Below are 286,967 nucleotides of genomic sequence, written 5' to 3'. Positions count from 1 at the left end.
ATCTGGCCCTAACCTGTAGCCTGTGTTTTAAGGGAAAGACAAGAATCTAAGAATAGTGAGAGCTGGAAGTAGGTGGGGAAGGCAAGAAACAGAGAAAGGGGGAGGGATAGAGGAGAGGAGAGGGAGAAGAAGGGGGAAGAGAGAGGTGGAGCTGGGAGAAGGCAGGGGAGGGGACAAGAAGAGAGGAGAAGGGAGAGAACAGAGGAAGGGAGGAGTCTGAGGCAGTCCTCAGTGCCCCAGGCTTCCAAAGCATGAAGAACCTGCAGGGGCACTTTTGTTCAATGCACCAGACACTTCAAGGGCTCCCATTATTACTTGGTATATAATCTTGGTTCACCAGAGAAACAGAATTAATTAGATAGGTAGGTAGGTAGATAGATAGATAGATAGATAGATAGATAGATAGATAGATAGATAGATATAGATAGAATACAAGGAGTTGGCTTACACAAATATGGAGGCTGATAAGTCCAAGATATGCCATCGGCAAGCTGGAGACCCAGGAGAGCCAGCCGACGGTGTAAGTTCCAGTCTGAATTCAAGTCTGAAGGCAGGAGAAGACGATGTCTCGGCTCAAAGACATTGGGCAGAGAGAGAGAATTCTTCCTTCCTCAGCCTGTTGTGTTCTATTCAGGCCCTCAGCCCACATGGGGGAGGACAATCTGCTTACCTCAGTCTACCATCCTACTGTTCATGTCACTCAGAAACACGCTGACAGGCACACTCAGAAGCAACATTCACCCAAATATCTGGGCGCTCTGTGCCCCATTCAACGTGACATAAAACAAACCATTGCACTTGGCAACAGCACCTGTCAGCACACTGCTTTTTGGTTGTTTATGCCCAGGCAGTCCTCACCCTAGAGGCTGAGCGCAGAAACACCTTTCCTGGCCCCGCAGCACTGGACAAAGCCACACTGCTGGTGGGTGTGCCGCTGGCACTCAAACCCGTTTCGGTTTGGGCAGCATGGCCACTGCTCTTCAACATTGTTCTAAGCTGCCCATTGAAGCGGGTACCCTGTTAAAATTTCAAAATTATTACATGTCAGTGTATAGTTTTCCTACCTCTGCTTTCCCATATTAATTAAGATCTGGGTGTATGCGTTACCCCTCTTTCCCATCTAACACAGCAAGTGCTCAGGACGTTCGAAAAGTGCAAAAACAAATAAACGAACAAACTCAGATTTGGGCCCAATATAAAGAAAATACAGTACTTGTCTCATTACACACCGTGTCCTCTGCAGAGGACAGTGATCTCTGAGTTCGGATCTGTGCAGGTCCTCACATTCGCAGTGCTTGGGTGGTGTTTGGCACATAGTAGGTGCCCAATAAATATTGGTGGTCTAGGAGTAAATGTATGAATCAGTGACTGAGAGACTGGCGCCAGCCATCTATCTCTTCAAGGGCAGGGCTGACTTGGCTTTTCACTTAGAGCTCATGAAAATCCATTCTTTGCTCTGATCAGAATCTGACACAGGCTTTTACAAACGGGTGTCTCTAATATTCTCTTCAGATCTGAGAAGCCTTTGTCTGTAAAATCCCAGCCTTGCCTGCTGTCACATCCAGAAACTGTCAAACACTGTAGAACCCCTCTGGGCGGAAGCTGTGTCGTTACTGCTGTCCAGAGGAGCCGGACAGCACCGTGGGCCCTTCCAGGGGAGACTGAGAATTCTGATTACAGGGAGACTGTCGCAGCCAGTCAGTTTGCTGGGCTGACAGGAAGTCTGACCTAAAGCTGTGAAACAGGTTTCCGGAAGAATCTGGAGAATGGTGAAGAGATCCAGTCCAAGCTCATTGTATGAGCTAGGAGTCTCTGTTCTTCAGGAAATGCACCAAAGAGAAATCTACCTTTCGGGTTTCTGTGTCTCTGCTTTGCTTTGTAAGAAACGGTGGTGGGTGTGGCCCCAGAAAGAGTCCCAGACAGGTGCACGGGGACCTCATCAACCCCTCATCCCTCAGGCAGGAGGCCAGCTTGGGGAAGGCCAAACCGCAGTTAGTGATGTCTCTGCACCTCTCAGAGGCGGCACGGGGTAGTAGTGAAGACATGGGCTCTCGAGGCAGGACTGCTCTCAAAGCCTGGCTCCACCCTTTACTAGCGTGGGCCATTACAGTGGCGGCACCAAAAGGCAACTTGGAGGGGCTTTGGCCACCCATGGTCTCCATCAGACCTCAAGCTGTTCCATAAGATGATAGTAATCATCACTGTAATGAACAATTGAAATAGTCTTGATCGTATGTAAAGTATGAATGTAACCAGGTTAGAAAAATTTGGTATTCTTGCTATACACAAGCTAAGTTAACATGGTGTGCTTTTTTTTTTTTTTTTTTTTTTTTGCAAACATAGCTTTAAGACAAGTCCCCTAGCAGTCCCAAACACCCCAAGCCACATCCCCACCCTATACCCCTCCTATATATAAATTCTGGAACCAACCCTGGCAAAGCACATGCCTTCTATAAGCCAGTTTCCTCCCCTGTTAAAACAATAGAAGTGTATATATTGAGTACTGTGTGCTTTCCAGGCACTGAGCTAGATGTCCTTATCTAATTATGTCATTTAATCCTTATGACAACAGTATAAAATTGGTTCTCTCCGTGCCTCAGCTTTTTAAGCTACAAGATAGAAAATAATGCCTAACTCTTGGGGTTGGAGTGGAGGGTAAAAGAGATGTTGCATGTAGAGGGCCTGGCACAGGTGGTGTGCAATAAGTGGTAGTTATAATGATATTAGTGATGCTGGAGAGGCTGAAGATGGGGAGGTGGAGGAGGAAAAGGAAAATAAAATCATGGCAGTATCTAGCTTATATGTGGACCCTCCCTCAAGTACTCATTCTTAGCTGCTTTCTTTCCTAACTGTAAGCCCTGAAATGTCCCAACAATATCTCCATACATGTTTTGTCCCTGTAAGCCCTCTAAGCTGGCGTACAGAAGGGGTCTATAACATCTATAAAATAGGTGGGTCTGACCTTGGATGGCCCAACCTTGGCTGTCAACATCTTGTTTCTCTCTTGGTGATACCCTCTTCCATCAGAAGGTCCCCTTCCCCAAGCAAGTTCCTAAGAGGGACTTAAAGGAAGAGCAAAAAGAGCCAGTCTGGCCCGGCCAGTGTGGCTCAGTGGTTGAGTGTTAAACCATGAACCAAGAGGTCACCAGGTCAATTCCTAGTCAGGGCACATGCCCAGGTTGGGGCTCAATCCCCAGTAGAGGGAGTGCTGGAGGCAGTCGATCGATGTTTCTTTCTCATCGATGTTTCTATTTCTCTATCCCTCTCCCTTCATCTCTCTCTAAAATCAATAAAAATATGTTTAAAAAACAAAACTAGAACCAGTCTGGAGTAGGCCAGGTCCAGGAGTCCAGAGAGAGCCACAGGTTAGGGAAGATGAGAATGAGATTTGAGGGTGAATAATATGAAGATTGGAGAACAATCTGGGCAATGGGAAAAGGACTAAAGGAGTGTGTGACACAGACTGGTAATTGTCCAGTCGTATCCATGCTCCCCTTCTTCCTTAGAGTAATAGGCCCTGGAAATTTTACCTGGCACATGACCACTCCATTGAAGTCTACATTCCCAGCCTCCCTTAAAGCTAATTATAGCCATGGGAGTAAGTTCTGGCCTGTGGGACCTGATTGGACAAGATGGAACAACTTATAGGTCAAATGCCTTCCTCATTCTTTGCTAACTTCCTGTGGGCTGGTGAGGCAATTTCAACCATGATGACAAAGGCAATCCCCTAGAATTGGTGAAGCAACAAGATAGAAGGAACCTGCCTTCCTGGATGACCTCACCCTGGGCCACTCACTTATCTATGGACTTTTCCCTGCGAGTTCTGTAAACTTCTCATTAACTGGTTGGTCCTCTGGTTAAAGCATCATAGCTCATACCCATTTGTTTGTTGTCCAAAACAAGCCCAAGATCCAGATCCAAGAATGGGATTACTCCAGCCTGAATCCCAGCCAGCAGGCCACCCAATACAAAGAAATCTTGATTGCTGCTCTAGTCCTTCTCTGAGGGACAGGTCCTTGGGGTTTCAAAGGAAAGAGCATGGGTTTCTGAGGCTCAGGGTGAAAATGGCTGGCGTGTAGGGAAGTGAACTGCTCCCATCAGAGACAGCAGAGGTGGTCTGTAGAATAGCTCATTCCTAGGGAAAAACAGGACCTGGCTTTTTCCATCATTACATCCCCAGTGCTTGGCGTGGCACACGGGTGGAGCGCCATAAATATTAATTTGAATATTGATTGAATGCATAATGAAGCGTGTAAATTTTGAGCTCTCCAAAACAGGAACAGTTTTGGCAACAAAGAGCAAGAACTAGGCACCTGAAAGGAAAGGCAACAGATGGCTCTGTTTGGCCAGTCTCCTCATGGGATGGCGTTCTAAAAATCCAGGGACTGCAAAGGCTCTTTGGACACCCTGGGCCGCTTCCCAAACTTTAGGAAACAGGGAATTGGAGGATTCCAAAAGCCTTTTGTTTTGGAAAAACTGATTTGGGGAGTCTGCCACTGGAAGGCTGAAGATCTAAACTGAAAAAGTCGCTGAGGAAATGGCACTATATAGCATTGACTTCCTTCACCATTCGTTCCTTCACTCAATGCAATTTTATTGAGGCTCTACCAGATGCCAGCACTCAACCGTGCTGGTTTTATAGAGATTTCAGATTCCAGCACTGTCCCTGCCCTGGATGAGTTTATGTATGTCCCACCCCGTCTGGTGATTACAGCCCCTGCCACTGCCAGACCCACTTCAAAGGGAGAGCAGGCTGTGGGGAGCACACCACCCTGCTTAGGAGAGATGTGAGGATGAAAGCAGAGAATCAGGGAAGAAGGGGAATGTCAGAACTGTCCTCATCGACAAGGCCAGCCCTGCCCTTTGGACCTCCATCCCCTCCCTCCCACCTGCTGACAGACTGACAGCAGGGCTGCCCACTGGAAACTCCTGCATGTGCGGCTGGGCAGGAGGCACAGAAATCAGATCACAAGGCTTTTCTTGTCAGAGCCCGGACACAGCACTCACATGGCCCACAACCATTTGAAGTCTCCCAAAGCCTCCTTGACCTGGACCAGATTGGAAGTGGGGAGCAGCCTGGTTCACGGGAAAGGGGAAGAGATTGGAGGGTGCTGGCCCAGGCCTGGGGTCTGAGGGAGGAGTGGTAGGATTGGTAGGAGTGGGAGGCAGAACACAGGGGAAACTGTTAGAGAATTCGGGCTGAAAGCTTTTTATCAGAAAGCCTGTGTGGGTGTCAGTGATGATAGTGACCCTGAGCAGGATGTGGGGAAGTGCATGATATTAGCAGAAAGTGGTCATGATCTATGCTGCCCACACGTCAGGAGAGCCAGCAAAGAGGAAAGAAAGACAACGTAAAACCCTAGCTGGGTGAAGTGTTTCAACAAAACTCTGACTTACCTCAGCCTGGAGGAACTGCTGACCATTCAGGGATGATTTCAGAGTTGCAGAACCCAACATGCACAGTACAGGAATAGGTCAGACATCTTCTTTTAATTTTTTTATTTTGAACTAGTTTTAGACTTGCAGAAAAGTGGCCCAAATAATACCAAAAAAAAATTATCTTATATTCCTCCTCTCATTCCCCTAATGTTAACATCTTACATGATCACAGTATACGTATCAAGAATGGGAAATTAGCCCTGGCCATGTGGCTCAGTTGGTTGAGCGATGTCCCGTACACAGAAAGGTTGCTGGTTTGATTCCCAGTCAGGGCCACATACCTGGGTTGTAAGCTCGATCCCCAGTAGGCAGCTGGTCAATGCTTCACTCTGGCATTGATGTTTCTCTATCTCTCCCTTCCTTGCTCTAAAAAAATCAATAAAAAATATTTTTAAAGAAAGAATGGGAAACTAACATTGGTACAATAGTATTAACTAAACTACAGACCTTATTTGAATGTCACCATTTTTTCCATTAATGTTCCTTTTATGTTCTGGGACCCTATTCAGAATCCCACATGGCATTTAGTTATCATGTCTTCTTAGCTCCTGCAGTCCGTAACAATTTCTCAGTCTTCTATGAACTTGACACTTTCAAAGAGTCCTGGTCAATTATATTGCAAAATTTGGGTTTGTCCAATATTTTTGGAATCATGTTATGTGTTTTTGATATTGTGTTCTTCTCATCATATCAAGGGGTTCATAATGTTGATCTGCCTTATTATTGGAGACTAGAGGCCTGGTGCACGAAAATTCATGCTCTGGGGGGGTGGGGTCCCTCAGCCCGGCCTGCCCCCTCTCACATTCCGGGAGCCCTCAGGGGATGTCCTACTGACGGCTTAGGCCCGCTCCCCAAGCCGCAGTCTGGCCTCCCTCTACAGGAGGTGACCGGGCAATCATGGGAAGGCACCGCCCCCATCAACCCGCTGAGGCTGCCGGCCCTCGGCCCTCACTTCTTAGTGCTGGCCCCACCCCCTGCCCACTGGTGGGTGGGGGGCGATCTGGGGGCAGGCTGACTAGGGGAGGGGCTGTGGGAGGTTGAGGCACAGCAGGTCGTACCCGTCCAGCCTCTGCAGAGGTGTGGTGCTGGGATCGGGCCCACGCCACTGCCTCTGTGGCTGTCTTTGTGGAAGGGGCAGCACTGGGTCCAGGACCTCACAGCCCTCTCTCCCGCTGCCTCTGTGGAAGGGCCCGCACTGAGGCCTCTCCTGGGCGGCTCCACCTCTGCTCCTGCTCCCACAACATTTAAGGGTGTCTACTGTGGTGTCACCAACCAGGGACAGCTCACTGGGCAATGAACTCCTGTAGGGGCATTTAGCTGTGGTAGCATTGCATGTTTGGGGTTCCCCAAGTGTCCCCGATCTATGGAGCTGGCCATGGTGACTGGGAGTCCTGGGTGGGGAGAACCAACCTGGGGGAGACATGGTGTGGCGAAGGCTGGGGTGTATCCGTGGTGATGGGCTGGAACGTGGAGGCTGGCACTGGGGTCTGGAGACTGGACAGGGCCCAGAGATCTCACCGGGCTACGAGGGATGTGGCCATCTGCTGGCCAGAGAGGTGAGGCCTGTGGTTCTCTGAGAGCATGTGCTGCTGGGGCTCATGGGGTTTGGTAGGTCCGTGCTGACAGGAGACAGGCCAAGAGACGTTGTGAGAGTTTTAGAGATTTTATTCATAAGACACACCAGTATATCCTTTACAGCAAGCAAGAGTAGGGAGGGCGGGATATTTATGTCTCTATGTGGGTTGGATGTAGGTGCAGGCGGTTGCAGGAAGCGGGTCTAGCGTTGCTTTTCTCGGCTGCTTAGCTTCTCTTGTGACACCTGAAATGAAAAGAACAGGAAAACAGCAGAGAGGGCCGGAGCCTCAAGCAGGGACAATAGGAAAGTACTGAGCGCAGGGGAGAAACTGAGGGCAGGGGGAAGGTACAGAATATGCCCAACAGGGTTTGGCTGGCCTGGGACCCAATCTGCTGCTGGGTTCGCTGCTGCTGCGTGGCTGCGGGTAGCGTCAGCGTCCCTGAGGCTGCGGGAACCGGGCGTGTCCTGCCAGGCCTGCAGCATGCCAGCACTGCCTTTCTGCTGCTGCTGCTGCTGCTGTTGCTCCGTGGCATCTCTCTGTACTGTGGTTCATACTCGCCACGCTGGGGTTGCGCCCCGGGTTCATGATGTTCAAGGCCTGGCCCTGGGGGTTCAGGCCTCCCATTGTTTGCTGCTGCGGAGGGACAGCAGGTCGTGGCCCGCTGGCTTGCATGGCGTTCAGGTTCAGCAGGCTGGGCTAGAGCTGAAGGCCGGCCTGGCTGGCCACTTACTTGGCCATGTGCTGTTTGGTGAGAGCTGCCATCGGCTGAGGGTTTGACTTGAGGATGTTGAGCACGTGCTGCTGCTGGGGGAGCTGGGAGACTTCAGGGTCCGCAGCAGGGCACCTGGAGAGATGCTCTGAGGGGGCTGCACCTTAGTCTGCAGAGACATCACGGGCTGGGCATGCCTCACATTGGCTGTTGCTGGGGGATGGGTGCCGGCTGCCACTGCGGGGGGTCGGGGGCAGAATAACAGGCCCACTGACCTGGTTGGGTCACATTCAGGCCCAGGGGGGCCATCTGGCTCTCAGGGGTCACTGTGCCTCAGGGACATAATGTTGTTGGTGCTCACCCAGTACAGGTGCTGCTGCTGCTGTGCCTCACGTGCAATCTGCCGGGCGCCTCCACTGCTGCAGGTGGGCCTGGGCGGGGGGGGGGGGGGCTGGCACCTGGTTAGTGGGCTTCCCAGTGCAAACTGTGGTGGGGGGCTGAGTTCTGGCCACGCTGGAGAAGCCGGCTAGTGACATGCTCACAGGCGAGGTCTGGGGCAGAGTCGGGGGCTGTGGTGTCCAGGGTGTGCTGGGATGCAGTGTGGGGGGCCGGGGTGGTGCTGAAGGAGGGGGAGGCAGACTCGCTGAGGCACAGTGTGGGTGTTGATGGTGGCTTCCGCTGGCGCATGAGCTACGTGTGCTGCCGGCGGTGCTGCATCTCCTGCTGGCGGAGCTTCTGCTTGATGTTGAGGCAGTGGGGAATGGGGCATGTGTTTTCTTGGCAGTGCTTGGCATGGTAGCAGCAAAGGGCGATGAACGGCTTGCACACGCCGCAGCCTCCATTGGTCTTGCGCTGGCAGCCCTTGGTGTGCTGCACAACCCACCTCATCTTCTGGCAGGACGGCTGCAGGCACCTGGCGTCGTGGCACCGGCGGGCATGCCCCAGGGACTGGATGCAGCACTGGATGGCCTGGCGCCGCCACTCCCAGAGGCTCCTGAACTGCGGCTCACACTGGCTGCCGCCCTCATCGGCCTCTTCATCCAGGCCCAGCCCCACCGTCACCATCTTGGTGTGGCCCTGTGTGGTGTAGCAGTTGATGCAAAGGTCGTAATCCTCGCACCACCCCCCCCCCACACCTCCCCACCCCCCACACCCCCCCCACCCCTCTCCGCTCCGGCTCCCACTCCCGTGGTGGCGGGGCCGCTCTGCTGCAGCCTCTGTGGCTTTGTCCTTATGGACGTCCGGAAGACGTCTGCTCTAATTAGCATGTTACCCTTTTATTAGTATAGATGTTTTTATCCATCACTTGGTGGGTGTTGCTGAGTTTCTCCAGTGTAACACTACCTTTCCATTTGTAGTTGATATGTAGCTTGGATGCAATACTTTGACTTTTTTCTAAAAACCTATTATTTTAAATTGATTACAACTCTTTAACCTCTTCAAATGTTTGCTTTCCTAGTGTAGTATTGTGGTCGGCTTGGTTATAGCACCCTGACCCTAGACAGCCGTGGCGTCATTGGTTTTATTGGTGCTCAGTAAGTATTCAGTGGATAAAGGTGACAGATTCCACAGTGGACATGACTACCAAATGCAATGTGTGAGCTTTTTTTTTTTTTTTTTGCTCTTGATTCCAACGAATCAACCAGAAAATAACATTTTTATAAGAGTAAATTTTAACATAGGTTGGATAGTGAATAATATTAAGAAAGTGTTGTCAATTTTATTAGGTATGATAATAGCATTGTAATTATATTAAAATACCTTTTTCTCATAGAAATACATACTGAAGTATTTACAGGTAAAGTAATATGATGACAGGGATGCATTTAAAATATCCCAGGAAAAAAATGTATGGTGAGATGGAAGATGACACTGGAACAGCAAATGCTGGTCATTATTTAAGCAGGTGATGGGCACATAGGTTTCCCTTATACTTCTCTAAACGGTCTATCGCAGTTCATCTGCCTCACAAAATACCCCATTCCCATATTCCCAGAATTTCATTGTGCAGTCTATGAAAACTGGTCATTTCCCAACTGGCCAAGAGCAACAGGTTAGCCCATCCTCTGTATCGGGGTGGGTGCTGGCTTTGGGCTCCCAATCTGTATGGGACTCACCTCTCAGTGGCTTTTTCTCAGGGACACTTCCCTCCTGAGCAGCTTTCTTCCTAAGCAGACTCTCCCCTGAATCGCTACAAAGTCCGAGAGTCATTGTATAGCATCATATTTCATGTACCCACCTATTCTATCTCTGTCTTCAGCAAGTACTTGCCTTTTACTAACTTCTTTTAATCATCTTAATATTTTCCCAGTTTCTCCTAGACATTTCAGAAGCCATCTGAGGCCATAATTGGATTGGATAAGTCAGTTAGCCTCTGTGAGTCTCAACAGCTTCATTTTCAGGGATGGGCAAAAGTAGGTTTCATAGTTGTATGGAAGAAGACATGCAGGTTATGATTATTACTAGAGGCCTGATGCACGAAGATTTGTGCAAGAATGGGCCTTCCTTCCTTCCCCTGGCACCGTCTTTGCTCCGGCCCAGAGCTGCCTTTCTGCCTTCCCACGCTGCCCAGAGGCCCGGAGCGGCTGGGGCGATGCAGAACACCTGCATCATCGCCATGGCAATGACCAAGTGTCCCGCCCCTGGCCATTCGGTGCTTGTGTATGCAAATTAACCCACCATCTTTGTTTGATTAATTTGCATACTCATCCTGGTTGGCTGGTGGGCATCGCAAAGGTACTGTCAATTTGCATCTTTCTCTTTTATTAGTGTAGATAATAATACAAGAATGAACTCTGTTTCACATACTCCCAACTGTATACCTCCTTTTGCCCACTCCTTTATAAAACAGCATATTCCTACCACATAGGTCACTGAGAGAATTTCGGAGGATCAAGTGCATGCTCCTCTTCTGAGCATTTGTGATATGTTGGAGGTGCTCACTCAGTGGAGCCTTTCCTCCACCCTGGTCAGACCTGCCCCAGGAAGCTCCCTGTGGACACTCACGGGGAAAGTCTAGCTCTGTGGTGCAAGCCCAGATAAGGAGCGAAGCCCCAGGGCCACCACAGCACGCCTTCAGCGCCCTGTGCCTGAGACGTGGGCAGGGCAACTTGCTGAGTGGCAGGATGGCTGCTTCCCTTGGCAGCGAAAGTTATTTCTGGAATCTAATGCAGTTAGAGATATAAAAGGCAATGATATCACAATTCTATGATCATTCTAACCGGGCTGATATATGATAGTGTAGTACATGGCCAACCACATCTGCACACGCTGACCCCAGGCATGCCCCCCAGGATCTGGTCTAACTCACTTCCTGCCTCCCTCTCAAGCCCCCTTGGTTGGTTTCCATTTTTCTCCCTCTCTTCATCCTTTCATGAAAATGGAGATAATAGGAGTACTGTAAGGTTAAGTAGGTCAAAGTGAATGTGTCTAAACTGCTCTGTGAACTTACATTTTATTGTTTTATTTTTCAGTACAGGAACTAGCCTAGACGTGTCACTTACCGTCAGTTAAAGTGCTGGTTTTGTTTATTTTGGATTTTGTTTGCTTTGTTTTGGATGAGTTTGGGGTTTATGGGGGGAGTTTGATTTTTTTGTTTGTTTGTTTGCTTGCTTTTGTTATTGTTGTTCTGGTTTCTGTGCTATTCCAGTCCATAAGGAAATTCCTATTATTTTAAAAATCTAGCTGCCATCCCTCCACCTCCAGCCCCACCCTCACCCTTAGCCCCACTCTACCCAGCCCCACCCCACCCCCAACCCCAGCTTCGCTGAATCTCCTGAGCTTACCCTGCAGCATGCTACCTGGGCTTGCTCAGGTGAAAAGTGGTTTAGCTACCAATTCACACCTGGCACTCGGAGTGTCTGTCCTTGTGACTGGGGAATAGTATCAGAAACCACGGAGTGTTGCCTTTGTTCTAACATAGAAGACTTGTCTCTCTCTGCCTGGCCAGTGTGGCTCAGTGGTTAAATGTCAACCTATGAACCAGGAGGTCACGGTTCAATTCCTGGTCAGGGTACATGCCCAGGTTGCCGGCTTGATCCCCAGGAGGGGGCGTGCAGGAGGCAGACAATCAATGATTCCCTCTCATCATGGATGTTCTATCTCTCTTCCTCTCCCTTCCTCTCTGAAATCAATAAAAAATATTTTTTTAAAGGCTTGTCTCTTCAGAGTGGCAGGTGCATGGTCTCTGACTGAATCTCAAACACGGCAGCTCCTGAGGACTCTCTCAGGGCCCCCAGGACTCTGTTGGGGTCTCAGTAATATTGCTTTGCTTCCCAGCCTGAGTTCTGAGCCTCTTGAGAAATAAGACAAAAGACTAAGTATTGCCCTAGCTGGTTTGGCTCAGTGATAGAGCATCAGCCTGAGGACTGAAGGCTCAGTGGATAGAGCATCAGCCTGAGGACTGAAGGGTCCAGGGCTCGATTCCAGTCAAGGGCACATGCCCAGGTTGCAGGCTTGACCCCCAGTGTGAAGCAATGCAGGAGGCAGCCAATCAATGATTCTCTCTCATCACTGATGTTTCTATCTCTCTCTCCCTCTCCCCTCCCCTCTGAAATCAATCAATCAATAAATAAATAAAAAGAATAAGTATTTAGAGGCCAAGATATTGCTTTGGTTACTGATAAAGGTTAGGTTGGAAGATCTAAGTGGTATCTATTGGCAAATGGGAACTCAGCATTAGACAGGACCCTTCTGAGGCAGCGCTGGGCCACGGCCAGCCTCCGCCTGCAGGGACACGGCCCGCCCCTGAGGGGCTGAGCAGAACGTGTGCTCACAGCACATCAGCCTGCTCCCAAGAGGGGAACACGAGGCACTGAGCCAAGCTCCCGGTTCTTCTTACCAAATTGACCAACTGGAAGGAACTCTGCCATAAATCAGACCTAGCCAAGGCTTTTCCCTTAGAGTCTTCCTGGGGCAGATGTTTATAGAATGACAGTTTCCTTTAAGAGGGACATCTGGTTACCCTATAATCAATTCTACTCTGACATGGTAATTAAACACCTCTGTTCCATGCTCTTTCTGGTGGTTACCGCAAACCCACGTTGCGTTCTGGCATTCACACCTCCCGCCACTACAGTCACTTCTTCCGTGTACCTAACACCCGACACCTACTCACTGTAGTCTGAGGGCACGCAGAACACAGTGGTCTGGGTTAGCAGTGCCTCTTCAACTCCTTAAATGTTACAACCCGTCCCTCTTGTGTCCTTACATGAGACACATTCTGTTGGCGGTTTCCATTATTATGGACTGCAGTGTCAGTAAGTATCATCTGGAACCACAACAACAATAAATGGAAAACCTAATCATTGTGGGATTTGTGTGTTTTTTTAAGTCTGTTCCATTTAAATGAGTCATACCATGAAGTAAATACATACTCTCCTTTTAAACCCTTAATCAGTTACATAACTCCCCAAGAGTTCACTCTGACCCTGTGTTATGTTAAGGTTTTTGCCTTGTTCTGCAGGACTTTCGTTCTTGGATTACACATTGTCAGGGATGACTGCCAATTCCTCCCTTTGCCCTCAGCCCTTCCCTGAGCCGTGTGTGTGTGTGTGTGTGTGTGTGTGTGTGTGTGTGTGTGTGTGTCCTAGTCTTGCAAAGAAGTGTCACCTTTCCTGTTTTCTCAGCAACTTGAACCAATTCCAATTTTCTCCTGGGCTTCCCTGGTAGTGTTTGGTGGAGTGTGCTTCGCTGGCCTGTTCCAGTAAGCTCCCCACCTTGTCTCCAGGGCATCCAAGGTAAAGAGCATTGCATTGGAATGGAACTGAACTTCCTGATCCTTCAGAGGCTCAGCCTCTCCTTCAGGGCCCCGCTGCTGGCAGGGGCTAAGAGAAACTGGCAGGTTGGTTCAGGCTTCTGGGTGCTCCCTCATCTTCCCCATCTCACTGTATACTTCCTTCTGGTATGGACACAACCCCTGTGTTTTCATGACTTATATCATTTTCTCCTTATCTACATTGTGGCTTCCTCCAAGGCAAAACTCTGTCTTGTTCTTCTTCTGATCTGTTCCAGCTAGCTCCTGACTCCTAGTGGGAGCTCAGTTAATATATAAGGGAAGGAATGAAGTGAGGAGATCAGAGGGGAGATATGGGGTCCTAGAACCCTTGAATGGACTAGTAACCCTCTCTAGAAAGCTGTTCCACACACATTTCCACGGCCAGTTCCTTCTCTCTCTGTTATTCCCATGTCCTCCAAGGTCACCTTTCCGGACTTCCTTCCTAAAGGAGCCACCACGCTGACACGCATACACACAACCACTATCCATCTTCCCTCCCTGTCATCTACGTCATGGCTCTCCGCTATCTGAAACTAATTTAGCTGTATTTTTTTTATTGCCTGTCTCCCTCCATTATGATGTAAGCTCCAGGAGGTCCTATAGCTTTAGCATCTTCAGTAGTGCCTGGCCCGTGGTAAGTGCCTCAAGTTTCCATTGAATGAGTAAATGGAGAAAGAGAGGCAGGAAAAAAAGACGCATCTCCCCTCTCCCCTCTCCCTTTTGCCCAGTTAAATCGACTTTAAAATGTAGAGCCCTGGGAATCAATCAACACAGAGGAAAGAGAAGCTGTTCTTCTGCTCTTTGCTGCCCCCCCTGGCGCTTCCATGTGAACTGCAAGGTCCAGAGGCATCTTGAGTGGGAGAACAGGGGAGAGAAGTGAGAAGTATCTCCAGCCATCTATCCTTCAAGATGCAAAGGAAGAATGCTGTGAGGAGTGTGGCGACCCAGAGAGGAGCCTTCCTAGCGATGGTTCCAGCCAGGTCACCTGTGAGAGGAAGAACAGGCTGAGCTGCTGTTAGGATCACAGGGACGCGGTTTGCACTCACAGGCATTTACGCAGAGGGGAGGGTTTATTTTAGGCACCAGGTCATGGCACCAGGAACAGGTGGCATAATGAAGCTTCGGGAGAGCCTGGAGCCAGGCCTGGAAAGGCAGGGACCAAGGCTGCTGCTCATCCGGGCCCGTCCTCATCGCCTACCTTAGCCGCTCTCACAGCAAACCTGTGCAGAGGAGAGACATGTGGCTGCTCAAGAGGCTCAGAGGCCCACTTTCCAATTCCACAGGGGAAATCTGACCGGTCCACTTGGGTCAAGTGTCCACACCCCTTCTAATCAGCTATGGGGTGGAGTCACGTTGCATGAGTGTGGCAGCTGGTGCAGAGAAGGGGTATTCGTGGGATCACCCCCAGAAACGTTTGCCATTTTTACCCTGATCAGCAGATGGTGTGCTTCACACTGCGAAAAGTATCTGAGTAGCAGTTTATTGTCACTTCCTCTCAAATATCCAGATATTTTCCATTTGTCTTCTCTGTCGTTAGCCCACAATCACCTAGCACTGGAAGCAGAAAATAAGAAATATTTGCTGGGTCACCAGGGCATTGAACACTTGTTTCCAGTGTTAGTGGATCTAAAGCAGCAATCATGACTCAGTGACAGAGAAATGTGTCCAGCCCCGAGTTAGCCTCAGGAAGTCAAATGTTACAGAAGTCCTGTGGGCAGCTTTCCACCTTCCTCTTTCATTGATTTTGGGGTGTGAGAAACCAGCTCCTGGAATGTACCCACGGAGTCCAGCCACCTCAACAAAACAGGACAGTGTATCCTGAATCCACCCAAAACACACCTTTCCGTGGGTAATTATGAGGCCACCTCACACTGACTACTTCTGACTCATTCGAATGCTTTTCTGGTGTGTGTGATACAAGATGACACTAGGGGAGATCATGCCTTAGGTTTCTGGAATACTTGGTATTTTTTAGTTGATTTACCTTTGAGCAAGCTTCACCTCTGCTGTGAGACGTGCATTTCATAGATTAGGGCGGGGCAGGAAAATGAGGGTCAAAACAAGGTGCCTTCAAGGGGAAAAGCTGCTCTGCACATTCACGTAAGATTTCTCCTAACTGTGCACAGAGACGTGTCTCCAAAGATGACACTCCCTTTGGAGAAGTATCCCTATGCTAAGAAGTGTAGCACAGGTGTGGTCCACCGCTGTCCCGGCTTGCTGAGAGATTTAGGGTCAGTTCTGTTTGATCCCATGGTACTATTTGCCCAGGGACTGCTTTATGAAGACCCTCTAGGGGACCAACATATTGCTCTTGGGGTTTTTAAGGGGCCCAGGCTGTTGGAAGGGGGCTTCCCACCTGGTATGGGTGGGGCAGGGAGCTGCACAAAATCCTGGGGCACAGGTGGTTGTCTTGGGACCTCGCTAATCACCACTGCGCCTGCAGCCCACAGGCAATCCTCACCCTCGGAGAGCAGCTTTCCCGCCGAGGGCTTTGGGACGGGTGGGAGTGTGCAGGGGTGTGCGCTCATGGGCTCTGTTCCCGTGGGGCACAGCTCTCTCTCTTTCTGTCCTTGAGGTCCTTCCTCTCCCCCCCCCCCCCCCCCATCCCCCAGCCCGTGGAATCTTTACTCTGGGGGACAGAGCTCACTTTGCAATTATGCAGTTATGCATCCGGCTCTTTCTGTCCTACACCTGCACCGGAGACTTTTGAAGTTAAACACAAATTAGCCTCCTTTATTCTCCAGTGACATCCTGCCCCTAAAGCAGTGGATGACTCATATCTAGTTTTCTGGGCTGGGAGGAAGATCCCCGGGGTGAAGAAAGTGAAGAAAATCAGAAAGCACAGAGTTGGAAGGGTTGTGAAGGTGTGGGGGTAGGCGAGAACATAGAATTAATTCTTTAAAATATTATCCCACTCCACATGGATCAGGCGTTGCGCCCATCATGTGAGGGTGTTACTGTGGAGTTGTGTGTTCTTGTTCACATGGCTTCTTGCAGGGCTGCAGGACAGACACATGGAGCTGGCGTGGGGGGGAAAGTTGGAAATGGAGCTGGACTTGGGTTGGTCCAGCACAGTTTGGGCTGAGCTGTGATGCCCTGCTGCAGTGTTTACTGAGGAACCTAGATCTTGGGAAATGTACTCATATCAGGCCTTTCATTCCTTTGTCTTTTGAAGATCGCCATGCCAGACCGCACCTCCAGCAATGAAGGTATGTTTTTCCCTTTTTAAATATATTTTTTTATTGATTTTTTTTTTTTTTTTACAGAGAGGAAGGGAGAGGGATAGAGAGCCAGAAACATCGATGAGAGAGAAACATCGACCAGCTGCCTCCTGCACACCCCCCACTGGGGATGTGCCCACAACCAATGTACATGCCCTTGACCTGAACCGAACCTGGGACCCTTCAGTCCACAGACCCGACGCTCTATCCACTGAGCCAAACCGGTTTCGGCAAGGTATGTTTTTCCCTTGAAGGGATGTCCTTGTCAATCAAGCTGAGAGAAGGGAAAAAATAAGCCAATACCTTCCTGTTCTCCCTGGGGTTGGTGGAGCCTAGATTCTGAGGATAAGCATGAGTGGAGCCCTCCTGCTTGGGGAGGTAGGGGCTTTTGCTATGGGAGATAGGAATGAGAGAGTATACCAGGCACTGTCTGTGCCCCCCAAAAAATGCTTCTTACTGACTCTCTGCCTGGGACTCTCTCCAGCTCAGAAGCACACCTTTGCACAAGGCAGCCAGAAATACCAAGGAGTGAGCACACCCAGGAGAGGGTTCTCGGTCAGTGATGCTTTGGAGCAAGTGGGTGAATCCACCCAGTATCTCAGTTCTCAGGGAAGACGCTTCGGAGGCATGTTCTATACCAGTGCTGTCCCATAGGCCTGTGATGTGAGTCCCAGGTGTAATTTTACATTTTCTAGTAATCATATTTTAAAAAGTAAAATGAAGAATGGGAAATGAATTTTAACAACAGACTTTGTTTAGCCCCATATACCTAAACTATGATCATGACAACATGTCATCCATATAAAAATCATCAATGAGATATTTGATTTTACTTGTTTTGTACTGAGTGTTAGAAATCCGACATGTGTCTTACGTTTAGGGCATCTCTCCTTTCTGAGTAGCCCCGTTTCAGATGCTCAGCAGCCACATATCGCTGATGGTTACCATATTGGCCCGGGAAGTTCCATATTGTCTCTCAAAGGTTCCTCACGGGATTGAGCCCCCGTTGCCCACCGTGGTAAACTTATCTATGCATGCGATGTAGACTTCCTGCCTGAACTGCTTCTCTACTCTCCGACTGGTGCTTCCGGGGATTATCTGCCAAGTGAACTACTTGCCCAGATCCTCACCTCTGAGTCAGCTTCTGGGGAACACAACCTAAGACAGGATGGATCTAAGCCTGCGAGCTCTTAAGGGGTAGTCACCTCTCCTGTTCGTTGTTCTCAGCTTTGGACTCTCCTTCTGGTATTTTTACGTGGAGGAAATCCATGCTAAAAGTTACAGCAAGGCGTGTTCTCGGCTGTGACGACCTAGGGGAGGGGTCTGTCTATTCTCAAGCCTGAATCGCAAAGGGCAGAGCCGTGTCCCCTCCCCTGAGGTCAAAATGCTGGTAGCAGTAGCCGCGCCTTGGAGACAGCTGTGCCCAGCAGATGAGGCAATGTCATGAGGGTCCCTAGCAGCCATGTGGCTGAGTGACAAGGAGGCTGAGGCAGAAGAACACGAGGGACCCACGTGCTTTCCCACAAGATGGGCCCAGGGGCCCTCAGGCGAGCCAGAGGACGGTTTCCAGCCACCAACCCAGAAGCAGGGTGTACAAGCTACCCCAATTGTACGTTTAAAAGAAAACGTAACTTTGTAGGCATGGGTGGTAAGTTAAGGACACCTGGATGGCATGCCAATTAAGTCTCAACCGGCTGTTTCAGCCAAGATGACTTCAGAGAATCCGCCGTCTGTGAGCAATGAAGAAAAACGATGGCCGGTTTAGATGCAAGTTGACTCGGGCACTGTTCATGTGGCTTACAATGTTGTCAAAACAACACATAACGCCTAACACACCTCTTTCAGGGTGTGGGGCAAAAATGAGAGAGCAATTTTGTGTGAGTGAGCACTGAAATACCGCGAGAAGAAACCGGGCCCCAAAATATCCACACATATCAGTACATTCTTTCGTTGTGTACTTATTTAATTGAAAATGGGAAATTCCTTTGTGCTTATTTGTACTCTGTCCTCAATGCTCGTAGGCAAAGCGGGACAGTCCTTTAAGAGAGAACCTAGCGGCGTATTCCCAGGCACATCCCCACCCAACGAGGGTCGGCCTGTTTCAGCTTCCCTGAGCCACACCTAATGAACGAACAAAACAGCACTCGGAAGACCAGTCTGACCTCGCAGCTTTACTTCCTTACCTCGCAAAATCATGCGCCTCCGTGACCTTTCCTAAAAATGGTTTTTAAAGTAACAACATTTCACTTCGCCTTCCACAACCCACCCTCCTGGAGGTCCTCTCCACGGTCACCAGTGACCGCCTGTCCTAAAACCGGGGGGCCCTCCCTCTGTTCTCATTCGACTTGAATTTCCTGCGGCGTCCAACGTATTGAACCACCTTTTCTTTGTTCCTTCCATTTCAACAAATACCTGTTAGTGCCCGCTGCAAACCGGGCACCGTGACGAGCACCCTGGAGACGTCGTCGGGAAACGGGACAAAGACCTCCGCCTGCATGGAACTTGCGTTGGAGCAGGGGCACGTCAGGAGCCTCAGCCCCAGGAAACCGGGGTGCCCTGGAAGCGGGAGGCCGCACTGCCCTTTCTGAGGAGCGAGGGAAGGACTGGGGCTTTGGAAGCTGGAGAGTCAGAGTCAGGGGCTTGTAGACCACAGAAGGCTATCGGGGAACAAAGCATCTCCAGTCAGCGTCACAAGATGTCAAGTGTAACTGGGATTTTTATGGAAAACACAGCTGGGGTGTTGCGTCACATGTGAGGCTGGCAAGTTTCGTTGATTCTCTCAAACCCACACCCTCTGTCTCTCACTACTGCCACCACTTCATGAGTTCGGGGTGTCCGCCTTTAAGCTGCCCTCCCTCCTGAGCTCCGGTTTTATTCTTCTCTTACCACACCCTCCCCCCAACCCCCACCCCCCACGCAATACAGCCCCAGAGATGTTTCCCTAAAATAAAACTCAAATCCTCTCCCTGCCTGTTTCCTAAAATACAGCTCCTGAAATTGGTAATGTGCCTACAAAAGATCCCCTGGTAACATACACTGAGTGGCCATATTATTATGATCTCTGAACCCATAATAATCAGGCCACTCAGTGTATATCCTATATAATAAAAGGCTAATATGCAAATTGTCCCCTCGACCAGGAGTTCGACCAACAGGCAGGCCAGCCAACCACCCAGTGTCCCCTCCCCCTGGCCAGGCTGGCTGGACCCCACCCGAGCACGAATTCATGCACCGGGCCTCTAAAATACACACACACACACACTGAGTGGCCAGATTATTATGTGTTCAGAGATCATAATAATCTGTCCACTCAGTGTATACCCCGAGAGACACAGGTTCCTTCCTCAATAGAATCACACCTAGGAAAAGTACAATGGAATCATTTTTCCCTTGAAACAAGGGCAAAATTGCTATTCCAGTTTTTAAAAGGTGGATGCACTTTTTGCTATGATTGTAACTACGTGTAGTTGAAATGAACAGCAAAGATTCTATGAAACTGTGGGTGGTTGGTAGAGCTAAACTAATTTTGACCACAATCCAGATCATCAAAAGTGGTTGGTTTGGGGTTTTTAGAACTGGCACCAAGCAGTTTAAAGCACGTGACGCTAGCTCAACGCAGTGCACAATGCCCAACCAGAAACACAGAATCAACTACTATTCCTCAGCCATGGGGCTTTCTCTCTGCTCTGAAGGTAAGTCAACAGGGTGTGGGTGCTGCCCAGAGGGAATCAGCATCTCAGGAGGCGGCCTGGGGACTGTTCCCTCCAGGCAGCATAGTTGAGGGGAGAAAGTGCATTGTGGCCAAGGAAAATCAAGGTCATGATCAAGATGAAGGTGCTGACAAGCATCGCTCTGAAGGATGAGATAATAAAGACAATAAGTCTCAAGAATAATAAAAGTGATCATTGCTAATATTTACTACCTGTGTGGCATATGCAGGAAGCTAAGCACTTTACATGCATTCAATCAATCTCTGAGATAAGATGTTGCTATTTCTGATCCTTCATATGTCAGTATTTCCCAACAGTCTACCTTTACTCCTCTTCACATATTTAAAGCTTTTTTCCTGGGTGGATGAGAATCCTGGGGCACAGAGCAGTTAGGACACTTGCCTGAACTTGAACAGTAAGTGTCAAGGACTAACTCTAGTCCAAGTGAAAACCAGAGAATGAGATGTGAGTCAGAGACCACAAAGATGGAGCATAGACAAGGGATGGGTTGGGGCAAGTGGGTCAGAGGCCAGGGAGAGTTACAAAACACTGAATTACCCTTTAGCTGCAGCCTGGTGTGTCAGAGAAGTAAGAATGGCTGCTGAGAGGAACCATGAAGGACTGGACGAGGCTAAAATGACATTGACATTTTATTCTATTTCATTTTATTTTATTGTGGACAAAACCCTTAACATGAGCTCTACCCTCTTCATAGATTTTTAGGTAGACAATACAGTCATGTTCACTGTAGGCACAACGTTGTTCAGTAGATCTCTGGAACACACTCATCTTGCATAACTGAAACTTTATTCCCGTCAAGTGGCTTTTCTTTAGTCAGTAGGTCATTCAACATATACTTATTGTACATGAAATATCTTAGTCAACTCAGGCTGCTATAAAAAACTAGAGGCCCAGTGCCAGCCTGCACCCTCTCCAATCTGGGACCCCTCGAGGGATGTCCGACTGGCCGTTTAGGCCTGATCCAGGTAGGATCGGGCCTAAACGGGCAGTCAGACATCCCTCTCACAATCCAGGACTGCTGGCTCCCAACTGCTCTCCTGCCTGCCTTCCTGATTGCTCCTAACCGCTTCTGCCTACCAGCCTGATCACCCCCTAACCACTCCCCTGCCAGCCTGATTGATGCCTAACTGCTCCCCTGCTAGCCTATTTGCCCCTAACTGCCTTCCCCTGCAGGCCTGGTCACCCCTAACTGCCCTCCCATACAGGCCTGGTCACCCCTAACTGCCCTCCCCTGCAGGCCTGGTCACCCCTAACTGCCCTCCCCTGCAGGCCTGGTCCCCCCCAACTGCTCTCCCCTGCAGGCCTGGGTCCCCACAACTGCTCTCCCCTGCAGGCCCAGTCGCCCCCAACTTCTCTCCTCTACCGGCCTGGTCACCCCTAACTGCCCTCCCCTGCAGGATTGATCACCCCTAACTGCCCTCCCTTGCAGACCTGGTCCTTCCCAACTGCCCTCCCCTGCTGGCCATCTTGTGGTGGCCATCTTGTGTCCACATGGGAGCAGTCATCTTTGACCACATGGGGGCAGCCATCTTGTGTGTTGGAGTGACAGTCAATTTGCATATTATTCTTTTATTAGATAGGATTAGATAGGATAGAGGCCTGGTGCATGGGTGGGGGCCGGCTGGTTTGCTTTGAAGGGTGTCCTGAATCAGGATGGGGGTTCCCTTGGGGCATGGGGCAGCCTGGTCAAGGGGCCTGTGGTGGTTTGCAGGCAGGCCACGCCCCCAGGTGACCCAAGCAGAGGCCCTGTTATCTGGGATTTATTTATCTTCTATAATTAAAACTTTGTAGCCTTGAGCGGAGGCCTGGGTTTGCCAGGGCAGGCGGAAAGCTTGGTTCCTCCATCGCCGAGGAAACCCAAGCCTCCTGCTCATTCTGTGGCCACAGCCATCTTGGTTGGGTTAATTCATACTCGCTCCTGATTGGCTGGTGGGTGTGGCTTGTGGGTGTGGTGGAGGTACGGTCAATTTACATATTACTCTTTTATTAGATAGGATTACCCAGACAGGTGGCTTATAAACAACAGAATTTTATTGCTCACAGTTCTAGAAGCTGTATAAGTCTACGATCAGGGTGCCAGCCTGGTCAGGATCTGGTGAGGGCCCTCCTCCAGGTGGTAGATTGCTGGCTACTGTATAAATTCACATGGTAGAAAAAGGGCACCCATCCTATTCATGAGGGCTTTGTCCTCTTGACCTAATCACCTCCAGAAGGCCCCACCTCCTAATCCCATCACATCGAGGGTTAGGATTTTATCATATGAACTAGAGGCCCAGTGCATGATTGAATCATGCATGTGTAGGGGGGAGCTGGGTGCCTGAGCGGACAGGCACCCAGCTCCCACGCTTTTGCTTTTGATCGCTGGTGCACCAGGCCTTTCAGAAGCCTCTGGCATGGCGGAGGCTTCTGAAAGGCCTGGTGCCTGAGCGGACAGGCACCCAGCTCCCCCGCTTTGGATGGTCCGCGGCGGGACGTGAGCTCGCTGCCCCAGAGGCCCCTTCTGTGCCACAGCACAGCCATGGCGCAGAAGCTGAGCTCGAGTCACCGCTGGCGTGGTGAGCTCAGCGTCCCACTGGCCCAATCGGCCGCCACCCCGGCCACCCCAAGTCCCACCCCCCTGCGCCTCCTGGCCAATCGTGGGCATAGCGAAGGTACGGTCAATTTGCATATTTGTCTATTATTAGGTAGGATTTTGAGGAGACATAATCATTCCCTTCGTAACACCTACTATATGCGAGACACTCTTCTAGGAGCACCACTGGAAAAGCAGGTAAAATGCTGGCCTTACGAATGTTACAATCTAACAAAATAATAATAGATTAAAAATTAAACAATAAAAATGGTAGCTCTGATATGCTCCGTGAGCAATGCCAGCTCTTTTCAAGGCAAAACCCCAGTGGAGCTAGATGAGGAAAATCAGGAGAAAGATAAAGGAGAGAAACAACAACTTCCTATCCTGCAGGCCAAACCCCTCCCCCTGGCTGGCAGAGGCCCTCAAGATACAAGGAGCTCTGGCAGTATGAACATGGTTTTCCAAAGGCTTAAGATTGTGGCCACTATCACAATCACTTAGGCCAACTACCTCGTCGTGTGTTTTTTTAATCCCCTTCTATGACTTCTTTGTAGAAAAAGTTGTCTGGGGTATGCTTGAATACCTTGCAGGAAAGGAAATATTTTCATTCTCAATAAAACCCACTCCGGGAGAAACCAAGATGGCGGCATAAGTAAACACCTGAACTGCTGCCTCACACAACAATTTCAAAACTACAACTAAAAGACAAAATGGACATCATCCAGAACCACAGGCAGGCTGGCTGAGTGGAAATTCTACAACTAGAAGGGAAGAGAAAAGCACACTGAGACTCAGAGGAACTGCGGAAGTAAAGTGCAGAGGTACGGAGGTGCGCGCGCAGAGAGGGCTGGCAACTGAGTACGTGGCTGGCTTTCTCAATCGGGAGGGGGACAAAAGCTCCCAACTGCTCTGAACTCCAGTTCCGGGTGAGACTCTGGGGACCCAGACTCATACAGGGAGAAACTGGACTGTCTGGCAGTGGGTGAAACTCGAGGGCGGCTTTCTCTCAGAGGTGCTTGCAGCGATTACCACAGGACACTGAGACTCAGGGGCCTCTTAAAGCAGGGCTGACAGGAAGCCATTGCTGTTTGCTCTGCCCTGAGACTCCGCCCCATCCAAGCTGAGCGCTGGGGCTTTTGCATATGAATGGCCTGGTCCTTTGAATTCTAAACTTACCTAACAAACTGCAGCTGAGTCAGAGAGACCCAGAATATCCAAAAGAAGGCCCAAGGCCCCGAAGCAGCTTGCATTGCTTCACAGCTGGGCTTCATCTGGGCACCTCCAAAACCCAAACAAAGAAGAGGAATCTGCAGATCTCTCCATAGCTCCTGCTGGGTGGCCTCAGGCAGAGGCTAAATTAGCACCTTCTTGGAGATCCAAGAGCCAGTGTACCCAGGGGTCAGAGTGGGACCATCCAGATTACAACTCCTTAGATCCATAAAGGACACACTCAGGGGGCAGACTCAGTGAGCACCAAAGCCCCACTGAAGCAAGTCTTGTCTCATAAGGGTGTCTCCAGCACAGAAGTTCTCCCATCGTAGACACAGCTGATCCTCACAGCCAGTTGGCCTGGAGGTCAATTCCCCCCAGTGATACCAACAACAATCAAGGCTTAACTACAACAACACTGTGCACACAGCCCACAAAGGGGTGCACCAAGAGTGTCCATCTCAGGTAACTGGGGAGGCTGAACCACTGGCCCCTATAGGACACCTAGCACACAAAGCCACTCTGTCAACTCAGGGAAGCAGCCAAAATGTGGAGACAAAGAAACAGATCACAAATGAAAGAAATGGAGGAAAGCAAACGACTGGATATAGAGTTCAAAACCACGGTTATAAGGTTTTTCAAGAATTTTCTAGAAAAGGCCAATAAATTTAGCAAGACCCTCGAGGATATGAAAAAGGACCAACTAGAAATTAAGCTTACACTGACTGAAATAAAAAATAATATACAGAGATCCAACAGCAGACTAGAGGATCGCAAGAATCAAGTCAAAGATTTGAAATACAATGAAGCAAAAATCACTCAACTGGAAAAGCTAAAAGAAAAAAGAATCCAAAAATATGAAGATAGTGTAAGAATCCTCTGGGACAACTTCAAGCGTACCAACATCCAAATTATGGGGGTGCCAGAAGAAGAGAGAGAGCAACACACTGAAAACCTATTCGAAGAAATAATGACGGAAAACTTCCCCCACCTGGTGAAAGAAATAGACTTACAAGTACAGGAAGTGCACAGAACCCCAAACAAAAGAAATCCAAAGAGGACCACACCAAGACACATCATAATTAAAATGCCAAGAGCAAAAGACAAAGAGAGAATATTAAAAGCAGCAAGAGAAAAACAGTTAGTTACCTACAAGCGAGCACCCATACGATTGTCAGCTGATTTCTCAACAGAAACTATGCAGGCCAGACGGGAGTGGTAGGAAATATTCAAAGTGATGAATAGCAAGAACCTACAACCAAGATTACTCTACCCAGCATAGCTATCATTCAGAATTGAAGGGCAGATAAAGAGCTTCACAGATAAGAAAAAGCTAAAGGAGTTCATCACTGCCAAACCAGAATTATATGAAATGCTGAAAGGTATTCTTTAAGAAGAGGAAGAAGAAGAAAAAAGGTAAAGATAAAAATTATGAACAACAAATACATATCTATCAACAAGTGAATCTAGAAATCAAGTGAATAAAAAAATCTGATGAACAGAATAAACTGATGAATATAATAGAATCAGGGGCATAGAAAGGGAGTGGACTGACAATTCTCGGGGGTAAAGGGGTGTGGGGGTGTAGGAAGAGATTGGACAAAAATCGTACACCTATGGATGAGGACAGTGGCGGGGGGGTGGGTAAGGGCAGAGGGTGGGGTGGGAACCGGATGGAGGGAAGCTATGGGGGGGGGAAAGAGGAACAATTGTAATAATATGAACAATAAAGATTTATTTTAAAAAAAAAACACTCCAGAGAAGTTCAGTTTTGGTTTGGTTTGGTTTGCCTTATACTGATCCCTGTTAGAGTTCATCTTGACCCTCAGTCTGTCATGAAAAGTATTTTATGTTCTCAGTTTTAGGTTATCCACAAGCTAATTATACAAGTACCTTCTGGATTATGGATTTTCAAACAATGCTCTATCAAGGGCTGAGTACTGTGTGGAAGGGCTGAGAGTGGTGGGACTGGGTGGGTGGGTAGGTAGGTGGGTGAGAGAGGAAGTGTCTAAGGGCCCAGCAGGCAGGGCCTTCCACTCTCTTTTTAATGGTCCCTAGAGCAGCTCCATCTTTATCTGTTTTATTTTTTAAGCTTCCATGGAGGATTTCATTGGAAGAAAAAATTGCACAGTTAAAAAAAATTGTTTTAATTCTAGCTCCAGATATTCTTCCCATAAAGTCATTAGCATACATGTTGAATCAAATAGAATTAAGAGCAGGGCAATAAGGCACATTTCCTTGCATGATGGCAGCAGTTACTGGTATCTTGGGTGCAGGTGGAAAACTATCTATGAACCAACCTCGCTGTTCCATGAGGACCCCCCAAGGGTTATGAAATGTCTCCTTTGAAACTGTCAGAGTGTGTTCGTCTGTGTTTTACCATTTTGTTGGTGTCAATAGTTCTCAGCCCTGTGATTCTAATGATCTCAGTAGAATGAACTGGGAAGTTTTCAAAACTACCATTTCACCTCAAAAGGTTAAATATAGAGTTACTATGTGACCCAGCAATTCCACTCCTAGATATATCCCTAGGAGAAATAAAAATATATATCCAAACAATAACTTATACACAAATGTTCATAATAACAGCATTATTCTTAGTAGCTAAAAAGTGGAAATAATCCAAATGTTCAACAGTTTATGAGTCTATATATATAAAAGGCTAAGCGACTGTCCAACCAGCCAGCTGGCTGGTAGGTATGACATGCACTGACCACCAGGGCAGATGCTCAATGCAGGAGCTGCCGAGCTGCGGTGACTTGGCAGTGGAGGTTCTCAGGTGATGTACCCTGGAACCAGAGAGGAGGGAGCCCATTTCCTTGTGGGGCCACACAATTCCACCAGGCTGCAGAACCCCACCTGCCCCTGCCAGAGGGACCCTGCTCACTCCACAGATACCCTTCGAGCTGCAGTGCCACCCCAGGTGCAGCCAGCCAGGGAGGGACAGTGGGAGGTTGGCTCCAGGGCATGTCTGGCCCATCTCACCCAGTCCCACCCTGCCAGCCAATTTCTACTTAATTTCCTTTCAATGTGCACAAATCCATGCACCGGATCACTAGTGTATAAATAAAATGTAGTATATCCATACAGGGGAATATTATTCATCCATAAAAAGGAATAAAGTACTGATTCCTGCTGAAACCTGGAAACATGCTAGTCAAAGAAGTCAGGCACAAAAGGTCATATGTCATTCCATTTATATTAAACTAGAGGCCTGATGCACAAAATTCGTGCATGGGTAGGTTCCCTAGGCCTGGCTGGTGATCAGGGCTGATCTGTGGGGCGACCAGCGGGGCGATCAGGGGGTCCCCGCTGGCACCCACCTTGGCTGGCCTGGGGCGTGTGGGCTGGGGGCAGTTCCTGCACTGAGCATCTGCCCCCTGATGGTCAGTGCTCGTCATAGCGACCAGTCTATTCCACCAGTCGTTCCACTGTTAAGTCAATTTGCGTATACGGCCTTTATTTTATAGGATGTCCAGAACTGGCAAGCCTTTACAGACAGAAAGTGAATAAATGCTTACCTAGGGATAGGAAGGATGGAAGGAGTAAAGGTGAAGGCTAAACAGTACAATGTTTTTTTTTAGCAGTGACGAAATACTCTAAAATTGATTGTGGTGGTATTGGCACAATTCTGTAAGTATACTAAAAAGCATTGAATTGTACACTTTAAATAGGTGGAATGTATGGTATGTGAATTATATCTCAATAAAACTGTTAGAAAACAACCCTACCAATGCTCAGGCTTCCAGGGATTTTTAAAAATTAGTCTGCAGTGGGACTTGGACATCAGCGGAGCCCAGACTGAGAACCACTGATTCTAACATGGGGAGAGAAATGACTGATCTTGAAGGAAGCTGTGCTGCCTCTCAGTCCCCACCCTTCCTCGACGGGCAGTCATGGGCTACTCCTGTGACATGCCTTCCCAGAATTACGCCTTTGGTGGAGCACAAGCTGGTATTTGGGAGTACCACCTCCTCCCTCCTTGTGCAACTGTATTATTTAGCCATTCTTGGTTTCCAGTCCCACCTCTTACTATTGTCCACAATGCCTGATGGACCTTCAGTAAGAGCAGGCATCCTCCTTGCAAGGTTCCTTCTATACCCTGAGGTGCCATCTGACAGAACCCAGGACCTCTGAACTCGTGGGGAGCTGTTTGGTTACCAGAGGACAGTCCTCACTATAGGCTAAGAAGTCCTGAGTTACTATGTTCCTGAGCTTCGGCTTCTGCTTAGTTATGTTGATGCTACTTTTTTGGAGTCTTGCTCCATCATTTGCATCTCTAGGCCTGGAGCAGGGGGTCCACGCTTGGCCTCCCCCTTCTTGGCAGGATGCTCTTATAAAGCTGCAAGTCAGGGTCCATTAAGAGCCTGAGAGCTCCTTTCCTGCAATTTTGGGGTGTTCTCTTTCGCATTCAGGGAGTTGGAAAGTTCCATGATACATTTTCTGGCTTTGCTTTTTCCTACCTCAGGGACAGAGAGCAGACCTGAATGCATTATACCTCTTGCTTTGCCCCAGGGAATGTTCAAAAATCCTAACTCCTCTGAGTTACTGTTCCCTGAAGCAGTTAGCTCAGTCTACTGCTAGTAATGAAGAACACTGGCCTTGCCATCAGACACAGGTGGGTTGGAATCCCGATTCTGCTACTTGGTAGGGGAGTGGCTTTTGGTAAACCGTGTTTTCTAAGTCTCGGATTTCTCATCTGTGAAGTGAGGAATGAAGCCCACTTGGAAGGAGTGTTATAGGGGTTACATTGCAGCAGTAGATGTAATGTGCTTGGCTCTCAGTGGCTTTGAAATGAATTGCTAGGGATTATTTCCTCCCAGGCAGTTGTAAGACTGGGAGATCTAGCCCCTCCCTCAAGTTTTCCCTCCTGGTATATGGGATATTGCCTCCCCTCAATTATATTCAAAGTACCTTATCCCATAAACATGCAAGCTTCATTCTATCTAATACCAAATTCCTGTCCCCATTCTCCAAACAGTCCTGTAGAGGGAAGGGAGAGGGAATGATCCCTTCTTTCAGGGTCCCTCATCAGCCCCAACAATGTCCTAGTCTTAGGGTGCACTTGCAAATGTCCTCAGAGCATTTGCTAAGGTCAACGTTCACCACCCCACACCCTCCTGGGAGCCACTCCTGGGGGCAGGATCATCTTGAGTCTTCACAAAGTCCCTGAGCTGAAATGTCTGAATTCCACCACATATCAACTTGCCATTAAAACCCAGGAGTGTCTGTCTCAGATCTGGCCACTTTTTTCCTCCAACTATTTACAGGAAATTTATCACACAGTCACTGCTCAATACAGCACCCGGTATCTGGCAGGAAGTTTTGCAATAAATCCTTAAATAGCAGTTAAAGTTCCACCTATTAAAATCCTCTGGTCCAGTTTAAACACAACTCCTCCATGTTGTCTTATCAGTCAGAAATGGTTCCCTCTTCCCTTCTTCTGCACTCTTATAATTGCTATTTTCATTGACAGCTTATTCGTTGTTCCTAGGTCTTACTGTTAATAATTGGCAAGTCTAGAATCCAACTGTACTGAGTTAAACGGCCTTTTCCCAAAATGCATATCTACTGGACCTCAGAATGTGACCTTATTTGAAAATAGTGTCTTTAATCGGGTTAAGATAAAGTTATACTGTAAGAGCATGGCCCCTAAGTCCAATAACTAATGCCCTTGGAAGCAGAGATACAGGAGGAAACCAGGAAAGAAGGCCATGTGAAGATGGAGGCCGAGGTTGGAACTAGGCTGCCACAGTCGAGGAATACCAAGGGTTGCTGGCAACCCACAGAAGCTAGGAAGAGACAAGAAGATTCTTCCCTAGAGCCTTCGGAGGGAGCATGGCCCTGGCAATATTGGACTTCCAGCCTCCAGAACTGCTAGAGAATAACTTTCTGTTGGTTCATGCCGCGCCAGTTTGTGGTAATTTGTTACGGCATCCCCAGGAAACTATTGTACCAGCCTCGATCTATCAGGTGCCAAACATCCTCATTCTTAATCACTATGATATGCTGCCTTATGTTTGCAGCACCTAAGCTATGTCCTTCACAGTATCTCCATCAGATGCCTTGTATTTCACACTAGGAGACAGATGACACACCTAGAAGTTGGGGGGTGGGGGAAAGGAGAGGAATGTGAGAAGGTAGAATTATTGTAAGATAGAGAATGGGCAAGGCTATTTTCTTGAAAATATGCCCAACCTCCATTATAGTCTGATTCTGTGATTTAGCAAAGAAGCAGAAATGAGTTTGCTTATGAAGGAAGATGGTTCACTAGGAAAAAAGCAGAAACTACAATGCCAGCCATGAACTAGCTCTGTGATAGGTACATGATGTGGCTGATTAACACAATTTGACTTGGGAACAATGAGACATGGGCTCAAAAACAAACTATTAAGCTTTCAGCTGTTAAAAATGCCTAAGCTCCTTACTCAGCTGCACCTCATTCCATAACTCCCATCTCGGACACACAGCAGACACAACTTTTTAGTTGAATAAATGAATAACAGAATGACTATCAAAGATGGAAGAAGGTTGGAGGTGTCAGAAATGAAATGGTGGTCAACGACCAGGGAAGTCAGATGTATGGGAAGCATTGCGAAAGAAGGCTCAAGAACCAGGGCTGTCTGGCACTAACATCTGGTAGTCAAAAGCCATAACAGAAGCAAATGTGGTGCAATATCCGTATTTGTTAAATCTTGGTAATGAGTGTAGGGTGTTTGGAATATTATTCTTTATAGTTTAGTGTGTTTGAAATGTTTCATTGAAAATAGAGCTGCAATTGAACAGCAACATCACAATGGCTGGACCAAAATGGCGTGTTGTCAAATTGGCATCGTTCAAATCACTTTACTTGGATGGGTTCTGAATCCCTTCCTCCATCAGCAGAGCTGGTCTAGTTCTAGCAAAACACAGTTCATTTCCACACATGGGCCAACTCTCTGAAGGGAACCTATGGAAATATATATGAAAAGACAAAAAATAATCATTTCTTTGTGGGTCAATACTCCTGCTCTTGGGAGTGTATGAAAAGGAAGTGGTAATCAAAGAAAAAAAGGATGGGGAGCCCTAGCTGGTTTGGCTTAGTGGATAGAGCGTTGGCCTGCAGACTGAAGGGTCCCAGGTTCGATTCCAGTCAAGGGCCCATGCCTGGGTTGTGGGCTCGATCCCCACCCAGTAGGGGGCGTGCAGGAGGCAGCCGATCAGTGATTCTCTCTCATCATTGATATTTCTATCTCTCTCTCCCTTCCTCTCTCTGAAATCAATAAAGATATATATGTGTGTGTGTGTGTGTGTGTGTATGTGTGTATACACACACATATACATATGTATGTATGTATGTATGTATTTTTTTAAAGGATGGGGAATATGTAGGTGAAAAATTGGGGGACAAATGTCTTATAACAATGGAGAACTGGGATTAACAAGGTAACCATGGAGGACTGTTCACCACTGCTCTCACCCTAGTCACACCACCATCCCCTTTGCCTGGCTCACTGTGGTAGCCTCCAGCTGGTCTCTCTGTTTCCTCCCTTACACCTACAGTCGACTACTCTATACTCAGCAGCCACAGCAATCTTTGTAAAAGGAAATGAATCATTTCCCCACTTCCCCACTTCTCTTCACCCTTACTACTACCAACCTGTTCTGAACTACCACGTCCTGGGGGCCGAGTTATGGAAATAGCTCCCTAACTGGTCTTCCCTATTCCATCTTGCTTCCCTTCAAAGCCAGGGTGAAAGTACTCCTTTTCAAATCTTAAATCGGATCATGCCTTTCCTGGGCTTAGAACCCTCCAGCGGCTTCCCATCTGACTCAGAGTGAACCCGTATGACTCAGAACAATGTCAGAGTAAATGTACAATGGCACACAAGGACCTCATATCCTTCCCAGTCACACAATCCTTTTCATTGGCTGTTCTCTTTCTCTATATGTCCACATGGCTCATTCCCTCACTTCTTTCAAGTGGTAACTCAAATTTCTCCTTTTCAGAGAGGTCTTCATTAACCACTGTATTTTATTTTATTTATTTATTTTTTACAGTAAAATCTCATTTTTTATAAACATCTCTATATCTGGATTTACATTTGAATGAGTAAGAATAATGGAAAAAGTACACACTAGGTTATCTTATGAGGGTAAAGGGGGAGATTACTTAATTATTTACATATTTTTATATTCCTTTACTTGTTTTTTTTCTTGTTTTTTTTTAATTACTTTATTGATTAAGGTATCACATATTTGTCCTCATCGCCCCCTAACCACTGTATTTTAAGTTTTACCACTCCATCAAGCCTCATCCTTCTTCCCTGGTTTATAGTTTCTCTTAGTGTCTATCATCTTCTAACATAATAAGTAATTTACATAACATTTTTCAAATGTCTATCTGCCCTGCCCCAAACATACATATACTAAAATTTAAACTCCAAGAGGAAAGAGAAATGTACCTATTTTGTTCACAAGCGGTTTCCTCAAGTACCTAGAACAGTGTCTGGCACTTAGTTGACATTCAATAGATATTTGTGAAATGAAAGAACAAATAGTTAAGCAAATTGGGTAATACCAGGACAATGGAAGATTAAGCAATCAGAAAAAATACTGTGTATCAATGTGGAAAAAGACATATGACATAATGTTAATGTTAACAGCAGAATCCCTGTGTTGTGATCAAAACTACATTGGTGTGGCTTTGGGAATATTTTTCTTTTCTGGTTCTTTTGCTTTCTCTTCCCTTAAATATCGGGGTTCCTGAGTTTGTCTTTAGTTTTCTTCTCATTTTTACCTAACCTTGGAGCTTCTAATTCCCTCTAGTTTATTTAGCATATTGTCCAAACAATGGTTGGGCCCAGGGCTCTCACCTGCATTACCCATGTTGCTTTGTATACACCTCTATTAGAATACCAGGCTGGGAATAGCCGTCTGTTCCCCCGTCTCCTGCAATAAAATGGGAGAACTCTTACAGAATAAGATGCGCAAGACATATTCATAACCAATGTTTGAGTGATACAGATAACAAAATATAAATTGAGTGCACACTGTACGTCGAGTACCTCTAAGACATTTTAACATTTATATTTAATTCTCATGGCAGCCCTATTGAGGCAGCCCTTTTTCACAGATGAAAAAGGAAATCTATGTATAATAAACAGTAACCCAAAAGTATAGAAACGTTCAACTGTGTGTTAAAGCGGTGGGATTGTAGGTGCTTTTGCCCTTTCAAACATTTCTTTTAGCATTGTAGTTAGGCGTGTGATCATGTCATTTAAAAACTTGAGTGGGCAAACACAGCCACAGGAAATCGTAGGGCAGGGTCTGGGAAAGGGGGAGTAACCCAAGGGCGCCGAGGAGCGAGCCGAGAGACTCCACCCGTGAGACGTCAGCGCAGGCGGGGAGCGCCGGCGGGCGTCGCAGCGACGGCTCCCACCCACGGAAACGATTCCTTTCCGGGAGGCCTACCCGCGGCCACATGCAAATGACCTAAGGCTGGGGGCGGAGCCACTCCCGAAAGGCTCCGGCCCGGCAGGGGGGGTGGGACAGGATAGGCCCGCGGGCTGGCTCTAATTGGCTGCCGCAGAGGGGGGGGCGGGCTCTGCCCGCGGCCCCGCCTCCCCGAGGGAAGGCACCTGCGCCGGAGCCTCCAGGAGAGGGAAGCAGCGGGGTTCCAAGGACGGCGTCGGACACGTCGGTCTGCGTCGCTGTCACCCTAGAGGCAAGGCCGGAAGCGCCACGGCTCGACCCCCGCGCCCTTCTGTTTTCGAAGGGGCAGCGCTCTTCCTCCCGACCCGCTCCGCCTCCGCTTCTCGCCCCTCCTCCCGAGGCCGGAGCCCCCAGTGTAGGTGGGGCGCGCCGCCTGAGCTCCCGGACCCGGAAGAAGCGCCATCCCCCAGCCTCCGCCATGGAGCCCACCGCGCTGTCCCTCACCGAGGAGGACCTGACTGAAGTGAAGAAGGACGTGAGTAGCACTGCCTCGCCCAGGCGCCCCGCGGGCTGGGGGCGGGCGGGGGCGGGCTGCCGCTCGGCGGGCGCGGAAAGCGGAAACCCGGAGTCGGAGTCGGGGGTCGGAGGAGGAGCCTGCGGGTGGGAGGAGCGGAGCGGGCCGCCGGGAGCATTAATGGAAGTGATCCCCCGGCCATCTGTTAATCTACGTTTTAAATCGCTGAAAGCAGAGCTTGGGTGTCCGCAACTTTCTGCAGCGGAGCGTTTCTTCGCGGTCTGCTCCTTGCCCACTCCTCACCTGTCCCCTGGGGATTCCGCCCCCCTGCGCTTGGGAGCCGCGTTAGGGACCGACGGCTCTCGCTCTTCCTGAGTCAGACTCTCCAGGCTGCTGGCTCCACCTGGAGCAAAGGCTGGACCAGATAAAAGGATCCCGAGCCGTGGAGCAGATATGTGAAACTCTTTTGCACAGGGGGCTGGGGGAAGCTCAACAGCTGAAAGCACGACCTGGAATTCCCCTCGTAAGCAAACGCCCACATATTTAAATTGAGGGGAGGGGGGGGGGATGAGTACCTGTAGCCTGAGAATTAAATTTACAGGCAAACGTTGAAAATATTTAGTAGTTAAGTTTTGTTCTGCTCGGATGCTGCAGAAAACCGTACTATTGATGCGTAAACAATGACTTTGTTGAGATATGACTTGTTTCTCCTTTTTCCTGTGCCTTTAGTTGTTTTGCCGATTGAGACCTGTATGAGGGCCTGCCACTAAAATAGTTTATATCAATTCATATTAAACACAGAAACTCAACGTAAAGTGTGCTCTGGCTTAACAGCACAAAACTTACAAAATCGTATTTGTGAACTGGACAGGACAACCGCTTTTTAAATGTTCATCTACTTTAAATCTCCTTTTCTCTCTCCTGAAAAGTTTATTACATTGTACTCACGATTATGGTTGGATTCATTAGCAGGAGGAAACGGGACATAACTTGGACTTCTTCCTTAGTGTCTTCATTTAGCAGATATTTACGGAACACTTACTATGTGGAAAGTACTATCCTTTAGCCTGGACAGACACAAAAAATAACCGGACCCTGCTTTACATTCTAGTTGAGATAAGATTGGGACATTGATAGTTAATATATAATGAATGAGTGCTGTCTTATTCAAGATGTGTGCCAGTAAAACCATGAACTCAAGAGAGCTAGGCTTTGCTATGTTCCAGATGTTGTTTCACACAATTTACAATGTTCCCATTGAATCTTTACAACAGTCTCTAAGGGAGATTATTTTCATTCTTGGACCCGGAAGAAGTTGATAAAACAGGCAATGGATATTACAAGTGGAAGGACATAAAACCTGTACACAAACACAGATGTGAAGAGTGGCTTCCAGGCCTTATTTTTTTCTATGAGTTCATTGATATTATTCATTTCCATGACTTCACTTTACAGCCATATGAGAAATTCATAACCTTGGGGAATCATGGATGAGTTCCAGGAGGTCTATGAAAGAAAAGTATATACACATATTTTTAAAATAATTTTTGTCATGATATTTTCCTAAAATGGTTTATGACCTTTTCTCTCAACTAGAGGCACGTATTTCCAAATACCTGCTGGAAACCCACTTTTATAACCTGCAGATTCCTCCCCTTGTCTAAAATTGAACTTTTTATCTTTCCTCCCCCAAAGCTGCTTGTTGTTCCTACTGTGTTCTCTGCCTTGATGAATAGTATACAACCATCCATCCTCCTGGAAACTCCCACTTCTTCCCTATACTCCTCCTTCCCTTCTGCCCCATCTAGTTTACATCATCTTTTTGGTTGAATTTAGTTCCATTTTATTAATATGGATTACATGCTGCTATGAGGCTGATACTGTAGTTGAATCTAACAGTTCAATTTTTTAAAACTAAGATACATTCCTACTTTGAAAAGAGCTTGATTTCTTAGGAGGAGGGAGATAGACATAAAATGATAATTGTAAGTTATAAAACACATTCATCCAAAACACCATTCACTTAGCACTCTGCTAAGTTCAGGATACACAGAGTCTAACAAAACATACCTGGTTCTTGCCTCCTTCAAACATGTAGGTCATTAGGGTTGAAAACAAATAAATGTATAATTATAAATTACGTTAAGTACTACTAGTATTAAGGAGGCAGGCAGATGTTGAGACAATAACAGGGGGCATCTCCTCGAGGTAGGATGGTCAGGGAAGGTTACATTTAAAGTGGTTCCTGAAGGATATGACGGAACTCAGGGAAGAACATTCTAGGCAGAATAGAATTTGCAAAGATCTTATGACTTGGGGAAAATGGAAAAAGGCAGAGGGTTCCCTGAGGCAAAGTTAGGAAAGTGGGCTAGAGCCATATTATTAAGGGTCTTACAGATGGTAGTAAAGTGTTTGGATTTTTTTTCCACAAGTGCAGTAGGGACTTCTTGAAGAACTAATGTTATATTTTAAAAGATCCCTCTGCCTATTGTATGGACTGAGGAGAGCAAAAGTGAAAAGAGGGAAACCAATGAAGAGACTTGTAGAATTTATATAGTTAAGAGATGATGGTGATTTAGATCAGGTTGAAGGCAGTGGAAATGGATGGAGCAGGAGAATTCCAGGTGCATTTTTGAAATAGAAATGATAGGCCTTGCAATGGATTGAATGTAGGAGTTGAGGAAGATAGTGGAATCAGATTAGTAAGTGGAAATGTCAAATCAGCAACTTAACCAACAAGTCTGGAGATCAGAAGAGAGAGATCTGACCTGGAAATGTAAGTATGAGATTGAATGTGTTCACCTAGAAAGTTGAGAGCTAAAAGGGAAGAGAGAAATCATAGAAGAATTTTGAAAAGTGAGAAGTTATAGCCACAGAGATGGGAAGAAAGCCACGAGAGTGTGGTAACATATGAGACAAAAAGGTATTTCAAGGAAGTAGTGGTCAACTGTGTTCGTGTTGCTGAGAAGTAAGATGATTGGAAAGTATCAGATTTAGCATTAAGGAGGTCATTGGTGACTTTGAGAAGAGTGGTGGGACAGAATGGAAATGCCGGGATGAATTGGGAGATGAAAAGTGGAGTCTTGGTATATAGAGAAGTGAAATGTATACATAGGGTACTGCAAGGACAGAGGAGAGGGATGCCTAACTTACTCTGGGGAGTTTAGGTAAAGCTTCCTGAAGGAGATGACCACTGTTCTGGATCTTAAAGGATGAATAGCGACTTGGGGTATAGAGAAGAGAAAACAAGATAAAGGTAACAATGTAAAGAAATGTAGAGTTCCGAACAAGCAGTTTTAGGTACAACCTAAAGTACCAGGACTGATAGAGGTGGTGATAGATTAAACTGGAGAGGTAGGTAGGATCCATACTGTGAAGTGCCCTGTCTGACATTATCAAATAATTATTATTTATTGTGCACATACTCTATCACAGACTGTCAAGTCTTTATATACACTGTCTCATTTAGTCCTCCTAACAGTCCTCTAAAGTATTATTATTTTATCAATAGGGAACAGGAAGTTTAGAGAGGTTAAGTAACTTGCCCCAGTTCTCAAGATTTGAACTGAGGTTGGTCTGAGACCTATTCTTCTGCCGGTGTTGAGGAAATTGATCCTTTTAAGTCAAGGGTGGAACACAGTGTTTTAAATTTTTAAAAACTTCACTGGTGACATTTCAATATTAGACTCTATGTAACACTGCAGATTTCCATTTTCTTTTGAAAAATTGGAAGATCAGATAGGTGTGTGAAGAAGACTTGAGAGGGAGGAGAAAAGTAGGAAGTATAGCTAAGTGTCCGTTGTTAATAGTCCATGCAACATATAAGGACCTGAACTAGAGTAATGCTAATAATAGAGATGAAGTGAAGGAGCAAATTAGATAAACATAAAGGGTAGAGTGGCAGGTCTTGGAGGGTGGAAGATCAAATGTGGCAAGTGAGTGAAAGAGAGAAGAAAAAGTCAAGTTGTAGGTTTTATAGCATGATTGGGTGGGTGGATGAATGAGAACATCAACGGAAAAGAATAGACATAGATAAATCTGGTTTATGACATTGAATTTGAAGTTCCTTTGGAATGTCTAAGTGGAGAAAGTCTTGATCACATACACAAATATGGGAATCATCAGCATATAGGTGGTAGAAATAATAACAGATAAGGTTTTTCAAGGAGTTCATCTTTTATATCTAGTCTGTATCTTCACAACTTAAATTTATGCACTCAACATATATTATGTAATATACTACAGCAATCTTCTAATTGGCCTACTCTGACCCTAGTTTTTGCTTCTCCCAGTTCTCTGCAAAAATGTTCTTATTGTTTCTTATTTATAAACCTTAGATGACTCTTGGCTATAGGAAAATGTGTGTTCCTCAACATGTTATAAAAATTCTTTTGCCTGGTCGATTATTGACTCACGCACCAAGAGGTCACTGGTTCAATTCCCTGTCAGGGCACATGCCCGGGTTGTGGGCCCGATCCCCAGCAGGGGGCGTGCTGGAGGTAGCCAATGAATGTTGAAGCATCAATGTTTCTATCTCTCCTTCTCCCTTCCTCTCTCTCTAAAATCAATAAAAACATATATTTTTAAAAATTCTTCCATGATTTAACCCCAGTTTTCCTTCCTAATTACATTTCTCACCACCCTGTCACATGCAGCCTGTGTTCCAACTACCCCAGAATTTTTGGTATTTTCCCACTGTGCACCTTCCCTCTAGCAAAAGCGTAGCCTCTGTAAATTTCCCAGATTTTGTAGGTAGAGTGAATTGCTTACTCTGTGCTTCCCCAGTCTTTTAATTTCTGGGTCCTTTCACATTGTCTTTTAATTATTGGCTTGCATGTGATATGTACTCTCCAACTAGACCATATGCCCTTTGCATGTAGGATTCAAGTCTTGATCTTTGCATGCTCAGCACTTGGTATATTAGGTATTTAGATATATGAATGTTCGTTGTGTGAATAAATAAATGAATGTTGGGGTTCAGTGGACTGAGAACTATAGGATCCCTTCACCTAGCATACTTTTCTGCCACCATATACTAGGGTATTTCTAAAATCTTCCATTGCTTTTTGATCATCATTATAAATGTAAGTCAAATTAGTTATCATTGTTACCATCAGTAACGTTTATTGATCATTAACTTCTCTGCGAACTTTACATGTACTTATTCCTCATAACACTTAGATGAGGAAACTGAGGCACAGAGGAGTTACTTACCCATGATCACGTATGTAGTAAATGGAGGAGCTAGAATACATCACTGGCTTTGGACTATTGTGCTGTTTATTCGGACCCATGTCATTTTTCTGCTAATTAAGCCCCCTTAGCTGCTTCTCAGGTCTAGACCTGTTTTCTGTGATTTCCTTTAATTTCTTTCAGCATTCACTATTCTTTAGGTTAGGTTTCTCCTCTCTCCCCTTTTCTCCACATCTTTCTTCCTCCCTTCTACTAACTGACTCACTGAGTTATAGTCTTTCCAGCTGACTCCAAAGATAGACACATTATGGGTCCTTTTAGTTTAGTGAGGTTTTTTTTTGTAATGGTTTTACTCAAGGAAGATGGAAAATTAACCAACATGAGGAAGTTATAAGCTGTGAGACCTCAAGTTACCCTCTCTGGTCCTGACTAATTCTGGATTCCTTGATAAATGGTAACTGAAATGTATGGGAGCCTCTGCTCTCATCTTTAGCCCCAAAGGTTGCCTTCAGCAGACTTCTCTATTTCCACGGGCCCAGACCCTTTAGATTACCATAGCCTCTCCTCACAATGCCCTGGTCTTGGTTTATAGATGTGAAAATGAGATCAGAGCAGGACAGAAGCTGTAAGGAATGTCTCAACTAGGACTTGATTTTGTCTACTTGACCTTCATCTTAATAGCATGCATTTTAGTAAGCCTGAACCTCCAACTTCAGGATGTTTTCTCTCACCAGTTAAGATTCCTACGTGATTTCCTTAGATGTTAAAAAAAAATAACATTGAAGCACATTTTATGTCTTTCAGGCTTTAGAAAATTTGCGTGTATATCTGTGTGAAAAAATCATAGCTGAGAGACATTTTGATCATCTGCGTGCAAAAAAAATACTCAGTAGAGAAGACACTGAAGAAATTTCTTGCCGAACATCAAGTAGAAAAAGGGCTGGAAAATTGTTAGACTACTTACAAGAAAACCCCAAAGGACTAGATACCCTTGTTGAATCTATTCGGCGAGAAAAAACACAGAACTTCCTGATACAGAAGATTACAGATGAAGTGCTAAAACTTCGAAATATAAAACTAGAACATCTGAAAGGTAAATATCTTAGATATCCAAGAGTTCATTTAAATGTAACAATGCTTTTAAAAGTAAAATGAAAAACAAAAACCCCAGAAATGATCATTTTGCATTGAAAAGTTTAAGCTTCAGAATTACATTCATTTGCATTTTTAACCATATATATAGTAGGATGTCATTATACTGGAAAAGTGGAATATCACTTAAGTGGAACATCACTTAATGTTCTGTATTTATATTCAATTAACAGTATCATCTATAGAAAATGTAACTATAATAAAGTCCCAGTGTACACAGGGGTTTGTTTCTAAAGTCAGCAGAATGGCAGATTAATCTAGTCAAAAATAACTCCTGAAAATGCACTTAACATTAACATAAAGAATACTGTACAAGCAAAGTATTTTAATAAGTCCAACTCGGTTTTTCTCCTACCAGTTGATCACAAGATGAAGTAGTTGGCTGTGTTTATAAGAATCATGTTGTATAAATCATACATAACTTTAAACACTAGAATTATACTCAGTCTGGCAAAATGAGAGAGGCATGAGAACTGAGGTGGATGAAGGAATAGCAAATCCATGTCTCCTGTTTCACCCTAACCCCAGAGCACACACACTCACTGATTGGAATGCTCTGTAGAATTGCCTGTACAATTTAAATCCCCCTCTCGCCCTAAACCCCATCTCATTCTCCATCTCTCTTTCCAGAGCAGTTACGTTAAATGTGAATATGATGTAGCTCTACTCCAGCTGCTTTAGGCACTGGGAATACAGAAATGAGTAATTTAGGGCTCTGCCCTTAAGGAGCTCACTGTCTGTAAGTGCATGCTGGAACACAATGGAAGTTTCCCCTTCTGAGCCATATTTAAGAAAATAGTTTCTATAGCATGGAACAGAAATACTGATTGTATTGTGAAGTTGAAAGACTAGTGGGAAAAAAATGATATTAAATGTGCTTTATAGACTTTGCAGGTTTTACATAACATTTGTCAACTCAGAAGGTTCTGTGTCTCTAGATAGTTATGGGTTGAATATTTTTGCTAAGCCTAACAGAAAAATAAATTGTGTTTGTGTTTATTCTTTCTATATTGAGGCTAATTGTTGGCTATACCTTTTCGATATGGTAAAATTCTTTGATCAGAACAACTGCCATCACTTAAGTAAATTGTTAGGTTGAAAACCAGGACATTATTTAATGTGAAGAGGAAACCTGGGATCTAGTTCTCTCTTTCCCATGAAGTAGTCCTGGAATCGTGGGCATGACTTCACTGTTTCTGGGCCCCTGTTTGCCCATCTTTAATAGTGAGAGACTCAAAAAAAAAAAATAAAAAAATAAAAATATATATATATATATATATATATAAATATACACACACACACACACACACACACACACACACATATATATATACACACACACATATATATACACACACATACACACACACACGTATATATATATATATGTGTGTGTGTGTATGTATATGTATATATAGACTCTCCCAGATGACCTCTAAAATCCCTTCCACTTCTAACACCTATGATTCAAGACTCAGTAATTAAGATTCATTAACTCATAGAATTTTAGATATACCCTGTTTAAATTTTGTTTTTATTAATGTTTTTTTGTGCCAGTATGTTAAAGAATATTAGTTGTGAAAGCCATTTCTTTCTTTCTTTTTTAATATATGTATTTTTTTATTTCAAAGAGGAAGGGAGAGAGAGAGAAAACATCAATGATGAGAGAAAATCATCGATCGGCTGCCTTCTGCACGCCCCCTACTGGGGATTGAGCCTACAGCCCGGGCATGTGCCCTTTACCGGAATCGAACCTGGGACCCTTTAGTCCGCAGGCCGACGCTCTATCCACCAAGCCAAACCAGCCAGGGCTAAAAGCCATTTCTTATTTTATGAAAATTTTTAAGGGCTACTTTATTTTTCCCAGTTCTTCCAATGGTTAAGGATATAAGTATACAAAGTGAATTTATAGCATGTTATTTAGCTTCCTTGAGACTATTTCCTTACCTAGAAAATGTAAATAATTGGATACACTCCATAGTTGTTGAGAAAAGCAAATGAAATGTGAAATGGATTATGACAGAATTTATAAATAGTTATTTAAATTTTGTGTGGTAACTAGTTTATAATCTTTAAAATTGGACTCAATTTTCTTGTTACTTTTTACTAACATCTGAATAATTTTATTGTAGGACTAAAATGTAGCAACTGTGAGCCTTTTCCAGATGGAGCCACAAACAACCTCTCTAGATCAAATTCCGATGAGAGTTATTTCTCTGAAAAAAGGAGAGTGTCCACTATGTACCATCCCGAAGGAGAATCCAGCACAGCCCCCTTTTTTTCTACTAATTCATCTCTGAATTTGCCCGTCCTAGAAGTAGGCAAAACTGAAAACCCTACATTCTCTTCAACTACACTTCCCAGGCCTGGGGACCCTGGGGCTCCTCCTTTGCCCCCAGAGTTGCAGCTAGAAGAAGGAACTTGTGGAAACTCTAGTGAGATGTTTCTTCCCTTAAGATCACGTGCTCTTTCGAGGCAATGACAGTTTACAGCCTTTTTTTTTTTTAATAATGACTAATATTTGGAAGGATATGAATCTTTAAAAAACTGCTATAATGACTTATTAACACCTGAAACATGTCTTTTTAAATGCAATGTAAGCACACTTTGTAAATAGACTTTTGTGAATACTTTTAGATAGCTAAAGTAAATCATGTTGATCATGTACCTTTCAGAATTTTGTGGGTTTCGTTTTTGTTTTTCATTTTTGAAGTATTTGCTGTTTTCACATTTTTTATGTTTTAAGACCAATTTTAATACGGAATATTTCTCTATTTGATAATAGAGTCTCAGGCTGGGAATGATGTTTCTCAGTGCATTTGTGCTAGAAATTTTCAGTCTAATAGTCCTTTCCAACCATCTAGCAGTAAATTTTCAGGATGAAGCTGTTTCTAATCCTCCTATGTAATAAAAGCCAAATATGCAAATTGTCCCTTCGACTGGGAGTTCAACTCGCTATGATGTGCGCTGATCACCAGGGGGCAGCGCAGAACATGGCGGGCGTTGGCGACGTGGCGCTGGCAGCGGGCAGCAGTAGAAGCGCTTCCAGCCCCTATGGGCCCTGACAAGAGCGGGACTGCAGCGGGATGGTGGAGCAGATGAGCAGGCAGCGCCAGGCCAAGTCGGGTGCGAGCGGGGCCCAATCATTCTGAAGACAGCGGCAGCGGTGTGGGTGGGGCCGCAGCCCGGCTCCCAGGCACTGAGGGAGCTGGGCGGGTGCCTGATGACTCAGATAGAGCGGGGTGTGCACTGAGGCCTGGGGCCCCAGGTGCTGCCCAGGGCCCAGAGGTCAGGTGGGACCTGCCCTTCCTCGCCAGATGCTCGCGCTTCGATCACCAGCCAGGCCTAGGGACCACACCCATGCACGAATTTCATGCACTGGGCCTCTAGTTGATAATAAAGCCAATCACTAATGGGAAAAACTGTTAGTGAACAAAAAAAAAATCTCCTACTTAATTTGGCTTACAGACAACAGAATCCCCTTCTGATGCACAGGAACATCAGAGTTTGAGCCACCTAAAATCTCAGTTTGCCAACATACATCTACTAACCTTAATAATTCATGCTACTTTTTTAAGATATTCACATTTTCATTCCTAAAGAAAAATCTTTACAAAAACCTGTTATTACATGTAATTTGATGAGAATTTTAAGAAATACTTTTTCTGCACTTTTCATTTTCTTTTAATGAGGACCACTGTGCGAGTTAAAATAACTAGAACAAAATGTGTTTTTTTCCATGTGTGTATGTGATTGTCTGTTTTTAATACTATTTGGAACAATTGAAGCAGATTTTTCTTTGTGTTATATAACAAAGTTTGACTAAATTTGTGCATTTATAAATTATGCCCTCATTGTGTTCATTTAAGTTATAATTCTATTTTCTGATCTCCATCTAATATATTTCCATTAGTTGCAAAAAAACAGAGATGGAAACATGCTATTAACAATAAAAGTTTTTAAATTTTACTGTGTTTTGAAAGTTTCAAACTTTTCAATAGGAAGTAAATATATAAAAGTTACTTTATATGTACTAATTTTTATAGAAAACATTGTAAGTTATGGGTTCGAGTTGCATTTCCAGATAGACTGAGTTTATCAGTCATGAAGAAGATTGGCATATTGGTTTTAAAAAATTGTAAAGACTGGGTGATTTTTTTAGTGTAAACATTTTCTGAGGATTATGGAGAAACATGTTTCATGTCCAGTGTAGCATAAGAAAACAGTGGCATTACATTTAAATCTGTTTTAAAAGCAGAGGCAGGCTTTTTATTAAAATTTGATATGCAGTTATTTTTTTAATTTAAGTAGAATTTACTCATAATCAAAGACCATAATTTAGATATGCTAGAGTACCTATATTTATAGTTTAACACTGGGTTTTTTTCAGACTATTGAATAACTATATTGACAATAAAATTAAGTTGTTTTTTAAACAAATTTCGGTTTTTGGGCTTTCTGAATCCTATAAAGTCATTTTCCCACCCATTAAACACTGAAAACAAGCCATTGCCAACAAATGTTTAAATGCATGACATGATACAATGAAACTGGTTACTGGGTTGATTAATACAGCAGTGAAAAGGTTACTTTTTACAGATACCATATTATCAACACAAAATACTTTTGAGATCACTTTTTAATTGCTTTTTTGAAAAATAGACTACTTTTTAAAGGAGTTTTAAAGGTTTACAGAAAACTTGAGCAGAAAGTATCATATATATATGATATATTCCCTCTCCTGATTCCCATATTAGCATTTCTAGTGTGATACATTTGTTAGAAGTGATGAACCAATCTTGATACATTATTATTAACTAAAATTAATAGTGTACATTAGGGTTCTTTGTGTTGTACGCTTCTGTAAGTTTTGACATGCAAAATGTCATGTATTCACTATTCTAAAATATGATACAGAGTAGTTTCACTGCTGTAAAAATCCTGTGATCCCATTACCCCTTAGCCTCTTTTTAAACCCTATCCTGGCAACCACTGATCTTTTTATTGTCCCTATAATTTATTGTTTCCAGAATCTCATAGTTAGAATCATACAGAATATAGTCTTTTCAGTTTGGCTTCTTTTACTTAGCAATTTAAAGTACCTCCATGTCTTTTCATGGTGAGCTCACATTTTCAAGAGGTAATTCCATTTTGTCAGCAAGTCCCTCTTAGCACGAAGTCAAATACTGGCAAATTAGGGGCAAGCCAGGATAAGGGAAATTTGCTCTTTTTTCAATATTTTTTTCCCAAATTTTTTTGTTTTGAGTTTTTGTTTTGTTTTCTTTGGGAGTTTTTTTGTTTGTGGAGTTTTTTGTTTATTTTGATAATTTTTAAAATTAAGTCCAATGGTTCTTTTATGGTTAATTTTTGTCTCCTGTTTAAGAAATCTTTGTCCTAATGTCATGATATTCTATTTTCTTTTTTTCTTTTGGTTAATCCTCACCAGAGGATATTTTTTCCCATTGATATATATATTGATTTCAGAGAGGAAGGGAGAAGGAGAGAGAGATAGAAATATCAGTGATGAGAGAGAATCATTGATTGGCTGCCTCCTGCCGCCCCCTATGGGGATAGAGCCCGCAACCCAAGTTTGTGCCCTTGGCCGGAATCGAACCTGGGACCCTTTTGTCGGCAGGCTGACACTCTATCCACTGAGCCAAGCCAGCTAGGGCCCCATTGATTTTTAGAGAGAGTGGAAGGAAGGGGAGAAACAGAAACATTTGGTTGCCTCCCACACGCTCCCTGACTCGGGGCCCGGGATCAAGCCTGCAACCAAGGTACCTACCCTTGACAGGAATCGAACCGGAGACCCTTCAGTCCAAGGGCCGACTAGGGCCTTTTGGAAACTTAGTTGTTTTAGTTTCACAATTAGCTCTCTGATTCATTACAAAGTAATGTTTGTGCATGGTATAAGGTAGAAGTCAAGTCTTACACCTACTGTCACTTTTCCACAAGCAATGTAAAGGGAGCACCAAGTTTTAAGCTATGGCCTTAGCTTGTGTCACTGGGTAAAGATGTACACTGTACACTCTGGAAAAAAAGCAAACCAAGAAGCAAATTGATCCATAGTTGTTAAATATAATCTTAAGAGGGTTTTCTGAAAGGAGAGCTGAATTTAAGTACAAAAAGTACACAGATAACTTGAATGCTCCAAAAGTCCTTACTCTGAATTTGCCATACTATTTAATTATCAGGCAGTTCTTGATTGCAGTGGTTCCTAAACTTCACTGCCCATTTTAGAATTACCTGGAGGTCTTTGAAAGATCCCAATGTCCAGGCTGTACCCCGTACCAATTAAATCAGATGCTTGGGTGTGGAAGCCAGGCATCAGAAGTCTAAAGATTTCCAAGTGATTCCAATGTGCAACAGTATTTGGAAACCACGGTCATATAGGAAGCCAAATAACTGTGCTTAGTGTTTCCACATGTGTGACCTTGTTTTTACTTTTAATAACAACCCTGCAAGGAAAGTTTCATTTTCAGCTTTTTTTTTGTTTGTTTTTAACAGATGAGGAACAAACTCAGGACGCAAAGTCACATAGCTCTTTAGGATTAAAATTCAGGACTGTTTAATTCTAAGATTGATCAATGTTCTTTCCACAACTCCATGCTTTCTTATTAGCATTTCTTAAATGGCAGAAAGGTAAGTGGAGATTATATATATTTTTGCCTCATTAATTCAATAATTATTTATTGAGTCCCTATTATTTTAGGTGCTGGAGATACAATGATAAAACAGACAAAGTCTATGTTCTTGTAGAACTCACATTTTGAGGGAGTTAGAAAATATACAAGGAACGCCAGATCATTCTAGTTGCCATGGATATAAAATAGTACATGCATGAGCTACAAAGTCACTTGGAAAGAGTATTGATAGCATTATGAAGGACGTGCTCTCAGAGCAGGTAACATTTGAGCTCAGACCTAAATAATAATAAGGAAGGCCCTAGCCAGTTTGGCTCAGTGGCTAGAGCGTCAGCCTGCGGACTGAAGGGTCCCAGGTTCGATTCCGGTCAAGGGCATGTACCTTGGTTGCGGGCACATCCCCAGTAGGGGGTGTGCAGGAGGCAGCTGATTGATGTTTCTCTCTCATTGATGTTTCTAACTCTTTATCACTCTCCCTTCCTCTCTGTAAAAACTCAACAAAATGTATTAAAAAACAAAACAAAACAAAAAAAACACGAAGAAGCCAGTCACATGAAGTTCTGGGGGAAAATTCCAGCAGAAGGAACATCTGGTGCAAAAGCCTGAGACAGGAATGAGTTACTGAGGGTCACATAGGCCTGTGTAGCTGGCACATAAGAGTGAGGGGTGACAGTGGGGAACTTAGGAGCCTGGATGGAGATGAGGTTTCACAAGGGCCTACAGAACATTCTCCAAAGATTTGGATTTTCTTCTAAGGTGGGAAACAATTGGGAGGGGATTAAACGAATGATATGATCTGATCCACATTTTAAAAGTTCAGTGTGGCTGCTTTATGGAGAATGGATTGGAGGACAGGATGGAAGGAAAGAGATCAACTTTATTTTTCTGTTCTTCTCTCCCTTCTTCTAACCTTTCACTCTCTTCTCTGCACTTTAACAACTCAATCCACAAGCCATTACCGGGGGCCAAACACAGTAAGTACCTGCACTGTAGGGCTTAGGGGAGTTGTGGGGTACAGACTGGAGCGTGGGAGGCGGGACAGGATCTATATAGTATGGGGTAGGGGATAGGGCAGCCATTTTCAACCTTTTTCATCTCACAGCACATAGAAATTCATTACTAAAATTCTGTGGCACACCAAAAAATATATATTTTGCTGATCTGACCAAAAAAAAGTATAATTTTGATTCATTCACACCAGACAGCTGTTACTGTGTTGGCTGTTGTCATTTTTTTTATGTGACAGTCTAAGGGAAAAGAGATCCGTGCTTTAAAAATTCTTGCAGCACATTGGCTGAAAACGCTGGTATAGAGTTTTAGGATTCAAAAAGAATGAGAGTGGCAATATAGATGGGCCGCCTGGTAGGGGCTCTCAGAGCTTGAGTACAGTAAGAAAGGTGTAGACATGGCTCAGCATAGTGTCAGGGCCCAGAGAAAGGTGTCCCCTCAAAAGGTGTGAGAGCCTGAGCTGGTGAAGAAGGTATCTCTCTGTAGAGATGTCCAACATCAGAGCCTGAAGTAGAAGGTAGGAACAGGGTGAGGAGGGCGTCTGAAGAAGGGCACTCTAATGCAGTATGTCAGATCCAAAGTCGGGTTAAGCAGGGTGCTCACATGAGGGAAGGGCCAGCAGCAATGATGGGAGGTTGGCTGCATACTTGGGGGTTGATCAAATAAAAAGATTTAGGCTAATGGGAACCAGATTTCTCAATGTTAAAAAATGAAGTTACAGACTTGTATGCATGAATATAAGCCTAACCCCGTGGTCGGCAAACTGCGGCTCTTTGACCCCTTGAGTGTGGCTCTTCCACAAAATACTACGGCCTGGGCGAGTCTATTTTGAAGAAGTGGCGTGAGAAGTTTAAGTTTAAAAATTTGGCTCTCAAAAGAAATTTCAATCATTGTACTGTTGATATTTGGCTCTGTTGACTAATGAGTTTGCCGACCACTGGCCTAACCAATGGACATGAACACTAGGGGGGTGAGGGCATGAGGGGTTAATGGAGGGATGAGGACACATATGTAATACCTTAATCAATAAAGAAATTTAAAAAAAAATGAAGTTACAAATATGGGAAGAGAAAGCAAAAAATAATCAATCCTATATTATTGGATTAAAATTAGAGGTATCCGTGTGAATGTGACAGATATAGAAAGAAATACATTAACTTCGTCTACTGAGAGAACCTGGTACATTAACATCTCATTAGGAATGAACACGCCAAACACCTAGATCATGTCTCCTAAATATTCTCCATTAAAAAGAATCAGAGTTCATTGGCAAAATGTCTAATTCCAGGGCAAAGTATAAAATAAGCCTGGAATATCTTATACCAGAAAGTAGGCAAGTGTTCAAAGAATGGGCATGTCCAGAGGGCACAGAAGCCAGCTTGAAGGGGCTCCCACAGGCCAAATCTGGGACAATTTCAACATTAAAATAATTAGTGATAATAATAGATTGCAATTCATTGGATAAAACAGGAAACAATGAGTCAATGTTAATATAAATAAACAAACATAACTAATTGAAGAATGGGTTATTGGCATAGTCTCAAAGTACCTCCCAATAAAATACTAATAAATTATAAAGAAAAAAAAATAACTTTTTAGTAGAGAAGCCTGGCAGACACCTCCTCAAAAAAAAAAAAAAAAAATTATCAGTACCAGAGCAAATTGAAATCCCATGCCTCCTGATGGAACGCAATGAAAGGAATATACCACTGTTTCCTACCGGTGAATCTAATCATTGGACAAACTCAAAATGAGGAATCTTCTACAAAAATAATTGACCTACACTCTTTCAAATATCAAGGTTATGAAAGTTAAAGACTGAAAAATCATTCTAGGTTGAAGGAGACTAAGACATGACTACCAAATGCAATGCACAAATCTGAATCAATTTAAAGGTTATTAAATGTAAAGAAAAGTTAGCAATAAAGAAAAAAACAATACTGCAATTGTTCAGGCAAAAGAAGAAGGTGGTAGAGGTAGAACTGGTAAAAAGTATTTGGATTTGGAAAATATTTTTAAACTTACAATGCTGACTTTCTGATTTTTGTCCTGAGCACCTAATTAATAATAGTGGGAATTAAAGAGGTGGGAAAGACTGAGGGGAGAATTGGAGGTAGGGAATAAAGAGTTCTGTTAAGGACATGTTTTTCAGTTATCTATTGCTACATAACACACCATCCCCAAATTTAGTGGCTTAAAATAACAATTATTTATTCATGATTCTGCAAATTGGGCTGGATTTAGCTTCATGGTTTTTCTAATGGTCTATCCTAGGGTCATTCTGGAAACTTCTAAAACCTCAACTGGGGCTGGATGATTCCAGATGACTTCACTCGCATGTCTGGTGCCTTACCCAGCATAAATGTACTGGCTGAGAACTGGCCAGGGGTCCTTCTCTCTCCAGCTGGGCAGCCGGACCGCTTTACATGGCGGCTCAGTGTTCCCAAGAGAACTAAAGTGGAAGCATTCTGTTCATCAGAGCAAATGACAAAGCCAGCCCAGCTTCAAAGAGAGAGGAAATATTCTACACCTCTTGGTGGAAGGAGTAGCGTACGTGCACAGTGTTGATAAAATTGGTAGATAATCTACCACAAATATGTTAAATTAGAAGGAATTGTTAGTAAAGTTGGAAATTGGATTAGAGATTGGTGGTCAGGGAAGGCTTCTGGACTGGTTATATGAATGTGGGAGTTATTAGCAAAAAAAAAATGTTTTTAAAATCATGGGACCTCATTTCAAACAAACTTGAAATAAGGGTTGATAGAAAAGAGAGGAAGGTCTAGGGCTGAGCCTGAAGTGCTCTCACATTTAAAGGTAAGACAGAGAAAAAGGCGACAGAAGAAACTGAAGTGGCCCATGAAATAGGAAGAAAACTGAAGCTTATGATCTAGAGAAAGGCAAGGGGGAAAAAGTGTTTCAAGAAGAAGGCCTAGCAGAGAAACCAAGATGGCGGCATAGGTAAACACCTAAACTGCTGCTTCGCACAACAATTTCAAAACCACAACTAAAAGACAAAACAGACATGATCCAGAATCACAGGAAGGCTGGCTGAGTGGAAATTCTACAACTAGAAGGAAAGAAAAAAGCACACTGAGACTCAGAGGAGCTGCAGGAGGCAGAGGTACTGAGACGTGTGCTCGGAGAGGACTGGCAACTGAGTGCATGGCTGGCTTTCTCAAGCGGGAGGGAGACAAAAGCTCCCGACTGTGCTGAACTCCAGTTCTGGGCGAGACTCTGGGGACCCAGACTCATACGGGGTGAAACTGGACTGTCAGGAAAGAGAAAAGCACACTGAGACTCAGAGGAACTGCGGAAAGCAGAGGCACCAAAGCGCGCACGGAGAGGGTAGGCAACTGAGTAGACGGCTGGCTTTCTCAAGTGGGAGGGAGACAAAAGCTCCCTACTGCACTGAACTCCAGTTCCGGGCGAGACTCTGGGGACCCAGACTCATTCGGGGAGAAACTGGACTGTCTGGCAGCGGGTGGAACTCGAGGGTGGCTTTCTCTCAGAGGTGCTTGCAGCGATTACCACGGGACACTGAGACCCAGGGGCCTATTAGGGCAGGACTGATGGGAAACCAATGCTGTCTGCTCTGCCCTGAGACTCCGCCCCATCCAAGCTGAGCACAGAGGCTTTTTGCAAGTCTTGTCTCATAAGAGTGTCTCCAGCACAGAAGTTCTCCCAGCGCAGACACAGCTGATCCTCACAGCCAATTGGCCTGGAGGTTAATTCCTCCCAGTGATACCAACAACAATTAAGGCTTAACTACAACAAGACTGTGCACACAGCCCACAAAGGGGTGCACGAAGAGTGTCCACCTCAGGTAACTGGGGAAACTGAGCCACTGGGCCCTATAGGACACCTACCACACAAAGCCACTCTATCAACTCAGGGAAGCAGCCAAAATGCGGAGACAAAGAAACAGATCACAAATGAAAGAAATAGAGGAAAGCAAACGACTGGATATAGTGTTCAAAACCATGGTTATAAGGTTTTTCAAGAATTTTCTAGAAAAGGCCGATAAATTTAGCAAGACCCTCGAGGATATGAAAAAGGACCAACTAGAAATTAAGCATACACTGACTGAAATAAAAAATATTATACAGAAAGCTAACAGCAGACTAGAGGATCGCAAGAATCAAGTCAAAGATTTGAAATACAAAGAAGCACAAAACACTCAACCGGAAAAGCAAAAAGAAAAAAGAATGCAAAAATATGAAGATAGTGTAAGGAGCCTCTGGGACAACTTAAAGCATAACAACATCCGAATTATGGGGGTGCCAGAAGAAGAGAGAGAGCAAGATACTGAAAACCTATTTGAAGAAATAATGACGGAAAACTTCCCCCACCTGGTGAAAGAAATAGACTTACAAGTACAGGAAGCACACAGAACCCCAAACAAAAGGAATCCAAAGAGAACCACACCAAGACACATCATAATTAAAATGCCAAAAGCAAAAGACAAAGAGAGAATATTAAAAGCAGCAAGAGAAAAACAGTTAGTTACCTACAAGGAGCACCCATACGACTGTCAGCTGATTTCTCAACAGAAACTATGCATGCCAGAAGGGAGTGGCAAGAAATATTCAAAGTGATGAATAGCAAGAACCTACAACCAAGATTACTCTACCCAGCAAAGCTATCATTCAGAATTGAAGGGCAGATAAAGAGCTTCACAGATAAGAAAAAGCTAAAGGAGTTCATCACCACCAAACCAGTATTATATGAAATGCTGAAAGGTATTCTTTAAGAAGAGGAAGAAGAAGAAAAAAGGTAAAGATAAAAATTATGAACAACAAATACATATCTATCAACAAGTGAATCTAAAAATCAAGTGAATAAAAAAATCTGATGAACAGAATAAACTGATGAATATAATAGAATCAGGGGCATAGAAAGGGAGTGGACTGACAATTCCCAGGGGGAAAGGAGTGTGGGGGGTGTGGGAAGAGATTGGACAAAAATCGTACACCTATGGATGAGGACATTGGGGGTAGGGGGTAAGGGCAGAGGATGGGGTGGGAACCGGGTGGAGGGGAGCTATGGGGGAAAAAGAGGAACAATTGTAATAATCTGAACAATAAAGATTTATTTTTAAAAAATGGAATTGCTTACCTAAAAAAAAAAAAAAAGAAGAAGAAGGCCTATCTTGTTAAAAGGTCAAGAAGTGGCTCTTGGATTTGGTTACTTGGAAGCTATTGGCAACTTTTGATAATAGGGACTTATGTGACTCAAACTGGGTACCCCAACCGCAGAGGCACTCAACAGTGGGACCGTTTTATATTTTTAATTTTATTATTATTTTAAAAATGTATTTTATTGATTTTTTACAGAGAGGAAGGGAGAGGGAGAGAGAGTCAGAAACATTGATGAGAGAGAAACATCAATCAGCTGCCTCCTGCACACCTGCTACTGGGGATGTGCCCGCAACCAAGGTACATGCCCTTGACTGAAATTGAAACAGTGGGACCGTTTTAAAAGCCACAGGAGAAATGTGGTTATCTTAAGAGTGTCAGTTTTACTCAATGGTAAGTGTTTTTAAATATTTTGCATATTACAATAAAAGAGACACATTAGGAACTAATGTATAATATTTGCATACATTTTCAAGATACTATATTATGTTCCCCCCAAAAAATGTTATGCTTATAGGATTTAGGGGCCACATTGTATCAGCTTGACCTCTGGAAGGGCTGGAGAATGAGGTCAGCCACGCAGGAATCAACTATGTGTACATGAGCTAGCCCCAGTAAAACTCTGAACAGCAATGCTCAGGTGAGCCTCCCTGATTGGCAATGCTCCATGCACCTGGTCACATATCTTTGCTGCAAGAAGTTAACACTGTCTACAGTTCCACTGGAAGAAGCCAAATGGCAGCTCTGCATGTAGAAGTCTCTGGGACTCTGCCCCATGTACCTCTTCCCCTGACTGATTTTAATCTGTATCCTTTTGCTACAATAAAATATAGGCATGAGTAAAACAGCTTTCGGTGAGTTCTGTGAGGCCTTCTACGAAATTATCAAACCTGAGGTTGGTTTGGGGGGTCTGCAAGCTTGCAACTGGTGTCAGAGTGAGGATGGTCTCCCAAACTTTGCACTTTGGGACCATCCTTTTTCCCTATCACCATACGTACTTGGATGGAAAAATCTGAGGAACATTTATCTATACATACACCCTCCTAAGTTATAATCCACAGTATTTATTGATCATCTACTTACTTAGTGGCAGGCACTGAGCTGATACCAGGAATATGTAAGTGAACAAAGCATAATCAACTCCTCCCCTCAAGGAGCTCAGGCTTGTGCTATAGGACTGTGAAAGAGGAGTGACTAAGAGACATATTCTCCGCCCCCGGAGATGAGGGTACTGTGTAAGTGAGCGGGCATCCTTAAATGGAGTCTGTGAATGTTTACATGACACCAACTTTATCACTTTCACTTGGGTATCATTCCCTCTTAGTTCACTAGTAGGAGTCAAGGATTTTTTTAAATATATATAATTGATTTTAGAGAGAGAGGAAGGAAGAGGGAGAGAGAAACATTGGTCATGCATGCCCCTTATTGGGGATCAGGGCATGTGCCCTGGCTGGGAATCGAACCAGCAACCTCTTAGTGCACAGGACAATGCCCAAATAACTGAACCACACTGGCCAGGGCAAGGATTTTTAGTTTCCCTGGTGATTAGGCACATGCTTATGTCATTTACTAAGAGGAAACACAAATGCAAAAGAAAGTTATATGGAAAGACAAGTTACTTGTCATATAAGTGGGTGTTTGAGACCCCAGCAGTAAATCCATATGGCAAATTTAAGAGCCAGGTAGAGGTTTGGTGTAGAACTTGGAAGGTAAGATTGGGGTCAGAGGCCCAGATTTGGGAGTCATAAGCACAAGGTGGTTAATGCCATAAAAAGGGATGGGCAGTAGAAAAATGTTAATATTGCTGAAAGATGGTATAAGATAGGGTGTCCCAAAAAAGTATGCACACACATTGTATAATTACACAATTTTTATTAAAATACATTTCATTTTCAAAATTGAGCTATCAGCTGTTAATGTGTGTATACTTTTTTTTGGACACCTGTATGTTGGGAAACACCAACCTTTAAGAGCCATACAGAGTGATGCAGGAATGGAAGGAGGATGACAACGAGAAACCAGAGAGTTTGGGGGACTCTGGTGTGTGTGTGGGGGGGGGGAGAGGGGAATCCAGAAGGAGTTTCATCAGAGAGGTTGTTCAGAGTGCACTGGAATGGGGTCAACCAGGAGAGGACTCCGTGTGTGACTTCCATGATGATCAAGGAAAGCACACTGAGTGATTTTTTTTCTCTTTTTTAAAAAAAGTCTTTATTGTTGAGAGTATTATAGATGTCCCCCTTTTTACACCCCCCCATGACCCCCCCTTCACCCAGTTCCCACCCAAGGACTTCACCACCATATCGTCTGTGTCTATAGGTAAGATCTTTGGTTAATCCCGCCCCACTTCCTCCCCCTCCCTTCCTCCCCCTTCCCCCTCTCCCTTTGCCTCTGAGATTCGTCAGTCTGTTCCATGTTCCCATGCCTCTGATTCTATTTTGTTCACCAGTTTATTTTGTTCATTAGATTTCTTGATCGTTTATTTTGATTTTTAGATTCAATTGTTGATAGATATGTATTTGTTGCCATGTTATTGTTCACAGTTTTTATCTCTTTTTCTTTTGAAGAGAAGATGCAGCAGGATCAGAAGGAAAGACTGGTTTTCTCTAGGCAAGACCTAAAGGGAGGTGGCAGTGAAATGACAAAATTCTTAGCTCTTCTGTGCCTTTAATAAATGCTTACTGAGCGCTGAAAGTTTGGCTGGGACCACCTGCCTCTTCTCAGTGCACCTCAGACCGGAATGAGCGAAGTAAGCCCCTGCTGGGGCGCATGCGCGGCCTCTCCAGCCAGTCCCGCAGCCGGGAGTAATAGCGCGGCATGGCCGCCAGGGGGCGCACCCCTCCCCGCGATTACCTGCGAGACCGGGGGCGGGGGCCTCGGGGGGGGCCTGTGACAGCTTCCGGCTTCCGTCGGAGGCCGCGGTCGCCGAGCGTCGCCGTCATGGCAGCCGAGGAGAAGGACCCCCTGAGCTACTTCGCAGCGTACGGGAGCAGCAGCTCCGGCTCCTCGGACGAGGAGGACAGCAGCGAGCCGGAGGAGACGAGGCGCAGGGCTCCAGACCCGGCGAAGTCGGCGGGCGGCTGCGGCCACAAGAAGCTGCCGGGCCCCGACGAGCTGTTCCGGAGCGTGACTCGCCCGGCCTTTCTCTACAATCCGCTCAACAAACAGATCGACTGGGAGAGGCACGTCGTCAAGGCGCCCGAGGAGGTGAGGCCTCCCCCCCACCCCACCCCCGACCCCGCTCTCGGTCTTGGCCCCGGCCTCCGCCCTCCCGAGCCGCCTCCTGGACCGGAAGTCCGTTCCCCCACCCGCAGTCACCCCCGGGGATGCCGCGCCCCCTCCCCCCTCCAGCCCCGGGAGCCCGGGCCCCCTCCCCCCGCCTGGTGGGTGCCCGGTCTGGACCCGCAGCCCCGCCCGCTTGTGAGGAGACCCAGACCTCCGCGCTCGGTGCCCCTCCTGCGGGGCCAGGACTAACGGTGGTGACTCCCCCGCCCCCGCTGCAGCTGGTCCCCGAGACCCCTCCCCCCTGACGCCGAAGTGCCTGCGGTGCTGCCTCCAAGACAGTGTCGGCTGCAGCCTCCGGAAAGGGTCAGCCTTGGCGTAGTGTCTGGGACTGGATTCTTCTTTGGTAATTAAAAGTTATTAGCCTTATTCGTACAGGGAACCCTTTGGCTTTTCACGTAACAGTATTGTGATTTGGATGGAAAAAGAAAAATGTGTCTTTAAACTTTAACATGAAAAGGTCAACCTGAACCGTAATCGAACGGCAGGGAGGTGCATGCGCCCCACGGAGGCTGGGGACCTCGGTTCCTCACGGCGCCTCGTGTGTTTGCTTCACAGCCGCCAAAGGAATTCAAAATCTGGAAGTCCAACTGCGTCCCGCCCCCGGAGACCTACACCGCGGAGAAGAAGCCGCCCCCGCCGGAGCTGGACATGGCCATCAAGTGGTCCAACATCTATGAGGACAACGGCGACGACGCCCCGCCGAGCGTCAGGAAGGCCCGGCTCCTGCCGGAAGGGGAGGAGACGGTGGAATCGGGTAAGGAGAGGCGGGCTGGGGGGCCGTGCCGTTTGGTCCCTGTGCTGAGTTCAAGAAGATTGGGGTATCTGGCGCGTTAGCAAATTAATTAGGAGAGTCTTTGAATACTTTTTTACTTTTTTTTTTTTAATATATTTTATTGATTTTTTTACAGAGAGGAAGGGAGAGGGACAGAGAGCCAGAAACATCAATCAGCTGCCTCCTGCACACACACACACACACCCCCACCGGGGATGTGCCCGCAACCAATGTACATGCCCTTGACCGGAATCGAACCCGGGACCCCCTCAGTCCGCAGGCCGTCGCTCTATCCACTGAGCCAAACCGGTTTTGGCTTTACTTTTTTTTTTTTTTTTTTTTAAGGTAGTACCTAGTCAGCTTCGAAGCGCCGCTATCTCAGCCAGTAGTATTTGCTCTGTTTTAGAGAAAGAGCATAAATTATTGAGGCTTTAGAGTGAAATCTCTGGTATCTCAGGCAGTGGTATGTGGGATTTATGACGGCTTATTATTAGAACAGCGGAGTTAATTCATGGATTCTTTCTTGTGATTGCAGTTGTGGCGGCTTCATGTTATATGAAAGCAGTTGTGGTTTAAAGCGAAAATTAGTGTGACAAAATGAGCTTACCCGAGTTAATACTATATAGTAATTAAAAATAGTAATATAATGACCTCGTCGTCTTTGCCTTCGTCATAATATCATAACTTCATCTCTTACTTGGACTGTAAGTAGCCACAGTAATCTCCGCCGCCACACTTTTATTACCCATTTTCATCCTTCACACTGAAGCTAATAATGTTAACTTTCTAAAAATCAAAGCTGATTATGTAACTCACCTGCCCAATACCCTTCACCAACAGCCTAGAGTCAAAGCCTTCTGTGATGGATGCCTTTCTCTCCGCTCTCATTTCACCTGGCCCCTTTCTGGCACTTTAAGGTCTTAAAATTCAAACCCGAATGCGCCATGCTATTTTATAGTTCCATGCCTTTCATTATATGTTGCACCGTAGACTGGAATGTTCTTCTCTTCCTCTTTGGCTGGTAAACTCATTTATCCCTCAAAATCCAACTCGAAGAAGAAAATCTGAGATTATTACCTCCCTCTAATTAATTATCTGTACCTGTGTATTCTAATGGTGTTGATTGCACTTACCACCTTTTATGGGATTAGTTAGTCACTGTCTGTCTCCTTTATGAAAATGAGTTCCTTACACAGCAGGGTCCGGGTTTTATTTATGTTTGTATCAAAGTTTGCAGTAGTATACATTCTAAGTACGCAGTGGACAGTTGTTGAGTTGGACTAAATATTTTGGACTATCATTTTAATGAAAGGGTGTACGCTTTTTTGTTAAACAGATTTCTGATCATCTTCCCATAAATCAAAGGCAGCCAACTTAGCTCTTTTCACAACCATGCAGAGAGTTTTGTTTGTTTTAAGAGCAAGAGTAACTAACTGGTAGTTCTTCAGTTTTTATTCTACTTGGATTTTTCATTTCTTTCACTGATTTCCCAATGTGTATTAGAAACCACCAAGGAACATCGTCAGTAAATGCATCGTTTTGAAGACACCAAATAAAGAGGGCATTTAAATACCTCATATTGTATAGTATTTTATATCATTAATAATAACACTTTTGCATAAATACTCTTTAATCTTTACAACACCTTGTGAAAATGTGGAAATGAGAGCTTGTGTGATATGTCCAAGGCCACAAAACTAGAAAATGGCATGCTCCGAGGTAGGTACCTTCACAAATTCAGGTCCTTAAATGGAAAGGACGCATTATTAAACTGGAATTTCGTCTTTTTATATTTTTCAAGCTAGAGTGCATAAGAAATATGGCAAATATTCCATAGGAAGTATGGCAGCAAGGCCACTAGAGTTGACGGTGTAACTGGGGTGTATACACAGGTGCTCTCCTTTTTCCTGTGGGAAAGGCGAGGGTTATATATCCAGGACAAGTGGAAAGAATTTTCTTTTTTTCCAGCTTGCCTATTGAGTTCAGATAGAAGGAATTCCAAATATGTGGCAAACTGCTGTTGCCATAGTTATTTTCTGAGCTTTTGATCATATGATGGTCCTCCATCAGAAAGTGAATGTTGGCAATATCAAAAAACAAAAGGACCCAAACACACTCAACCAGTTTAAAGCTGGATCACAAGATTAAAAGATAATCCTGAAATCTGTCTTCTTATAATAAATACCTTCTTTTAATTCATAAAATACCTCGTATTAAGTTTTTAGATTATCACATTATTATGCTTACTTTTTCTTCCCATTTCCTGCCCTTTTGTCCTTTTTGCCAGTTAACTTCTTCCAGATATTTTAAGAGGAATTGAGAAAGGTTCAAAACTGGTCATTGAACCTTGCTATTTATTAGCACCTCTTGTTTAGTGGTTGTAAAATATAGATCTGTAAGGTGCTTAGATAATGAATTGTAGCTTTATTAACAATCATGAAAGCTTAGCTCAAGTAGCTAATGCTTTCTTTTTTTAATTTAGAACATTAGCTTGTATTAATAATTTAAGCTTATTTACTTCTGGTAACATGAATTCCATAATAGAAAAATTGTTTTCTTACTGTTGCCTCTGTAGTATATGGCACAAAGTAGTAAAGCTGATGAAGGAAGGAACATTTCAGGGTTTTGGAGGGTTTTTTTTTCCTGCTCTGGTTTTTAAGGCAATGCCTTGTTATGTCACTAGATGGCATTAGCTCTTCTGTTCTTATCAGTGATAAGAACTTACTTTTCCAGCCTCAGTAATTTGTATTTTTGTTGTTATTCAGTAAGTGCACTTGTAACAAATGGTGGATTAAAAGCAGAAGTGTCTTAAGATAATCTTTTTAATATATGTTAACAGATTTTTCTAGTAGAGTTACAAAGTAATTTTTATATTAGTAGTGAAAATAATCTCTAAAGTCAAGCATGATGATAATTAAACTCCAATTAAAAACCATAGGCTTGGTTTATTTGAGCTTTATATTATTTTACTTGGTTTGTAGAGCAAGGATCTTTGTGTATACATAATAAACTACTGATTAAAACTTTGGTTTGTAAATTCCTGGGGTGATTTGTTAAGCTGAATTGTCTTTTATCTTATTGTCTACATAAATCCATAGTGCTTTATGAAATGTATGAATAACATCTCCATGCTATGTCTGAAGATGAATGAAGATGAATCACCTGTTCTTGATATTAATTATTGCCCCTATCAACAAAGGAAATATTCTGAGTATGGTACAGTTAGCAAAAGGAAATTGAAGACTTAAGGTTTTAACTATATTTCCTCTATAGTTTTATGATCTGATATCATTGGCTTCCCAAATTTTTTAAAATAAAGGACCCTTTCAACATCAAAATAGTTTTTAGACCACCACATAATAGTTGTTGAACTTTGAGTATCTGTTGTTGATGAGAATATAAAGTCAAAAGTACAATGAATTCAGTAATGTACTTAAAATAAATTTGTATTTTGTAAATCATATCTTCTACAAGTTATTTATTCCATCTATGTAGTGTTCTTAAAATAAAGCCACACATTTGTTCAGAGAAATGGGAAATTAGCAGCTGGTCTCTGCTACCCTGTGTTTTATTGAAACATGTAGTTGGATATTTTTTTTCTTGTTATTTTTTTCTGTTTCTGTAGTTAGATATTTTAAGTTGAAAAAATGGTCCACTTCTCATTTTTGACATTTATATTAATTGTCAAATTAATTTTTTGTAGCTACAGACATTAGAAAAGTTATAAAGGACATAGTTTTAATGTAAGGTTCTTCTCCATCCTCCCTCTCAAATTCTTCACAATATGAAGGAGGAAAGTTATTTGTTGGGGGCGGTGGGGGGAGTTAGAGCAGATTGGAAGGGAAAAAAATATCTGATAGCCACTTATATAATGTTATGGTTAAATTGTGTGTGTGTGGAAAATAGTGTGTTCCGTTTATACAAAGTGTAGATTATATATTTAAATACAACATATGCTGTGGAATACATGGGAATAGCCTTTTCAGAACAAATCTGATTTTTGTATTTTAGGTTACCTTACATATAGCACTAAAGGGCGAATTTTGTATAACAATTGAAACAAAATCCCTTTTTTTACTTGCACTTTAAAATCAGAGTTTTAAAAGTTAATTTTTGGACTTTTGGGGGGAAACTTTGAAAGAAACATTAGTTGAAGCTGATGATATTGTTACAAAGTAAATGAAATTGTAATGCTTTTTAAAAATTACTGATTGAAACTCTTCCTTTCCTGTTTAAAGATGATGAAAAAGATGAGCATACTTCTAAAAAGCGCAAAGTAGAACCGGGAGAATCAACAAAGAAGAAAAAGTAGAAAACAACAAATGACAAATTTTGAACTGCGAAACGTATTGATGAAATGGTTTTTTGGTCAGATAAGTTGATATTGTAAAATATGAAATGTCATCTCCATGCAAGTACCCGTTAATAAGTATTGCTGCGGCAGGAACTTTCCACTGTAAAATTCACTTTTTATTTAAAACTTCTATGTATTTAAAACTCAAATGGTGACTTGTGATTGTGAAGTTGACAACACTTGGAAGCATTCTTGCTATCACAGGACTGTTGACATGCTTTGAGATTTCTGTCAGATGTTGACATGCCAATGTCCTATGAACCTTTTATAAAGGAATATATTTTTAAAGTAAATATAATGTAATGTACTGTGAACTTGTAGGGTGCTTTTCAACAGTGTTTGTACAGTGTAAATAGATCATGGAAATAAAATTACTTATTCAATAGTACTATTACTGCATTACATCAACATTTGAATATTTGTGACATACTCTTCTTTGCCATGTGATGTTGATAGTAGGTATTACCATGTAGGGATTTCCTCCTGTGTTTCAGGTGCTTTGTACATACATTATTTGTGATCCTCAAACAGCCTAGTAAAACAGGTATTAGTAACCTTATTTTATAATAAAGAGTAACATCCAAGGTTACACAGCTAGTGAACAGTGAATTTGGGATTTAACGCACGACACTTGAGCTCTAAAATCACACTAAACCATCTATCTGCCAATCAAAATTTAGGAACTGTGATTGGCATCTTTTCTAGGTACCCTTATGTGGTAGGTAGTGGAGATCCTCTCCTCACCTGATTGTATTACTGCACGTATCATATATGTCTTATACTGTAAAAATTAATTGATTCCCCTGTTATAGTTGGCTGAATACAAAGAGTTGCCAGATGTCAAAAATAAAAATACAGGACACACAGTTAAGTTTGAATTTTACATAAACAATAAATAATGTTTTAGTATGTGTAATATTTAAAACCTATTTATACTAAAAATTTGTTTACCTAAAAATCAAATTTAACCGGGTGTCTTATAATTTATCAGCCAACCCTACTTCTACGTGGTTTCTCTACCCAGCTCCTATTTTAATGCTTACCTATAGTAATAATCAAGAAAACAAGATTGTAGTCAGGAAGGTAATCTTTGATTTGACATGGTCCAAAATGTAGTGCTGTTATTTGTAACATTTTGAATAATAAAAGGAAAAAATACACTGCATCAGTCTCTCCATGATTCTTACCTTTAAGAGACAGTGTTAATTACAGAACACGCTGCATTTATAGTGTAAAAAACAGATTTTAGTTTTAAAAAATCCCCAGCCCAACTTTCCCCCCATACTGGAAGCCAATCTTTAAAAAACTAAAATTTGTTTAGTTGGGAACATGATCAAGTAGATTAAAATTTGTGTCATTAAAAGTATACCAGCCATGATGTTTTTGGAATAAGCAAGGAATGTAACAGTATGATGGTTTCTAGTATGTCTCAAACTTACAAAAAAACAATTGCAGCTGCCTATCCTCTAGGTTTACAAATGTATGAATCCCAAAATTGAAGTAATTGACAAAGCAAGAAACTGTTTAAGGTTGAAGTCTTTGTATGTGAATAATTTGGAGGGGGATGGCATCAGCTGGTAAAGCAGAACCCACTGTGACACCAAATTAAATGGAATTATAATTAATGAGTCAAAATGTACACTGAGTGGCCAGATTATTATGATCTCTGAATGCATAATAATCTGGCCACTCAGTGTATGTGTGTTGTGTGTGTGTATGTATATATATTAGAGGCCTGGTGCATGAATTCGTGCATGGGTGGGGTCCGGCCAGCCTGGCCAGGGGGAGAGGACATGGGCGGTTGGCTGGCCTGCCTGCTGGTTGAACTAGTCAAGGAGACAATTTGCATATTAGCCTTTTATTATATAGGATATACACTGAGTGGCCAGATTATTAGACGTTCAGAGATCATAATAATCTGGCCACTCAGTGTATAGTCTGAATGCATATGTTGGTGAAACAGCTCAGAATTTGCTAAAATATTATAAAATTAAAAAATGAAAGCAAACCATAACCCCACCAAAAAAAAAAAAAAAGCCCAGCAAGCCACTCCCTGAAAACCTTTTAAACATTTTGTTTCACTCCCATTGGTTCAACTCATCTCACAGCTTACACCAATTAAGACAGAACAAAAGCTCACTACAGCAGTCCCCAATGGTGTTTTGAGTCTCCTTTCTAAAAGGTAACAGAATGGAGAGGAAATAAATACTACTCTTCTTTTTGGAGGGGTTATATGTTCCAATATTTTAGGACAAGTAGTGGCCACACTTGTGAGATTATTAAGCAACTTCTGGGAATTGTGCATCTATGATACACAGGTCAGGCTAGTTTTCATTTGGGAGGGGGAAGGGAAGATACAAGGAAGGAGGCTAAATATTTTGGAACAGTTTCAGCCATTTGTATCATGGGTTTCTTCTCAAAATATGGCCAATGGGAAGGGAGATGAACTTGCTTATGGATTTCTTCACCTTCCACAGAAATATCCCTGGTTGGAAAGTAGACTTTCCTGGCACTTACTACATTAGAGAATGGATTCTTTACCCCTTCAGAGATGTTTTGGGAACATGTTTGCTTAGGTGTCCTTGTGGGTTCTCAGGTAAGAAGCTGCTATTGAAAATCCAGTGAAAAAGCTTAGAAAAATCCATATACATAAGAAAAATCCTCTAATCAAATTGCTTCCTTTTTAGAGAAACAAATCACTTGATATTTCTGGTAGTTTGCTCATCTTTAGGATAAGGAAATTGTATCAGTCATGAAGGACTCTTTTGTATAAGGATAAAATTGAGAAAAGAACTTAAGCATTTTTTGGTCATTTTAAAATTTAAAGTGTAAATAGCCTTATAGAGATTTGTGGAAAACATTCAAAAGGTATCAGAGAGCATTGTTGAGAAAATTGACACTGCTTTTTAGCTATTAAAATAATTTCCAAATGAGAGGAGAGACAGTTAAAATATGAATGAACTAATGCAGGTTTGGACATGGCCTACATATACATAAAACATGTTGCCACCTGATTGAGATACAAAGCCCTACCAGAGATATTTGAAAAATGTGATTATTTTATAGATATTTGAATGAACTTGGCAACTCAACTTGATAGGTGAAAACTGATGAATTTAAATCCACAACTGGACTTTAAAATGTATCCTTGGTGGAATTTTGGATTTTAGAGTTTTGTATCCATACAGAACTGCTCCCCTGTTTTACCTTCCATGATCACTTAGTACAGGAATGCCAGACAGACAATCCTACAAAAAGGTGTGAAATTCCCAGCAAGTGTTTTGTTGAACTTTTCATTAAGTTCTGAAGCTTTCTCTCTTTGCTCTCCTTCCACTTAGTTTTCTCAATTTGAAGCATGGCAAATTTTAATGCAGGAGAAAAAAAAAAAAAAAAGATACCAAGAAGCATTTCTGTGTACTGCCCCAGAGATGGAACTTTTAGCCTGTTTTGTTTATTGACGAGCAATGCTTGGCACATAGTAGGCACTCAATGTAACTGCTAACTGTTGATGGTAAGCTGAATTCCTCACCCCAGGCTTAGGGGTGATCCAGCAGAGGTTTGTGTTTCCAGTTATATGTGCCAATAAATCTTGACAGTTTAAACCAATTTGAGTTAAGTTTTCTGTCATTTTTCTTCAAAAACATCCCAACTGATGTGAAACTCTTCTTACTCTTTTGGTTTCTTCCAGGGCCCCATGCTATCCTGGTTCGTGTCTCTATTTTCTCTGGCTCTTTCTCTGGCAACTGTCCTTGAATGCCAGTGTAGATTATGTAGTTCCTTTCTCATTCTCCACACTGGATCTTGATTCCAGCCAAGTTTCAGCCCCAGATTTGCATATCCAATTGTATATTTCCCCTTGGGTCTCAAAGGCCCCTCATATACCGGATGTCCAAAACCAAAGACTGTGTCAAAACCCATGTCACCTCCCATATTTCATTTCTAGTTAATGGTGTCACCATCAACCTGGAAATTTGCCCTCTGCATTACTTCCCATCACATAGGTTTGGGCAGTAAACACTGAAGGTTCTCTTATTCTCACACTAGAGGCCTGGTGCATGAATTCGTGCACGGGTGGGGTCCCTCTGGGTGGCCTGTAGGGATAGGGCTGAAACCCGCAGTCCAACGCCACCTGCAGCTCCTACCTGCCGCTCCCGCTCATCCCGGCCCCACTGTGCCTGCTTCGGGCTCTCGCCCAGTCAGTCCCGATCAGGAGAGGCTCGTGCTGCCGCAGCAGCACTCACCAGCCATGAGCCCTGCGTCTGGCACCCTCCCAAGGGGAGTGGCCTACAGGATTAGGCTGAAACCTGCTCTCCGACATCCCCCGAGGGGTCCTGGATTGCCAGAGGGCACAGGCCAGACTGAGGGACCCCACCAGTGCACAATCGGGCCGGGGAGGGACCGCAGGAGGGCTCCAGGGCATGTCCAGCCCATCTCGCTCAGTCCCAATCTGCTGGACCCCAGCAGCAAGATAACCTACCGGTCAGAGCATCTACCCCCTGGTGGTCAGTGCACGTCATAGCAACTGGTCGACCAGCTGACTGTCTGCCCCTGGTGGTCAGTGCATGTCATAGCAAGCAGTTGAGCATCCTTAGCATATCATTAGCATATTACGCCTTGATTGGTTGTTCGGTTGTTCTGCCATTTCGTCTATTTGCATATTACCCTCTTATTATATAGGATACATCTTAATCTGGCTCTAATGAATTGTTTATAATCCCTAGATATCCTATTAGTTTCATAGTTCTGTGCCTTCTCTTGTACAGTTTGCTTGGCCTGGGCTTCTTCTACATACTTAGTGAACACCCCCTTCTGATCCTCCAAGGAGCAGTTCAAACATTCCCTTCTTTATATACTTTGTTCTGTTTATCGCTAAATCTGGACCTGTACATTGTTTTCCCCCATGCCCAGTACTAAACGAATAGCCAGCATTTACTGAGTACGTGCCAGGCTTGTTCTTGGTGCATGTATTAACTCATTTAATTCAATGAGGTATGTGCTATTACGAGCCCTACTTTTCAGGGGAGAAAACTGGGCTTCCTCACTACACTGGAGAAGAGGAAGGCGCGCCTGAATGAGCCAGCAGATTGATTTATTAATTCCTGTCTGTTTCATCCAGAGAATGTCTTACTCCTAGAAGGCACTCAGAATACAAATATTTGGGTAATTAGTGAATCCAAAACCAGTTCACCAAAAGTGCAGAATTTGTTGAATACACCAGAAACATCTTTCAGATAGATTAGATTGATGTAAAATGAAAGTCAATACGTAAATGTTTTAAAGAGGATTAATGCATATTTCAATGACTTTATAGCTTAATTACCACATATTTGGAGTATTTTTAATTGGACATCTTAAAGCAATAGGTCTGGGAATATATCCCTGTCCCTTTAAAACTATATTTTAGCCGAAACCGGTTTGGCTCAGTGGATAGAGCGTCGGCCTGAGGACTTAAGGGTCCCAGGTTCGATTCCAGGTCAAGGGCATGTACCTTGGTTGCGGGCACATCCCCAGTAGAGGGTGTGCAAGAGGCAGCTGATCGATGTTTCTCTCTCATCGATGTTTCTAACTCGCTATCCCTCTCTCTTCCTCTCTGTAAAAAATCAATAAAATATATTTTTAAAAAAACAAAAAACTATATTTTAGCTTGTCAATTGTTTCTTAAAGTAACGTGAGATTGTTTTAAGCCACAAATTTTGCCTCAAATTTCATTGGCTTTTCTCTAACATTTCAAATTATGGCTTGAGTTTAGAACCATAGCACCGGGGCGTGGGGAGTCCTCCAGAGGTCCCCGGTACAGCCTTCCCATAATGTAGGAATGCCTGCTCTGTGATCTTCGCCTCTCTTTTCAAGGCTCACAGACAAGCCCATGAAATGACAGGTTTACAGGCTGGATTTGAAAAGTCATTTCCTGTGTGTCTGTAATATTTTGGTACCCAGGGTCTGGAACTCCTGTTCCTTTCCCTGTGTTTTACCATTTTCTGAAGAAGAAGAAACAGGATTTGGTGCATATCATTGAAGTAAAAGTGCAGCTCTATTCCTGGTATAATTACCTGTCTTTGTTTCTAAATGGGGCAAAAATTCTAACAACCTTCCCAAGAACACTGGTGGGTTTGCATTAACATTTTAAATTTAGAATTCCTGAGGGAAATGGCAAGGAAATAACAAAACAAGCACTCCCAACTAAGGAGGTGACGTGTCCGCCAGCAAAGCTATAAGCAAGTCACCTCACACATACCAGCAACTCCTCTGAGGCTCACGTGCAGGGGGATTTTAAGACTCTGTTGCTAGTTTTCAGTTTGGAAACACACACACACACACACACACACACACACACACACCCACACACACACCTCCTGAGGTTCTATAGAACCTTGCTCTCTTTACCATGTTCTGCCTTCAGGCCTTCCCCTCCAATCTTCTCCTTAATTACAAAGAGTGGCCCAAAAGCCTTAACAGTAAAATGTCTTCCATAACATCTGGAATTCATATGTCAAATCTGTAAGGCATACAGTCTTGGTTTTTTTTTCCCTCTTAATTTAAGCTTAAAGACTCGAGCTCCAAGTACCTGCTGCCCCTGCCTCCGTCCATACCAAACGAATTAGGGCAATTACCTGAGCCATCCAGGCCTGCAGAGCTGTTAAAGCCTGTTGGTGAGGTTAACAGATGAGAGGGTTAATTTCTCTAGACTGCTCCATGGTTGGGGAAGAAAGATCATGCCCTTACAATGCAGGGTGTTTTTGAATTTTCCATCTTTTCTCTCTACACCAAGCTGCCACCCTGGAGAAGAGCTTACTTTGGGATTCCAGACTGTCTGGAACCCTGAGGTAAGTGACTTAATTCTGAACCAAAGCCCTGGAATTCACTACCACTCATGAAAAAGGCTCCCCTACCCCTGCTGCTTCAACTGTGTAAAAAAGAGGTGAATGCTTTTTTTTAAAGGAATAGGATTGCCAAGTAGTAGCCTCTGGCACCTACTTGGCGATGTTGACTTAACACCTTAGACCGTAAGTGGCATTTTCTAGAGAATTTGGCCAGGGCCCTGTGTATTTTTGACTTATTTACAAGTTGCTGAATTTATCCAGTCACTTTGTCTAATTATAAACTGCCTAGGTTTTTCTATTCTTTTTCCACTTTTGTTTCCACTGTAACAGTATCAAGGCTATCCTATGTCCATCTTGCTGGGTAGCCAAACCAGAGTTCCTAATTTAATCTTATGCCCAGGAGGTTGTTTTTTTCAGATCACACAGCCTAGTGTTGAATTTTTTTTTTTTAAGCTCCAGGGAGTTAGTTGAAGAGAAGATTAAATTTTCTTAGCATTACCATAATTTCAACTAATTTTTCCAACTGGGGTTTGTGAAAATGTGATAAACAGTGATGGAGAACAGGTTTTCTATTGCCTCACAGTAGTGCCAAAAAATCTGTATGTCACAGAAGCAAAAAAATAAAAATTAAGTGCTTTCTTTACTACAAGTATATTTAGCCTTTTCAAGGACAGGAACAATGTTTACACCAAAATACAATAACAATTCTTTATATTTAAGTCACATTCCAATTCTCATAAAATGAATGTTAGATATAAATTCTTTATAATAATAGTGTTCATTTTCAAATTTTCTGATTATGAAAATGATACATGTTTACTCTAGAAGTTCTAAAAAAAAGAACAAAAACAAGAAAATGAAAATCACTTTTATCCAGTTAACATTTTGATATATTTTCTTTGAGTGTTTTTCTATGCATATCTGTATATATTCAGAACAATAAACATAAATTCCATTAAGAGTTCTTCAGAAACTTAATTTTTATTTTCATTTATCTATTGGACATTAAAATTATGTCCATATTTTTTTACCACTACGATGAACATCTTTGCATTTGGTTGTCGTATTTAATTGTAGAACTACTTTTTTGAAAAAGCACTCAAGACGGAGTCGCTTGTAAAGTTCATCCAGTTTGCTTGACTTATTGTTCCTAACTTCTCTAAACTACATTTAAACAGTTACTTTCACATTTTTTAATATCTCCTTGAAATCCTAAATATTAAGTCTCTTGCCAGAAGCCAAACCCTTATAATAGCAATTTGGCATTTCTAAAATATGTCCTCCTTTTAGCTGTTTTGAAAAAAACACGTTTCTTTTTAGACTGCCCCCAAAAGCTATTCTGATTCCAAAAAGCTACTCACCAGTGCTCAAATTCAGAGCACGGTTATTTTACCCACAGCAAAAGGAATTTGTGGCTACTATGAAATAAACACAAAATCGGAGGTGAAAAGAAGACTGGGGGAAAACAATAACGAAGTAGACAGCTTTTTTCCTTCCCACTTTTACATTATTGGCCATAGTATTGCAATTAACAGAGAAAAACCTTAGGTGGAGCCAAAGGCTACTAAAGGAATACCCTGGGCATTCAGGCCAGGCCTCTTGGATTCCCCACAGCAGCCGGCTTACCCCACTGCAGGAGGCACCCAAAGCTAGACAACTAAGTAGGGAGAGTGCATGGGAACACACCCTTAAAAAAAAAAAAAAAAGGAAAGCTCTGGCCAGTTTGGCTCAATGGAAAGAGCGTCAGCCTGCAGACTGGAGGGTTCCAGGTTCGATTCTGGTCAGGGGCACATGCCTAGGTTGTGGGCTCCGTCCCCAGTGTGGGGTGTGCAGGAGGCAGCCAATCAACGATACTCTCTTATCATTGATGTTTCTATTTCTTCTTCTCCCTTCATATCTGAAATCAATAAAATTATATTTAAAAAAAAAAAAGGAAAGAAAGAAAATGCCTCCTTATCGGGCTTGTGGAATTGGGGAAATTCCACAAGAGCTCCCAGCACAGCTTTGCCAGAGAGTTAAAAAGCAGACTCCCAAGAGAGGAGCTCCCGGGGAGAAGTAACATTATCCTAACTCTCATCTTGTCACTTAATCTCTTACATTGTTGCCTTCGCTGCAGGGCATACATTTTACTAACTGGATTAGGGACTGCTGGGGAGTCGCCGGCCTTACATTTCTTGTGGGACAAACTGAGGGACCCAGCACAAGGCAATAAAGTGAGAAATTATTCAATAAGTAATCGAACAAATGAACCAACCCTTAGCATCTTACAGCCAGTGAGTGTTCAGGTCTTCTCCTGCCGGCCTTTTCTCACTGGGGGACCGAGCAGAGCCCTGAGGGGAAAAGGACTAGTAAAGAGCTGTTTACCAATGTCCTTATTTCCCTGGATTGGCCCTGAAGGAAGCTAACCAAGTCCGATTCTGATCCTGTACCTCAGTTACTCCAACTATTAATAACCTTCGATTACCTGGGATCCTCACTCTCCACCCCTCTCAATGTTTAGAAAAAATGTTTTAAGAAAACAAGAATTTTTACTAAAACACACACACACACACACACACACACCCCTACAATTACTTCTCAGGCTTGGCCCTTGACTAGGTCAGTGGTGGGCAAACTCATTAGTCAACAGAGCCAAATATCAAGAGTACAACGATTGAAATTTATTTTGAGAGCCAAATTTTTTAAACTTAAACTATATAGGTAGGTACATTGTTATTAACTAAATTATACTCCTAAGCTGGCCTTTGCTAAAAACTCAAGGGGCCAAAGAGCCACATGTGGCTCCCGAGCCGCAGTTTGCCGACCACTGGACTAGGTATAAAGTTTCTCTATTAATGTTTTGAGAAGTGTGTCCCAGGAAGACTACCGCAGAGGCTCTGAGAAAAGGGCTTCATTGACCCAGTGTAGGATTCCTTCCTGTTAGAAATCCACAACGAACACGAGAAGACTCTGAGGAGTCATTCAATAAAGAAGCCCCGTTGCCCTCTTTGCTGGCGTCTCAAATGTATGTGAGCACAGAATCCTGAGGACAGCCGGTAACATTTGAGAATGAACTTGGAGACATGCTGCTCTCCACCCTGTGGAAGACGCATCTGGGTTTGCCCGGGTGTGGAGGTGAGAGGGGGTGATGGATCAGTGATTATTCAAGGGGTCAGCATCTTCAGTAGAGTCTGTTTTCTAAAGGATTTGTCAAAATAGTTGTTGAATCAAATAGACAATTTTGAGAGAAATGCAAATTAATACTACTATGAAATACTATTTCTCGCCAACTGGATTAGCATAACTCCGCTTGAGAACTCACTCTGTTGAGGCGATGGGAACACAGGATGCTCACAAAGTGCAGATAGGAGGGCAAAATGATCCAAGCCTTGTGGAGGAGTTTGGCAAAATCTACAGAAATCATAAATATATTTACCTATTAACCTAGCAAATCCCACCTTTGGGAATTTATCCTGTAGATAGCTGGTATATGTAAAATACTATGATATATGTGCAAGGTTATTTGTTGAGATATTGTTTATATTAGCAAAACATGGGAAGTAATGAAACGACCTAGTGTCATAGGGGGCTGGTTAAATAACGATGGTTTATCCACACAATAGAATACAGGCAGTCCTCGGGTCACGTCGGACTCGATGTAGGTTGTTTCATGGTTACATCTCCATCTCCCATTTATTTATAAAATAAAAAAAAAGTTCAATCATTTTGATGTATGTACATATGTGCTTTATGTTTTTTTATTATTTATTTACCACAAGTAAAGGTCAGGAATTGTTATCTTTCTTTTAAATTTTTTTTTACTGTTTTACTTCATTACTGCTGTGTCTGTGCTCCATGTGAGTGACGTAGGTGCTTATGTAGGTGGGTTACGACTTATGGCGAAAATTGCATTACGTCGTGCCATAGGAACGAGTCTTCGACGTAACCCAAGGACCTAATGTAGTATGCAGTGGAAAAAAATAAGGAAAATAAAGAATCTCTCTGTATGGATATGAAAAGATATCCAGGATATCCTATATAATAAAAGCGTAATATGCAAATCGACCAAATGGCTGAACAGTGGAATGACCATCGACAACCATCCAGCCGACCATCTGGGACCACGTTATGGCACCCACTGGCACCAGGCCAGCCAAGGTGGGTGCAATGTGATTGGTCAGGGGCCTGGCCATCACCCCATGATTGCCTGCAGAGGGAGGCCCAGGCCACTGGCTGGCGAGGTAATCAATTGGGGGGCTCCATGATTGCCTGCAGAGGGAGGCCCAGGCCACTGGCTGGCGAGGCAATCAATTGGGGGGCTCCATGATTGCCTGCAGAGGGAGGCCCAGGCCACTGGCTGGCGAGGCAATCAATTGGGGGGCTCCATGATTGCCCCAAAGAGGGAGGCCCAGGCCACTGGCAGGCGGGCTGCGCCAGGTGGGCAGGGCCTCCCTCTGTGAGGGAAGCCCGGGTCCCAGTGCCAGAGGGAAATCAGTGCCGGCAGCCAGGGGAAGGAAGGCCTACTCTTGCACGAATTTCATGCATTGGGCCTCTAGTAGTATTATAAAATGAAAAGAAAGCAAGTTGCAGAAAGTATGTATACTATGCTTCTTTTTTCTTTTTGTGTAAGAAAGGGGAGTATAATGCCCAGCTGGCGTGGCTCAGTAGTTGAGTGTTGACCCATGAACCAGGAGGTTATGGTTTGATTCCTGGTCAGGGCACATGCCTGGGTTGTGGGCTCAATCCCCAGTAGGGGGCATGCAGGAAGCAGCCTATATCAATGATTCTCTCTCATCATTCATATTTCTATCTCTCTCTCCCTTTCCCTTTCTCTCCCTGAAATCAATAAAAAATATATTAAAAATATTTTTTAAAAGGGGGGAGGGAGGATAAGAATATATATTCACCAGACAATCGAATATTAATCAGCACTAAAAAGAAATGAGCTATGAAATCATGAAAGGACATGAAAACAAACTAGTACATATTATTAAATAAAAGAGGCCAATCTGAAAAGGCTATATATACTGTATGATTCCAACTATATGACATCCTAGGAAAGGCAAAACTATGGAGGCAATATAAAGATCAGTGGTTGCCAGGAGCTGGGGTGAGTGGGAAGGATGAAGAGGTAGAACACAGGATTTTTAGGGCAGTCAAAATACTCTGTGTGATAGTATAATGATGAATACATGTGTTCAAACCCATGATATGTAAAACACTCAGAGTGAACTGTAATGTAAAGTATGGACTCTGGGTGATTATTTTGTACCAATGTCAGTTCATCAGTTGTAATAAACATAGCCCTCTGGTGGAGCATGTTGATAATAGGGGAGGCTGTGGGTGTGTGCAGGCAGGAGTTATATGGGAAATCTCTGCATCTTCCTCTCAATTTGCCTGTAGACCTAAAACTGCTCTAAAAAGAAATTGGCCCTGGCTGGGTAGCTCAGTTGGTTAGAGCAGAGTCCCAATGTACCAAGGTTACGGGTTCGATTCCCCATCAAGGCACATACAAGAATCAATCAATTAATGCATAAATGGATGGAACAACAGGTCCTTGTCTCTCTCTCTCTCTCTCTCTCTCCTTCTCTCTCTCTCTCTCTCTCTCTCTCTCTCTCTCTCAAATCCATAAAAAAAAAAAAAAACCCTGCTAAACTGAAAAAAAACAACAACATTAAGTCTTCAAGAAAAATAAAATAGTCATATTTGCTTGAGTTTGTATAAGGAAATACTGTTACAATACACAAGACACCAATAAAAGTATTCACCTATAGAGGGTGGGGGGGGGGTTGGGGGTAAATGGTGATAATGTTTAACGTGACCGGAGCCCTGGGCTCCAGGAAAACAGCGAAGGTTAAGAAATCCCCCAACCCTTTGTGTTCCAGAAAATAACAAAGGACCCTCCTGCTGTCTGAAATAAGACCCATCTGCATTCTTCCTCCAGACTCCCACAAGATGGCATGGGTGACTCCCTTGTTTACCTGTCCCCTTCCTGTTCTCTGAGACACCCCTCATGAATCAACACACCCCCTTCATAGCAGCCAGGATAAAGTCATCTCTTCAATTGCCCAGTACATTTTCACAACAGGGACGGGGATGGGGTGGGAAATTTCTCTGAGGAAATCTCTTTATATCATTTTGATTTTGTTTTTTTTTTAAGGACAATGTTTACTGCTACCAGAGGCTTTTATCATCATCAGTATCATTTTGGTTTTCGAACCCTGTGTGACTGCATTGCTTGCTTTAAAATGTTTAATTGAATTTAAAATACAAAACAAGCAATAGATATTTCTGATTAACTACTGGTTGAATGGGAAGTTTCACTAACCAGGATATCTCAGTGCCGGCATCCCAGGATCCCCGTTACCTATTTCAGGATAGAAGTACGTCCTGTCCTATACTTCAGTCTTGTTTCTGCTGACTGATGAGGTACTTGTTCTTTTACACTTTCCAGGCTTTTCTTCCTCATACGTAGACTTGAAATAAGAGAAAGTAGCGAGAAAGGAAAAAGGGGAAAAGCAGAAAGTTCTGTCCTCTGATGTATGTTTTGTTTAACCTGTGGCTAATAAGATTATTACTTTGAGCACATAATCTCTCCTCCTATTGCAAAAAACAAAACAAAACAAAAAACCACAAACGATTGTCATTTTCTTTTGTTTTCCTCTACCTATTCCTGCCTTTGGCCTTCTTCCTCTTCCCCTTCAGTTTTCGTTAATGTTTTTGGGGGCTGAGCTTGCATGTACCTTGTGTGTGTTCTCTCCCTGCTACTTGCTGGGTGGAACTTGGATGTGGTGAGCTCGCTTTGATGACAAGCCCTAGGAAAGGGCGCAGCAATTCCCTGGAAGGAACCTGGATCCCCGAGTGAGCATGAGGAGCAAGGCTGTCCTGAAGACCTGGACCAGCTGCACTGAGACTATCACATGGGAGAAGAAGAAACCCCTTTCCCGAGCCACTGCACGGTTTAACTTTATCCTAGCGAACACAGCTTCTCTTCAAGAAAATCAAAAGGGTTGTACTAGGTAATCTCTAAGAAGCTTCCCAGTGCCAACCTACGTGAATCAAAGCCTAATTTTGCCACTTTAAAGTGTTACAGAGGCTTTGAAGCGTAGCTGTGTTTATACAGCATATCATGGGCACAGCTGCACTGCATTTGCTTCTCTGGCCTAATGGATAAGACCTGGACTTTGGGTTCAGCCATCATAAATTCAATTCCTGGCCCTGCTCCTTACCACCTGTGACCCTGGGCGAATCGCTTAAACGGTCTGAGCCTCACTTTCTTATCCATAAAATTCAAATAACACGAGAAACTATTTTACAACCTGAGATAATTCAAACAGAAATTCTTGTCTAATAATAAATGCTCAATAAATTGTAGCTTGTCGTTCTCATTGTTGTTAATGTTATGGTTAGCATGACTTTATCAAGCATGACTTTATCAAGAATATAAACCATTGATCTCTTCTAGCCCACTGCCGCCCCTCACTCACCCTATAGACCATGTCCATGGACTATGCATATATGCATACAAGTTCTTTGATTGATCTTTTTCCTCCCACCAACCTCTTTTGCCTTCCCTCTGGATCTGTTTTGTTCATCAGTTTATTTTATTTATTTTTTAATATGTATTTTATTGATTTTTCACAGAGAGGAAGGGAGAGGGATAGAGAGCTAGAAACATCGATGAGAGAGAAACATCGATCAGCTGCCTCCTTGCACACTCCCCACTGGGGACGCGCCCGCAACCAAGGCACATGCCCCCGACCAGAATCGAACCCGGGACCCCTGAGTCCGCAGGCCGACGCTCCATCCACTGAGCCAAACCAGTCAGGGCTCATCAGTTTATTTTGTTCATTAGATTCCACATATGAGTGAGATCATGTGACACTTATCTTTCTCTGGTTGAAAGCCCCTAGTAATTTAAAGAAAAGCTGTTATAGCCATGGTTGGGTAGTTCAGTTGGTTAGAGCGTGGGTTACACCAAGGTTGCAGGTTCCATCTTGGGTCAAGGCACATGCAATAATCAACCAATGAATGCATAAGTGGATGGAGCAACAAATCAATGTATCTCTCTTTCTCTCTCCCCCTTCTCTCTAAAATCAATCCTATCTAATAAAGAGGGTATATGCAAATTGACTGTCACGCAATCACAAAGATGGCAGCACCCATAGCCACAAGATGGTGGCGCCAGTCCCCTCAGTCCCGCCAGAGTCCCACAGTCCTTTCAGCCCAGCCGGGGGTGGCACGCGCACAGTGTGGCCAGACCCGCCCTCAGCCCCCCAGCCACTCAGGGCCGGCCCGAGGCGCAGGCAAGCCTCAGATGTTGGCTGCCCAGCCAACACCCGAGGCACAGGCAAGCCTTGAATGGTGGCTGCCCAGCTGCCCAGGGCTGCCTGAGGCTCAGGTAACCAGGGCCGGCTGAGGCTTGTGCTGCTGGCAGTGGCAGCAGCAGAGTTGTGATGAGGGCGACTCCTTCCCCTGATGGCCGGGTCACCTCCTGCCCCTTAGGACTCCTGGACTGTGAGAGGGGGCAGGACAGGCTGAGGGCCCCCCCGCTCCAGTGCATGAATTTTCATGCACCGGGCCTCTAGTAATAATTTAAAAAGTCATTATGCGTGTGTGTTTTTTTAAAAGCTATTATAGTTTTTTATTGAGTGTATTTATTGAGATAATTTTTTAAAATGCATTTTTATTGCATAGTGGTTAAGAATACTCTAAATGACTTTAAGCCAGACTAACTAGGTTTGAATACTGACTTAATTTTTTATTTGGGCAAAGTCCTTCATTTCTGTGGCCCTCAGTTTCCTCATTTATAAAATGGTTTTATATTCCTCCCTTATGGGGTTTTTATAAAGATTAAATGACTATATATATATATATTTGTGTGTATATATATATATACACACACATATATGTATATATAAAATATATAAAGTATATATATATATAAAGACTATATTAAATGACTATATGTATCTGTATGTATATATATATATATATATATATAAAGTATTTAGAACATTCATGACACATAGTGTTAGCTATTATTATTCTGATAATTATTTCTAATAATTCTAATGATTTCTGAAATTAGAAATTATGCAACATAATCCTGACATAGGAATAGATCAATAAGTCAATGAAACAGAATAGAGAACCTGGAGTAGATCCAAGGCATGATTACTATCCAGTCCTTGGTTGGCATGGTGTCCCTGTAGCACTGATTTACCACCAGCATCTGTTCTGTTGGTCTGTGCCCACACTGGTTTGATAGTTTATATTTTACATATACACTTTGTCCCAGGACATATGGAAATTTAGTACATGCAAAATGTGGTACTTTAATGCAATGGTTATGGATGTTTTATTTCACATATATTGCTGGCAAACTCCTTGCTATACATGTGTTAGAATAAAAGTGAGACCATTAACTTATATTATATAATCATAACTTCAGATGGATTTGAAATTTAAATGTAAAAAATGTAACAATGGAAACTTAGCCCTAGACCTTGGAGAGACTTTTAGCAGGAAACTCAGAATTTATAAAAGTAAAAATAGATAACTACACACACATATATATATGTAACATTTTTAAACCTTTTACTTAAAAAAGGCTTTAAAAAAAGTAACTTAATAAAAAATGGATAAGGGTGTAAAAAGGCAATTTATGTAAATTTACCTAAGAGCAAATCCAAGATGGCCACTAGATACAGAAAAAGATTCCAATGTCCTAACTGGTTTGGCTCAGTGGATGGAGCATCGGCCTTCGGACTGAAAGGTCCTAGGTTCGATTCCGGTCAAGGGCATGTACCTTGGTTGCGGACACATCCCCAGTAGAGGGTGTGCAGGAGGCAGCTGATTGATGTTTCTCTCTCATCGATGTTTCTAACTCTCTATCCCCCTCCCTTCCTCTCTGTAAAAAATCAATAAAATATATTTTTTTAAAAAAAGATTCCAAGATGCCAGCCTCATGAGGACTCAGGGAATTGCAAATTAAAGTAACAATAATTTGAACTCCCTTTATAGACATGAGATTGGCAAAAATAAAAAAGAGAGAAAACAGCTACTGCTTTTAGTAATACTCCAGGAGTGTCCCTTTCTGCGCATTCCTAAAAGCAGTAGCTGTTTTCTCTCTTTTTTATCTTTAGTAGAAATGTGATTTGTTACACTTTTGAAAACCAAAATTAAAAAAAAATATATACATACTCTCTTTCTAGCAATCCACTCTTAGAAAACATTTTTTTTCATTTAAATAAATGCACCAGTATGAAAGAATATATGATTAGGATGCTTATTGCATCTTTGTTTGCCAGTAGAAAAAAACTTAAACATTAGGCGTTAGGTAGAAAAATGATTAATTAAAGTATGGCTCATTCATGTAATGAAAAAAACCACAAAACTGTTCAGTCATTAAAAAGAATGAGTTTAGAGCTACACCAATTTTCATGGGGGGATTTTCATGATGTAGTTTATATAAGACAGATGAAATTCAGAGACATGTCTATTATACACACACACACACACACACACACACACACATACACAAACATACCATAGAACATAAAAGTATCTGATTTAAAAAAGCCAACTCCAAGCAATATATTTTTGAGGGTTTTTTTGTTTGTTTGTTTTTAATTATCACCGTAGGATATTTTTTCCAATGATTTTTAGAGAGAGTGGAAGAGAGGGAAAGAGAGAAATATCAATGTGAGAGAAACACATCGATTGGTTGCCTCCTGCACACACCCTGACCAGGGCCCCAGCCAGGGAGGAGCCTGCAAAGGAGGTATGTGTCCTTGACCAGAATCGAACCCGGGATCCTTCGGTCCGCAGGCCGATGCTCTATCCACTGAGCCAAACCAGCTAGGGCTCCGAGCAATATTTTAAAAAATAATTTGTAAGTGCCACAATAAAAATAGCCTAGACGTATTCCATTTACACAAATATGTATATAGATATATAAGATGAATAAAAGAATGGGCACCAAAATATTAACAGTGGTTATCTCAGGCTGGTTGATGAGATTTCAGGTCATTATTAATAGTTTCCTTATATATTTATATATTGTTTTTAGATTCTTAAAACTGTTACTCATATAATCAGAAAAACAAAACTATTTTCATCATGGGGGAAATAAATTAATGAATAAAAATCCTCAACAAACTTCTAGTAAAATTAGATATTCATTTAGAGAAAAATTTGAAATGTTGTCATGGAAATACTTAATATTGAGTAATCTAATTTATTTAAATTTGACTTAAAACAAATATATTTAAGTAACTTTTAAAGATTCTTTTAAAAATATTTTTATTGTTTAAAGTATTACATATATTAGTACATATATCTCCTTTTTTCCCCATTTAAAGATTCTTTTTTCCAGTTTTTCCCCCATAGATAATAAAATATAGCAAAAAAAAATTTATATTCATTTGACCTGAGTTTTTTCTTAGGCAGAGAGAACTTTTTCACAATGATTCAAAAGAGCAATATTTGTTAAAAGATTTATTTTCTTTTCATACTTTTAATGAAACTCTTTAGTTTTCTTTCTTCAATGGCCCACGACCTTAGTATATCCTGGTGTTTTCCTCCAGGACCTCCCTGCCTCCTGAAGTTTGATTGTACCTTGTGGTAATCAAATTACTATAACAAATTTAGAGCGCTTTGTCTCATCATGGCCTCAACCCAAAGAATTTGTGGGCTTTTTTCAGTTATTATCTTGTGAGGCTATTCATATGTATATGTAACTTCTTTTAAACTGTTGAAAAGCTGTTTAGAAAAGAAAGGCTAAATCATAATCCTGAAAGGAACTCAACCCCTGACACTGTTAAAGGGGAAGGACAGTTAGCAGAGAAAGCGCTGTAAGAATGAACCCTGAGCGATCGGACCCAGTGAGATAGGGCACTGTTTCAAGCAGCTTCACTGGATACAGGCACCGCATTTCCCTTTTTTCTGGCTCCCTTGGGCTTCTACATTCCAGCCCTCTTACCATTGTCTACCCACTCACGCTTTTTTTCCCCCCCTTTGGCTGAAACATCTTCATGGCTTTCTTGAGTATCATGTTCCAGTAACTTTTTTCTTTTTCACAATGAGCGGGTGATTGGTATCTAGTTTTAATAACCATAGTCTCTTTTTAGAGACCAGGGCTTGGAAAAGCAAAAGGTATAGACTCGGCAGAGTTTCTGGAACCTTCTCCAGTCCCTGAGAGGGACATGCTCGTGTGGAGCTGTGGATGGGCCCAGTGGTAGACAGCTCCATCCCTCCTCCGGCTGGAAACCTCGCTCTATTCGAGCTGGAAACCTCGCTCGTTTGCGCCCTGGCCCAGGCCCATTCTGCCTTTCTAGAAGCAGGAAAACTCACGCTAATGTAAAGAAATGGGAAACGTAAGCTCTGTTTGTAGAACTCCTTCCAACCCATTGCGGGCAGAGCAGCGGAAATGCAATCTTGGCCTTGTTGCTGTGGCCATCTGCCTCATTTTGCTTCAGCGACGCGACAGGTAAACAAGCAATGGTTGTTTATGACCAAGATGAGTTTGAGATTTGCCTGTGACTTAAAGAAGCAAATAACTGTCCTCTAACCTTAACAAAAATCTTCCTCAAAGGGCTCCCTGTCGGGACTGGGTATCCACACTTTTTCAAATCGGAGGATCTGTTCCGATGCTTTGGAAAATTCCACTTGCTCTCCGCCGTTTCCTTATGGACAGGACTACCAGGCTTTCCAGGAGGGTCTTATCTGCAAGCTGCCGCAGTGGCTGCGCGAGCTGCCAAACTGGTTCAGTGGGATTTCACAGCTGCCTGGGAGCCGGAGGCCGGGCTGGGTGAGCTCCCTGCTTTCTCCTTTCAAGGCCTGCAGGCTTTGACCTGTAAGTAGGTGCCTAAACAAGGTCTAATCTGTCACACAAATATGCCTTAGTAAAAGTGGGAATGCCCCTGATTACCCGGCTTAGGAACAATCCCAAAACATGTATTGAGAGAGGCACTTGTATAAATTGCCATACTTGAAACTATGCCTGGTATTTTTCTAAACCCCCCTTAAGAGATGATACAAGGATTCAGATTTTGTTTATCGCAGCCAATGGGAACAAGTCCCTTCCTTAACCGCAGCTCCCAAGAGCAGCTCAGCACGTGCCCTTGATGGATGCCCTTCAGGCTGGGCTCGTGTGTTGTTCTTGGAGACGGTGTTTTACTCATCAGAGGTGACTTTTAGGTGACTCCCAGGTGGCTCTGCCTACCATAATTTATGGTCTTCATGCTCCCATTAAAAAAGGTTTCAATTTTTAGTGGTTTTTTTATTTTTTATTTTGGTAGTTCAGCTGATTTCAATTGGAAGGGAAAATTGGAATGATCTTTGATATTCATGGTTGGAGAGTAAATTCCTACCTAAAATTTGCTCTAACATGAAGACAGATTAAGTAACAAATTGAAAGTGTTATGAGGCTCTGGCCAGGTAGTGTAGTTGGTTAGAGCATCATCCCAATATCCAAGGTTGGGGGTTTTAATCCCCTGTCAGGGCACATACAAGAATCAACCAATGAGTGTATAAGTGGGACAACAAATCAATGCTTCTCTCTCTCTCTCAAGTCAATAAATACAAATTTAAAAAAAGGAGATGTTATGAAAATGTAAGTTATTTGTATGAAGGTCATTGGCAGGTTATTTAGGGAGAAAAGTAATTAGAAGAGAGATTAGGACTTCCACTCAACAGATAATATATATATATATATATATATAATAATATTTTTATTGATTTCAGAGAGGAAGGGAGAGGGAGAGAGAGATTGAAACATCAATGATGAGAGAGAATGATTGATCGGCTGCCTCCTGCACGCCCCCATCTGGGGATCGAGCCTGCAACCCAGGGCCTGTGCCCTTGACCTGGGACCCTTCACTCTGCAGGCCACGCTCTATCTGCTGAGCCAAATAGGCTAGGGCTATAAATATTTTTAATATCTCCAGCAGTTAGCACTTTCTATTAACAAAAGTCCTTATCAGAATAGCTTTCTTCTTTTGAAGTGAAGTCATTCTGTTCTGCCAGTTTAGTTTATTATCATAAATAACATTAAAACCTTATCTTCCATAGTAGGCATTTCATGATTACTTATTAATGTTAATATTTTATAAAGCAAAACAGAAGTTATATTTACAAGTTATTTTAAAAAATATTTAACATTTAATATGTATAGCAAGGTACCCTCTCCTTAAGAGATATACTCTAATAGAACTGGTTCCCTTGTGCTAGAAATAGTTAATTATTCAATGTTAAACAATGACTTATTTTCCCTCTCTTTATGTAAAGACAGTCTTCCTGAAGTTATTATTTAGAAGCTTTGATTCAAGTTGGAAGAACTTTAAAATTATTTGTTCCCATCATTAGCTCTGTGATAAATTGAGGTGGCAAGTATTGTCAGGTTTTCAGATTTTAAAAGTTGCTACAATTTTAATATTAGGTGAGCAACTTTGAAACAATTTCTTTTGTAATAACCTGAACCTGTTTATTTATCCTACTTATAAATGATACCATATTATTGACACCCTGGATTTCTTGCAGTGTGTTGTAATTTCAGGAATCCTTTTTTTCTCACAGTCTCAGTCTGATTTATGTGTCTATGAGAAGACCACTGCCTTTTGCCTGATTCCTATTCCATTTTTTCTTTCGTTCATTTACCAGCTATTGACCACTGAGGATAGAAACAACAATATTTTAGCTGAAACTTGAAGAATAATTTGTGTTGTATCTGTGCTTGGTCCCTGCCCCCATGGAGTTTACATCCTCATTGAAGAGATAGACAGTAAACAAGTAAAATATATCTATTAAAAAGGTAATTCTAGTTTGTGATATCTGTTATCACCAGAGACTCTGTTGCAGTGACATCTGAGCTGAGACTTAAGGATGAGAAAGAGCCAGCCATGGGTTCTCTGCACAGAGGAATTCCCGTACCAAGTCCCTGAGCACAAAATGGTTTGCAGATCTGAGAAACAGAAAGGTGGCCACGTGGCTGGAAGGGGAGGGGGAGAGTGGTATGAGTTGAGGATGGAAAGGCAGGCAGAAGCTACATCAAGTAGGTCCTTGTAGCCTGAGGAAGGAAGTTTGAAATGTTTGTTATGAGAATAAGACTCTGAGAACTTAAGCAAGGAAGGGTCAGGCCAATGTATAGGAGCAGGTATTGAGGGTCAAGGGTCACATGCAAAGCTGTGAAGCTATGAAAAAGTGTGCAAAAAGGGTTAAAATTCAGGAAAGAGCACACCTTTAAAATTTTGTGTAGAAGTAGATCTGATGATTAAATCAAGCAGCTTTCTACACCAAAATTCTGTCACTAGTCAAAAATTAAATGATGGCTTTTTAAGTCTTTGGGACATCGCACTATGCCAGTGGAACCAAACCCACTTTTTTTTTTTTTTTTATTAAAAAATGTTCAATTACAGTTGTCATTCACTATATATTAGTTTCAGGTGTGCAGCATGGTAGTTATACATGTATATAACTTATGAACTGATCCCTTGATAAGTCTAGTACCCAACTGGCACCATACATAGTTATTTTACTATTATTAACTATATTCCTTATATCAATGATTTTCAATTGGCGTGCCCCAAGAGGCACACTGGTGTACTGAAAGAGTTTTTTTAAAACATGCAATATCTGACTATCTAGTCAGGGCCACTGACCTCTTTTCCCTCAGATTGTCATATAAGAAAAATGACAACAGCCAGCACAATAGCCACCCGATGTAAATGAATCAAAATTATACCTATTTTTTTGTCAGATTGGCAAAAATATAATTTTTGGTGTGCCACAGAATTTTACTAATTAGTTTATGTGTGCCATAAGGTGAAAGGGCTGAAAATCACTGCCCTAATACGATACTTTACATCCCTGAGACCAAACCCATATTTTATTTTATTTATTTATTTATTTATTTTTCAATTTTTTTTATTAAGGTATTATATGTGTACATATCTTACCATTGCCACCCCCCACCTCACTCCCATATATGCCCTCACCCCCCAGAGTTTTGCATCCGTTGGTTATGCTTATATGCATGCATACAAGTCCTTTGATTGATCTCTTATCTCCCCCACCTCTCCCTAACTTTCCCCCTGTAATTTGACAGTCTCAAACCCATATTTTAAATATTGCTTTATTGTGCTCAGAGGGCATATTAAATGAACCAAGTTGCATCTTTGATCCGTTGCTTGTCTTTTAGGACAGTATCATTTCTTTCCTTTATTTCTGGCCATAGATCATCAAGAATCATTAGTAATCCTGTTATTATTGGTTCAGAACTGTCAGCCTCTCTAAAGGGTGCTGAGATAATTTATGGTGAAAGTATCCATTTTGGGGAGTCAAATTTGTATTAAAAGGATGACATTTTAAATTTCTAGGATGTTTAAGTATTTAGAGAGAAAATTGTTTTTCTAAAAACCTTTCATTAAATTATGAGTTCAATTTCAGCCTTTGCACTTGCTGTGAATGATCTTGCTAATATTGACCAGGACCTACTCCATATCGGTCAAAGGGAGATTTTCTTCATTGATTGCCACTTCAGTTGTAACTCATCGGCCTAACTCCCCTTTGCCTTTCTGTCTTGAGCTGGTCATTGACCTCATTCACACATTTCCTTGGGTTCCTCAGCACGCCAAGCTCCCAGTGTTTTTCCTAGAGCAGTTTGGAATGTTTACATGGGGAACTAGTTTATAGTTTGGCTCATTCTTTTGTTAACATAATGCTAGGGAATGAGATCTTTGCTTCCCTTCAACCTTGACAGGTCTTGGCATTAGCTGCTACTTACTTCGTTGCAATTTCCATTTGGGGAAAAAGCCCTTACTTCTCTTTTTATACACAGCCTTCCCTCAGACACTCCTCCCCATAGCATGTTAAACCTCTCTTTCAGCCAGCAGCCAACCCCATTTTTTTTTTTTTTTTTAATCAGAGCAGACCCTTGGCTATTCCCAAGCACATTCTGTACTTCCCCACCACTGTGCCTTTCTCATGCAGTCCCACTAACAGGATGGCAGATTAGCCTCTCAGCACGCGGTAACCTGGGCAGCCTTGATGCGGGGGAAACATCCATTTTATTCTACCAGGTAGCTTCACTGAGGGAATGAAGGAGGAACAACAGAAATGGTATACATCTAGACACATCTAATAAACAATTGTTTTCTCTTGGATTTTCTAAAAATATATTTGTTAGTTGAAAGCAAAAATTAGAACATTGTCTGATGAGGTTTCAACATATGTAGAGGTAAGAAATAAGACAATTATAATATTAAAGGAGAGGGTAAAAGGACCCATATGTTGGTATATTTCTTCATTCCACTTAAAGTGGTAAAATACTGATTTTTAGTAGACTATGTGCCCCTTCTGTTTTCAGATTCTTTCTGTGTCATCACCATTCTTGGAAGCCTATCCAGTGAAGTTTTTTTTTTTTTTTTTTAAATGTTGGTCATTGTATTTTTCATGGAAAATTATGTATGTTATACTTTTAGAGAACCCAATTAAAAAAGCTGTACAGAGAGAGTCAAAATCACCATAGATAAGTTAAAATGGAACACTAAAGAGGGTTCAAAACCTAACAAAAAGGGGGGGAGGAGAGAAAAGGGAAAACAAAAGAGGCACACAGAAAACAAGTAATGGAATGGTAAACCTAAATCACAATATAAATAATTGAATTAAACGTAAATGGAATGAATAATCTTCCTTTTTAAAGAAACACTCACATTTTTTACTGGTATAATTTCTGTTTCAAGAATTTTCTTTAAAAATTCTTTTAGAACAGGTTTTCTGACAATGAATTTATCTTAGTTTTCTTTTATCTGAAATTCTTTTAGAGCAGGTTTACTGGCAATGAATTTATCTTACTTTTCTTTTATCTTAGTTTTCTTTTATCTTATTTCTTTTATTCCTAAAGAATACATAGATAGATATATGATTAAGAATTAACCATTCTTTCAACATTTGAAAATGTTGTGCCACTTTCTTCTGATCTCTATGGCTCTGATGAGAAATCTGCCATCACTTGAATCGTTGTCTGACAATAGGTAATGAGTAGTTTTTCTCTGGCTGCTCTTAAGATGTTTTTCTTTTTTAAAAAAATATATCTTTATTGATTTCAGAGAGGAAGAGAGAGAGAGAGAGATATAGAAACATCAATGATCAGAGTCATTGATTGGCTGCCTCCTGCACGCCCCCTACTGAGGATGGAGCCTGCAACCTGGGCATATGCCCCTGACCGGAATAGAACTTGAGACCCTTCAGTCTGCAGGCCAGTGCTCTATCCACTGAGCAAAACCAGCTAGGGCTTAAGATGTTTTTCTTTATAGTTTTCAGTAGGTTGTACATGACGTCTGGGCATGGATTTCTTTGGCTTTATCTTATTTGGAGTTAGCTGAATTTCTTAAATTTTTATGTTTGCCTTTTGTCATACTTTGCTATTCCCAAGTACATTCTGTTTTCAGTCATTACAGCAGCAAATATTTTTTCAGTACTACATTCTCCTCTCCCTCTGGGACACTGATGACGTGAATGTCAAACTTTTAGTTATTAACCAACCAGCCCTTGAGGCTCTGTTCATTTTTCTAAAAATCATTTTTCTCTGATGTTCAGATAGGAAAATTCCTGTTGACATACCTTAAAGTATACTGATTCTTTCTGTGTCGTCACCATTCTTCGAAGCCTATCCAGTGAAGTTTTTTTTAATTTTTATTTTATTTGGTCATTGTATTTTTCATTTCTAAAATTTCCAGTTGGTTCTTTTATTTATTGCTGAATCTTTCTACTTGTTTTACAAGTATTTGTAACTGTTTAAGCATTTATATAATAGCTGTTTTAAAGTCTTTGTTAGATAATTCCACCATCCGTGTCATCATGGTGTTCATATCTATTGATTTTATTTTCCCATGCAAGTTAACATTTTCCTAGTAGTTCTTTGTAACCTGAGTAAATTTGAATTGTATCCTGGACATATTGAATATTATATTCCAAAACTCTGGGCCTTGTTTAAACCCTATAGAGAATGTTGATTTTTTTTTTTTTTTTTAACAATCAATCTGACTAGGTTAAGGCTACAAGTTTCGACCCACCTTCTATGGCAGTGGTTCTCAACCTTTCTAATGCCGCGACCCTTTAATACAGCTCCTCATGTTGTGGTGACCCCCAACCATAAAATTATTTTCGTTGCTACTTCATAACTGTAATTTTGCTACTGTTATGAATCGTAATGTAAATATCTGTGTTTTCCAATGGTCTTAGGCTCTACAGCAGCGGTTCTCAACCTGCGGGTCGTGACCCACAGGTTGAGAACCACTAGCAGGGTCGCCTAAGACCATCAGAAAGGTTGAGAACCACTGCTCTAGGCAGTCTGCATTGAACTTTGTTTAGGAGCTTTGTTCCCTTCTTATTTAGATAATCTTTGGGTATGTAATTATGCCATTGCTGACTTGTATGCATAGTAAAAAAAAAAAAAAGATAAAGCTTTCAGATTAGTGACCTTCTTCTGCATGTAAAGAAAAACTGTTTTGTTTTGGGTGTTTTTTCAATGCAATTGCATAGAGATTCTGGTAGAAATGACATTCCATATTGAATCATTTGAAATGCTTATTATAAAAGAAGTTTTTATGTGTTTTTTTCCCCCTCAGACATGTTAGATCAGATACACTAGCAAATACCATGTGTCAACATACTATATAATAAAAGCCTAATATGCTAAGTGTCTGGTAGACCGGTCAGCCGTTCAACCAATCAAAGCATAATATGCTAATGATATGCTAAGGCTGCTCAACCACTTGCTCACTATGACATGCACTGACCACCAGGGGGCAGACAGTTGACCAGTAGGTTAGCTTGCTTCTGGGGTCCAGGCTGATCAGGACTGAACAAGATGGGCCAGACATGCCCTGGAGCCCTCCCTCAGTCCCTCCCTGGATGGCCAACCTCCCATGTCTCCCCCTGGCCCCAATCGTGCACTGGTGGGGTCACTCGGCCTGGCCTGCACCCTTTCGCAATCCAGGACCCCTCAGGGGATGTCAGAGAGCTGGTTTCAGCCCAATCCCGCAGGCCAGGCCAAGGAACCCCACTGGTGCACGAATTCATGCACCGGGCCTCTAGTTTATAATAAAACATCACACTCTAAGATAATTGTTCTGGATTACCAGAATATCATTTTAATACTGCTAGTGATGTTGAAATATTGAAAACATGGTTTCCCAGCAACAACTATCCTTTGTATAAAGTTGAATTCCACAGTAATAGCTGTGTATGTGTGTGTGTGTGTGTGTGTGTGTGTGTGTGTGTAGGACGGGTTATCTGAGATTTTTTTCACTTTGCTTTTCTATGTTTTCCAAGTTATGCATGATTTTAAAGAAAGAATCACTTTCATCAGATAAAAAATACTTTTAAAAATGAAGGGATTTGTATTAGAAGCTTGGAAAACTGGCTTGGGTCCTCCTCAGGCCTAAATAACCAGGGTTAAATGGCTTCCTCTTTCTCTGGTTGCTATCCCTGGACTGGTACACTCATTGGCAGGACCTTGCCTGATTCCAGTGGGCACTGAGTTTGGACCCTATTATGGATGTGTGAGATCAAGCTGTCTTTGCATGAAGGTCTTTAGTTATTTTTTCAGAGCAACTACTGAGTTTCATAGGGTACTGACTCTTCTGTTGACCATCACAGGGTTTCTTTCTTTCTTTCTTTCTTTCTTTCTTTCTTTGTTTCTTTCTTTTTTTCTTTCTAACTGATCTTATATCAGGGATCGAACCCACAACCTAGGTATGTGCCGTGACTGGGAATCGAACCTGCCATCTTTTGGTGTATGGGACAAAGCTCCAATTAACCAAGCCATACTGGCCAGGGCTCTGTTTTCTTGATAGTGAGAAGTTGAGGGGGATCAGAAAAGTCTTTTGGTTTATTTAGTTTTGTAAGTCTAGGTTTAAATTTGGTAATTGATAGAGAAAAGCCAACTTTAAGTAAGAAACCAATGGTACTTATTTTTTGCATATGTAGAGTTCAAATGGAAAGCTCTATTGAAAAACTAGGATGTGATGTGTGAAAGCATTTCTGAAAGCAATTGCCCAGTGAAACAGCTTTCAGGCTGTATTTTTAAAAATTTAATTTCTTAAAATATGTTTTTATTGATTTCAGAGAGGAAGGGAGGGAGAGAGAGATAGAAACATCAATGATGAGAATCATTGATCAGCTGCCTCCTGCATGCCCCCTACTGGGGATCGAGCCTGTAACTGGGGCATATGCCCCTGACTGGATTCAAACCTGGGACCCTTCAGTCCACTGGCTGATGATGCTCTATCTACTGAGTCAAACCAGCTAGGGCTTTCAGGCTGTTTTTATGTGCATATCCAATCCTTGCTTAAAGGTTCCCTTAAATTTTTTTTTCTTTTTCATGAATATTAGCTTGGCGTATAGCTAAAGATAAAAGGTAAGGAAAATAGTGCTCCATTAAAAAAATCAAGATAAAATTTCCTTAGCATAAAATTCAGTTTTTAAAAGTATACAATTCAGTGGTTTCTAGTATATTTACAAGGTTATGCAATCATCACCACAATTTAATTCTAAAACATTCTCATCACCCTGAAAATAAAATACCCTTTAGCAATCACTCGTCCTTCTCCCCTTAACCTCACTCCTGGTAACCACTGGTCTCTTTTCTGTCTCTATGGATTTGCATATTCTGGATAATTCATATAAATGGAATCATACACTATGTGGCCTTTTGTGTCTTGCTTCTTTCACTTAGCATAGTTCTCACAGTTCAGCTAAGTTGTATATTTCTTCTTTTAATCTTCTTATCAATATCTCATGAAACAATAGCAAACTGATTTTACCACGGAGGGAAAAGAAATATATATGAGCTTGCTCTTGGGCATGAGAATCACACATTCATTCAACAAATATGTATGGAGCACCTACACCTGTCAGAACTATTTTATAAGGTGGGGTTATGGCAGTTAAGGGTGATGGTAGTGTTCCATAAACAAATAAATAGACATCTAATATAATATTAAATGGCAATAGGTACAATGAGGAAACATAAAATAAGTGGGAGTGTCCGAGGTGTTATTTTAGATAGAGTGGTCAGGGAAGGGCCCTCTGGGCAAGAAACATTTGAAGTGAGACCTGATGAAGGAGTCATGCAGAGTCATTTTGGGCAGAGGGAATAGCCAAGCAAAGGCAAGAGCTGTGAGGCAGGAGTGTGTTTGGAGGAACAAGGAAGCCAGTGTGGCTACAGGGCATTGAGGAGGGAGGAGAGCAGAGAGGTAAAGGGGACCAGAGAGTTGGCCTCAGGTGCAGGGGCAGCTCAGCTATGATAAGGGGGGCTGGAGACGGGGGAGGCCGTGGAGCATCAGAGAACAAATAATGCCAGCTGGTAGATTTGGTGGTGGGAGGATGAGGAAGTTCTCTCTTAGAAGGTCATAATTGAGAGTGAGGAGGGGGTGATGGTGTCAAAAAGTTGAGAAAGAGAAGAGGATGAGTGGACAAGGACTCTTAGTGGAGTTGTAGAGTATCACTGAGGGACCACTTGAAGTTTGTGATGTTCTTTTCCACCTACATTAAGCCATCCAAGTGTCAGTGCAAAGTATATCAGAAAGTTATTCCTCACCAGAGTTGAGGTTTTGCCAAGTGAGCAGGACCATGGGAAAGAGGGGCAGGAGAGTTGAGATTGTATGCGAGGGAGTGATTTTACAAGGACCATGCAATCTAAACTGAGAAAGCGTGGAAGAAAGGACTGAAGGACAGCGATAGACTGGAGGGATGGTGGGCTTAAAGTATTGCTGGAGTCTGGGTGCCGGAGGGAGTGAGCTAGGAAATTGGAATGGGTGTCTGGAGAATTTGCAGTTATTGGTTATGACAAATTCTAATGTGTGACTCTGGGATTGGTGACTGAGGTGGTAGAGGAAAAGAGAAGTTCAAGGACACAACAGGCCAGGGTATTGGATGGATCTCTTTTTGTAAATAATGAAATCACCCAGGATGATGACAAGAAAAATGGCAGAGAGAAAGAGATAGCGAGGTAGATACTAGAATGAATGAAGGGGAAGTTGGTAGATGACTACAAAAAGCAGAGGCAGCAGGTGGTAAAGTTAAAAGCCATGTATTTCAAAAGAGCTGTAGATTTTGAGGAGGAAGGAATAATGATTAGGAATTGGCAAAGATGAACAAGAGCTCTCCTTGATGTGTGGTTCTTGTGTATAAGTATGACTGATCAAGCTAGGATTTGAACCACTTCATCTGACTTCAAATCATTTCCATTATACCACCTCAGATTTGGATTGAAATGATAATTCTTGGGCCTAGATTCCAATATTCTCTTGCCATCCCTGCAGTGTAAACCATTTGACTGCCCTCAAAGTTGTGTTGCTGTAAACAGCTGCCGGGATGGATTTTAAAAGTCCGATTCCTGTTAAAATGAAAATATATATTATAGAAAATTTCAAGCATGTACAGAAGGTAGAGAGACACTAGTAAAACAAACCCCTAGTACTCATCACCCAGTTTCAACAATTATCAACTCCAAGTTCATCTTCATTTTTCTATGTCAGGTCTCTTTCCTCAATTATTTTGAAACAAAATTTCTGATTGCATGTCGTTTTATCAATATTTCAGTATTTATTTCAAAGGATAAAGAACTATTTTAAAAAATTATAACTAAAATTATAATTCCTCAGTATCATCAAATATCTAGTCAGTGTTCAAACCTCCCTGATTGGGTCATAATATTTTTTTTAAACAGGTGTTTACTTAAATTAGGCTTTAAGTAAAGTCCAAACATTGCAAATGAAGAAACTGGATCTCTGACCTATTGTGTGGTTTTTTTGTTTGTTTGTTTTTGTTTTTACCATAGTCTGGATTTTGTTACTGTATTTCTATGGTGTTATTTTTATTTTTTTTTATTAATCCTCACCCAAGGATATATTTTCCATTGATTGAGAGTGGGAAGGAGGAGGCAGGGGGAAAGAGAGAGAGGGAGAGAGAGAGAGAAACGTTGATGTGAGACACATCGATTGGTTGCCTCCAGCATGCGCCCAGACCAGGGCCAGTGATCCAACCTGCAACCCAGGTATGTGCCCTTGACCCTTTGGAGCTCAGGCCGACACTCTAACCACTGAAAACACTGGCCCAGGTCCCATAGGGCTGTTTTACCTGCTCCTCTGTTCTCTGAAATTCCTGGAAACTGGTAATCAGATCTTGCGGCTGATCAGACACAGGTTCATTTTCGGTAAGAATACCTCATAGGGGTGATGTGTGCTTGATCAGTGACCATAACATCAGGTGCGTCTCTCTCTTTGTGATGTTAGTAGCCACTGGTAGTTTTAGCCCAGATCCATCATTTCATTAGGGTGCTGAATGGTAATAATTCTATCCATTTTTTATTAGGTTGACAATTTTTGAAAGAGAGCAACTTCCCTTCATCAACCATGGGTTACCTGAGGTACAAGTCATTTAGGAGAGACAGGCTATCCCATCATTTCACTTTTGAAAGAGGTTTACCTGAGAGCTCCTGTGGTTTTAAAGACGCATATATTTTACTTTTCAGGTATTTAATTGTAGCTTGTCTTACCTTTAAAATTAGTCTACATTTACAGGAGGCAGTTTCACATTGTGGCTTAAAAATGAACAAATTTACTGTTAAATGGGAATAGGTTATAGGATTTGGTTTTAACATCCTTGGAGAGGACTGCCCTGAGAAGCATTCAAATGTTCAACAAACAGCTTTCCAATGTTCCACTGCATTTCACAAAAGATAATAAAATATTAAACTCCTTTCTGATAGGCAGCCACCTAAATAATTTATAAAAACAAAGGCTCAAGTCAGTGCAAGTGTCAATTCTCTCTCTCTCTCTCTTTTTTTTTTATTCCAGGAAACGTGCCAGGGCTGTAGTGGATGTACAATCAGACAAGGTTCGAATTCCCCTTCCTTTTTGGTGACCTTGAGCAAGTTACTACTCTGCATAGTGTACCTATATAATAAGAGAACCCGAAATATTAGCCAACATTCTAAACATTGTAGATTTCTAAAAAGTTGGAAAATGCATTCAGCAAACCTCTCCCCAACCCCCAATCACTTTGATTAGGGGTGGGATGAAGTAAGAAATGTTGCCAATTGCCAGATATTGTTAATAATGAAGATATGAGCCGTAAAAATCGCTGTATTGAGGACAGTGGTCGTGCAGTCAGCTTCAGGCTGAAGCCCATGTTGCTCAATATGATGGAACTGCATGGCAAAACAGGCAGGTCTGCTACACCGAGGCATTTAGAAGGAGAACTGGGCATTTGCCAGCGTTAAACTTGCCTTTGGTTCCACTGAGCAAAATGGAAGATTGAGCAGCAGTGAGACAGAAATGCATTCTCATTACCTAGAAAATAACCATGACATACCTAGACATTTTCCTCAACCTGCCCTCCCCGTGTCCCTTCCAGGTTGCCAGTCCTGCCCCACATCTAGTTTGGCTCCCTGCCTCCCTGGAGCCCTATTATCCCATAGTTGTTTCACCTTTTGTGACAGTGCCGCCGCCCACACATAGTTGTTAACTCATGGGCCATCAAAATGATTTCCAAGTCAGTGAGAAACAAGTACAAACACTGGAAAATGTATCACCCCACCCCCACCCGGTCTTCATAGGAATGTTGATTAGAAATATATGACAAGTCAGCTAACTGGAGGAAGAAGTTATAAACGGTTAAAACACACACACAAAGAGGATTTTACAAGCAGAGCTGATGATGTTTCTGTTTGGTCACCGCCTTAATTATAATATGTATAATGCTAGTTCTATGGGCACTACCTTCTCAGAATGAAATTTTAATACACTTATTGAAGAGTAACGCACATATAGAAAAGTGGGACTCGCATTTTTAAGGTTATTAAGTAGGGTCACATTGCCATGGCTGCCTTATTAATTTCTGTTGTGACCAAAATAGTTCTTAACACTTGTGAGTTTATGTGATGGCACACTCTCAGCTTTAAGGTGGCATTAAGTTCAGTTGTGCTGTGCAGCATCAGACGAGTTCTGAGTAATGCCTGGAACAATGCACAGTATTTTGTATTGGCTAATATGTCTTGTAACTCCTAAACTCAACGTGTTGGCAAGATGAACTAAAAATGAAGTTCATCTAGACCTTCAAGGTTATATGTTTCCATTCATTTTTCCATAATATATCTTATGCTGTTCTTAACAAATATGTTAACTGCAAAGAAGTGAAAGATCTCGCAAGCGAGAGTTGGGATGGAAACAATTTCTGAGATACAGATCAAATTGTTTATAGACGCCATCATTGGCAGCTTTACTATCAGTCATTTCCTGTGGGAATATTTCACTGGAACATAACTTTATGCCTTTACTATTCAGTAAATAGCCTTGGTCCCATGGAATAGACATAGTGTAGAACTAAAAATAGTGATGTATGCAAATTATAATGTAACATTTCATGCTATTTTCCTAGATCAGAATTAAGATAATTTAACAAACTATGTTCTTCTCCATCACTGAAAGAATTTTAAAACAACACTAATACAGTATGGTCTAGTGAAGAGTTAGGCAATAGACTGGAAACTAGAGCCATTTATTTCCTTCCAATTAAAGTTGACACCAATTTTAAAATATTTACTTATCATGTCCAGTACATAAGATACTGTTTTTATACTCTGTGGATAATACAAATGTCAATTATAAATAGTTGCTGCCCTTCAGGAGCTTGTGAATTTTGTTCTACAGGAGATAGGGTATGTTTTGTATAAAACAAAAGCAATAAATATATAAATAAATAAAGTACTGTTGGAGTTTGGAAGAATGGAAATCATGTCCATCTGGGAGATCAGAGATGACTTTATAAAGGAAGTTGGGTGGGATCTTCTTTTCTTTTTTAAAAATTCTATTGATTTTAGAGAGTGTGTGTGTGTTGGGGAGAAATAGAGGTCAATTTGTTGTTCCACTTATTTATGCATTCATTTACTTTAAAAAATATATTTTAATGATTTTACAGAGAGGAAAGGAGAGGGAGTTAGAAACATCATCAGCTGCCTCCCGCGCGCCCCCTAATGGGGATGGAGACCCGGAACCAAGATGCATGCCCTTGACCAGAACTGAACCCGGGACCCTTCAGTGCATGGGCGGATGCTCTATCCACTGAGCCAAAATGGTTAGGGCCATTGTGTGACTCCTGTATGTGCCCTGAACAGGAATCAAAGCCCCAACTTTGGCATATCAGGACAATGCTCTAACCAACTGCGCTACCCTTCCAGGGCTAGTTGGGTGGAATCTTAAAGGATGGGTAAGATTTCTGAAGACAGAGATGCGAGTAAAAATATTCCAAGGAGGCAGAGGCCAGGTAACAACAAAGCCAGTATAGATCAAAGCACACTTATTGACTGGAGCCTTTGACTAGCAGGGGAAAAAGAAGACATAGAGAAATATACTTGGAATGTATGTTAGAGCTAAATTCTCATATTCAGTTATGCAAGCCTTTATTCAACAAATATTTCTTGAGTACTTACTATGTGCAAGTACTGTGCTAGGAGACAGAAGTACATTCATGAGCTAGCTCACAACGGCCCTTTCTAATATGTAAACACTGAAAAATGTTACTGAAGTCAGGGATGATGCAACACACTGATTCCAACACGAGGTGCTTTAGCTTACAACTGTTACATAGAAGATGTTTGAGAGTTGGTATTTGCAAATGACAGTGTTTCTAAATTTCAATCCAATTGTTCCTCAACCCAGCTTTAATAAAAATAAAGCTCCATTGTACAAGTTTTGGTTGATGTCTGAATTAATTTTGTGTTCGTATGGATTGGGGGGGAAAAGGCTGAAAAGGAATCTCTTTCTCTCTCTCTCTCACACACACACAGAAAAAGGAAAGGAATCACTGCCAAGGCCCTTGAAGTAGCTAACTCTCTGTGCAAATAAAACGACTGGGAACGTTTCTAGAACACACGGTACCGAGATACACCTGTACTCATACTTTGTTTTCTCTCAAGTTACGGCTTGCTCCTGCCATGGTGGCCATGGGGAGGGTGGGGAACAGGATGGGTGGCAGCCAGCAGGGCACTTTCCCTTTCTGTCTTCCTAACAAAAACTTTGCAGCCTCCAGCCTAGACAGACTCACCCCTTTTTTCCCCCCTGCCTTCCCACTGCACCCCCACGCTGGCTGCGTGTGCTTTAGCTCCCCCACCTGCCTGGTCCGCCCTCCTGGCCCCGCAGCCGGGCAGCCCGCAGCCCGCGCGCCCCGTCGCGGCCCGGCCCTGGGGCATGCGCTCTGCGCGCCGCCGCCCGCCCCCGCCCCTTCCCGCGGCAGAGTTATGCCAAGTATGTGAGGAGCCCGCGAGGGCCCGCGCTGGTCATGGGGAGCCGCCGCCGTCTCCGCCAACGCCGCCTTCTCCCGAGCGGGGCTCCGACCTCTCCCCGCCGCGGGGGAGATCCCGGGTCCTGAGGCCCGAGGGGATGGCGGACCCTCTGAGGAGGACGCTGTCCAGGCTCCGGGGGAGGCGAGGTCCCCGCGCCGCCGGCGGACTCGGGCTCCGGGCGGCCGCCGCAGCCACCGTGGCGGCCTCCTCCGCTGCCCATGGAGACGCGGGGGGTGCCCTGGCCGGCCCCCCACGCGAGCGCGCCGCCGGAGCCCGGCGGAGCCCCGAGCCGCCCCCGCCGTCGCTGCAGGCGCGGGGCCCCAGGGCGCTGGGCGCGGGACGGCGTCCGGAGCTGGCTGGGGCGCTCGGGCCTCGGCCGCGCGGCGGGAAGGAGGCCGCCCCTCGGGGCCGCGGGCTCGCTTGCGCCTCGGTGCTCGGCGCGCCGGACTCCGAGGGCAGCGCGGAGGAGGACGAGGACGCCGCTGACTACTACGAGAACCTGCCCGGCGGCTCCCGGTCCGCGCCGGAGCCCGAGGGGGCGGGGGCGGAGCGGTGGCCCCCGCCTCCCCCGGCGGCGGGCTCCTCCCCGGGGGCGGAGGGCGGCCGCCGGGAGACGGGCAGGCTGCAGACCCAGTTGCGAGAGGCCTATCATCTGCTGATCCAGGCTATGCACGACCTGCCCCCCGACGCGGGCGCGCGGCGGGGCTGGGCGGATCGCTGCTGCCCCGCGGGAGCCCGGGCTCCGGGCCAGCCGCCTTCCGCCAGCGGCGCGGCGGACCGCCGAGCCGGCCCCCGAGACTGGGAGCGGGGAGCCCGGGGCCGCCCTTGGCAGCAGGTGTCCCTGCCCTGGTCGCCTCTGCGGGAGCCGTGGAGAGGCCGCCTGCGGACTCCTCGGATGCGTCCGTCCTGCAGCAGAAGCCTCGAGAGCCTGCGGGTAGGTGCCAAGCCCGCTCCCTTCCAGCGGTGGCCGAGCGACAGCTGTATCAGGTGCGGCGCGCGCGGGGACCGGGACGAGCCCCCGCCACGTGGAGGCGGGATGGACGGCTGGCGTGGAGGCGGCGCGCCGGCCGCGAGTCCCCGCTCCAAGGACCCCGGCCGTTCCGCGGGAAGCACTTTAGGGGATCCTGCTGGCTCCCCTGTGATCTGCAGCAAAGGAGACGACCCAGAGGGGCTCCCCTTCCTGAAGCCGCCCGCGGTGACCGTCAAGAAGCTGCAGAAGTGGATGTACAAAGGGCGCCTGCTGTCCCTGGGCATGAAGGGTCGCGCCGGTGGGACACCCTCCAAAGTCACGGGAGCGCAGGACGCCTCTCCCAGTCCGGGAGCTTTGAAAATGCGTGAAAGCCAAGTCCTCTCGGTGCCCCCAGACGAAAGAATTACGCTGACAGGTAAGGACAGTTTGCAATCAAAACGCCAACCCTCCGAATCTTCAGTGTTGACTAACTAACTAGGCTTCTGTCTGTAGGGCGAAGAATAAGATATGTTTTTGCAGACAGGTACGTGCCCGTGCCAAAGTAAGTGTCATGTAAGTGGCAGCTTGATGCGATTTCGGGCTTATTTAGTGTAATGCATTCACTCATTTGGCTTTTCTTTTTTTCAAGACAGCGGCGCGAGGGACTTGGGGTTTTTCCTGTATGTTTGTTTTTTGTTCTCTGTGAACCAGTGTGCCTAACTTCCTAAGCACAACAGTGAGTAAAGGTTAAGTTCACCACGCGCTTTTAGTAGGTTGGAGCTGGGCGGTGCTGCCTGGATTTTTATTCTTTGTAGCTCTAGGCAAATCCGTAGACTTGTGGAGTTTGTGCATTTGAATTTGTTCCAAGGCAGACTTTACAGGCGTCATAAACTGTCATTTTGCTCATTGTGCCTTTTCTCTCCCTCTCTCCCAGGCGCGTGTGCACACATACACACAACCCAAAACCAAAACCCAACCAACCAACCAAACAAAATCTGTGATAGTAAAATTTCTTTTTAGTCAGGTAGGATTTCGAGTACTTCTGTCTACCTTTCCCTCCCCCACCCACCACTCCACACACACAAAAAAAAACGAACAAAGTAAGTAGTTTTTTTATTGTGGAAAACCAAGGACACTAGTATTTTAATCAAAAGAAAAAATGTCATGCCGAAGCCGGTTTGGCTCAGTGGATAGAGCGTCAGTCTGTGGACTGAAGGGTCCCAGGTTCGATTCCGGTCAAGGGCATGTACATTGGTTGCGGGCACATCCCCGGTGGGGGGTGTGCAGGAGGCAGCTGGTCGATGTTTCTCTCTCATCGATGTTTCTAGCTCTCTATCCCTCTCCCTTCCTCTCTGTAAAAAATCAATAAAATATATTTAAAAAAAAAAGAAAAAAAGATGTCCCTTACATACTTTTTAAGAAACTGTAGACATTGGAAGTCATTTGTAAACTTAAATATACTTGTCCTTATAATAGGATTTTGATGCCTATTTTTTATGTGTGTGGTTTTTAATTTTCACTGAAGGTTTAGGTTATCAGTTCTAGAAATCTCTTAAGCACGTTGTAAAAAGCAAAAATTCTCTTCTGAAAGAAGTATGATACCTTCAGATTGAGCCAAAAACAAGATGATCTTTTGAATTACACTCTTAAATATAAAGATTTTAGTAAACTCCTTAAAAAGTCAGGAGTTTTTAAAATATTAAATGCCGAAATGTAAAAAATATTCACAGTATTTGGCAGTTTCTCTGGTAAGAATTACAAATCCTACAGGACTGGGTTTGTACACATTAACTTTGTTTAACCAATAAACACAAAACAGTGGGGAGAAGCAAAGTTCACAAACCTTCTAATCGAACAATGAGAACAAATCAAATGACTCATTTAAAGCGTATAGAAACTTGAAAAGTTTCTTTGAATCTATAAATCTCTATCCCACACCTGTCAAAAATTTCCCTCAAATTTATTCCATTTCACTTGAATAACAGGATAGTAAGAATGCAATATGTGTGTGTGTGTGTGTGTGTGTGTGTGTGTGTGTGTGGAGAGGTGTACTTTATGCTAAGTTCAAATTAAAATACACATTTCAGGAGCAAAGTATTTGTAATCATTTATTGCAGTTTATTGCCATTATAACTTTATGTCCCCTGGTTCAGTTAACTCTTTGTAGGACAGTTAAATTTGAGCCACAACTACAATCTATATAAAACTTCAAATATATTTTTTACCCTTGTGGCAAAGGTTAAACATTTACCATCTGATGGCTTTTAATGGCATCAGTTGTAGTGTAAACATTCAAGGATTTTAGAAGCAATAATAAATGTAACCTTTACAAATAAATTGACTTTTTTTTCATTGAGAAAATAATTAAATGAAACAAACTTTAAAAGAAATTAAAATGAGCCCTAGTTGGTTTGGCTCAATCCCCAGTGGGGGTTGTGCAGGAGGCAGCCAATCAATGATTCTTTCTTCTCATTGATGTTCCTATCTCTCCCTCTCCCTACCTCTCTGAAATCAATAAAAATATATTTAAAAAAAGAAATTAAAATGAAATGTTAGAATTACCATGTGATGGTATTTTAGATATTTTACAAGATAAGCCAAAAGCTTAATCTCTGGTTTAAACAACTTTCTCTGGTTACTTCCTTTTAAATCATCAATTCATCTTTTATAAAAGATAAAAATAACTTGTGCAATGTTTACATATCTACTGTAGATTTGGAGAGTTTATTATTTTTAATAACTATTTTTGAAGGTTAGTCAAAGTTATTAAAATCATCCTGGATACTTTATGTGGTTCTCATATAATCATTATTACACTCCTCCCCGCCCCCCCCCCCCCATGAAGGTTTGACAACTGTCATTTAACAACAGCCAAAGAAACAGAGGGGTTGAGTAGTTTACCCAAGGTCACTCACACTAGTGTATTGTTTGTATATATTAGTATACGGATTCAAACTATTATGAGGATTCAAACTCAGGTCTTTATGACTCCAAAACCCCAGTCAAAGAGACTCTAAAGTTTTTTAGAGGTTTGAGTCAATTAATTCTATTAAATTGCTTGGATTGAGGAGATGGATGGAATTTCAACAAGGTTGAGAAGGGTAAGTAACTTTCTCAAATTTGCAAAGAAGATGGGGGAATTCTAGAATAGGTTTTAAGACATTTTTTCATCAACTGCTATATCCATTTTAAATCTTTACCTTTAAATGCTTACTTAGTTCAAATTGATGTTACTTGGATTCTACTTTTAAATCATGTTTTCTAAAAAATTAATTGGGCAGTTCAGATGAATCAGTACATTCTTGGTTGTATGAAGATATTAAATTGCCTAAAAGGTTTATATCCATTTTTCTATACAGTATTACTTATGAGTATATTTTCTTTCAAAATACAGTTCTATTTAGAATTTATAACACAGAATAACTATATAATGGAATAGAGATACCTATGTAGGTATTTTAGAAATTTTGAGACCATATGTCAAATGGGAGTCAAAATGGTATTCTATTTTGATTTCTGGCTCCTACTAAGAACCACTAAAACTTTTGGTAGTATAATAATGCCAGTGATTTGATGCAGTTAGGGTTGTAATGTTCACAGATTGGCCAATTTGTTCCTAATTGAGATGATTATTTACGAAATCTAAAGTCATTACACATAGTAAATATTGTCAAGTTTCTGCAAGCCTTGATATTACTAAGGAATTTTAACCTATTTGCTAACTATACTTCATTATTAAGTCTTTATAAATAAGTTTTAATTAGTATATAGTATTCAGAAATAAATTCAAAAGCTTCAGGTTGAGCTATTTCATCCTTTTACCACTTTAAAAAATAATTAGCCTTACTTTGACTCCATTTTTCTTGCTTCATGATGTGTGAAAGAAAAAATTTAGGACATGTAACTTGTTAATATTTTGTCAGCCATCTTTAGACAGTTCTTTTAAAATATTAATTAGCAGGTATGATCTTGTGCAGTATATCTTAAAGAGAAGTTGACACCTTTTTAAAAAAACATTTTTATTGATTTCAGAGAGGAAGAGAGAGAGAGAAACATCAATGATGAGAGAGAATCATTGATTGGCTGCCTTCTGCACACCTCCTACTGGGGATCGAGCCGCAACCCAGGCATTTGCCCTTGACTGGAATTGAACCCGGGACCCTTTAGTCTGCAGGCCCACACTCTATCCACTAAGCCAAACTGGCCACAGCAGAAGTTGACACTTTTAATGCAGATACCCATCTGTTCTCTTTTCTCACCTAATTTCTTACCTTTATGAGATAAATTATCTTTATGCATTTTCCCAACAAATTTTTTTGTACATCTGCCCTTTGAGATTAGTAGCTATAGGCATATACTTTTTGACTGTCTTGTAGTTTTAAATCCCTTTCCGAAAAATTCTGCCAGTGTGGCCCTAGAAGCTCGTTCAGTTTTTTGTTTTTCTGTGTGTGTGTTTGGGGAAGAGTGGCATAGAACATTGATGTTGCTGGTGGCAGGAAAACCGAGAATTACAAACTCAGCAGAAGGTCCTGTGTTGATTTGGAAGTCCTACATTTCTAAGTAGTGTTGTTGTTTTGAGAATCACTAAGGATATTTTTCTAGACCTTTACCACTCAGTGTGTGTGTGTGTGTGTGTGTGTGTGTGTGTGTGTGTGTGTGTTTCAGTTATAGAGCAGTACTTTTCAAGTTTCATGTGCATATGAATCCCCTGAAAATCTTGTTAAAATGCAGATTTCATATGTGTGGGCAACGGACCTGAGAGTCTGCATTTTGACGAATTCCCAGTAAGGATGCTGCTGTTTTTTGGTATTCTTTTTGTTGTTGTTGTTAATCCTCACCCGAGGATATTTTTCACATTGATTCTAGAGAGAGTGGAAGGGAGGGTGAGAGAGAGAGGAGAGAGGAGAGAGAGAGAGAAACATTGATGTGAGAGCGCCACATCAATTGGTTGCCTCCCACACCCGTCCCGACTAGGGAAGATGGGGGGGGGGGGGCGGGGAAGCTGCAACCTAGGTATTGTGCCCTTGACGGGGAATCGAATCCGAGAACCTTCCGGGTGTGGGCTGATGCTCTAACCATTGAGCTGCTAGCCAGGGCTGGTACTCATTTTAAGTAGTAAGTTTCTACAATTCTCAGTCTCCCCAATCACCTATCTTAATACATTTGTTAAACTTTTGAAAAACCATACTTTATTCTGATATTGATACTAACCCTTACTAGAGAAAAGCACTTGAGCACTTTCTGCTTTAGTTTTGTAAGTATGAATTTATACTTACTACTTATATATGACAAGTTCAAGCAGTTCCCTCCATATTGGTCTGCTCTTTCACCAATAAAAATGAGACTTTGGAATCTGCAAACCATGTAGTATGGTGGTAAACCACAGAGGTTCTGGGCTCCTAACCAGATCCTCCACTTACCTGGCTTGTGACCTTGGACAAGTTACGCAACTCGGCAAAGCCTCAGTTGCTGTGAGACTGAAAAAAGATAATCTATTTGGTACCATGCCTGGTGCTTAGCTGCTATCAAGAGAAAGGCAAACAGACTTGTGAGAATACTGCCCTGCCCCAGATGATTGGGATTCTGGATGGAGAGGGAAATAATCGGAGGTTGAGGAGGGCCGCCTTGCAGAGCATTGGGGATTGAGCTAGAGTAGACCCATTTAGGGGCACTTGTTCATTCTACTCAGCTTTTCTTTTCGGCTTCATTTTTCTTGCTCCTCCTCATTCCTATTGTGGATCTGGAAACCGCCTCAACATTTTCTTCTCTACTTTTTTGTCCCAAAAGCTAACACACAGCTTTTTTTTTTTTTCCATAAGGGTTTTTATTGCTAGTCACAAGGGAGAAGAAGAAGAAAAAAAAAAGATAGAAAAAACACTTTTTTCCTTTTCATTGTACTCTCCCCATTTAGATTTATCTGGAAAAGATTATGTGTATATACCTAAGGCTAAGGCTTTTTTATTCTAGTCATTTCTTCTGGGCCGTCAGACTTGACTCCTTAAGCAGGGCTGCTTGTATTTATTTAAACTTAAATACAAGGTCCATGAGAATACTTTTACTTAGGTTTTTAAAAGAGAAGTATGCAAAAAGCAAAGAGTTTGTTTCTGTAGTAGAAATTTTAAAATGATGAAGAGAAATCTGTATATATTATACATTTTCAATGAGGGTTGAAATACATCATTTCTCAGAAAGTTTGTTGATGATATTGAGCTGGGGCACTAGTTAAATGTTTAGTAAGAGTGAGTCATCTAGATTTATTATGAAATAAAAGTTGAGAGCACAAAATTGGCTTGAGTAGTTCACCACTATGTAAATACTTTTCTCAGTAAAAAATTTTAATTACCACTTCTGGATTTTCTTGTAGGTATTTAAAGTAAAATGACTTTAATTAGAATCTGATAATCATAACATAACATGTGTACTTACAAGGGAATAAAGACTTTTTGCTTTGTAACTTTGCATACTTATTTTTATATTTTTACTTGTGCTTTACATTTTTTAACTTTTACTTTATATATATACACAGATATAAAAATCTGAAGTTAAAGGTAAGTTTTAAGTTTATGTCAATAAGGTTTAACATTACTTTTAGCGTAAAAAGGGAATGAAGGCAAGATTGTAAATACCTTTCCATTTCTGTGTAATGTACATTCATACGCATCCATTTAACTAATTGTGATGCAAATGAAATGATTTAAATTATAAGTAATTGCTCAAGTAAAATTTATTATTAAAATTTAATGTGTTGCTTATATTCAGGGTTGTTTTTTTTTTTGTGTTGTGTGTGTGTGTGTGTTTTGTTGTTGTTGTTTTGTTAATTCTCACTAAGGATATTTTTCCATTGATTTTTAGAGAGAGTGGAAGGGCGGAGGACAGAGAGAGAGAGAGAGAGAGAGAGAAGAAAGAAACATTGATGTGAGAGAGATACATTGATTGGTTGCCTCCTGGGCTGGGGATCCAACCTGCAACCCCGGTACGTGCCCTTGACTCGGTTTGAGACCCTTTGGCACTTGGGCGGATGCTCTAACCACTGAACACACCAGCCAGGGCTATATTCAGTTTTAATAACCAAGAAAATTTGACTATCAAAAATTATTGTGATGTTCCTGTCTATCTATATTTAAACTCTATTCTCACATATTTTGAAATGTTCAGTAATAGCAATGAAACTATTTGGTTTCAAGTTTTTGCAGTTTGTAGTTTCATGAAAAATAATGTGTCTCATGGTGTAATCATTCCTTTTAATATTACACATTCATTAAATGTTTATATTAATAGAAATATTAAATTTGCTTTATTTTTCTCATTGTAGTTCATGGGATGTGGAATGTTGATAGTGTATTTGTACTATAGTAGGATTCAAAATAATATGTTAAACTATATAAAATTTTGCATGTTTTTAGATACATCTGAGAGAAAGGTAAAATAAGATGTGGATCATAGCAATTGTGAGTTGTATAACTTTATACTTTGTGCTTCAAATTTGTAATTGTGTCAAAACTACATCCTGTAAAGGTCTGAAATGTTATTAAATAATATGAGACTTGGTCTTAAATGTAAAATAGATCTAGATTTTAGTGCACTCGGCAGAAGGATGTAGTTGCTAAAAACCCAGAAACTCCAGTGATGAATTGAATTTCAGTTCTGAATTTTAAGTGTATAGGAAACAAACCAAAGAACAACCCTTGAATCTTCAGGTTTTTGTTAATGAAATTAAACTAGATCAATTCAAGATATATACCGAACATCTGCTACATTGTTTGCATGTTAAATCCTCGAGTTGGAGGTGGGTATCCCTTCCTAGTAGCCCAGGTGTACTACTGCAGACTTTGAAGTCCATAGAGTTGGAGTGCTGCCTCTTCCATTTTCCCACTAGGTGATCTTGGGCAAGTTACTTGACCTTTCTGAATAGTATCATACAGTTTTCTAATGTTACCAGCAGTCACCACCCAATGAGGTTAGCCGGGTTAATATTATCACCAGGTCCAGAGAGGGTTGCCTGCTTCCCTGCTTCTGGTGGGGATCAGGAAGACTGGGAAGAGCATAGATTTTGCATTCTAGGGCTACCAACTTGACCATATTACACATATTTTTTGAGGCTCGTGAAAATAATCGTACCTGTCTCATAGGATTCTTGTGAAGGTAAAATGAGGTTAAGGGCTTTCTTATTGCTTTATCTCTCATACCTGGCACAAAATAAGCACTCAATAATTATTTATTACTCCGATAAATGTGTTGAGTAAATAAATGTCTGGCATAGTAGGCATTCTGGGAGCTTTCTTCCCTTCTGATTCTTAGTCTGTTCATGTCTCTGCAACTAATTGAACTTGAAACCCAATTTGTTAAAGGTTTAAACATATTTTATTTGTTTATTAATTATTAATCTGCTTGGTTGGTAATGTTTATAATTAAAAAAATAAATTTACATTTTTAAAGGATTTTTTTCAGTAGAAGGGAGGTTACTGAAAGCCTTGATTATGCACAAAATAATCTTTTGGTTGTTATTAAGCTTCACATAGTTTTGTGTGTTTTTATCAGTCTCTGTTATTAGACTATTATATTTTACTTACTGAAATACTAAGATGAATCAACCATATACACACTCAAATTAGCCTAGGACCATAATTCTCTAATTTACAAACCTGGCATGACCTTAAATTAAAAAAAAATCTGGTTTTGTTTTAATTATGTGGAGTGAATTTGTGTTATGATAGATATGTATTTAGCTTCTTGACTATTATTGAAGCTTTATGCAACTCTTTGGAAGTGCAAAAAAGTTTCCTCTTTATATGGAATTAATGTTATATATACAATTCTGGAGTCTTATATTAACATGTATATATATCTTAGTATTTGATGTCCCCCATTGGACAATGAGTTTCTTAAGGGCAGAGACATTTTTGTTTATTTCTATGCTTACGTTTCTGCCTGGCCAATAATAATAGCTGCCCTTTGCTTACTGTGTGACAGCATTTTTGGTTCTAATCTGGGGCCTTCTTAAGGGATTTTTATTTTTGCCTTATATATTTAGAATGTAAACACTGCATGAGATGCTACTGTGTTATATGGTTAGGAAACAAATGTTGAAATCTTAATAATCAGTAAGACATTTAATAATGAGTAAGACTCACTTATGTTGAAAGATTTACTCAAAGTTAATCTTCATAAAGGTAGGAATATTACTTGTGTTTTCTAAAGAACTTCTAGTCCATGTAGTGAGTTGGCATATTGTGTACAATGCATTCTATATTAGCTTTTTATGAAGTATGTTTTGCTTAGGGTAAGGCTTTGTTAGCCCTATCATGTTAATAAAGGCAGTCTCAGAGTTTGTCTATCCTTTTTCTTAGAATTCTTATGACACTTATACTTGCAATCTGAGTTATAAATAATATAAATAATTTTTAGGTGGAAAATCCAAATTTTTTCTTGTTCAATTTTAGTCTTTAAATATGATTAATATTTACTTTCTTTTTCTTGTTTTTAAACATATTTTTTTATTGATTTCAGAGAGGAAGGGAGAGAGATAGAAACATCAATGATGAGAGAGAATCATTGATAGGCTGCCTTCTGCACATCCCACACTGGGTATGTGCCCTGACGGGGAATCGAACCCTGACCTCCTGGTCCATAGGTCGATGCTCAACCACTGAGTTATGCCAGCCGGGCTACTTTTCTTTCTTTTTATCCTTTTTTAAAAAATATGTTTTTATTGATTTCAGAGAGGAAAGGAGAGGGAGAGAGAGATAGAAACATCAATGATCAGAGAATCATTGATCAGCTGCCTCCTGCACGCTTCCTACTGGGGTTTGAGCCCGCAAGCTGGGCATGTGCCATTTACCAGAATCGAACCTGGGACCTTTCAGTCTGCAGGCCGACACTCTATCCACACTCTAGCCAAACCCACTAGGGCTCTTTTTATCTTTTTTAAAAATAGTACTTAAATAACTGATCTCAAGGGACATGTCTTTCTTGGTATACCAGGCATTATATTCTGTTGTCTTTTTTTTTTTTCTTTAAAACAGATTTATTTGAAAATGTTTATGGTTCTACAATGAAGAGAAGAGAACTTGATGATTTGAAGGGTAATATTGGATTCAGAGATCATAAGCCACTTAACAGTATCACTGTGTCAAAGAAACGCAATTGGCTATATCAGAGTACTCTGCGATCTTTCACTTTGGAGGAAGAAGAAAATAAGAAATACCAACATATAAGCCATTTACCCATCTCACCTGCCTCTCCACGTAAACCTCAGCTATCACAACCTTTCCTCAAATCATCTGAAGAGTATTGTAGGTATGTGATGTGTAATGATACAGATTCTTCGTTATCAAGAAACTGTTCTTTAGACTTTAATGAGGAAAATGATGCAGATGATGAAGGGGAAATATGGTACAACCCCATTCCTGAGGATGATGACGTTGGTATAGCAAATGCTTTGAGTTTGGGTGAGGCAAACTCTGCTGTTCTGAAGTTTCCTGCTGTCAGTTTGCGAGTATTAGCCAGTGGCAACCTACTAAAAGCAGAGCCGCATCCTGACGACGTGCTGTGCTCTTCTGAACACACAGGCAGTGTTCAGACCACACAGTCAAATGCAATGAAGCCTGTAGATTCGATCCATTCCACAGAATTTGTGCAGCAGTACAAGCAAAGGCTTGGACACAAGACACAAGACGGTATAATGGTGGACAACAATCCCATGTTGAAATCTCCGTTTGCAGGTAAAGATGATCATATATCTGCCTTTTCTTTCTTCCCATTTTTCAATTCTTTAGTAGTTAAAACTAAATATAGATGTCTATTGTAGCTATGTACTTTTCCTTAAAGAGTGAATGTCTTTTCATAAAAATAAAACTCAAGCCCTAACCAGTTTGCCTCAGTGGCTAGAGCGTCGGCCTGCGGACTGAAAGGTCCCAGGTTCGATTCTGGTCAAGGGCATGTATGTTGGTTGCGGGCACATCCCCAGTAGTGGGTGTGCAGGAGGCAGCTGATCTATGTTTCTCTCTCATGGATGTTTCTAACTCTCTGTCCCTCTCCCTTCCTCTCTGTAAAAAATCAATAACATATATATATAAAAAAAAAAAGCTCAAAATCATTTATAAGCATTTATATACATGGCGATTGTTTTTATACACTTGGTGATTGTTGTTAGTGTATTGATCTTTTGAGATAGTAATTATTTTTCTCTTAGTTGAAAGAATGGCATGATGGGAAGTAGAAGAGAAAGGTATATTTTTTGTTTAAATCTTATTTAGCTTCATTCATTCATTCATTCACACCTAGCCTGGCTACAGCTGAAAAGTTGCATTTTCAGTGTACCAGTAGTCATTAGGTTGCACTTTTAGGCCTGTGTTTCCTCAACAAAGGAAAGGGAGAAGAGAAAAAGAAATGAGAGAGAGAAGAAGTAAAGACTTTGTAGATAGGTTCTACGATAGTTATGGAATCCAGAAAGGAAAAATTGAAATTTGATACATATTGGATTGAACCATATGAAATTGCTGATATTCAACCATTTTTTATCTGCAAAAAAACCCAGTATTTCATATAGTTTAACCTAATGATTTTATTCTTCCTTGATTACCTTTGCTTTTCTGATGTGCTTCTTTTCAAATTTAATTCTGCTTGAAGCTCTCTTCAAAGTGTTAGGAAGTCTCTTTGCAGGGTAGCCTTGGAGCCTCAACCAGTGCTGATAAGAGTTGGAGTAGGACTACCCCAGCTCCCTCCTTCCTTGGGTGGGATAATTCTACATTACCCAGAATTTTCTCTTGAGGTTAAGCTGCAGTTGCCCATAATGGTAGCAAGGTGTGATAATTCACCTTGAATTTTCTCACTTCCTTGCTGATGTTTCTGTACTTTATAAGTAAACTACTTGCATTTGAGTCCTTTTCTTAGGAATATGCAGAGGTGGAATAAATTTTATATTGTTAAGAGAAAAATCAAGTTACAAAACAGTGTATACTATCTGCCAATATAATAAGAAACACTGAAAAGCTATTCTGGAAATGTTAATGGTTTTTCTCCCTGGGTGTTGGGGTGGAAGGTAAATAAAAATCTGTGTGTGTGTGTGTGTGTGTGTGTGTGTGTGTGTGTACGCATGTCTAACTGTAGACTGATTTTCCAGAGTAAGTTTGTGTTTCTTTTGTAATCTGGATAAAGAGAAGAATAAATACTATATAAACTAATTTTGAATGCAGGTTGTGATCAGGGTGGTGTGATAGGGAAACTTACAGGTGTGTGGCAAGTAGTGATGAGTGTGGAATGGGGCAGAAAAAGCAAGAGGGCATAAGGATAAGAGTCAGGTTAGAAAGCCAGTGTCTATAAAGTGTTACACATTTTAAATTGCTGTCTTTAAACATTTTTTCCTGTTTGTGGCAATTTGTGAACCTGGAAAGAACAGACATTTTAAAAAAATACGGTGGCACTGTCATTTATGTCTTTTTTCTTAATGTCTTCCTTCCCTTTAACATATCCTATCTATACCAATAAAAGCCTGGGTGGTCCTCAGGCCCTCGCACGCGATGTCATCACAAGATGGCCACCGCAAGATGGCTGTGCGCACAGCAGAGATAGGGCCCAGCAGCTGCTCTGTGTGGTGAGGCCTGGGGGTTCCGCGGCTCTGTGCGGCGCGGAGGAGGCCGGTCCCGGTGTCTCTGCTGCCCCACACGGAGGAAGCAGGTCCTGGTGGAGGAGGCGGGTCGCGGCAGGGGAGGGCAGTTGTGGGTGATTGGGCTGGTAGGGGAAGGCAGTTGTGGGCGATCGGGCCGGCAGGGGAGGGCAGTTGTGGGCGATCGGGCCAGCAGGGGAGGGCAGTTGGGGGCAATTGGGCCAGCAGGGGAGCAGTTAGGGGGCGATCAGGCTGGCAGGCAGAAGCGGTTAGGGGCAATCAGGCAGGCAGGCAGGCAGGCAGGCGAGCAGTTAGGAGCCTGCAGTCCTGGATTGTGAGAGGAATTCTAGATTGGAGAGGGTGCAGGCCAGGCTGAGGGGCACCCCCACCCCCATGCACGAATTTCATGCATCGGGCCTCTAGTATCTATACTAATAAAAGGGTAATATGCTAATTAGACCAGGAGACCTTCCAGGAGACCTTCCGGATGTCCTTCTGGACAAAGCCATGGTGGCAGGGCTGAGGCAGAGGCGGTTAGGGGCCATCAGGCCAGGAGGGGAGGGCAGTTGGGGATGATCAGGCTGGTGGGTGGGGGGGCATTTGGGGGTGAGAGGCCAGTAGGGGGCAAGCAGGCTGGCAGGGGAGGCAGTTGGGGGCGAGCAGGCTGACGGGGGGCAGTTGGGGGCAAGTAGGCCAGCATGCAGAGTGGTTAGGGGCAATCAGGCAGGCAGGCAGGTGAGTGGTTAGGAGCCAGCGGTCTAGGATTGCGAGAGGGATGTCAGACTGCTGGTTTAGACCCGATCCCTGTGGGGGGCCCACAGGGATCGGGCCTAAACCAGTAGTCAGACATCCCCTGAGGGGTCCCAGATTGGAGCGGGTGCAGGCTTGGCTGAGGGACACCCTCCACCCCCCCACCCAGTGCATGAATTTCGTGCACTGGGCCACTAGTATATAATAAAAGCCTAATATGCTAAGTGTGTGGTCGTCTGTTCTGCCAATCAAAGCGTAATATGCTAATGATTTGCTAAGGCCGCTCAACCACTCTCTATGACGTGCACTGACCACCAGGGGGCAGACGATCCAACTGGTAGGTTAGCTTGCTGCTGGGGTCTGGCTGATCGGGACTAAGTGAGACGGGCCGGATATGCCCTGGAGCCCTCCTGTGGTCCCTCCCTGGCTGGCCAACCTCCCGCGTCCCTTCCCGGCCCCAATTGTGCACTGGTGGGGTCCCTTGGCCTGGCCTGTGCCCTCTTACAATCCAGGTCCCCTCGGGGGATGATGGAGAGCCAGTTTCGGCCTGATCCCGCTCAGTGCAGGAGCCCCCAACTGCCCCCCCCTGGTGGTCAGTGCACTCCCATGGGGGAGCGCCGCTCAGCCAGAAGCCAGGCTCATGGCTGGCAAGCGCAGTGGTCATGGCGGGAGCCTCTCCTGCCTCCATGGCAGCGCTAAGGATGTCGGACTGATGGCTTAGGCCCACTCCTTGGGCTTAAGCCGTCATTCAGACATCCCCTGAGGGCTCCCAGAGTGTGAGAGGGTGAAGGCCAGGCTGAGGGAACCCTCCCCGCCCCCCTGAGTGCAGGAATTTTGTGCACCGGGCCTCTAGTCCTATCCTATATAATAAAAGGCTAATATGCAAATCAACCGAACAGCTGAACGACTGGTCTCTATGATGCACACTGACCACCAGAGGACAGACGCTCAACACAGGAGCTGCCCCCTGATAGTCAGTGCGCTCCCACAGGGGGCACGCCTCTCAGCCAGAAGCTGGCTCACGGCTGGTGAGCGCAGCAGCAGTGGCAGGAGCCTCTCCCCCAAGTGGATGAATTTCGTGCACTGGGCCTCTATGTATAATATAATAGGCACAATCTTAAATTAACCAAAGGAAATATTTAGATAGTTTACTTATATGCCATGCTTTTTGATTTAAGAATGATCAGAAAAGTTACCTAAAGTGACCTATTTTCTTTAGCAATATTGCCAGAAAGCTGTTGAGGAAATGGCAGAGAATGGTTGAATTTCAAAACAAATTTTGATCAAGGAATAGGAAAGCCGAAGTATTGTTTTTTTGCTTATTAACTTCTAGATGTATATGTGTCTTTTACATAGTTGCGATCAGTGGACTGTTTTTGGTTTTTGTTACTTTCACTTTATATTTTCATCTGGTATTGTACATGTTTAACATTTTGTTAACAGTCTTTCCTAATCATTATAGTGTTTAATTGGGCTGATTTGCCCTAATCTGTGTGACTGGTTTCCTAATGGGTGTTAATAGATTATTTCTATTACAATTGCAGTGACTTTCATCACTATCTTTTTTGCTTCATTAGGATTGATTACTACCTTTATTACTGCTTCTGTATGGCTGGTAACAACTGTAGGTAATTCCTATATTGTATTTCCTAAAAAGTTTACCAATTTACAGGCAACAATTGGTTGATTAATTTATTTATTCAGTAAACAGTTTCTGCTGTGTGCCAGTTACTGTTCTAGGTGACGAAGGAATGAGCCAGTTTCACTTGATTCTAGCTGGTTCATAAATTTATATTTAAAAATTTTTATTTTATATTTTCCCCCTCAATGCTAGTCTGTGATTTATAAGTAAAATTGTGGTTTAGTTTTAAGTGATTGTTGAATTTGGTACTATTTCCACTCTTGAATTTTATAAAAACAAAGCATTTTTGTTTTAATAAATTCACTGTTGTCAATAGTAGAAATTGCTAACATATACAGTATTTTATTTTAATAATTAGTTAAGGACTTCAGTATGAAATTAATGCACAATTAAATATTTGTACTGTAAAAAACGTCAGGATGTTAGATTAACCCCTTTATAATTTAATAAAACCTAGAGCAATGTAATATACTGGGTAACTTTTTTTATGCCATGACAAAATAGATTGTAGACTAAAGTAGGATTCCAATTACTATAGAATGTTTTAGACCAGTAAACCAGTAGAATTGCACTACAATTTACAGTACAGGGAATGCTTTGTCTAAGTTATCAAACACTCCATTTATTATTAGTCGCTTACTAGAAAAGCCCAGCAGGCATACTTAAAATAGTCCTTTCTCTATAAAGAAACCACTTATTTGTCATTAGGACACATAAAGAGGGGTGGAGGGAGACTATTATAGTAATACTTTAAAGAAAGGTCATTCAATCTATTGATTTTTAAAATGAATAAATACTTTTTCCCCTCATTTCTAATACTACATAGATACTAGGGTTGTTAGGGATTTTTTATAAGGAATGGTAAGATCAAGTGAGAAAAGTTAATTTAAATTTTAAATAACTGGGATAATATCTGATTGTTTCTTTAATGGAATAAAGTTTATGTAATATTATATTTTAAAAGATATTTTCATTTTGCTTTATTAATTTGAAAACTTACTAAAACCAGGTTCAAATTTAAAAATAAAGTTGATTAGTCTGTACATTTTTTTAAACAGGGGGAATGAAAATTTAAGGTTCAGTAGAATACTTTAGCTATTTAAGAGTTGAGAAAAAACTTTAAAAATCAATTTAATATATACAGGGTAGGGCCCAAGTAGGTTTATAGTTGTTCGTTTGGAAAATAATACAATCCTATACAATAAAAGGCTAATATGCAAATAGACTGAATGGCAGAACAACTGGTTGCTATGACGTGCACTGCAGTGGCCAACCGCTGGATCTAGCGCTGATCAACCCCTCCCCCCAACTGGCCCCGCCCCTAATTGGCCCCCCGCACCCCAGGCTCAGGCATTGAGCATCTGCTTCCCTCAAGCCACTTGATCTCTGCGGGGCCGAGGCCGCTCCAGTGGGTGAGCTGCGCCCACATCTACAGCGCCCTGGACCAGACGGCCTGCAAGATCAACTTGGCCAAGTTCACCCACGGCAAGTGCTCCACCCTCATTGTGACTGACCTGGTGGCCCGGGGCCTGGACATCCTGCTGCTGGACAATGTCATCAACTTCAGCTTCCCGGCCAAGGGCAAGCTCTTCCTGCACCACGTAGGCCTAAGTGGCACAGCCTACCCTTTGGTGGCCTCAGATGAGGTCTCCTACCTGTTGGACCTGCACCTGTTCCTGGGCCATGCCCTCACCCTTGCCCGCCCCCACAAGGAACCCTCAGGTGTGTGTGGTCAGCATGGACAACATGCTGGGCCGGGTGCCACAGAGGGGGTTGGACGATGAGGACTGTGGCCTATGGGACACCCTGGAGGCGTCGCTGCAGCTATGGGGCCTGGGCTGCATGGCTGAAGATGCCCAGCAGCAATACGTACGCTTGTGGCCGGTGCACTTGCCAGAGTCCATTAAGCAGGCCAAGGAGCTGGACCTTGCGGGGCTGGGCCTACACCCCCTCTTCAGCTCGAGCTTTGAGGAGGAGGAGCTGCAGCGGCTGAGGCTGGTGGACAGCATCAAGCAGTACCGCTCACAGGCGTCCATCTTTGAGATCAGTGCCTCCAGCCAGGACCTGAGCAGTCAGGTGATGTGGGCCAAGCGGCAGAAGGACTGTAAGGCCATCGCCAGCTTCTAGCAGGGCCGGCAGGAGTGGCAGGAGGGCCTGGCTGGCCCACCCCGGAGCTGCCCAGTGTGGCCGGCGGAGCAGCCTGGGAAAGAGGAGGAGGAGGTGGCGGGAGAGAGCATGGAGGACGTCTCATAGAGGTTGTGGGCTGGAAACGGGGAGCCAGGACCTGAGCGGGGAGCCAAGAGGCGGAAGGAGGAGGCCCGGCCGCTGGACCAGGATTTCTATGTCCCCTATCAGCTCAAAGATTTCGACAGTGAATGGGGCCTAAGCGTTGGTGGGGACCAGAGGTGCCTTTGAGCAGCAGGTGGCTGGTGCTGTCCTGGACCTGATGGGGGACGAGGCCCAGAACCTGACCAGGGGCTGGCAGCAGCTCAAGTGGGACTGGAAGAAGAAGCGGTTTGTGGGACAGTCAGGACAAGAGGACAAGAAGAAGATCAAGACAGAAAGTGGTGGCTACATCAGCAGCTCCTACAAGCGGGACCTCTACCAGATGTGGAAGCAGAAACAGAAAATTGCCATACGCTCAACGTCTGAGCCCCAGTGGGCTGCCAGCAGTTGGCCCTGTCAGCAGAGCTGTTTCGGCCTGATCTGGTCGGGGCATGTGCAGGAGGCAACCAATTGATGTGTCTTTCTCACATCCATGTTTCTCTCTCTGTCTCTCTCCTTCCCTTCTACTCTAAAAATCAATGAAAAATGTCCTTAGGTGAGGATTAACAAAGAAACCAACAGTGCATACATACTCACATATACAAAAATACATGAATATTGGGGGGTTGGGGAGCAGGGCCCCATAAGTGCACAAATTTTGTGCACCAGGCCTCTAGTCTATATATATATATATAAAAGCCTAAGTGACTGAACGACCGGTTGACTGGTCGCTGTGATGCGCACTGACCACCAGGGGGCAGACGCTCAATGCAGGAGCTGCCCCCTGGTGGTCAGTGTGTTCCCACAGTGGGAGTGCCACTCAGCTGACCTAAGCCGGCAGTCGGACATCCCCCGAGGGGTCCCGGGCTGCGAGAGGTCATAGGCCAGGCTGAGGGGACCGCCCCTCTCCCCAGTGGGAACGGGCCTAAGCCAGCAGTCAGACATCCCCCGAGGGGTCCCAGAGTGCGATAGGGCACAGGCCGGGCTGAGGGCCTCCCCCCCCCCCCCACCCCAGTGCACAAATGTTGTAATTAATAAATAATAATACAAAAATAAATTGTGTTTCGTACCACTCACAACTATAAACCAACTTTTGCCCCATGTATGGATAGAAGAATGTTTAAAAGGATAGGGGAGTCTGTATATATGCATAGAGAAATGTTTACAAGGATGGGGAGGCTGAAAGTGTAGTATTGAAGAACATAGGCTCTGAAGGCCTATGGCTAGTTTTGAATTCTGGTTCTGCCACCTACTACCTGTGTTGTCTTAGACAAATTAGACAGTTCTGTGCATGAGGTTCCTTATGTGGAGACTGAAGTACTAGTGATATTTCAACTTGTAGGGTCATAATGAGAATTGAATGAGGGTCTGCGCATACTAAGTATTATATTAAATTTTCATATTTTGTCTAACTCAATAAATGTTGGCTGGTGTTATTTTTAATAATAATTAATATTAATAATTTCATATTAAACTATTTTTAATATTATTTTGAGTACAATATTTACAATGGTTAATCACTACTTGATGGTAATGAAGTTTGGGTTGTTATTTACTGGTGCTATTTTGTGTCTTTTAAAAACTTTTTTATTATAAACCTGGATAATTTTGACATTCAGAAAAAAGTAAAGCTATTTCTGTGTGGAAAAAAATTTAAGACATTTCAATGCTTTACTCTTTATGAAAACTGAAAAAATAAGAAAACTTGTTTATATCTCTGGGTTGTCTGTTTAATATGTTGAAACTGCATGGAAAGTCCCTGATTCAGCTTTTGAAGTTCTGGGGAATTATTGTATAGAAGTAATACAAGAAAGAAAATGTTTTTACAGTTTTGAAAATTATTCAGTTAGATTTGACATTCAGTATTCTGTTATTCTTGATTGACTAGAGTGCATATATTCTTTCAAGTCAGTGTTTTGGGTTTCTTATGATATATTCCCAGAAGCGGAATCGCTGGGCCAAAACTTATTTTTTAGAGGGTTATAAATATAGAGGAAACATTCTATATAATATTTGCTGATATGTTCTACTAGCATTTTAGAACAAGAGGGCCTCTTAGCTGTCAAAATTATAAACTTGTTTGATTTTTAACTTCTTTTGAAACTAGCTATGTGATTACATTTACTTTTTTAAGAGGAGGTTATTTTTTATTATAAATTGATTTCCTAAAACAAAGACAGAGGAATCACTCTCTGGCTCCCCAATATATTTTGTATATTTATTACCATATATACGTTTATATATATTTAAAAAAAATTTTTATTGAATGTATAGGGGTGATATTGGTTAGTACAATTATATAGGTTATGTGTACAATTTTATAATACATCATCTATATATTGTATTGTGTGTTCACCAACCAAAGTTAAGTCTCCTTCCATCACTATTTATCACCCCTTTATCTTCTTCTGCCTCCCCCCATCTCCCTTTCTCTCTGGTAATCACCATACTGTTGTCTGTGTTTATGAGGTTTTTGTGGTGGTTTTATTGCTTAATCCCTTCTCCTTTTTCACCCAGTGCCTCCCAAACTCCTCCCCTCATATAGCTGTTAGTCTGTTTTCTACTAGTATATCTCTGAGTCTTTCTCTGGCTGGTTTGTTTTACTTAGCATAATACTCTCGAGGTCCATCCATGTTGTTGCAAAAAAAAAGATTTCCTTTTTTTACGGCCAAGTAATATTCCAATGTGTAAATGTACCACAGCTTTTTTATCCGCTCATCTACTGATGGGCACTTGGGCTGCTTTCAAATCTTGGCTATCCTATATAATAAAAGGCTAATATGCAAATTGACCAAACAGTGGAATGACCGGTCACTATGATGCGCACTGACCACCAGGGGGCAGATACTCAACACAGGAGCTGCCCTCTGGTGGTCAGTGTGCTCCCACAGGGGGAGCACCGCTCTGCCAGAAGCTGGGCTCACGGCTGGCAGTGGTGGCGGGATCTTCTTGGCAGACGTCCCCTGAGGGGTCCTGGACTGTGAGAGGGCGCAGGCCGGGCTGAGGGGACCCCTTCCCCCCCAGTGCATGAATGTCGTGCACTGGGTCTCTAGTTGTAAATAACACTGCAGTGAATATAGGGGCACGTATATTTTTTCAAATTGGTGTTTTGGGTTTCTTAGGATATATTCCCAGAAGTGGAATCGTTGGGCCAAAATTTATTTTTTAGAGGATTATAAATATAGAGGAAACATTCTAAAGAAATATTAAAATAGGAGATATGTTAATATATGTTTTTAATATATTAAAATACAAAGCTTTTCTAGTTTCCTCTGATATTCACTCTTTATAGCTATAAAATAACATACTGAAATACATTACAGTAGAAAGATCTAAAAGGAACCTCTATTACCCTTCCTCCAAATTTTCAGAATAGAAAAGTGGATGGAGAGGGAGGGAGGTGCTTCTTTCCTCTGTAAGCCATTTTGGAGGTTGTTGCTATTCTACTTGAACATGGTAATGAAGATTCACCTAACTTGTAACTACCGTAAATCTCCCTATTGAGATGAGACAAGAGAAGAATTTCTGTGCATGTGAGAGCTTGTTATGTTGGTGGTTTGTAAAGTAGGAATCAAAACATATCACTTTATAATACCTTTTTTTTTTTTTTTAACAGGTCCCGGGATCCTAGCTGCTACAAATAAGACTGAATTGGGTGTTTTAGAATCATCTTCTCCAAGCCCTAGCCTTGTGAAAAAAGGCAGTTCGATTAATTGGTCTTTCCCGGATAAAATAAAATCTCCACGCACTGTGAGGAAACTTTCCATGAAAATGAAAAGGTTGCCAGAACTTAGCCGAAAGCTGAGTGTTAAAGGAAACTTGAATTACATAAACAGTCCAGATAATACCCCTTCCTTGTCTAAATGTGACTATCAAGAAATTCATCATACTGTTATCCTGCCTTCTGGGAACACAACCACAGCTGCCAAGAGGAATGTTATAAGTCGGTACCACCTTGATACCAGTGTGTCTTCTCAGCACAGCTATCAGAAGAAACCCTCTCTGAGTTCTAAGTATTCCTGCAGAGGTGGTTATCTCAGTGATGGAGATTCGCCTGAACTCATAACTAAATCTAGCAAACATGGACCTGAAAACAGATTTGGGAAGGGAAAAGAAATAATTCCAAATAGCTGTAGCAAGAGTGAAATTGACATTGATGCTTTTAGACATTATAGCTTTTCTGATCAACCTAAGTGTGCACAATACATATCTGGGCTCATGAGTGTGCATTTCTATGGTGCCGAGGATTTAAAACCACCTCGGATAGATTCAAAAGATGTCTTTTGCGCAATCCAGGTAGATTCAGTAAACAAAGCAAGAACTGCTTTGCTTACATGTCGGACAACGTTTTTAGACATGGATCACACTTTCAACATAGAAATTGAAAATGCTCAGCATTTGAAGTTAGTAGTATTTAGTTGGGAACCCACTCCAAGAAAAAATCGAGTGTGCTGTCATGGAACTGTTGTTCTCCCCACCTTATTCAGAGTGACAAAGACACATCAATTGGCTGTCAAACTTGAACCTAGAGGCCTTATTTATATAAAAGTGACTCTTTTGGAACAGTGGGAGAATTCTCTTCATGGACTAGATATAAATCGAGAACCAGTAATGTTTGGTGTTGATATTCGAAAAGTTGTAGAGAAAGAAAATACAGGATTGATGGTGCCACTCCTGATACAGAAATGTATTATGGAAATTGTAAAGAGAGGCTGCCAGGTATTACTTCACTGTTTCTCTACTACCCTCTATCTATCTACTTATCTATCTACCTTAATGAACTCATCAGTTAATTAATTAAATTTATTAATAGTAATTCTTGGGGGGAGGAATTAAAGGTAAAAATAATCTAATTTAGACATTTCTCTTTTCTATTCTTTATTATTAATTTCTGGTTATGGTATAATTCATACCTTAACCTGTGTTGTCAGTAATTGAGAGCATGTTAGATGGTTCTGCAATTTATGTTGTCATGCAAAGCTGATGGGCCTTATACCAAAGATCAAGATTGTGTTGCAGTATCATTTCTGGGATAAGCCAGAGCTGATAACATAGGCAAATAATTTAAGTAATGTTTCTCCATGGTTTGGTTCCTGAGGTAGAGAGTTCCAACAGTAAATCTAATCACCTTGCTTCACTCCTAAAATTAACTCTCTGTTCCTATTCCCTACCCTCCCTGAGTCCCATTCTTTGGAAAGCATAAGCTTATTTGTCTCCTAACTTTGGGAAAACATGGAGAATGAAGAGATGTCCCACTAATAAAAACACATCTCTTCCTCTTTTCCTTTTAAATAAAAAGGTTAAAGCAGCCCATTAAAACAAACAAAAAGCCTGGTATTATTTGTAACAAGATATGTAAATGTTAACCAGTTAGTAGAACTTATTTTTCTTTATTTTCATTAATACATATGAACTGTGACAATGAGAAACAGCATATCACTGAGGATATTGTTCTGATTTATAAGTAATTATTTATACTTATTTTTGTAACACAAATTAAGCCTAAAGATTATTATGCTCTGAGGCATTTCTACTTTGGTGCTATCAAAATTTATAACATTGATTAAAAATATCAAGGGTAAATATCACAAAATCTAAAATAGGTTTCTTTATATATAAAAAAGGAAAAAAAGGAATTTAAAATAATCTGCCGTGAACTTATAGAAAATATGGAAACAGCATAAGTTAGTGGCATTTTGTAATAAAATGCAGGGCACTTGGATTCTGTTTTTTCTTCATTAATAGCTGTGTGATGTTGGGCAAGTCATTTAATCTCTGTGGGTCTTATGCGCTTATATCTACAAAATAGATGCAGTAGCTTCCTGAAGCTAGAAGGTAGGACATCTGAACTTTTGAAACCTCTTCTCAGATATATGATACGTTTTCTAGATGGGAGTGAAGCCTTTAAGTTTCTAATCCAACTTTTGGTCCAGTTACTTTTTCTTAAGGTTCTCTGTTTCCCTCCATTTTTTTTTCTTCGTAGTCGTCTTTGTCTTCTTCTTCTTCTTTTTTCCCCCAAGCAATGTATAGAGAGGTCAGAGAAATTAATCAGATTTTAAAGGTAATTATTAAACAGAAACTTTTACAATTGAGTATTAAAATAAGTAACTCAAATAGCACTGTACTTTTATGGTCCATTCTCGGAAATATTTATAAAGAGCAGGTATAAAAGACTGTTGAAGCTTAATATTTTAAATGCCAAGAAAGCATTTTTAGCAATGCCTTTTACTTCTATACTTAAATTTTAGAAAGATTTATTTTAAAAAAGAATTTTCTGTGAGCTAAAAAGAAAAATTTCACAGTTATACATTTGGAATTGTACTTTTTAAACCTGTGTGTGTGTGTGTGTGTGTGTGTGTGTGTGTGTGTGTGTGTCTTTTGCTTCTCCCCACTCCCCGCTCTCCAGAAAGAGGCTTGTTCTGTCTGCATTTTACAGACTAGCATACTGTTTCAATTTTGTTTACCATTTTAGCCAGTAATTTTTCTTGTGTGTTGTTTTTTTTACTATGAAAATCAGGTTTTGATAGTCATGCAAAAATAGTCTATGGCATTTTCTAAATGCTTTGAAGGCTACTGTCACCCATCTCTTGTTTCCAATGGGAACAATTATTATAGAAATCACACTCTTGGTGCACCTAGTACAGATTCTATCTCTGATAGAGGCATCAAGCATGTACTTCAAGTGTTTGATTCAAGAAGTCAGCCTCTGAAGTTAGGGATATATTCTAAAATATCCTTCCCTTGAAATACCTCTATTAGATTTTTTCCCTTTATTCACCTTTAAAAATATGTTTATAATTTCAGCTTTTGGGATAACATGTTCCATCAATTTATTACTATTGAAATATTATTACAGGTACTTTCTTTAATTTTTTCTAGGTTTATTTATTTCTCAAGTTCAAGGGGATACATCCTTATGGGATTTGTGACACTGTGCTCACACAAGAAGGGCTCTACTCAAGTTAGTTTCTTCTAATGTGATGGCATTTCCTTTGATTCTGTTTAATATTTTAATTTCATTTTCTGGACCATCTGCAGTTCTATCATGTCTCTCTTGCAGTGATATGACCAGCATAGCACATACTCTTCTCAATGTGAATGCACTATGCATGTGGAGAGAGGAGGAAATTTGAGTTTTCTTCCCAGTACATTACTTGGTTTCCCACAGTAGGTTGATCCTTTGGAATATAACCACACCTTGAATTACCTTCTCTTAGAAAGAGTTGTAGGTTCCTTATTATCTTTCAGTTAATACTTACTAGCTTGTCATCTCAAATATTTTGGATAACATTTCTCTGTATCCATTATTGGTACTTTCCTATATTGAGACCCACCTTCTATAGTGTATTCTATCAGTTACTTAATTACTCACAAGAGGTTAGTGTCATAAGTAAGCCTAGAAATTTCATTTGTGTACTCCTTCCTCTAGATTTTTTTATAACATTTTTAATTTTTATTATTTTAAAAATATTTATTAAATTGATTATATTTAATAAATCATTAACTATATTGACTATAACATTTTAAAGTGATTTCTGGTTCAAATTCTTGGGGGTCTCCATTGTTTGTTTTTAGTTTATTTCTGTCTTGAAATAATTTATTTATCCATAATTTCTTCAAGGTGATTTAACTTGCTAAATAGTGTTTGATGTGGAAGTGTAGGTGCCAACCACTTACTTTTCTTTCATTTTCTTGAAGGTTTATTCTTTTAAAAAACTTTGATTGCTTAATCAGGCATGCTTTTTCTTTACAGATACCATGTCCATTTTTTTCTCACTGAATTTATAGTGAACTTCTTCAGCCGTAATATTTTAGAACCTGTCTGAGCTAACAGTGTTTAAAAAACAGACCCTTTTAATGTAAGTTAAGGAGAGGATGGGAGGTTTCTGTGCATCTTATTTACATTTTGAACTGGAGGTTTTATTTTACCTTTAATATATTATTTTAATTGCATTTCCTCCATCACTCTATAACCAATTAATTTAAACAAATCCTAGGTTTGCTTTTATTTCTTCCTGAGAATCTTTTTTTTTTCCTGAAAAGATAATTTTATACAAATAGAATGTTGGAACCTTATTTCAACTATATCCTTTTTTTTTTTTTAAGAGAAACATTTTTATCAGTACATAGGTCTTTTTTTTACACTTATCGTGCCATGAATTTATAGAGAATGGGTTCCAGCAGCTCAGTCTCCTTTCCATTGGTTCTCACAAAGTGTGCTTCTCTGGGTAGAGTAGACTAATGCTTCAGTTGAACCCAGGTACCTTTCTCTTTGGCTTCCTTCTTTTTCTGATCATTTTCCTTTACACGTTTCAGGAAGCGATCTCAGCTCTTAGATACATGCATTAATTCTCTTGGCAAGAATCTTGCCCTTCATGTACATTGGTTGGGGGCACATCCCTGGTGGGGGGTGTGCAGGAGGCAGCTGGTCGATGTCTCTCTCCCATCGATGTTTCTAGCTCTCTATCCCTCTCCCTTTCTCTCTGTGAAAAATCAATAAAATATATTAAAAAAAAAGAATCTTGCCCTTGACTTGCTTGTTTACAACCAATGCCCACTGCATGCTGGGTGACACTGTAGACTCTTCCAGTTTTGCCCTGGTGACATTTGTGGGCCATTCCTTTTTGAACAGCGCCCATTCCCTTGATGTCCACAATATCACCTCTCTTGTAGATTTCCATGTATGTGGCCAAAGGAACAACTCCATGTTTTCTAAAAGGCCTGGAGAACATATGGCAGGTGCCTCTCCTCTTTCCCTTTGTGTTAGTCATTTTGGCGAATTACTGGAAGATGACTGTTCTAGCCTTAAGGCTCAACTATATACTTTTAAGTGGGTAAATCAACTGAGTTTTAAAGGGATTAAATCACTTGCCCAAATTCATCAAGGAAGGAGGGATAGAGTGAGGCTTTATGAATCCAAAACCCTGTTTAACCACTGTGCTGTAGTATTTCAGTCTAGAGCCAAAAAGATGTCAAGGGCATGATCTCGGCATGGAGATATTGGTTGAACATATAAAACTAAAAGGGGATGGGTTGTATCTTTGCTTAAGATAGCCAGCACTGCAGAAATCATAGTATATTGTTTGAATTTAAATGAAAGAGTAGATTGTTCTTATTAAATTAATTAATATGGTTTATGGTGAAATTCAGAAGCTGTGCTTGAGGTATTTTTAATTACATGCCATCAGAACATATTTGATGGCCGAGCTCATGGGATTTATACATACTGTACAATTACATTTTCTTTTTATCAAACTTACCACAATATGGCCATAATTTTATTTCTAGGTAGTAGGCCTGTACCGATTATGTGGTTCGGCAGCAGTCAAGAAAGAACTTCGGGAGGCTTTTGAGAGAGATAGCAAAGCTGTTGTTCTGTGTGAAAACCAGTACCCAGATATAAATGTAATAACAGGTAATAGATTTTATTTTATGTACACATTTTGGAAAGACTACATCTGCAGGAAAGAGAATTGAAATACTAATTTTTAGCCCAAGTTTATCATGAAAGGATGTTGGATTTTGTTCAGTGACCTTTCTGAGTCTATTGAAATGACCATGTTTTTGTCCTTTATTTTATTGCTATGGTATATTACATTAATTGGTTTTCAGATGTTAAACCAACCTTGTATTCCTGAGATAATCCCATTTGGTCATGATGTATCTTTTTTTTTTTTTAATATCTTGCTGGATTTAATGTGTTAGTATTTTATTGAGTTTTGTGTCTATATTCCTAAATTTTGGTCTGTAGTTTTTTGTGTGCTGTCTTTGTCTGGTTTTGGTATCAGGGTAATAGTAGCCTTGTAGAGTGAGTTGGAAAGTGTACTCTCTTCTATTTTTGGGAAGAGTTTATGAAGAATTGGTATTAATTCTTCTTTCAATATTTGGTAGTATTCATCAGTAAAACTATCTTGGTTTGCTTTATTTTGTGGGAAGTTTTAAAGTTATTCAATCTCTTGCTATAAGTCAATTCAGATTTTCTATTTCTTAAATAACTTTCTAGTTTATATCTCTCTATGTGTTCTACTTTCATCTGAGTTATCTAAATTATTGGTATACAGCTGTTTATAGTATTAACTTAAAATCCTTTTTGTTTCCGTGAGGTTGGTAATGATGTTCCCTCTTTCATTCCCGATTTTAGTTGAGTCTTCTCTCTTTTTTTTTTCTCTTGGTGACCATAGTTGAAGATTTGTCTTTTTTGTCTATCTTTTCAAACAACCAAAATTTGGTTTTGTTGATTTTCGTTATTGGTTTCTATTATCTATTTCATTAATTTCTACTCTGATCTTTATATTTTCCTTTCTTCTGCTTACTTTGAGTATAATATGCTCCTCTTTTCTTGTTTCTTAAGAAAGAAACTGAGGCCAGTGATTTGGTTAATTGAGAGTTGATCATGCACCAGAGAGTGTTTAATGTGCTGGGAACTCAGGGGTCAAATGACAGAAGATTCCTGTTCGCATGGAGGCTACATTCTAGAGTTGGGAGCTGGGGGAGTAGAGGGAGGATAGAAGTGAACACAATAGACAAAAGAAGCTAAAATGAAAATAAAATAGCTAATAATTGCCGAAACCGGTTTGGCTTAGTGAATAGAGTGTCGGCCTTTGGACTCAAGGGTCCCAGGTTCGATTCCAGTCAAGGGCATGTACCTTGGTTGCGGGCACATCCCCAGTAGGGGGTGTGCAAGAGGCAGCTGATTGATGTTTCTAACTCTCTATCCCTCTCTCTTCCTCTCTGTAAAAAATCAATAAAATATATTTTTTAAAAAAGCTAATAATTACGTTTTCTTATTCTATTTCTCTCCCTCCTTTCCTCCACTCCTTCTCTTCCTCCCTCCCTCTCCCCCATTCTCCAGAGTATCTATTTAATGTCTTCTCATGCTCCTTGAATCTCGTGTCACCCAGGTCACTCTTAGTGATGACCTTGCCCCTAACTTCCCAGAGAAAATAGAAGCCATCGGATAGGAACTTCCTCTACTTCTTGTGACTCAGCCTGCCACCTGCCTTCTTTGGCATGCATCCCTTTTCACCTGCCCACTGTCCTTTCTGTAACAGTATAGAAACGATCTTCCTCACATTTTGGACTAATTTTAATTCTCTCGCGTGTTCCCAGGAGTCTCTTCTTCCTTTCTTTTTGGGGGCTTTGCTCAATTGATTATATTTCTCTCGCCTAAACCTTAAAAACCATTTTAATATCTTCTTTACATTAGCATTTAAATGTTGAAGTCTCTCCCATCTTTAAAATAATCCCTCCTTTGATCCTACTTCACCCGTGTTCTTTCTGCTCCTCTGTGGGTATCACCTTCTCTCAAAGCCAGATTTCTAGAGCAGGTTGCCCATCTTTTCCCCTCTTTCTCCACTTCCTTAACATCCATTTACTTCCTAACCAACTGCAGCTTGACTTATGCTTACCAAGGTTGCTGATTTACTTCTTGGGTGTACATTTTTTTGGTCCTTGCCTTAAATTATCTCATTGTTTCTCATCCCTATTTATAAAACCCTGCTGCCTTAGAACCACAACAGGAATTTGTGAAAAATACAGGGACATGAATCCTGACCCTTGGAGATTCTGATTTTGTAGGACTGACAGGGGGCTCTAGAGTCCATTGTTTTAAAGTTTCTCAGATTATTTCATTGTGCAGCCAAGTTTGAGAAACACTATTCTCCACAGTATTTAAAAGTTCTTGTCTAACCTAACTATTGTTGGGTATCAATGGATACTGTAGACTTTCTTGGAACATTCTCTCCTTGACTTCCTCGGCAGCATATTTGCTCCCTTCACCCCCTCTCCACCTCTTCTTACCACTCATACTTCTTTAGCCATTATCCCTTAGTCACCTTTGGGAGATCCTCTTTCTGACAACCCATTAAGAGCCTTCTTCAGGGCCTTCTCTTATCACTAGGCCTTCTCATTTCACTCAGTATGCCTCCCTAGATAGTCTCAGTCATTCTCAAGCTTCCACTTACCATCTTTAGTTGACCATTCTCAGATCCATGTCTCCAGCCATCTCTTTCCTGAGCCTCAGATTAAAAAAATAAAATACTTTTTCTGTTGATTTTAGAGAGGAAGGAAGAGAGGGAGAGACAGATAGAAACATCAATGATGAGAGAGAATCATTGACCAGCTGCCTCCTGCATGTCCCACACTGGGGTTCGAGCTCGCAACCCAGGCATGTGCCTTGACCAGAATAGAACAGTGACCTCCTGGTACATACATCGACGCTCAACAACTGAGCCACTCTGGCCTGGCTCAGATTTTTATACCCAGCAGCTTTCAATGTTTCATAGATACCTTAAGCGTAATATGTTCAAAATAAAACTCTTTCCTACCCCTTAAAACATGGTTTTCCTCCTTTTCCCCCTGTTTCAAGTAATGGCACTACTATTCACTAGATGCCAAAACCCCAGACCTAGGAAGCGGCCTTACTCCTTCTTTTCCCTCAAAATTACAAATGCATATTTCACCTGGCAGTCCTGTTTTGGGAACTTATCCTACATATACAAAGTATTGATGTGCAAGGTTATTCATTGTAGCATGTTTTAGAATAACAAAAGATTAGAAACAACCCAAGTATCCATCTGTAGCAATTGATAATGGGACATCCATGATCCATCGGAATAATGTTTTCTCACTCTCCTCGAATCTCGTGTCACCCATATCACCCATTTCATTGTGCAGCCAAGTTTGAGAAATACTGTTCTCAGTGTTTGTTACAGATGTGACTGTAAAATGTTTGAGGAAGCTCTCTGTGTACTGAAAAGATTTCAAGCATATGATGGTAAATTAAAAAGCAAATAACAGAGCAGGCCATATATGCTATATTTGATGTAATAAAGGGGAGTGTAGTAATACATCTTAGACTTTCATAAACATATATGGTTAATATAGTGTTTATATTTTTGTAAACACTGGAAGGATGCATAAGAAACTAATGAACCATATTACTATCAAAATTTAAAAGATTATCAGATGGGAAGCTTTCTATATGACCATGTTAAAGTTCCACCTCAGCTTTCAAACTAAATTCTAAGCTCAGAGCATGTTCTGAATCAGTATTGTCTATTATATTTGGGTTTTTGGTGTCAGCAACAGAACCTATTTTTCCTTGTGATCACATTCCAGTCTTTAGCTAGTATCTTACCTCGCTTGCTGGTATGTAACAACCATTCATTACCCTTTCCTGTTTCCTCTTCTGCAGGTGATATCTCTTAGGTCATAACCACTTGTGATGCCTTTGAAATTGAGTTCATTCCTATTATTATGACAAGTCTGATGCTTTCTCTCTTCTTGGCTCTTTTGGCTTCATTTGATCGGTTTTAGGAATGGCTTTCTTCTTCCGCAGTGTAGCGTTAGGGTTAATCCAACCATCCAGTACTTATGTTTAAGACATATGTCCTGTATAGTTCAGTTATTTGCAAGGGCTTTGGGTCATTGGTACTCTTTCACTATCAATTAAAAGTCTAGAAATTCAAAATTCATATAATTGGAATAATTTAGGATTAATATTAATGTCTTGCTTTCTTAACTTTTACATGCACTTAGAGTAGCTTTTTATGAGGGGGCAGAGTCAATAGGATATATGTATCAAATGACTTATTTTATGAGCAACAAACCTAATATGTATGATAATTGGAAATTATATGTGCATTTTTATCATGCTTTCAAAACAAAATGTCAGTTAATGAAGCAATTAGTAAGAATACAAAATGCTACTGTTTTGTTATAATACTCTTAAAGATTATTGCTTTTATTATTTTCAGAATATTAAAAGTTGGCTGTATAATACTTGAATTAAAAAAAAAAATCACCACAGTTTTTTATTTCACTTTGAAGACCAATTGCCACTTGTCTCTGGTTTGTTTTCTGAAGGTGTTCTTAAGGATTATTTAAGAGAACTTCCTTCTCCGCTGATAACAAAGCAGCTTTATGAGGCTGTATTAGACGCAATGGCTAAAAATCCCCTGAAAATGTCATCCAACAGTTGTGAGAACGATCCAAGTGACTCTAAGTACACCGTGGGCCTGTTGGACTGCCTGCCTGATGTTGAGAAGGTAAGCCTAACTGGTGTACACTTTTCCTGAAAGCCAGGTAATGAATTATATACTTAGCTCCGGAGCTGCAAATAATTTTTTAGCTATTTTGACATTTGTGGCACTCATGAGTTTTAGCTCTTCCTTTACTAATGGCTTCTTTTTTTCTTTTATCTTCATTGTTGAAAGTATTGCAGATGTCCCCTTATCCCCCCACTGATCCCTTCTAACCTGCATTCCTCCCTCCCTAACCCCTCCCCCCCCACCATCCCAGGTCTTCACCACACTATTATCTGTGTCCATGGGTTATGCATATATATAAATTCTTCCGTTAATCTCTCTTAATCTCTTCCTACCCACCCTCCCTGCCTTTCCTCTGAGATTTGAAGGTCTGTTCCATGTTTCTATAGCTCTGGATCTATTTTGTTCATCAGTTTATGTTGTTCTTTAGATTCCAAATATGAGTGAGATCATGGTTTCTTAAACATCGTAAATCTAGAAACTGCTTCTTAAACAGAATACATTTAGAAAAAATTTTTATCTTTTCGTATATGATTTTAGCCTAGGCATAAATATTTTCCTAAGTTTTTAAAGAGTATTGTTATCTTATTATTAATACAAGTTTATTGTAGAACTAGAGGCCCGATGCCCAAAAATTCATGCAAGAGTAGGCCTTCCTTCCCCTTGCTGCCAGCACCCGGGACCTGGGCGGCTTCCGGGACCCAGGCTTTCCTCCTCCGGCCACCGGCAGGCACCTGGGACCCAGGCTTTGCTCCAGCCCTGGCTTCGTCCAGAAGGATGTCTGGAATGATGTCAGGTCTAATTAGCATATTACCCTTTTATTATTATAGATTATTATAGATACTGGGGAATATATAGAAAAGAAGAATGGAAAATTATAATTATCAAAACCCAAAGGCAACTATAATGAACATTTTTTATTTATTTCCTTTTAGTATTTTAAAAATATGATAACTATTTTGGTGCACATGGCTTAGCCTTAAGACTTAAGCAGCCCTCACCACCATATCCTTTCTTCTTGCTTCTTCCCATTAGTGCCCTCCCCACAATCTAAATCTTGGGACCAGTATCTTCAGGTATGCCTGCAGGATAGGTGGGCGGATGGCTGGGGATGCAGAACCAGTCTTAACCTACCTCGAGGGGTTGTTTCTTAGAACAAAAGAAAAAATAAGGGAAAAACATGTGGTTGGGCTTGTCCGGATACATACAGGGCTTGCCTATATTTCTTATGTGAGGGCAGAATGGTCAAGAGTTAGTGAGTAGAAATGTTAAGCCCAATAGCTTCATTCACTGGGTTCTGAACAACCTGGGCTCTGTCCAATTAGGTTAGCAATTACTACTCCTTTCCGTGGGGGATGGGAGCAGCTAGAAAGAGGTGAGCAGATACGGAAGGGTGGGGTGAAAGGCTAGAAATATTCCCACACAAATACAAGTTATAATTATGTGTCAATTTACATGTAAGTGAAGAAATGAGTGTCAGAAAATTTAAATCACTTTCCCGAGGCTAGATAGCTTTTATGAGTGTAAGTCTGTCACATGAATTTAGGTCTTTCTGGCCCTTAAACTATTAACATCCTTTCTAAAAAGGTTGTGCAATATTCCATTGAGTGGATTTGACATAATATATCATAATCTCTTGTATAATATTTAGGTTTTGAACCTATTTGTATATATTTGTTCACATATTTCTTTTCAGTTACAATTACTTATTTGTATGAGGCTCTCAGAGTGGAATTGCTATTTTAAAGGATGTGAATATTTTAAGGCTCTTAATACATGTTTTTGTATTACTTTTTTTTAAAGTTCTTTTTTTATTATTTTTTATTAAGGTATTATATGTGTACATATCTTACCATTGCCCCCCACCCCCAGTCTTTTGCATCCATTGGTTATGCTTATATGCATGGATACAAGTCCTTCGGTTGATCTCTTATCACCCCCACCTCTCCCTAGCCTTCCCGCTGTAATTTGACAGTCTGTTTGATGCTTTACTGCCTCTGTATCTATCTTTTTGTTCATCAGTTTATAATGTGCTTTATTATCCACAAATGAGTGAGATCATGTGGTATTTTTCTTTCATTGACTGGCTTATTTCACTTAGCACAATGCTCTCCAGTTCCATCCAGGTTGCTGCAAATGGTAAGAATTCCTTCTTTTTAATGGCAGCATAGTATTTCATTGTGTAGATGTACCATAGTTTTCTGATCCAGAATATTACTTTTCAAAAGGTACAAAACAGTTACTTTTTTTGGCTCATCTTATTTAATAGAAAAAATAGGTTTTTAATTTTAAGTTGAATTTTTTGGATTTTCATTGAGATTGAACCTAATATTTTTAACCAGTTGTGCTTTTTTTTTCTTTTCTTTTAATCCTCATGCAAGGATATTTTCCCATTGATTTTTAGAGAGAGTGGAAAGAGAGGGAAAGACAGAGAGAAATATTGTTGTGGGAGAAACACATCGATTGGTTGCCTCCTGATCAGGGCCCAGACCGGGGAGGAGCCTGCAACCGAGGTATGTGCCCTTGACTGGAATGGAACCTAAGACCCTTAAGTCCCCAGGCCGATGCTCTATCCACTGAGCCAAACCAGCTAGCACAAACCAGTTGTGCTTTTGTGTGTGTGTGTGTGTGTGTGTGTGTGTGTGTGTGTGTGTGTGACAGACTTTTGAGTTCAAAATATCAATTTATGTCTTCTCTGGCTTTCATAGTCTCTTAATTCTTTCCCTTCACAGCCAGACACTGAAGGAATGTTTCTTTAAGCTGTCATCGCTTCTTTACCACTCATTTATTACTCAACACATTGTAATCTGGCTTCCTCCCCCTTCTCTGTGGACTTGTTCTTGCTAAGGTTACTAATGACCTTCTAATCACCAAACCCAAGTGTTACTTAGAGCTCCAGAAATAATATATAACTTTGTTTTATCTGTGTTTTTTAAATTACAGTGTTAGTTGGAATTTATTTCTTCAGTACAATTATGAAGAAGACATCACACACTCATTTTATTTGTTAAAAGATTGATTATATGCCACTACTTCAAAAAAAAACATAGTTTCTTTTCATTATTGCCTAAACCTAAATAACCATTCCATTTCTTGAGCAAATTGCCTTTATGAAATTATTTTCTTCAAAGATTAAAAAACTTTTTTTCAAAAAATTTGCTTTAATTTCTAACTATACTGCTCTTCCCTTTTCCATGGTTTGTCACTTATAATATTGATTAGTAAAGAAGCACATTGATCATTTTCCTAATCTAGATCACAGTAGAACCTGGCCATGTTCTGAAATGTTCCTAGATAGTAACCTACTTTCGACTGCAGGATTTATCTGTACTTAAAAATGAACACGCCTACTCTAATCCCGTTTCCATCATAGCCTTTTTGCTATTGTCATTTTAGAGGAGGGAAGAGAGGAAAATGCTGCTGATATATTTACCCAGGGATTCCAGCTGAAATTTGGAATTCATTCATGAACATTTTATAAAGAGTATATATTTTAACCACTTAATGGATCCAATTATGTTATTGGAACCTAAGGGTTTTGTATAACATTTCTATAATAAAATGTTTCAAGTTCCAAACATCCAACTTATAAGCAAGTCTTTGAAATAACCTTTTTTTTTTTTTGGGGGGGGTCTATCTTTTAAATTAAATTTATTGGGGTGACATTGGTTAATAAAATTACATAGATTTCAAGTGTACAGTCCTATAATACATTACTAATATATGTATATTGCATTGTATGTTCACCACCCACAGTCCAATATTCTTCTGTCACGGTATATTTGACCCCCTTTCCCCATTACTACCTTCCCCTACCCTCTTTTCCCTCTGTTATCCACCATTTTGTTGTCTGTGTCTATGAGTATTTGTCTTGCTTGTTCATGAAATAACCTTTTAAGAGTAACAGAATGCCTGCCTATATTTTCTGCTATACATTGTGCTCTTGAATTTCCCCTTGTGTAACTATATTAGGTGAAATGTAATTTCATTTCATTTAGGCAACCCTAAAGATGTTGTTGGATCATTTGAAATTGGTGGCTTCTTACCATGAAGTGAATAAGATGACCTGCCAGAACTTGGCTGTGTGCTTTGGACCAGTATTACTAAGTCAGAGGCAAGAGACTTCCAACCACAACAACAGAGTCTTCACCGATTCAGAAGAACTTGCAAGTGCTTTGGACTTTAAAAAACACATTGAAGTTCTTCATTACTTACTTCAGCTCTGGCCAGGTAAACGATTCTATGGAAATATTTTTCTCTTTTAATGATAGGATATTTTAATTCGTTGACAATTAAATATACTCATATGTGACTAAAGAACACCTTTTTTAGATTTTGCTTTTGGAAATATTTATGAATTGATACCTGCCCTTTAGATTTCTCAATTTAATATTTCTGCTCTTGCTGATAATATGATAGATATATAGATCAATATACACATTTTGGATTTGGTTCAATCTGGATTTGAATCTGGCTGTGTCACTTATTAGCTGTCTGACCTTGGGCAGGTTCCTTAATATCTTAGACTGAGTCTCAGCATCACCATTTGTCATAGGGATTTAGTATGTTTGTAGAATTTATAGGAGGATTAAGTTAAAAATTATGTATGTAAGTGCTCAGCCCAGTTCTTGGCACATAATAGGTACTTAAGTAAATATTAATTTCTTTTCTCATTTTTAGTTCAACTGTTATGAAGGAGAATTTATTTTTCTCCTTAAATCAATTCTTCTTCTTGACATCTTCACTGTATTTATGGTCATTCTTCAAATTATCCAGGCTTGAATTGACAGTTATCTCTGATCTTTTTAGCTTTCTTATCCATCCCTTGAAGCAGTCAATAACAAAATGCTGACAGTTATTGTCCTCATGTATCTCTTGTGCAGTTTCAGAGCTAAAAGGAATGTGTATTTAATTAGATGTTCCATAAAGGGTCCTGTATTTAAGTTCCAAAATTTTCTTATCCTGAAGTAACCCTTGCTTCGCTTCCCAACACTGCACAGTACTTAGATGCCTAGTGGAAGGCACGGTGGTAAAAGTGTTCGGCCCTGGAGTCAGGCTTGGGTCCAGATTTGGATTGTGGCACTCACCCACAGTGTGAGCTGAGGCAAATACGTTAGTTTCCTGAGACCAGTTTCCTTCTCTGTAAATAGTGTTTACCTCAGGGTTGTGAAGATGGAGATAAAGCATCTAAGGCAATGAACAGAGTGTTTAGCATAAAGTTAGCCCTCAGTAAATGTGCACTGTTACTCTCTTATAGACAAACTAAAGGTCCGGTGCACGGATTTGTGCACTGGTGGGGGGCATGGCCTATGGAATCGTCCCACTGCAGGAGCAGCCGCTCATCCTGGTCAGCCAAGTGGTTGTGGACCCGTCCTCTGAGTGGCTGCTCCCGCTGTGGGAGCGCCACTCATCCCGGTCAGCTGAGGAGCACTTTCACTGTGGGAGCACACTGACCACCAGGGGGCAGCTCTTATGTTGAGCGTCTGCCCCCTGGTGGTCAGTGTGCATCATAGCGAAGGGTCATTCTGGTCATTCTGGTCATTCTGCCTTAACGGTTGCTGGGCTTTTATATATATAGATGAGAAGAAGAGATTAAAGTACAAAGGAATGCTGATTCAGTCTTTTAAATTAAATCTAATTTTTAAAAGTGAATTAAAATTTAAGCTAATAAAAATTTTCAACTTTTAAATTTGGAAAGTTAAAATTTTTGCTTTCTTTTAAACACAGACTTAAAAATAATTTCTAGTTGACATTTTAACTGAATTAGTATGTATTATTATTTTAAAATCTGAGTCAAGATTTTCTGTACAATTGGTCTGAATACTGCATTTGGTGCCCAAAATAAGGAATCATTCGGGTTAAAGTTTTAAATGCGGTTTCTTCGCTTTTCCTAATTTCTTTGCTTTAATTCTAATAAACATCAGGAATTTGGAGAGGAGCTATCTTATTTTTAAAAGTACATACATATTTTCATTGATTTCAGAGAGGAAGAAAGAGGGGTAGAGAGTTAGAAACATCAATGATTAGAAAGAATCATTGATTGGCTGCCTCCTGCACACTCCACACTAGGGATCAAGCCTGCAACCTGGGCATATGCCCTGACCGGGAATTGAACAGTAACCTCCAGGTTCATAGGTCAATGCTTAATTACTGAGCCAGAATTACTGGGTGTAGAAGTAAAAATTAAATTACATCCTCTGTTACAGAAAAAGCAGGTGTAGATTTCAGATTCACTGTATTTCAATGATATCCTTAAACAACTGACTCTCCTAGTGTATTAACACCTTATTGCAGAGATTTGTGTTGTTGGATTTAGCAATACCTGCTCCCTTTTCTATAATCTTTTATTTTTCTTTAGTTATACCATCTCAGACAAAGGGCAGAACAGGGTAGAAAGATGAGAGGAAACAGCAGTTAGTTTTGCCCTCTAAATCATTACTTTTGGATTCAAGAAAAGGCAGAAGTCACGTAGATGTCAGACAGTTACTGAGCCTGAGAAAATTGATGGTGACATAGAGACTGGGTCATAGCATGTGAACTTGGTGAATGCCTGTCATACATGCAATAGAAGGATTGGGCTCTCCTTGCTATGCATATCTTATTTGTCTTTTTGGAATCTCTCCTACGCCAGAGGTAAGAAGAGTTGGTTCCACCCTTCCTTTTTACTTTCTTAACTTTTTGTTTTATGTTTTTGTTTTTTTTTTCTTTCAATTTGGGCAAGATTATAATTTCCTTTGAGCTTTCCATTTGATAAATCTTGTCTTCAAAGTGGTCAGAACCCTGGCCGATTGGCATTGGAGGTAAAGTCATCCTGCCAGTGGTTTTCAGCTTTTCTTCTGCCAAAGCTCTACGATTCTTTGGAAGCAGCTTCACGGCCAGATTGGTAACATGCTGGGGAACAAAATGGAAACACACTTCCCTTTTTGACCAAAACAGTCTTCTTTTCATCTTTTCTTTAATATAGTAGATTTAAAAAATGTTCCTTTTTAAAAATACGTTTGCTGTTTTAAGAAGAATATTGAAAATTATTGATAGGCCACTCTTTCACTTTATAGGTGGGGAAATAGCTTTAGACAGAGTGTAACTCCAGACCAGCTATTTGCTATATCGCATATTCTGTGATGAGTAGATTTGGGAGAGGTTTTTTTTGAAAAGCTATTGATATTTTCCTAATCCTTTTTGTTTAATTTTTCTCACTAGACAAAGCTTCATGAGGTCAGGGACTTATATTCCCAAGTCCTAACAAAGTGCTTGGCACTAACTAGACAATGCATTTTGTTAAATTAGGCAATTGCACTGTAGATAAAAGGCTAATAAAGTGGTGATTAAAGATATAAACCTATTGGTAGAAAATAAGATAAAAGTTTCTTAGTACTTATTATTACATTGTGAAACTTTTCCAGCACCATATAGACTGCATTTTAAATTTCATTCTGTTGCCCCAAATTTTATTCTGTTGCCCAGCCAGCGTGGCTCAGTGGTTGAGCATCAACCTATGAACCAGAAGGTCATGATTCGATTCCCAGTCAGGGCACATGCCTGGGTTGCGGGCTCCATCCCAAGTGTGGGGCCTGCAGGACACAGCCCATCAGTGATTCTCTCTAATCATTTATGTTTCTATCTCTCCTTCTCCCTTCCTCTCTAAAATCAATAAAAATATATTAAAAGACAAAAATAAATAAATAAATTTTATTCTGTTGAAGTGGGTAGTCAGCAGTGCTGGGAAAACTAGAACTTTTTTGGGGTGGTTAAAATTAGCCATTTTCGCCCAGTCAGTGTGACTCAGTGGTTGAGCATCAACCTATGAACCAGGAGGTCACAGTTCAATTCCCGGTCAGGGCACATGGCCTAGTTTCCCACTTGATCCCCAGTAGGAGGTATGAGGAAGGCAGCCAATCAGTGATTCTGTCTCATCATTGATGTTTCTCTCTCTCTCCCTCTCCCTTCCTCTCTCTGAAATAAAAAAAGAATATAATAAAAATAAATAAAATTAGCCATTTTCTCTGCATAATTAATAGGAAACCATTCCACCATCAGTAGTTTAAGAAGCTAGTGAGGTTGACTTTTCAGAAATTGTATTTTTAGTCTAAAAGATATGACTATCATTATAATCAGTTTCTTAAATATTTCCCAAGAAAACATACAAAAATAATGTTTGAATAAGGACTTGATTAGTAAAATACATATAGGGTTTACAGGTGAATATCAGAAAAGTAACACAAGCTCAGACACAGAGTCAGAAATGTTTTGCTTTGGTTTGGATCACAAACCAGGTGACCTCAAGATAAGCAGAATACTCTAATAGGTTGTTGAAAACAACAGGCATGGCACTTAAGCAGTAAGAACAGAAATAGCACAGAAAATGAAGAGAGATAAGCAAGGAGACTGAGTGGAGATAAGAAGCTAGAGAAGAAAAAGCAATATGAATAATTAAACAGTGGAAAAATTCAGATGTCCATTCTGCCATTACATCAGTTAATGGCATGGGGCATTCTTTATTAATACTGTTATCAAAGGTCAATTTTAATACCAGACCTTTAGTTTCTAGAAAATTTTAGGTAAAGAGCTTTTACCTATTCATAATGATATATAATAACCATAATAAAAATGCAGATAAGCAGAAATGTTAAAGAACATATCTATACACAGTTACCAAGTATTTTAATAAAATCTAAGTAAAAATATTATGTGAGCTCTGAAAAATGCTATAATATCACTGTAATTCTGGAAAACTAGAACCATATGCATGTTTGTATTGTTTTTCCATCATTTTATTTTATACAGTAGGAAGCAAGCATTTTGTACAATAGGAATGCAGCAACTTTACTATTTACAGAGTGCAAAGTTGCTGCATTGTTGATGATGATATGTTCCTTAGAGAACCTTAGAGAAGGGAAATATAGATGGAGAGGTAGTTATTAACTGAGAATAAACAAGCAGAAAGAGAGGTGTTATGGACAGGTTTTAATAGCCGTGCTTCAATATTTAAATTAAGTTTGATTTACATACTGAAGAGTCTCAGACAAATGTTCTGTTCAATATACACAAAAGAGTAAGTGGTTTGTTATGGAATGATGTGTGTCTCTGTGGTAATCTGTACAGCCAGCAGAATGCATATCCTTAGGAGAATTTAATCTTACTATGAGGAATGTTATTTGAGATTGTTAGATACTTAACCAGAATGGGAAAATAAAATATCTGTACTATTTTCAGGCAATAAATGAAGACTCTTAGTAGCTAATGCCGTATAATCAAACCCAGGTAACATGTAGTCAAGTCTAGTATTCGTGCATTTTATCAAAGTGAAATTGGGGCTGCTTGGTAAAGTAACTTATGACACTGCTGCTAATAGAATTGCAAAGAAGCACAAAGGTCAGAACTTTTAGAGTGAGCACTTTAGATGCCTTGCCTTATTTAGACGTTTGCAGATGAAGGAACTTTCTGTTTTGTTTTGTTTGTACATCAACATGCCTTGCCTGCTTTTTGCTGTAGCTTTTAATTTAGAAGAAGCTACCAGCTTAGCTACTGTTTGAATTACGGCTAGATAATAATTAACAGAAGTTAATCAACATTGGAAATTGATTTGTTTGGGGATGTTATGATATGGCATGACTTAGCACCACTGTACATTCTACTAGCGCTGTCCCTAATCTTGATTATGTCTGGTGATAGAAAAAATAATTATGGAATGCTTTCTTTGATAGTGTGCATGTTTTTGTTTTAATGCATGTTTGTAGTTACTAAGTGGCTTATCTTTAGCTCTGTTTTTTAAAGGCCAGCTGGATTACTATCACCAAAGCAGATTTATTGTTTGTTTCTAGTGCAACGTTTACCTGTCAAAGAATCGCCAGAACAGAAGTCTTCTCTGAATTATTTGAGGAAGAAGAAGGAACGACCTCAGATGTTAAATTTGAGTGGTACCGATTCATCAAGAGTACTTAGGCCACGGCACACCAGGTTAGACAGTCCACTTAGCAATCGTTATGCAGGAGACTGGAGCAGCTGCGGAGAAAACTACTTTTTAAATACAAAAGAAAATTTAAATGACGTGGATTATGATGATGTCCCTTCAGAAGATGGAGAAAATTGCAGCAAAATGTATGGACCCGATATAATGATTAAACAGCCAATTCCCTTGTCCAAAGAGTGCACATTTCAGACATATTTGACAATGCAGACAATTGAGTCTACAGTGGATCGAAAAGTCAATCTCAAAGATCTACAAGAAAGTATTGATACATTGATTGGAAATCTGGAGCGTGAGCTCAACAAAAACAAGCTTAGTATGAGTGTTTGAGAATTTTTATTTTTTCATAATGTTTAAAGTTTCAAATCTTTCTCACAAGGGATGTTTTTATTTTTTTTTATTCTTGAAGCCTTCAGTTAATTTCTAATAAGTTAATGTGATTCAATTAAAAATACTCATATTCACCAATATAATTTTTACTTACCTTATTAGAAAATTTTACTTGGGGTAAAGATAACTTGGACTTCTTGGATATATTTTAATAAATCTTGCCAATTCTTTGGAGATAACTTTAAATGCACTTACAGCATTCACATAAGTTATTAGCCCCTCACAATTTTTGTACTTTATAGGAACTGCTCTTCTGTAGCTGAAACAGATGTTCCTTTTAGAGGAATATTGCAGCTGCTCAGTTGGATTTGCAGTATGAGTACACTGCAACACCACTTGATCACATTTCATTTGCAATGCAAATGCTGCTATATAAGAACCTTTTTGTAAATGAAAGTAAAAAGTATACAAATATTAATGTATTCTGTATTAACAGTAATTATTTAAGCTTATGGAAATTAAATATTTTTATAATCCTGAAAATATGTATATATTTATAAGTGCATATATGTGTAGCTATTAATGGGGGGAAGGATTGGTTGCAGAATCACATGTATCTTTAAAATATATGTCATGAGGCCAAAATCATTAGCTTAAGAATGTTATTTTCAGGGAAAGAACATTTAAGTCAAAGGAGGAATTGCATAGAAACAAATGAACCAAAATACTAGATGCATCTGAGTAGAATAGTAGACTATATTTGGTTTCCAGAAAGTCACAATATCCCCAGTGAGAAGTCATCTTTTAAAGTGAAATTCTCTAACTGAAAGGATTAAGTGTCCAGATTTCTGCACTGGTGACTTAGGTTATAAAAATGTTCACCTATTCTATGGATATTTAAGTTCTGCTTAAAAAAAAGTAATTATGCATAAAACATATTTATTTGTAATAGTACGTTTATAACATTGACTTTATAATTACTCTCACTTGTTTCTAAAAAATCTTGCCAACATACTACATGTTACTGATTTTTAAAAATTAACTTATTTTGGCTAAGTATATCTACAGGGTAGTCATTATAGCAATCACAGCAGCGTTTGAATGTACATTTAAAAGCGTTTTGTTTTATTAAATTGGAATGTATTTTTTAAAACTTTTATATCTATGGTATGTATAATTTTAAAATTATAAATAAAATTTGAATTACCAACTTAAACATGTAGCAGCCATTAGGAAACCAGACTTCTTGATGTTTTTCTAAATATTAAAGTATTTAACTATTTCTTTGCAATACACATTGGTAAATAGAGCACCTTTTTATTTCATTTGAATACTTGTTTTTTAAATACCCAGATAAAAAGCTGTTTTTATGTGAAATTTTCAATTGTTAAGCTTTTGTATAACAATCTAGAAGAATACCAAAAGAATATGTGATAGGAATATGTTCTGAGTAAATAGCCAAAAGAAATGTACCTTAAATAATTTGTAGGAAGGCTATCTCAGTCTTCTTCCTCCTGTTTGCTATATCATGTACAGCGTATGCAATAAGTTGTTCCAAAAATGTAAAACTTTTATTAAAATACTATAACCTTGGTGTCATACTATTACCATAATAATTTTAAGGATTACTTATTTTAATGCCATTATTTTAAAACAAGTGTGTTAAAATATTGGACTATCATATGTTATTCATAAATATACATAATAACTTCTTTTTTGTGTGTCCAAAGTTGAATTGTCCAGAATCCAATATACTTTAAGGGCCACATTTATTTGTTATATATTACTTGGGATAAGAATAGTTTTAAAGTTAATCTTTGCCATTTTAAATAGAAAATACTAAACATTTTTTGTCTAAATCACCGAGTTATAACTATAACTTCTTTAATTGATTCTTGCTGTATTCAGTAGTGCTCAATAAGTTTATGCCTTTATTTAAAACTAGAGGCCTGGTGCATGAAATTTGTGCAGGGGTGGGGTGTCCCTCAGCCTGGCCTGCACCCTCTCCAATCTGGGACCTGTCGGGGGATGTCTGACTGCCGGTTTAGGCCCTATCTCACAATCTGGGACTGCTGGTTCCTAACTGCTGCTGCCTGTCAGCCAGATCGCCCCCTCACCACTCCCCTGCCAGCCTGATTGACACCTAACTGCTCCCCTGCCAGCCCGATCACTCCCAACTGCCCTCCCCTGCTGGCCCGATCGCCTCCAACTGCCCTGCCCTGCTGGGCGGTTCGCCCCCAACTGCCCTCCCCTGCCAGCCATCTTGTGGCGGCCATCTTGTGAGAGCATCAACTGAAGTAAGGAGTTATCATCAAATGAGGGCAACATGAGGGCATCGCGTGAGGGCACGAGGACCACTTGGGCTTTTATTAGTATAGATGGCCTTTTAGTTCAAATCATTGTTGAGTTCTTATACTGCTTTTTATAATCTCCTGAGATCTTCCTACAGTGTTACACTGTCAGCTGCCAGTCCTAATGTTTTTTAGGATTAAAAGCAATTGAATTTTAGTGCATGTACCTGGATAGAATTTTGAAATAATTCAGATAGATAGAAAATAAAAAATAAACGTGCTCTTTCCTGCCATCTATACCAATCCCACTTCTCAGAGGTAATAACCACTTTAAAAAAAAATCCTTGCCTGAGGATGTTTATTGATTTTAGAAAGGGAGGGAGGGAGAGAGAGAAAGAGAAAGAGACATTTATGTGTGAGAGAAACATTGGTCAGTTGCCTCCTGTATGCACCCTTAACCTGGGACCAAACCTGCAACCTAGGTATGTGCCCTGACCTGGAATTGAACCCACTACCTTTTGGTGTATGGGACAGCACTCCAACTGAATCGTCAGCCATAGCAATAATCACTTAAAAAAACAAATATATATATATATATATAATCTAATAAAGAGGTAATATGCAAATTGACCATCACTCCAACACAAAATGGCCACCCCCATGTGCACACAAGATGGCCGACAGGGGAGGGCAGTTGGAGGGGACTAGGCCTGTAGAGGAGGGCAGTTAGGGGTGACCAGGTTGGCAGGGGAGGGCAGTTGGGGGTGACCAGGCCAGCACGGGAGGACAGTTGAGGGGAACCAGGCCTGCAGGGGAGGGCAGTTGGGAGACCTTTATTCTGCCTACTTCTTTTTTTTTAAGGGGTGAGGAAATGAGAGGAATAGAGAAATAGAAACATCAATGAGAGAGGACCATCTGCTGCCTCCTGCATGCCCCCTTCTGAGGATAGAGCTTGAAACCTGGGCATGTGCCCTGACCGGGAATATGACTGGTGACCTTTTGGTTCATGGGTTGATGCTCAACCACTGAGCCACAATGGCCGGCCTCCCTGCTTCATTTTGATTGGCCCGGCAGTTCTAGGTTCAAACTCATTTTCCTTTAGGACTTTGAAGGCATTTCTCTATTATCTTCTAGCATCCAGTTTTGCAGTAATCTAGGCAAGAAAGATGGCAATTTAGACCCGGAAAGAAGCAATAGATGTGATGAGAAATGATTGTATTCTGGATATATTTTGGAAGTAGGAGCCAAAAGAATGTGCCAGTGTACTGTGAGAGGAGGTACAAAGGCCGAATCAACTGAAGTAAGGAGTTATCATCAAATGAGATTGAGATGACTCCATTGTATTTTTTAGATGAGCTCTTTAAAATGGATGTTGCTATTATTAATATAGTAGTTAGCGAAATGTCTTATAATGTCCTGTTAAATGAAAGTACTAATGTTTCTGTATCTGGTAATGATGCCCATGGAGTCACTTCAAGAAGAGGAAAGCAAGAGGACTTGATATACATCTAAGCAAAGTCCATCAGAGCTGCCTGGAAATTTCAGATTGTGTATATAGCTTTATATTAGGGACCCTAAGAATAGGTTTGGTAGTGGTATGATTCCTAAAAAGAATTTAGTTTCCAGACCAAAGAATTGCATCTTAAGATTTATAATTTAAAACTACCAATTTTTAGGTTCTTGGGTAGTGATAAAGTTGTAACATGTTTAATAACAACAAGTACTTACTTGATTCTTAACAGACCTGAGGACTTTGGTACAAGAGGAATGTTCTTTCACTCGTTTCCCTGCCCAATGCTCGTTTTTAATTCAGTAAGGCTCATATTTGGTAAACACTGAAATTCCAGTTCTTGATCACATTCTGACTCAGCAGAAAACTGACGGGCTAACTCAGGTGGAAATTGATTTTATTAAAAAAAAAAACAAACTATCAGAGGGAAGGTTGCTAAAAATGTTTTATATCTTGATCTAGCAGAAATTCCATAGGTGTTTACCTATCAAGTTGCATATTTAAAATTTGTGTCCTTTATATTTTTTTTAAGTAATTTTTTAAGTGGGAAAGCTAGGGAAATAGACTTGGAAAATAAGTAGGACTAAAAGAGGGTAGGTGATCAGAATGACGGTAACCAAGGCTATGCCTGATTAGGGGGCTGCTGTTAGTGCCGCTGCCACCAAACATAGCCCACCGTGTACACCCAGGAATCAATGACAAGACATCCTTGCCCCCCCGCAGCATTCCTGATTCCAAGTCTCCGACAGTAGCATCAGATTGTGTCCCAACTTCCAGGCGTCAGAACAATTAGTTAGCATCCCTTCCCAGAAATATACACAATGGTACACTCTATGAGTATAAGAAGGGGATTCAGGTACTGAGCAGAGACAAATATCCAAAACACTTCCCTAGTCTTCTTCTCTTGCCCAACCCCCAAATTGGAGTCTCTCTCACTCCCCATACCCAGACCATCAACAACACCCTAGTCCAAGCCATCCTCACCTCTCAATCTCTTCCTATTTCATCTCTTTGTTATCACTCTCTTCTCTACCCATAGAAGCTAAGTTAATCTTTTAAAATGACAAACCACATCATTTCCTAGGTCTTTCTCCTCCTCCTGTGCTCTAGCAACACCTCCGACCCCATTCCTCTTAGGATCCTTGCACTTGGCATTCCCTCTCTCTGGAGAACTCTTTACCCAGATCTACTTGGGTAGCTCCTTTTGTCATTTCACCTCTCTGCTCAAATGTCACTTCAGAGACTACCCCGAAAACCACAAATCAGTAACCTGCCGAGAATTGGGGGAGGAAGAAGATGGAGATTTGTTTCTCCTAACAAGTACTGATAGTTATGCTACTATTTCATTGAATTCTAAACATTTATACCTTTGGAAAATGTTTACATTTAGACTAAATTTGGGAAGAAAAGTAAAAAACACACATCATTGTCACTGTCCTATCCCCCTACCTCATTTTCACAAGGCATTTATCAGCGTCTGAAATCATCGTGTTGATTTATCATCTATGTCCACCTTCTGGCATGTAATCTCCATGTCAGCAGAGACCTTGTGTATTTAATTCATTGCCATACACCTAGGAACTATAACATAGATGTTCAGTTAATTATTAATAAATGAATGAATGTAAAGGGATTTTCAGAGAATGATTGTCTTTTTAAAAAAATATATATTTTATTGATTTTTTTACAGAGAGGAAGGGAGAGGGATAGATAGTTAGAAACATCGATGAGAGAGAGACATCGACCAGCTGCCTCCTGCACACCCCCTACTGGGGATGTGTCCGCAACCAAGGTACATGCCCTTGACCATAATCGAACCTGGGACCCTTCAGTCTGCAGGCCGAGGCTCTATCCACTGAGCCAAACCGGTTAGGGTGAGAATGGTTGTCTTTTTCTCAGAAAAAGACTAAGGACTATGAGATGCCATGTCTATGTGTCTATGTAATTTTTCAAATATTGACTCCTGCATAATAAATTATTTGGGATTGGAAAAAGCAACATTACCTTTTTTAAAAAAAAACACACAAAACAAAAACTTATGTTTCCTTTGAAACTAGAGTGGCCTTAGGAAAATTAATGACTTAAATAAGTGAGTTGGCAAACTTGGGGTAATATTTTGTAGTAATTTTTTGGTGTAGACTTCAGTAGAAACGATTATCTAAATGGCATGTATATGAAAAAGTGCATCTCACCATAAGAAGGAAGGCCTCTAAAAATGTTTGGTGAAAATGCATTGGTAATTTCTTTATAGAAATTGTGAGCAGATAAATCCTCTTAACTTTGGCCTGATTCACTTTGGTATGCACTTTTTTTTTTCCCCCTAGATCTGGAAAAGCCTATATTTTCATCTCATTAAAATAAAATACTTTCATAAAGTTGAATGCACTCAATAAATATTCTCATTCGAAAGAATGGCAGAGGCCTGCCCCTTTGGGAGACAGGCACTACATTGAATGCTTTTATTTTTCTCAATGTCAAGTGTTTGTTTTACACAAGTGAGAAAAAAATGCCTAAATATTGCCCTGAGTTGGATTAAATTTAATCCTTATTGTTTGATAAGGCCACTGGCGTGCTTTTAAGTTATTTGAGTTCATCTTTATTTTTCTGCTTAACACAGGTGTTTATGTAGTGCATGCTCTACATACTTCTTTGACTGGAAATTCTACTCTTCAAACTGAGCTCTTCCAAGGAGAGTTTAAAATTCCAGCTTTAGAAAAGTACAATGGATATTAAATCAAGAAAAGTGCAAGTCCTTCACCTCCGAGATGTTTTTGTGAAAGTTATGAGACAGCAGAGCCGGCTGCTCACATTCTCTCACAGCTGCGGTTATTGAACAGTGACCCCTTGTTCTTGATCTTTGTTCAGGAAAAGGGAGGCAGGCTGCCAGCCTGTTTGCATCTGCTCTTGCCTAACTGCTCCCGCCCGCACCCTCCCCTCCCTCCCCCCCCAGGCATTGCAAAACCCACCTGTTAACCTAAGAGCACGTTTGAATCATCGGGTAGGTGAAAACAGCTTGTCTAAACTGGTAGATAAGAAATGTCAGAGTATAAAGTGCCTTCTGTCCAAGGTTATACATTTGTGTTTGATCTGTACCCGACATTAAAACTCACCTGTAAAGCCAACCAAACTATACATAAAGGAAGGTGCATTAGTGTCTTTTTCTATCAACATTTTATTATGAACACTTTAAAATATAAAGATAAGTTGAAAATTATACAGTGAATACCCTTATATCTAGATTATATAATTGTAAAGATTTTGCTATATTTGTTTGATTATCCACCATTAACTGTCTAAATTTTGGTTCATTTTAAAGCAACTTGAAGACTTCAGTACAGTTCACAACGTGTCATTTTGGAAGCAAAAAAAACACAACAACGCTGAGTTGGAGATGAACTTTGTGTGATTATAATTAATCTCTAAAAGAGTCACACAATATGTGTTCACCACAAATCGTAGATTTCATCATGGTTAGAAAGATCCAACATGGCTATTAATAACCTCTAAAAGGTAATACATATTTTGGGTATCTTGTGATCCTTTCCACATGACTTTTAGCTATCCCAGACTTGCATCATTCACAGACAACCTTCACAATTTCTACCATATTCAAGTTCTATGTGCAAGATTTTTCTCATTTTCTCTAAAATAACTTTTTTTTTCAATTAAGTTTACATTTAGAGTCAAACTTTTTTATTGCCGCTGTAAATGGAAAAGAGGTATCATTTGTTATAAACAAGTTAACCCTATTTTTTATATGCTAAAATAAATGTATCATGTACCCCTTGGCATGCTTACCAAACCTCAGAGAATCCTGACTGCCCCCATCCTTCCCACTTTTCTATCACAAATATTGGGCACAAGAAAAGTCAAAGCTGCATTGGAAGTTAAACACAGATGGCACCAGGCTATTCTCTTGTTTAAGGGACAGAAACACCACATGCAGACTTGCCTAAGCCTCGCCTTGAGCTGCCAGTGGGAGAGGTGGAGGGCTTCCGACAGCAGGGCTAGCCAGGGTCTGCAGCCGGTCTGAGACTGTGTCCCCAGGGGGGCCCGTTCTTCCTGAGCCCTCTGTTGTCAGCCCAGCCGCCCTGCAGGCCCCACACTGGCACGTACAGAACCCCCGCAAAAAAGCCCAACCCTTGTATCTCGAGTTTCTACTCCTTGGACTTCTCAGAGCTACGGCCCTGACCACATTTTCTGTTTCATTTGCTTTCCTCTTAGTCGTTTATCCCGCCCCCACCAGCGTATCTTTTCCAAACTACCTACAGGTTAACATAGGTGTGGTAGAACCAAGATATAGGAGCCAGACATTCAAAGGTCAAAAGGCCAGGTTTCCTACTGATAAAGGTAAACTGGAGAATGTAGCGTGGGTCTCTGGCCAAGTGGGCTTCTTCCGACCTCCCCTGTGATGTGATCACTTCCGCCCGGTCACTGGCAGAGTTGGTTGAAAACAAGCCTCTCCTGGCAGGGGTAGAGAGCCTGCCACATGGGCTGGCGCGGTGGGCGAGAGAACACAGAAGGCGCCCAGCCAAGCTTGCTGAGGTCCTGCTCAGCCACCACGCGGAAGGGTCAGTCTGGGGACTTGGGAAGCAGTCAAGGGGGGCGGCAGAAGCTGGAGGTGATCCTCTCCTATTCCTCCCTCTTGGGAGGTGAAGTTCCCTCCCTTTTATGGACACACGAGAAGTGCAGGATGTTATCCCCTAACAATTACCTCCTATTGCTTCCTCCTCTAGTGGCCAAATGTCACAGGATGAACTTTGGAGCAGGAAATGGGAATGCTGAGCTGGGAACAGCATATTGGCAGCCAAACACAACATGCAGAGATTTTGTAGGTAACGGCTAGACAATTGCTGCCAGTGGGCACTCTGGTTAATCTGCAAGAGGGCCTATTCTCCCTTCACTAGGTAAAGCCCATGGTCACGAGTCAGCTCTGGGCCTCAGTCTCCCCACCAGTCCAGCCTTTTCCTCCTAGTCGCACCAGAATCTGCCTCCTTCCCTGCCTCCAGGGAAAACTTACTTTCCACTTGGGTCTACAGTCTCACCTGTGAGTATGCAGGCTCAACATCTGACTGAAATCCTAGGATGTTAATGATGGTACGGTTTATTTGCACTTTACTTTAAAATGAAAGTGTATTAAGCCACCTTTAAGGAACATGCATAAGAGAATATCAGAGGAACTTCTTTAGTTTCAATTCCTTCTGCTAACTGTGGGGTTCCTTGCTGCTGCTGCTACTCCCTGCCATGTTCACTGCGGAAAGACTGTCAGCTTTTGTATTAGCCGTCCCAACTTCCCGAGTCCGCATAGGTCCTCAGCCGCCACAGGACAGCTCTTACTAGTAAACTGTTGTTAGTGCATTGACAAGGGGCCTGCATAACAAAGAGGCTGGGCTTCTAGCAAATCACCTAATGGAAATTTTATGAAAGTCAGAATTGCATCTGTAAATTAACATAAATATACATATGAAGGGCCTAGGCTAGCCAAAACAACTTTGAAAAAAAATAAACAGTATTGGAAAACTAATACTATCTGACTTTATGATGACAGTTTTCAAGACAGTGTGGCACTGACATTAGGATAGGCAAATAAATCCATGGAACACAATGGAGACTTCAGAAATATATATATGTAAAACTGACTTTTTGACAAAGGCAATCCAATGGAGAAAGGATAGTCTTTTCAACCACTGGTGCTGGAATAATTGGATATTCATATGCAAAAAAAAAAAAAAACAAAACAAAAACCTTTGATTCACACCTCATACTATATGTAAAAGTCAACTGAAATGGTCATAGACCTAAAAGTAAATCCTAAAAGTCTCAAAACTTCTAGAAGAAAAGCTTGAGTTATACAAAGATTTCCCCAATAGGTCACCAAAACTATGATTCATTAAAAAAAAAAAAAAAAACAAACACACCACAAATTGATAAACTAAACTTTATCAAAATTAAAAACTCTGCCCTTTCAAAAGCTACTGTTAAGAAAACGAGAAGGTAGACCACAGATGGGAAGTAACTGTTTTTGTGCATTTGGTAAAAGACTTATATTCAGAATATATAAAGAACTCTCAAGTCTCAATAATAATACAAAATATAACCCTGCAAAAATAATCTGAGCAAAATATGTGGACAAACATTTCATGAAAGAAGATACATGGATGGAAAATAAACACATGAAAATAATTTCAACATTGTTAGTCATTAGGGAAATGCAAATTAAAACTATGGGATACTACTGCACACTAATTAGCATGGCTACATTTTAGCACTGGTGGGAGAGGAGAGGAGCTGGGACTCTCGTACACTGCTGGTGGGAACATGAAATGGCACCACCACCTTAAACACACTTGGCAATATCTTAAAAAGTTGAATACATACACACCATTTGATTCAGGCATTCTACTCCTAGGTATTGGTCCAAGAGAAATGAAAGCATATGTCCATAAAAAGACTTTATAGAAAGTGATCAGAGCAGACTAATTTGTAATAACTCCAAACTGGAAACAACCAAACATCCATCAAACACATGTTCATATGGAAAAATAATACAATAATTAATAAATAATAGCACAAAAAATAAAATCCTTGTTCCACAACTGGAAACCTACTTTTGCCCCACCTTGTATATCCATACAATGGAATACTATTCAGCAATAAATAGTAATATAGATACACATAACATGGATGAATCTCAAAAGTGAAAGATAAAAATATGTAAATATCATATGATTCTATTTATGTAAAATAGGAAATGCAGAGAGACTAATCTATAGTAGCAGAAAGCAGACAATGATTGCCTGAGAATTGGGAGAGAGATGCTAGAGGGAGCTAGTAGAAAGGGGCATTCAGAAACTTTGTGGGGTGATGGATATGTTTATTTCTTGATTTTGGTGATAATTTTCTGTGTTTATACATATCTCAAAACTTAACCAATTGCCTGGCCGGTGTGGCTCAGTGTTGAGCAATCACCCATGAACCAAGAGGTCACCAGTTCGGTTCCCGTTCAGGCCACATGCTTGGGTTGTGGGCTCAATCCTCAGTATGAGCAGGGGGCATGCAGGAGGCAGCCAATCAATGCTTCTCTCTCATCAATGTTTCTATCTCTCTATCCCTCTAACTTCCTCTCTCTCTAAAAAATATATTTAAAAAAAACAACAAAAAACTTAACCAGTTGCATATGTTAAATATATACAATGTATTTTTATGTAAGTTATGACTTAGTAGCACTATTAAAAGTGTGTATGTGTCCCTGGTCAGTGTAGCTCAGTGGTAGATTCCTGGCTCCTGGTCAGGGCACATATGAGGCAACCAATTGATGTGTCTCTCTTACATTGATGTTTCTTTCTCTGTGTCCCCCGTCCTTCCCTTCCACTCTCTCTAAAAATAGAAATAAAAATAAAAAAATCAATGGAAAAAATATCCTCGGATTAACAACAAAAAAAGTATGTATGTGTATATATGTGTATTATACATATAAGACTCATGGAGGAGCATAATATTGTAGGTAAAAGCATAAACTCATAACCACAGTACCCACTACCTCATAGAACAGTGGAGGGGATTAAATGAGTTAATGTATTTAAAGCATTTAGAACAGCACCTGACACTGCTGCAAGGGTTCATGAAAGGTTGGCTTTTGTTATTAGTAGTATGGTATCTACATTTTCAGCAATAAACACAACCACTGTCAAATCATAAAGGCCTATTATAAAATACTAGTGGCCTGGTGCATGAAATTTGTGCACGGGGGGGGAGGGTTTGTCCCCCAGCCCGGCCTGAACCCTCTCCAATCTGGGACACCTCGGGGGATGTCTGACTGCTGGTTTAGGCCCGATCCCTTTCACAATCCAGGACCACTGGGTCCTAATGGCTCACCTGCCTGCCTGTCTGATCGCCCCTAACCACTCTGCCTGCTCGTCCCCAACTGCCCCCGCTGCCGGCCTGCTCGCCCCCAACTGCCCTCCCCTCCTGGCCTGATCACCCCTAACCACCTCTGCCTCAGCCCCCCTACCATGGCTTTGTCCGAAAGGACGCCCGGAAGGTCTCCCCGTCTAATTAGCATATTACCCTTTTATTAGTATAGATTCAATAAAACAGATCTATTCAAAGTAAAAGTCCCTATGCTTCAAAATAATCTGGAGGGAAGGGTTAGTAGATTCAAAAACATTAGCCCTGTACTAATCTTCTTCCGAGCTGGAATGGTTAGAGTTCCCTCTTTGCTTGGCACACTTTCCCTCTTCTCCCATTCCATCCCTCAAAAGCAAACATAATGGACATTTTGATGGCTATACTTCTAGACCTTTCTGTACATATACAGTGAAGTATGAATATCTACATATTTGTACAAATACATATGCAAATTTGATATATGGGATCATATTATATAAATTGTTGCACAATTTGGTTCTTCCATAAACAATTGGTGGAAATCTTTCCTTGTCAGAATGAATAAATCTGTATCACACCTCCACTCTGCTGAAGAGCAGCTCTTTCTATGACATATTTTGTCATTTTGCTGTCGATGGGCATGTGGATTCCTTCTACACATTCCCGTTTTGTTCTGGCTAATATTTACTCTCTTTAGCACCAGACGTTTACACTTTGTCTTAGTCGGCAACTCCATCAGCACTCTTAACACAAGACGCTTATTTGTCTTTTGTTGTCATAACAAATGTTGATTGCAGAACTAGAAAATAATGAAGTTCTAGTTTTGGTTGTTAGAATTCTGGGAAATTGAAATTTTATTCTTTTAAATTTGTTATATTTAGAGCCATACAGTCTAGATGCTTCATTAAAAGTGAATAATAGTTATCAATTTCAATTGTTAATTTACTTTGTTTATTAAGGCTGAAATAAAGCAGACACTGGTCATATTTTAGTTTTGACTTACTGTTGTTTTCTTTTTAGAGTTGTTTTTTTTTGGGGGGGGATTCTTCTTTAAAATATGACCCTTCACAAGGGCTGAAAAATGTATCTTTAGTTGACAGGGAAGAATGTGAAGTCTTCTAATTTTACATCTTTTTGTCTTCTCTTTAAGAAAAAAAATATCACATGGGCAGGTGACCCAGAGCAAACTGATTTTCTGTGCTTTTAAGTTTGGAGCATTGGCGTTATTGCAGGAAAGCACGACTCTATTATTTACAATACTCACTGCATCTATTTTTAATGTCCTATTTGTGAGCAAGAAAGCGTGTGGAAGCATTCACACTTATTTTTTTTCTTAAACCATTGTTTCCCCCAATAAACTTTCGTGATTGGTTTTTTTGGTGTTTGGGATTCCATTGTGATTGTATATGCGGTTGTTTTACCTGAGCCTGTAACCTTCAAACAGCTCAGCAGCCACGGAAGGAATGAATTCATCACACAGGGTTTCATTTGCCCTTCGCTGAGATATTTAATTTCCGTCGTGGGTCCTTGCTCAGTTAAACGGCACGTGACCTGGCAATGGCAGCCTAGCAACCTGGTGGGACTCCACCTACCCCAGCAACGCTGCAGGGCTGAGGGCCCAGTGAGATGTTAATTATTTACAGTGGCCAATGGGTGAAACTGCGGAGGGGGACCCGGGCCACCATCTGGAGTCAATTGACTTTTCAACTGCAGCGCACACAGGTGATGTGCTTGTGAGGACCTGAAAATAGGCTGAATTCTGCAACATTTCTTGGTGGGCAAAAAGCAGTTTGTGAAGTTGAACGGTAATTAAACTTAATCTAAATAAATCAAGCATGATTAGAATGATTACTTTTCTGAGTAGCCATGAGCATTTTAAGTTAGGCAGAAAAGAAAGCTATTGTTCAGATTTTAAATACTAAGTCCAATATGTCTGGTCTCATATTAAAATGATCAAAGGCTAATATTAAACTAGGCATGCAGAGTTCCTGCTTAAGTCCTATTTGAGAGATACTGCCATTATTATTCAGAATAATAATGTTAAAATCCAAAGATTATTGCATAGGACAGACAGGAAACACTATAGTTTCCTCTCTCTCTCTCTGTCTCTCTCTGTGTGTGTGTGTGTGTGTGTGTGTATACCTGAAACCAAGCAAGAAAAGGAGGAATTACATTTATTAAGAACCAACTATATGCCAGGCAATACACACATTGTCCTTGTATGCAGCAGGTCTAATTACTATCCCCATTTTACAAAGATATAACTAAGACTCAGGGGACAGCTGAAACCGTTTTGGCTCAGTGGCTAGAGCATCGGCCTGCGGACTGAAGGGTCCCAGGTTCGATTCCGGTCAAGGGCATGTACCTTGGTGGTGGGCCCATCCCCAGTGGGGGGTGTGCAGGAGGCAGCTGATTGATGTTTCTAACTTTCTATCCCTCTCCCTTCCTCTCTGTAAAAAATCAATAAAAAATATTTTTATAAAAAAAGACTCAGGGGACAGTGCAGCTTGGCTGGGGCGATGAAGTTGGGATTTGGACTCAGGTCTTCTAGGATCCCAAGCTCTCTTTCTTTTCAATCCATTGCATGCCAGACCAAAAGATGTAAAGGCAGAAGAAGGAGACCGGATTGACCCCACAGACTGGTGCACGCGGAAAGGGGAAAAGGTTGGAGTTAAGGGGAATGGAAGGAGGCACACCGGTCAATACCATTTTTACTCATTCTCAATATTCCTGCATCTTCAGCTATAGGCAGTTAGCTTCCTAGCTTGAGACCTAACTGTGTTCTCCTCTGGAATTCAGCAGGTCTGGCCTGTCTGCCAAGTGGAGAGTCTGGGCAAGAGAAAAAGTCGTTAGCTTGAGGCATTGAAGCGCCTCCGGGAAACCCCATCCCGGGGGAGAGGGGGCCGCACAGTGTTTGCCCGAGTTCCAGTGCCTCAGCGTCCAAGGGAGGTGAACCTGCTGAGTGGGCCCAGGCACCCGCCCCGCCCTCTGTCCTCCCCTCACTCCTTCCACGAGACCTGCATACAGGGCTGAGGGTGCCCCGGGCTGCTCCTCTCTCCCACCTGGAAGCCTACCTTGGCGCCTGCTTCTTGCAGGACCTGGACTAGCCCAGGGGCTTTGCCCAGCACCTCCCCTCCTGTTACAGGCCACCAGGCACATTGAGAGCTGGGAGCCTTGAGTGCATGGGGGCTGCTGGCTTGTTTAAAACATATTGGGCTCCACCTTCAACCCAGGACACACCTGGAGGCCCTTTGCAGAAGGATGAGCTACCCAATCAGCAGGTGGGGCAGGATCTCCTCAAACTCGGGCTATGGCTGTGTTGTGTGACCCCACCGGTGGCCACAGGCTGGCGAGCTGGCGAGCCCTGGAAAAACTGAGGTTATAAACACACAAGGCAAATATCACAGTGAATCAATCGTAATTGCTATCATAAGTAAGACAAACCCCATGTTTTCGCTTCCATAGCCGGATTATAATCATGTTGTGTTCATAAATTAGGTAAAATGACAGTAAACACATTTACTGCTTGCCATATGCCAGACGCCATACTAAAACTCTTCATTTGATAACCCTAAGGCAGACCATTATTCACTCTCCATTTCCCTCTCCTTCTATGCTCATAAAACCTTGCTTTTGTTTGCGACAACAATGTGCCAGCCCCAGGTGATGGCTTATGTCACGCAATCATGACACTCCTGTTCTCTGTAGTCCTGGCTTCTTTAGACCGAGGGGTGTCCACACAGCCCAGTTCTGTCCAGCAGACCTAAGCAGGAGTCGGCCAGGGTGGGGGTGGGCGCTGGGTTATGGAACATGCTTCTCCTGGAAGACCACAGGGCAAAATCCCTCACCCTCTAGGTCTTCGCTTGAACGTCACCTTTCTGTAAGCCCTATCCTGAACACCCTGTTTGAAACTGTATACCCTGGCACATAGTAGGCCCTCAACATATCCTTTTTTCTCTTTGAGTGGGCACATAAAAACAAAGTAGGGAAAGTCACGGGGGGAAACGCAGAACAGCAAGCACAGATATCCTGGGACAAACACACGCCTGCCGTGTGGGTGAATAGGAGAAGGCCAGCGTGACGGGGGGTGTGACGGAGGGGCGGAGAGGAGAGGTGGAACCAGGGTGTCGGCGGAGAGCCTGACCACCCCAGGGCTTGCAGGTCATAGGAAAGCCTTTGGCTCCTGCTCTGAGTGCGCTGGGGTGCCGAGGGGGAGGAGGAGAGTCTCTGACTTGCATCTGGAGTCACCATCTGGCTGCTGCTGAGGGACGCTGGCGTGGGTAACATAGATGCAGGGAGAAGAGTTAGGGGGTGACTGCGACGATCCAAGCCAGGGGTGGTGGTGGCTGGGTCCACGCTGGTAGCAGTGAGAAGTGACTAGGTCCGGTATATATTTTAAAGGTAGAGTCAGTAAGATTCGCTCACAGATTGGGTGTCGATTGAGGGAGAGAGGGAGAAATGAGGCATGGCTTCAAGGTTTTTGCCCGAGAAACTAGAAGCAAGGTGATTGTGAGGACTTCAGGAAAACGGGAGTTTGGAGGTAAACGCAGGCACTCAGTTTTGAACAAGTTTGAATTTGAGATGCCTATTGTACATTCCAGTGGAGACATTAGGTAGATGGATATACAGCAATTGATTTTACGGTAGAGGTCCAGGCCAGGGATATAGGCTGTATTTATTTATTTATTTATTTTCTTTTTCTTTTTTAATTCTTTATTGATTAAGGTATCACATATTTGTCCTCGTCCCCCCATTTCCATCCCATCCCCCTCCCCACACATGCCCCCACCCCCCTGTTGTCCTTGACCGCTGGTTGGGCTCATATAGGCTGTATTTAAAGCTATGAGACTGGATGGTTTCACCCAAGACATGAGTGTGGGTTAAAAAGAAGAAGAAGAAAAGAGATGTTTAAGTGCAAGGATGAGTCCTGGGCATTTCCCATTGTGATGATGCCAACGCGTGCTGGGCATGGCCTTCTTTATGTGCAGGTGCTCAGTTACCCAAATACAAATGTTGCAAGGTCAACATTCTCAACCTGGCTTCATAGAAGTGGCATCTGTTGCACAGTGAAAATACCTCTGCCCAAAGCCACACAGAGGGTTCAGTGCTGCTATCTATCTGACTTCTCTAGTGAATAAAACTTTGAGTTCATTTCCTCTAGCACCTTAACTTACAATCTTGGCATCATCCTTCCGATCCAAATCAGCCTTTCATTTCTGTTTTCACCTTAAGGTTCAGTACAGACCATCGTAATCTTTTACCTTGAACTTTTCCTTCTGTATCCGAATAGGATTTCCTGCCACGAGGCTCTCCCTATTCTAATCCGTTCCTTATCTTCATGAATATAAAGCAGATTGTGCCACCTTCCCGCTTAGCCCTTCTATGAATCCCTCATTACCTGCAAGCTGCAACCCAGCTTCTTGAGCTTGGTTTATAGGAGCCTTCGCAATCTGGCGCCAACCGACTTTTCCCGTCTCATCTCCTGCTAGTCGTCCCCCAGTCCCACACCCCATATCAGTCACTTTTCTGAAATTGAATCTCTTATTGAGATCCACCAAACTCTTCCACAACTGAGTTTCACATGCCGTTCTCTTTTCATGCCCCCCCCCCCGGTACAACACTGACTAGAAGACATGATGGTGGGCACTGTGTCTTGTTCCACATATTGGAGTCAAGCTTTCAACTTTTCATCATGAGGTAGAAGTTTGTTGTAGGACTTTTTAAATTTTACTTATTTATTTTTAAAATATATTTTTATTGATTTCAGAGAGGAAGGGAGAGGGAGAGAGAGATAGAAACATCAATGATGAGAGAGACTCATTGAGTGGCTGCCTCCTGCACGCCCCCTACTGGGGATCGAGCCCGCACCCCAGGCATGTGCCCTGACCGGGAATGGAACAGTGACTTCCAGGTTCATAGGTCGATGTTCAACCACTGAGCCATGCCAGCCAGGCATGTTGTAGGACTTTTTTTTACATTCCCTGCATCAGGTTAAGGACATTCCCTTCTTTCTGTAGTTGCTAAGAATCTATTGTTGTTTTATCAGGAATGGATATCAAATTTTATCAAATGTGTTCCTGCATCTCTTTGGTATCATACTTTCTCTCCTTTAATTAATCATCAATTTATTTTCTACTGTTAAATTAACTTTATATTTCCTGGATAAAAGCCAGCACGATCTTCACATGTCATCCTTTCTTTATGCATATGTTTCTGGATTTGACTCGCTAATATTTTGTTCAGCACATGGCCCTACAATCTGTGCAGGGGCCCAAAGGAAGCTCTTTTTGGGGAGGTGACCAAAAGCAACCTGATAATTAGGAGCAAAGTTTAATTTCCACTTCTATCTGGGGTTGGGGCCCTGAATGGCTATTGAGGATTGGAGGTGAGGGGATCTCTGAAGCCGTGTATTTCTATAGGAAAATCAAAGTTCTCTTATCCATAACTTTCATATTTGTTACAAAGTTTCGGTACATATTCAAACTAAAAATGATCAAAGCAGATCTTACTAATTGTTATATTGGAAAAATTTTACTAGCAATTAAATAAAAGCCTGCTATTAATAAGTGATCCTACTGAATGTTTAGTTTGAAAGTCCACCTTACGTAAAAGTCACAAGTACGAAGGAAAGGCAGTCTCTCCCCCGAAGACCCCAGACACTTCCCCCTCTCCCCCCCAGAAAGGCTCCTATAGGAGGTCCACGAAGGACAGATTGTCTGAGACCTTAGTGAGGCCCAGGCTGAGGAGGACGGTCTTCTCCAGTTCCAAATAGCTCTCGTAGTCCATCTTCAACTCAGCCTCCAACTGCTCTTTTCCCTTCTGATACGGTTTCTAGGGAGGAGAAAAGCAAGTCATCCCTGTAAGACTCTGACAGCTAGAAATACCACAGAGGAGAAGGGGCTGCTTTTGAATAGCCAGCCTGGCTGCTCTGGAGGGGTTTGTGGGAGCAAAGGGACTGGGGCGAGGGGAGGGCATCTCTTGCCCCTTTCAGCCTCTTTCTGCAGATGTTGCCTCATTCAGGTTAGAAGGTCCTTAGGCACTTCTGAGACCAGCTTCTTTCCAAGGGTCTACTCAGCACCCTCACTCTGCCTCCAGTAGAAGTTCATTGCCCTTGGCCCTCTCTCCACCCTCCTCAGAGCTGTTTAAATCAATCTCTTGCCCATAGACCGTTCGGCCTCAGGAGTCTAGGCCCTAGTCTCTGGGTTCCCCAAACTCTCCCTGCATATGCTGCTCTGGTCGCCTGGTAATTCCTGGCCTTTGGGTTTCTCTGGCTCAGCAAGCCTCCTGCCAGGTGTCAGAGGCATCGGCTCTCCTGGCCAGCAGCCCATCTCTCACCGAATCCAGTGTTGCAGAGGTGGGAAGGGGGGGATGTGTAGCTCTCTGACACCTCTCTCCAAAGAACATGCCCTCTTTCAGGCTTCTTCCCTTACGTAGTCTGGAGTGTGGGTGACTGACACGAGGAGGCAGGATTCCCTTCTAAGCCCCATGCAGATGGCATAGCTTCTGGATCACATGGAAACTGCTCCTTGCCCCAGCTTTGGGTTTCCAGCTGAAATTCCAGTTAGGATATTTCCCATTTCTTGTGCTGCTTGAGCTACAACTACTATTTTTTTTCCCCCCAAGAAATGAACTGTATCCAGACTCGATGTTTACAAGCAGGTGGGTGTATGATTTCCTCTGGACCCATGGGTTGCAGTGCACAGCCTGATCCCTGGCACCCGGGGGCACTCATAAAGACCAGCCTCTCGGGACGGAAGTGTGATGTTCTTCTGCTCTCTGAAATAATACTAGCACTTTCTATGTGCCAGTTACTGGCTAAGTGCTGTAAACATTTTAACTCATTTAATCCTCACTGCAATCCTCTGAGGTTGTTACAGTTTGTTTCCATTTTCCCTTTTATCAGCTGTTGCTTATGAAAAGACTAGAGGCCCAGTGCACGAAATTCGTGCACGGAGCGGGGGTGTTTCTCAGCCTGGCCTGCACCCTCTCCAATCTGGGACCCCTCGAAGGATGTCCTACTGCCGGTTTACAGGGATCAGGCCTAAACCGGCAGTCGGACATCCCTCTCACAGTCCAGGACTGCTGGCTCCAGCCACTCACCTGCCTGCCTGCCTGCCTGATTGCCCCTAACCACTCTGCCTGCCGGCCTGCTCGCCCCCAACTGCCCCCTGCCACTGGCCTGCTCACCCCCAAATACGCCCCCACTAGCCTGATCACCCCCAACTGCCCCCCCTGCTGGCCTGCTTACCCCCACTTTCCCTCCCCACTGGCCTGCTCGCCCCCAACTATGCCCTTGCTGGCCTGCTCACTCCAAACTGCACCCCCCGCTGTCCTGATCACCTCCAATTGACCCCCACTGACGGCCTGCTCACCCCCAACTGGCCCCCCTGCTGGTCTGCTTACCCCCAATGGCCCTGCCCCCCACCAGCCTGATCACCCACAACTGCCGTCCCATCCTGGCCTGATCACCCCTGGCGATCCAAGCTCCCCTTTTTTCAGTGCCTCCTTGAGCGGTGGCCAGGGCCGGCTGGGAGCAAGTATCCGGGATTTATTTATCTTCTATAATTGAAACTTTGTAGCCTTGAGTGGAGGTCAGGGCTGGCCAGGGCAGGTGGGAAGCTTGGCTTCCTCCATTGCCAGGGGCAACCCAAGCCTCCTGCTCGCTCCAGCTCCGTGGCTGCTGCCACCTTGGTTGGGTTAATTTGCATACTCGCTCCTGATTGGCTGGTGGGAGTGGCTTGTGGGTATAGCGGAGTGATGGTCAATTTGCATGTTTCTCTTTTATTAGTGTAGATATTTCTGATGAACATTAGTTGTTTATCTTTGGCAACCTTTGCGCCTTCTAAATGTAACAGAGGAGCCCTTTAAAATTCATTCACTTAGCCACAGTCCAGTCCAGAGAGCAACTGAGAAGTGGTAGCTCTACTTAAAAAAGGGCATGATGTCAAATGGAAATAAAGTCACAACAAGGAGTTGGAAAAGTGTTGGAAACTCAAATGCCTGATACTAAGATTATTATAACATTCAGGTGCTTTAAAAGTATTTTACAGGCAAATTATTTTTGTATCATCCACAATTCTACTAATGTGGGTAATTAGGGGCTGTTGCTATGGTATTTAAACACTCATAATAATTGGAGATAATTTCTGGCATAGGGAAAGTGTGGCAGCTTACCTCCCACAACAAAATTTCAACCAATTTTTGTGAATGCACACACACACACACACACACACACACACACACACACAACAAACAACAACAACAACAACAACAAAACAACCAAGAGCATTTTTGTTTTGGCTGGGGAAAACACTGAGAAGTTAGTTAATCGGTATTCTTTTATACCTTGTCACCAGTAACCAATTTTTGAAATGAGGCCCTCTGCTTTTATTATACTAACTAATATCTATCAATAAGTGATCATGTTAATCCAGTGATTTTCAACTGGTGTGCTACAGTAATTTTTAAAACATGCAATAGTTGACTATTTAGTCAGGGGCACTGACCTCTTTTCCCTTAGATCAGTGGTTCTCAACCTTTTTAATGCTGCGACCTTTTAATACAGTTCCTCATGTTGTGGTGACCCCCAGCCATAAAATTATTTTCATTGCTACTTCATAACTGTAATTTTGCTACTGTTATGAATTGTTATGTAAGTATCTGTGTTTTCCGATGGTCTTAGGTGACCCTGCTAGCGGTTCTCAACCTGTGGTCGTGACCCACAGGTTGAGAACCACTGCTGTAGAGCCTAAGACCATCAGAAAACACAGATATTTACAATACGATTCATTAACAGTAGCAAAATTACAGTTATGAAGTAGCAACGAAAATAATTTTATGGTTAGGGGTCACCACAACATGAGGAACTGTATTAAAGGGTCGCGGCAATAAAAAGGTTGAGAACCACTGCCTTAGATTATCAAATTAAAAAAATGACAACAGCCTGGCTGGTGTGAATCATTGTATGTGTAGATGGTATTTAGATACCATTGTATCTAAAAGACTTGGATGTTACAGAGCATTTCAGAAACTTCCATTAGGTAGAATCTTACGAGGTGTCCAACAATAGTTGCTTACTCATGGTAAGCTAGGAAACTGGAGAAATGCCCTCTTGACTCTCATGAGAATGAGAGAAGAATGTGAAAGGCATACTTTTCCTTCTCAAATTGTGGAATAAGCCAAACACACATATTTCCACTGGGGTTAGAGAGAATCAACTTTTGTTTCTGAAATTTAACTTACAACTTTTTTCTTCTCCCTCTCCAGCTCCATTTCCTTCCTTTCTTGTTCACGAATTTTCTTGCGTTGTGCCACATATTCCAGGTGCTTGACTTCTCTTTCAAAGTAATAGTTTATACTTGATACCTGTTAGAAACACAGTCCTTCAAGAGAGGAGCCCCCATGGACACCCCTCTCCCTATGTTTTTTACAAGAGGCCCGGTGCATGAATTCGTGCATGGGTGGGGTCCGGCCAGCCTGTCCAGGGAGAGGGGACATGAGTGGTTGGCCGGCCTGCCTGCTGGTCAAACTCCTGGTCGAGGGGACAATTTGCATAGTAGCCTTTTATTATATAGTATATACACTGAGTGGCCAGATTATTATGATCTCTGAACGCATAATAATCTGGCCACTCAGTGTATATTCCCTACTTTGGGACACTGCCCACAGGCCCAATACCAGAGAAGTTAGCTCAATTTGGGGGCCACTGTGCTAAGTTTTAGGACCCTGCGGATTACAGTATTCCAGGAAGGGAGTGAGGTTGGAAGGAGAGAGCTGCACAAATTGTTTATAATTTTGTAGAAGGAAAATTCGAGGATTGCTTTTTTTCCTTCTTCCTTCCTTCTCACTTCTAACACCGAGGAAATTTTCATATAATCAACAGAACTTGGAAAACCCAGATGAGGGTACCAATGCAGATCCTAAAGGGCCTGGGAGCAGAGTTCCTGGCCCCCTGGAGGGTTTGGCATGTAGGCATAAGAATAGAAACAGGAAAATAGGCCAGGTGACCAGGGGAGGAAAAGCTTTTTGCCTGACATTAACGAGGCCGATGTTGCTGGGACTTTGCAACAGATTGCAGTCTATATATCTAACGTTCGGTGTATGTACACTCATATATTTCTACTTATTGATCTTTTCATAACCTCTTTATTAACATTGCCTGCAGCCCTTGGGTGATGGGGCCGGGGGCCGGGGGTGGGCAGAATATTGCAGCTTCAGACACGCTACTTGTAGGACACCAGCTTGGGGGAGGGGACGGGATGGTGGGCAATGGGAAGATGCATGCAAACGTCACATGCACCCTCCGGGGACGGGCGTCACTGAAATAAGGGTCCCGTGCTTCGGTTAAAACCCGAAAATAAACAGCTTCTGATTATGAATCCTCCAAGTGATTCTTCTCTGAGTCTGGGTTTCATTGACGTGGCCTCCCTCTCCTTCCATTTTTGTTTATTTTTCTAGCTTCAAACTATTTAACTCAGGAAGCAGAAATGCATGCCCTTGTTTTTGACTGCCCTCTTAGAGTGAAAATGCTGTCATTTCTGAACACACTTTTAAGACATGCCGCAGTGATATTCAGTCACCTAAATCCTCAGAGCCCAACGTTACTGACCTCATTGGTGGAAGGGTGACTTAATGTCCAAGGAATCTCTAATATATGCAGTGTCCCATAGTAATCAGCGACGGCGATGAACTGCTGCTTAGCTGCAAGATTGAAAATAAGCAGGGGGTCGGGGGGAGGAACAGGTCGCCAACAGAAGGCTGTCTCAGCGTTTAAACAGGAGCCGCGGCTTGCTCTGTGGTGTCCCAAAGGACCTGCAGGAGTTGCAGTGACCTTGGCGTCCGCATCAGACATCCGTGACTGGGGGCCTGTTAACGTGTACGTCGTGTTTCCCAGTTGATGGGATGAACGCTGAGACCCTGAGCCCTGGTCAGCCACCCTGCCCACCGCGGACCTCCTTTTCTCGGCCTCTGTGTAAAGAGTGTGGCTCCTCGCTGAGGCGGACTCCCTCTGTGGTGGGACCCCTGGGCAGATGTGGGAAGAAAGCAGGGAAAACACAGGGAAAGATTTTCCCGGGGAAAAATCAGGAAGGCAGTATCCGCAAAGACACAGTAAGGACTGAGGGAAACCAGCATGCAGATGAATTGAAAAGGCACCGTCAGAACCAGGAGCCAGAATACACACCAGATGGTTTCCTTGGAGCATTTAAAATGGATCTGAAACACAAATGTGTTTGAGCATTTTAACTTTTCTATCTCATCATGTGTTGTTGTTTTTTCTTCTCATTTTTCAGAAAACGGTTCACATTGCCAAACCCTATACTCATAATCCCTGTAGGTACGTTACGTTTTGGAGCAAAGATAGGAAAACACACTTTGGTGACACATTCCTAAGCAGCAGCCGGACTGTGACACTCGAGAGATTCTGAAGGATGAATTTCTCAAGGTAATGTTTCTGAGAGAGAAAGGGAAAGAAAGACCATTCTATGCCTTCAACAACTTTGGAAACAAAGGAAAACTCCTTTTAAAAGAGGCAAATATATTGGATTTATATAGAAAGCAGCACGTGGTTGCAACAGAGAAACCAGGACAAAGGACATAAATCATCAGAAGGTGAGAAGGATGCTTTGTGTTGTGTGGTTCAAAATTGCCCTCTGCGTGGCATACTGAATGTTTCTCAAAAATAACTGTTGATGGAGAAATTAGTGAGAGAAGCTCAGGTTGTATCCAAGATAGTGCAAGAGAGAAGGGGCATGATGGAAAGGAAAGGGAGAAGGAGGGGGAAGGAAGGGAAGGGAGGGAAGAAAACAAAAACCTGAGAAAGGACACGGGAGGCCTCCCAGATGATGCCAACCTTTTCCTGAGTTACACAGAAAGGCAAGATGACTTAGCGTGCTTGCAGGGAAAGAACATACCAGAAAAGGCCCAGGGTTTGATGCAGGTGATCATCGTTATACAGATGTTTTGTGACTGGGCTGGTTCATGGGTTTTCTCCAGAAGGTCCCAGATATCGATGTATCCATCTTCTCGGCCAATATAGAAGACGCCGGGCCTCGTCAGGGACCAGTGCCCTGAGGTGTACCTTTTTGGAGCACAGCTTGACTGAAGGAGGGGTCCGATCTTGAAGCCAATTTTTAAAGAGACATATTAAAAGCTTGTGTTACCATCAAAGGGATGTTCACAATGATTTTAAACGCAAGTCAGATAGCTATGATCACGTAACAGCCAAATTATGCCTATTAGGAAGTTTTATTTCTTTTACTTATAGGATTTTTATAAAATATCAGTTCTTTTCTTCCCTGCATGTTTTTATAACACCCCTTTTTTTCTTATTTTATTTGCTTTTTAGAAAAGAGCAAACTTTCCTATCAAGCCGTTGTTGGTTTTAATAATTCAATAGGTGTGGAAGTCCATTGCTATTTCTCCGGAGATTGCTGTACATCAGATAAGTAAAGACTATGAAATTGGCTTATACCTCCTTCCCATGGGAACAACTCTGGTAGCCAAAAAATAAGTAAATAAATAAATAAAAAGTCAATTCTAGCTGTGAGCTGCATGCAATGACTTATAAGTACTGGTGGGAAGAGATTTTAGATCAGCAAAGCATCTTAAGATCGTCTTGTCTTTTCTCCACCATGGGGCAATTTGCCTTCTTTGGGAGGTTTTCATAGAGATAGAAGATCAGAATGTGCTTTCTTCCACTGGCATGCTCCATCTGGCAACCAGGTAGAGCATTTATCTATTTACACCTGCAGAGGAACTGCCTCATGCCTCCAACACGAGCATAGGAGCCTTTCCTGTGGGGACGGAAGAATGTTTCAGATGCTTGGACTCCTTAGAGGTGCCACTCCAGACCTGTCCTTGGCCCAGGTCCTTCCATTTCTGTGGATAACCAGGTTCCTGCCCCTGCATAATCTGTGGATAATCTTGCCTGAATTTATTTTTCTTTTTCTTCAATTATAAAACTAACACTGTTCATTGTAAAAAAAAAAAAAAAAAAAAGAAAAGAAAAAGGACATATAGAGTACATTGGTATAAAGTAGAGTTGTTCTGTGGATGGGCACTTAAGTAGTTTCCAATGAAAAACTTGTACATATATTCATGCAATTTTTTTTTTGAGATTTGAGTTACAGTTCTAGAAGTGAAAGTGTTGGGTTAAGGAAAAAATATTTGTAAAATTTTATATGTATATGTAAATATATTACACATATTATTTATTCAAAGAATATATACAGTACAGCTGTGAAATATATATATTGCAGATTTTAATAATCTTAAATTGCTCACCAAATGGACATATTGATTTCTCCACACTCTTATTTCACTGGTCTTTCTCAATCTTTCTAGTTTTTTGGCAGTTTATCTTCTATCAGTCTGGATTCAGGCCCTCTCCTAATCCTGACCACTAGATTTTCTTATCACTGTGTTACTTTGACCCCACACACCTTTGGTCTTCCTGGTGACAGACTCTTTAGCTTTTTTACTTCCACTTTCCGAAACTTCTGACATATTTCTGGTGCAGAAGAAAAGATTACAGACTTGGAGACAAAAAAAAAAAAAATTAAAACAACAACAACAAAAGAACAATAAAGCCAAGAGCTGGTTCTTTGAAAAGATAAACAAGATTGATGAACCTCTAGCCAGGCTCACTAAGAAGCAAAGAGAGAGGACCCGAATAAACAAAATCAGAAATGAAAGAGACAACATAATAACAGACCCCACAGAAATACAAAGGATTATAAAAAAATACTATAAACATCTCTATTCCAACAAACTGGTCAACTTAGAAGAAATGGACATATTCCCCTAAATAAATATGACCTTCCAAAACTCAATCAGGAAGAAAAAAAAAATCCAAATAGGCCAATAACTCTGGAGGAAATTGAAGCAGTCATCAAAAAACTTCCAGCAAACAAAAGTCCTGGGACAGAAGGCTTCACAGGAGAGTTTTACTGAACATTCAAAGAAGAACTAAAATCTATCCTCCTCAGACTATTCCAAACAATTCAAGAGGAAAAAACACTTCCAAGCTCTTTCTATGAAGCCACCATTATCCTAATCCCAAAACCAGATAAAGACAACACAAAGGAAGAGAATTACAGGCCAATATTCCTGATGAACATAGATGCTTAAATCTTCAACAAAATCCTAGCAAATCAGATCCAGCATTACATTAGAAAGATTATATACCATGACCAAGTGAGATTTATTCTGGGGATGCAAGGATGGTACAATATCCACAAATCAATAAACGTGATACACCATATAAACAAATTGAGAGATAAAAATCACATAATCATATCAATTGATGCAGAAAAAGGATTTGACAAAATCCAACACTTTTTCTTGATAAAAACTCTCAGAAAAGTGGGAATAGAGGGATCATACCTCAACATAATAAAAGCCATATATGACAAACCTACAGCCAACATTATACTCAATGGGCAAAAACTAAAACCATTTCCCCTAAGAACAGGAACAAGACAAGGATGCCCACTCTCACCATTCCTATTCAATATGGTACTGGAAGTGCTAGCCATAGTTATCAAACAAGAAGAAATAAAAGGCAGTCAAATTGTAAAAGAAGAAGTAAAACTGTCATTATTCACAGATGACATGATATTGTACATAGAAAATCATAAAGACTCCATCAAAAAACTACTAGATTTAATAAATGAATTTGGCAATGTAGCAGGATACAAAATTTACACCCAGAAATCTATGGCCTTTTTATACATCAATAATGAACTCACAAAAATAAAAAAACACACAAAACAATCCCATTTACCATTGCACCAAAAAAAAAAAAAAAATTAAGATACATAGGAATAGTCTTAAATAAGGCAGACAACCAAGATGGCAGGAAAGGAAACACTTGTACTTACTGCCTCTCACAACCACATCAAAACTCCAACTAAAAGACAAAACAAATATCATCCAGAACCACTGGAAAGCTGGTTCAGTGGAAGTTCTACAACTAGAAGGAAAGAAAAAAGCACATTGAGTCTGGTAGGAGGTGCGGAGGTGCAGAAGTGTGAAGGTATGGAGGTGCATGTGAAATGGGCTGGCAACTGGGTGTGCTATTGTTTTTTTCAATCAGGAGGGAGATACAAGATCCCAATTGCTCTGAACTCCAGTTCCAGGTGAGACTCTGGGGACCCAGACTCATATGGGGAGAAATTGGACTGTCTGGCATCAGGCCGGAACACGAGGGCAGCTTTTTCTCAGAGGTGCTCACAGCGATCATTGTTCCTGCACGGTGCCGCAGGACACAGAGACCCAGGGACCTCTCCAGAGCAGGGATGACTGGCAGCCATTGCTGTTTGCTCTGCCCTGGTGATTCCCTGAGACCCTGGCCCACCCAATTTACAACCCCACCCAAGCTGTGTGCAGTGGCTTTTGCATATGAATGGCCTGTCATTTTACAACCTAAAACCTAACAAACTGCAGCTGGGTCAGAGAGCCCCAGAGCTTCCAAAAGAAGGCCTAATGCCCTGCAGCAGCAGCCTGCATTGCTTCACAGCTGGGCCTCATCTGGACACTTCCAAACCCCAAACAAAGAGAAGGAATCTGCAGATGTCTCTGTAGCTCCTGCTGGGTGGCCTCAGGCAGTGGCTGACTTTGCACCTCCTTGGAGATCCAAGAGCTAGTGTACCCAGTGGTCAGTGTGAGACCATACCAGGTTACAACTCTTCACATCCCCAAGCGACACATTCAAGGGGCAGACTCAGTGAGCATCAAAGCCCCACTGAAGCAAGTCCTGCCCCATAAGGGTGTCTCCAGCACAGAAGTTCTCCCATTGTAGACACAGCTGGTCCTCACAGCCAATTGGCCTGGAGGTCAATTCCTCCCAGTGATACCAACAACAATCAAGGCTTAACTACAACAAGACTGTGCACATAGCCCACAAAGGAGTGCACCAAGAGTGTCTACCTCAGGTAACTGGGGAGGCTGAGCCACTGGGCCCTATAGGACACCTACCACACAAAGACACCTATCACTCTATCAACACAGGGAAGCAGCCAAAATGAGGAGACAAAGAAACATGTCACAAATGAAAGAAATGGAGGAAAGCAAACTATTGGATATAGAGTTCAAAACCATGGTTATATGGTTACTCAAGAATCTTCTAGAAACCTCTGAGAAATTTAGTGAGACCCTCAAGGATATGAAAAAGTACCAATCAGAAATTAAGCATACACTGACTTAAATAAAAAATATTATACAGAGATCCAACAGCAGACTAGAGGATCGCAAGAATCAAGTCAAAGATTTGAAATACGAAGAAGCAAAAACCACCCAACCGGAAAAGCAAAAAGAAAAAAGAATCCAAAAATATGAAGATAGTGCAAGGAGCCTCTGGGACAACTTCAAGCGTACCGACATCAGAATTATGGGGGTGCCAGAAGAAGAGAGAGAGAAACACACTGAAAACCTATTTGAAGAAATAATGACCGAAAACTTCCCCTACCTGTTGAAAGAAATAGACTTACAAGTCCAGGAAGTGCAGAGAACCCCAAACAAGAGGAATCCAAAGAGGACTACACCAAGACACATCATAATTAAAATGTCAAGGGCAAAAGACAAAGAGAGAATATTAAAAGCAGCAAGAGAAAAACAGTTAATTACCTACAAGGGAGCACCCATACTACTGTCAGCTGATTTCTCAACAGAAACTATGCAGGCCAGAAGGGAGTGGCAAGAAATATTCAAAGTGATGAATAGCAAGAACCTACAACCAAGAATACTCTACCCAGCAAAGCTATCATTCAGAATTGAAGGGCAAATAAAGAGCTTCACAGATAAGAAAAAAGCTAAAGGAGTTCATCACCACCAAACCAGTATTATATGAAATGCTGAAGGGTATTCTTTAAGAAGAGGAAGAAGAAGAAAAAGGTAAAGATAAAAATTATGAACAACAAAGTGACAACAAATACATATCTATTAACAGTGAATCTAAAAATCAAGTGAATAAAAAATCTGATGAACAGAATAAACTGGTGAATATAATAGAATTAGGGGCATAGAAAGGGAGTGGACTGACAATTCTCGGGGGGATGGGAGTGTGGGGGTGTGCAGGAAGAGATTGGACAAAAATTTTATACCTATGGATGAGGACGGGGTAAGGGAATGGGGTGGAGTGAGAACCAGGTAGAGGGGAACTATGGGGGGCAAAAGAGGAACAACTGTAATAATCTGAACAATAAAGATTTATTAAATAAATAAAAAAACTTAAATAAGGTGGTAAAAGACCTGTACTCGGAAAACTATAGGACATTGAAAAAAGAGATAGTTACAGGGGGAAGGTTAGGGAGAGGTGGGGGAGATAAGAGATCAACTGAAGGACTTGTATGCATGCATATATGCATAACCAATGGACACAAAACTCTGGGGGGGTGAGGGCATGTATGGGTGTGGGGTGGGGGGGACAATGGTAAGATATGTACACATATAATACCTTAATAAAAAAAAAAGAAAAAAAAGAAAGAAAAAAGAGATAGAGGAAGACATAAACAAATGGAAGAATATAGCGTGTTCATGGATTGGTAGAATCAACATCATAAAATGTCCATACTCACCCAAAGGAATCTAGAGATTTAATGCAATCCCCATTAAAATGGCATATTTCACAGACCTAGAACAAACTCTCCAAAAATTCATACGGAATAAAAAACAAAAACAAACAAAAAACCGAATAGCCGCAGCAAGCCTGAGAAAGAAGAACAAAGTTAGAGGGATCACAATACCAGGTATCAAGCTGTATAACAAAGCCACTGTTCTCAAAACTGCCTGGTACTGGCACAAGAACAGACATATAGACCAATGGAACAGAACAGAGAACCCAGAAATCGACCCATGCCATTATGCTCAATTAATATTTGACAAAGGAGGCAAAGGCATACAGTCTCTTCAATAAATGGCATTGAGAAAATTGGACAGATACATGCAAAAAAAAAAAAAAAAGAAACTAGACCACCAACTTACACCATACACAAAAATAATCTCAAAATGGATTAAATGACTGAAACATAAGGTGGAAAACCATAAAAATCTTAGACCAGTGGTCGGCAAACTGCAGCTCGTGAGCCACGGTTTGCCGCTCTGTTGACTAATGAGTTTGCTGACCACGGTCTTAGATGAATCCATAGGCAGCAAAATATCAGACATATGTCATAGCAATATCTTTACTGATACAGCTCCTAGGGCAATGGAAACTGAGGAGAAAATAAACAAATGGGACTACATCAAAATAAAAAGCTTCTGCACAGCAAAAGAAACCATCAACAAAACAACAAGAAAGCCCACTGCATGGGAGAACATATTTTCCAATATTATCTCTGATAAGGGCCTAATATCCAAAACTTATAGGGAACTCATACATCTTAACAAAAGGAAGATAAACAATCCAATCAAAATTGGGCAAAGGACTTAATAGACACTTTTTGAAAGTGGACCTACAGAAGGCCAAGAGACATATGAAAACATGCTCAAAGTCAATAATCATCCAAGAGATGCAAATCAAAATGACAATGAGGTACCATCTCACACCTGTCAGAATGGCTATCATCAACAAATCAACAAATGACAAGTGCTGGTGAGGATGTGGAGAAAAAGGAACCCTTGTGCACTGCTGGTGGGAATGCAGACTGGTGCAGCCACTGTGGAAAACAGTATGGAGTTTCCTCAAAAAATTAAAAAATGGAACTTCCATTTGACCTAGCAATCCCACTTCTAGGAATATATCCCAAGAAATCAGAAACACAAATCAGAAAGGATATATGCACCCCTATGTTCATAGCAGCACAATTTATAATAGCTAAGATTTGAAAACAGCCTAAGTGCCCATCAGCAGATGAGTGGATTAAAAACGGTGGTACATCTACACAATGGAATACTACGATGCTGTGAAAAAGAAATAACTCTTACCATTCACAACAGCATGGATGGACATGGAAAGCATTATGCTAAGTGAAATAAGCCAGTTGGAGAAAGATAAATATCCCATGATCTCACTCATTTGTGGAATATAATTAACAACATAAATTGATGAACAAAAAGAGATCCAGAGACAGAGAAGCATTGAACAGACAGTCAAACTTCAGCAGGAAGGCAGGGAGTGGGGTGGGGCTTAAGAGATCAACCAAAGGACTTGTACACATGCATATAAGCATAACCAATGGACACAGACACTAGGGGGGTGAGGGCATGTGCTGGGGGGTGAAGATGGCTGGGGAGAGGTCAATGGCGGAAAAAGGAGATATATGTAATACTATATATAATATTTTAAACAATAAAGAATTTTAAAAAATTATATATCTTTAAAAAAATAATAATTTTTATTGATTTGTTAGAGAGAGAGGGAGAGGGAGAGAAACATTGATCGGCTGCATACACCCTACCAGGGATCAAGCCTGCAACCTGGGCATGTGCCCTGATGGGGAATTGAACCGACAACCCCTGGTGCACAGGATGTCACCCAACAAACTGAGCCCCACTGACCAGGGTTCATTCTCATATTTTAAGGGAAGGAAAAATGCAAATCAAGTCAACTGGTGTATACACACACACACACACACACACACACACACACACACATGCACACACACATACACATGTATACATATATATACATATATACATTACAGTATACATATATAATATATATGTATATATACATATAAAAGAAAAAGAAAAGACTGTTAGCTTTCAGAGAACAAGTGACTTGTAAATGTTTCCTTCCCTCAGGAAAGAAAAGCAAATGGTTGGGTTTTCAAAGGGCTTATAGCAGTTCTGCCGACAAGATGGAGCCAGGCCATCTGTTTAATTTCTCTAAAATGTGTCCCGAAGGCACTGTTATGTCAGAACAGTCTGTTGTCCCTATTGTTTTTCTCAACAACAAAAGAATCACACACCCATTTCTCCATGTTGCAAGCAACTTACCATGACACCTTCCTTCCAGATGGCCACGTTCCATCCCCCAACGGTGAGGATAATGTCATTGTAAAAGGGTGACCTCTGAACCGTGTGGATGGCACCATCATGGACGGTGTTGAGGCTCACGGGCTTCTTTGCTGTTGGGTGGAAAAGGCCATTCCATCTTTAATAACACTGTACACATTTCTGCAATAAAGAATGAAGTGACTTCCACTGGACAAACAGGTCTTGATTAATGAGATCCAAGAGTAAATAACCAGAGGTCAGTTGGGGTGAATGAATCAAGGAATAGCTCCCCTTTTTATAAAATGTCCATGGAGTTTCCCATCAAGGCCACTTTTCAGAGGAATGCTTCATGTTCTTACTCATTTATTCATTCATTAATTCATTCAATTTGTCAATCAATATTTGTGCATTGCCTATATCTACCAGGTACTATATTTTATTTTTATTTTTTAAAATACACATTTTTATTGATTTCAGAGAGGAAGGGAGAGGGAGAGAGAGAGAGATAGAAATATCAATGATGAGAATGAATCATTGATTGGCTGCCTCCTCCACAACCCCTACTGGGGATGGAGCCTGCAACCCGGGCATGTGCCCTGACCCAGAATTGAACCGTGACCTCCTGGTTCATAGGTCATTGCTCAACCACTTAGCCACGCCAGCCGGGCTCTTTTTAAATTTGTAGAGGGCAGTAAGATCGAGTCTGGCAATCCCAGTGTGAGACATGTCAAACAAACAGGGAGCAGTACAGACCAGGCAGGGCCTTGCAGGAAAGGTGTTTAGGTTATATTCTAAGTGTAACATGTTTTAGTGAGTGCTTCAGGCCTAGAAGACAATCTTATTGAAATTTCCAGAAGATTGTCTGCTGTGGGGAAAGCAGATTGGCAGCAGGTAACAGCAAAGAGGGAACACCAGAGGCGGCTAGGTGGTAGTTCCAGTGGGAGTGGATATGCTGACTTAGATGAAGGTCCAATGGAGAAGAGTAGATAATCAAGGCATATTTGCAAGCTAGAATTGACAGGGCTTGGAGATGGCTTGGGTAGGAGGGATGAGAGAGATGACGTGCTGAGAATAACAGCCAGGTTTCGGATAAAGCACTGGCTCCGTGGGGTTTCTATTTATGGAAACTGGGGAGACGGGTGGAGGAGCAGGTTTGGACTTAAAGATCAAGACTTCCCTGTGGTCTCTGCCCCAGGCCCTGGAGCCTTCGGCCTCTCCGGTCTGTTCACTGTGCCATTGCTGGGGTTTCCTCTCCCCCAGGCCTGTCCTCAGAGCTGGATGTATCCCACTCCTTGCTGCCCACACCCACAAGCCCCAGGGAGGGCCATGGCAAGTCTCGCCAATAAATTAATCCAGCGCCTGTTCTCCCGCCAGAGTGCTTTTCTCATTGTTCAGTGGCTCTAGGATAAAGCCCAAAGCTCTGAGGAGGGCACGCGAGTCTCTTGGCCTAACTGTCCCTCCTGGCACCTCTTCTGCTGCGGTTGCCCTTTCCATGGCTATGGTTTGGCCAGGAGCTGTCCCTGCTTCCTCACTGTCCCCTGGTCTCTCTCCATCTTCTCCATTTGTGCACCCTCCAGGACCCTGCTCACCTGTCTCTCTCTTCAGTGGGGCCTTTAAGAGCCCAAGGGAATCAGTCATCATGTGTTTATGTGTTTAACCTTTCCAATAGATCATGGGACTCCTCTAGGGGAAGATAACATCTTGTTCATCTTTATATCACCAGTGCTGGCACTTTCATTTGATGAATAAATGAGTAAGAAAGAAAGAACAAACATCAGGGAGGTTAAAACATAAAGCTCTGGGTTTTTAAATTTACTGTCATTGATTATTCTATAAAAATGGAAAAAAGTGCATAAAAAATTTAACTAAACCAGCTCTGGCCGATGTGGCTCAGTGGGTTGGGCACCATCCCATGCACCAAAAGGTTGCCGGTTGATTCTGGGTCAGGGCACATGCCTGGGGTTCGGGCTTGAGCCCCAGTAGGGGGTGTGCAGAGGCAGCTGATCCATGTTTCTCTTTCACATGGATGTTTTTCTCTCTTTCCCTCCCCCTTCCTCTCTCTCTCTTAGAAAAAAAGTAAATAAAAAATATCTAAAAAACAACGAAACCTGTTTGTTATGGGCCTCCTCAAAAGCAGTTTAGGAAGCGGGAGGTGAGGCCTCCAAGGAAATCTCTGAGACCAGGAGGAACCAGTGTCCACCTGTGTGTTACCAAGTCACGGCATCAAGCTTGTGTCCCAGGGGTGTGGTGGAGTGCCTGGCATGCAGTATGTGCACAGTGAACATTAACAAATTATTGAATAAATAGAAACATGAATAAGCATAAAAGCAGTTGGTTGTAATTCGTTGTATCCAATATATCATTTTTAATTCAACTTCAAATCACAGAATTGGGGGAAAAAATGCATGCACTTGGCCCTCCCTTGGGTCACAAATCCTCTCTCAATGCCCCACTCCTATCAATAACACACATTTGGGTTTCCGATCAGGGGTCACTATATTAGAAAAGCAGGAATGCTTTTGTTTCCAGATTGAAATAGCTACCTGGAGGCAATGCTGACAAAGCAGGCCTTCGCAAGTCTGAGGCAGCTGCTAGTCTGGGAACCCAACTCTATGGATAGAAGTGAAAGGAGTGAAGGTTGAGTCCTAGCTGCTGTTCCCTGCGGGCTGTGGCTCTGACCTCCAACCCTGTCAGTCACTCATGTGGCCATTTGTCCAAACACTCACGGGATGACCAGCTTCCCTTGGGCAAACCTCACCCAGCTGCTCCACCTCACTGCTGGGCGGTGTTCCAGCAGTCCCAGGAGCTGCCTCTTCTTGTGCTGACGGTTGTTCCACACGTTGAAATATGGTTCAAATATATTTTTATGCCATGAATATCCCACAGCTTTAAAGTAAAGTAGTTGTCATTGTAGGCAACCCCAAGGCTCTGAGCTTTGACAGGGAGCTTTGCTTGTTGAGGAGCCTGAATCTTGACTGATTCCTGCTCACACCTGGGTGTGACCCTCATACCTCTCTCTGCTCAGCTGCCCCAAATCCCCAACCCCAAAGGAGGGTCCTGCAGGTACTTCTCCCATATGTTCCCGAGGTCTTCAAGAGCATCATACATTTAGCTTATAATTTCACACCGACTCAGATTTTTCACATGGATGAACTACCAGGTTGTTGAATTATTGAAACAGTGGGGTTATTTTTAAAATTGTGCCTTCAAGTTTTGGTGTGAGAACAAATCACCTGGCGAATTTTATTAAAAATCCACATCCAGATTCAGCAGGCCTGGGGCAGGATCCAGGGTTCTGTGTTTCCAACAAGCTCTCAGGTGAGGCCCTGCCTAGTCCGAGGCCCTCACTCTGAGTAACACCTGTAGAGTCAGACCCTCAGGGGCCCTCCCTCCCATTAGCAAAGCAGGGGTTACTCAGTACTTTGTTAAAAAAGGAACAACCCATTAATAATGGAACACTCATCCAAACTTACTCATCAATCGGCCAGTTTCAGGGTCTCTTTCCATTTTCCAATCTGAGTATAACACTTCACCTTCCTAAAAATATTACAGATTCCTGGTGAGTACAATGGCCACTTAAGGGACAAACCCCTCTCTTATTCATGTGCTAAGACTGATTGTAACCAACACAAAACAACAGGTGAATTTAATCAAATGATAATTTGGTACAATGCTGGGAAAAGGCTCAAAATGATTACTTGATTTTATCTCAAACAACAAACACACACACACACACACACACACACACACACACACACACACCGAGTTTGATGAGTTTTTATCTACACACAGTGCCGTGGAGAACACAGGCCATTATGGAGATAATCTATGTACACAAGTTTCAACTGCTGGGTTTCCAAAGCCTTTGTTTTCCACAGGAAATTGTCCGGATGGACTGAAAGCTCTGAGAGGAGAGGGGTCTCGTCCAACTTAGTGATTTATTCTCAGCGTGTTGCGCAGCAGAACTGTACAAACATTTGTGGGATAAGAGAGAAAGAGGGAATACGAATTCATAATATGGAACTCATTACCATTTAAAGTTGAGAACAGGAAACAAAGTTCCATCCAAATGACATAATGAGTAATATATATTCCAGTTCCACCTATGACCATTTTCGGGGGAGGGGAAGGCATAAAGAAGAGGCAGAAACAGCCACACAAATGGGAAAGACAGAACCAGTGAGTGGCAGAGGTGGGAGCAGTTTAGAGGAAAAAAATTCAGTCCCTCCAAATTTAGTCTTAAAGATGCAATAACTGAGACTCAGAGAAATTTAATGACTTACTCAAATGCAGTTTCCAAATTTCTATCCCCCTTACCTATCCCCCCACACGGGGATAATAAGAGAAAAACACAGAGAAGGTTGTATAAAGATAGACGTTGAGTGGATTCGGAGGAGAAGATGGAATGGGATGTGTAGGCGAGGGAGGGGAGATGGGAAAACACTTGATTTATGCAAAGTGAAGGATAAGCTGACTGGGGCCAGGGCCCACGCATTTACTCATCTGTCCTTTATTCATCCATGTTAATTCATTTAACAGAGGCCTGTGTTTGGTGCTGGAAATGCAGAGTCAGAGGACAGGAGCTCCCTCTATTCACGGTCACAGTCTAAGGGCACAGACAGACTGTACATGTCTGGCGCATGGCCTGTGGCACACCCCCTCATAGTTACCATTCACTGAGCACTCAGTGTTTGCCAGAAATGCTAGGAGCTTTATGTATGTGATGCCAGCCCTCACCAAAGTCCCGTAAGAGAGTTACTGATATCTCCTGGGTCTCATAGGTGGTACATGGAGCACTGAAATTAAACCAAGTCAAAGCAGAATAGTTTGAACCCGGTCAATACATTTGTGTCGAGTGCCCATTACATTAGCAGCCAGAGTAGGAAACCTTCACGTCTTTCTCCATCCAGTTACCGAGTTCTGATAATTCCATTCCTTCAACCTCCATGTTGATATTCTTGGCACCTTGGTCAAGCCCTCTTTGTCTCTGGGTTGGTTCCCCCTGAGGTCCCCCCCAAGTCTGACCTTTCTGCCTCCAGGGCACCACTCCTTCCTGCTTCAGCCTTGCACCAGCCAGCCCAGGTCCCAGAGCAGAAGGATTAGCCCCGCCAAGGGTTGGAGAAGGTCATTCCACTGGAATGTCGGCGGCCTCACAAGGACAGGGGATTTTGTCTGTTTTATTCACTGCTCTCTCCCCCGGGCCAAGAACAGTGCTGGGCATATAGTAAATGCTCAATAATATCTGTTGAATGATGAATGAAGTTAATTCCAAACCAAGGGCTAGGTAGGCAGGAGTCTAGTGTATAAGAAGAATGAAAGAAAAAGCAGAGCAGCCAGAATGCGGGAGATTGGCGCAGATGGGGATGGAGAGACAGGAAGGAGGGAAATTATACAGAATCTTAGAGGCTACAGGGTGAGGTGTTCAGATTTTATTCATGTTTCACTGAAGAGTTTAAGCAAATGGCGTTATGCTTTAATCTGTCTTTTTAAAAATTTCAGTTACTGATTTGAGAGAGAGAGAGGGAATTTTATTTATATGCTGACTGGGGATCAAACCCGCAACGTTGGCATATCAGGACGATGCTCTAACCCCGTGGTCGGCAAACTGCGGCTCGCGAGCCACATGCGGCTCTTTGGCCCCTTGAGTGTGGCTCTTCCACAAAATACCACGGCCTGGGCGAGTCTATTTTGAAGAAGTGGCGTTAGAAGAAGTTTAAGTTTAAAAAATTTGGCTCTCAAAAGAAATTTCAATCGTTGTACTGTTGGTATTTGGCTCTGTTGACTAATGAGTTTGCCGACCACTGCTCTAACCCAATGAGCTACCAGGCCAGGACTGCTTTAATTTCTGTTTTAAGATCGTGCATTACTTATCTTTCTAAAGCTATCATTGCCCAGCTTTAAAATTTTGGTGTTCACAGGGACAAAAATTATATGATTCCACTTACACAAGGTAGCTAGAATAATCAAATTCATAAAGCTCGAAAGTAGAATGGTGGCTGCCATGGGAGTGGGCATGACGAAATGGTGAGTTATGGTTTTAATGGGTACGGCATTTCAGTTTGAGATGATTAAAAATTTGATGAGATGAATGGTGCTGATGGTTGGTCAATGGTATAAATGTACCTACTACCACTGAGTGCCGGAAACCGAACATTGAGACATTGGAAGTTAAATGTGAAAAGGGAATCCGGAATGCTTTGGTCAACCTTAATCGCTCTGAATGGTCAGAGCTAGTCACTCATTGTTTAGTTGAGACATTGGTAGTTAAAGCAACTCTCACCTGTTAATCATATGTAAATTCTTGCTGATTGTCTATTATTGGAATTTCCTGCCTAAAGGACATGGGTGTATCTCAGAACCCCAATAAAAGGGATGGCAAAGGCCAGAGCAGTGAGCAGTCCTCCCGCTAGAGGTGGGCTCCCGCCTGGCCCCCCATTTACCCAAATTAACTCTTTTCCAGTCTCTTTTCATTTTGATTGCGGCCTTCTCCAGAAACCAGACCTCAACGGGAACCCTGAAACACGCGGGACGTGACAAGGGATCCCACAACTGAGTTGTACATTTAAAGATGGTTAAGATGGTAAATTTTGTTGTATATTTTTTCAGAATTAAAAAATATTTTTCTAAAAACTTGGGTGTGAAGCCCAAGTTACAAAACATATATTTATTCAGTAGTGCTCCATTGCTTACCAAATTAAATTCAAATGGCCTACCTTGGCAGAAAGGCCCTTTGGTTGGACCCCAACCTAGCATTCTAGGCACAGCTTTCCTTCTTGCACCAAACTATTCCACAATCCCCAGACAGACCCCAGACTCTCATAACTCCAAAATACTGTTCAGGCTGTTACTTCTGCTCCTTGTACTCTCACCCTGATCTTTCAGGTGACTTCTCAACCTCCAGTGTCCAGCCAGCTCACAGACCACCTCTCCCAACCTCTTCCTTCCTGGCCCTTTGGCCTCTGGACTCGGGTAGGCGTGCTGTCAATGTGTCTGCTCCTTAACTGGGCACCGAGCACCCTGAGGACAGGGACTGTGCTAGGGATTCATTTCTGATCCAGGGCCTAGTACAGTGCCTGGAAGGCAGTCCATTCTCCTGAGCTGGAGGAACTGACTAATCCCTCATCATAACTAAAGTGCGAATGCAAACTGCATTCGGTGAGACTGAGCGATGGATGGCATCTTCCCACAGTGGTATGGCCTGGGAGAAAAATCCTTTATTTCAGGAGAATAGAGTCCTGAATGAAAAGACATCTCTGCTTCTATGTGATCATGAGATCAAGTTCTGAGCTTTATTTCATCTGTAAAATGGGAATAATATCACCCTTATAAGATTATTAAGATTAAATGAGATATAATTTGGAAAATTGCTGGGACAGACCTTGCTATATAGAAAATATCCAAAAAAAATGTGAGCCTGCTTTACTTACTATAGTAGATACTAAAAAATGGCAGCCATTATCATTATTATATCCAGGTGTTATTGATCATTTGAATTGAGTGAGGTTTTTTTTTTTTTTCTATCTTTCCTAATAGATGATGCTGGCCTATCAAAACAATATATTTTCTTAGTAAATCTCTAACACGTAGCATGGTTTCTTCCATATGGTATATAGGTGTTTGATAAAATTTGCAGGTTAATCAATACATTACTGGTCATGTTTAATTTTATAGATTTTTTCCATGTTTGTTCAGGAACACTTTAAATATCAACCTATGAGGTTAACAACGGCGGTTAACATTTTTAAGTGCAAATAAGCATTTTAAAATATAAAAGGTATACATATTGTAAGCTTTCATAAAGCAAACATGTACAATAGGGGTTATCATCATATATTTCAATGTAATTAAAAGTATTAATTTTAAAAACAGATAATTCCAACTCACCTCTGTTCCCACAAAGAACTTTGTGCAGAAGTCCTCTATGGGCCTGAGGAGATTGGCCAACCCACTTTCCAGGTTCTGGTACGGGTTCATTTCCTCAGTCTTCATGACTACGTTCTGAACTAACACTTTTTCTTTCAGAGGAGTATGGAGAGAAGGAGTACATATTTATAGTGAACGATCTTTAAAAATACAGTTAGTTTATACTTTCTGTCCATTGCCATACACATCTGCCCCGTATCCTCCAAGGTGGGATGAGTGAAAATCCCAGCATTTTTAGACCTCTAGTTTAGCAGTGGAATGCTTTTTTTCTTTTTACAAAACAAAGCTTATGTAAGACCCCCTGTATATAAAATTGATGGAAGCTGCATTGCTCTTTGAAGTATTACCTGGGTGGTAATGGGGAGACCCACCTGCCTACTTTGCAGGGGCTCTGAAAGGTTTCATGGCACATGTGAAAACCATTTTGCCTAGCCAGTTTGGCTCAGTGGATAGAGTGTTCGGCCTGCAGACTGAAGGGTTCTGGGTTTGATTCTGGTAAAGGGCACATGCCCAGGTTTCGGGCTCGGTCCCCAGTTGGGGGAATGCAGGAGGCAGCCAATCAATGATCCTCTCTCATCATTGATGTTTCTATCTCTTCCTTCCTCTCTGAAATAAAAATATATATAAATATATATAAACCACTTCTATGTATTTCCACCATTGCAAAATTATATATAGTAAAAATTGGACACAACATATCCCCTGGGTTATATCACCCTTAATGTGCTCAATAAGATTTTCTAATGAGAAACTCATGTCATTTTTATTCAGTTGGCATCAAATGGAAAATTTGAAAGCAATTCAAGATTAGTTTTTTTAATATGAAAAGTTGGTGTTTATTTACTTTCTCGCTATCATTTGAACAAAACCACAATAGAACTACTTAACAGTGACAATTAGTAATTATAGTAGGATTAATTAAACAATACATGGGAGAAAAAAGTAGTTTTATAGTGTTTCTTTGTGTCCTCTGATACAGCAATTTATTTGACCTACTTTTTAAACTTTTTGTTGTATATTTATTTCTTTTAAAAAAATATTTTTATTGATTTTTTACAAAGAGGAAGGGAGAGAGATAGAGAGTTAGAAATATTGATGAGAGAGAAACATCCATCAGCTGCCTCCTGTACACCTCCCACTGGGGATGTGCCTGCAACCAAGGTACATGCCCTTGACCAGAATTGAACCTGGGACCCTTCAGTCCACAGGCTGATGCTCTATCCACTGAGCCAAACTGGTCAGGGTTTTTGTTGGATATTTAAATATCTAGGCTATGTGGTGGCATATTCTTTTTTTTTTAAATTTAATAAATCTTTATTGTTCAGATTATTACAATTGTTCCTCTTTTTTCCCCCCATAGCTCCCTTCCACCCGGTTCTCACCCTACCCTGCCCTTACCCTCCCACCACTGTCTTCATCCATAGGTGTAAGATTTTTGTCCAGTCTCTTCCCACACCCCTCAGACTCCCTTCCCCCTGAGAATTGTCAGTCCACTCCCTTTCTATGTCCCTGATTCTATTATATTCACCAGTCCATTCTGTTCTCCAGATTTTTTATTCACTTGATTTTTAGATTCACTTGTTGGTAGGCATGTATTTGATATCTTTTTGTTGTTCATAATTTTAACCTTTACCTTTTTCTTCTTCTTCCTCTTCTTAAAGAATACCCTTCAGCATTTCATGTAATCCTGGTTTGGTGGTGATGAACTCCTTTAGCTTTTTCTTATCTGTGAAGCTCTTTATCTGGCCTTCAATTCTGAATGATAGCTTTGCTGGGTAGAGTAATCTTGGTTGTAGGTTCTTGCTGTTTATCACTTTGAATATTTCTTGCCACTCCCGTCTGGCCTGCAAAGTTTCTGTTGAGAAATCAGCTGACAATTGTATAGGTGCTCCCTTGTAGATAACTAACTGCTTTTCTCTTGCTGCTTTTAAGATTCTCTTTGTCTTTAACCTTGGCATTTTAATTATGATGTGTCTTGGTGTGGGCCTCTTTGGGTTCCTTTTGTTTGGGACTCTCTGTGCTTCTTGGACTTGTATGTCTATTTCTTTCACCAGGTAAGGGAAGTTTTCTATCATTTTTTCAAATAGGTTTTCAATTTCTTGCTCCTTCTCTTCTCCTTCCAGCACCCTCATGATGTAAATGTTGGTCTGCTTGAAGTTGTCCAGAGGCTCCTTACACTATCTTCATATTTTTGTATTCCTTTTTCTTTCTGCTATTCTGATTGGGTGTCTTTTGCTTCCTTATATTCCAAATTCTTGATTTGATTCTTTGCATCCTCTACTCTATTGTTTATTCCATGTAAATCTTTCTTTATTTCAGTTAGTGTATTCTTCATTTCTGACTGGTCCTTGTTTATGTTGTTGAGATTCTTACTAAGTTCCTTGAAGTACTCAGTAAGTTCCTTGAGCATCCTTATAACCATTTTTTTTTTGAATGCTATATTTGGTAGTTTTCTTGCTTCTATTTCATTTACTTCTTTTTCTGGAGATTTCTCCTGATTTTTCATTTGTGATATGTGTCTTTGTCTCCCCATTTTGGCTGCTTCCCTGTGTTTGTTTCTATGTATTAGGTAGATCTGCTATGTCTCCCAGACTTGGTAGAGTGATCTTGTATAGTAGGTATCCGGTAGGGTCCAATGGCTCAGCTTCCCCAATCACCTGAGCTGGTGCTCCAGGTGTGCCTCTGTGTGGGCTGTGTGCACTATCCTATTGTGGTTGAGCCTTGATTGATGTTGGCATCACTGGGAGGGATTGACTCCCAGACCAATCGATTGTGAGGATCAACTGTGACTACAGTAGAAGAGCTGCTATGCAGGAGACACCCCTATGGAGCAGGACTTGCTTCAGTGGGGCTTTGGTGCTCACTGAGTCCACCCCTTGAGTGTGTCACTTGGGGAGTTGGTAGGGTTGTAATCTGGTGTGCTCAAAGATGACCACCCAGTTCACTGGCTCTGGAGCCTCCCAGGAGTGCAAAATCAGCAGGCCAGCTGCTGCTTGTTTGAGAGATTTTAGGAATGTCTGAAGCATGAGGCAAGAGAGGCCAGTTGAATGGAAAAGCCACTGGAAATGGCTTGGTTTAACCTACAAGTAGGGAGGGGCAGGGTTTCAAGAAATCACCAGGGCAGGGAGAAAAGTGTGAGCCAGGCTGATGAAGATTCAGATATGGCAACTGTCTGTTGGTTCTGTGGCGGGGAGGGCTCATCAAAGGAACAATGGCCTTTGCCAGCACTTCTGCCTGGGAGAAGGCTGCCCGTCCACCTCTTGCCCTGATTCCAGATAAGTTAGTTCCTCCCTGATTGTCCCAGGTTCCTTTCAAGCTGCTGCCCCAGCACTGGAGTTCAGGGGGAGTGAGTCCATGTGTGGGCCCTTTAAGAGGAGCTGCCTGTGGCTCCAGCAGCCTCCTGTCACTCAGCAGCAATCCCTGCTAGTTTTTACAGCCGAAAGTTGTGGGGTGTGGGAAGCACAGGAACTGGTTGGAAAGTTTGTAAGGAAGAAATTCTGAAAGAATTTTCTGTGGGAGTTGGCTGAAGGCAACCATCCCTGTTTATCAGAACCCCCTAGGGGAGTTGGCTGAAGGTGACCACCCCTAATTATTCCTTGATCTTTCCAAACAAGTCTGTGTACCTGCAGGCCCTTGGGTGTTTGCTGGAATTTAATGCTTAATCTTTATGCCTAAAGGATACTGCAGATGCCTGTGACCTTCCAAGAATGCTTACCCTGCTAATTGTATCTGAAAGTTAAACTTTATCCCAAAATACTGTTACAATAAAAGCCTGAAGAGGCAGGTGAACGAGGCTGTTTGGTTTCTCTAGCCAGGCAGTCCCTTAGCCCTCTTTTTCACAGAAACATGTGTCAGAGTAATCATTCATCCGTCACTCAGGGTCTGCTGGTCAGTCTTGGCAGTGGGGGCTTCTCTTACCAGCACTGGAACCCTAGGCTGGTGTGGGGCTGGGAGCCCTCACTCCTCAGGGAAACCTCCAGACCCAAGATATCCCTCCGATTTTAAACCGCCACACGTGGGTATGGGACCAGCTGGATCCGCGATTCTGCCCCACAGCTCCACCTTTCCTAACAGTCTCTATGTGCTTCTTCTTTAATTTCCCTATTTGTAGGACTTCCTTTCAGCTAGATTTCAGGTGGTTTTGAATGATGGCTGTTCTGTATTTTAGTTGCAATTTTGATGTGGGGTGTGGTGATTGCTGCGTTTCCCTACATTGCCATCTTGACCAGAGCTTCACTGCTTTTTAAATAAAGGCACTTACCTTGTGTTTTGTAAATGAGATGGTCTTTACCCAGGCTTAACTTGACTGGACAGTGGTCTAAACTTGTTTCACCTTTAGACAGTCTTAGCTTTGGGGAAGAACATACAAGAAAGGTTATTTCCATATATGCTTAAACTATTCTTTCTTTGCCCTTCTGCCCCCAGATTGCTGTTTTCTATCTCCCTGTCTTTCTCCCTTCTCCCTCAGATTTCTAGTTGGCTTTTCCCATGGAAAGTGCCTAAAACATAGTTTCTGAAACCATGCTACTCAAGGGAACGTATCTGGGGGGCTCATTTCCAAATCCCAGAGTCTTATGTGTTGTGTAATTTCTGAAAATGTTTTGTTTTCTGTTTCCTAACACATCCTCCCTAAATCTTTCAGTTAAACAAAAGCTTCAGAAAGATGTGCAGGGACCCTTCTCCTGACCAGCACTGCTGAGTCCCCAGGGGGTGGGGGGGAGAGGGGGGAATGCGCCTGAGTTTCAGAAGTAGCCTGGGCCTGCACCATCATAGAAAATGGCCACACTTTACATTATTCCCATGGCTCCCTACCAACTTTTCTCCATCTGGATGTTTGTCCACATGCTGTACCATTATTCTCAGGTAATGTTTTGTTTGCTTGTTTCTTTTTAAATGATTTAAAGCTTACTGAATCCTAGCCCAGAACATTTCTAATCCTCTCCTCCTAATTTCTAATCCCAGTTACTTCAGGAAAATTCTCATCCCTTCATGCTCTCTCTTCAAATACAAAATAATGTAATTCTAGTAGTACTTACAAATCAATTTTTTTAAAAAGTTTTAAGTTTGGAATCAGACTTAGACATTCCAAAGAAAGAGAGCCATCAACACCAGCAGTCCAGTCATACTTTCCAGACACAACCCACTATAGCCATATCTTTCTTAAATTAAAGTTGCTTTTCTTTTTTTTTAAGCTAAAGATTTATGCGATCTGAAGAGAAAACCAGAGTATTACTTTTCTTTTATTTAAATTAAAAAATTAGATTTTTAGAGAGAAAGAGATTTGTTGTTCCATGTATTGATGCACTCATTGTTTGATTCCTGTATGTGTCCTGACCAGGGATCAAACTCAAAACCTTGGCATATTGGGATGATGTTCTAACCAACTGAACTATTCTGCCAGGGCATTAAATTAAAATGGCTTTTCTTTTCTTTTTTAATATTTTTTTATTGATTTCAGAGAAGAAGGGAAAGGGAGAGAGAGATAGAGACATTAATGATGAGAGAGAATCATTGATGGCTGCCTCCTGCACACCCCATCCTGGGGATTGAGCCTGCAACTCAGGCAGGTACCCTGACCAGGAATCAAACAGTAAGCTTCTGGTTCATAGGTTGATGCTCAACCATTAAGCTACCCAGTTGGACAAAATTTGCTTTTCTTAAAGCTCTGCATTCAAGATAAGTACCAATAATTTCTTGTTCAATTACTTTTCAGTTTTTTTATATGCTTTTATTTATTTCAGAGAGGAATGGAGAGGGAGAGAGAGATAGAAACATTAATGATGAGAGAATCATTGATAGGCTGTCTCCTGCACGCCCCCTATTGGGGATTGAGCTCACAACCCGGGCATATGCCCTTGACCAGAACTGAACCTGGGACCTTTCAGTCCGCAGGCCGACGCTCTATCCACTGAGCCAAACCTGCTAGGGCTACTTTTCAGTTTTATTTGGTTATAGGTATTACAATACTTTTTCCTACTATTGATGTGCAAAAGATCCGGAATTTTGACTGTGATATAGGTAAAATTAACTGTTTTGGGCTAACATGGGAGCGTACCCACCTTCAAGCAACTGCTATGCAATTAAATAATTATGGCTTGCTTACACACAAACAAATATTAATTTTAAGTTTACAATAATTGTGATTCTGGCTTGATATAGTCAGGCATCATAATAACTCAATCAAGGAATTTACTGGATGAATGAATACGTGAATTAATAAAGTCCTGTGTTAATTTGAGCTGCTCTACTTTTAGCCCTCCTGTCTTTTAGAGTGTACGTATGCATGTTTATACACATGAATTACATAGTATACGGAATAAATCCTGTTACTTACCTTAGAGAGAGGTTTCCAGGCGAGATCTAGATGCAAAAATGTAGATGGTGTATCATTAGGAATTTCAATACTTTCTTCTTTCTTCTTCTCTGTTGGTTGAATGCTTATACCTCTCTGTTGTCTGATATCCCAAAAACATATTGTGCTTTAAAAAAAGTTTACATTTTTTTTGATTAAGTACAAATAAGAGGTGTTATAAGCTCAGGACTACTATTCTTACTGTTACACATTATCAATGTGATCATGATTATATTTTAATATCTCTGAAAGTAAGATTTTTATGAAATTATTTTTTATTTCTTATTTTAGAGAAATAAGAAAGTGGGTTACTTAACAACCTTGCTGGTCTTGAAGCTAATATTATAAAATATGAGAATTGAGTTAGGAGATTGAAACGACCTTTTTTTTAACATAACTTTTTTGAAATATAACTCATATACCCCCAAATTCACCCATTTAAAATGCACACTTCAATAGTTTTAAATATATTCACCGAGTTGTGCAACCATAACCACGTCAGATTTAGAATATTTTATGATCTCCAAAAGAAATCCTGTACAGATTAGCAGCCACTCCCCATTCATATACTGATAGTGAAAACACCACATATACAGATGGAGCTGGATTTAATGTGCTTTTTACATGGTAGGTATCCAATAAATGTTACTTCTCTTCTTTCTCCTTCCTCACAGGTTGGTGAAGAAAATTAGATGAGATAATGTTTGTGAAAATTATTTATAAGTTCCACACATACATAGTGTTATTTTTAGTGCAATCAACTTGGTAAGAATTTATAATAAAACTTGTACAGTACCGTAGCATAAAGGGTCTTTGTATTAATTATGTAAAAACATGAAAACCACAAAAAGTCTGTCATATTAGCTTCATAATTTCTATCACTGAGGTTATGAGTAACCTGATTTAATAAATTTAAGATATTATTAAATATTTTGATGTATATGTACTTAGATAAATGGATGGTAACTAAAGAGCAACAAAATGTGTATTCACTTATGTGAACTATTTAATTAATACTAATAATTTATTCATCTTAATAATTAATAAATAAAATTAATTCATTTAATTTTGATAACAATGTTAAAATAAAAAATTATTTAAAATAATAATCATTTTTGTGCTATAAAAACATAAATCCTTGGGAGAGTAACACAAATGAAATAAGATTTATTTTTATAATATATTTATAGTTAATTTAAAACTTTTAAAATTATATAGCTCTTCTTGAATCTTATTTATGCCATTAATTTGCATTATTTGTGAAATGGTTATGCTAAATACATAAAAGTGCACTTGAACTTTCTGTATAAATCAGTCACACATTCTTAATTATTGGAACCTTATTTTATCTTATTCTAGTACATTATAAAACATTTAGCATGGCTGAAGTATAAAAGTTAGGACTGATGAGTTTTCCAGATAACTAAAAGTTAGCTTTTCTAAAAGCATAATTTTTTTCCTTTTACTTTAACAACTTTGAAGGAACTAGTCTTAGACTATTTCTAAATTCAAGGGCCATCATTATAAATATCAACCAAGTATCTATATCTTTAATATAGAGCATGTAATATTTTTAATCTGCTCAGTGTTTCTCAGTGTTTTCTAAGGCTACTGAAGAGCAGTATAGCTCTGCATTTGTCGTTTATAATCAACATTATATCATAAGCATTTCTCCATTAAATAATAATATAATGGAGAAATGGCCCTATAGATGACATGTGTTGCTTTTGACTGGGGAATAATTACCCTCTCCCCAGTCATTTTTCAGCCAAAGCTTTCTAAATGTTTGGAGGGAGCTGCTTCTTTCCTATTGGATGCAGTCAGGTTGGAACTGTTACTCAAGGTGCTCTGCCATTCCTCCCCAAAGGGCTGAGTCCATAATGTAATAGAAGTCAATCAGACTCTCTATTAACAAAAGGGTTGGAACTGATTCATTCATAATGAAGGGGCTGGCCATTTATTCCTGCAACCTAATTCCACAGGGCTCTTTCTGCAGCCTGAGTTAGCTCTTCATTTTATTCAGCAGCATCATTACTTACTAGCTATAATCTATATATATAAAACCCTAATATGCAAATAGACCAAACGGCGGAACAACCGAACAACCAGTTGCTATGACGTGAGCTGACCACCAGAGGGTGTGCATGGAACATGGCGGGCGTTGGCCACTGTGGGATGGTGGAGCAGGTGAGCGGGGGCGCCAGACCAAGGCAGGATGCCGGTCGCTGTCATTGGGGTGAGCCTCTGGTGGTTACTGAAAATTCTTTGCTCCCGCGCGCTGTGGTCTTGCCTGGCGCTTGCACCTGCTGCCGGTGCCGGAGCCACCGCTCGCACCCACTGCTGGTGCTGGCCCCACTCGCACTCACTGCCAGCGCCTGGTGCCGGTCCCGATCACTCAGTGCCATCAGTGAGTGTGGGCAGCAGCTGTCGGCACCAACCGTCCCCGAGGGCTTCTCCACCTTCCCCCTGCTCCTGAGGGGTGAACGGGGCAGCAGTCGCCACTCGCACCTGCTGACAGCATTGGCCTTGCTTGTACCTGCTTCTGGCACTGGCCCCAATCGCTCCGTACCATCCATGGCTGCGAGTGGGGGCCTCCCTGTCAGCACGTGGGAGCAGAGGTGGCAGGAGCAGGGCTGCCGGCAGACAGGGGACTGGGAGCCGGGCAAGAGGGGCCAGGTGGGGGCATGGAGGATGGGCCGAGACCCAGCCCTGTGCCCACTGCAGCCTTGTGGTCCACAGTTCCTTTCAAGGTGCACGAATTCATGCACTGGGCCCTAGTATAGGATATAACCACATATATAACTCACTATATATAGTGAGCTTTGCCTTCAGAGCCTTATTTTCTTTATCCATAGCATTTTTCAGGGTTGTTACAAGTATAAAAAACTTAATTTATTAAAGCACTTAAGTAGAGTTTTGGCATAAACTTCGAATAAATGTATTTCCATTAAGTTTATTTGTCTCCTTAAGTTAGCCATGGCCAATTTCTGTTGCTTGCAATCACAGAACCTTACCCATACATACCCCCAGGATTAATCATGTCTCTCGCAACCCTTGCCTATGCTGATGTTACTGATGCCTTTGGCTACCACTCCACAGCTGCTGCTTCTGCTGTCAGAGTCTATGTCTTGAAGTATCATTGTTTCTATTGGGATCAAAGCTACTTGGAATGGTAACATTTTGCCAGAATTTGAATGCTAGATAATAGAAGTACTCTTTGTATTTCCTATTTCATTACGAATTTTGAGTTCTATAAATTGGGAGATGCAATTTTTAAAATAAACATTCTTCAACATAGTTACCAAATTTATAAAAACATTTTTATAAATTTGCAATACAAACCTAAAACTCTCACTTTATAAAAGTTTTCCAAATTAAACATTGTACTCTTCATAATTGTGAGATAAAATTGAATGTAAACAATGCAAACTGCAAATTTACAGATATTAAGAATGTGATGAAGCAGAATTACTTTGGATAATGTTATATAACAGTATTAACCACAAAACATCATTAATTCTCTTTTACATCATATTTGTATCTATAAAAACAGTGTGGTGAAGGCCTGGGGAAGGGTTGGGTGTAGGGGAAAGGGGACTGATGGAGAAAAAAGGGGGACTTTACTTTCAACCATAAAGATAACTAAAAATATATAAAAATTAAAAAAATATTTTTTAACCAGCAACAATCTATAAAATTCTTTCCTTTAGTTATATAAGGTTTAATGACTACAGTAAAGATTATTTAAGGAACAGAAAAAGACAATGATTTTAGAAACATCTAAGAAAAAAGAATATATTGTATGGACACATAGTAGGTAACATTTCAGATGAGACATACCAATCTGCCGAACAGGTGACCAGTTGACAGCATATCCCACTTCGATTCTCAAAGACAGAACCCATTCTGTTAATCTATGTTTAAAACAAAATGCAGGAAGTAAGTTCTGTGTACTTAGAATAGCAAAGACTTTTTTCTCATAGCTTTTTACATTTTTTAAAATTTTTCTTCTTCGTTTTAATTTTTATTAAAAGAGCATAACACTATCACAGAAATTTGGAAAACAGAAGGTTTTAAAAATCAAATGCATTTCTGTCATATACTTTCCAGTCTTTATTCACAGAAACATTTTTATGCCGTTTTAATTAGCATACATACAAATTTCTAGCCTGAGATTATAACTCGAATGCTTACCTGTGTACTCATGAATCATGCTAATAGTTTTATAAGATACAGATGCAAACTGCAAGTTTACATATCATAAGTTCATTACCCACTATTATTGGACATGTAGGCTCTTTCTGTTTTTCACTATTATTTGTGGCGCCAAACACAGGAGCTTTCATGAGGTTGTTAAGCAGGTAAAATCACTCGAGTGTTAAAGTAGACACCATCAGCCTGCGGCCAATGTCGTGGCACCTACACTTTTTGAGTAACTGTGGCCCGGCTCTGCTAGCACACAGAGGGTTACAAGGAGGGTTAATGCTCCTCGGGGCCCTGGAAGGTCCAAAATTTCAACCAGTTAAGCTCTCAAATGAGGTGAAAGATTTTGGGGCAACCTGTGAAGGTGCCACTCTCAAATCAACAGGGAAACATGACCTTCCCCAATTCTCTGCCGTCCTGGTAGGACTGATGAGCAAAACAGCAGAGATGGGGGTTCCAGCAGCAAATAAATAGTGAGGGAGGAGGTGGGGGCGGGGGTGGGGAGGGCCGCAGGTGCTGCCCTGGGAAGGCCTGTTGGCATCACAGGAGCCCAGACCCTGGAAACCTGGCTGACGCCGCTCTGGCTGCCCCCGGGTCAGGTTCCGTGACAGCTGCCACCCTCCACTCACATCTGATGCACAATCCAGAACCCACGCTGCCTCTCCTGCTAATGAGCTTCCCTGGTGCAGAAAGTGTGAGACTCCAGAAATGTGCTGGCTCTGGAGGTTTTATGTTTTAATTATTTTTAAAAAAATATTACGGAGGTTTGGAAAATAGGCTTTAAAATCAAATATAATTTCACCTTGTATTTTTTTCCCCAATCTTTTTTTATGGATACACTTTGCTGTGATTTGTCAGGGTGTGCATACAATTTTGTATCTTGAGACACAAATTGCATTATTTCTTTGTATGAATTCCCAAAATATGAATTACTGGTCAAAAGTCTGAAAAGTTGGATGCTTTAAGAATCACACTGATTAATTATATTCTAAAAGTTTTATGTTGGAACCAACAATGTTGGAGTTTGTGGGTTGCACCATCTCCTTGTTTCCAACACCAGGTATTATTTAAAACTAGAGGCTCGGTGCACAAAATTTGTGCCCAGGGGCATGTGTCCCTCAGCCCAGCCTGCACCCTCTCCAATCTGGGGCCCCTAGAGGGATGTCCGACTGCCCGTTTAGGCCCTATCCCAGTAGGATCAATCCTGGTAGTCACAATCCAGGACTGATGGCTCCCAACTGCTCGATTGCCTGTCTTCCTGATTGCCCTTAACCGCTTCTGCCTGCCAACCTGATCACTCCCTAACCACTCCCCTGCCAGCCTGATTGATGCCTAACTGCTCCCCTGCCATCCTGTTTGCCCCTAACTGCCCTCCCCTGCAGGCCTGGTCACCCCCAACTGCCCTCCCCTGCAGGCCTTGGTCATCCCCAACTGCCCTCCCCTGCAGGCTTGATCACCCACAACTGCCCTCCCTTGCAGACCTGGTCCCTCCCAACTGCCCTCCCCTGCTGGCCATCTTGTGGTGGCCATCTTGTGTCCACATGGGGGCAGTCATCTTTGACCACATGGGGGCAGCCATCTTGTGTGTTGGAATGATGGTCAATTTGCATATTACTGTTTTATTAGATAGGATAGAGGCCTGGTGCACAGGTGGGGGCCAGCTGGTTTGCCCTGAAGGGTGTCCCGGATCAGGGTGGGGGTTGCCTTGGGGCGTGGGGCAGCCTGGGTGATGGGCCTGTGGTAGTTTGCAGACCAGCCACACCGCACACCCCCCCAGTGACACAAGTGGAGGCCCTGGTATCTGGGATTTATTTATCTTCTATAATTGAAACTTTGTAGCCTTGAGTGGAGGCCAAGGCAGGCCAGGGCTTCGGAAGCTTGGCTTCCTACATCGCTGGGGGCAACTCAAGCCTCCTGCTCTCTCCAGGTCCATGGCCGCAGCCATTTTTGTTGGGATTTATTTATTTTCTATAATTGAAACTTTGTAGCCTTGAGTGGAGTCCAGGGCTGGCCAGGGTGTGCGGAAAGCTTGGCTTCCTCCATCGCCAGGGAAACCCAAGCTTCCTGCTTGCTCTGTGGCCGCAGCCATCTTGGTTGGGTTGATTTGCATACTTGCTCCTGATTGGCTGGTGGGCATGGTGTGTAGGTGTAGTGGAGGTATGGTCAATTTGCATATGACTCTTTTATTAGATAGGATTTTCATTCAAAAGTTAAAGAGGTCCAAAATTGTACATTATTGTTGCTCTATTATTAATTTATTTGATATTAGAAAGTCTAAATGACTTTTATCTTTATACACTAATTGTTTTTCAGTCAGTATATGTTTTTTGCTTATTTCCTGGAAACTTTGTATTTATCATATTTGGGACACATTTTCCTTCATTTTGTTATTTTCTCTTTATTTTTAATTTTTATTTTTTTATATTTTATTGATTTTTTACAGAGCGGAAGGGAGAAATAGAGGAATAGAGAGTTAGAAACATCAATGAGAGAGAAACATCAATTCAGCTGCCTCCTGCACACAACCCACTGGGACTGTGCCCACAACCAAGGTACATGCCCTTGACTAGAATTGAACCCGGGACCCTTCAGTCTGTAGGCCAACACACTATCCATTGAGCCAAACTGGCTAAGGCTGTTCTTTATTTTTTAACTGAGAAATTTACATGTGTGCTTTGGACTTCTTTTCATGTAAGTTAGTTTAGAAAACTATCTCCATTCCAGAAATATGATATTTTATTGATTTGTTGTAATTTTTCTGTGATGTTGTTGTTATTTAAATGTATAGTCACCTGAATTAATTTGTGTGCATGGCATGAGTTGAAATGGAGTTCCTTCTCTTGGGTTGTAACTTCTATTACCATATGCTAAACTTTTATATATAGTAGAAACTATATCTGGACTATTTATTTTGGTCCATTTTAACTTTTTGAAGTATTGTTGCTTTGCATAATCCATTTGAATAGCTTAAAGGGCTAATCACCTTTCATAGCTCTAATTTTTCACATATCCTATATAATAAAAGCCTAATATGCTAAGTATCCGGTCATCCATTGACCAGTCGACTGTTCAAACAATCAAAGCATAAAATGCTAATGATATGCTTAGGCCACTCAACCGCTCGCTATGACATGCACTGACCACCAGGGGCGGATGTTCCAATCAGTAGGTTAGCTTGCTGCTGGGGTCCAGCTGATTGGGATTGAGGGAGATGGGCCAGACATGCCCTGGAGCCCTCTCTCGGCCCCTCCCCGGCCCCGATTATGCACCAGTGAGGTCCCTCAGCCTGGCCTCTGCCCTCTCACAATCTGGGATCCCTCAGGGGATGTCAGAGAGCTGGTTTCAGCCTGATCCCGCAGGCCACTCCCCTCGGGAGGGCGCCAGACGCAAGGCTCATGGCTGGCGAGCCTCTCCCAATCAGGACTGATTGGGGGTGAGCCTGCAGCAGGGTCCAGGATGAGCAGGAGCGGCAGGCATGGGACTATGGGTTTCGGCCTGATCCCCGCAAGCCACTCCGAGGAACCCCACCTGTGCACGAATTTGTTAATTCTTGTTAATCCTTCAAAGTACACAGCAGACCTTCAGTGTCCTTGAGTGAGACATTTGGGGATCTTACCAGTTTACAAATCCACAAAAGTGACTTTGTGAGTCAAGTACGGAACCGCAGAGCCAAACTGCAATGCCAATGCTGGGCTCCCTTGCTGCACAGCTAGTTCTTGCCTCCCAGCCTCAGGGCTCCCTCAGTTCAAGGCTGTCTTGGCAAAATTCCTAAATGTCTCAGCTCTTCAGAGCTGCCTGCTCCAAATTTTAAATCCTCAGTCTAAGGTTATAAAATCTTTACACTTTACTTTTATGTATCAAATCCTCATCTTCTCCACTATTATATTATGTCAACGCTGACAACATATACATTTTTCAGTGCTTTTAAGCCATGGAGGTTGAAACATTGGCCTTACTCTCAGGTATGGGTCTGGTAACAGTGACGCAACTGTTTGGTGCCCACTTCCTGGTTAATTCAGTGTAAATGTAAATGGATTGTTGACTTGAAACATCCTCTTTGGACAAAATCTTCCAAACATTTCCAAGCCAGCAGAAGGAAACCATGAAGCCATTGAGACTCACCTCAAAGGTGTCCGACAGCCAGTGTATATCTGTAATTACTTTCTTATGTCCATTTTCTATTGAGGAGACTGCACAGTGTCTGATATACATTGCTTCTTTATTATCGTCTGGTTCAAGGAGAAACATGGGCTGGAAAATTGTTACAAAGAAAGTTATGTGCTAACTTCAGAGCACTGATGAATGAACTCATACTTGACTCATCAGACCAATTAAAATTAATAACTTGGAGAAATAGCAGTTCAAAGAAAAACAGAAACTAGTGTTTCTATATATCATATATTTAGGGAATAACATTAGATACTTTTCCCTTCAGTTTAGTCTAAGATTTTATCTCTAAACTTAACAAAAATTGTTGACCACTCCCTAAAGAATCAACGAGGTCCCACTTTTGAAAAAGTACTTCTTTGTGGTGAGTCACCTGTTGATATCCAGGTTGGAGAACTGGGGCGGAGATGTGCAAACCGTGGGTAAGTACTGAGCTGGGAGCTCAGGAAGCATTCCCCCATCCTCCTGGCAGAATCCACAGCTTCACAAACTCATAGTATAGTATTACCCCCTTCATGTTATGCATGAGAAGATGGATGTTGGCCCAGGTGGGGAAATGTCCAAACGTGCAGGACTATGACCCAGAGCTTGGGGACGCGGTCTTCTGTCCAGCGCTCCTTCAACTACATCCCTTTAGGAAACTTGCCTGCCATTTCATTTTATTTAATGACAATAACAAAAACAACAAAAAAAGAACTTAACAGCCTAGGATAGACGGTGCCACTGGTTTTGTGGTGTTTTAATCAAGGGCCTACATGAAAGCGATTCAGAACAATGTTCAAAGCAGATGTGAAGGTTTGGGAAATAGAATCCTCCCCACCCCCCCACTGAGTCTTTGTTTAACTTGGCAACTCTGTTATGTACTTTTTAATAAACTTCCAAATGGGGGGAAAATTGTAAAAAACTAACCTTGAGTGTGGCTTTTTTACTTCTACTGCTGCCTGTCTTAATGTGCTCTATGCGATCGGCATGTGCGGTAATATCCCACAGGACAATCTGAAGCAGAAATAGATGTTATTACACATTTTCAGGATTAAAGAATTTTTTAAAACCTGTTCACATTGGTTAGCACTTGGATAAATCAATCACCTCGGGGATAACCAAATTTAGCCTACATCTTAGGTAAGGCAGCAACTTTTTTTTTTTTCCCCCATTGATTTCAGAGAGGAAAGAACAGGGAGAGAGAGAGAAACATCCATGATGAGAGAGAGTCATGGATCGGCTGCCTCCTGCACGCCCCCTACTGGGGATGGAGCCCACAACCCGGGCATGTGCCCCTGACCAGGAATCGAACCCTGACCTCCTGGTACTTAGGTCGATGCTCAACCACTGAGCCACGCCGGCCGGGCAGGCAGCAACTTTTAAAGCTAATATAAAAAAGAATGTCGTCTTCTCTATGCAAGTATTTTCAACACTTTGTTTTTTGTGCTTGTATTAAAAAATGCCAGTAATTTCTAAAATACAAGGTAAACATCACTCTATTCCCTCCACTTTGGGAAGAGTTCACCCTCTGTTTTCGGGAATGTGCTATGATTGTGGGACAGTTGCTTTAGACCCAGCTGTCTTGTTCTCCAGAATTAAATATACACACTCAATTGTCCAAAAAGTCTAAGAAATGATTAATTTTATTCTATTGGATAGTATGGCCAACTCCAAATTTGCATATACACACATGGTTGTTTTTTGAAAAAAATCAGACTGAAGTAGATATACAATACTAAATTATATTAATTTTTAATGATTAAAAATCATTTCAGTACACTAAAATGTTAACAAAATGTCAGAAGTACAGAATTATGGGTGCTTTTATTTTCATCATTTCCTTTTCTAAAAAAAACCCTAAAACTAAAACAAAGTTGTATAACGTTCATAATGAGTAGAAAAGGCATTTCAGGATTTGTAGGGCTCGGAGGATGGTCTCCGGGTCATCATTAGGACCACCAGTTATTGTTGAACAAAACCCAGGGAGAAGTGCTGTTTTCCTGGACGCTTTTGGTTTTGATAAACGGGCAGGGATGCTGCAGACATTTAAATTTCAACGACAAGGAAGTTTTCCGAGCCACACCAAAATAAGACCACATCCTCTTGTAATGCTCAAATTCACTGGATCACAGTGAACTCAAACTTTGACTAAAACATAGCTTTAAGGTTTTTGTTTTTCTTTCTTGGAGAAACTGGCGATTGGAGGATAGGATCTAAATTTCATATAAATCAGAAAACAAAGGAAAAAAACAAACAAACATGATATCAAATTATACACACAGAAATTCAATAATATATGTATAATTTCTAGTGAATTTCTGTTTAAAGTCTTGTATCACTTCCCAACTCCTACCTCTAGGGAAATTTCAAGAGGCCTCTTGACCAGCAGGTATCAATGCTTGTGGGTTTTGTTCTTCCGCGAAATCTGGTATAATGCATGATTCTATCTCAGCGATACGAATAGATTTGACCCTTTTTGTTCCAATTATCATGACTAGGTTACCCTGTGACACCTGCAGCGCCGACGCCACATTTATTTATTTATTTACTTACTTACTTACAGAAAGCAGGCTTTTTTCTTTCTTTTTCTTTTTCTTTTTTCTACATTCCCATCACCCAACCCCCTCACACATCTTTATTCCCCAGTTGCTGGCATGGTGATTGGCCAACAAACGCATACCTTCCTTCTGCTCAATTGACTCCTTAAGTTAAAAAAACAACAACCAACCAATCAAAATTTATTACAAGATGTTGTCTAAATTAATAAATAGCTAAAATAAAGTCCACACGTACCTGCCCGTTGATGCAGCCTCCAGCAATAATATTAGGGTTACTCGGACAGAACTTGAAGCAGAAAATGTCGTCTGGGCTCTCCAGCATTAACTAAAAGTGAACCCCACAAATTCAAAAGACTGAGCAAACCTACTAAGGGAATGGCTAGAAAATAATATTAAGACAGCCCAAAGTCCCATTTTATAGCTACCCATAAGAAACATGCACAGAGAGTCCATTCCCAGAATTCTACCTCTGAATTAGAAGCTGCTTTTGTTGAATTTTATTGCGGACACTAGCCATATGTATGACAGCAGGTATGTTTTCAAGGGGACCAGGCCTACCCTCCCCCATGCTCCATGGGTCATTGTTGGGACATCTTATAATTTTTCTTAAGCAAAAGGACTGTGAAATCAATGTTTTTGAAAAGTGTGGAAAGTAAGTTCTGGGAAGGCAGGATATTTGTTTGTTTTGTTCCCTGCTGTATACCCAGCCGGGCACATACTAATAGTGAGCACGCAAAAATAAAATACGTTGCATAAGAGAGGATGAAGGTATTGCCAGTAATGATATCTCAACATTTAAAATAATACAGGACCCGGGAAGTAAACGAATTTGAGTGCTTGTAGGGGAGGGAGGAAGCTCTGCAAGGAAGACACTGGTGTGAAGGAGCAGGTATGTCAACCACAGGTAGCACTGGCACTACTGGGTTACCACCAAGCAAAACACTTGCATGGTTACTATAAACATAACTACCACAAATATAGGCCCCAGGGCCATTGGTTTGCCATCATCGAGTTAAAGATTGCCAACTGGAATTGGGGTTAATTATCTTGGTTAATTTGGTATTCTATGGATTCTAGAGAAACCTCTACTTTTGAAAATAAAGTATTGTAATATTCTCCTATAGTTTTTACTAGAACAAAGACAAAATAAATCATTTGCATTATTTCTTTAAGAAATTATTTGCTTGTCTTTTTAAAACTATTCTTTAAAATAGAGGAGAGGAGAGTCTTTCTTCTTGCTATTTGCCTGGATGTTCAGGCACACTTCTATGTCACATGGTGGAAAGTAGTTTTACACCACTAGAAAACGACAGAAAACCCCACCAAGAGAATGGAACCATTTTTGTGGTAAGTAGGCTGATAAGAAATACCTAGAGAGCTGTCATTTTGATCTCTGAGTCTATAATAATCAAAGTATCTAGACTCTATTACAGAAAAACTGCCTTAATTCAGATGAATTAAGGAAGAAGGGGAAGCTAATATTTATTACTTTATAGAAACAAGTTATTATTATACTTAAGTTCATTGAAAAAACTTCTTTTAACCCTATAAAGTGCCTTTCCCCTAAGCAGAACTCTTCTTGAGCGGGTATTGGAAATAGAACCCTACAGGGCAAACTCAGCCTTCAGCCTTGCTTTATTTGGATTGCTGTGTGTTTTGGTTTGGTTTGAGTGGGTACTTTTGGTTTGGTTTTAGAATAGCTATTTAACAATTTGGAGATTTCACACAAAATTTCCAATTGCTGGATTCTCTTGACAAGTGAGACCACCTGGCAATAAGAGAACTGAAGAGTAGCTGTCCCTACAGATGGGCTGTACACTCTCTAGGATCACTGCTCTCCCTCACACTCCTACACACTCATCTTTACTCATTATCACCACCTACTGGTAATCCTTGGAATTGAGGAAATTTGTGTGAAACTATAATCTATTTGCATTTGAACAATTAGTATTTAAATAAAGCTCATAAAAGAGTTTGCACTTTAAGCCCTAGTCAGTTTGGCTCAGTGGATAGAGTATCAGCCCGTGGAAAGGGTTCTGGGTTTGATTCCAGTCCCTGGTCATAAAGGGGGCAGCCAATCAATGTATCTCTCTCACATTGATATTTCTCTCTGTCTCTCCCTCTCCCATTCTCTCTAAAAATCAGTGGAAAAATATCCTTGGGTGAGGATTAACAAAAAAATAAAATAAAATAAAGTTGTTTGAATGCTCTTTTTACAATCTTTTCTTTTTATTTTTTTAAACTCTCATCCATAGATATGTTTTCATAGACTTTAGAGAGAGATGAAGGAAGAGCAAGAGAGAGAGAGAGAGAAACATTGATGTGAGAGAGAAACATCAATTGGTTGCATCCCAACACCCTCAACTGGGGATTGAATTCACCACCTGAGTATGTGCCCTGACCGGGAATCAAACCCATGACCCTGTGGTGCATGGGATGATGCTCCAACCTAGCCACACTGGCCAGGGCTCTTATAATATTATTATTATTATTATTATTATTATTATTTAAATAACACGTTGATTTGTTCAAACGAACCTTCTCCACAAACTAAGTGTAAACTTCCATTTTCCTCAAATTGAATGATCATAAGTTCCGAATTGAAGAAAAGCCTGACTTTATAAGGATTTACAACATTGGTGATGATGAAGCACTTTGCAATTGAAACTGCTGGGAGAGACACGTGACAGTGATATTAGAAATTTTTAGACTACGCGACGTCTCTCCTTCATTACCTGAGGATGTATGGGGTCGGAGAAACTCCAGAAAAGAATCAGCGACGGTTGCAGCAATAATTTACCAGAAAAGTACACTCTGTCTTCAAAGGAGAGCCGCACGGCCACCGACACAGCTATCAGTCCTGAAGGAAACAGTCACCGTGAAGGCCTGCAGCCGCTGTACCTGGTGAAGTGTTTGTAGGTGTGGCTTTTCTGCACAGTCACCGATCATTTCCCTTTGGGTGAAACTTGAGTAAAAATGTTCTACAGGAGCCCACGCGTTTTCTTAGAGTCCCACTGTTTAACGTGGTTACCGGCAACCACCTGTCACTTACTCAGCACTGGAAACGTGCCCAGTCCAAACTGAGATGACCGGTAGTAGAAAATAAACCCTGGACTTTGAAGATTTAGTAAGGAAAAGAAATGTTTCTGTGTGTGTGAGGAAAGGACCAACGTGGGGGAGGGGAGGGGAGGAGGAAGAATGGGGGCAAGGGCTTCTCTCTCGGCAGCCCCACCTTCACACCTTCCTACCTCCCTTGGCTGCTGAGGGCTCTCAAGGGGGTGCAGCGGCCATCCTGTCCCGTCATTAGAGGGGCAGAGTGTGCGGGGAATGGAGTTAACCTGGGGCCATCCAACCGGCCCGAGTCAGATCCAGATTCGGCGCTGCCCCAACACTGGGTGACCTGAGCCAGCCACTCCCCTGAGTGGAGCTTTGTCTCCTCCGTGTAAAGTGGAGGTCACAGTGGGGATCCCAGAGTAGCTGGGAGGACCCACTGGTTTCATCTCCTGACCTGCGGGGCCTCAAACACGAGTTCTCAGTAGCCTTCTGACTTTCAGAATCTTCTCATTTGGCCTTTCTCACACATCACTGCCTGAGCAATCTTATAAGAGCACCAGAGGCCCGGCCTGCAGGGATCGGGCAAAACAGGCCTGGTGCACGGATTCATCCAGGGCGTGTCTGGTCCATCTCGCCCATTCCCCATCAACCGGATCCCAGCAGCAAATTAACCTACTGGTTGGAGCCTCTGTCCCCTGGTGGTCAGTGCGTGTCATAGCAACTGGTCAAACTGTCAGATGGATACTTAGCATATTAGGCTTTTATTTATATAGATTTTTATCTTATCAGAGTTGATAATTCACAATAGCTCTCTGTTGCCTAGTGACTCAAGCACAGGCCTGAGCCTGGCCCATTGAGCAGTCTGCGGTCTGGCTCTGGAGCCAGCTGCCTTTCCCAAGTTACCGCTCAGTGCCTGCTCCCTGCAGTGGCTGAAGTCGACCTCCCTACTTCCTGGGCCTGGCTTCACTCCCCATTTCCGAGCGCTTAGCAGGTGCCTGGCCCTCAGCAAACGCAAGCTCCCTGGTTGAAGCGGAGCTCATTTTCAATTTCACCCATAAAAGCACCAGACTATTTCGAGGTCACCACAAAGGGAATCCCAGGCTTTCCCATCTCACCGTAGATATTCGGGTGCCACGAGACGCAGGTGACCATTTTCTCCATCAGGTTATGGAGGTCGGTGAAGGACTGGTACTCCTTCAGGTGGGTGTCGGTCTTGTCCCCAAAGGTGCCTTCTTCCTCCGCTAGGGTTTTCCAGTCGTCAATGAACGTGTTGGTGATTTCGTTTTGTTGCAGGGCGATTTCAACACTATTTCGTAAAAAAGAAAAGAAAAGCAACGAAGACACTGGATTTTACCAAGTATTCAATGACATGATTTCAGCAGCTCTCCCTGCTTCATGTATACTGAAAGAAAAAGATGTTCTCAATTATATCCGGTAACGAAAGGATGAACCCCATGTGAAATAAATGAGGTAAGGACTTGGAAAGAAATCTCACGGCCGGGTGCTACTCGGGTCTTGGAACGTGCTGTTCAGCTTCCAGGATGTGGTTAGCCGACAGCCCCCAGCACCTTCACCATCGGCCTTGGGTCCCCGGCCAACGGGTTTGGCAGCTGTGAGGACACCAGGGCTGTCTTTTTGGAAGGAAGAAGGAAGGGCCCGGCCAGTTCTGCCTCCAGCACGACTCCTCCAACAGGCCCCCTTCCCTCTGCAGCTCCCTGCTGGGCTGGCTGAGACTGGCTGAAGCTCTCCCTACCCCCTCCTCTTTCCCCGTTCTTTATTGATCACAGTGGACCCTCAGTAAACCTTCACTTTGAACTTGGTCTTATTGGCTTCCTGAAAATCCTAAGTTGACAGAAAAGGCAATTTTCTTAGCTATACTCAGTACCAAATGATCATGTGTACTAATATTATACTATTACATAATTAGGAGTGTGTGTGTGTGTATGTGTGTGTGTGTGTGTGTGTGTGTGTGGTGGTGGTTTTAGTTGCCACAATGCCTGGGAGGGCCTAATGTATTTATTTCCATTACTAAACCTCTTGCATGAGACAGTCCCTAAAGTGGAGAATTATCCTGCTGAAACTGCTACTATTGCTTCTTTAAAAAAAAAAACAATCGGAGTGCCAGGCTCATCTCTTAATGGTCTAAGGCCCCTGGTTTGACAGGCTCCGGCCTTAAAAGTTACTCTAATGTTTATTGTCCCTTCCTATGCTAAGGTTGGGAAGCCTGGCTCATTCCCAAGGCCGCTAGGAGCTTTCCCACAAGTGGAATGCCAGCCAGGTTTTTACCCTGATGATTGAAAGTCCGACGAGCCTGGAGTTTTAATAGGTGAGGTAAGCTGAAAGAGTGGTTCTGAATTCTGAATTTCCGAAAATAAGTACCCCCCCGCCCCCACTTTATTTAGACAATCAGATAGAAACACTATCATAACATATGTGCGTCAAAATGTAATTACGCAAGGGCACCATCTAATACCTCTGTTCGTAAGCTTCTACACTACCATTCACTGCTTCACCGAGCACTCTTTGGGCTAAATTCTTGTGCATCTTTCACACTGGAAGCATTTCCTAGGTCCCGCAGGATCAGCATGACCTGGAACTGTCGGAAATGCAGAGCCACGGGCTTGCCCCCAGACCTACTGAGTCAGAACCTGGTTTTTAACCAGCTGCGAAGGTGGTTCGGATGCCTGTGAAAATGTGAATAACCCTGGGTAGGGTAGGTAAGCATCTTCCCATACTCGAGTGGATTCATCTTCCAGGTTCACATCTCCCTGGCGCTTCTAGGCTTGAACCCAGTTTCAAGTGGAAGCATTTGTGAACATGTTCAAAGCCTTACTTCTTTATGTTTCAGCCAGAATGAGAAAGGAATTCCCAAGGGAGAAGTTAAAGACAGGGCCCTGGCTCTGGCTCTGGCTCTGGCTTCCTGATTCTTCCCGTTGAATGGGGAAGTAATTCACAAGGGGGAAGTGAAGACAGCTGGTTTCTCTGGTTTCCTGTGCCCTGTTTTCCCTGCACTCGACCACGTGGTCCCTGAGAGTGATGAACTGGAGGCTGGCAAACCTGTTGTCTGAGTAAAAGCCCATGAGTATTGCTGGTGGTTTGTTTGTCTGTTTGTTTCAACCCGCAAATGGAAGTTTCTTAGTTGCTTTGAGAATCCCCTGGACGTTTCTCTCTCTCTTCTAACATGATTTCCTTCTTTTGCAAATCATGCTTCCCTAAGGTTCATTCTGGGTAAAATTCTATGAAAAAGAACTCATTTCTGAAAGAGCTCTCTTCCAGAACAAAACTAAGCTTATATTAATTTTTTAAAAATTTAAATAAGCCTTAAACAGTTTTCGTGGGAAGAATAGCAGTGATCAAACTTCAGTGGGAAAGCAGGGGAGGGTGGGGGTGGGTGGGTAAGAGATCAACAAAGGACTTGAATGCATGCATATAAGCATAACCAATGGGCACAGACACTAGCGGGGTGAGGGCATGTGCCTGGTGGGTGGGGGAGGCCAGGGGGAGGTCAATAGGGGAAAAAGGAGACATATGTTCTTCTATTTGTAATAAATTAAACAATAAAAATAAAAAAGAGAGAATGGCAGTGATATAAACACAGGTTTCTTATTTGTTCTTGGCCAGTGATATTTTAACCCCTTTCCTCTTTCTTCCTATAGTTCTAGCTTCTCCTTCCCATGTCTCAGGGAAGGCTCAATACTCTTCTCTTTAGTGGCGATTGACAGGGAAGAACAAAACTCCAGGACTAAAGATACTACACAACGTGGACAATTGAGAATTGACTACGGGCTATGTATTCCCTTAAAATGGATTACACAGAGATAGACCTCTCATTTTTAATGTTTTTACCAAGAAAAATTTAAATACTTAATTTTGATAAGGGGAAAAAGAAACCTTAGGTTTTCTTGTTTCTTTCTCTTTGCCCACATAGGAAAAAACGATAGCATGCTTCCTGTGAACAGCAAGTAATTCATGCACGCTCTGCATCACTGATGACTTTTTGAACCAGAGTCTCCTGAGGTATAGGTAATTTTCCAGACTTCCAGGCTGAAAGAACTAATGATTTTTTTTTTAAAGCTTAACTTGGGCTATCTGTGAACTAGACCACCAATTTTTTAATTTTGGAAAGAAATGGAAGCCAACCTAATGGGCAGACCTTACCATCATTGGTTCCACTTCTCTGAACTCTGGTATCAACTTGAGAACTTACCAAGCTCTTTCTCTGGTTCAGAAGCCCGAAGGGTCTGCCCAGGGCCCTAGCACCACTGTAAAGGCATTTGAAGACACCTCTCTTTCAGAGCCTGTAATAAGACTGGCAGCAACACAGGAAATGGGGATGAGGATGACATATCCAAGTACCACCTCTGAATTGAATTCAGGGTCTTATTTACAAAGATATTTTTTGTAAGTTCCTATCATCATCATTGCAATGATCATCCTCAACACCTACAAAAGTCAGTAAAGCTAAGGAGGGAGTGAGGAATGGAGACAAAGACTTAAAGAAACCCTGGTAAATCAATGTTAATTTGCTGTTAGGGAAACATCCTCACATACTCAACTGTATACATCTTCCAGGTTCACGCTGTTTGGTATGGTCCTAGCGTCCGAGGTCTAGGATGCTGCTTAGCAATAGAGGAGAAAGAATTACTGAGAATCTGTAGAAAGTGTCATATGTTCACGCATACCTGATAATTGTCTTCATACTTTCTATCTAGATACCATGTATGGAGCTGATTTTTAAGATCTATTGTTATAACTAAACATACACATTTTATGTCTTATTATTAAAATTTAATACATTTTTTTACCTTGTGGACATGTTGTTAAGAAATTCAGCTAATGGCTTTGATTGTCCGAATGTTTCTTTTTCCTTTTCTAAAAATTCTCTTGGATAATATTGTGTAGTAGCATTTCTGGGATATGTCCTAATATATTAAAAGGAAATTGAATAACAAAAATAAGATCAAAGAGAAGCAAAATAGTCATGACAGGTCAAAGGTTTATCTCTGTGACAGTATTAGGTTATTATTTTATACACTGAATTTCTTCTTTATCCTAGAAAATCAATGTTGACTTGCCATTCAAAGTATTTGTGTATTTCTCTCAAACATAATCAATAAGCTCTTATTTAAAAAAATCATTTAGATATCATTTTAAACTTATAGGAAAGTTGTAAGAAGAGTATAAGAAACTCCCATACTTCTTTCACCCCAATTCATCAACTATTAACATGTTGCCTCATTTGTTTGTCATTTTTCTCTCTTGCCATTTGAGTGTTTCTTAACCAGTGCAATCCTGTTCCACCCCCACAGCCTGGGAACACTTGGCAATAGCTGGAAACATTTTTGGTTTTCACAGCTGGGAAGTGTTATTGACACCTCATGGTTAGAGCCCAGGGATGCTGTTAAACACCCTACAATACACAAGACAGCCCCCTGCCCCCCATCCCCGACAGATAATTACCCAGCCCAAAACCTCAGCAGTGTTCAGGTTGAGAAACTCTGCTCTGAATATATAAAACCAGGAACAATGGACATTTAGGCAGTAAGGGCAGCAGAGTCTCTCTGGAGGAAAGCTTATCCAACCAGACTGGCTGCCCTCAGTGCTCACCTTCACCTTGAACACATCACATTGCATTGTACCTCTGGGCTTTGTCAGGCTCACCCATTATGTTACAGAAAACCGGAGAAGAACCAAGCAATACTTAGAGAGATGGAGTTACATTTATTACGCGCAGGTCCAGAGGAAAATGTCTCTCAAATTCTGGGCCCCAACATGGAGGAATTTTCCCTATTTATATGTTTTTACCTTCTTTGTCTCCCAAATATGGGGTGTTTCCAGCCCCTTTTGCAAGTTCTTAAAGAGCCCCGATGTGCTGGGGCCTTGAGACCTCAACCAAAGGCCTAGCCTGGTGCCAGCACTGATAATTTTGTCCGGGGAAGGTTTAATGGCCTCTTTGAAGTGGGAGTAGTCTTATTTTTCTTATTATTTAAGCAAGCTAACATTTACAGAAGCCAAATAGCAGGGTTAAAATTTCAAACAGCAGTTTTTATATAAGATGGATGATTCAATTACACGGGGTGATCTCCTTGGTCTTAGGCTGTGGGGCCACAGAGGGGTCACTTGACACAGTCCTTAAGCGTGTGCACTCTGCGCAGGCTGCCTGGCTTTGAAGCCTGAGTCTGTCCCTTACCCACCATGTGACCCTGAGCTCATTATTTGACCTTTTTGTGCCTGTTTTTTCATCTAAATAAAATTCTTAAAGTACCTAGCTCATAGGTTTATTGTAAGAATTGAATGTGATAATACAGGCAAAGCTTTTAAAACAGTGCTAGCACGGTTTAAGTGTTCAATAAACTATTAGGTTGTATTTAATCTATTAAGTGTTCAATAAACTATTAGGTTGTATTTCAGCAAATGTCAGTAAAATGTCTCTGTGATAGTAATCAAAAAGAGGGGTAAAGAGGACTTTGCTAATACTGAATAAAATAATTCATGCCTCCCAACACCCAGCCCCCCACCCCACGACCAGTATCCACAGCAGAGGCAGAGTGATGGAAAGAAATGTTGATATTGGAACCAAAGAGACGTGGGTTCAAATCTTAGCTTCACCTTCTAATTTCTATCCCAAAGGTAGGATTAACAAATTACATGGCACCTGGTGATTTCCTCAAGGCAGCAACAGGACTAAGGGTCACTCTTATTTTTTTATTTTTTATTTTTTAAATATATTTTATTGATATTTTACAGAGAGGAAGGGAGAGGGATAGAGAGTTAGAAACATCGATGAGAGAGAAACATTGATCAGCTGCCTCTTGCACACCTCCTACTGGGGATGTACCCGCAACCAAGGTACATACCCTTGACCAAAGTTAAACCTGGGACCCTTCAGTCCACAGGCTGACGCTCTATCCACTGAGCCAAACCGGGATAGGGCAACTCTGATTTTTTTAAAATGTGATCAGTTTTGTTGTTTTTCAGCAAATCTATTCATTATTGATTCAAATTTAAATTATGTTCTAAATATTGAACTTTCGTTTTTAACCTATCTGCCTCAATTTCTTTATTTTTAAAATGGAAATAATGCCTACCTCCAAGGGCAGTTGTAAAGGTTAATTGAGTTGATGTGTGCAAAGTACTTAGAGGAATGCCTGGCTTGTGGTAAGAGCACTGTAAACATCTGCTTTCCTTGCAGTTACTCTTTAAACCTCATCTTTGATTTTTTTTCCTTTTTAGTTCTTTCATCACAATCATATATCCCATCTTCTCCTCCTCAGACCAGCTAATTTCCTGATCTTAGTAAGTGGCACCAGCATTCTCTGTCACCTAGATTCGAACCATTTGAGTTCTTTTGATGCATTTTTTTTTCACTTTGTGGTTCAAGACCTGCCTTTATTTCTCATCTGTTCACTCTAGCTGCTAGATAGAAACAACTGTCCATTATTACCAGTCAACATCCATTGAGAACCTACGAAGGTCCCTGTTGCCAGAAGTTCACTGTCCCTTTCCGAGTCAACCTCCTGTGTCTACCCTGGCAGACTCATTTTTGCCACTTTTCTGGCAGGAACCCAGATGAAGCCTCTGTTGGCTTAACTAAGAATTTTCTCTCCAAATCTAAGGTGTGGTGTTTTTTTTGGTACTAATGTAGCATCTCTCTCCTTTGAGTCTCACCCTCACTTCTTGCTGTTTATGAATCTCTGATGTTCTAATTCTCTGCTGAGACTCGACCACCGATCCTTGTCTTTCTTTTCAATTATTTGATTCTGGACTGTACATTCATCTGCCTCCCTGGTTTCTGACCCATTTCTTGTCCTGACCCCTGGATTCAATGTACGTGTGCCTTGACTTTCACATTGCTCTCTCATGCTTTCTGACTTGCTGCTTCACACAGAGCTGAGAAGCATGTTTTATACTACACTCCACACTGCTGACCCCGATTCTCCTGGTCACAGTCTCACTGCATATTTTATGGCTCTTCTCTTAACATTCTCCCTTAACTTGGTTCTGACATTCTCCCTTAACTTGGTTCCTCTCCTCCTTTCCTCCCTCATTCCTTTATTCCCTCCATTTAGTAAATCTGTGCCAGGAACTGTCCTAGAAATTGGGGACATAGAAGTAAACAAAATAGAACAAGTGCCTGTCTCAGGAGCTTAAATTCGAAGTGGTATGTGGGAAGAAGGTGAGAAAAGAGAGACAATGACAAATACATTTCAAGCGATAATAGTGCCAAGAAAAAAAAAAAAATAGAGTAAGGGGGTGGATAGAATGGAGTTGCTGTTTTTATAAAAGAGTGTTGGGGAATGCCTCATTCAAACCGAGATCTGAAAGAAGGAGGAAATGAATCCTAAGGATGGGGGAAGAGCAGCTTATATAAAGAACTGTGAGTATAAACACATCAGGTATGAGTATGCTGGTGAATTCAGGGAACAAGGAAGCCACTGTGGCTGGAATGGATGAGCCAGGGAATTATGGGAAATGAGGGAAGAGGGACAAATGGGATCCCAATCAGTCTGGCTCTTCTATGGAAACAGAATGTAGGAGGGCAAGGATGGGTAGAGGAAGCCAAGTCAGGAGGCATGGCAATAATCCGGGAAAGAGATGAAGGTGGCTTGGTCCAAGAAGACAACACTGAATATAGAGTGTCCCAAAAAAATGTACACACACACTTTAACAGCTGATAATCACTTAATTTTGAAAATTAACTGTATGTTAATAAACACTGACTTTATAATCATTCAAAGTGTGTATACATTTTTTGGGACACTGTATGTTTTGAAGGTAGACCCAACAGAATCCAAGGTTTGGGGTCTAAGTAATTACAAGAATATCAATTGCATTGGCTGAGATGAGGAAGATTTTGGGAGTTTCATATTTGGAGGTAGGAACTTTAAAAAAAATGTTTGTGGGTATGTTAAATTTGAGACTCTTATTATACATCCAAGTAAGATGAATATAAACATGTGGAGTTGAGGGGAGAGTTAAGGTTGAAGGCATAGATTTGGGAGTCATCAGCAAACAGATAATGGATAACACCAAAGGACTAGATAAATTCACCCCCCAAAGGACTGTTGGGTTTTGATTGCTTGTTTGCATGATGGTGGTCATAGCATTTTGTACTTTCATGTCTCCTTTCCACCTTTCCTCTCAGTTGACTGCCACCACTTGGCTTTAGACACTGGTCACATTTTTACCTGGTTTAGTGACAGCAGACTCCCACTTGGCCAATCTCTTCAACTCCAGACTCTCTCCCCTCTGCTTTCCAAGACATACTGTCCAGCCATCTTATTTTAACACCTTGCCATCCTGCCTCTCTCTTTTGCTTCAGAATTTGTCAAAGTTCCCCACTGTCTTCCACAGAGAAACCACTTCTCTGTCTACCTCTGCTCCTCCCTTCCGTGTACACAGAGGAGGGGGCACTGAACTTCAAGGGTAAAGAAGGACAAGTCGGACAAGGCAGTGAAGGGCATTTTATGCAGAGGAACAGCATTGCCAAAGGCAGGAAGATATGGAAGAGCAGATATTCTGGGAAATGAAAGAAGCTCATAGGGCTAGAGCACAGAGTGGGGTGGGGGAGGAGGGAGAGGCTGGAGAGGCCACCGATACCTTGACATGGAAGAAGGAGAACCTCATAATGCCACGCCAAGGAATCTGGATGTGATAGGGAGCCAGAGAAAGGATTTAGGTAGTGAAGTAACACAATCTGATTTGATATGTAAGAATGACGACTTAGGTAGAATAGAGCAGTTAGGAATGGTAATATTCCAGTTGAAAACAATACTGTAATTATTAACAGCATCCATCATCTTCCAACTACATAGTCTTTACTGTCTTACGTACGTGTATCTCGATTTCTATTAAGGTCTAAAAAGGCATAGTTGAAAGCCATTAGAACTTCCTGAATGGAATTACTCTATGTAGAAATATTTCATCATTGTCAATCCATTTCTATGTATTAGAATGATCTCTCAAAATAATCATGGGCATTGCTAGATTTTACTGTAATTGCCTTTGAAAATACATATACCCATTGTATACTTACCATCTTGTCTGAGTACTTATGTCCTTGATTTGAGGGACTACTTGCAGGCCAACATCTTTCTCAAGTTGCTTAATAATAAAATTTTTATCTGGGTAGGCTGTGCATTCAATATAGGTATCTTTTGTACTGGAAGCATTATGGTCACTGAACTTAATTGGTGCACCAAAATCACCTCGTTTTCGAGAAATCATATATGTAATCTGCAACACAGGTAAGCAGTAAAGGTGACACAATTAAGTCCCTGGAGAAAAATGGGTGCGGGGCAGACCACGCGGGAGCTCTGCCTAGATCTCTCAGATCCCTTTGTATGCGCACTTTCTGCCCCTCCAGCTCCCTGTGCTGTTTGTTCCCACAGCCGCCAGCCATGCCTGCTGCTCTTTGGGAAGCACCACTTTGCCCGCAGGTACAAGAACAGGAAGTGACTGGCTGTTTACATCTCAACCCGTGATGGACTGACTGGTCGGAGACATAAGGGAGCTCATCTCTTCTGCTTCTCTTTGGCACAACTCCGGGGTGTAATTTAGCCTCCAGAGGCAGTGATGGCGAACCTATGACACGCGTGTCAGCACTGACACGCGTAGCCATTTCTGATGACACGTGGCCGCTGAGGCGGCCGCATGCCGAGGATAAAACATTTGCTGCTCCTGAGGATGAAACATTTGCGAAATAATGTTTTTTCCTCAAAGTGACACACTACCCGAGTTATGCTCAGTTTTTTGGCGAAGTTTGACACACCAAGCTCTAAAGGTTGCCCATCACTGCCCTACGGGTTCAGGCTGAAGCCTTCTCTCGGCTGAAATTTTCCCTGAGAGCGTTGTCCCTCTGCTGCAGCTTTCCCTATTCTCTCAAAATAAGCCACTCATTTAAGTCCTCCTCCCAGCAGCTGCTCTGGCAACACCACTGTGTCAGTTTCCTAGGGCTGCCATACCCAGGCACCACAGATTGGGTGGCTTCAAACAACAGGAATTTATTCTCTCCCAGTTGTGGAGCCTAGAAGTCTGAGATCAAGGTGTTGGAGTGTGTTGTGTTTCTTTTTTTGTGTTTTTTTGTGTGTGTGTGTGTGTGTGTGTGTGTGTGTGTGTTTTCCTGTGGTCTCTGAGGGAGAATCTATTGCTTGTCTCTCTCTAGCTTCTGGTGATGCCAGCAAACCTTGGTGTTCCTTGGCTTGTAGATACAGCACTCCAATCTCTGCCTCCTTCTTTCTCCTTGTGTCTCTGTCTTCATATGGCCCTCTCTTTATAAGGACGTGGCCATGTTGGAATAGCACCCTCCCATTTCCTAGTAGGTCACATTCTCAGGTACTGGAGGTTAGGACTTCATATCTTTTTGGGGGGGAATACCATTCAACCCATAATACACACTTGAGACAATGACCACTCTTTTATCCAAAGAAAAACCACATGCCCGTAGCAAACACAGAAGCCTTACAAACCCCTCAGGAATAAGCGTTATTCAGCTATAGGGAGGTAATGACTGGAGATAATAATTTAGGCCTCTGACCTGCTCTGTAGAACTCTTAACAGATTCTTCCTCAATTTCTTTTTCACTGCCCAAAGAAACCCAGGGTTTTGAGATGGGTGGCTTATAGTCATATATTTCTTCAGGAATATGGTCTTTAAGTTCTTTATGTTCATCCTGTTCTTCTTGAACTTCTGGGGGCTAGAGTAAAACAAATAACATTCTAAAATACATGACCAAATTTAGTTTAGAGCTACATCTGTATATTTTGCAATAAACTTACTGTTATATAAATCACTTCCTTATTATTTTTCTTCTTTGTTGGTTCCTGCTTTCCAATTATGAGAAGGAAACCAAGCAAAAAAAAAAAAAAAAAAAAAAGAACAACAACAACAAATCAAAACTATAGACAGAAGAACAAAATAGGAGAGTAAAAAAGGAAAAGGTATGTGATAAGAAAAAAACATTTACTGCACATCTTCATGACTATGGAATACTAAAACTTAATGTTAACTATAAAACTAGTTTTCTCTGACTTAATAAATTTCTTTGATAAGAGGATTATAAGATGAATAAACATGATATATATGAAATAATGAGTGAATGTTTTAAAATCAAGATATCCACAAGAAGCATACAGACATATATTAATACCTAAATCTATATCTCTATAGCTAGCTATCTATAAACTGAATAAGTATCAGTAGGTGAGTAAACTGATACATTGTGTTATCATCATAAAATAAAATTCCGTAAAGCAGTTGCAATGAAAAAACTTGATCTACATATATATGATATCTAAATGTATCAACATGGATGAGGCCTAGAATTTTATAATTTAGTGAAAAACAAAAATTGCAAAATGATATGTAGAATTTTATGTGACTTTTAAAGAAAACAACAAAATACATTATTTGTGGAGCATACATATATGGTAAAAATATAAAACCATGGACAGGAAGGGTATCTAACAACTCATATAGAGAGAAGTAGAATTACAGAGGATATAAGAGTGAGTGAAGCATTATTTATTATATTTTATTACTTTAAAAAATTAAGTAAATATGATAAGATATTAATATTTGTTAATTCTGGGTAGTGATTGTGTGGATATTTGTTATATTATTAACTAGACTTTTCTATATGCTTGAAAATATTTCACTACACAGTTATGTGCTGTATAATGATGTTTTGGTCAACAATGATAGTTCCATAAGATTAAAATGGAACTAAAAAATTCCTATCACCTGGTGATGTTGTAGCCATGGTAATGTCATAACACAATGCATTTCTTTATTAAAAAAAAAGTTTGTATTGATTTTTAGAGAGAGAGGAAGGGAGAGGAATAAAGAGATAGAAACATTGATGAGAGAAAAACTTCATCGATCGGCTGCCTCCTGCACACCCACTACTGGGTTTGAGTCTGCAACCCCAGGCATGCGACCTGACTGGGAATTGAACCAGTGACCTTTTAGTTCATGGGTCGATGCTCAACCACTGAGCACACCAGCCGGGCTGCATTTCTTATATGTTGGTGGTGATACTGGTGCAGACAAACCTGTTGCGATGTCAGAAATATAAAGTATAGCACATACAATTATGCATAGTACATAATACTTGTTAATACTTATAAACAACTATGTATTTACTATACTACACTTTTTACATTATTGTAGAGTATACTCTTTTTACTTATTAAAGAACGTACTTTGCTATAAAACACATTATGCTGCAACTGATTGATGTTTCTCTCTCCCTTTCCTTTCCTCTTTCAAAAATCAATAAAAAAAGAGGCTCTTAGATTTAAAACAAAAAACAACACAACATGCCATGTTACACCAACAGCAGCCTCAAACATCTCATGCTTGATTGCATCATTTTGTCTTGTGCTTGGTTTAGTCTCGTGTTGTTTGTACAGTAATGGTAGCCTAGGATCAATAGGCTAGACCATCTAGGATTGTGTAAGTACACTCTACAAAGTTCCCACAACAAGAAAATCACCTAGTGGCACATTTCTCCATTGTTAAACGGCACAAGACTGTAATAAAAAATTAAAAGCACAGAGAAAAGCAACCATAAAAATAAAATTGAAAATGTTAAGGCTAAGTAAATTATCATTTTTAGTTTAAAAAGTGTAGAAATTTTAAAATTCTATGCTTTCCTTTATTTTTTCTTGTTTGTTCAACAACCACTCAAACTCCTCTGTCTACCTCAGTTTGACCAAACCTCCCCATAAGGATGCCAGATCAGAGGGCAAGTCTCAGAAATTCATTACCTGCAATGGCCACTTGGAACAAAATACCTTGAAGGTTCACTAATTTTTTTTTCTTTGAAAGCTACAATTTTTAAAATTTCTGCTTCCCTCCCCACCAACGGCCCACTGACCAAGTCATTCTTTTAAAATCTTACTTTTCAATAATCATAGAAAAAACTATAAGGGCTTTACCTTGTGTTAGCCCATTTAATTTTTACAACAGCCCTGGAATGGGCACTATTGGTGCCACCGTTTTGCAGACGAGAGGCTCAGTAACTTACCCAAGCTATGGAGACGGCAAGAGGAGAACCAGGAATATGGGCCGAGGAGTGGCTGAGGGCAGTGGTACTCCAGATTTGCTGTTTCTGCTCTCATTGAGCCAATAAAGGCAAATAAGTAGAGTACCTGCTACCCTGAGATGTTTGACTTAGCTCATCCCACATTTACTGCTCACCTACTCTAGGTGCCAGAACTCGATCCAGGCCCCGGGGAAAGGGGTCTGAACAAGAAGAATCATAACCATGCATAGGTCTTCCCCAGAGGTACCGCCCCCTTCTGATAATCCACAAACGCAAAGGCTTGGGTGTGCTTACATTAAAATAGTTTTCCTTGCCTTCTTCTGTTCCAACAACATAAAAGTTAAGTCCAAATTTGAAGTCTTTGTCATAAACAACCAGAATCTCATCTCCAGGATACTCCTACAGGAATATAATCAAAGGAAAAGGTTATAGAATATTCCAGCCAAAAGCAACAGAATATACAGGGTGGGCAAAAGTAGGTTTACAGTTGTTTACATGGGAAATAATACAATAACTATACAATAATAATACAAGAATAAACTTTCTGTTTCACACACTCACAACTGTAAATCTCCTTTTGTCAAGCCCTGTACATTCTTTTCAAGTGCACATGAAACATTTAAAATGATAGATCATATGTTAGGCCACAAAACAAGTCTTAATAAATGTAAGAGGATTGAAATCATATCAAGCATATTTTCTGATCACCATGGTATAAAACTAGAAATTAATTACACAAAGAAAACTGGAAAATTCACAAATATGTGGAGATTAAACAACATGCTACTGAAAAGGAATGAAAGTTAATGAAGGTTAATGATGTCCAGTGGTCATTCAATTTATTCTGACATCAACACAAAATTGATATTTCTCTAATCAATCAATCAATTGTAAAAAGATCACCATACTACTAATCTATGGCCAATAAGCCCAAGTTGCAAAATTATCGGATTAACTCTAAAAAGCTTTTAAGATACAATAGGTCCAGGGAAATTTACCATGCAATTTTATTTCTAACAGGAAAAAAGAAGAATTTCTTTAACTTGGTGTTGTGCTCTGCTGCATGCTTGGAGACAAATCAGGAACAAAATTATGAATTAAACACTTAAGATAGTGTGGAAAAATAAGGGTAGATTCCTATTCTAGTTACAATTGGGCAAGGATCAGTATTTCTGGGTGTGGAATAATACAGTCACTAAGTGTCAATGAGTGTTTGCTTTTCACAGAGGATCATCAAGCAGGATTCCCAAGGCGTGGGCAAGCTAGTATGTGCCCAAGCTCATGGCAAATGCCAGATTTGAATACAGCAATCGCTCCAACTTTCATTATTATGTACCAGGAACCCCTTGAAGCAAGACTGAAAAATGAAGAGGGATGTTGTACTTACCTGGATAACTTTTTTGACTGGGTAGAAATCAGATACTGCAGCTCTGTTTTTAAAGTCTGCCAAAATATCTTGTTTTTTGATAAGTTTATAAGGTTGCTCATCTGTCAGATCTTCATCTATTCGGCAATTGAATATTTCTTGAGTCCTGGTAGTTAACACTAAAGGATAAATTTCTGGATGACCTGGGGAAGACAAAGTGGAATTTTTATAATAAACATAACCATGTAAAATATTAGCAATGGGAAACATGCAATTGTTTGTTTTAAATACTTGTCTTGGTTAGAATTTTTAAAAGTCTTTAAAATCATTTCTCTTATTTTTTAAAATATATTTTTATTGATTTCAGAGAGAAAGAGAGAGAGAGAGAGAGAGAGAGAGAGAGAGAGAGAGAGAGACATCAATGATGAGAGAGAATAATTGATTAGCTGTCTCCAGCACTCCCACTACTGGGGATGGAGCCTGGAACCTGGGCATGTGCCCTGACTGGGAATCAAACTGTGACCTCCTGGTTAGGTCGAAGCTCAACCACTGAGCAACACTAGCTGGGGCTCATTCTTATTTTTAAAGTAAGTCTATTCATTATAAAAACAAATGTCAAAAAAAAGAAAAGAAAAAGAAAAAAACAACAACCATATTACTATGTCTCAAGAGAGAACCTCACCAAAACCGGTTTGGCTCAGTGGATAGAGCGTCGGCCTGCGGACTGAAAGGTCCCAGGTTCGATTCCGATCAAGGGCATGTACCTTGGTTGCGGGCACATCCCCAGTAGGGGGTGTGCAAGAGGCAGCTGATCGATGTTTCTAACTATCCCTCTCTCTTCCTCTCTGTAAAAAATCAATAAAATATATTTTTTTTAAAAAAAGAGAAAGAACCTCTATTAATAGTTCGTTCTACTTCCTTCTAGCCACTCCATATACAGTATCTTCTATGAAATTTTAAATATTGCCTTTAATACTTAATGTATGTCACAAGTATTTTATTATGACATTATATAATCTTTCTAACATATTTTAAATTCATGCAACTCTGTAGCATAATTTTTCACAGTTCTGTTGTTGATAAACTTTACATTTTTTTCTCTCATTTGTTTCCAATGATTGTAAATAACTCTACAAACAGATATGTAGTGTATAATTTTTTCAATCACATTTCAAATTATTTTTAGGATAGTTTTTAAAAGTGAAATTATTGGTCCAAAGGTATGATCACCTTTTCAGGCTCTATCAAACCTGCATTGCTTTTCTAAAGCATCCCCTGCTCATCCCTCACCTGCTGCTCTCTCTCACCAGGTGACCTCACTTCCTGTTTCACAGAAAAATTCTGTGTCTGTAGAGCACAGAAACCCATAGCCTGGCCTAGCAGCACAGGCACCACCTGCCCACCCTTCCTTCCACTCAGAAGACCTGCCCGTCCCTCTCCACACTTTTCAGACATTAAGACCCATTCACTGTAGAGGGCTGCCTGGGAGGCACCTGGGCATTTCCTTAGGGCTTAGGCCGAGTCACGCCCTGGGAACATGCTTCCCCAATGAGGCTGGACATGGTAATCAGTTCTGACTTCATAGCAGCCCAGGTGTCAGCAGGGGCGGGTCTAGATATGTAAATCCAGTAATAAACTAGGAGATGTTCAATAAACAACTCTTAAGTCCCACACAGGTTATCCTTTGAGAGCATTCTGCCAAGGATAATTCGTAGTGTCTAGGGCCTAGTTAAGAATGCAAGTAAGCTCCTTTGATCCTAAGTTTTGGTGTTACTTCCTGGATTTTGGGGATATAAAATAAACCTGCTGGGTGGCTCAGGGTCGTCGTCATGCTGCCTCTCCATCAGAGAGGAAAGATGGCGTCCCACCCAGCCCCAGCTTCATGAATCTATTTTTGCGTCTTGTTTTCTTTATTTCTATTATTTCTCAATCCCTGGCCGCCTCCACTTAGAACCGGTTCGTTCATCTCTCTTTCCGTGCGGGACGCGGAAAAGGGAGATCCCCGCCATGTTTGGCCCCCGCCGCTTCAGGCCCCCGCAATTCACGTTTCCTCCTTTCCTACCTCTGTGCTGTCTTCCCTCAGCATTTGCCCACTGGTCTCCTATTTTAAAGAAACCTTCTCTTGACCTTTCTAGGTACCTCTGCTCCCTAAGGCTCCTTCTTTTCACAGTCAGACTTGTTACTCCATTCTTCACATTTTAAAGCTACTGACTTCCCCATTAAGTTGCATTCCCAGACTCTTGGAAGTGGGGAGAAAGGTGGGGTGGGAACCCTTTTTCCCTCCTCTGGCTCCTCAGTCCTAGGTTTGCCCTCAGAAGAGGAGGGAGGCTAGGCCCAAGAGGCTTCCATTCCTGTTCTTCCTGTCCCTGTTACCCCCCACCCCAGGCCAGTCCTCCGCAGCAGCAGGCCCTGGGACAGGGGGTGGAAGAGGGTAGGTATCAGCTTGCACGTTGCCATTCCCTCTAACAAGCCTTCTCATTCGCGTATCACCATCAGCTTCCAGCACCTCAGTCTCAGCTCCGCATCTGCCCCCAGATCTCCCTCCCCAACTCCATGCTCCCAGGGGCCCACAGCCCCTCCCATCTTCTCCAGGCCCCACGCACCTGGGTGTCCTGACATCCTTCCTCACACTGCTCAACAGGTGCGTTGTCAAGGGGACAAGTGCATGTGGCCTCTGACGTTGGAATTTTGAACGTGTTTTCCCACAGAAACATTTACCCCTCGCCCGAGTGGCTCTATGGTACAATTATTCAGGTAATTTTGGAGTTTTAATGACTGGATTCATAACACTGATTCCCAATTGCAATCAGTTGGCATAACAAACATTTGGACTACACGTTGTTCATAAGTTACGGACAAACTAGGAGATGTTCAATAAACAACTGTTGAGTCCCACACAGGTTATCCTTCGAGAGCATTCTGCCAAGGATAGTTTGTAGTGTCTAATGCAATATAAGCTCTGCAGTTTTTCCTTTGAAAACCACCAGGTGGAACTGTGAGACCCACGCTGAGCTAGAGCTGAGAAAGAGGTGGCGTCCTTCATACACGGAGGCCAGAAAGCCTCTATCATCCAAGAAACAGGAAAGACAGTGACAAAAACTGTGTTCCATGTCACCTGCCCCCCACTAAACATACTTCATATTCTACTAGCGGGACAGTCTTCACTAAAATGGCCCTGCCACACTGATTGGACTTTACCAAGGCAACTTTAACATCGAATCTAACTTTCCTTTATCTGGAAGTTAGTAAAACGAGTAGACTGTTTCTAGTTGCAATTGGCAGTCATTCATAACTTCATGCAAAATCCCCACAGTCTACTCCTTTCAAGCCCGACCTGAACAATGTCCACACTTAACAGAGCAAGGCCTGATGCTTCTGGCCTCCCCCAAGAGTCTCTGGCAAAATTCAATAAAAGGAGACTGCTATTTAGGCATTGAGGCCTACCCTGAAGACAGCACCCCAGGCATACAACAATGAGGCTATGGTGATTAGCAATGAGATGGGCTAGGGCTCAGTTAGCCTCCAGCAGAGTGGGATGTTGGTTGCTCCAGGAGGGTGAGAAAGTTGTTGGAGCAGAGGAAAAGGCCTACAAGTCTTCCTGAAGCTTACAGAGTCAGGAGCAAGACCTGCTGGGTAGGGTGCCAGGCTAGGGTGGTGAGTGAATAACCATGTGGGTGCACAATAGCCAGGTTAATGATAGTAACTTCTGTAGAGCACCTACTGCATGCAAGGTGCTGCTCTAAGCACTTCACGTGTATCATTAATTAACTTAATCTTTACAACAACATTCTAGGTGGTTACTGTAAGTGCATTCTTTTTTTTTTTTTTTAAGTTGAGGAAAAGGAATCCTACAGATTTCAAATACTGTATCCAAGGTCAGGATCTAGGAGTTGGAAATAGGGGGTCTGGGATTCAAACCAAGGTCCCTGTACTCTAACTACCCTCCTATACTTTCTCTCCAATGTGTGAACCCCGCAGAGCCCAGGAGACAGGCCTGCTCCTTCACACACAGTCAGGGAGGTGACAGGGGTGACATTCCACAGGATGCGGTGAATGGCAGTTATTTACCTACCAGACCAATAGAGCAGGAGCCAAAAACAGACCTACATTCTATACAACTCATTCCTGGAAATCTTACTGTGTCAACAAGGAAGAGGACTATGAAGTATATATAAATCATGTCCTGCATGTTGAAACAGAATTAAAGAACTCCCAAGCATTTCACCTGTATCTTCTTTTTAAACATTTTGTTTGCTGTTTACTTTTTAAAAAATAGTTATTATCGAGATTTAATTGACAAATAATAAACTGTGTATTTAAAGTGTACCATTTGCTTAATATATGCACATATTCATGAAATAGTCAGTGGCTATTATTCACCCACATTGTTATTCACATTGGGTATGATGTCTAGGAATCTTTGCCTAATCCAAGTTCACAAGATTTACTCCTATGTTGTCTTCTAGAAGTTTTATAATATTTGGTTTTACATTTAGGTTTATGATCCATTTTGAATTAATTTTTGTGTATGGTGTGGGGCAGTGGTCGGCAAACCTTGAGTTTTTAGCAAAGGCCAGCTTAGGAGTACCCTAATTAAGTTAATAACAATGTACCTACCTATATAGTTTAAGTTTAAAAAATTTGGCTCTCAAAAGAAATTTCAATCGTACTGTTGATATTTGGCTCTGTTGACTAATGAGTCTGCCAACCACTGGTGTGGGGGTATAGACTGACGTTCACCTTTCTGTATATAGATATGCAATTGATCCAGCATTGTTTGTTGAAAAGACCACCTTTCTCCACTGAATTACCTTTGCATTTTTGTTGAAAATAAATTGACTACATACATGGGTCTATTTTTGGACCCTCCATTATCATTTATTGATTGAATTCACTATTTTTATGGCCTCTTTTTAAAAATTTTATTTTTCAGTTACAGTTGGCATATAATAATATATTAGCTTCAGGTGTACAACATAGTGATTAGACATTTATATACCTTACCAACTTATTGGCCCAATATATGGTATCTCTTAGTAACAACAGTTAAGGTGAACTTTGGGACAGCCTGCTGGAGGCTAAAGCCAACAACAGTTAGCATATTAATGCAAAAAGAAAACATTGGAAGACCAATGGACTTTGATATTCAGCAGGGATGAAAATCAGCATAATACTGCCCTGCTGTGGGCTCAATGGCTCAAGGCAATTTCCTAACATGATACTCCTTACACTGTTTACCAATTTTTACCTTTGATCTGCCTATATGCATTGCTAAAGGGCAAATGTGTATTCAAGTAAATAAAAAGTGGACCAGGCGAGAAGTCAGTGTGTCTCTTCAAGAAAGATGCTCTACCTGGCCCCCAATGCCTTCTAAATTCATATTTCTTGTATAGTATTTTCATTTGTGCGTCAGCCCCTCCTTCACATCCTGAACCCCCCTGCGAAGGTTGCGGCAACAGCCTATGTAAGAAGATGTGCTGGTACCACCTGATCTAACTTCTGCAGAGTCTCAGAAGGTAGGTGTCACTACCTCATTCTTGGGATGAAGTAGAGACTTCCAGAGGGAAAGTCATTTGTGGCCACACAGTCATAAGTGGCAGCAGTATGATTTGAACCAGGTCTCTCTAATTTAAAAACCTGTGCTATTCTTAATCACTTGTGATGAACAGAATAATGTTCCACAAAAGATGTCCATGGCCTAATTTCTGACACCAGTCAATTGATTGATTACATTAATGACCCAGAGATGGGCAGGTTATTGGGCCCTGAGATGGGCTCGATGTAATCACAAGGGTCCGTATAAGGCAGGAGGGTCAATGTCAAGGAAGGAGACATGACAGGGAGACAGAGGTCAAAGAGAGAGAACATTTAGAAGATGTTATGCTGCAGGATTTGAAGACAGAGGAAGGGGCCAAGAGTCAATGAATACAGAGTGTCTTTAGCTAAAAAAGGGAAGGAAACATTTTCCTTTCAGAGCCTCTGGAAGGAATCAGCCCTGCTCACACCTAGTCTTTATCCCAGTAAAAGTAATTTCAGACTATTATTTCCAAAATTGTAAGGTAATAAATTTGTGGCAATTTGTTATGGCTACAACATGGAACTAATATACCACCGATACCCTAACCTGTATTAAAGTATGATTTTTAATTATAATTTGGGTAAATTATTTAACTTTTGGGAGTCACAGCACCTCCATCTTGTCATGGCCATAATAATCCTATATAATAAAAGCCTAATATGCAAATTGTCCCCTCGGGTGGTCGTTCAACTGGGAGTTCAACCAGGGGGCGGTGTGGAACATGGCAGGTATCAGTGACACGGACTGGGAGCAGGCGGCAGTGGAGGCGCTGCTGGCCCTGATGGGCCCTGATGAGAGCGGGACCATGGCAGGATGGTGGAGCAGGTGAGTGGGCGGTGCCAGGCCAAGGTGGGTGCAAGCGGGGGCCCGATCACCCTGCCAATCGCCCTGCAGATGGCAACCAGGGGTAGCGGGGGGCAGGGCTGCTGCCCAGCTCCCAGGCACTGAGGGAGCTGTGTGGGGGGCCCAGCCCTGATCGATTTCCCTGCAGGCAAGATGGTGGAGCAGGTGAGGGGACAGCGCCAGGCCAAGGTGGGGTGCCAAGCAGGGCTGCGGGGCTGCGAGGCTGGGGGCATGAGATGGGGCCCGATCTCTGCAGGGCACCCCAAGGGACCCCACCTTTGCACGAATTCATGCACCCCCTGGGCCTCTAGTGCTTATTATATTATAGAGCTAAAGGGATACTATTTTCTAGAAACCTCTAGGCATTGCCCTTAGGTCCTCAGGAGACAGTTGGTTAGCTGCTCTGCGGGTCCCTTGGTCCCTTGGTAAGAAAGGGAGTCCTTGACAGCCATGAGGCCCGAGTGATGTTAATAATGTCAGGATCCCATAGCAAGGACATCAAAGGGATCCTGATGTTACCCTGAGAGGAGTCCTGGAGTAGAGGAGGGAGGTTCTAGTATAGTAGGATGCTAAGTCAAAATCTACTTTCAAGTCTCACTACCACCCGCCCCGTGGTTCCGTGGCTTTGTCCGGAAGGACATCTGGTCTAATTAGCATATTACGTTTTTATTATTATAGATTCTGAGGTTTGTTTGCTTGTTTTATTCTCCAATAAACAAACAAACAAACTCAATTCTCTCTTTCAGTCTTTTCCCTTCCAGTTGAAACATCTGTACTGTGTCCCTTCTCAGGTTCATAGAGGTGTTTGTTTGTTTTGTTTTTTACCAATTATTTAGTCAAGAAATAGTTATTGAGCACCTATTAGATGAAAAGCATGATGCTAGTGCCCAGGTATACAGTCTAGAGGGGGCACAAAAAACAGACAAATACACTCAGATATACGCAAGTACAAGTTGTGAAAAGTGCTAACTAGGAGAGAACAGGGTGAGAGATAGAACTAAGGAAGGTAGGAGTGGAGGTGGGTTTACTTAGACAGGAAGAACAGAGAAAGCAATTCATTCATTCTTTCACCCATACATGCAATCTATCAACAAATATTTATTTACTACGTATTATGTGTCAAGATCTGTTCTAAGCATTGGAGTACAAGAGCGTTTTCTGTTCCCTGGGAGTGTGTGTGTATGTGTGTGAGAGAGAAAGTGTGTGTGTAACTAGATTATAAATTCATTAACAATTAAATAGTTGATTATCATTATCTACTAATTTCATATTTGCAAATTCACTTGCTAAACTTTATTTGTAATCCTAAAAGCAATAGTTGCGGCACTTTCATGGTCATTAGTGGACGTGCTCAGAGTGGTAAAATAATTTGAGTTGTCCAATGAGCACATTGCAAGCCGAGGTCCAACAAGCCGTGCTCTGCATCTTGTTTCAGCTCAGACAGGAAACAAGTGTCCTTTCCACTGTCTACTTAGTGCCACATTTTCCACATTTTTGTGCTTTTTATTGGTGATTTTGTTATTTAATCTGATCCTCAAGTGTGGTGCTGAAGTGCTGTACAGTGTTCCTAAACTCAAGAAGGCTGTGATGCCCTTCGTGGAGGAAATCCATATAGATAAGTATGGTTAAGGCATGGGTTACAGTGCTATCTTCTGTGAGTGCTTGTTAATGAATCTGTAATAATAAAAGTGTAATATGCTAATTAGACCAGATGCCCTTCCGGACGAAGCCACGGCGGCGGGGGCCAAGGCAGAGGCAGCAGAGGGCCGAGCCCCTTGCACTAATTTCGTGCATTGGGCCTCTAGTTCTATATAATAAAGAGCTAATATGCAAATTGTCATCATGCCCTCATGCCATCACACCATAATGGCTCAGACACTCAACACTGGGGAGAGAGGAATGGGGACCAGCCAGGCACAAATGAGTTCGCCAGAGAGGAATGGGGACCAGCCAGGCTGCAGCCCAGGAGAAGGACAAGCCACCCACCCCACAGTCCCGGGTGCTAGCGCCTGCACCTGCGGCCCGGGAGAGGGACAAGCTACTCACCCCATGGTCCCCTGTGGCTGCGGCCAGCCCAGGTGAAGCCAGCCTGGGTTCTGGGTGCTTGCAGCCAGCCAGAGGGAGGGAATCCTGGGTTCTGGGTGCAGGGTGAGGCAGAGGCAGTTAGGGGTGATCAGGCCAGCAGGAGAGAAGTTAGGGGCTATCAGGCAGGCAGGCAGAGGGGTTAGGGGTGATCAGGCAGGCAGGCAGGCAGGCGAGCAGATAGGAACCAGCCATCCCAGATTGCAAGAGGCAGTTGAACATCCCCCAAGGGGTCCCGAATTGGAGAGGGTGCAGGCCAGGCTGAGGGACCCCCATCCCATGCACGAATTCCGTGCACCGGGCCTCTAGTATATATATAAATACTAGAGGCCCGGTGCATGGAATTTGTGCATGAGGGGTGTGTGTGTCCCTTAGCCCAGCCTGCACCCTCTCCAATCTGGGACCCCTCAAGGGATGTCCGACTCCCCGTTTAGGCCCGATCCAGGTAGCATTAGGCCTAAACCGGCAGTCGGACATCCCTCTCATAATCCAGGACTGCTGGCTCCCAACTGCTCGCTTGCCTGCCTTCCTGATTGCCCCTAACCACTTCTGCCTGCCAGCCTGATCACCCCCTAACCACTCCCCTGCCAGCCTGATTGATGCCTAACTGCTCCCTGCCAGCCTATTTGCCCCTAACTACCCTCCCCTGAAGGCCTGGTCACCCCCAACTGCCCTCCCTTGCAGACCTGGTCCCTCCCAACTGCCCTCCCCTGCTGGCCATTTTGTGTTGGCTATCTTGTGTCCACATGGGGGCAGTCATCTTTGACCACATGGGGGCAACCATCTTGTGTGTTGGAGTGACGGTCAATTTGCTTATTATTCTTTTATTAGATAGGATTAGATAGGATAGAGGCCTGGTGCATGGGTGGGGGCCAGCTGGTTTGCCCTGAAGGGTGTCCTGGATCAGTGTGGGGGTTCCTTGGGGTGTGGGGCAGCCTGGGAGAGGGGCCTGTGGTTGTTTTCAGGCCAGCCATGCCCCCCGGTGACCCAAACGGAGACCCTGGTATCTGGGATTTATTTATCTTCTATAATTGAAACTTTGTAGCCTTGAGCAGAGCCAAGCCTCCTGCTTGCTCTGTGGCCGCAGCCATTTTTGTTGGGATTTATTTATCTTCTATAATTGGAACTTTGTAGCCTTGAGCGGAGGCCAAGGCAGGCCAGGGCAGGTGGAAAGTTTGGCTTCCTCCATTGCCTGGGGCAACTCAAGCCTCCTGCTCTCTCCAGCTCCACGGTTACCACCATTTTTGTTGGGATTTATTTATCTTCTATAATTGAAACTTTGTAGCCTTGAGCGGAGGCCTGAGCCCATCAGGGCAGGCGGAAAGCTTGGCTTCCTCCATTGCTGGGGAAACCCAAGCCTCCTGCTTGCTCCGTGGCCACAGTCATCTTGGTTGGGTTAATTTGCATACTCGCTCCTGATGGGCTGGTGGGCGTGGCTTGTGGGTGTAGCAGAGGTATGGTTAATTTGCATATTACTCTTTTATTAAATAGGATAGATATATAAATGAATATATGTGAATGAATATATATTAACAATATATGTTAAATAAAGTGTCTTTAAAAGGAAATACACATAAAAATTATATATTGATTGGTTAATGGAAATGTTATGACCAGAGGCTCATAGGAATCTAACCCTGTGTTTCCCCTAAAAGCAATGGCTCAGTATTTGCTACTTCAGTGTTCACAGCAACTGTATAGAACATCCATAAAATGTGAGAATCGACTGTACTTTAACTTCAGAATTATGGTAAGTGCTATGAAGGCAAGGATACTAGATGAAAGAGAGGCCTTCAGGAAATGCCTCTTCCAGAGATGGGACTGGAGTCTAGACCTGAATGATGAGGAGATAGTTGCATAGAGATTTGGGGAAAGAGCTATCCAGGCACATGGAGCAGAGCAAAGGCCCTGAGGCAGGAACAAATGTGGTAGGTTCTGTGCTAGGCAAGACTGGTGAACCATGGATGGGGCAGAGGATGAAGAGAAAAGATCAGAGAGGAAGGCAGAGCCAGGGCCACTATAAAGACAAAGACTAGCCTTGGGAGAGTTTTAACAAGAAATAGACATGGCAGGTTGCCGGGTGCACAAGGGATTGAAGGAGGCTGAGTGGAAACAGTGATACCACGTAGGAGCTAAGGAACTCATCTAAGCGAGGAATGTGGAGGCTTGGACTAAGGTAGTAGATGTGGAGATATTTGAGATGAACGAGTTTGAGACATATTTTAGAGGTGAAATTAACAGGAGTTGGGATGATTTAAAGGGGAGTAGGGGTGTGGGAAGAGAAAAGGGTCAAAAATGGCTCCAGCATTTAAGGGTGATACATTCATTAATTCAATACATACTTGTTGGGCAGCATAGTCTGCTCCGATGCCATTTACTGTTAGCTGACGTCCTCCTACCATCTCCACCCTCTCTGCCACCCTGGCCCAAGCCACCGCCTTCTCCTTCCTGGATTGTTGCAATAGTTCCCTAAGCACTCTCTGCGTCTGTCCTCACCCCTGCAGTTCTCAACAGAGTAGCCAGGTTAACCCAGTGGAGACGTAAGTCAGATCATGCCACTCACTGCTCTGCTTAAATACCGCCAACAGTTGCTTATCCTGTATGATTAACAGCCAAAATCTTCCCAACAGCCTACAGGCTCTTAGATCTTTCTCTTTCCACCCTTGCTGTTTCCTCTGTTTCCAAACATGAAGTGCATCATCTAAGTCAACTCTGAGAGAAAGTTTCAGCAGCAACAGAAACAAAGGCTTGCTAGTTATTTAGCCTCTGAAAGTAGGAACAACATTAGTTTGGCTGTCTAAGTTCTAGCTTCTTTGCTTACCAATCAGCCCAGTGGAATCTTACTGGGAAGTACAGATAAATATTGTTTATGAGCCAGGGTTTTAAAAATATCATTATAATAAAAGTAATAACTTGCACACTTACCACACTTTATAATTACAAAAAGGTTTCTCAATCATCATTCAATTTGAATTTTGAAGGGATGGGTTGGCCTGAGTCTATTTCTCAGTTTAAAATTCTCTCTTTCACTCTTACTTTTTATTTTCTTTAACATTTTTCATTTTATACTTGCAATGACCTGATGTGATTTTAGTCCATGTACATGTTGATCAGTTGCTTCAATTTGTATGATTTTCACTTGCTTATTGCGTATTAAAATATTGTGCCTGGGGACGGTTTCTAAATTGTTCCCACTTACCCATGCTCTCCATATTTACAGGTTCTGCTTCTTCACTACCTGGAATATAATAAAGTAATGTCCAATTTACATTTTTGAATCAAATATATATCTTAGTTTATTACATATTTTTAACCAGGTCTCAAAACACAAAATATAAATGCAAATATATGATGAAGTCTTAAACTATTTTATAAATAATCAAATAAACAGAATCTGAATAACTGTCTTTCTCTTCATGATATGTTTCCTATGGTGTTGAACGGTAATGAAATACATACAAAATGAGAATAAATGCCCATGCTTTGAATTCCACATGTGTTTAGCTTTATGACAGCCAAAATATTTAAGTTTACTTGATCCGTAAAACCAGGATCATTTTGGCTGCTAACTGTACACATACTGAACTCATAAAAATCCCATTAATGAAAAGACAATCCTACCAAGTGTTATGTCCTTATTTTCACGTTTTCCTTTTTTCTTTTTGCCTCGCGGACTCTTTCCTTGTTGAGGTTTCGGAGCCATGGCTCTGACTCAGGCTGCACAAAGAGAGAATGCCATTAGATGTCTGGCTCACAGGTTCAAACAGCAAGCATTAGCAAACATGAGTATGTTTTCTAAGTTGAGCCTTCCGCTAACTCAACATGTATCTTCATTTATTTTTTAAATATATTTTTATTGATTTCAGAGAGGGAGAGAGAGATAGAAACATCAATGATGAGAGAGAATCATTGATTGGCTGCCTCCTGCACGCCCCCTACTGGGGATCAAGCCCATAAGCTGGTCATGTGCGCTTGATCAGAATCGAACCCAGGACCCTTCAGTCCACAAGCCTACGCTCTATCCACTGAGCCAAAGCAGCTAGGGCAACATGTATCTTTATAGAGTGGGTGTTCTGCGGGCAGAGGTTTATTGCAACAACAATCTTAGTCTAGACCTTGCCATTCCGGTGGAGCCATTCAGCTGAAACGCAGGGCTGTGACCTGCCAACTCCTCCAGGTTTCAGCCTCAGGCCCTGCCGTGGAAGCACCAGAGAGGACGCTGCTGCCCCGCCTCTGGCTGTGGTTCTGCACCCAGGGAGCTGCTCTGTGCTGCCCGTGCTGGCTTCCTGGCAGGTGCCCCAGCTACAAAGACAGATTTAAAGTCCATGGGCAGACACAGGCCCACAATATGCACATATGCACATAATTATACAATTAACATAATGTAAATAGTACTTTTGTCCTATTTACATTATGTTAATTGTATAATTAACATAAAATTGGAGCATGCGTGCATGTAACCACTGTGTCCTTATTTGTACTGTCAGAAAAGGCCTCCAAAAGTTTCTGGGGGATTGCTCATCAATTTTGACAGGACGTAGCTTTGGCCAAGGGCCTTGCCATGACATCGAACCCTTCTCATCTCCTCAATGCTCACCTTTGCCCCATCTTGTTCAGTGGTTAGGAATGTGATTTCAGGAGTCTAACCAGAGGGGTTTAAAAACAGGCTCTACCTTTTATCAGCTGAGTGACCTTGGGCAAATTGTTGACCTTCTGAGTTTTAGCTGATTCATCAGTTGAATGGCGATAATAAGACCTAACGCACAAGGTGGTTGTGAAGATATAATGAAATAAAGTTGCATCATCATCAACTCAGTCATCTTACACTGTTCACTGTTTGTCTCATTTTAATAAACTAACACAGATTGAATATTATTTCCTAGTGTGGGGGCGGAGGAAATGTTCCTCTACCCTCAGTTGATCTAATAATCAAATAGATTTGAGACAGATTAACCAGAGAAAATAACCCAAATTTAACACATATATATGGATGGAAACCCTGCATACTGGTATAAGAGAGTCAGAGACTCCACATGCACCGAGGTTCAGAAACAGAAAGGGAAATTGAGGTATGACTTGGTGAGCTAGGGAGGAGGTAATGCACCTCGGGCCTTCAAAGGGTCATTTCAGGAGAGCAAGTGTTCAGTAATTGTTAGTGTGCCCTGCCATACAGATAGGTAAGGTAAAATGTCATTTCTGGTATTAATTCTTATCGTGGGTCAGGCTCCTAATTTAAATTCTCCTAGATAGGGCAGGGAGCAGGAGTTTCTCTAGAGTCTGTAGGGTTCTAGTTGCCTTTAGCTCAAAATAATCCACATATCACTAAGACTGACATAGGGGTACCTTGTCTGTACCCCAGCAATTGCCCATAGTCAAAACATCATGAGTTTTATTTTATGCCCAATACCTTGATGACTAAATCTTGACTAAAGTGTGGGTATGTGTCTAATTGTTTGGGCATACACATTTTTTCCTTCAAATTTTTCACACATATTTTTTCAAATGATAATAATGATAGCTTATGTTTGGTGAGTGATATGTGCCAGGCATGATTCAAAGTAATTTACACGTATTATTTATTTTTATTTTAACCAACCTTTTAGGTAGGCATTTTCTTTTATTTATTGATTGATTTTAGAGAGAGAGAGAGAGAGAGAGAGAGAGAGAGAAAGAGAAAGAAATTCGTTGTTCTACTTATTTATGCATTCATTTGTTGCTTCTTGTACATGCCCTGACTGGGTATCAAACCCAAAACCTTGGCGTGTCTAACCATTGACTGAGCTACCCCACCAGGGCCTAGGTAGGCATTTTACTAATGCTATTATCTTCATCTCCATTTTATGATGTGAAAACAGAGGTCAGGTAACTTGCCTGAAGGGACATATAAGCCATAAACCATGGAGGCTGAGTGTGAGCCCCAGTGGTCTGACTCCAAGTTCTGCACTCTTAACCTTTGTACAAACTATTTCAGAGGTAACTACTGTGTTTCATTACAAATCAAGCTATTTACACTAATAAAAGAGCAAAATGCAAACTGGCCATACCTTCATGATGCCCACCAGCCAATCAGGAGTGAGTATGCAAATTAACCCAACAAAGATGGCAGGTTAATTTGCATATATAGGCGCTGAGTGGCCGGGGGAGTGGGGTGGGACACTTGCGTCATCGCCATGGCGACAATGCAGGCATCCTGCACCGCCCCAGCAGCTCTAGGCCTCAGGGCAGCGTGGGAAAGCGGAAAGGCGGCTCTGGGGCTGGAGTGAAGGCGATGCCAGCAGCCAGGGGAAGGAAGGCCCATTCTTGCACGAATCTTCGTGCATCGGGCCTCTAGCTTAAAATAATTGTCTTTACCTAGAAAGTTATGATTTAATGTTTTAATTAGCATTTTATGTTTTTGACAATTTAGAAATTTCTACTTTTTTTGTATTTTATTTTATATTATATTTTTACATGCAATAAACATTAATATTTCAAGAAAAATGATTTTAAGTATAATAATGTTACATGCAATAAACATTAATATTTCAGGAATTTCGACTTTTTTAAATATTCTGCTGTGGGTGGCTCTGATCCAATTCTTCAGCTTGTCAATTGCCCATCCCACTTTCCAGCCTTAGCATAATTTCAAATCTTGGACCTAGTCCTTTTTTCAAAATATTCTCTGTAAATGTATTCCTCTCCATATTCTATTCCAGCTGCATTTGACTTAAAATATTCAAGAGTACCACCTGGACCCATCCCTCCCTCCCCCCCTCACACACACACACTTGCATAAACACACCATCACCACCACCACTACCACCACTATTCATTCTAGAAATATTTATTGAGCAACTATGATATACCAGATGCAGGTGTTAGAAATACAGCAGTGAATGAAAGAGGCAAACCATTGCCCTGATAGAGCTCACATTCTAGGGGGGAGACAGGCAGCAAGCAAATAAAGGAGCAAAATAATTAATAGTTTACATGGTGATAACTATTAAAGAGAAAAATCAAGTAGGAAGGGGAAAAGGATTGTAGGAGTGCAGATGTTGCAATTTTGTATTGGACAATCAGGCAAGGCCTCATTAATAGACATTGGAGCAAAGACCTAAGAAAAGGAGGAAACAAAAAATGTAGATAACCAGGGAAAGAAGGGTATGTCCAGGCAGAGGTAAGAATAAGTGTAAAGGTTTGGGGGCAGGAGTATGCTTGGCACATTTAAGGAAACAGCAAGAAGGTCACGATGGCTGGAGCAGAGTGAGGGGAAGACTAGGAGATGAAGTTGGTCAGAGAGAGGTAGGGATATATATTAGTCAGCTTTGCTGAGGTAACAAATGTTCCCCAGGTCTCAGTAACATGCACCAACAAACATTTATTTCTTCTCATGTTCTGTATTGTGGCTGAGAGTAAGTTGCTGCTTCAAGTCTTATTCTGGGACTCAGGCTGAAGGAGCAGTCCCTATTTGATACATGCTACTTTCATGGCAAAAGAAAAAGCGAGAGAGTTTATAGAACCACACAATGCCTTCTAAATCTTCTCCTTGGCACTGGCACGCTGTCCTTTCTGTTCACATTCCACTGGCCCAAGCCAATCACACAGCCAATCTTGATAATGGGGAAGGAATATATGCTTGCATGGCAATGCATGGGAATATATGATCCTCTTACAGAGAAAGGAGGTAATAGTTGGGTACAATTATACAACACTAGAGTATAGAAAGGAGGTAAGAGTTGGGTACAATTATACAACACTAGAGTAGAGAAAGGAGGTAATAGTTGGGTACAATTATACAAAACTAAAGGCCCAGTGCACAAAATTCGTGCACTGGGGGAGTGGGTGGGGGTCCTTCAGCCCAGCCTGCGCACTCTCGCAGTGTGGGAGCCCTTGGGGGATGTCCCATGGGGAGCGGGCCTAAGCCAGCAGTCAGACATCCTTAGAGTTGCCGCGGAGACAGGAGAGGCTCCTGTCACCGCTGCTGCTCTCGCCAGCTGTATGGGAGCGCACTGACCACCAGGGGGCAGCTCCTGTGTTGAGCATCTGCCTCCTGGTGGTCAGTGTGTGTCATAGTAACCAGTCGTTTTGCTGTTCAGTCAATTTGCATATTAGCCTTTTATTAAATAGGATACCACAAGGGGTCTAGGCCATGTAAAAGAATGGGGGTTTTTACACTGAATGAGGTGAAGAGCTATTGGATGATTTTGAGCTGAGGAGTTATATTATTTGATTGGACTCATATTTTAAGAATTGAGCAAACACTGTGGCTGCTGTGCTGCAAAGACTGCAGCGAGGAAAGGGCTGAAGCAGAGTCCAATTGAGAGACATTCAGCCTGGTGCACATGGCTCAGTGGCTGGGCATCGACCTATGAACTGGGTTTCATGCTTGATCCCCAGTTGGGGTGTTCAGGAGGCAGCCAATCAATGATTCTCTTTCATCATTGATGTTTCTCTCTTTCTCTCTCTCCCTCTCTCTCAGAAATATATATATTAAAAAGATACATTCAATCATCCAAGAGAGCGAAGATGGCAGCTTAGATCAGGGAGGTGCAATGGAATGGACAAAGTGATTGGGCTCTGGGTATCTTACCTAATAATAGAGAAAGATGTAAATTGACCGTACCTTCGCTATGCCACAGCCAATCAGAGTGAGTATGCAAATTAACCCAACAAAGATGGCGGTTAATTTGCATACATACCTGGGTCCGGGGAACCTCCTCGGCACCCAGGTCACTCCTAGCCAGCCATCAGGCAGAGGCTTTAGGTTTAGGAAGGGGCCAAGCCTGCAATCGGAGGGGTGGGGGTCCCCTTTCCAAACCTAAACCTGGGGCAGAGGCTTGAGGCATGGGAAGGGGCTGAGCCTGCCATCGGAGGGGCGGGGGTCCCCTTCCCAAGCCTAAACCTGGGGTGGAGGCTTGAGGCTTGGGGAGGTCCTGGGGGGAACCCCTTCCCAAGCCTAAACCTGGGGCAGAGGCTTTAAGCTTGGGGAGGTGCCGAGCCTATGATTGGAGGTTCTGGGGTGGGGGGGGGCCCTTCCCAAGCCTAAAGCCTGGAGTGGAGGCTTTAAGCTTGGGGAGGTGCTGGGAGGGACCCCTTCCCAAGCCTAAACCTGGGGAGGAGGCTTTTGGCTTGGGAAGGGGCTGAGCTTGGGATCAGAGGGAAGGGGAAAATATCAATGGAAAGATATCCTCAGGTGAGGATAAAAAGAAAAATAAAGAAATGTCATATCCTATGAAAGACACATCTTGAAAATGCTTAAAGAAAGTTGTAATTTTTTCATGGTGAAGGGACTGGGGTCTGTGGTGATGAAAATACCTTGGCAGCAGCAGGGTGATGGGGCTGGCACCTTCCCCTGATCAGCCCAGTTGCCTCAAGCAAAGGGAGGCCAGACTGCAGCTTAGGTCTGCTCCCAATGGGGTGCGGGCTTAAGCCATCTGTAGGACATCCCCTGAGGGCTCCCAGTATGTGAGAGGTGGCAGGCTGGACTGAGGGACCCCTCTCCAGTGCATGAATTTCATGCACCGGGCCCCTAGTCTATATATATAAAAGGCTAAGTGACCAACCGTCCATCCGTCTGACCATCCAACTGGCTGGTACATATGATGTGCACTGGCAATTTAAAAATAAACATTGACTCATACATGTGCAATATTTGTCCCCATCTGACATTGGCCTCCCATTTAAATTAATTCGAAGACAGTTTTCCATGATGCCAGCATTTGCAATGACTATTAATAAATCACAAGGACAAACTCTAGACAGAGTAGGAATATTCCTACCTGAATCCGTTTTCAGACATGGTCAGTTATATATTGCTTTCTCTCGAGTTCAAAGAGCGTATGACGTTAAAGTTGTAAATACTTCATCACAAGGGAAATTAGTCAAGCACTGAAAGTGTTTTTACTCTTAATGTGGTATACAGGGAGATATTAGAATAAGTTTAGTCAATTTATCAGTCATTGTTTTTAACAATGTTGTTTTTATATCATGTTTTTGTTTTTATATCATATCTTTGTTGTTGTTATATAATGTTGTTATTGCTTACTTATTAATCAATTTATATTATTTTCACATACATTTTTACTAATTTTCTTTCATCTCTGACACTTCTATTATAGAGAAAGGGTGAATAGCGATATTAAAATATTTCTTCTAGTTAATTTCCTTTCAATGTGCACGAATCTGTGCACCAGGCCACTAGTATTTTATAAGTGGAGTCAATAGGATTTGCTGATGACTCGGATGGAGAGTCTGAGAGAAAGAAAGGGATCATAATGTCTTTAATGAGTTTTGCCTAAGAAATTGAAAGCATGGGGTTGCTATTTGTTGAGATGGGAATCCCATGGGAAGAGAAGATTTGAAAGGGAAGATCAGGAATTCAATTTGAGGCATGTGAAGTTGGACTGTGAACTAGATTGTAAACTCTGGGAGGATGTGAGCTCTATAAATGGCCCAGTTGTACATCCAAAAAAAAAAAAAAAAAAAAGCTTGAATTAGTAATTTCTTCTTCCACTCCTTCCCTTCTGCCATTCTTAGCTTATGAATTTCCAGTCTGGACAAAAGGCTTTTGCCTCATGGCCTGTGTAATACTAATCTGTATGCGTACTGGGTTAGTTTTCTCCTGCTGCTGTAACAAACTACCACAAACTTAGTGTATTAAAATAACACACATTTATTATCTTATAGTTCTATAGTTTAGAAGTCTGACACCATCTCACTAGGCTAAAATCAAGGTATCAGTGGGGGTCCATTCTTTCTAGAGGCTCTAAGGGAGCATCCATTTCCTTGTTGTTTCCAGTTTTTAGACACCACCAGCATCTCTTGGCTTGTGGGCTCTCTTTTTCCATCTTCAACATCAGCAACGACAAGTTAAGTCCTTCTCACATAGCATACTCTGTCTGACCTTGTCTTCTTCCTCCCTCTTCCACTTGACAGGACCCTGAGATTACATTGTGCCCACCTAGAAAATATGGAACAATAGTCTATCCATTTTCAGATCAGCTGATTAGCAAGTTTAATTCCATCTGCAGCCTTAATTCCCCTTTGCCACGGATGGTAACATTCACGGTTTCCCGGGATTAGGAGGTGCTGCATTGGCATTAAGCTTGAATATGTAGGTATCAGTTTAATACAAGCATCCCAAGAAATAGTCAAAGTAATCAGATGTGCCCAGTTCTTTTCAAATGCTGCCATGAAATGATCTGTAGATAATTTGGTTCAATTTCCAATTTTCAGGGAAAACAAATCTTCCATCAGTACCTTAGGTAACAAAATTGAGCAAACATTAAATGTATGCTACTTTACCAAAACAGCTCGCTTACTACTTTCACAAATATTAACTCTTGTGTCTAAAGTACCGACTAGTGACCAACAAAAAAGGAAGACCAGGTGATTCTACAGGCTTTCAGAGGTCCTAATTCTTCTCAATTAAAAACACAGTATCTAAGTGGCTAGGCATCCTACTTGGAAAAATTCATTAGCTGAGGTCGGCCTGGTGAATATAGTCTACACTGAAAAGAAAGGGATTATATTGGAAGTAGCTACCTGTATTTGTGTTTCAGGCCAAATTGTATAGTTTATTTTAGTAATTGCAAATAATAAAAACTCTACCAATATTGTGTTTAGAAAATAAACCACTTTTATTTGGCAGTACCTATAAAATGAATTATTAGTCTGCATAATTTCAAAAATCACACTTATTCAGATTTATTTTTATGCAGATTTCCTTTAAAAAATAAATTCCAAATAAAAGATATTTCTTTTAAATCACAACAGGGCTTACTAATTTTTTTCATAAAATTAATTGCATAGTTCATGCAATGAATGTGCTGTATTACATTTTCCAAAAAAATTCCTATTAAATGACTAGTAAAAGGTCATAAAAGATTTTTAATACAAATATGACTTTACTAAGCTGCATTATTCTGAAATGTTCACCTCATTTTTCTTGTTCCCAACTAAAGTAAATTTATTATTAAAAGTAGCAGAGGAGATAATTCATTTATTCCTAAAATAAAGGTTATGCTTACCTCAGTAGCTTGTATTACAATTGGTTTGCAAAGCCACTATACTTGATTGAATTTCAAAGCAGAATTTGTGAAAGATAGCACTTACAAATATTTAAGCATTCCATTGAAATACTTTTATATTAAAGCCACTCATGTTCTTTATAAATTACTTCACCACTCCAGAATACCTGTCTTTTACCAATGTAGCAAAGAACTCATATTCTTCCACATTAACAGCAAAGGGAATTAGAGAGCGATGAGAGAAGTGAGTCCTGGGTAAGTCCTCTGTGCAACAGTTCAAAACCTGGGACGGCACTCCAGTGATTATGAGGAACATTGCATTCAGAGCTGGCCACAATCCTGTTCCAAACTAACTTTCGACTGTCTGTGACTATTGTTTTATGAAGCTTTTGTTATTAGGAGGATATCTACTCCATATGAAGGAATAAGTGACAAATTATGATTGATATAATACAGTGATTTAAACAGTTATTGGTGCCCTGTCTTCACTTGGTTTGGCTACAATGCACACACCTGCTTACATGTTCCCATTTGTTACCTGTATGCACGAGTGTCTTACTCCCAATCACGAGGCCTTTCATTCTGAGAAGACCTGTAGCTCTGGCACCTTCTCCCTAGCATCTTCCCTAGAAAGTGTTATGTCCCGAGTCTCCTTCAATTAGCCGACCTTGTCTAGATGGTCACCATCTTCTTCTCTCTTCCCAAAGTATTGGTAAGCTCATCATGCTTGCCTCCCATCTTTTCTTCTTTTAAACAAGAGTTTAGAATATGAGCTAAGACTAACATCGTGGGAGCCTGGTGATGTGTCTCCCAGCACCTGCTGCTGCTTGGTCAGTCTCCACCAAGACCCTGATTAAGCTTCAAGGCGCTCCCCGGCTCTTCAGCGGTCTTCTGACAAGTTTCCAATTAGTCTGTTACACTTGTTTCTCCCCTTCCCACCTACCTCCACCTCTTTCCAAGACAGAATACTCATTTAGGTAGATGCTGTTCCATCACTTCACCCTTTGAAATGTCTCCTGAATGCGAAGCTCTCCTTCCCACGGCCTCCCTGTGTTCAGGCCTTTAACATGCCCTCCTGTACCAGAAGCTCCTATTTCGTGCCACGAACCCTTTGGCAGCCCGATGAAGCCCCATAAATCAAATTAAAACATGCGATTGCAAGGGAGATCTTTTTGAAATACAGTTATCAAAATATTTTAAAAATTATGATGTAATAATTTATGTGCTTCTTTATTAATGCAAAACAAGACCTAGCAGTGATTCTAATTACCACCTTAATTTTGAAGATGTGATGAACATTAATCATATATTTGTAACATCCATAATGTAATAAGAAAAGAAGTGTAATTTCTCTTAGTGACAAAGTTACAGGCCTTCTAATACTACTGTGGTTTGTTATCAAATGCACACATTTCAATTAGCTGTTAGTGAAAATAAACATGTGATTTTATTTCTCTATCCACACCCCACCCTCCAATCAGATCATGGACATTTAACTGGCCTCCCTGACTCTGTTCCAACCAGCATAGTCACCCACAGGACAGGCCTTCAGAGTCCTCCTTGTGAAATGCAGAGCTTAACAAGTCACTTCCTTGTATACTGGGGCATTCAATGCGGATCCCTATAGTCCACAGTGGCATTCTCCTCCACTAGGGGAGAAATGGAGTTCACCTAAAATGCAAACTTCCTGGAGCCACTGTGATTCTGCAGGTCTGGGTGAGTCTGCGATCTAAAATTCACTAAGAGGCAGTCTTGCACAGGTCTGCAGACCAGAGTCCAATTGTCCAAGCGCCACCTTTAACACCCTTCACAGTCTGCCCCATCATATCCACTCCTTGAGTTCTACTCCAGCCTCACAGGGTTACTGTCCAATCTCTAAACAGTCCCAGCATCTCCAAACAGTCTTCCTACCTCCCTCTCTGGGGAACCCCCTGCCCTCCAGCCACTCCTGCTCCATACCATGCACACACGTCTCCGCTTGCTTAAATCTTACTCATCCCTCATCCTGCAAGGCTCAACTCCAGCAGGACCTTCTCACTGAAGTCTCCCCAACTTTCTCACTCAGGCCTAACAGTTTTGTTCTCCTTGACACTTTCCAATCACACTGTGGTGAGTTAATTATGCTAGGCTTTCACAAATGCAGAGGGCCTCAAACCCAGAGGTGCCTGGAAATGGCTGTGAATTCATGCAGCATCCAGTATACACTGGGCAGAAGGAGAGAACTTTTTGAGCCACAATTAGGTACTGGAGGTCACTAAATGAGGAAGACAAAGTCCTCACTTTCAAAGAGTTCAAGTCCCCCCCGCCTTCATTTTCTGCACTCCTTATCTACTCCAGCCCTTTCTTAACAGCCCTGAAGTCATCTCTAACTACTTTAGTCCACGTTTATCTTTTCTTCTTTGATCTCCAATACGGATGAATAACCAGAATCATGCTATTTTCCTTTCCATCCACCCACCCACCCATCCATCCATCATCCATCCAGTATGTATTGGCCTCTCATTATGTACCAGGCAATGTGATAGACGCTGGGGATATACGATCTATGAACAAGACACTGTACCTGCCCTCAAAGTTCTTAAGAATGCCCTTAACTGCTCTCTCGTTGCTATTTTTGTCTCCTGGCTAAGCTGGAAGTTCTTTTCAAGCAGGAAAAGTTTTGTACTTTTTTGTAGTCTCCACTGTGTCCAGTACACAGTGTTCCCACGCCCTTGAAAGAGGAGAGTATTTGTTTTCCAAACCTCCTTTCCCATCTGAGCTTCCCTTACCTGATACTTGCTAAACAGAAGAGAAAAGAAGCCTCTTTGCAGTACCCTAGCGAAAAACTCCTTCTGGGGCTGAAGATGGAAGCTTTACTCTCCTCTCAGAAAAACAAGTCCTAAGAGCACAAAACGCAGCTCCTTTGCAAGCGGTTGCTGTGACGCATCCGTTGCTAAGAGAAAAGAGGCGGTGACTCAGCGGAGATTGACAAGGCACCAAAACCAATACAGTCTCCGTTTTCTAAGTTTCTTCCAACTGTGATTGGTTGCTATGATGATAACGTCACGTACCAGGAAACAGGGCGAGGTCCGGCAGTTACCCACTTGCAAGGAAGGAGTTGGGCATTATAATAATTTCATTGAGAACCGCGGCCCAACCTGGCCCCAGGTCTGACAGGCGAGGTCCAGCGCAACCGAACCTGAAGAAGAAGAAGCCTGCTAGGGTGTGGTCTCCAGCAGCAGGGAGGGAAGGGTGATGTGAAGATTGCGGGTAGCATCCTTAGGGCAGCTGCCTTGCCTTCCAAGAGCGAGCTGGGCCCTCCCAGAAACCTGCCCTAGATTCCCGTGTGAAGGAGAGATAATCCCGTTCGATTATCTCCTAAAGTGTTACCTTTTCCCCTTGCCAACGTAACTTTTGTATAAATTTTAATTCAAATATTAAGTATGAGTCTCATACTTAAACCCCTAAGGAACGTCAAGGTTCATTTTCTCTGTGGTTATGGGGTCCTAGCGGGTTTGGTTCAGTGGATAGAGCGGCCTGTGGCCTGAAGGGTCCCGAGTTCAAAGGGCACATGCCCGGGTTGCTGGCTCACTCCCCAGCAGGGGGCGTGCAGGAGGCAGCTGATCAATGATTCTCATCACTGATGTTCTACCTCTCTCTCCCTCTCCCTTTCTCTTTGAAATAAATAAAAATATATTTTTAAAAAAATCCGTGTTGAATAATTTTGCTAAGTGATAGTACAAATACGAGATTCAACCAAAAGATAAAGTTCCCATCTCTGAGTTCAGCCAGTTTTAATATCTACATTTTAAACAGTTCAATGTGTTCCAAATAGGTTGTTTAGTTTGAAAAACTATGCTCAATAAATTATTTCAAATGTAAAGAAAGAGAATACATGTTTGTTAACAGAAATCAGTTTTTTCCTATTTCTGCTAGATATATAGCGATTAAATTTTTAAAGAATATTAGTATGAAGGGATGCCAAATTAGTAGCCTATTCAGATTGCCCACAGACCTTAATCTGTCCCTTCTCCATAGCACTGTCCCAAAAAGGCCAGCATAGTGTCTCAAATGCAGTATATATTTTAATGAATGCTTGTTGAATCAGATTTAATCTTAAATTATGTTCAAAGTAAATTTATACACATTGCCTCTGCCCTTTGGTGACAATTAAAAGTAGATTTGAATATTCAACTATCTAGTAGACATTTCCACTTGAATGTCAGAACCAGCCAGGAGATATACATTACTAGTCCATTAGTCCATGAAATATTTGTTACCTATCTGCAACAAAAGAAGTACAGAAATTGAAATACTTTAAAACTTCATAGCAGGCCCTGGCCAGGTAGCTCAGTTGGTTAGAGCATCATTCCAATAGCTAAAGTTGCATGTGTCCCAGTCAGGACACATGCAAGAATCAACCAATGAATGCATAAATAAGTGCAACAACAAATCGGCCTCTCTCTCTCTCAAATCAATAAATAAAAATTAAATTCTCTTCTAGACTGCAACTATATTTTTATTTCTATCAATAGTACATAATATCTTTACTGGAATATAGGCGGTCCTCAATAAATACTTGTTGAATATGTATATGTTGAATAAATAAGCATTTTTAATAAAAATGGAATTAAGGGAAAAGAACATGCATTGGTACAAATGTAAAAAGACAGGGGAAAAATATTAGGGTTCGACATGTACATGATTTAATACCTGTGCTACCTGAGACTTTTGGCTAAGTTATGTTGCTCTGAAGCACACAGGATTTTTGAGATGGCAAGAAGATAGAAATGTGAAAAAAAGCTATCCATCAGATACCAAGAATGCTATAGGGAGTCCCTGGTTATGTAGTACTGTTTCCAATTCCCAACAGAGATTAACCTTTGGGACTCAGGAAAAAAAATGAATTCCTGAGAGGATAATATATACTTTTCTTTTTCATAGCACTTTATTTTACATGCTTTAGAAATATAATGAGTAACCATTATAATAAACAATGAATTATTTTTCTGTGATAGGCTTATACCAAAAGTTTCAAAAGTTTCATTTTGTTTAAAAAAGGTAATAATGAAATCTTGGTTTATTATTATTATAAACCAATATATTAAACAAGATTACATATTTCATTTACATGTAAAAATTATTGCTACCTGTTATAGACATTTCATAATAAAAAGCACTAAAGGAAGGAAGCATTAATGCAAAATAAATTATAAAATTATTAAGAATAAAAAATGTAATATTTAAAAAGTTATTCTTCAAATGACAATTCAAAATGAGACATGAATTGCCTTATCCAATAGATTTGATCTTTGTTTTATGACAAATATTCTAGATGAGGAAAAATTTTGTTCATTCTTCGTTTGATGTTGGTTCTGTTATTAAAATTGATTACAAAAGCATTATGAGACTGGACATTAGGGCATATGTTGCTTTATTATTATTATTTTTTTAATCCTCATCCAAGGATATTTTTTCCCCATTGATTTTTTAGAAAGAATGGAAGAGAGGGAGAGAAGGGGGTGGGAGAGAGAGAGAAACTTCAATTGGTTGCCTCCTGCTTCTGGGGCTGGGATCAAACATTTAATGGGGGTATATGACCTTGGCCAGGAGTTGAACCCACAGCCCTTCGGTTCAAGGGCTGATGCTATAATCACTGGGCAAAAACAGCCAGGATATACGTTGCTATATATATATAAGCTCGTTTATTTTCTTTTTAAATGTTTTCATTTTTTTTATCTGATAAGGTTTCTTATTCTATAGCCTTTGCTCCCATCCTACCTAATAAAAGAGTAATATGCAAATTAACCATCAATCCATGACAAAAATGGCAGCGCCCATAGCCACAAGATGGCACCCAGTCCTCTTAGCCCCGCCGGAGTCCCCAAGTCCGCCCAGCAGCAGCAGCAGTCCAGGGTGTCCAGCTGGGAGGCACCAGCGCCCAGCGTGATCCCCGGCCAGCAGCGGTAGCTTGGGCTGGGGTCTCAGGCTGTCAGGGCTGAGCACTAAAGCCGCGCGATCCCCCGGCCCCAGCAGCAGCTTGGGATGGGGTCTCAGACAGGCAGGGCCTGGCACCCAAGCTGCAGGATCCCTTGGCCGAGGCGACAGCTTGGGCTGGGGTCTCAGACCTGCAGGGCCGAGCACCCAAGCAGCAAGATCCCCTGGCCACAGCAGCTGCCTGGGATGGGTTCTCATGCCTGCAGGGCCGAGCACCCCCACCACGAGATCTTCAGGCCAGCGGAGGCAGCCTGGGCTGGGGCCGTGCACCCCCACCGTGCTATCCCTGGCCAGGCTGAGATGGCATCCTGGGCTGGGGTCTCAGCCTGGCCAGGGCACGATCCCCTTCCAGAGGTGGCAGCCTGGGGTCTCACCAGCCAGGCAGATATGGAGGAATCTTAAATGTGTGTTTTTTTTTTAAATATATATTTTATTGATTTTTTACAGAGAGGAAGGGAAAGGGATAGAGAGCTAGAAACATCTATGAGAGAGAAACATCGATCAGCTGCCTCCTGCACACTCCCCACTGGGTATGTGCCCCCAGCCAAGGTACATACCCTTGACCGGAATCGAACCTTGGACCCTTGAGTCTGCAGGTCAATGCTCCATCCACTGAGCCAAACCAGTTAGGACTGTCCAATATGCTAAAGAAAAACCCCTATCTAATAAAGAGGGAATATGCAAGGGAGGGCATTTAGGGGTGACCGGGGTGTCAGGGGAGGGCACTTGGGGATGATTGGGCTGGCAGGGGAGCATTTAGGCATCGATCAGGCTGGCAGGGGAGTGTTAGGGGGTGATCAGGCTGGCAGGCAGAGCGGTTAGGGGAAATCAGTAAGGCAGGCAGGCGAGTAGTTGGGAGCCAGCAGTCCTAGATTGTGAAAGGGATGTCGGACTGCCTGTTTAGGCCCGATCCGTGGGATTGGGCCTAAACAGGCAGTCGGACATCCACCAAGGGGTCCCAGATTGGAGAAGGTGCAGGTTGGGCTGAGGGACACCCCCCCCCTCTGTGCACGAATTTCGTGCACCGGGCCTCTAGTTTTAAAAAATATATTTTTATTTATTTCAGAGAGGAAGGGAGAGGGAGAGGTAGAAACATCAATGATGAGAGAGAATCATTGATTGGCTGCCTCCTGCACTCCCCCTACTGGGGATTGAGTGGGGAAGGGCATGTGCCCTGACAGGAAATTGAAACATGACCTCCTGGTTCATAGGTCAATGCTCAACCACTGAGCCACACCAGCCTTTGCCCAAATTTTTAAAAATTTATTTTTCAATTGCAGGTGACTAACAATATTATATTAGTTTCAGGTGTGCAATATAGTGATTAGATGTTTATATAACTTACAAAGCAATTGCCCTGATGATTCTAGTACCCATCTAACAAAATACATAGTTATTAAAATACTAGAGGCCCGGTGCACGAAATTCGTGCACGGAGGGGGGGGGCGTGTCCCTCAGCCCAACCTGCACCCTCTCCAATCTGGGACCCCTTGGTGGGGTCAAAAATTAAGGTCAATATTATGGAAGCATGACAGAAGTACATTAAAGAAGCAGTGAAAATCTAAGTTGTCAGTCTTACTTGTCATTGTTGTCATGTTAGTTCATGCAAATAAACATTAAGAAGTTTATTTCAAGAAATAACAAGGTTTGCAAACAAAATAACTCCCAAAATTAGTGATTTCAACATATTTCTTTGGAATACTGTTGATATTGCTAGGACATCCGAATGTTACATTATCTGAATACTACCCAATCCTGTTTGCTGCATTTTCCAGTGTTTGAATATTCACTAAATGACATAGTTTTTTTGAAAACACAAAATAATTTCATTGTTAAAAAAGTAAATGAACCATAGCCAGGTGGCTCAGTTGGTTGAAGTGCTGTCCCAAGCACCAAAAGGTTGTCCTTATGTTAAAAAATTGTTTGGTTATTCTAGTTTCTTTGCATTTCCGTATGAATTTTAGAATCAGCTTGTCAATTTCTACAAAACGTCTTCCTGGAATTTTGATTGATATTGGATTGACTTTATAAATAAACTTGCTGATAATTAGTATCCTAATAATATTGTCTTGCAATTCATGAACATGGTGGATTCATTCATTAATTTAGATTCCACCCCTTCCCCCCCCCCCCAAATGAACATTTACAAGAACATAAAATATGCCAGGCATAGTAATGAGTGCTTTGCACACATCCTATTATTAGATGGATTACACATAGAAGGGACTGGGAGGTGAAGATGTTAAGTAATTCCCCAAGGTCACTCAATAAGTGGCACAGAAGGGAATTTGGGCCCGCATTCATCTGACTCCAAAGCCTGGATTTTTCTATTCACTCGTCTACTTAAGTCAATTCTAGGGTTAAGTTAGCGTTATCATTTATACCTGCAAACCTCTCCAAAGTTTAGATTGTTCTAGAAAAACCAAGCACTTCAAACTCCCATTGTAAGGATGACTTCACTATTATTGTAAGGAAATGGTGTGGAGGCATAGAGATTAAATTATATTTCCCAAATTGCACTTGAGAATTGAGTGTGCCAATTACAGGCTTTTGAGTATCTCCTTGTTCCCAGCACGTGGGATTCAGATTAATGAACAGCATACAATTCTTGTATCTCATTTCAAGAAAAGGTATTGCATTTATAAATTATCCATATAGACTGGTTTAGGATTTGTAAAAGATTTTGAAAAAGGACCTGACAGCTCTTTATATAATTTGGGGGAATTACCTGTTATGAAAATTCAGTGATTTTTAAAAAAAATTTACCCTGGGCCAAAAAATAAAATAAAAAAATCAATCAAAATATATCCAAAGTGGTTGTGATTCAAGGTAATCAAAGTTCCTGATCTAGTAAAGGAGTAAACTCAGGTTTAGTTTAAAAATTTCATAAAGAAAAAAAAATATGGCTCGAGATCTATTCTTTCCTAAAAATATATTTTTTTATTGATTTCAGAGAGGAAGGGACAGGGAGAGAGATCGAAACATCAATGATGCGAGAGAATCATTGATCGGCTGCCTCCTGCATGCCCCCTACTGGGGATCAAGCTGGCAACCCCAGCATGGAATCCAACCGTGACCTCCTGGTTCATAGGTCCACGCTCAACCACTGAGCCACCGCAGCAGGGCTCGAGGTCCACTCTTACAGAAGAAAAATACTCAACAGCACTTGTTTAAAATAGAAGGCAGACTTTATTCTGGCCTGTGGAGATAGTTGTAGGGACCACTGCAATGGGATTTCACAGTGGGGGAGAGAGGTGGGGCTCAAGTCCAAATTCAGTATGGTCAAGTGGGTGAAAAACTACTACGGGAAGACCACAGGGCTGAGGGAAGTTCCGGCTAAACCTACTAACTGAAAGCAGGCCAGGGTGAGCAGACATCGCCCGAGGGATGATGGAAGATGAGGAACCCCATCAGATATGGAGGATAATCAAATACTGCGGGGGGGTGTGTGGGGGGGGGCGGGGTGTTTTTTGGGGGAACGGGTTCTGGTAAACTGACTTGGCAGTGTTCTTGCTAAAACCGGATTTTACAAGGAAGTGCACAGAGGCTCCTAGGAGAAAGTTTAGGAGCCTGACTAAAGTTTGACCAAGCAAAGAATCGTTGCCACTACCTCAAGTATTTCTAGACCCACTTATTCTAGGAGCTGTCCAGGGCACTGTCGGTCCCAGCAGCCAGTCTAGCAGTGGTCGGCAAACTCATTAGTCAACAGAGCCAAATATCCACAGTACAACGATTGAAATTTCTTTTGAAAGCCACATTTTTTAAACTTAAACTTCTTCTAACGCCACTTCTTCAAAATAGACTCACCCAGGCTGTGGTATTTTGTGGAAGAGCCACACTCAAGGGGCCAAAGAACCGCATGTGGCTCGCGAGCCGCAGTTTGCCGACCACGGGTCTAGAGGATCTAGCCAACAGTTCATTAACGTCACAGCGATTTTGCAGAACTGGAAGGCCTCGAGAGGGTACCCGTCTCAGCTTGAGAAGCCTTACACTGTATGATTCCCTGTATGCAGACATCAGAACTGACAGCTGTGAGAGAGGTCTGCGCCCCCACCCCCGGCAGGCTCTTTGCCCCGCTTCGCGCCCCGCCCCCTCTCCCCTTCCCCAGCCAAGTGAGAGGAAGAGCCCAGGGCCCAAGGACTTTCCCCTCACCTCCATCAGAGAGAGCACCTGGAGGGTTGTGCGAGTTGGCACCCAGACAGCAGTGAAGGGGTAGGGGCGGGGTGCCCGGAGAAGGCTGGGCGCATTCGGACAGCCTCCTCGCCCCGCCTGCCCCCCTGAAAGACGGCCCCAGAAAGGGCGTGGAAGGGAACCGGAGCAGCGGGGCGGAGGGGCACGAGGTCAGGCGGCGGGAGGCGGGAGGATGCCACAGGCGGCGGCTCCTGGCGGCCCGACGCCCGCTCTGCCCGGCTGAGCAGAGCCTCAGAGGCTTCCAGAGGGACGGCCGGGCACACCGCGTCCCCCGGCGGCTCTGAAGACCCAACGCCTCCCCGCCGGCCTGCGAACGGTGCACCCCGGGGTCGCCCCGCTGCTCCCGCCCCCGCGCCCCCTCGCTGCGCTGCGGGCCTCAGGTGAGTCTAGCCCAGCGCCGCCCAGAGGCATCAGGTGTCGTGGGAACGGCGCCCGCCGCGCAGGGAGGAACCGCGATGTCGGAGCCGCCGGGGACTTAAAGCGGGAGGGTCGGCCCCCGGACGTCGGCTCTATGGAGGAGACGCAGGTGGCAGGGGGGTACCAGCTGCAGGTGCTGGGCGCAGCGCCCGCCTGGCCACCCCGCCGAGGTCAGTGGGGGCGCGCGCGGGCCGGGGTCGGGCGGGGGTCCCGCGGGTCGGGTCGGCGCGCCCCTCGCCGGGGTCCTCCGGACCCGGCTGCAGGGGCTGGAGGCTCTGCCCGGCGCCCCGCAGCCAGGCCCCGCCCGCCGAGAAGCGGGGGGCGGAGACGCCGGGAGCCGGGAGCCACCTGAGGATGCCTGTGGCCGAAGAAGGCCTGGGGAGGGGGTGGCGGTCTGCGTGCGGCCGCTCAGAGATGGTCTGGACGGTGCACAGCCAGCCTCTTTTCACTGGGATATCCCTTTGTTAGAGGCGTGGGGGTGGACCAAAATTGGGGGGCGGGGGCGCAAAGCCGGGGTCCCTGCGCTGGGCGAAAGCAGCGTCCAGCCGGGCTCGGGGCGTCCAAGGGGCTCAGGGCGCATGGCCCGGGGAAGGCGCGGCTGCTGCGGGCTCAGCTCTCGGATGATCGCTGTGGCCTTCACGCCCTTCCCGGAACGAAGTACCAGCCCAATAAAGTCAGCCCGAGCGCTCGTCGAGAAAAGATAAAAAGATGAAGAAAGAAAAAGGACGGGAAAGAGACCGACGTTTTGTGTCTGATGAAGTGACAACGCGCTTCCGAAGAAGTGAGGTTGCGTTACTTGGTCACCAACTGTGAGGCTTTTGCTATTTGCACACATTCCCCAGTTCTCTCTAATTGTCTGCAGCTCGAGCCAGTTAAGTCTTTCATCGCCCTAAATAAATAACCTCTCTGTGTTAGTTTGTAGCTTCCAATAATACCTCGAGATAACCACCCTCGGGACCCGCAGCTCCGCCCGCCCCGCCTCCCGCTGGGCGCTCTGGGGCGGGGCGGAGCAGGGCTGCGGCTCGCCCTCCTTCGGCGGCGGCTAGGGGTCTGGGCGGGTTGCAGTTTTCACAGCGCACCCTGCTCAGAAGGGCATCTGGCATCTGGGATGCGGCAAAGCTAACGTTTGCAGCAAGTTTAGCGGTCAGTCCTTGTACATGTAATATCTGGTTCCCCGGACAAGTAGGTGCGATGTGCTGAATAAATTAATTGGGGTTGGCTCATTTTCTCTTTAGTTCCTATGGGTTACTGTTACATGGCCTGTGGCTAGTTTGTTTAAAGTTTAATTTTCCCTATATCAAAATAGAAAGGGCTTAATGTGACCGCAAATCTGTAATTCACCAACATGGTTTATTATTAAGAGCTTCATTATGTTGGTGTTCATATGAGTTTTGAGCAACATAAAATCATCTTCATTTTAAGCCCCATAATAAGTAAAGTCTTTTAAAATGCTGATTAAAAGTATCATTCCTTTTTTGAAGAAAAAAATAACGTGTTCTTGAGTGAAAATCCTAAGGTATTGGTAAACTTTTTCTCTCCTCTATGTCTTTACCCAAGAGCTATGTACTCATACTTTGAAAGGCATTTTAACATACACACAAGCCACACTTTAATGAGTCCTATCATAATTATTTCATTTTGAAGGGGTTTGTATGCTATTATAAATATATTTTATGTTATTGATTCAGCAATACCCTTATTATATATATTTTAAGAGTTTAAAAAACGTATCCCATGCCTAGTTTTTATAGCAAATATCTATTGTTTGGAGATGCTGTGTTTGCTACGAATGTCTGAATCAGAACCAAAAATGGGATTCCAGGCTTGAAAAATAGTGTGGTGCCTAAACAGTGACTTGTCACATATTGTATTAATATGTATAGTTTGGATTCCCCTTTGATTTCTGAGTACAAGTTATTGGAAAAACATCAAACAGAGCCATCCTTTCATATGGAAGGACTCTCCCTGGTGGTTTGGGGTATTTTATTTTGAACAGGTTTCCAGAATATCCATATTAGTCTGAGGGAAAAGTCCAAGATAGGTCCCAGCTTCTGGAGTGATTTCTTGGTCACTTTGGAAAAGCTGAGTATAAAGACAGTAAAACCAGCCCTATCCTTTTCAAAGGGACAAACGAAATAATAGCTATGAAGTACTCTGAAAAGTAAAATGTGCTACAGAAATATCAAGCCTCCAATAAAAAGCAAATGCAAGTGACATGGCTGACTGGGATTTGGACTTAAATTGAGCTTCTGTGTTCCCTGTTGTAGGACAGTCAAGTCCCCTGAGGCTCCCAGGGCCACTAAGAACCTCGTGGGCAGTGTTAGGAAACTGCTGGGGCTGTGGGGAGAGGAAGGCTGCTTGCTTAGTGTGAGGCCCTATGCAAGGGCTTTGGTTGCATTTTTACTTGTAAGGCTCAATACAGTCATATGACAGCACCTCCTGTTCTCATTTTGCAGAAGGGAAAACTGAGGCTCAGAGAGGCTCATGTCACAAAAGTGTCAAGTTGTAGAACCAGGATTAAAAACCAAAAAGATCTCAGTGGTTTGAAACTATTTTGATAATCTGATAACTCTTTAAGTCTCTCCAGAAGAAAAGTGGCCATATCCACATATATAAAAAAATGTTTGCATATAATTTCAAGGTCCATCTACCCTCTGAAGCCCTGACCTGGGCTTTCAGCTCACAATCCATCCTCTATATCTGCCACTGAACAAGACAGAAAGCCTATACATACCATATATGTGCAAGTACATATAACGTTTTTCTAAATGTAGTCCCTGAATTTTGTAAATTTAACTGAGTAAAAAAAAAAATCATTTAATAATGGGAAAAAAAAAAGAAAAATGACATGTAACATTCTAATTGTGTCTGGAAACATCTAAAGTGCAGTTTATCGCGCCCCTGGGTCCGGGTGAGGCCATGTGTCCCTGGATCCAGGTGAGGCTGGGTCCCGGGTCTGGGTGAGGCCTCGCGCCCCTGGGTCTGGGAGAGGCCATGCGTCCCTGGGTCCGGGTGAGGCCATGTGTCCCTGGATCCAGGTGAGGCCTCGCGCACCTAGGCCCGGGTGAGGCCACGTGCCCCTGGGTCTGGGAGAGGCCACACGCCCCCGGGTCCGGGTGAGGCCATGTGTCCCTGGATCCAGGTGAGGCCTTGCGCACCTAGGTCCGGGTGAGGCCACGCGCCCCTGGGTCTGGGAGAGGCCACGCGCCCCTGGGTCCGGGTGAGGCCATGTGCCCCTGGATCCGGGTGAGGCCTCGCGCACCTAGGTCCAGGGTGAGGCCACGCGCCCCTGGGTCTGGGAGAGGCCACGCGCCCCTGGGCCCGGGTGAGGCCACGCGCCCCTGGACCCGGGTGTGGCTGGGTCCCTGGGCCCGGGTGAGGCCACGCGCCACTGGACCCAGATGAGGCTGGGTCCCTGGGCCCGGGTGAGGCCATGTGCCCCTGGGTACGGGTGAGGCCTTGCGCCCCTGGGTACGGGTGAAGCCGGATCCTGGGTCCGGGTGAGGCCGTGTGCCCCTGGATCCATCCGGGTGAGGCTGGGTCCAGGGCCCGGGTGAGGCCACGCGCCCCTTGGTCCTGGGTGAGGCCACGTTCCCCTTAGTCTGGGTGAAGCCGTGCCCCTGGGTCCGGCCGAGACCAAACCAGAGGGAGTCGGACCTCCGTTACCACCATTTGTCCACCATCCAGAGCTGAGGGGTCAGTGCTGACATGTACACATAAGGAACTGGTGGACATTGAAATTGGGTCTCAAAAGAACTGTTGGTCCAGAAAGAAACTCACTACAGACTGATTCATTTGCCTGTCAGCATAACTATTATTGCTCGTCTCACATTCAGTTCTTATAAGTATATATCTAGTGACATATGATCTCGCTCATCTAGGGGAAATGATGAACAACATAGACTGAGGAACAAGAACAGAACCAGAAACAAGGAGGCATCGATCGGACTATCGGGCCTCAGAGGGAGGATAGGGGAGGTTGGGAGGAGGGGGGAGAGATCAACCAAAGGACTTGTGTGCATGCATATGAGCCTATCCAACGGTTAAGTTCAACAGGGGGGTGGGGGCATCCGTGGGGAGGGGTGTGGGATGGGAATGGGGGGATGAAGACAAATATGTGACACCTTAATCAATAAAGAAATTTAAAAAAAAAATAAAGTGCAGTTTACAACCATGGTGCTTATCTGAAACCAGATCTTCTGTTGAGACTCCTTCAACTAACCTGCAATAGCAAAGAACATAAACTTGTGTCTTTACTTACAGAATGGAAACAGTTTTGTTTGTTTTTTTCCCTCTAGAGATGGCAAATCCTGAGGTCGTTACAAATAGCTGTAGCTCTCAACAGGAGGAAAATGGCTGCACGTTTAACCAGAATACATCTCCCTCCGAGGAGCTTCTACTAGAAGACCAGATGAGGCGAAAACTGAAATTTTTTTTCATGAATCCTTGTGAGAAATTCTGGGCTCGAGGCAGAAAACCATGGAAACTTGTCATACAAATTATAAAACTTGCAATGGTGACTATCCAGGTGAGCACCTCAGGTCAGGTTTGTTAAAAGCCTCTTTTAATAACAAAGAGGCCCATGGCTAGTGGTTTTTTGTTATTTTTAAATATATTTTTATTGATTCAGAAAGGAAAAGAGAGAGCGAAACATCAATGATGAGAATCATTGATCAGCTGCCTCATGCATTCTCTCTGCCCCTGCCCTCCCCCCCCCCCCCCCCCCCCCCCCCCCACCACCTGTCCCCTCGGGGATTGAGCCTGAAACCCAGACATGCACTCTTGATCGGAATCGAACCCGGGACCTCTCAGTCCTCAGGCCAACACTCTATCCACTGAGTCAAACCAGCCAGTGGTTTTTATAACTTTGAACTGCATGCATAATGGGGAACAATAAATAAGGAAACATGAAATCTTAAACCCTTCTCTCTTAAATATTTATGAAACAAGACTTTGGGTTTTTTTCTTACCTTTTTCCTTTTCATCTTTCCTAAAGTTATCATTTCAGCCACATAATCCGATTAGTTTTCAGGAAAAGAAAATTTTAATATTTGGCTTCCAGTGGAGAGGTTTCTGAATCCGCCTTGGAGCTAGCTGTTGTCCAATCAGAAGAGCCTTTTCCTTCCTAGTTAGTTTCCTGGGAATTTCTCTTCAGACACTTCAAGGGTTTCTGTAAGGCAAGTAACTTGGATTCTTTGTGATCATGGGAGTCCTGCAGTGGAAGAATCGGAGTTAACTAAAAAGGAGTAGCATAGGTAGTGAGTGAAATATGACACTTCATTTTAGGAGATGTTAAGAATCTCATTTCCTTGGTCTTTCTTAACATTTTTTGGGGGGAAATAAAATTTTGTGATTCTTTATACTTGTGATTTACTCTTGTGTAGAAATGTTTTTCTGCTGCTGAGAGCAATTATCTTTCATTAAAAGCAAATAGGCAAAAATAAAAGTAGATTTTAATAGGGGAAAGAGATGTTTTATTAGTACTTTCTCTTTTTGGTGAAAAACAACAACAAAAACAAACAAACAAAAAATCCCAACAACCTGTAACTAAATAAACAACTCATATTCAAGGAGAAAAATATTTTAAACCCTGAAGTCACTAATGTTAACTGGTTATTGGGAACAAATGCTTAAGATTGTTAGAAGCTAAGGGGATTTCTACAATCATATGAAGTTGGTAGAATTCTTGCATATGTTTTTCCATTGGTGAGAGTAACGATTTCTCTTTAAAAGTAAATGGTTGAACATAAATACTTTCTACTTGAAAGTGCTGTGTTTTGGGCTAAACATTGTATAGGCATCATCATGTTCAGTTCTTAAAACAAATCAGAGAGAGTGGTGTTCCCACTTCACAGACTAGAACACTGAGGCTTAGTGAGGTAAAATAGCCTATCATAGACAGGAAACAAAGAGCAGAACTGAAATTCAAACTCAGATTTATTCCCTCTAAGATTTATGATCTTAATTATTCCTTAATCTTTTAGGAAGCTTATCTAACCTTCCTGTGTTTCCTAGAGAGGTCAAGAGAAAAATTGACCAATGGTTTAAAATGTTAGGCTCGTTAGTAATAAACTTGTGAAAGGTGTTTAGGTAAGCTTTTGAAAGGAACTGAGGTTTCTCAATTGAGATGTTTCCTTAATTTATATCTGAGCAATCAAGCAAATGTTACATAAAGACAACTTTGTAATTGATCAATAAGGGTGACTTGGTAACAGATTCCCTCTTCAGGGAAAAGAAGGTGGTATTTCTGTTAAGTTGGAGATATTGTGTCTCGGTAACAAAAGAAAGATGTGTACAATGAAAGGCACCTTACTAAAGGTTTTCTCTTCCCCACTTCCTGGCTCAGTCTCTGAATTATAGCACTTCTGCCTCAGCCTCCTGTCTGCCTCTAGGCCAGTAAGGACAAGGACTGTTGCCTTCTCATTGTATCCTCAGTACCTAGCTCAGTACTGGGACATGGGAGGTCCTCATGTATTTGAAGAATGTGTTTGCAAATTCTCTGGAGGCTTTTTGGTCATCAGCTTCAAAAGATGTGAAATCCCTTGAATATCAAACTGTCATCTCTTTGGGATTTAAGTAGGACTTTGTGCTGAAAGAGGCTCTTCAGTGATGGGGTTGAGTTAGGTGGAGAGAGATGACATGTGTAGGGTATAGGGCATACATTTACAAAGGGAGAAGGAAGGGGAAAAGCCTTGTCTACTCTATTTTTCCTGATCAGAACCTGGGTTGTGCAGCTTGGATTTAGTCTGTTAGATGGCTCCAATTTTAACTATACACTTTTGGGTAATGGGACTTGGAAAAATTATTTAGCTCCTCTGAGCCTGTATGTACGCATCTTGTAAAATAGGTACATTAGGAACTATACTGTGGGATTAGAGTGAGGAAAGTTGCTGGAATAGAGTAATGGCACATGGGTGCTCAGTGTTCCTCCCTTTTCCATCTACAATACAACCTGCTTCATTCTGGGATCGAAGTCAGAATGTATGTTCTAAACTATGTGCACATACTTTAGAAAGTTTACTTAAAAAATAAGTAAGGCCTTTATTACGCGTGCATGTGTGTGTGTGTGTGTGTGTGTGTGTGTGTGTGTGTATGTGTGGTGTATGAAATAGAGATAGATTGAGGTGGTTTTGGAGGGAAGAGAAGGTGAAAGAGACTTGGAGTAAAGTAAGGTTTTGGATATGATTGACAGACTTTATGTTACCATGACATCAGTTCAGGAAAACAACCTTTTTTTTTTTTTTTTGCGTGTGAACACCTGGTTTCATGTGGGTCAATCCTGCATGAACATTAAGGATATGTTATATTAATATACTTTAACTTAGAGATAAGTTGAAAGGATATTTTTATATTGGGTCTTATTGTCACAGTTTTGGTAATTAGACCTAGAAATATAGTTTGATTGTAGGACTTAGACTTATTTAAGGTATTTCTTACATTATATGATATACCTTCTCCATGACCTTCTTGATGTCCTACAGAATTCAGTATCACACTCTTCTACTTGCTGTTCAGGCCCCTGTACCATTTCTTTTGCTAATATTTTTTCTCGTTGTTCCTCTGCTTGAATTATGTCCTTCCAAAGTGCTAAATTCTGGGCTACCTGCTTAGCTCCTCAAACGTCCTTTGCCCAAGTTCTGCACATACTTCAGGGTTTCTATCATTCTTTCTTTAAGTGAACCTCCCGATTTTGTAGCCAAAAAGTGACCTTGCTGCTCTACAGCTGAAGAACTCCTGAAGGACTTACCTGAACTCCTGAAGCTTTTGATGGGAGCAATGCCATAAATGAGATCAGACATTGAAAAAAAAGTTGAAAAGATGCAAAACCACTTCCTTTTACCTTAGAACTAGAAAGCTACCTTATCTTTAAGGACAAACTGATTCATAGCTACCAAAGATTAATTTCCATGGAACCTATTCAGGATTAATTAGACACTGAATCTTGACTAGATAAATTAATCATTATATGGAGACCTTTATTTTGATGCTTTTTTATCCTCTAACTTTTTCCTTTTTTCCCCTTAAGCTGGTCTATTTTGGGCTAAGTAACCAGATGGTGGTAGCTTTCAAGGAAGATAACACGATAGCATTCAAACACCTCTTCCTAAAAGAATATGTGGACCAAGCGGATGACACGTATGCAGTTTACACACAGAGTGATGTATACAGTCAGATCATCTTCGCAGTGAACCAGGTAAATTAAGCATGGCTTTTTTTTTTTTTTAATGCATAGATACTTTAATGGAATTTACTTGGTTTTCCCCTCTCAGGGGTGCATGTGCATTCTTTACTTGGGAGAAAGAACAGACTGAAAAACAGTTAGCAATGTATGTAATAGAAACTGACATTCCGATGGAGAAAGGTGAATATTTCTGTAATATATAAATTACATGTATAAAATTATTTTAAAAATGTTTTTAAAATATTGCCAACAAACTTTTACAAAACTGTAAATTGAGAATAGTTTTTGGTTAGTAATACAGAGAGAGAAACTTGAAAGACTTAATTAAAAGAATCAGAACTCGGGCTTGTATGAGAGCCTCAAAGGTTTAAAATTATTAACCACGACGCCGGTTGTAAGTAGTCATTAAGTCCTCAGAGCTTATAGTTTCAGAGGCCCTTAATACCTAATGAGAATATTCACTTTGCAGAGTGTATATAGCAACCAAGACCTGAAAGTTCTCGTAAAATATAAGTAAGGCCTTTATGTCATGCATGACAATGATCTTATTGTGACACGGATTAACTGCCAAAAAAGTAAGCTTGTTTTTCATCTAGATGAGTCAAATTCCTATTCTGCGTTTGTAATCAATTTGTTTTTGCTATACATAGTTCTTTCTTAAGATCCTAAATCTCTTATTTGGTAGGATCCTTGACAGTGTTGTTTTTAAATCCTCCCCTGAGGATATTTTTCCATTGATTTTTAGAGAGAGAGAAAGACGGATTGATGTGAGAGAAACACATGGATTGGTTTCCTCCTGCATGAGCCCCCACCAGGGTCTGGTCAGGTACTTGTCCTTGTACAGAATCGAACCCGGGACCCTTCCGTCCGCGGGCCGATGCTCTACCCACTGAGCCAAACGGGCTAGGGCTGAAAGTGTTCTTGAAGTCAGTATTTCCAACCTGGCTTAGTTTCAAAATTATTACAACTCTCCTTCAAACAATTGTTATAATGCAATCATGGCTCTTCATTATCTAGAGACAATCTCTGCACACTGAAATGATAAATTGCTAAGATGAGATATATAATTATGACACCAAAGCTTTCTGTTAGCATTCCGATTGCAAGAATTGGTCCAAAACCTACAGTAATAGAATTAAGATGTATAAGTTGTTAAACAAAATTATGTCCTACAATTTGTAAGGAAAAAATATATATATAATGCTGGAAAAATTCAGTTTTGAGATTTTTGTTTTAAGCTTATTAAGTTTCTCTAAAGCTACTTTGAACCAAATTGGTAGTTGTTTTGTTTTGTGAGTTTTTTGGGCAGGAGGGATAGAGGCAAGAAGTAAAAAGTTCATTAAAATTCCTCCTAAAATGTATTTACCTTAATTAGTAGACTTAAACTTAATTTAAAAAATATAGTACTGCTTGGCCCGGGGCCGGCATGGCTCAGTGTTTGAGTGTTGACCTATGAACCAGGAGGTCATGGTTCAATTCCCAGTCAGGGCACATGCCTGGATTGTGGGCTTAATCCTCAGTGTGGGGCGTGTAGGACACAGCCAATCAATGATTCCCTCTCATGACTGATGTTTCTATCTCTTCCTCTTCCTTCCTCTCTGAAATCAATAAAAATATATTTATAAAAATACAGTACTGTTTGGCATTCAGGCCATTCTATTTATCAGATTTCTACATTCTTTATAGAACTGCATGTAGATTCCTCACTCTAATATGTAAGTAGAAAATAATAATTAGGGTGGTTTACCTTGGACAAATGATTGCTTTCCATCTTCCAAGCAATTATCAGGCATTTTTAGCTAAAGATAAAAATATCTTGATCATAATTTTCATGAATAACTAGAGTTTTGTGGTTAATGAGGTCAGTCACTCTACATGGCTCCAGATAACTGAAAAGGGACAGTATAGACTGGTGTTAAAGAGGGAGCTTTGTTTGTTGTAAGGAGATATCCTGACAGTTGAGATGATAGTCCCTGAGGGGAACTGACAGATGGGACGGTGGCTTCTCGGCTCTTAAAGGTATTTCCATGACTAATTAGTTATCCTGAAGATATAGCCCCCAGATGTCCTCTTAGTAGACCATCTCTAGGTTCATTCTGATCCAATGCTTATATATTTGAATCTCAGAACACTAGTTATTTTGTTTTAAATGAGATCTTGGCTTTCCTCAACCACTTGTGGGTCATCTTTACTGGGTTCCTTTCTTTCATCAGCCCCTTACATTTGGGCAGTCCCCAGTGTAATGAGTGACATCCACAATGTCCTTTCCTCAACAGCCCTGCTCAGCTCCTGCAGACTCAAGCCTATGGCTTCTTTTACGGAGTTAGTCTATCTCCTATTTGTTCTTCCTCTTTTCCTGCTGCCTTCTGTTTTCCTAGCATTATTGTCTTTTCCAAAGAACCCTGCCTTCTCATGATGGTGCCTGAAATAGATTACCACCCTCAATATCTTTTACCTTTTTTTCATGTAAAGGACTTTTTATCTCTTATGCCCTCCCTGCTCTCCTATCCCCCTTCTAAAACTACCAATTTGGCTCAGAGTGGCTTTAGAAAGACTTAATTAATACACTATTTCCTTGAATAGAAAACAAAAATCTCAAAATGGAATATCTCCAGCATGACACTATTTCCCCCTATATGTAGGACATAATGCTATTTAATAATTTGTGCTACTTCCATTATTATAGATTTCTCATTTTCCCAATCTCAATGCCCTAATCACACATATTATCCTAGTGGTTTACTGTGCATAGATTAGCTCTAGGAAGTGAAGAGCCACTGCAGCATTATAATAATATTTTACCTCACCATTCGTTTGACACCTATTCCGGGCCTAATACTGTTCTAAGTACTGGGGTTAGAGCAGTGGACTTGATAAATTCCTAGCCCTGTGGAATTTACATTCTAATGGAAAAGATGGCTTTAAAACAAGTTTAACCAAGTTATTTGATTTCATATAGTGATGAGTGCTATGAAGTAAAATAAAGTAGCATAAGGCATTAATAGTACAGGGCGGTCAGAAAAGGCCTCTCTGAGGACTTAAAGTGTGAGGAAGAATATTTCAGACTGAACGGGTAGCAACAGCCAAGGCCCTGCAGGCCAGAAAGCACTGAGTAAGTTTCAGGAAAACGCAAAGGAGGCAAGTGTGACTGGGCCAGGAAAGGAGCCATGAAGTTTACTCTGAGAGAGACAGGAAGCCATGGAAGGAGGGAGAGACTCGAATATACACCAGCAAAGGCTAACGTTTATGCCCTCAAAATTGTAGCATCTGTTATGTATCAGATATTGTTTTTGGTTCATAAATAAGTAGTGAACACATAGACAAAGTCAAGGTCATATTCTAATAGGAAGAGATCAGCAATAAATACATAAATAAATCATCTGTCAGTTGGTTCTTCGTTTAAGGTAAAACAAACAAAAGAAACAGGCAGAGTAGAAAGGGTGGAGGTGGTCAGGGAAGGCTTCTCTGAGAAGGTGATACAGGTGAGCAGAGAGTAGACAAAAGAGTGGTGAGGCAGCCCGTGATGATCTCAAGGAAGAAGCTTCCAGGGAGAAGGAACCTGTCTTAGGTGTCACTATTCTAAAGGTTTTACGTGTCTTAAATCGCTTACTCTTTGTGACTGTAGTAAGGAAATATTTGTAACAGTCCTATGATTTCTTTACAAAGATGAGACTGTGGTGAGAGTCCGGATTGGAAGCAGGAAAGTCAGGTTAACCAGGTGGGACATGATGGAGGAGTAGTCCAGGGCGATAGCAGTGAAGGTAATGAGAAGTGGTCAGGTTTGGGATATAATCGGAAAGTAATGCATGATTCTCTGATGGATTAGAAATGGAGTATGAGAGAAGAAGACTAAAGGATCATTTCCAAGTCTTGCCTGGAAAGCGATTGACTTATGGAGTTGTTTATGGAGAAGAAAAGTATGGTAGAAAGAGACAATTTTAGCTGTTTGTCCATCTATGATTAAGATTTCTCTTAGACACCATAGGTAGATTGCTACCCACTTGTACATGGAATTTAGTGGAGAGGGCAGGGCTGGAGATACAAATTTGGAAGCCATCAGCATATAGATGGTATATAAAGCATGGGACTGGCTGAGATCACCCATGGAGAGAATGTGGTTAAAGAGGTTGAAGACTGAATGCAAGGTACCTTGAGATGCAGAGGCTGGGAAGAGGGGATCCAGGTAAGGAGACTGAGAAGGAGCAGCCTGGGTCCCAGAAGACAAGTGAAGAAAGTATCCCACGAAGGGGAAAGCACTCACCTGCATCGCGCACCGTGGAGAAGTTAAGTTAGGTGAGCACTGACAACCTGGCACGAAGCACTGAGAACTGGGAACTAAGTATGGGATTTGGTAACATGCTCCTCCACAAGGCCAGCTCAGAATCAATTCCACGGGCCCCTATTATCAATGATAATAAAAGCCTAATATGCAAATTAACCAAACAGCGGATCGACCAGTCGCTATGATGCACACTGACCACCAGGGGGCAGACACTCAATGCAGGAGTTGCCCCCAGCCCTCAGGCCCTAGGCCAGCTAGCACAGGTGCCAGTGGGGACCCCCTGATCACCCCGCCAGTTGCCCCGCAGAGGGAGGTGACCGGCAGTGGTGAGGGGATGAGGGGGACACGAGTCCAGCGAGCGGGCAGCACCAGGCCGGCCAAGGCGGGTGCCAGCAGGGGCCCCCCGATCGCCCTGTTGGTCGCCCCACAGATCAGCCCTGATCGCTGGCCAGGCCTAGGGACCCTACCTGTGCACGAATTTTATGCACCGGGCCTCTAGTTATCAATGATTCCCTTCAATGATCACAGCATGTTCACATGCATCCTTTAGTAGAATTATTTACCTGTGTCTATCCCACTAAATTATTAATTCCAAGAGACAGATACCATATCCTTATCTTTGTATCACTAATTGTGCCATGTGACATTGTTCAAAATAAGCTCTGAAACCCTTCATTTTGTGTTTTCATCCACAGAAATCCACTAAGAGGTTTAAGTGGACAGTTATTCCAAGATACCATGTGATTCTCATTTGTAAAAGTCACATTTTGTTTTAGAGGATTCACCAGGACAGGGGAATATTGCGATGAAAATGACTAAGCTATATTCTTACAAAGATAAATATTAAAAAGATATTTTTTAAATAAAATGTTTTGCTGGTTAGCCTGGAACAACTTTATCCCCCTTCCTGTATTGCAGTAGTGGAGCAAAACTCTGACTATACAAGATATAGGTCTAAGATAAAATAAATTTGTATCCACACTCAATGTAAAAGCCAGTTCCCTGAACATAGTTCTTTAAAGGAGGAAAGGAGATTATGCGGCTTAAGCCTTTAATTTTGCAGATAAGAAACCAGAAGCTCAGAAAAGTTTGTGATTTACTTGAGGTCATGGATTTGACACCTGAGCTCAGAACTCAAGTTCTCAAGTGTAACTCTTAGCCCCTCTGCTGCCTGGGGGCACAGTCCATGCCACTCACTCTGCGTGTCAGTGGGAGGGTCTCCACCCAGAGCAGAGGTGGGACCTGCCAGTTTCAAAGGCAGGGAGGGACGAAATCATGGCTTCACTTCTGCCCTGGCTGGCATCCCCACTTTCTGTTTCTCTTTTTGCTTGAAGTACTTGCAGCTACGCAACATCTCGATCGGGAACCATGCTTATGAGGATAAGGGCGCGGAGCAGTCTGGTATGGCGATCTGTCAGTACTTCTACAAGCAAGGAAACATCTGTCCTGGAAATGATACCTTTGACATTGATCCCAAAATTGAAACTGGTAATGCTCTTCTATAAGCTGGAACTTCCACTTTTCATTCCTTGATTTATATTTTAAATCAGTCATTTCATCTCCGAAAACGTTGATTTGGTCTGTGCTAATAGGTCATCTGATAAACCATATAAAAGTTGTGTATCAGTTAGATACTGTCCCGAGGTTTATTATTATTATTACCATTTTATGGAAGACTACAGTATGGCACAGAGAGGTAAGTGATCTGCTCAAGGTGGAGCTAATAAGAGGCAGAGCTGAAACCTGACCCAGGCTGTCTGGGCTCTTACGCACTATATTCCACTGCCTCTCACACTGGATAAGCTAATTAAATAGGCAGATACTTTCCTTACAAGAAATTATGCTTGCAAAGTCTTGATGTGTGTCCAGCTCCCTCCCTTTACTAGCATCTCACTATTCAGTATCTACGGGGGTGAAGCGGGGATGGGAGGCTGGGGTAGGAATGAGAACCAGAATTTAGAAGAGCACAGCTTATTCTTAGTAGCAAAGTGTTATTTGCAAGTTGTACCTGAAACATTAGCTCAGGACTAATGTTAGAAAATAGGTATTAATCTTATTCATCAATGTCACCTCTGTCATTTAATAAAAAGAATAAAACATATTTGAATGCTTTCATCAGTAATGACTGGGACATTTTTTTGAGAGGAATAGTAACATATTATAGTACTGATTAGTGAAAACCTTCTAAGATGCTATTTTCCTTTCAAAATGCTTATTGGGGAAAAATAGTCAACACATAATATTAAACAAGTAGATCCTTTATGCTTAGAAAATTTTTTCTTTGACACTGTAAGTGCTTCAAACCTGATTAGATACAATGAAAAAGAAAAGAAAAGAAAGAAAAAGAGGAAGGTCTCCAAGTTTAGGTTTAAAGGCCAGGAGGGAAGATAGCATTCTATAGGAGACTGAGATCGAGTTCAGAACTTTTTCCACTCCCACCCACTGCAGAAATGTAGCCACTTATGTCTTACAAACAAATGAGTCATCGTAACCAAGAGGCCGGTATAGATGTCCAGCCTTTAAAATCTTAATTCAGCGAAGTACTAGAATCTGAATATTTAGTTTTGAATATATATATAATCTTTCCAAGATGTAGTTTTATTTATTTTGGCCACAATATTATGTTTTGTTGTTCCTGTCTGTGGCAGAATGCTTCTCCGTGGAGCCAGATGACACTTTTTACATTGGAACACCAGAAGAAAATAAACTCAACTTGACACTGGACTTTCACAGGTGAGGGAGGCAGGCGGGAGGGTGACTTATGTTTGTGAGTGTGTTTTCTCTGCGCTGAAGTCTCTTCTGTTTTCCAGACTCCTAACAGTGGAGCTGACGTTTAAACTGAAGGCCATTAATCTGCAGACTATTCGTCATCACGAGCTCCCTGATTGTTACGACTTCACTCTGACTGTAAGAATGGGCTGGGCTGATTTGGTTCCAATCTGGAGAGAAGTGTTTTATCTAGTTATATGTTTCATTTACTTGCATTAAGGCACGATCAAATACATAGGATGTTTCAGCTTGAATGTGCCTAAGGGGGGCATTGAAATAGCTAGCTCTATTTTGTTACAATGACTTGTTCACTTGTTAATTAGCTTTCTTTTGTACTCCAGCCTAAGTTCTATGAGGGCAGGGACCTTGTCTTGTTCATTGTTGTGTCTTTAGTACCAAGGCAAGTGTCTGGCACAGGGTAGGTGTTCAAATACAAAAGGAGAAGGTTTTGTAGGCTCAGCGTCTAGCAGTCCGTGGCTGTGTGCTTAAGTCCTTGTCAAGGGTTCTTGCTCACTGAGCTTCCTCGTCATGAATGAATGTTTGTAACCTTGGGTTATTGCTCACAGTGCCTTCCTTGTGCTGCCTCTGAATGCTCTGGTGCGTTTCTCCCCCTTCAGCCCACCCCTATCACTTCCATGTTCTCCACACGCAGTTGTAAATGGAGCTATTAATGCTCTCTAGAGCACAAGACGCCTCTCATGTGAGTCTGTCACCTCACGAGGATCAGAGTCAGTAACCCAGTGCTGGCTGGTCATATGCAGGAAAGCGTTTTATACAACTTGCCTTCATCTGATACAAATTTCTGTTACTTCGGCAGTAGTCTGCATCAAAGGCTATTTCCTCAGTTCTCAAATAATTGGCTGTAAGAAATCAAGCTCTCACAGCATGGAGGGACCTGGAGAGTATCATGCTAAGTGAAATAAGTCAGTCAGAAAAAGATAAGTATCACATGATCTCACTCATCTGTAGAATCTAAGTAACAAAATAAACTGATGTACAGAGTGGATCCAGAGACATGGAAGCATGGAACAGAGTGTGGAATCTCAGAGGGAAGGCGGGGCAGGGTCAGTGGGTAGGAGGAAATCAATCAAAGACCTTGTATGCACATATGCATGGCCCATGGACACAGACAATAGGGTGCTGAAGACCTGGGGTTGGGGGCAGGGGCGGGCTGAAGGGGGTCTAAGTGGGAAAAAAGGGACATATGTAATACTTTCAACAATAAATAATTATTTAAAAAAAGAAATCAAGTTCTCAGAGAATGAGGTTAAAAATGTTCAGAACATAGTCTAATGTAGTAATCCTATCTAATAAAACAGTAATATGCAAATCGACTGAACAGTGGAATGACCGGTCCCTATGACATACGTTGACCACCGGGGGGCAGACGCTCAATGCAGGAGCTGCCCCCTGGTGGTCAGTGTGCTCCCACAGGGGGAGCACTGCTCAGCCAGAAGCTGGGCTCATGGCTGGCGAGTGCAGTGGTGGTGGCGGGAGCCTCTCCCGCCTCCGTGGCAGCACTAAGGATGTCTGACTGACAGCTTAGGCCCACTCCTCCTCGGGAACCTAAGCCGTCCATCAGTCAGACATCTTCTGAGGGCTCCCAGACTGTGAGAAGGCACAGGCCTGGCTGAGGGATCCCCCCCACCCCCCCCAAGTGCATGAATTTTGTGTACCAGGCCTCTAGTCTATCTATAATAATAAAAGCGTAATATGCTAATTAGACTGGACATCCTCCCGGATGTCCTACCTTCCGGATAAAGCCGCAGTGGGCGGGGGCTGTAGCAGAGGTGGCAGAGGCCCTGGGCCGTGGCAGTGGTGGGCAGGGACTGGGGCCAAGGCCCTTGCATGAATTTCGTGCATTGGGCCTCTAGTCTATACTAATAAAAAGGTAATATGCTAATTAGACCGGATAGACTGGATGTCTTCCGGACGTCCTTCTGGACGTCCTTCTGGACAAAGTCACGGTGATGGGGCCAAGACAGAGGCAGTTAGGGGCGATCAGGCAGGCAGGCAGAGTGGTTAGGGGTGATCAGGCAGGCAGGCGAGAGGGGTTAGGGGCAATCAGGCAGGCAGGCAGAATGGTTAGGGGCAATCAGGCTGGCAGGCAGAGCAGTTAGGGGCGATCAGGCAGGCAGGCAGAGGGGTTAGGGGAGATCAGGCTGGCAGGGGAGAGCGGTTAGGGGCAATCAGGCTGGCAGGGGAGAGTGGTTAGGGGTGATCAGGTTGGCAGGGGAGAGCAGTTAGGGGCAATCAGGCAGGCAGGCAGGTGAGCAGTTAGGAGCCAGAGGTCCCAGATTGCAAGAGGGATGTCCAGATTGGGACCTCCCGCCCCCATGCATGAATTTTGTGCACCGGGCCTCTAGTATATATAAAAGGCTAAGTGACCATCTGACTGACCGTGCAATGGGCCGGTAGGTATGATGTGCACGGACCACCAGGGGGCAGACACTCAACGCAGGAGCTACCGAGCGCCAGCAACTTTGCAGAGTGCCCTCTCACACTCTGGGACCCCTCGGGGGATGTCACAGAGCCGGTTTCAGTCTGGTCTCCGCAGGCCAGGCCAATTGGCCCCATCTGCCAAAGGGACCCTGCTCACTCCGCAGATGCCCTTCGAGCTGTGGTGCCATCCCAGTTGTGGCCGGCCAGGGAGGGACTGTGGGAGGTTGGCTCCAGGGCGTGTCCTGCCCATCTCACCTAGTCCCACCCAATCCCACCCTCCCCTCCCTGCCCACCACCTTCTAATTAATTTCCTTTCAATGTGCACGAATCCGTGCACTGGGCCACTAGTTATTTATAACATTTGATAAGAAAAAGCAGTAATACTGTAAGACTATTTTGAATTAACCTACAAGTTTTTATCCTAATATTAACCAAGTTATGAATTTTCAATATTACTTGATTTTTCAAAAATTGAGTTATTCACTGTCTTGTCGTCTCTTTCTTCCTTTCTCATTGAGAAATAAAACTTTTCAGAATTTTTATGTCTTCAAGGCTTAGCTCAAGTGACACCTTCTTCATGGACCTTTTTGTGATTGTTCAGTTAGAAATATATTCTGGCCTGGCTGGTGTGGCTCAGTGGTTGAGTGTCAACCTATGAACCAGAAAGTCACAGTTCCTGGTCAGGGCACATGCCCAGGTTGTGGGCTTGATTCCTGGTAGGGGGCATGCAGGAGGCAGCCCATCATTGATTCTCTCTCATCATTGATATTTCTGTTTCTCTCCTTCCTTCCTCTCTGAAATCAATAAAAATATTTTTTTTTTAAAGAAATACATTCTGTGCTTTGAACTCCCAGATTTTTATTTTGCTTTTGTGTTTCTATCGTCTTACCACGTTCTTCTTTGTTTATGGTCTTACCACCTTCTTTGTTTTAGGGTTTTTTAGGTGTCTATCATCTACTCTGCTAGATTGAAAGCTCCTTGAAGGCAGGAATCATTTTATTAATCTTTTCATTTCTCAAAGAACATAGTAGGTGTCTCAAATATTTGTTGAATGAATAAATGAAACACTTGTGAAAGGCAATCCTTTCAAATGACTCAATATTGTGGTAAAAGCATCTTGACCTATTAGCCACATGCAGATGTTATATTTTCACCATTATTGTAGAATCACCACAAGCTATGCCTGTGTGTTATGGATTTAACAGTGCATCTTATAGAACTGTGGTAGAACTTACATCTTACACGGCAGTTTAATTAAAAAAAACCATTAGGGCAACTTCATTGTCATAGTTAAACATGAACTGAGGCAGCATGCACCTGATGTAAAATGCAGGGACTTTGCAGTCAGACAAGTTAGATTTTAATTCCAGCTCACCAGTTAGTAACTATGCAACTTTAGAGAAAATACTAAATTGGTTTGAGCTTCAGTTTTCTCATTTGTTAAACGAAATTCATGCCTACCTAATGGACAAAGTTGTTGTCAAGATAGAAGATAACATATATAAAGAACCTACCTAAGAATTTGGTTTATATATATTCATTCAATAGCTATTTATTAAACCTTTTTCTGTGTGTGCCCAGATGGATTTATAATGTAAAAGTAGTACATTAGGATTCATTCATAAATTCTTGCATCATGTATTTTGAAGCTCTTTTTTTAAAATTTATCTTGATTGTTGAAAGTATCACAGCTATCCCCCATTCCTCCCCATTGAGCCCCTCCACTCTGCTTCTGCCCTCTCCCCATGCCTTCACTGCACTCTTTATTTTCTGTTTCCAAAGGTTATGCTTATATACATATAAGTTCTTTGGCTAATCTCTTCCCCACCTCTCTCCACTTCCCTCTGAAATATGTCAGTCTGTTGCATGCTTCAAAGTCTCTGGGTCTATTTTGTTTGTCACTTTATTTTGTTCATTAGATTCCACGTATAAATGAGATCATGTGATACTTGTCTTTCTCGGCTGAAGCTCTTTATTAGGTGTATAAATATGTAGGATTCTTTCATTCAATTGAACTGACTTTTGTATCATTATGAAATATCTCATTTGTTAGCTTATTAGCTATAACTCCTTTGTATTTTTTTAGAGTGTATAATGCACATAATTTCACTTATTACACTCTACATTCAGATGATATACCACTACATGAATAGTATAAGAATCTAATCACTGCCTGGCCAGCACTGCCCATGAATCAACCCATGAACCAGGAGATCATGGTTGGATTCCAGGTCTGGGCACATGCCTGGAATCAGGTTGTGGCCTGATCCCCAGGAGGTGGTGTGCAGGAGGCAACCAACAGATGTTTCTCTCTCATCGATGTTTCTATCTCTCTCTCCCTCTGCCTTCCTCTCTCTAAAATCAATAAGAATATATTTTTAAAAATAGAACCTAACAACAATATACAGGGGTGGGAAAAGTAGGTTATAATAATCCTAATATATATAAAAAGCCAGGGCCCTCACAACCAGACAGGACGACCAAAGAGTAACAGTAACAACCACACAGCAGCTGCGTGGGGTGACCAGGCCGGCAGGGGCGTTAGTGAGGGACAACCAAAGGACTGACCAGCAGGCTGCGTGGGAAGACCAGGTTGGTGAGGGGAGCAGTTAGGGGAGACCAGGCCAGTGGGGCGGAAGTTGGGGGCAATCAGGCCTGCAGGGGGTGGGGCAGTTGGTGGCGATCAGGCCGGCAGGCAGTGGTGGTTAGGGGTGATCAGGCTGGTGGGGGGGGGCAGTTAGGGGCGATCAGGTAGGCAGGCAGGCAAGCAGTTAGGAGCCAGTGGTCCCAGATTGTGAGAGGGATGTCTGAGAGGTCCCGGATTGGGGAAGGTGCAGGCTGGGTTGAGGGGACCCCCCCTCCCTGTGCACAAATTTCATGCACCAGGCCTCTAGTAATAAATAATATAATAATAATACAAGCATAAACTCTATGTTTTGTGTACTTACAGCTATAAGCCAACTTTTGCCCATCCCTGTATTTCCATTTCTCTAATCTTGGCCTTTATGTTATTGTTACTTTCCAGATGTGTTATCACATACTTGATGTATTATTATCATTTTTGCTTTAAATAGTCAATTATCTTTTGAAGCCAATTAAATAATAAGGAAACAGTATTTATATTTGCCCATATAGTTACCATTTCCAGTGTGCTTCATTCCTTTGTGTAACTCCAGGTTTCCATCTGGCATTTTCCTTCTGCCTGAAGGGCCTCTTTTAACATTTCTTATAGTGCAGGCCTGCTGGTGATGAATTCTCTCAGCTTTTCTAGGTCTTAAAAAGTATTTTATCCCGGGTCCGGGTGAGGCCATGCGCCCCTGGGTCCAGGTGAGGCCATGCGCCCCTGGGTCCGGGTGAGGCCACGCGCCCCTGGGTCTGGGTGAGGCTGGGTCCCGGGTCTGGGTGAGGCCGTGCCCCTGGGTCCAGGAGAGGCCACGCGCCCCGGGTCTGGGTGATGCCATGCGCCCCCGGGTCCGGGCAAGGCCGCACGCACCTGGTTCCAGGTGAAGCTGGATCCTGGGTCCAGGTGAGGCTGTGCGCCCCTGGATCCAGGTGAGGCTGGGTCCTGGGTCTGGGTGAGACCGCGCCCCTGGGTCCGGGCAAGGCCACTCGCCCCTGGGTCCGGGTGAGGCCACATGCCCCTGGGTCTGGGTGAGGCTGGATCCCGGGACCGGGTGAGGCTGCGTGCCCCTGAGTCTGGGTGAAGCCGCGCCCCTGGGTCCGGGCGAGACCAAACCAGAGGGAGTCGGACCTGCATTACCACCATTGGTCCACCATCCAGAGCTGAAAAGTCAGTGCCGACATGTACACATAAGGATCTGGTGGACATTGAAATTGGGTCTCAAAAGAACTGTTGGTCCAGAAAGAAACTTACTACAGACTGATTCATTTGCCTGTCAGCATAACTATTAGTGCTCGTCTCACATTCGGTTCTTATATTTCTAGTAACACATGATCTCACTCATCTAGGGGAAATGATGAACAACATAGACTGATGAACAAGAACAGACCCAGAAACAAGGAGGCATCGATTGGACTGTTGGGCCTCGGAGGGAGGGTGGGGGAGGGTGGGGGTAGGGGAGAGAGATCAACCAAAGGACTTGTGTGCATGCATACGAGCCTAACCAATGGTTAAGGACAACAGGGGGGTGGGGTGGGGGATGGGAATGGGGGGGATGAGGACAAACATTGTTTCTGATGAGAAATCTGCTGTCATCTTCATCTTTGTTCTTCTTTATGGGTTGCGTGCCCCCCCCACCCCCCGCCCCGCTGTTTCTAAATTTTTATCTTTATATCAGGTTTTAACAATTTGATAGTGACACTACTTGGTGTTTTCTTTATATTTCTTGTGTATGGCATTATTGAACATTTTGGTTCTGTGGGTTTATAATTTTCATTATATTTGACATTTACTCAGCATTAGTTTTTCAAATATTTTTCTGTCTCTCCCCGCCCCCACTCACTGTTCAGAGATCCTAATTACATGTGTATTTTGGCACTTGAAATTGTCCCACAGCTCATTAATGCTCTCTTTTTTTTGTTTGTTTCATTTTTTAGTCTTTTTTTCTTCTGTGTTTCATTAATTTCTATTGCTATGTCTTCAAATGCACTAATATTTCCCCCTGTACTATCTAATATGTTGTGAATCCCATCTAGTAATTTTTCTTCTTTGTTTAAAGAATTCAGATTCTTCTAAACCTTATTGAGATGTGATTGACATGAAACCAAAGTGTATTTACTCAACAGATATTTAGTGAGCACCTACTGTTGCTAAGACCCTGAGGCTCTTTTGTGGGAAAACATGGTTTCCCTTTTGCAAGGGGAACTCATTCAAGTAATACTGAGCATCTTCCTTGTGTGAAGTTGTGGGCTGGGTCCCCAGCAGCCATGGAGATGGACAGACACTGACAATGGCCTGAGTTGCTTGTCAAGGAAAGAAGCTTACAATCCAACAGGAGGAGACAAAGTGACCAGACTTTGTCAAATATGTTTACTTGACATCTTATATTTGAAGTGATATCTGATTACCCCACATGAAGAAGGTGCAATAAAACTCATTTAAATGGTCCGGCTGGCGTGGCTCAGTGCTTGAGCGGCAACCTCTAAACCAGGAGGTCACAGTTCAATTCCTGTTCAGGGTACATGTCCAGGTTGCTGGCTGGATCCCCAGTAGGGAGCATGTAGGAGGCAGCCAATTAATGATTCTCTCTCATCATTGATTTTTCTATCCCTCTCCATTCTTCTCTGAAATCAATAAAAATATATTTTTAAAAAAATCATTTAAAGGACAGATTTTTAAAAGAACTTGAGCGAGAAGGAACTTAAAAACAACAGCAACAAAAAGACTGATGGTCTTTTCATGGGGAAAGTAGAGGAAGCCAGAGGGGAAACAGAGAAGGGCTATGGAAGGTGTTCTGGCGTGGCTTTGTCCGGCTCTGCGCCTGTGTCCTGAATAGTAATCCTTAAGGCAAGAAGTGGCTGTTGATTCCCTGGGGCCACATTCTTGGCAGTACATATGGTTCTAGAATGACTAAGAAATCTAGACCCAGAAAGAAAATTTAAAAAGTTTCACTTAAAATGTTTCAAGACAGAAAAATGACCACTTGTGTTAGGAAGAATTATAACAGAGCTAAACATCTATTCCTAGCTGAGGAACTACTGGAAGGTGGGGAAAAGCACAATTTTACGAGCTTTTAAAAAAATTATTAAAGTGTAGTTGGCACATAATATTAGTTTCAGGTGTGCAAAACATAGTGACTCAACATTTATGTACCCTAAGAGGTGATCACCACACTAAGCCTAGTAACCATCTGTCACCATGCAAAGTTATTGCAATATTATTAACTATATTTCCTGTGCTGTACACTACATCTCCATGGCTTATTTATCTTCTAACTGGAAGCTTTGTACCAGCCCTTGCTCATATCAAGAGGGCATCTAGAGGTACTTAGAATGGGAAGGTGGGGAAGTTCTCTTGTTTTAGAAGTTTCCATGGTTGGAATACTATCCTAGCAGCACAGGATTTTAGAGACTGAAAGTTCTCTGTAGAAGGTATAATTCAAACCTTTCATTTTACAGAAAAATAAAGTGAACTTACCAAGGTTGAACAGAGTTAGCAATAGGGCAGGGATGAGACGCTGGGTCTCCTCTCACACCGAAAGAATTGTTTCCTAATTAATGCACGGAGGTACCGTGGCTTCAAAAACTATTAGGTATGTTTTTGATCCTTCTTCTTTTTCTTTGCAGATAACATTTGACAATAAAGCCCATAGCGGAAGAATTAAGATAAGTTTAGATAATGACATTTCCATCAGAGAATGTAAAGACTGGCATGTTTCTGGATCAGGTAACTGATACATTTTACTAGTTTTCAAAAATGGTTATTAAGTTACTGGTCTCATGGATATGTGGAGCATCAAATGAAAGAATTGTACTACTTTCGAGTCTCTAATTCTCTGCAAGTAGATCAATTCATTGTAGTTATCTGATGTTCCAGGTAATACATAAATAATTAATGATTGAAATGACTTTTCCTGCCTTCTCCATCTGCCTTCATTGGTCCGCTCCTTACTAAAAAAATACTTATAATCCCTCCAAGTACAAAGAGGACTTGAAGAATTGTTTCCAGTAGGGAAGAACAGATTACAATCTTAGTGTCCTTTATCATGTTTTACATCTATACTGTGGTGTGTAACACAGTAGTTAAAATAAGCGAGGCTAAAAATGAAAAGTAAAAAAAAAAAGTAGCTGTCACTGTATTAATGTCCCACTGCATAAACAGGTAATCCTTTTCCTTCCAGTTCAGAGAAACACTCATTACATGATGATCTTTGATGGCTTTGTTATCCTGATGTGCCTGACTTCGTTAATCCTGTGCTTTCGATCTGTGATTAAAGGAATTCAGCTTCAACAGGTAGGGGCTGTTGCTTTCTAGGAATGTTACAGACGGTTTGATCAACAGAGAAACTCACTGTGCCTCCCCTCTTTCCCCTAAAGGAATTTGTCAATTTTTTCCTCCTCCATTATAAGAAGGAGGTTTCTGTTTCTGATCGAATGGAATTTGTCAATGGATGGTACATTATGATTATTAGTAGTGACTTATTGACAATCATTGGATCAATTCTGAAAATGGAAATCCAAGCCAAGGTAAACTTTTCCCCTATGTATGCCATTGTTAGTATCAGCTTTGTATAAGTCATCCGAATAGACATTTAACTTCGGGGGGTGGAGGGGAGGAATGGGAGAAGATTTGCAGTAAATCTTCATTTATACCCACCTCAACTATCCTTAACCTCAATGAGCTCTTAATGGTACCCAGCAACCTTTCCACATTTTTCTAGACCATTCACTACCCCCATCTTATAAATGATAATTTCATGTTTTCTTCTCTTCCGAAACCTCTAACTCCCCTGCCTCACCCCCACTCTCAGCTGGTGACCTCATTTCCTACTTCATAAGAACAATAGGAAAAAAGTAAAAATTCCACAAACTCCTACTTCATTTATCTACTGACCAGCATCAGTGCCTTCACGCCCTGCTTTTTCTGTTACGGAGGATTTATTATTTAGGCTGTTATCTAAGTCCTACTCCTCCATATGCCTACCACATGCTGTCCCACTTGCTTACTTACGGGCACAGCTCGCACCATGCTTCTCCCTTTCCTTGTACATCATCAATTTCCCAGTCTCTATGCTGTCATTCTCATCAGTATGTTTTTCCCTCCTTTCTAAAAAGACAAAATATCAACCCATTCCCCCCCCACCCCGCCCAGTTACTTCTTCATTTTCTGCTTCTCTTTATATAGCAAAAGACCTCAACAGAGTAGTTCATCTTGTTTCTGATTCTGCTCCTCCCATTCTCTCTTATATCTGTTCCAACCGGGCTGCCTGCCAATCCACAGAAAGTGTTCTTTCCGAGGACCTCCCATGTTAATAAGTTCAATAGTCAATTATTTCAAGTATTTACCCTTCAGCTTTTAACACTGTCAACACTCCCTCTTTGTTGATGCACTTTTTTTTTTTTTTTTTGCTGGGTATCATTTTCCTGGTGTTCCTCCTAGATCAGTGGTTGACAAACTGCGGCTCTGTTGACTAATGAGTTTGCCAACCACTGTCCTAGATCTTGGGCTGGTCTTCTGACTTTCCTTTGCCAGTTTCCTCTCATCTCTCCAACCTATTAAAGTGACTACTTCAAAGCATAGCACTGGGACATTTTTTATTTTCTGCCATTGTCTTGGTGACCACATTCTGTTCCATGCCAGTGATTTCCACATTTGTGTTTCCAGCTTGGAATTCTTCCCTCAACTCATCTCAAATTTCCAACTGTCTATTCCACATCTTCACTTGGGTGTCTATTTGGCCTCTCAAATGTAACATATCTAAAACAGAATTCCTAAGATTCCCCCACCTCCACGGTCCAAACTTGCTTCTCCTTTCTAAGTTCAGTTGAGTACCAACTATTTTCAGTTGCTCAAGATAAGAGTCACCAATTCATCCTCAACTCTTCTCTTTTACTAATCCCCTCTCACTCTCATCTAATCCAAGAGGAAATCCTATTGATCTACCTTCAAAAATTACCTCATCGTCTCCACCACTAAGTCACCATCAGCTCTCACTTATATTATTGCAACAGCCTTCTCACTCCTCTAACAATCTGCGCTCAACCATAGCAGCCAGTATTCTATCATATCACTCCTGTTCCGAGACCTCAAATCCCCCTCCCCAGAATAAATAGAAAGTTGTAAAATTACCCATGAGACCCTAACTACCTGCCTCCTTACCTCTGACTTCATACTATCCCCATCGCTCACTCCAGCCAGACTCACCATCTTGCCAGGTGCCCTCCTGCTTCGGGGCCTTGGCACTTGCTGGTTCCTGTGCCTGGAAAGCTCTTCCCCTTGATTTTGTTGGTTTGCTCCTCACTCCCTTCAGGTCTTTGCTCAAATGCTGCCTTTTCAGTGAAACCTTTCCTGATCACCCTTCTTAAAATGCAACCTCCTACGCATTTCTTATCCCCTCTCCTGAATTTTCTCCTTCGCACATCAGCTACTGTATCAGGTGTTCATGAATTTATTGCTGTTCTCTCTCTCCCCTCATTAGAAGGTACGCTTCATGAATGGAGGAAATGTTGCCTGTTCACTGCTCTGTCCTTAGCCCCTGGAACAGTGATCAGCTCATAGCTACCCAATAGACAGTTCCTGCTCATGTGAATTTCTGATTACTTTCCCCCACTGTGTTTTAGAGCCTAACAAGTTATGATGTCTGCAGCATACTTCTCGGGACCTCCACCTTGCTTGTGTGGCTGGGCGTCATCCGGTACCTCAGTTTCTTCCACAAGTACAACGTAAGACGTTCCAGGGCTCTCGGTGCGGCGGGCCTTTCTCCCTGTCACTGCGATTGCGCTGCTTGGGCTGGAGGACAAAAAGATTCTAATGGCCTCTCTTACGTTCTCAGCTCCTTATCCTGACCCTTCAGGCAGCGCTGCCCAGTGTCATGAGGTTCTGCTGCTGTGCAGCTGTGATCTACTTTGGCTATTGCTTCTGTGGATGGATTGTGCTGGGACCTTACCATGAAAAGGTACCGATCCACAACCTGTCACCTTGGGACCCTGAACTTCTTAGAACAGTGCCAGTGGCTTCTTTTCTCCTTTCAAATGGACTCCGTGTATTTTGTGACTCAGTCTTCCTATGTTGAAGGTAGTATATCTATTGCCATGTGTCTAAACCAGTAAGGGCTGACCAACTCGAGAGAAGAATTGGTTCACTCAATGTCCTCAGTTTCTTTAGTGGAATGTGCCAAATAGTGAGGTCCTTTTTACCACCAGCAAAGTAAAGTTTCATCCGTTTGATTCATCAGTGTATATTAGAGTAGGCTATTTAGGTAAAGTGTCTCAAAATGGGATTTTATTTAAAAAGTAGTATAGGGAGAAACTTGTAGGAATATGTGTTACCGGAGTTATAGTCCTAACTATAATGCTGTTATCTTAAGTGGCATGAACTTTAAAACGAGAAGTATGACCATGCATGGTTAGGATCTGGGTTTCTCAGAAGTATTTCAACAATCTCTTTCCATGAAGGTAAAGGGGAGGATAAGGCTTGTCTCCCAAAGCCCTGAGACGAGCCCTTTCTGCCTCCAGTTCAGCCTGCTCCTACTAACAGAGCATCAAGAAGCAGCTGCTTGTCCCAGGAAAAATAGTAGGCCTGTATATATTGTGTGTATTGCCAAGCAAATGCATATAGTTACTTCAAGTTATTGGTTTGAAAGGGTAACTTGGCATATCTGGCCACATCCTATATAATAAAAGCCTAATATGTAAATCGACCAAATGGCGGAATGACCGGCAAAACGACCAGTTGCTATGACATGCACTGACCACCAGGGGGCAGACGCTCAATGCAGGAGCTGCCCCCTGGTGGTCAGTGTGCTCCCACAGGGGGAGTGCCACTCAGCCAGAAGCTGGGCTCACGGCTGGCAAGTGCAGTGGCGGTGGTGGGAGCCTCTCCCACCTCTGCGGCAGCGGCAGCGGCAGCACTAAGCAGCAGCAAGCTGAGCGGTAAGGAGCAGCGGACAGGCAGGCGGTAAGTAGCGAGGGGTCCCAGACTGTGAGAGGGCACAGGCTGGGCTGAGGGACCCCTCACCCCAGTTCACGAATTTCATGCACCGGGCCTCTAGTTATTTATATAAAAGGCTAATAAGCTAAGTGTCCCTCCACCTGTCTGACCAGTCGCTATGACACACACTGACCACCAGGGGGCAGACGCTTAATGCAGGAGCTGCCGTGATGTACACTGGCCATTTACAGAGAAACAGCAGTGTGGACCTGGCACTGACAAAGCAACACTCAGCTTCCCCCAAGTGGGACACAGGCTCCACCACCACCCCGGAGCGACAGCCCACCAAATCACAGCCTATGCTGCCATGGTGCAAAATGGCGGCCCACAGCCCAGCCCAGCTCAGAAACAGTGGCTGTGGGTGCCAGGTAGTGATGTCACATAGCAACACCCGGCTTCCTCTCCCTAGTGGCGACTAGCCTCCTTGCAGTTTCTTCATCGCAGGAACACAACTTGCTTTATAGCCAGGTGCAAACATTTCACACTTTAACCAAATGTCTGTGAAGCATTTTCCGGTGCCTCATCTCATTTGATCCTCACAGAATTTCTGAAGTAGGTAGATAGGAGACTTGGTGGAGTCCTATTTTCTTTTCATTAGCCAGAAAATGGAGATTTAGGAACCTTAGAAACTTGACCCAACTGAAAAGAAGTAAGAAATGGTGGACCTTGAAAATGACTTCAGGTTTTCTCACTATACAGAATATAGTCAAACACTGCTACAGTTAAATATTTCACTCTTTGTTCTCCCTGCGTGATCTACAGTAATAATCTGCTTTGTGTTGATATATACTGCGGTGTTGCTGACAATTACCTGAAAGAGAAGATGGAGTGCTTCACTGGGCTGGAAAAAGTTTAGCTAAATCAGAAAGTAGGTTTAATTAAGCAAGTTTATTCTATACTAGAGGCCTGGTGCATGAAATTCATGCACTCTGGGGGGTCCCTCAGCACGGCATGAGCCCTCTTGCAGTCCAGGAGCCCTTGGGGGATGTCCAACTGATGGCTTAGGCCCACTCCCCCACGGGCCTAAGCCATCAGTCGGACATCCTTAGTGCTACCATGGAGGTGGGAAAGGCTCTCACCACTGCTGCTGCACTCACCAGCCGTGAGCCCAGCTTCTGGCTGAGTGGTACTCCCCCTGTGGGAGCACACTGACCACCAGGGGCAGCTCCTGCATTGAGCGTCTGCCCCCTGGTGGTCAGTGCATGTCATAGTGACTGGTCGTTTTGCCGGTCATTCCGCCATTTGGTCAATTTGCCTTTTAGCCTTTTATTATATAGGATATATAAAAGGCTAAGTTGACTCGCACATGCATGATACATATAAAGCTCTCACTGGTGCCAATCGCACACGTGTGTTTCTAGCTGTCATTGTCGATTGTGAATTTGGTTGACACTTCTATTATAGAGAAAGGGCAAATAGCGATATTAAAATATTTCTTTTAATTAATTTCCTTTCAATGTGCATGAATCAGTATACCAGGCCACTAGTTTTTAATATGATGTCATGAATGAAGTCTCCCAGGGGAAGAAGCATGTAATAAAGTGCATTTTTCTCTTTTTTTTCAGTTCCGTTCTCTGAACTTGGTCTCCGAGTGCCTTTTTTCTCTGATAAATGGAGATGATATGTTTGCGACATTTGCAGGAATGCACCAAAAAAGTTACTTGGTCTGGCTATTTAGCAGAATTTACCTCTACACGTTCATCAGCCTCTTTGTCTATATGATTTTAAGTCTTTTCATTGCACTGATCACTGATACATATGAAACAATCAAGGTAGGCTCATCAGTAGCCATAAGTGGCAGCATTTTCCTAGAATTTGTGGAGTGACAATAAAATATAGTACCTATGGGTAGAGACGAAGGACTTCAGTTTTAGATACTGAGAAACAGAAATGAAGGAGAAATAGAAGTATAGAATGTTGGAAGTTTTGTCTTCACATAATTGTGCTATTTTTGTACAAGCTTCTTATTAAAATTATAAGGATTAGTAAGTATTGCATGAGTACAGCAGATGGCTTTCCAGAAAGAACTTTTTCTTTTATATTAATCCAACTGAAAATTTTAATTTCTACATAAATTAAATCTCTGAATTTGAGAAGACAAATATTAGTTGCAATTTCCTAGGTAACTTGTTGAATAGACCTATGTTCATAAGGAACAACACTGAAGAGATCTGGAAGTGAATAGGAAAGTTGAAAAAAGAAAAAGGACATGGAAATAAATGGAAGTTTAAAGTCAAAGATAAAATACAAAGTCACTAAAAAAAGAAAAAAGAGAGAGAGAGAGAGAAGAAATAATCTCTATATATAAAAGCCTAAGCAACCATTACAATCAGAATGACTGGAATGACCATTTGGTCACTATAACGCACACTGATCACCAGGGGGAGTAGCCGTGGTGGTGGCAGGCACAGCTGGGCCAGGATGAGTGACAGTGGAGCTGCACGCAGCCCTGGCTTGGGCTCCTCCCTGGCCGCCTGCTGCTTCAGCACTGCTACATCCCCCGAGGGGTCCTGGATTGCAAGAGAGTGCAGGCCAGGCTGAGGGACCCCACTTATGCACAAATCCGTTCACCGGGCCTCTAGTGTATTAATAATATAGAAAAAAAAAAAGTTACCGATAGCATTAATCTCACATCACTTGGGTCAATTTTTCCAGTTCATTCTGTGGTAGGCAGCTAGACAGACAGTTTGCAGAGCGAGGACAATGGGCAGGTATATTGTCTTTTACCTAGCAAAAGACAGTTGTAGGGTGGGGCCTTGCCCCCAGGGTGGCCTTTCTTTTTCTCCTCCTTAGCATATCTCTGGTCATGCAATTTGGACCCCTGACCTTTCCTCCCTAGAAATAACATCTAGGCTTCAGTTGTATTTCAGCTCCAGGCTCAGAAAAGCAACAAAACCAGCCACAGCTGACCTCAGGACCAGCTGCCCTGGTGCTGCTGGGGTGGGGAACTTTTAAAATCCAGTTTTATAAAGAAAAATTGACCTCTTCATTTGGAGTGTGCTGTCACTGAACTCATTACTCCTTGGCATGGTCCCTTCCCCATTTGGAAACTTGATTTAAAAAGGTGTTATGATTTGTATTATCATTCACAAGGGCCATTTAAAAAAATCTAAGCCCTTTGAAATATGGAAAGGCAGAATAAACATCCATATAGATTTAAATTTCGAATAACCTTGTATTGTCAGGTATACTACTGGCATAGGCACTCGCACTTGGGGACTTTTCTTTCTGGGTATGAGAGGCGGAATGAAATGTGATGGACCAGGGATGAAGAGAAGGCCATTGGGAGTTGATGCATTACGAGTTGATGATTATGAAAACTTTGCTCATGAAGCCAGGGCCATGACTTCATGCTCACTGAGTCAGATTTCAGGAACTGACTGTCCTCATTGCTTGCTGGGCAGATTTGTGCTTACAGTCACCAAGGTGACTGGGAAAGAATGTAGTTGTACCTGTCCAAATCCCGCCCCAGGATGCTCTAAAAATTTACCACCTTCCACTCTGCATGCAGAGAACTACACTGCGTGGCCGAATTATTATGATCTCTGAACGCATAATAATCTGGCCACTCAGTGTATATCCTATATAATAAGAGGCTAATATGCAAATTGTCCCCTGGACCAGGAGTTCGACCAGCAGGCAGGCCGGCCAACCGCCCATGTCCCCTCCCCCTGGCCAGGCTGGCTGGACCCCACCCATGCACAAATTCATGCACTGGGCCTTTAATATATATATACTGAGTGGCCAGATTATTATGCGTTCAGAGATCATAATAATCTGGCCACTCAGTGTATATGTTATTTAAAGGTGACATCCACTATCTCTAAGGGTAACATGACTTGACAACTTTCCATAACACAACTTGAGACTCATAGTTTAGATGTGAACTTCTTTTCGTGGGCTCAGAGCACTTCCAAATGGGAAAGCTAAGTTATTTCTGACCCTTTCTGGTCAGGGCACCTTCTAGAGTCTTAGACCCCCAAACTGATTATAAATATGAGGCCCTTAAACAAGCCTTTCTGTCCAGAAGAGAGACTCCCAAAGGGTATGCAGACTGGAAAGGTCCCTCACAGCACTCAGATCTTTGTTCAGACACCTGGACCAGCTTAGGAGCATTCAGGGCTGGGCTGAGGAAGGCTAGGTATGCCCCCCACCCGCCCTCAGCTCCCAGCAACACCATTGTTAATCTGCATCAGCTGGGCCACTTGTGGCCTGAACTGGGTTCCAGCCAAGGTGCCTGCTACACACTGGCCTCCAAGTCATGGGCTGTAGGGCGAGGTTCTCAGACTGGGAACAGGACTGGCTGGATGCTTCCTGGACGGAGGGCTCAGACGGACCCAGATTCAGCGTGCTCGTTGGGGTTGAACCAGACCCACAAAGCAGGGGCCAGGAGGGCACTGCTGAATCCCGGACCCACTTTACTTTAGCCAAGCCTACGAGTGGCTCTAGCGAATACATCTCCCTGAAAATACTTGGAAGTGACTACACTAGCCCTCTAGAAAGATCTCCTCCCTTGCCAAATGAGCTATTTTAAATGAGGAATAAAGCTGTTTCAAGGGGTTCATTAATGAGAGCTATTGTTTTTATTCTGCACAGCATTACCAACAGGATGGCTTCCCAGAGACCACACTTCGGACATTTATATCAGAGTGCAAAGATCTACCCAACTCTGGAAAGTACAGATTAGACGACGAACCTCCAGGATCTATATTCTGCTGTTGTACAAAGTAGCTCTCAGGCTTATCTGTGCTCTAGAGGAAAATATGATGTGTAGCTGAGTTGGGAAACTATATGGATATTTTAAGATATGGTGGAGTATGTTTGAAGACTATTATTTTGAGCATATTGACAGCTATAATTCATTAAGAACTCATTACGTTTATAATTTTAAAAGCAATAATTATTGTCTTTTTAGCTTTATGTCGAGTTTATTTAAAAACACACACACACACTACCTTTGATTAGTGATGCTTTGGCTTCTTATTCGTTCTTTATTTTGCCATCACTTTAGAAGGTGTTTTCTATGCCACTCTTTGTTGTTACAGTTGCTGTTGTTAATCCTTATCCGCGGGTATTTTTTCCATTGATTTTTAGACAGAGTGGAAGGGAGGGGAGAGACAGAGAGAGAAACACCCCATCTCCCTGACAGGGACTGGGGATTGAGCCTGCAACCGAGGTAGTACGTGCCCTTGACCAGAATTGAACCTGGGACCTTTCAGTCCACTGGTTGATGGATGCTCTATCCACTGAGCCAAACTGGCCAGGGCTCCATACCACTCTTGACTCTAGCTCTTAACCTCTCGCTTACAGTGATTCGGACTGTGCTGATTGCGTCATCAGTGGAAAACTTTGCCTGGACTGGGTCCCGCTTGTGACTGAGAGAGGATGTTGCTGTATATCCAGTAATCATTGCTTTGTAAGACCAGGCCAGACTAGGAAACAACCACCACTCACTAACAATCCAGTATTTGTGAAGGACAACTGTTATAAGCTTCTTATAGTTCTGGAGAGGATCCGGTGTTTTAGTATTCATGTATAAGTTTTCTCCTTCAGTGTTAAAGTAAAATGTTGAAAGAAGATCTTACACATTTATGAAAATTTAAAGCACATTCAAATGTGTGTTCTATCCCACGAGGATGATTTTATCAGTACTTGCATGGCCTTGCGAACACTGATGTACTGTGAGCCCTTCACAGGCAGTCGGCCTCGGAAAGAAGCAGCATTTTAGGGTTGGGAACTGCTGTTTTGTGGGGAGAGGTTCCATAACTCACATTTAAAATATTTTATAAAACAGCTTTCCTCAAAATTTTAAAATAAGTGGGAAATGTGTGCCTTTAAAAGACACAAAACCAAAGTCTCTATCCTTGCAAAATGCTGATTGGAAGTTTCAGGCATTTTCATAACATGAATCTTTGTTTTGTGTACTGTTTGTTCAAATAGAAATGAACTCAATGATGTGCAATAAAGGTTTTCTCAAAGCAAACTCTTTTTTTTTTTGGAAGGAAACTAATTTGTCAATTTCTTATTTTGATTTAAGGGATAAATGAAGATAGCCTTGAGACACTAAAATCTTTACTTAATCATGACCGTAACAATGACTCTAGGTGTTGAAATGTGAGATATTACAACAAATATAAGCTATGTTTGTAGTGCCTTTGGTTTTTTAGAAATAAAAAAAACCTAAACCTCTAGGTGAGTTTTTTCCTTAGTTGTAATATTTGTATTATGATCATTTCCAGAATTTACTAGAATGCAATGTGAATTTTAAGTTGTGTTTATTATTTGGTAAATACATTTCTTTACTCCTTGCGAGATTTTTGGACTAGCAATAATACTTCGATGGAAACATAAAACCACTGACCCAGTGCTGGGCCTGGGGTTTTGCTTGGCCCTGAAGTCATGTTCCTGCCGTGGAATTAAAACCAGTGACGTGGCACCTTCACGAGTCTCCTGATTCTCCAAGCTTTCCTACTGTGGCAGGAGAGTCCCTGATACATTTCAGGGCCTACTTTTTAGGAAGGATGACCATGAGACAGTATCTCTACTATTTTCTGAAAGAAACAGCACTGACTTTTTTGGAACTGTCCTCAAACCAGTACAATGGCTTGCTCTGGGCAGGCAGATAAATTATGGGCCAGTGGTTTCCATGGTTTTCTTTTACGTGTATGTGCCATAAAGAATGTCAAGGTTCTTGTAAGAAGGAATGGAGAATAGAAGTCTCCCTTTCTTCTCCCAGGTTTCTAGACTGGGCAGCAAGGAGGAGATGGGGGCTATTAGACTTTTGTTGGTGATGTCCATTTGTCTAGAGGTCAGGTTCTCTGCTCTCTGATTTTTAGAGAGAATGGAAAAAAGGGGGAGAGACAGAGAGAAACATTGATGTGAGAGAGACATATAGATTAGTTGCCTCCCGCATGCACCCCGACCAGGGTCAGGGATCGAGCCTATAACCGAGGTGTGTGCCCTGGAATAGAACCCAGGACCCTTCAGTCTATGCCAACACTCTATCCCCTGAGACAAACTGGCTAGGGCTGGTGATGATATTTTTAGATGCAACAGCAAGCACAATCTGGGGAAGGGGTTGTGGTATCTTAATTTAATGAAGATAAGACTTCATTAAATTAAGATACCATGCAAAAGATACTATCAACAGAATGAGAAGACAAGCCACAGACTGGACAAACTATTTGCAAAGACATATCTGATAAACACTATTATACAAAATATGCAAAGGATTCTTCAAAGTCAACAAGAAGAAAACAAATAACCTGATTTAAAACTGGGCCAAAAACCTGAATAAACACCTTACTAAAGAAAATATACAGCCCTAGCTGGTTTGGCTCAGTGCATAGAGTGTTGGCCTGCAGAGTGAAGGGTCCCAGGCTCAATTCTGGTCGAGGGCACATGCCTAGTTGTGAGCTGGATCCCCAGGAGGGGGTGTGCAGGAGGCAGCCGATCAATTATTCTCTCTCATCATTGATGTTTCTATCTCCCTCTCCTTCTCCCTTCCTCTCTGAAATCAATAAAAATATACATTAAAAAAAAAGAAGATATACAGATGGCAAATAAGCATATGAAAAGGTGCTTGACATTATATGGCATTAGGGAATTGCAGATAAATCAACAGTGAGATGCTACTATACACCTATTAGAATGACCAAATTCCAAAACACTAACAACACCAAATGCTGATGAGGATGTGGAGCAACATGAGCCTTTATGGAAGAGCAAAAATGGGATAGCCATTTTGGAAGAGAGTTTGGCAGTTTTTTACAAAACTATATTCTTACCATACAAGAGAGCATTTGTGCTCCTTGGTATTTATGCAAATGAGTTGAAAACTTATGTCCATGCAAAAACCTGCACATGGATGTGTATAGCAGCTTTATTCATAATTGCCAAAATTTGGAAGCAACCAAGATGTCATTCAGCCTATAGGAGGTAGTGAAACTATTCTGTATGAAACTATACTGGTAGATGAATAGAGAAATAAACTGGTACATTCAGATGATAAGATATTAGTGCTAAGAAGAAATGAACTATCAAGTCATGAAAAGACATGGAGGAACCTTCAATGCATATAACTTAGTGAAAGAAGCCAATCCGAAAAGGCTACCTACGGTGTAATTCCACCTATATGACATTCTGGAAAAGGCGAAACCATGGAGACAGTAAAAAGTGGTTGTCGGGGGTTGTCAAGGAGCGGGGAAACGAACAGGCAGAGCTCAGAGGATTATTAGGGCAGTGTCAAAATCCTTTTGGGCAGCTGTAACAAAATGACATAAACAGCCCTAACCGGTTTGGCTCAGTGGATAGAGCGTCAGCCTGCTGACTGAAAGGTCCCAGGTTCGATTCCGGTCAAGAGCATGTACCTTGGTTGTGGGCACATCCCCGGTAGGGGGTGTGCAGGAGGCAGCTGAATCGGTGTCTCTCTCATCGATGTTTCTAACTCTCTATCCCTCTCCCTTCCTCTCTGTAAAAAATCAATAAAATATATATATTTTTAAAAAATGACATAAACAAGGTGGCTTATCCACAACAGAAAGTTATTTCTCACAGTTCCGGAGGCAGGGAAGTCCAAGATCAAGGCGCCAGCAGACCTGCGACTTGGTGAGAGCCTCTCTCTGGTTCATAGGCAGCTGTCTATTTGCTGTGCCCTCACTGGTGGCAGTGGGCAAGGAGCCTCTTTTATAACGACACTAACCCCATTCACGAGGGCTCTCCCTAATCATCTCCCCAAAACTCCACTCCCAAACACCACGACATTGGATGTTAGTATCTAACAGATGAATTTGCAGGGGTTGGGGGTGGGAGGGGAGGCAAATATTCAGTCTGTAGGAGGTAGGGAAACTATTCTGTATGAAACTATACTGGTGGATACATGTCCTTGCATACATGTCAAAACCCATAGACTGCACAACAGCAGGAGTGGACCCCGATGTAAAGTATGGACGTTGGGTGATCATTAGTAATGTACCGTCCTGGTGTGGGATGTTGCTGGTAGAGAAGGTCCTGCGTGTGTGGGGGCAGGAGGTATATGGGAACTCTATATTTTCTGCTTAATTTTGCTGTGACGCTAAAACGGCACTGAAAATAAAGCCTATCGTTTAACAATTACAATAATACTCCGTGATATGTGGAACACACGTACTCTCTTTTGTTTACATATTGTCTGTGACTGCCTCCACACTTGCAGAGTTGAGTAGTTGCAACAGAGACAGTATATCCCCAATGCCTAAAATATTCACTGCCTGGCCCTTTAAAGAAAGGTTGGTTAACCCCTAATTCATAAGATAATTTGCTGAAAATTGACTTAGTTACATAGAAAACTTGAGCTGCCTTCCTATCTCTCACCACAGGCAAATTTGAAGTATAAAGGACTTTGATGTGAAGGGTAAAACTGAAACAATGGGAAAAAAATGCAGAAAAAGATTTGTGACTTAGGGGTAGAGTAACCCTTCTTAAGATTGCAAAAACACAAGTCATGTGGATTAATATTCTTAATTTTGGTTTCATAATATCAATTAAGAACTTCATCCAAGGAAGAACGCCATGGACAAAGTTGAGACAGGTGAATTCTGGAAGGAGATACAGTATTTGTAATGTCTACAACTGGCAAGGGCTTGATATCTACAATGTTCACATCAATAAAAACTGGAAAGGATGTGAACAGTAAGTAAATAAAAGGCAGCAGTGTTTCTCCTATTTTGCTCGCACTTTCTCCACATAAACTTCACAGTGAGTATTATTCTTGCCAGCCTATCCCAGAAAATTAATGTATTTTTACTATTAGCCTGTCTTATATTTCCTAGAGTTAAAAAAAAATTCCCCTTTAACATTGTAAATCAGTTGAACTTTCATATGAAGGCAACCTGCTAGAGAAACTCCAGGTCTATAAATTCAAAATTTCTTGTTATAGTACACTATCGAGTAAAAAATTCTTGTGTTCTGTGGTTACTGGTCATTACAGATTTGAGTCTGGGTGCATAGCTTTTTGTACTTTGCAGTACAGAACAGAACACAGGTATCTGAAAGAAACAAAAGCATAGCACAAAACAATGACCATTACTGCCGGTGAGAAATGTGAGCGAGGATGTACCATCAGCACTGAGTTTTGAAAGTGAAAAGCATCATGCCTATTGTGATCTAACTCACTACTTATAGAATGGTTAGATTAGGTACCTAGGAACAATAATTCACGTCTTTTAGGTTGTGTAATACTCACAGCCATCCGCCTCAAGTATTTTCCATTCTCACTCTCCTTCCCTCTTCTCCATCCTCAAATCCCTCATACTCTCAAGTTCAATATTGCGACTTAAAGAGTGGAGCATGGACCAGCAGTGTCAGTAACTTCTTCTAGTTAGAAATACAAAACTTCAAGTCCTCTTCCAGACCTACCAAATCAGAGTTGGCTTCAATAATATGTTTCATTTGCACATTAAAGTATCTCAATACTTGGAGCTCCCTTTTGCAACTATTCTCCCTCCACAGGGTTCTATAAGAAGTTACTTTCTTTTACCTGTGGATAACATATGCATTTGGCTATTTATGTACATGCATCTTGGCTCCACTTTGTGCAACTATTTATAGATTGTTACAGATGTGCAATTGATTACAGAAACTTCTCCAGATCAGGAAAGCTGCTGAAGGGCAGCAACTGTTAATCATGTCTTTGTCAGTGTAGCAGTGTGGTGAGAATAAACGTTTTGGAGACTCAACCACGGGGATAGAAATCTTGGGCATACTACACACTCTGTTGGTGACCTTCGGGAAGTAACTTCAACCTCTCTAAAACCACTTCCTCATTTCAAAAGAGAGATGACTGTACAGAGTTCTGAGCATTCAATGAGATAATATGTAAACCAATCTTCCTACCGAGTATGCGCTCAAATACTCGGGTCTCTGAAGCAGAGCATGGTAAGTGTTCTTAGTAAATGCAATATTAACCATTTGCTTTCTTTTTAACTACTTGCTGGTACGTTATTGTGTAGAATTGCCAGGGCTTATAATGAGAAGTGTGCCGATACAAAAAAACGTTCTCCCACTTGACCATCCCTTTCTAAAGGAATGATGGTCCCTCGTGGTGCCTTAGCATTTTGAGGTTAATAGGATTGTCCCTTCATGATGGCTTTTCTCCTCCAACACTCTGGCGTCCAACCACTGTCCGCCTCCTTCACAGGCGTCCCCGCCCTCCCCACAGGAATCCCCACCTTCCCCACAAGAACAGCGCTGTGACATTTCCGCTCCGTTTCTTCTAAAAAGGAACCTCACCGCACCGCTTCTGCGCCCACCTTCGCCCACCTTCAGGGACTGTGACTACATACACGGGATCCCGCAAGCCTGTGTGTGCCCAGTAGGCACCTCTGATGAAAGGGGCTCTAAAACAAGGCATCTTTGCCTATTTGCCTGTTGGAAGTGACTTTCAAAAGAGAGTCGATTGTGTATGCTTTAATGTACCTTATTCTGTCCATCTGCTTCCATCTGGAGATATATATATATATATATATATATATATATATATATATATATATATATATATATATATATATATATATATATATATATAAAATCAGCTGGCAGAGTGAGTATCTTTGCCCTGGCTGTCCCCACAGACCTTGTAAACAGTTGCTGACCCAAACAGCCTGGAACTCGGGGACTTGCAGTAGCTGCCGCTACCGCCTGACGAGTAGGCAGAGACGACGCCCTCGGAAGGAGCCTGCTGGCCGGGTCCAAACCGCCAAGTCCACACCACCCTCAGCGGAACACGGCGTGTGGTCAGGTGCCCTCGACCCTCCTCTCCAAGATTCCTGTCGGGTGTCCCACAGGCACCTTCCTTTGGTGCAGCCGGAGGAGAGCGCCGCGGTGGCTGCAGCCGGGAGCCGGGCTCAGCGAGTCCCCGGCGCGGC

The 286,967-nt window shown here is 42.2% G+C and overlaps 5 protein-coding genes and 1 pseudogene across 6 annotated transcripts; 4 read left to right on the top strand and 2 right to left on the bottom strand.

The window, feature by feature from the left end:
- Nucleotides 1–7,445: 7,445 nt before the first annotated feature.
- LOC129150315 (CREB-binding protein-like) lies at nt 7,446–19,219 on the bottom strand (annotated as a pseudogene).
- A 14,609-nt stretch (nt 19,220–33,828) lies between these two features.
- BCL10 (BCL10 immune signaling adaptor) lies at nt 33,829–44,476 on the top strand. Its single transcript, XM_008139484.3, has 3 exons — nt 33,829–34,183; nt 40,160–40,448; nt 42,640–44,476. Exons 1-3 carry the CDS (start codon nt 34,127–34,129, stop codon nt 42,987–42,989), a joined length of 696 nt encoding a protein of 231 aa, XP_008137706.1. The 5' UTR covers nt 33,829–34,126; the 3' UTR covers nt 42,990–44,476.
- An 11,714-nt stretch (nt 44,477–56,190) lies between these two features.
- Nucleotides 56,191–62,868, top strand: C9H1orf52 (chromosome 9 C1orf52 homolog). The gene is made up of 3 exons (XM_008139483.3): nt 56,191–56,498; nt 57,132–57,330; nt 61,587–62,868. The coding sequence occupies exons 1-3, from the start codon at nt 56,232–56,234 to the stop codon at nt 61,658–61,660; spliced, it is 540 nt and encodes a 179-aa protein (XP_008137705.2). The 5' UTR covers nt 56,191–56,231; the 3' UTR covers nt 61,661–62,868.
- A 34,223-nt stretch (nt 62,869–97,091) lies between these two features.
- SYDE2 (synapse defective Rho GTPase homolog 2) lies at nt 97,092–141,007 on the top strand. Its single transcript, XM_028142541.2, has 7 exons — nt 97,092–98,238; nt 107,825–108,523; nt 118,680–119,782; nt 124,352–124,478; nt 128,930–129,111; nt 133,110–133,341; nt 138,933–141,007. The coding sequence occupies exons 1-7, from the start codon at nt 97,521–97,523 to the stop codon at nt 139,406–139,408; spliced, it is 3,537 nt and encodes a 1,178-aa protein (XP_027998342.2). The 5' UTR covers nt 97,092–97,520; the 3' UTR covers nt 139,409–141,007.
- A 16,769-nt stretch (nt 141,008–157,776) lies between these two features.
- Nucleotides 157,777–239,083, bottom strand: DNAI3 (dynein axonemal intermediate chain 3). Its single transcript, XM_054720910.1, has 23 exons — nt 238,965–239,083; nt 227,810–227,905; nt 227,388–227,426; nt 215,707–215,888; nt 214,614–214,718; nt 211,809–211,967; nt 210,309–210,508; nt 205,078–205,194; nt 201,388–201,578; nt 199,954–200,078; nt 197,454–197,543; nt 195,588–195,674; nt 194,634–194,762; nt 190,149–190,222; nt 186,291–186,435; nt 184,218–184,305; nt 179,918–180,048; nt 175,507–175,570; nt 172,034–172,164; nt 164,008–164,212; nt 162,705–162,796; nt 161,339–161,461; nt 157,777–157,927 (listed from the first exon to the last, which is right to left on the bottom strand). The coding sequence occupies exons 2-23, from the start codon at nt 227,889–227,891 to the stop codon at nt 157,784–157,786; spliced, it is 2,703 nt and encodes a 900-aa protein (XP_054576885.1). The 5' UTR covers nt 227,892–227,905; nt 238,965–239,083; the 3' UTR covers nt 157,777–157,783.
- A 7,419-nt stretch (nt 239,084–246,502) lies between these two features.
- MCOLN3 (mucolipin TRP cation channel 3) lies at nt 246,503–281,236 on the top strand. 2 transcript variants are annotated; one of them, XM_054721213.1, is made up of 13 exons: nt 246,503–246,743; nt 251,079–251,308; nt 254,807–254,974; nt 260,579–260,732; nt 261,893–261,977; nt 262,055–262,151; nt 270,702–270,801; nt 271,256–271,368; nt 271,452–271,601; nt 273,696–273,797; nt 273,908–274,030; nt 276,630–276,836; nt 279,661–281,236. In XM_054721213.1, the coding sequence occupies exons 2-13, from the start codon at nt 251,081–251,083 to the stop codon at nt 279,793–279,795; spliced, it is 1,662 nt and encodes a 553-aa protein (XP_054577188.1). In that variant the 5' UTR covers nt 246,503–246,743; nt 251,079–251,080; the 3' UTR covers nt 279,796–281,236. The 2 variants fall into 2 exon arrangements, with proteins under 2 accessions (XP_054577188.1, XP_054577187.1); XM_054721212.1 differs by lacking the exon at nt 246,503–246,743 and adding an exon at nt 246,792–246,950.
- The last annotated feature ends 5,731 nt before the right edge of the window (nt 281,237–286,967 follow it).

The sequence above is a fragment of the Eptesicus fuscus genome, chromosome 9 (genome assembly GCF_027574615.1).
Source record: "Eptesicus fuscus isolate TK198812 chromosome 9, DD_ASM_mEF_20220401, whole genome shotgun sequence".
NCBI classification, from domain to species: Eukaryota; Metazoa; Chordata; class Mammalia; order Chiroptera; family Vespertilionidae; genus Eptesicus; species Eptesicus fuscus.
This window is presented reverse-complemented; position numbering and strand designations above follow the sequence as displayed.

What these genes read in the sequence shown, in the direction of transcription:
- MCOLN3 (XM_054721212.1), top strand. Translation starts at nt 246,875, where the DNA reads ATGGAGGAGACGCAGGTGGCAGGGGGGTACCAGCTGCAGGTGCTGGGC. An exon ending in TCATCTTCGCAGTGAACCAG is followed by an intron (nt 254,975 to 260,578) that starts GTAAATTAAGCA and finishes TTTTGCTTGAAG; the next exon opens with TACTTGCAGCTACGCAACAT. An exon ending in CTGGCATGTTTCTGGATCAG is followed by an intron (nt 270,802 to 271,255) that starts GTAACTGATACA and finishes TTTTCCTTCCAG; the next exon opens with TTCAGAGAAACACTCATTAC.
- BCL10 (XM_008139484.3), top strand. Translation starts at nt 34,127, where the DNA reads ATGGAGCCCACCGCGCTGTCCCTCACCGAGGAGGACCTGACTGAAGTG. An exon ending in TGACTGAAGTGAAGAAGGAC is followed by an intron (nt 34,184 to 40,159) that starts GTGAGTAGCACT and finishes TATGTCTTTCAG; the next exon opens with GCTTTAGAAAATTTGCGTGT. An exon ending in AAAACTAGAACATCTGAAAG is followed by an intron (nt 40,449 to 42,639) that starts GTAAATATCTTA and finishes ATTTTATTGTAG; the next exon opens with GACTAAAATGTAGCAACTGT.
- C9H1orf52 (XM_008139483.3), top strand. Translation starts at nt 56,232, where the DNA reads ATGGCAGCCGAGGAGAAGGACCCCCTGAGCTACTTCGCAGCGTACGGG. An exon ending in TCGTCAAGGCGCCCGAGGAG is followed by an intron (nt 56,499 to 57,131) that starts GTGAGGCCTCCC and finishes TTTGCTTCACAG; the next exon opens with CCGCCAAAGGAATTCAAAAT. An exon ending in GGAGGAGACGGTGGAATCGG is followed by an intron (nt 57,331 to 61,586) that starts GTAAGGAGAGGC and finishes TCCTGTTTAAAG; the next exon opens with ATGATGAAAAAGATGAGCAT.
- DNAI3 (XM_054720910.1), bottom strand. Translation starts at nt 227,891, where the DNA reads ATGGCTCCGAAACCTCAACAAGGAAAGAGTCCGCGAGGCAAAAAGAAA. An exon ending in TGTAAATATGGAGAGCATGG is followed by an intron (nt 215,889 to 227,387) that starts GTAAGTGGGAAC and finishes TGTCTTCCCCAG; the next exon opens with GTCATCCAGAAATTTATCCT. An exon ending in ATAAGTACTCAGACAAGATG is followed by an intron (nt 205,195 to 210,308) that starts GTAAGTATACAA and finishes TTAATATATTAG; the next exon opens with GACATATCCCAGAAATGCTA.
- SYDE2 (XM_028142541.2), top strand. Translation starts at nt 97,521, where the DNA reads ATGCACGACCTGCCCCCCGACGCGGGCGCGCGGCGGGGCTGGGCGGAT. An exon ending in CGAAAGAATTACGCTGACAG is followed by an intron (nt 98,239 to 107,824) that starts GTAAGGACAGTT and finishes TCTTTAAAACAG; the next exon opens with ATTTATTTGAAAATGTTTAT. An exon ending in GTTGAAATCTCCGTTTGCAG is followed by an intron (nt 108,524 to 118,679) that starts GTAAAGATGATC and finishes TTTTTTTAACAG; the next exon opens with GTCCCGGGATCCTAGCTGCT.